The 213,739-nt window shown below is 42.1% G+C and overlaps 4 protein-coding genes across 11 annotated transcripts; all 4 read left to right on the top strand.

Annotated features, from left to right (window-relative positions):
- Positions 1–17,510: 17,510 nt before the first annotated feature.
- On the top strand, positions 17,511–98,938 carry MAPK12 (mitogen-activated protein kinase 12). The gene is made up of 12 exons (XM_045031093.1): positions 17,511–17,858; positions 19,162–19,291; positions 50,935–50,993; positions 63,118–63,229; positions 71,991–72,020; positions 75,510–75,557; positions 82,918–83,032; positions 85,512–85,583; positions 91,336–91,415; positions 92,708–92,786; positions 93,676–93,849; positions 96,224–98,938. The coding sequence occupies exons 1-12, from the start codon at positions 17,743–17,745 to the stop codon at positions 96,292–96,294; spliced, it is 1,086 nt and encodes a 361-aa protein (XP_044887028.1). The 5' UTR covers positions 17,511–17,742; the 3' UTR covers positions 96,295–98,938.
- Positions 98,939–128,211: 29,273 nt separating this feature from the next.
- Positions 128,212–132,471, top strand: LOC123354047 (secreted frizzled-related protein 2-like). The gene is made up of 4 exons (XM_044995669.1): positions 128,212–128,495; positions 129,098–129,267; positions 130,213–130,305; positions 131,527–132,471. Exons 1-4 carry the CDS (start codon positions 128,212–128,214, stop codon positions 131,835–131,837), a joined length of 858 nt encoding a protein of 285 aa, XP_044851604.1. The 3' UTR covers positions 131,838–132,471.
- A 4,270-nt stretch (positions 132,472–136,741) lies between these two features.
- HDAC10 (histone deacetylase 10) lies at positions 136,742–167,281 on the top strand. 8 transcript variants are annotated; one of them, XM_045030996.1, is made up of 21 exons: positions 136,742–136,853; positions 137,866–137,932; positions 138,517–138,651; positions 139,884–139,980; positions 140,515–140,612; positions 140,879–140,983; positions 141,179–141,247; positions 142,073–142,199; positions 146,163–146,228; positions 146,588–146,647; positions 147,018–147,107; positions 150,389–150,495; positions 152,780–152,847; positions 155,571–155,859; positions 156,569–156,659; positions 158,383–158,468; positions 159,071–159,124; positions 161,946–162,030; positions 162,628–162,813; positions 164,462–164,621; positions 166,027–167,281. In XM_045030996.1, exons 2-21 carry the CDS (start codon positions 137,868–137,870, stop codon positions 166,050–166,052), a joined length of 2,064 nt encoding a protein of 687 aa, XP_044886931.1. In that variant the 5' UTR covers positions 136,742–136,853; positions 137,866–137,867; the 3' UTR covers positions 166,053–167,281. The 8 variants fall into 8 exon arrangements, with proteins under 8 accessions (XP_044886931.1, XP_044886957.1, XP_044886950.1 ...); XM_045031022.1 differs by having other exon boundaries at positions 136,781–136,853; positions 139,889–139,980; XM_045031015.1 differs by having other exon boundaries at positions 136,805–136,853; positions 137,866–137,947; positions 139,889–139,980.
- Positions 167,282–173,318: 6,037 nt separating this feature from the next.
- Positions 173,319–199,046, top strand: TUBGCP6 (tubulin gamma complex associated protein 6). Its single transcript, XM_044980000.1, has 26 exons — positions 173,319–173,452; positions 174,278–175,100; positions 176,835–176,998; positions 178,353–178,563; positions 179,120–179,293; positions 180,009–180,130; positions 180,708–180,783; positions 181,946–182,055; positions 184,084–184,175; positions 184,277–184,416; positions 185,321–185,470; positions 186,117–186,198; positions 186,291–186,379; positions 186,852–186,967; positions 187,949–188,087; positions 188,180–188,296; positions 188,541–189,948; positions 190,486–190,541; positions 190,626–190,809; positions 191,078–191,246; positions 192,146–192,287; positions 193,803–193,997; positions 194,342–194,474; positions 194,910–195,123; positions 196,265–196,464; positions 198,568–199,046. The coding sequence occupies exons 2-26, from the start codon at positions 174,354–174,356 to the stop codon at positions 198,657–198,659; spliced, it is 5,322 nt and encodes a 1,773-aa protein (XP_044835935.1). The 5' UTR covers positions 173,319–173,452; positions 174,278–174,353; the 3' UTR covers positions 198,660–199,046.
- Positions 199,047–213,739: the final 14,693 nt, after the last annotated feature.

Here is a 213,739-nt window from a genome sequence, read left to right as displayed (position 1 = left end):
GATCCTCTGGTTAATATATGGCCATGTTTTTCTCATTCCTTTGTGATTCACAATTGCAAATGCCAGTAGATGCTGTCCATTTTTTGTGTAATTTGTCATGCCATGTCTCATTCTGTCAGTCTCTCATTTTGGGGGGTTGCTTGTTTTCATATTACTGTTGTTACTTTGTTTTGCTGTGATGACTTTGTCATTAGTTTGGCTTGTACAGTTCTATCAGCTGATGAATTTGAATACATTTGTTTACTTTCTCTCTATTTTTGCCGTTTGATCTTTTTTCTTAATAAACAATTACAAAAAAGGGCAAAAGGAAATTTTACTTTCCATAGCACTTGACTACTATCAATGACTGAATTAACCTAAATAAAAATATGTGAACACTGTACAGATGCAGGAGGTAATATTTCTAGGAAGGGAAAATAAGTATTCACTTCATGATAAATATTCAGATGTAGCAATATCGTCTTATTTGTGAGAACTTGTTCTCTTTAAAACTTTACTGATTAATGAACAAATCTAGTGCTTATGTTAAGCCAATTGAGACTCAATAGAACCTGACCATGGGAATAGTTTGTCTTCATGGTTTTTTTCGTTCGAAAATTGCTGTATATAAGGCCTCATACAAAGTCTGTTGAAGGCAATGGGAGTCTTTCTGTTGACTTCAGCAGACTTTGAATCAGGCCCATAGTGGCCACTGAATGATTGCTTACGATTTCACATTGATTAAATCTGTCAGATTTCCAGGGAATAGTGAATTTTCTGTAAGCCACCCAAATGATTTCTCTGACTGTATAATGAAAATCGTGATCAGTTCATCTCCAGAAATAGAAATTTCATGTAATTGATCTATTTTTTCTCTCAGCAAGTAATCAATGCCTGATCATCTTGAAATATTTTAATGTTAATTCCCAGCCTGCTGTGCAGCTACTTTAACACCTAAGAGCCACAAATAGTAAGATTTATGAACATAAGAAGACAAGAACAGCCATACATGGTCAGTCCAAAGGTCCATCTAGCCCAGTATCCTGTCTTCCGACAGTGGCCAAAGCCATGTGCCCCAGAGGGAATGAACAGAACAGGTAATCACCAAGTGATCTATCCCTTGTCACCCATTCCCAGCTTCTGGCAAACAGGCTTCTAGGGACACCATCCCTGCCCATCCTGGCTAATAGCCATTGATGGACCTATCCTCCATGAACTTATCTAGTTCATTTTTGAACCCTGTTATAGTCTTGGCTTTCACAACATCCTCTGGCAAGGAGTTCCACAGGTTGACTATGCATTGTGTGAAGAAATACTTCCTTTTGTTTGTTTTAAACCTGCTGCCTATTAATTGCATTGGGTGACCCCCTAGTTCTTGTGTTATGAGAAGGAGTAAATAACACTTCCTTATTCACTTTCTCCACAACAGTCATGATTTTATAGACCTCTATCATATCCCCCCTTAGTCATCTCTTTTCCAATCTTATTAATTTCTCCTCATATGGAAGCTGTTCCATACCCCTAATCATTTTTGTTGGCCTTTTTCTGAACCTTTTTCCAATTACAATGTATCTTTTTTTGAGATGGGGTGACTATATCTGCATGTAGTATTCAAGATGTGGGTGTACCATGGATTTATATAGAGGCAATATGATATTTTCTGTCTTATTATCTATCCCTTTCTTAATGATTCCCAACATTGTTAGATTTTTTTTAACTGCCGCTGCACATTGAGTGGCTATTTTCAAACTACTATCCACAATGATTCCAAGCACTCTCTCAAGTGGTAACAGCTAATTTAGATCCCATCATTTTATATGTATAGTTGGGATTATGTTTTCCAATGTGTTTTGTTTTGCATTCATCAATATTGAATTTCATCTGCCATTCCACATTGTTGAATGTTTTGCATGTAGTACTAAAGATTTCAATGTGGGAACTGAGAGAGACAAGGTAGGTGAGGTAATGTTGTTCACAGAGCTCTTCTTCTAAAAGCTTGTCCCTTCCACCAAGAGAAGTTGGTTCAGTGAAAGTTGTCACCTCACCCACCTTTTCTTTTTCATATCCTGGGGCCAACATGGCTAAAACATAGGAACTGTCATGCTGGATCAGACCCGAGGCCCAGTGGCCAATACCAGATGTTTCCAAGGAAGGTTAAGAACCCAGCAGTAAGTAGTAGATACAGTAGACCTCAACATAGGTTTCATCCTGATCTCTAATACTTAGAGTTTGGCTTAAACCTTGAAGCACAAGGTTTAATATCCCTTCCAAAATTGTATTATTAATTAAGAAAACTCTGGATCTTCTTGATAGCCATATAAATATCCAGTCCAAGAGAGATGGATTGATTAACTCTGTTTTGCACTCAAAAAAGTTGCCAGTCTTCCATAGGATGGATTTAATGCTACAAAGCTACATTAACACACACACATCACAGAATCATAGAAATGTAGGGTTGGAAGGAACCTTGAGAAGTCATCAAATCCAGCCCCTCTTATTGAGGCAGGACCAAGTAAACCTAGACCATCCCTGACGGGTGTTTGTTCAATTGTTCTTTAAAACCTCCACTAATGGGGATTCCACAACCTCTTTTGAATGCCTATTCTAGAATTTAACTAACCTTGTCATTAGAAAGTTTTTCCTAATATCTAACTTAAATCTCCCTTGCTGCAGATTAAACACATTACTTCTTGTCCTACCTTCAGTGGATACAGAGAACAATTGATCACATTCTTCTTTATAACAGCTTTTAATGTATTAGAAGATTATTTGATTGCCTCTGACTTCTTTTCTCAAGTTCTCGTTCTCAGTGTTTTTAATCTTTCCTCATAGGTCAGGTTTTCAAAACCTTTTATCACTTCTCTGAACTTTCTCTAGTTTGTCCACCTCTTTCCAAAAGCGTGATGCCCAGAATTGGACACAGTACTCCAGCTGAAGCCTCACCCATGCTATGTAGAGCAGGGCAGTTACCGCCCAGATCTGACCTATAACACTCCTGTTAATGTACCCAAGGATGATATTAGCCTTTTTTGCAACTGTTACATTGTTGATTCATTCACTTTGTGATCCATTATAACCCCAGATCTTTTTCAGCAGTACTCAGTAAACAGAGCTCACGGTGTGAAGCAGGAGTGCTGAAGGCCCAGAGGTCCAGTCTAAGGAGGCGATGAAGCCACGTGGCTTACCCTGGAGGAAGAGTGAGGCCCCCAAGAGGGTCTGGCACACTGAAGGACTTCCTTCTAGAGACTGTTCCAAAGTTCAGGATATAGCACCAATCTAGATCTGTGACATTAGCATGCTAGCTCAAGCAGAGCTAATGCTTGTCCTAGAGTCTAGCCACTCTAGGAATTGCATCTCCAAGCTGTTGTGTATGCATACCCTGAGAATAGGCTAATATGTGTTCAGTTATTTCTACTGAAATACAATCACAAGCCCTAAAATGTCGTCATCTCACCTGAATGCCTAAGGGCCTTTTTTATGGATTCACTTAAATCCCAATAATCAAAATATTTTCTAGTTTTAGGTCAGAGATTCTCCTATGCTATGGTAATGTGATAGGTTTATCAATTTACACTGGCAGGACAGTATAATTGAAAGGGAGTTACCGCCTTGAAGTGAATATGTGGAAAATTTATTGCTAGCAATGCTTATCATTTGAATGCAGGTGAAGAAATCATTTGTCAGCTTAGCCAAAATAGACTGTTTTAATTTTAGGAGCAAGTCTCTTCATGCCTAATAGACCAACAAGGCTCAGCAGTTTGAGCATTGGCCTGCTAAACCCAGGGTTGTGAGTTCAATCCTTGAGGGGGCCATTTAGAGATCTGGGGCAAAAATCTGTCTGGGGATTGGTCCTGCTTTGAGCAGCGGGTTGGACTAGATGATCTCCTGAGGTCCCTTCCAACCCTGGTATTCTATGATTCTAAGGCAGATTGTATTTAACCAAAAAAAAAAAAAGTTAGTTACCTTCACTGTTAAAAATTTGCACCTTATTTCCAATGTGAATTTGAATATCTTCAATTTTCAGTGAATGGATCTTGCTATACCTATGCCTGCTAGACTGAAGAGCTCTCCATTATCAAATTTCTAACTCTAATCCATTTTAAATGCAATGCCAATTAATAAAACTTTTCTTGAAAGTCTTGTACATAGCACTTGACTATTGTGCCAAATGCATTAGCAGCCCAGTATACATTTCTTCTAATATTTTGATACTTTGGAGCTATCCACCTGACTGGCCCTAGAAGGACCATAGTAGAGCATAACCTCCCAAGCCCCAAGAGTTGTAAATAAATCTGAAATTCATGTACCATACCCAAAGCAAAAGTACACATTAACTAGAGAAACTGCTAAATTACAGGCATATTAGTAGGAAGTAAAGTTGTGGGGACTGATGAGGAAAGTTAAATATCAGAAGAAATGTACTTGGCTGCTGATGCATTTTAGAATTGGTAGCAAGACAGAAATCAAAGTGAGGAAACTACATTCCACAAAACTGTAAAATATGAAAAGTGCATTATGGAGCTGTGGGTCAGAGGTCCAATTACTTGATAAAATAGTTTTTAAAATCTTCATATGGACTCATAGATTCCAAGGCCAGAAGCTGCCATATTACCCCAAATAATTCCTAAAGCATGTCTGTTAGACAAACATCCAATCTTGATTTTAAAATGGCCAGTGGTGGGGAATCCAACATGACCTTTGGTAAGTTGTTCCACAGGTTAATGACTCTTGCTGTTAAAAGTTTACATCTTATTTCCAGTTTGAATTTGTCTAGTTTTAACTTCCAGCCATTGGATGGTTTTATACCATTCTCTGCTCGATTGAAGAGCCCATTATCAAATGTTTTTCCCCCATGTACATACTTATAGACTGCAATCAAGTCACCTCTTAACCTTTTCTTTGTTAAACTAAATAGATGGAGCTCTTTGAGTCTGTCACTCTAAGGTATGTTTGCTAATCCTTTAATCATTCTCATAGCTTTTCTGAGTCCTCTCCAATTTATCAACACCCTTTTTGAACTGTGGACACCAGAACTGGACAGGATAGTCTAGCAGCGGTTGTACCAGTGGTAAAATATGTAGTAAAGTAACCTCTCTACCCCTACTCAAGATTCCTATTTATGCATCCAAGGATCACATTAGCCTTTGTGGTCACAGCGTCGCAATTAGAGCTGATAATCCACCACAACCTCCAAATCTTTTTCAAAGTCAGTGCTTCCCAGTATAGAGTCCCCCATAATGTAAGTGGCCTCTCCATTTTTTTAAAAACTACTGCATGGGATTAAGGAGATGATATGGGGGCTCAGCACTCACAGGATCAGGCTTATTCACACTTTTGAAAAAAGTTATCTTCAATTCGTTGAGTTCAGTAATCAGTTTCCACCCTCTCCTTGAAGTTGTTGAAGAGCATTCAGTGTAAAAACCACTTCCTTCCTACATATTTCTAGATCAAAAGAACACACACACTCCTCTAATTCTCAGAAGCTGCCAAAGATGACTATGAAGAAAGTACCTTCACTTGTGGCATGTTTAATATCAGTCAAAGATTATCTTAATATCCTTTGCAATATTAGTAATCACAGGCTCCATTCGTGAATCTCTGAAAAAATTTGCTGGTGATACAAATACAGTAGAACCTCAGAGTTATGAACACTAGAGTTATGGACTGACCGGTCAACCCCACACATCATTGGAACAGGAAGTAAGCAATCAAGGCAACAGAGACCAAAAAAAAGCAAATATTGTACAGTGTTAAACATAAACTACTAAAAAAAGAAGGGAAAGTTTAAAAAAAAAAAAGTTTTGACAAGGTAAGGAAACTGTTTATGTGCTTGTTTCATTTAAATTAAGATGGTTAACGGTATTTTTCTTCTGCATAGTAAAGTTTCAAAGCTGTGTTAAATCAATGTTCAGTTGTAAATTTTTGAAAGAACAACCCTAAAGTTTTGTTCAGAGTTATGAACATTTCAGAGTTACGAACAATCTCCATTTCCAAGGTGTTCATAACTCTGAGGTTCTACTGTATGCTTGGTTTTTGTTTGTATTTTTTATTTCATTCCATTCTGGAAACGTTTTTTATATCTAGGTTTGTAGCACAAAACCTGATGGCTGTTCCTTGGATAAATTCTATCATTTTTTTAGTAGCAGCAAATCTTTCAACCTAGCTGTCACAGTGTCAGTCTTATTAGGAATCTAAGAGCTAATTACAGCACCTCTATTTCTCTCAGCAGGGGTGGGAGCAACAGCAGTGTTTGTTGCTGCAAGGTGCTCCATGTGAACCGAGCAGCTAGCACTCATAAGCACATTGCAACTCATTAAACCTGACTCTTTTTCTTGAAAAAGCAGCACTTCTTAACAGAGTGGTCAAACCAAGTGTAATTCATTTATGAGGCTGTAATGTTGGTTTTCAACACAGTGTGCAATGTGCATTACGAAATGGGTTCCCTGTAAGTAGTGAAGATGAAAACATAAGGATTTTTATGTGACTAGCATCAAGAAGGATGGAGAACTGCAGGAGTGCAGCTGCCAGTGATCTTGTTTTCTTCTGTAATGTAAAATATCCAAGTGATATTCATAAAACTGTTTATACTGTTTCCACTGAAGAGAGTGGATGCACTGGGAGGTGTCTGAATTTCTAACCCACCTGATGTCCAATCTGTTGTACTGTAAGTCTCTATAACAAGCAGAACTGTTAAATTAGGCCTCAATCCCACAAACATGCACATGCTTAATTTTGCGTTCATGTAGACCCACTGGCTTCAATTATTGTCAATAGAACTTGTTGGCAGGACTGGAGCTTTAGTAGGTTAGAATTCCTAGCCCTTTTAATTACAGATCTGAACTAAAGCAAAAGTGAAATGAGCGTAGTGGTCTCTACCTAGTCTCTAGTGACTATTTGAAAACTGCCACATAACGTGGTGTAGTTGGCAGCCTGTGATCAGCAGTACCTCATTCTTTACAGTGCTTTCTAGTGGCATGCAGTAGATTAGTACTGAGCTACTATTACCATTTATTTTACAGTCATCCAGTCAGGATTGAGCCCCCATTGTGCTAGGCACTGTACACATAATATGACAGGCTCCGGCCTGGTCCAGCTTCCAGTCTAGTTAAAACAAACATGATAAATGAGTGAAATAACAACATAAGGGGACTAGGGAAGAGAGGATGAGTGGCACACTAAGCAGCATGGTTGGTTGCACAAGCCAGCTATGTGCGTAACTCCATAATGCCAAATAATTTACGTAAATAACACCTCAGGCTTCTACCCATCCATTTATCAGTTGGCAGTTTCATTTTAGGCATTGCTGTGCATGAGGGTCCTAAGTTGGATTTGAAAGAAGAGAGGATAGTAGATATGTGAGAAAGTTTACAGACAAGTGTGTTTATCAGTCATGGCAGTTAACATACCACCCCACCCTACTGGCTTTATTTCCTCTGCTCTTCCCTCCAACAAAACAGTAGATAAACAGCTGTAGGTCAGCCCTAAGCTCTCACTGTAACATCCAAACTGATTGATCTGTAAAATGCAAATTCATAAAAAGAATTCAGCTGGCTGGTGTTTATTCCATTTCACTTAGTGTTTAAATTGTTATTTATTTAATGACAAAAACTGTACTCAGCACTCATAACAAATCTGAATGCAAGGACCTAGCTAAGAAGTCACAATAATAACAAAAACAAAACACTGGGCAGCAGATCAGGCATGGAAGGATGTGAAGATAACAGTGAAGAGAACAGTATGAAATGGGGTTTTCAGCAGAAAAAAATGATTTTTGTTTAGTTTTTTAAATAAGGAGAAATAGTGAATGAAATAATTCTATTTTCTTCAGACAAACTAAGGTCTACTGATTAAAAAAAACTATGCCTTTTTTTAAAAAGTAGACTAGAAGGAGTATTATGAATGTGCCTAATTAAAGGGGGGAGAGGAAGCTGTTTTAAGAAACAAATCAATTTACACCTAGGAAATATCCTTTAATGATGCAGCAAGACAGAGCCTTATTTTATATTTATTGAACTGTTTTTATCGGAAAACATAAGAATATGGGCAATAGACCTACAGCCTGCAAAGGCAGTGTTAATAAATCTCATCATTAAAAGCACGTAACTAAGTAGACAGAAAGAATCATGTGCACCTTTAATTTGTTCTGACTGGAAATATACATAATCTATCATTTAAGCAGCTGAGCTGGGAGGGGTTTGCTTTTCCTACTGAGTTTGAATCACCTCACTTCCACTGGCAGAACTCATGCCGCCGGTTGCCTCAATTGAGGGTGCAGTACGGTAAAATACCTGCAAACACCCCCTCTCCTCTCTCTCACTCTCACACACATGCTCTTTCTCCCTGGTACTCCCCTCCCCCTCAGGGTCCAGAGTTGACAGGTTAGCACACAAAGTGGGTAAGGATGTCTCAGGAGTGGGTGTGGCTGGGACATGTACTGATTCAGCACCTCTCCAAGGCCGCCTGTGCTGGTGGGGCTACTACTGAGTCCTTACCAGAATTTATAGCTATCTTCCCCAGCAGAACCCCACAGGGAGAGCGGAGTTAATCTCCCCCCTGCAATCCCATAGGGCCTGGGATGAGCCTTCCTCTGGCACAGCTTGTCCCTATGGGTGCAATAGGGTGCAAATTACATTATCAGCACCTGGGGTAGGGGACAGTGTATAAGAGCTCCTGTACTTATCCCACGTCCCAATCTTCTCTTGTGCCTCAGCACTGCTGTGGTCTGGCCCTTTTAAAAATAAATACATTTTTTGACAATAACCACCTTGCCACCTATTGCCCATTTGCAAACCTTCCCTTTCTGGAGAAGGGCATTGAGAAGGTGGTGATGTTCACATAGTTAATATATTACTTTTTAGAATTGGAAATGCCCCCATCTTACTATTGACAGGTCTTGTTTTTGGACTGTATTTAGAGCCTTTCAAACAGCATGGGTGACTTGTACTTACCACACAAACCTTATTTCATGGTTACATCCTTCTCTGCCTTCAGCATAGATGTTTGTTTTATCTACTTATTGTGGCTTGTCATTATACAATCACGAGTATGTCTACACCACAAGTGGTGGTGTGATTGCCGCACATGTAGACAGAGCCTAGCTTGTGCAACAGCAGCAATGAAACCACAGCAGCATAGGCTTCAGCACACACCACCTGCTGAATAAGTACCCAGGGTTCTGGGCAAACTTTTACAATCTGCGCTGACTCCCATGTTACCATGGCTTTGCTGCTATGGTCATCACACTAGCTAAATCAAAGCTAGCTTGGATATGTCTACACATGCTGCAATCACACCTCCAGTTAGAGTGCAGATATGCCTCAAGATTATAAATTTTAGGGGTAGGGCCTGTTTTTTTGCTTCACGTTTATACAATACATAGGGTCATGGGGACCTGACAGCTACAACTGCTATATTGCAAATAATTAAATAATGTGCCATGCCAGCCACAGCTAAGATCACTTTTTTTTTTTTTTTTTTTAAAGCTCAATCAATCTAGTTTAGGACTGGGCTAGGATATATCCTGAGGGGGAGGGATAGCTCAGTGATTTGCACATTGGCCTGCTAAGCCTAGGGTTGTGAGTTCAATCCTTAAAGGGGCAATTTGGGGATTGATCTTGTTTTGAGCAGGGGGTTGGACTAGATGATCTCCTGAGGTCCCTTCCAACCCTAATAATCTATGATTCAGTAGTCTCAGTGATAGATTTCCTTTAAGCAGAAGACAATGTCAGACATCCATGTTGATACTATTAGATGTGCCAGCAGCTGCATACTATTGATCGCAAGTGCTGAGACTTGACTGTAGGACCTGGCAGAGGTAGACATAATGTATGTTAGTGTTGGGGTGACCAGATGTCCCAATTTTATAGGGACAGTCCCGATTTTTGGGTCTTTTTCTTATATAGGCTCCTATTACCTCTCACCCCCTGTCCCGATTGTTCACACTTGCTGTCTGGTCACCCTAGTTAGTGTCTCTGTTCATTCCTTTCTCAGATATCACAGCAGTGCTTATCAGGCAAATACTCTCACTCACCAAGTCTCTCAGTAGTAATTCCTAGTCCTTTCAGGGAAGGCTATTTGCTCTTGTGATGAGCTTGTTCTGTATGTCCCCCTTCTTACTGGGTAAAGCCTGTTTTGCATTTGATCTATGCTGTTATTGCACCCAGCTGCAACAATATTGGGCATATTATCATTATTTGCAATAGTAACTTAGACAAAAGGGGAAAAGAGCAAGAATTAGCCTTAGGTGTTTGGGAAGGTCTCTACTAGAGTCAGCATTTGCTCTATACTCCTCTGAGCTTCTGGCAAGTGAAAGTTTTGTCCTGCTGCTGGTTCAGTTCATCCCACACTGTCAAATCAACCACATCTCTCTCTCCCCTAAGTGACCAAAAAAAAAAAAAAAAAAGTTTCTGATGGCATTATTTTGCTAGAGCCTGGAATGGGAAAAAGGGCAATCAGGTGCTGGAATGTATTGTGGGGGGGCTCTCACTCACTATAAAATCAGACACAAGCATATATTTGTTCTAGGTATGCTTGATGTATATAACAGATTGACTGACAATTGAATAGGAAGCAAACTTACTTCAGCCACCCAATGACAGTCCCAGCCTACCTCTAACCGCACCAGGTTTCATTGTAGCCAGCTCATCCCCTAAAATTTACCATCTTCTGTTAGTACATTAATTTTAGTAAAGCAATTCTACCGGAGTCCTGGCTTTTAAAAAAAAAATCTATATTGTTAATCTAACACTATACACACACACATTGTGCTACAGTGTCTGTCAAACAGGAGTGCAAGTAGGGTGGTACACTCCAGTATGCTGTACCAGCAAGAGATTTTTAGTGGGTATGGGGTACCGCCCGGAAAGAGGGGTGAGGCTGCACTCTGCTCCTTAAAGGAGCAGAACGGGGCGAGGGAGGGCATTCATTCTTTAAATGGTTTTAAGAGCACAATACATATGCTAACAAACTTAAACAAAGGTTTTGTTAAAGTTTGTTAGCATATGTATTGTGCTGTTACCTTGATCAGGAGTTCTCAAGAGGGGTGGGGTGGGGGAATGACAAAGTATTTAAACAGTGTTTTTTATTCTATTTCTCCCCTTTGGTCTGAATTATCCATGACTCCATACTGCATCACATCAAGTCCAAATCATTAGAGAAATACCTCTGATTGCACTGACCAGAGGATGTTTGGAGTCTGATGTCAGCCCAGTTCTGTAGCCTTACAGGAATCATGTGTTGTCCCCAGTGTACACAGAATTCTTCTTTGCAGCCAAACTAGTCTAACATACATTTTGTTAACTGGAACTGGAGCAGCAAAACAAAGAAAACAAATGCCTCATTTTCCAGCTTTGTGGGTGAGAGAAATATAAGTGAAGATTATGATGCTGGACACTGATGGCTTTAAACCATCTGCCTCAGGAATCTGCCTAGAACTTTGCTGAAAAATATGTTCCTCATCTTAGCAATGGCACTAAGACTTATCACACATCTGCCCACCTTTATTCAAATAAAGCTCCTTCTGATCTGACAGCTCAGGCATTGGCAGTTTCATCCAGAACAATTTACAAAGTTGGACCCTAATCCTATAAACCCTTAATCATTTGATCAATCCCATTAAAGACAATGGGACTATTTGCATGACTATGGACCACTTTTGTGAACTGGTCAGAGTTTCAGGAGTCTGTTCCTATAAAGACTGCCAAATGTCAGAAAATCTATAGTTTCCATGTTCATTGAAACAGTGAGTCAAGCAGGTCAGCTATCAGTAGAGAATGGCCATGGAAAAATATCTATGTAGTGAAAGGATGTCAGAGTTGTTCTGGTGTGGCTGCGAATGAATTTACAATGTGTCTCCACAAACAATTTGGAAAGCCTATTTTTCCTCTGCATCTGACATCTAAATCATCAGATGAGGAGAGGTGGGGCTGTTTTTCCAAACATGCTGTTTACACATGAAGAGGAATGGACCCATGGCAACTACCAAAAAGGTGAACGGAACAATCAACTTGTCCACAGGTGGAGTTTGGGAGCCCATTTTGAGCTATGCCACAAATAGAACTCCAGTGACAGCACGCCTGAATTATCTAACCTCAGCAACATTGCTTAGGGGTGAAGTCAGACAAAACAAAGGGTTTACCAGCGCCCCAAAGGAAAAGAATTTTAATTATATTCACACAGAGAAAATGTAGAACATTTTTAAAAGCAGGTGTTTGCTCTACGCATACCTTACTGCAGTGGTCCCAACTGTGGCACGTTCCCCCCCTAGGGGGGTGAGGAGGAACATTCGGGGGGCACATGGCGGGGCTAAGGCCAGCCCCCATGGGGCAGGGCCCAGCCCAGCTCCAGCCCCAATCGCAGCTCCATGCCATCCCCAGCACACCTCCTTCCCCAGCCGCAGTTTTGCTCCGCCCCAGCCAACCTCTGCCCGCAGCTGCAGCTCCACTCTGCTCCGCTCCCAGCCCAGCTCTGCCTTCAGCTCAAGCTCCTCTGCTGAGCCAACTGTACAGTGATGGAGGGGGTGGGGCGCAGACAGATTCCATTACTGGTAAGGGAGGGGTGCGACAAAGTTTGGGCATCATGGCCATACTAAAGAAGTACTGTCAAGGGGCTTAAACTTCATATACTTCCACTGAAATTGTTCTCAGCTGCTGTAGGCACGTTTTCCTGCAAATGTGCACCAGGCTGCTTGCACTGAAAGACTGTGTAAGTCAAGTGTAGTTTGGGGCTTTTTTATTATTATTTTAAAATGTTGTAAGTTGGAGTGTGCTCCTGGGATAAGACTGAACAGCAGTGAGCACAATCCACTGGTGTAAATATGCAAAGGGACTTAAAACTCACTTTTGTGCTCACTGCTCTAACTTACACCAGGAGGCAACGGCAAATAGAAGGCCAAAAAACAACCAAGCAGTGACAGAGCACAAAAGCAGCTAGTGCAACCCAGCAGCAGGAAGGGGAAGTGGCATAACAACCCCTCCATATGGCACTGAAAATTTATCCTCACACAGCAGTGGTGCCTGCTGCCCCAGGTAAGGCTTCTTATCCCTCCACACAGTCTTGCCACTGCTGGTGCAAATGCCTTTTAAGCTTCTGCCACCTAATACTGCTATCATGTGGGTTTCTGTTTCATTGACTCCACAGAGACAACTCTCTTTCAATTTACATCCTCTGACTCCAACATAATGCCAATACGTGCAGTGGATTCATGATTTACACTGAGGTAACTAGGTGCAGAATTAAGGTTGGTGTCTCATTTTAAACCAAAATTGAAAATAGACCTTTTCTCCCTTGCCTATAACTTTGAATTTCTTCCCCGCTCTATTGCTATTTTTACTTTTTATCCAAAAACACTTCAAAGAGTCAAACCCAGTTACAGATTAGATAACACATATTATATAAAATAAAACTGGATTGGAGATGGTGCAGTGTAAGCCCTTTGTGCATACATTAAAGAGAAGGCTGAGATGTAGAAATTCATAGTTAAGGTTCTTCATATGTCCTTAACTTACACCACTGTGTCAAGGTGTACTGTAGTACAGACCTACCAAGCCTCTCACCTGAAGTGGTATTATCCCATATTACAGACCCATTCCCCCAAAAGCCTCCAATTTTCTCCAGCCAGTTTTTGCTCCCCACTCTCCGGTTCCAGGCTCAGCTGCCACAGCAGAGACCCTGTGGTGCTGCAGAAGCATCACAGCAATAGATTTCCCAGTGAAAATGATCAGACTTGGGAATTTTCCCTTAGCTTTGCACTTACAGGGTTTGCGACCCACGCAGGTAAAACCTTACTGCAACAGAAACAATTCAGTCAAACCAAAACTTGAGGACAATGGATTTTGAGCACCATCTGCATGCACTAAGTAGGACAGGTCTCAGTGAAAGCAGAAAAGAAAGTGAGTGCTTGAGACATCGAATCCTGACAACCACATTTATAACAAGAGTCGGCACGTGGAATGTGCATATTTTGTATAGTATGGGAAAGCTAGCACAGGTTACATGAGAAATGAAAAAATACCATCTGAACATTCCTGGTGTCAGTGACACAGGACGGGTAGGGAGTGGCACCACCCTACCCAACCCCATGGAGTCTGATGGTGCTACAGTCTTATACTCAGGAAGAGGAACACACAAATGTGATGTAGGAATTACACTGGATAACATCACAGCAAAGACCCCGCTGGCTTGGGAGACAGTGAAGGACAGACTAGTAATAGTCAGGGCAGCAAACAAGGCATGTCAAGTATACAATAATTCAAGTATATGCACGAACACACACAGCAAGTGACAGTGAAAATAATACATTCAAGGAGCAGGTGCAGCAAGTATCAGATGACGTGCCTAATCATGACATCAAGCTGATGATAGGCAAATTCAATGCACAAATCGGCAACAACTTTACTGGCTGGGAAGGAATCATAAGCACAGTAGTGGAAGGCATCTGAACCGATAATGGCAAATGGCTCTTGAATGTCTGTGGCACAAACACCCTAAAGATAGAAGGTAGTCACTTCCAACACAAGAGGATTCACAAGCTCACATGGAGATCACCAGACAATGTAACTGTCAACCAGACAGACCATGTGTGTATTTCTAAGAGATGGGCATCTTCTTTGAGGCATATCGGAGTCAGCAGAAGCCTAGATATTAGTTCAGATTATTATCTTTTAGTGGCTATGTTACATCTTAAACTCAAAAAGATCATGAAGGTGGTCAAAAGAATGTTATAGCAACAGAGAACTTCAAGGACAAAGAAATGCAGATCAGATTCCAGATTGCATTTATCAACCATTCCAATGTTTAAAGTACCAGGCATTGGTACTGGAACTAGGGGTTCTGGGGGTGCAGTGGTTTCCATCATATACAAGATTTACAGTTTGGTTCAATGGCTCTAAGCACCCCCACTATACAAATCGTTCCAGCACCTCTGGTACCAGGCTGATGAAAGCCTGGAAGACAGATGGTCAAACTGGAAGAAGATGGTACTTGAGACAGCAGAGGAAGTAAGATGAAAGATGCATGGGTTACATCTGGAACATGGTCAGTGGCTGATGAGCTGAAAGCTCTGAAGGCAAAAATGGAACAGTGCAAGACACAAGCAGAACTCGTAGAGGAGCTTAAAAGATACAGAGAAAAGGACAGAGAAATAAAGAAGAGATGCAGGCAAGATAGAAATGCCTGGGTTCAGGAGAAGGCTGAAGAGGCAGAAGAAACAGCACAGAGGGGAGATTTCAAGCAGCTCCATAGAATACTGAAAGACATTTAAGGAGGAACCAGACTGTCATAGGTGGTGCCCAGCAGGGACTCTCATGGACATGTGTTGAAAATGCATGGAGAACAAGCCAGCCAATGGAAAGAACATTTCCATTCTATACTAGACTATCCAAAGCTGATGATCACACACAGCTTGGAGAAAAATGCCAATGCTAAGTTAGAAATAGAAGAGGGACCAATAACATCCAATTACATTAAAGCAACTGTCAAAGGTCTTAAACGGGAAAGATCCTGGGGTTGACAGAATTCAAGCAGAGGTAATAAAGGCTGGAGGCAAAATTCTGATTGAGCAGCTAACAAAACTCTGTAATGAAATATGGGTGAAGTAACAAGTACCAAACAAGACTGGAAAGATGGTGCCATCATGGCATTGCCAAAAAAAAGACTAATCTTAGTGCACAGGCTGGAGAGGTATTTTATGGCTATCAATCCAAGGCAAAGAATTGGTTACCTTTATGCTGAATAGAATGGAGGAGGCAGTAGATGAAAGATTACAAGAAAAGTCTGGGTTCCCTCCAGGTAGGTCATGCTATGAACAGATATTCACTTTTTGACAGATCATCGAAAAAGCTACTGGTTGGCAGCAACACCCCCTCTTAATTAATTTGATCTACTTAAAAGAAAGCAGTGTCCACAGAGAGACCCTGTGGAACATTGCTAGAAGTTATGGGATACCAGACAAGCTTATCAACATAATATGATGGAAGGAGATATAAATTAAGATGAGATACAGGCCTAAGTGAGTGGTTCAATATTGTGAGTGGAGTCAGACAAGGGTGCATGTTATCACCAAACTTTTTTGCACTAGCAGTAAACAGGGTGATGAAGTGAGCAACAAAAGGCATCATGGACAGTGTAAAATGGGCTAGCAGGGAGGCGTTACATGACCTTGACTTTGCCGACGACATTGCTTTACTAAATATGATGTGGAACTGAAGGATTACCCTTACAGCAGACATAGAACAAGAAGCAGCAAAAATTGGATTGAAAGTAAATGCATACAAAACCAAGATGATGAAGGTAGGAAACTGTACAACAGATATAAAGATATACACTGCTGGAAAAGAAATTGAACAGGTAGAAGAGTTCTGCTATCTGGTGAGTGTCATGACATTTGAAGGCGGTTGTGATATTCATATGAGATTAGGAAAAGCAAACACCACTTTTGGAAAGATGAACAACATCTGGCCTGACAGATCTCTCCAACAAACTAAGGGTCAGATTATACCATACAATTATACTAAGCATGCTACTGTATGGAGCAGAGACTTGGCTAATGACAATTGCCTAACAAAGAGACTGGAAGCTGCCCACCATAGATGGCGGAGGAAGACACTACACATTTCATGGGAAGACAAAATAACAAATGAGAGAGTAAGGGAGCTGACAGAGCAGGGCATGCTAGAAAATATCAGCAAAGAAAGAAGACACTGGTGGTTGAGACATAACACCGTATGGAAGATGGGAGACATGCTAAAAAAGCATTGAATTGGTTACCTGCGGGAAGAAAGAGAAAGTGAGAACAGTCAAGGAAGAACTGGCAGAAGATGGTAGTGGGCAGCTTCCAGTCTCTTTTTGTTAGCAATTGTCATCAGCCAAGTTATGGAATTTATAAAAGTTATAGAACTAAAATATATACCAATTATACTGCAAACCCACCTTGCTTTTGGTTACTCTCCTCTACTATGTCTGTGCAATGTTTATCTAGGATCAAACTGCTCACTGGGACAAACCTGTGGGCTCCATACAGGAAACTAAATGGATTAGCAGGTAGGTACCAGTTTGCAGGATTGGCTGGTGCCTTATAAATCCCTCTTGGTAGGGACCTTGTCTGTAATGCAGAGTGCAAACCTTGCCTTCTTCCTTGTCCTGTTGCTTGCATGTCCAAGCACACTCTATTTAAACAAGAGTGTGCGATTCTGATATCTCCTCCCCACACACACTTTTTTTTTATAAGAACTTTTCAGGGAGGGAATCTCATCTAGCTAGAAGGTTGCCTTCAAATACAGCAGATTTCACAGAAACAGGCTAGAAGTGGCTTTTTGGCAGGGGAGGGGTGTGTGGGTAGGGATATCTCACCACGTGATCTCAAACAAAAAGGCCAGTTTCTAGTTGGTTTGAGAACGCCGAGCAGCTCCTCCCTAGCCCCTGGGCCCAGCCTTGCCACCAGGCAGCAGCCACACACAGGAGAGTTATTTATCTGTCACAAAGCAGGCAGCCCCAGATGCGGGGGGGAGGGGAGGGAAGGGGGTTCATTCACTGTGGCTCCAGCAGGACCTCCTCCTCCTTTGAGAGGGCATGCTGCGGGGGGGAGGGGGGAGAAAGACACAGCCGGAGCCACATTCAATCTCCGCTAAGAGAGGGACCCACACACACACACACACACACCGGGAGCGCTTCCAAGCCCAGCCCCTCGCAGCAGCCCAGCCGCCGCAGCTCCCCTCTCTGCTCCTCAGGGCTCTTTGTTGGAAGGCGCCGACAGGGGGCTGAGTCACCATGTCCTCCGCCAAGAAAGGCTTTTACCGGCAGGAAATCACGAAAACCTTATGGGAGGTGCGGGAGCGCTACCGGGACCTGCAGCCGGTGGGCTCCGGAGCCTACGGCGCTGTCTGGTGAGTGGGGCCGGGGGCGGGTCTCCCCTCCCCTCGCCAAGACACCCCCTGGCCGGGCGGGGCGCCCCGGCTGGAATCGGGCTGCCCACTGCCTGCGCGCCCGGCCGCGGGAGCCGGGCTGGCGGCCCCCGTCACAGCCAGGGACTTTGCCCGCCCTGGCGCGGCAGGCGGGTCCCGGGGGAGGCGGCTCGGCTCGGCTCCCTGGCTCGCGGGGACACCCGCCGGTTCCGCAGCCACTTTCGCTTTAATTCCTTCCAACTTTTTGTTTTGGCTGCCCCGGCCCGCTCCGCTCCTGTGCGGGGGGAAGGTGCTGGCTCTTCCCAGCCCAGGTGCGGCCCGCCCCGTTTCCTGCTCTGCCCGGGACTCCCCGCCCATTTGCCCTGCTAGCCGGGGCGCTTGCTGCTACGAAGTTGCAAGAAAAGCCCAGAGCGGACAGTTCTACAGTAATCTGCCCCTAGGGGGAATCTCTTCCTCACGTGCCAGGGGCAGCGAGTTTATGCCCTGAAGTATGAGGGTTTATGTCCCTTCTGTTTTTCTTCTCCTGTCTAGGTAGGGTGACCAGACAGCAAATGTGAAAAATCAGGACGGGGATGGGGGGTAATAGGACCTTATATAAGAAAAAGACCCAAAAATCGGGACATCTGGTCACCCTATGTCTACGGTAACTTTGCATGTTCCCATACATAGAAATGCCCAAGCACTTTCCCACCCACCCTAAAGTCTTGTCCTCTGTGGTGTCCTGTGGCAGTGAGTTCCACAGTTACAGGGTCCTGTAAAACTGCATTTCCCTATTATCCTTTTGCATTTCTACTTCATAAAAATGTTCCACTGTTTATTGCAGTATGAGAGCTGATTGACCTCTGTGCCATCCATTACTTTATAGACCTCTGCTGTGGCTCATCTGACTTGGCTAAGGGCAATAGTCTATTTCGTAGCCAATTCTTAATTTCTCTTCTTTCTACCTTTACCAAAAATCCCTTCTTAGTCCGATAAAATATAGTGGAATTAAGACATCTCTCTTTTTCCTTCCTATTCCCATTTACAGTTTTCTAATACTAGCTTCTTTTCATCAAAGGGTCTGGGAGCATGCTAGATTCTCAATACCCTGGTGAGATACTTAGGGAGTTATTATCCCCACTTTACAGTAGGATAAACAAAGGCACAGAGAGGTTATGTGACTTTGCCTCAGTCACATGGCAGAGCACAGCCACACACTAGGAGTCCTCTGACCTATTGTTCAGTGCATCTTGGGTGGCAGGACTTGCAGCATCACTCCAATCATCACTTTCTTGTTCTGTTAAAGCTCAGCTATTGATGGAAGAAATGGCACCAAAGTGGCTATCAAGAAACTGTACCGCCCATTTCAGTCCGAACTCTTTGCCAAACGAGCCTACCGGGAACTGCGCCTCCTGAAACACATGAAGCATGAAAATGTGAGTTTAGTCATTAGCATATTCCCCTCAAGTCTGTAGCTTGCACAACAAAATGCGTACACACCATCATGTACACTGCCTGATCCACTGCCCCCCTGCCTCCACTATGCCCATAATCTGCCAAGGTAGATATGCCCTTGCATATCGTCAGTAATTTAGCTGTAACAGAGATTTTTAGCCATGTATTACCAAAAGTCCTGATAAAGAGCAAAGCCATCAGTGGGTCAGCATGCAAAATCTGATGATGGGAGTGTGTGTATGTGCCATCAGGGAGGAGGCATCAAAAAGTGACTATAGCTTCTTCTGTCTGCATGATCATACATTTGTAACACTTGTCTTTGTCTCCTTTGTGGCTACTCCGTTGTTTGTGGCTATCCTGAAGATTGTAAGCTATGAGGGATAGGATTTTTCTGTGTGTCTATGCAAAGCCTCGCACATTTGGGGCACTACTGTAATACAAACAAATCAATAAATATACAGATATAAACATTGTAACCTATGCTGTGAATATGCCTGTCTCCAGCGATGGAAGGCTTGTTGGAGTGGAGGGATATGTGAGTAGCTTTGAGGATTAACTCAGGGTGATTTGGAAGAGAGTAAAATGGTTTTGTGAGAAGCAGCAGTCAAGGCTGGCATTATTGGTGGACATACGGGATGGGGGAAAGCGATAAGAGATGAGTGAATAGGGAGAAGTAGAATTGTGAAGAGCCATGAAGATTAAGGTTACGTCTACACTAGAAACTTCAAAGTGTTGCCAAGGGAGCGCTTTGAAGTGTGAGTGTAGTTGCGCACGAGCTATCCCAGCGCTCCTGATAATTCACCTCCATGAAGAGAACAGCTCCCAGCGCTCGGAGCCTGTCCACACTAGCGCTTTAAAGTGCTCAAACTTGCTGTGCTCAGGGGAGTGATTTTTCACACCCCTGAGCCAGCAAGTTAGAGCAGTATAAAATGTAAGTGTAGACAAGCCTTTAGGGTAACATTTTCAAAAATGCCTAAAAAAACTTAAGAGCCTTAGTCCTACTGATTTTTCAGTGAGATTTAGGCTCCTAAATGCCTGAGGTCAGGTCTACACTCAAAAGTTAATTTGACCTAGCTACGTCGCTCAGGAGTGTGAAAAATCTACACGCCTGATTGATGTAGTTAAGCTGACCTAACCCCCGGTATAGACAGCCATAGGCACCGACTCCGTGGGTGCTCCGGGGCTGGAGCATCCACCGGCAGCTCCCCGACCTGCCCCCCAGGTCCCAGCTAACCTCCGCCTCCTCCCCTGAGTGCGCCGCAGAGTCCTGTCTCTTCCCCCGCCCCCCCCAGTGCTTGCGCCTCAAAACAGCTGTTTTGCGTGGCAAGCGCTGGGAGGGAAGGGGAAGGAGGCGGAACACGGCACACTCAGGGAAGAGGTGGGGCCTGGGCGGGGATTTGGGGAGAGATCCAATAGGGGCAGGGAGGAGGCGGAGTCATGGTGGGGCTGGGGCGCGAGCACCCACCGGTGCCAAGGAAAGTTGGTGCCTGTGTAGACAGCATTATGTCGACCTAGCTACTGGGAGAACCCTGCCCGTTGTATAGTATGTGTCTACACTGAAGCACTACAGTGGCGCAGCTGCCATGCGCACTGGCACCACTGTAGTGTTTCAAGTGTAAACAAGCCCTAAGTCACTTTTGAAAATGTCATTTAGGTGCTTCTTGAAAATTTTACCTAAAAGGAAAATCTTGAATTGGATATAGTCAGTGGAAGAGGGAAACCAGAGGGTGATTCAGAGAAAATGAGAAGGTAGGAGGTGATACCATCAATGTAGTGGAAGAGGAAAGTGATTGTAATAGCTGTGTTTGCTGTGGATTGGAGGAAGGTGATGTGTCAGGGAAGTGGAAGAGGATGAGGCTGCAGTAATCAAGACAGGAGGTGAGGGAGGAGTCAAAGATGACTCCCAGAGTACATGCCAGAGGGACAGGAAGGATAGTAATATTGTCAACAGTGGGAGAGAATAGTGAGCAGTGGAAAGGGGTTCAGATGAAATCTCAGATTCAGTTTTAACTATGTTAAATAAAGTTGATGGCTGGATTGCCAGGAAAAGATCTCACAGAAAGAGAGGCTAAATTGTGGGATTAGATGTAGGAAGGGAAGACAGGTCATTAGTGGAGAGGTTAATTTGTGAGTCACTGAGATACAGATACATCTTACAGATATCCCCTAAAGAGAGGGTGTATACAGTCAAGGACAGATCTCTGCAGGGCTCCTGCTGGGAGGGGAGGAACCACAAAAGAGATGTTGAAAGAGTGATTGGAGAGGTAATAGGAGAACCAGGAAAGGACAATGGCAAAGGTTCAAGGACAGCATGATCAATAGTACCTAAAGCGGCAGAAAGGTCAAGGAGAACAGGTGGAGGCCAGGACCTTAAATGTAGCCAGGAAGAAGTTGTAAAGACTTGGGTGAGAGAAAGGTTGATAGAGTGAAGGGGTTGAAGCCAGACTGGAAGGGGCCCAAGATGGAGGATCAATGTAATGGCTGCAAATGGCATGTTCCATGGGTTTAGAGGGGAAGGGAGGGAGGAGATGGAGACATATTAGAAAGAGAGGGAGAGTGGGGCAACTGGCAAAACATTTGAGGATGTGGGAGATCAGACCATGTTTTTAATCTGAGAGGAGCAGGTTGCTTGAAAAGAGCAAGAGCTTGTGCAGGAGGGAGAGTGGGGGCAAGGGAGGCTAATGGCTTGGAATAGCCAGTCCTTGTCATTGAAAATGATGGCATTGACACTTAGAACACAGCACCAACACTGTCTGAGATCAGCTTTAAAACTAATCTGTGAAACACCTGGGTTCCCTGTCTAGATGAAACAGACTGTACTTTAGACTTACAGACCCACTAGTGTCTGTCCCTCAGGCATTTTAGCCTTAAGCCTCCTTTTATAATTTATGGTCAATTCATTTCACTCACTGCACCCCTAAAGTAATTGTGTTCTGCCATTAGCAGCTAGCATTTTATATGTTCAAAGTGCTGTTCAGTTAATGTTTGTGCATCACGTAGGCCTTTTCACTACATTTGGAACATTCACAAAGCATTCTGACTGAACACTTAGGAGATGATGGACTCATGCACTTACCAAGTGTCCATCATAGCTGGGTGATTTTTTTCCCTCAGTTTCTCAGAGTAATCTGTCCTTCACTTGGCTAGTGTCCTTCAGCTGCTGTCTTTGTGCTGTATATGCCCTTTGGGATAATAATCTTGAACTCGTCCATGTGCTCACTTGATAATTAAAGACTCTAGAAGAGAGCAGGCTCTGGGGATGTGATCTCAATCCATAAAAGGCTTAAGAATCACTATATATGAGGGAAATGAGTAATTTAAGGTCTCAGAAGGGAAATCAAGGAGTGATAACTTGGAGCTATTGGAGGAAAAGTTTAGGCTAGATATTAAGGAAGAGTTCATCACAAGGCTCCTAGAACAAAGCCTGAGTAAGTGGTATCTGTGCTGGGAATTAGTGAGGATTGAGGTGGGTAGAAATCAACCACTCTGCCCAGCCAGGGGTAGCTGGACCTGCAACACAGCCCCTCTGAGGTTTCCCAGCCACTGAATATAGACATGTATGGATCCAGAGGCCCCCTACTCCAAGCCACCCCAGTGGTTCCTCTGCAGAAACATGCACTGGACCCACCACCACTGTGCCCCAACAACTCCCTCTTCTTTGGACAACCCTGCCACAGGGCTGAAGTGACAATGAGTATCTTGAGGGTCCTTCCTGCATTTGAATGAACTTCTGGTAACACAGTTAGTCAGTGGAATAGGTATAAAGTAAGGGGGCTCAGAGTACCGTAGCTACAGTTATTTAAGAACAAGTTCCAAAAGACATTAATGGGAAAGATATAGTGGGTAGTCCTTTCCCATTAATGTCTTTTGGGAAAGGACTACTGGTTCTACTATAAATACAATTGTTATAAAACATGAATAGAATTGCAGTGCTGGTTTCCAAAATAAGATGAAGTTGGAACAGGACAGAGGTGAATATTACTAATATTTGTCTTATCTATCTTAGGTTTTAATAGCACCTAGCTAATGACATCTAGAGTAGGCAGTATATAATAGGTAATAATCTATCAGCACTGCATGCCAACATTAACAGTGCTGCTGCTGCATTTTATGCTTGGGACACTGCTGCAATATTGGATTAATCTGCTAGTACGCAGTCTTCTTCAATTTGCTTTTTTCACTCTCAAGATGTAAATGATTTATAGATTGTGGAATGCCATCAGAGTTAAAATTATATCCAATTTTCTATTATGTATAATGTTTTGCTTAGAAAGTATCTTCTGCAGTAGTTAAGCATTTAATATGGAATTCTTATGAAAAGTATTTGTCTATTATTGACAATAGAACTATTGCAATGATTTTTTTCATTTGTGAAGCCATGTGATCGAATATGTCAAGTAGCTAGTAAAATGAAAGATCATACATTATGTTGAATATATATGGCTGTATTCAGCTGTAATCATTTCACTTGTTGGCATATTCAGAATGATAGAAGAATATGTCTTGGTATGATGTATTATGTCAAAAATCCTTGCAATAATTCTTTGAACTTTCATCATGGTATGCTTACTTTATCCACTACTGTGCCACAACAGTGCATCAGCACATTTGGAAGTAACTACTATCAATATTCTAGAATGCCTTACTCACATGAGTAATCCTTATTGGAGCATTCCTATTGACTTCAGTGGGACTGCTCACATGAGTAAGGGTTGTAGGATCAGTCACCTAGGGAACAATCCTTCAAATAAGTGAGTTGTCTTACTGAATTTAACTGGAATGTCATCACAGGTGGAGCTACTCATATCAGTAGATGTTTAAGCATTTTCAAGACACAGCCCCAGATCATAAATCTCTGGATGCCGGGATACTGTCTTCTTTTATGTACTCCAGATCTTTGTGCATGTTAGTGGCTTTGAAACAACAGTACACTATTAAATGTACTATAGAAGAGAGGTTCTCAAACTGTGGTCTGCGAGCTCCATTCAGGTGGTCAGCGGATAGTTCCCTCTAGGGTGCACGCCTGGGCGGCCGCACACAAGAGAATTAAGGGCCACCCTCCTAATTAGTGGAGCCGTGCAGGCGTGGCTCCACAAATTAGGTTCTTGGACCGTGGAGAAGACACACATGTAAGGTGAGGTGGTAACCTTGGAGGGAAGTGGGGGTTGGTAGGAGGGGACAGTGGGGTGAGAAGCGGGGGCGGGGGGAAATTTGGGATGTACAGAGCTGCAGTAGCCAGAGAAAGAGGCAACTTTCCCCAGTTGCCGGGGAGAGACGGCCCTCCTTCCCAGCCCCAGCTCGGGGGCTGCTGCCACAGGGGAGAGAGGGCACATCCATTGCATTAGAAAGGTAAGACTACTAATATGAAAATATGAATTGTGTGCTTTTATTTGTAGAACAAAAAAACATTAATTATTTTTAAGGTTTTTTTATATAGTGCTTTTATCCAAAGTGCTTTACAATAGTTAGCTAACGGTACAAACAACATTTGAAAAGATCATTAAGTGGTCTGCCGAGACTCTCAGCAATTTTCAAGTGGTCCGCGAAAAAAAAAGTTTGAGAACCACTGCTGTAGAAGATTTTATGAAGGCAACAAAGTCTTGGTAATGTGAGACTTCACTTCAGCCCCCTGCTGCTGAATCCATGTTGAGAAGTGATGTGAGACCACAGAGGTTTTGTGTGTGAGGGTTGTTGTGCTTGTGGAGCAGAGAAGTGAGAACTTGGGAGATTCTGTTCCATTTGTATCCAAATTACAAAATGAACCACTTAAGCTAGTAGCAGTAGTGTCCATCTTTTTTTTAGTCTTTAGAGTTTACCTTTAATTTGAAAAGTTCTGGGTATAAGCTGATGGAGGATATCGTGGAGGTCAAGGCATCAACCCATACAGAAAAACAGGCTGTTTATCAATGGGAGGATTTTTTAGCGGGTTTTTTTTCTTTTGAACTTGACGTTAAATCTATAATTGTTACCTTTACAACTCTCTACATTATAGGTTTAAATCTGAACGGAAAAGAAAAAGTTGTTTGTGATACCCAGAAGGATACAAATATTTTAATGTTCCAACTTCGGACCTGATCCTGCAAACACATGTGTTCGCTTACCTCTCCACCCATGAATCATCCCACTGAGATCAATGGAGCATAAAGTTAAATATGTGCAGGTACTTGCAAGATCAGGTTCTTTGTTACTTCCATTTGACAAATGATTTTGGTTTTTGTTTTGCACACTGAATGGAGCTGGCATTAACATGCCTGTTTTCATTCAACAACAATTTGTATAGCAACCAATATTAAATCCATCTTGGTGTCCTTCTGGGGATATTTGTTAGTTAATGGCTGTTGCAAAGCCACCAGTGGGAGTACAGAATATTGAGGGGGGATTTTATGATGCCCAAAACAGTGTCTGTTGTTAAAATAATTTATTTTAATTTCTCAGCAGTGGAGTGAAATGTTTTAAAATATCCTATTGATAAAACCTAGAGGACATCCTTGACCCAACCCTTCCAAATATAAATTCAGAACATATATTTGGTCTGAATCCCTTGATAAGTGACCTATAATATTTAAAAGTTTTGAATTGGTTCATGTGCTACAGATGTTTTCTCTTCCTTGGAACACTGCATTTAGAGATTCAGATTCAGATTCAATATTATTTATTTAGAAGAAACTGTATACTGTTCTCCTATTCATTGTTTGATTTACTGATCATTCTCTAGTGTATTCCCATGTCCAAAAAGCAATGTATGTTTTATAATATAAGAAATATGTTACTTTTTCCTGACTTTTGGAGAGAATTCAGGTGTGTATTAGATACCAAATCAGCTCACAATCGCCATATATTTTTCTGAGTAAGCTACAGCCCTCCAGTTTTTAGATAGATATATTAAACAAACTGAACTCTGTGTTTTGCAAAATGCTCATATTGTAGGGCTATTTGTTTAGACTTAGGCGCACTGTATATCAGGAAACTCTAAATTTATGAACAATTTAAAATGCATTTTACCAAATAATTCATCCTGAGGCAGTGTCAAAGCTAAAATAGCCCCCATCCCACCTAAACTGATGTTCCCTTGTCCACCCATTCATCTACCTACAAAATGCCTGAGTAGCAACTAGGCTTTCCAACATCTCCTGAATGCAAATAATTTCAGGTTATGTCAGATCAAGGGAGTAAAGTGCCCTTTGCTGAGAAACTCCCTGTCCCCAGCTGAACAAATCTTGGGACTGCCAGCTCAAACATCTTGGTTGATCTCAACTGCCAGTTAAAACATGGGAAGAGTGGCAGTTTCTAAGATACATAAAACCCAAAGCAGGAAGGAAGTTTTAGATCCAAACATGCATCTTGGATTGCAACAGGAAGTGTAATGAAAGTCTGCAGTTTTTGGAGCATAGCAGTATTCCTTGCAGGGAGTCTATGTAATTGGGCAGCCACTTTTGGCACCAGCTAAAATTTCACCTACGTCAGGTGTAGACTCCAGTAGAGTGCAATGCAGTAATGTAGGATGGAAGTGAGAAAGACATATGAGTGTGAGAGATCACATTCAAAAGACACATTCATAACTTTTTTGCCAAGAACAGATGGAAAAAGCATTCTTGGCCATCTCTGCTGTCTGTGTATTCAGAATAGCCCAGGATCGAACAGAATCCCCAAGTCATGAACTTCAGTAACAAAAGGCTGGAAAATCTTCAGTGCAGTGACATATCACTTCTGTCACTTCCTTTGTTGGTTTTTGACAACCTACCAATTTTCCTTTCTGGACCAAGCTTCAGCTAACGCTGTCATCCAAGCCCCAAGCTTGGCTAGACACTAGGAAAGCAAATCAATTGCACAAACTTGAACCAATCAAACAGATGTAGAGTTGAGGGTCATCAGCATACTGATGTCACTGCAACCCACACCTTCTTTCTATCTGCCCTACTGGCCCTATGTACACACTGAACAGGATGAGTGACAGAATAGAACCCTGCAGTACAACACAGAAAAGAGCCCTCAGGGCAGATAAGAAAGCAAATATTACTATGAGACCTCTCAGAGAAAAGACTGGAGCTACTCAGCCTGACTTGAGAGTCTGTAGGCATGTTGACATCACCCCTTGGTCATGTTGCTGGAGTGTTACTTCCTCACCACACAAGTCAGCATCCAGTATTCACATGAGTCCTGATGTGCTTTTATTTTACAAAGAGCATCATCTCCTTCCCGTCTCAGGACAGTAGTGAATCTATGACTGGGTAGGGACGTTTTCTCCTGATTGTTCTGCTACTTTTTCTTCTTGGTTATTGTGGCAGGGTGCTGCTAGAGAGACCTTAATCAGTTCCTGCTACTCCAGCCCCAATAAGGGGGATTGGATTGGGGCTGGGTAGATAGCCTGATGCTTGCCTGGTAACTGGCCACACCTGCCCGCTATAAGCTATAAGGAGCTATAAGGCTGGGAGGAAGTGAGGGCAGGAGGGGAAGGTCAGGCTCAGAGGGAGGTGGGAGTTGCCTAGTCTGTTGTTAGCCAGGCCTGTGGTAGGCCAAGCTGTTGTAAAAAGCCTGTATATAGTTGGAAACTGGTGGTGGGGACTTGTACATAAATAAAGGGCAACAGCCTGAAGTGTCCCTGAGTCTCTGAGAAGAGGGGGAGAAGGACTGAACCGGAGGGGCGTTAGTTATTCATTTTTTTTATTAAATGGGGGGGATAGAATTATATGGGGACTCTTAGAAGCGCAGAGTGCTCAGCCTGTCAGGATTATGTGGAGGAGAGAGAAGAGAGTTCTCTATCCATCAGCAGTGATCCTTTTCTTTGGTGGAGTGGAATGGACAGCCACTGAAGAGAGACCCATTCAGGAAGAAAGGTGGCTGCAGGACAGGCCTGGTGGCAAGGTAGTTTAAAGAGGAAAAAGGGTGAGGGTGTCCTTAGAATGCTATATGAATGCAGAGAGCCTGTGATGTGAGGGATAAATGATGTGATGTGAGATATAAATATGCACAAAATGAAGCTAACCCTGCAGAAAATAAACTGTGTGATCTGCAAGAGATACCCACAGCAGGGGTAACTCCTATAGTATAAGAATGTCCTTACATTTGCAGTATGAGTGCCAAAGTCACTCAGCTTCACTGTTTTTCCCATGCATAACACCTACAATATGAGGCACTTACAACATGAAATGTGCCCTACATTATGTATTAACGTATGCAAAATCAGAGACTGCAGGTGACACGCTGCATCTAACTTCAGAAAACTTTTCTTTATATACACCAGTGGTTCTCAAACTTTTGTACTGGTAACCTCTTTCACATAGCAAGCCTCTGAGTGCAAACCCCCCCCCATATAAATTAAAAATACTTTTTAATATATTTAACACCATTATAAATGCTGGAAGCAAAGCAGGGTTTGGGGTGGAGGCTGACAGCTCACAACCCCCATGTAATAACCTTGTGACCCCGTGAGGGGTCCCAACCACCAGTTTGAGATCCCCTGATATACCCCTTGTGGAATCATTCCTCACCTCAAGCCTGGTCTACACTACGCGTTTAAACCGGTTTTAGGAGCGTAAAACCGATTTAACGCCACACCCGTCCACACTAAGAGGCCCTTTATATCGGTATAAAGGACTCTTTAAACCGGTTTCTGTACTCCTCCCTAACGAGAGGAGTAGGGCTAATATCGGTATTACCATATCGGATTGGGGTTAGTGTGGCCGCAGATCGACGGTATTGGCCTCCGGGTGGTATCCCACAGTGCACCACTGACCGCTCTGGACAGCAATCTGAACTCGGATGCAGTGGCCAGGTAGACAGGAAAAGCCCTGCGAACTTTTGAATATTTCCTGTTTGCCCAGCGTGGAGCTCTGATCAGCACGGGTGGTGATGCAGTTAAAAATCAAAATAAAGAAAGAGCTCCCGCATGGACGATGCGGACGTGATCGCTGTAAGGGCAGGCAAATCTGTTCTATCAGCGCTCCGTTACAGAAGACGAAATTCAAAATCATTTTTTAAATATCTCCAGACAGATGCCATAGCAGGGACTCAGCGCACTGCTGCGTGACAAGCGTAACGGAAAGCCAAAGAATCAAATGGACGCTCATGGACTGGAGGACTCAAGCTATCCCACAGTTCCTGCAGTCTCTGAAAAACATTTGCATTCTTGGCTGAGCTCCAAATGCTTCTAGGGTCAAACACAGTGTCCGCGGTGGGTCAGGGCATAGCTCGGCAATTTACGCACCCCCCCACCCACCCCCAGAAGTGAAAGGGAAAACAATCCTCTCTTGACTCTTTTACATGTCACCCTATCTTTACTGAATGCTGCAGATAGACGCGATGGTGCAGCACTCAACACCAACATCCTTGCTCCCCCCACGCTATGGCTGGCTGATTGTACAATACGACTGGTATCCGTCCTCGTCATCAGCCTATTGGCACGTGGGGCAGTGCAAAAGGACTGGTAACCATGCTGACTAGCATCTGTTAGGTTGATCAAGGGCGCCTGGTCCTAATTTTTCCTGGTAGATGGTACAGTATGGCTGATAACCATCGTCGTTATAGCAACAGGGGGCTGAGCTCCATCAGCCCCCACCCTTCATGTGTAAAGAAAAGATTCAAGTGCCCCTGAACTAGCAGAGGGATGCTGGGCTCCTCTCCTACACACTCCTTACTGTCCTGTCTGGACTATCATAGCAGCTGGAGGCTGCCTTCTACTCATTTCTCACTAACAAGTCACTGTGTCATCACACAAGTGGGGGGACAATGCTATGGTAGCCCAGGAAGGCTGGGGGAAGAACAGAATCAACAGGTGGGGTTGTTGCAGGAGCACCCCCTGTGAATAGAATACAGCTCATAATTTCTGCAGGATCTGACACAGAGCAGCTGTGCTCTCTGGTTCTCTGATACAGTGGTTCTCTAGTACACTTGCCCATATTCTAGGCAGGACTGATTCTATTTTTAGATACCAAAAAGGAGGGATTGACTCAGGGAGTCATTCCCAATTTTGGCTTTTGCGCCCCTGGCTAAGAGCAGCCAGGGGCACTTATGACAGCAGCAAAAGGACTGGTAGCCACGATCATCTTATTACCAATTTATGGTATGGTAGATGGTACAATATGGCTGATAACCATCTCTGCTATCATGCAAAAGCAAAAGCATGCTGCTGTGTAGCGCTGCTGAATCGCCTCTGTGAGCGGCATCTAGTACACATACGGTGACAGTCACAAAAGGCGAAACAGGCTCCATGATTGCCATGCTATGGCATCTTCCAGGGCAATCCAGGGAAAAAAGGCATGAAATGCTTGTCTGCCGTTGCTTTCCCAGCGGAAGGAGTGACTGACGACATTTACCCAGAACCACCCGCGACAATGATTTTTGCCGCATCAGGCACTGGGATCTCAACCCGGAAATTCAAAGGGGCGGGGGAGGCTGCAGGAACTATGGGATAGCTACGGAGTAGCTACCCACAGTGCAATGCTCCAGAAATCGACGCTAGCCTCGGACTGTGGACGCACACCACCGATTTAATGTGTTTAGTGTGGCCGCGCACACTCGATTTTATACAATCTGTTTTGTTAAACCGGTTTATGTAAATTTGGAATAATCCCGTAGTGTAGACGTACCCAGACTGCTTCAGTAAATGAAACCATATTGAAACATAGCATATATATTTCAGTTCTAAAGTACGTCAGTATAATTCAAACAGAATCAGTGCTTGTAGTAACACATTTATTAGTCTAGAGGTATTTGTATACAGCCAACGTTAAAGCGCTGCTGCTTTAATAAAGAATAAATAGTGGGGAATAAAGAAAAGCGGGGTTGCTCTTACAGTTAAAATCTAGTATACAGAAGACAATCAGCATTTTGCAGAAAAGCATAATTTGATATTCAAAAAAGGGATTATATATCTGCTCAAAGAAGCCATTGAAGTCTTTCTCCAGTTATGTCATTATATCTATTCAGATACTTTAAAAAAATTAATTTACATCCTTGAGTCCTGCAGTCTGATCTGGGTGGATTCTTGTTTGTGTGGAGTCCTGTTAGAGTCACTGGGGCTCTGCAGGGGTGCAAGGGTCCACCCACGCAGATCATACTGCAACATCGGGCCATACTGATAACATGGTTGGCAAACAATGAAGTTTGATGAACAAATCTGGCTTGAAATTTATCCAGACCATCTTCAAATATATATATGTAAAACACAAAGTTCACTAGAAACAGAAGTATGGACAATCTTGGAAATAAAAACTCCCTATCAGACAAAAATAACAAAGAGGATATGACAAAACCTACATCAGAAATCCTATAGTAATTCTACAGTGCTGAAATTATGGTGGTATAACTTTTTTTCATTTGATTATAATTTTATTAGTTCATATTAAATAAAATATAACAAACAGTGTTCATTGTTCATCAAGCCATAATGCAAGGCAGAGTCAGTATATCAGTCACGCAAACATTTTGAATAACAGGAATCTTTTATACCAATAAAGGGTGGTATCCGTATTGGGACACATCCCTGGCTATGAGACAGATGTCCTGCTTCATTCATAACCCACCATTCCTAGTAGCTAGGATGTGTCCAGTTACGAATAAAGACATGCTTCAGAAAGTATTGATAGGATCAATAGAGCAACAGCTGTTTTGTAAAATATCTGTTCCTTTATCTCTGTTCCTATTGTCATACAATTCTAGTCTTCGAAGTGCAAGTGTTCCATGTAGAGGAACAATGTCTCATGGAATTTATTATGCTGCTCCCATACTGTCTATGTCCTATTCACTCATTTTAAATAGTTGACACTCATTTCCAATGATCTGTGTTTGCTTTTAAATTTGATTTCCACAAATTCAGTATTTTGTTTCTTAACAGCTGACGAAAAAGCATTCATTCTAGCCAGCACTTGGGAAAACATCCCCAGCGCACACTGGCCTGAGGAAGGCTACTAGCCAGTCCCAGTGGCCACTCCCAGTCAGTTGCACCCTCTGCAGTTGTGAATGGTCTTCAATTGTAACACACTGTCAGCTTTATATTGAATATTTTTTTAGCTGCCCAGTAGGAGAGTGCAAGAAAGGAAGAGGAGGAGAGTTTGGAGAGGCAGCCAAGATAGAGCTGCTCCCCAGCCTGCTTTGTGAAGTCATAGAGCAACAGCACTCCAAGGCCTGGTCTACACTACGCATTTAAACCGGTTTTAGGAGCATAAAACCGATTTAACGCTGCATCCGTCCACACCAAGAGGCCCTTTATATCGATATAAAGGGCTCTTTAAACCGGTTTCTGTACTCCTCCCTAACGAGAGGAGTAGCGCTAGTATCGGAATTGCCATATCAGATTAGGGTTAGTGTGGCCGCAAATCGACGGTATTGGCCTCCGGGAGCTATCCCACAGTGCACCACTGACCGCTCTGGACCGCAATCTGAACTCGGATGCAGTGGTCAGGTAGACAGGAAAAGCCCCACGAACTTTTGAATATTTCCTGTTTGCCCAGCGTGGAGCTCCGATCAGCACGGGTGGTGATGCAGTCCGAAATCAAAATAAAAAAAGAGCTCCAGCATGGACCATGCGGATGTGATCGCAGTAAGGGCAGGCAAATCCGTTCTATCAGCGCTCCGTTATAAAAGACGAAATTCAGAATCATTTTTAAAAATTCTCCAGACAGATGCCATAGCAGGGACTCAGCGTACTGCAGCGTGACAAGCGTAACGGAAAGCCAAAGAATCAAATGGACGCTCATGGACTGGAGGACTCAAGCTATCCCACAGTTCCTGCAGTCTCCGAAAAGCATTTGCATTCTTGGCTGAGCTCCAAGTGCCTCTAGGGTCAAACAAACAGTGTCCATGTTGGTTCAGGGCATAGCTCGGCAATATACACCCCCCCCACCCCAGAAGTAAAAGGGAAAAAATCCTCTCGTGACTATTTAACATGTCACCCTATCTTTACTGAATGCTGCAGATAGACGCAATGCTGCAGCAGTCAACACCAACATCCTTGCTCCCACCTTCCCCGCTATGGGTGGCTGATGGTGCAATATGACTGGTATCTGTCCTCATCATCATGAGCTTTTTGGCACGTGGTGCAGTGCAAAAGGACTGGTAACCATGCCGACTAGCATCTGTCAGGTCCCCCAATGTCATGTGCACCTAATTTTTCATGGTAGATGGTGCAGTATGGTTGATAACCGTCTTCATCATAGCAACAGGGGGCTGAGCTTCATCAGCCCCCACCCTTCATGTGTAAAGAAAAGATTCAATTGCCCCTGGACTAGCAGCAGGATGCTGGGCTCCTCTCCTCCACACTCCTTAATGTCCTGTCTGGACTATCATAGCAGCTGGAGGCTGCCTTCCACTCATTTATCACTAACAAGTCACTGTGTCTTAGTCCTGCATTCTTTATTACTTCATCACACAAGTGGGGGGACACTGCTATGGTAGCCCAGGAAGGCTGTGGGAAGAACGGAATCAACAGGTGGGGTTGTTGCAGGAGCACCCCCTGTGAATAGCATACAGCTCATCATTCCTGCAGGATCTGACACAGAGCAGCTGTGCTCTCTGGTTATATGATACAGTGGTTCTCTAGGACACTTGCCCATATTCTAGGCAGGACTGATTCTGTTTTTTGATACCATAAAGGAGGGATTGACTCAGGGAGTCATTCCCAATTTTGGCTTTTGCGCCCCTGGCTAAGAGCAGCCAGGGGCACTTATGACAGCAACAGATGGCGCAGTGCAAAAGGACTGGTAACCATGATCATCTTTTTACCAATTTATGGATTGGTAGATGGTACAGTATGGTTGGTAACCATCTCTGCTGTCATGCAAAAGCAAAAGCATGCTGCTGTGTAGCGCTGCTGAATTGCCTCTGTCAGCAGCATCTAGCACACATACGGTGACAATCACAAAAGGCAAAACAGGCTCCATGATTGCCATGCTATGGCATCTGCCAGGGCAATCCAGGGAAAAAAGCCGCGAAATGCTTGTCTGCCGTTGCTTTCCCGGAGGAAGGAGTGACTGACGACATTTACCCAGAGCCACCCGTGACAATGATTTTTGCCCCATCAGGCACTGGGATCTCAACCCGGAAATTGCAAGGGGCGGGGGAGGCTGCGGGAACTATGGGATAGCTAGGGAATAGCTACCCACAGTGCAACGCTCCAGAAATCGACGCTAGCCTCGGACCGCGGATGCACACCACTGAATTAATGTACTTAGTGTGGCCACGCGCACTCGATTTTATAAAATCTGTTTTACAAAACCGGTTTATGCAAATTCGGAATAGTCCCGTAGTGTAGACGTACCCCAAGAGCGCTAAGGGTTTGTAGCTCTTAGATTGGTTCTGACACGCCAGTGAAGTCGAACATTGGAACCAAGGTGTCATTGTTAATAGCTAACACTTGACATACGATTAGATACTTTTATCCAGAGTAGACTTAGGGCAAGTCTACACTATATATTTACATCAGTATAACTACATCACTCAGGGGTGTGAAAAATCTACATCCCTGAGCGATACAGTTATATCGACTATTCCTTGGTGTAGACGGTGTTATGTTGACGGGAGAGCTTCTCCTGTTGACATAGCTACTGCCTCTCGAGGAGGTGGATTAACTAAACCGGCTGGAGCAGCTCTCCTGTCAGTGTAGTAGCATCTTCGCTGAAGCACTGTAGTGGTGCAGCTGTGCTGCAGCAGCAGCGTTTTAAGTGTAGACCTGCCCATAGGGCTTAATTCACTCTTCTTTGAATAGTAGTAGAAATAAAACGGTTTCAAAACAGGGTTTCATTAAGTACCCAAAGAGGTAGTTAAACTTAATGAACAGCCCTCTTTGTAGATATAGACTGCAGGGAAAGCAGAATTCAGCTGACAAGTTCCCAATCCCTCCAATGTTGTGCTATTCATATTGCCACTTTTGCATGCCAAAAAAAAAAGCATGTGAGTTTTTGTGGTACACTATATTTCATCAACTGTTTGAAAATTGTATTTGATCAGAAATATGCGTATATGGCTACAGATATTTTAGAAATGTTCTCAGACAGATAGTAGCCATTTGTGAGAGATGTAATAGAGAATACTGCTGAAACTGCACAAACCTTTAAAGTTTTCCCTACTGTGTGGTCATTTTTAGGGATTATAAGGAATTGGGCCCAAAGATGTCTGCATCCTCAGTGAAGTTTTCAAATATTTCTGATAAATGGAATATACACTCATATTGTAATAACATCACAGCCTAGATATGCTCAGAAGGATTCCTACCTATAAAACAAGAGAGGCATGCTGAAGCACAAATCTCTTCAGGAAAAATGAATTTGCAGTTTCAGAGAGCAGTCCTGGTTCCCTCACCCTCCTTCACCACAGGCAGTAGTGGATTATGAGAGCACTGAAGAATTCAACTGATCTGTCCCACAATTGCCATGGAAACATATCTGCAGATTTGAGGCTATTTTTTCATCAGTTGCGCCACATTTAGATGTTAGTCTGTCTTTGGCCGCAGGTATCCCTTGCTTCCTTATGTGCCCTGATACAGGTAGGCACTTAAGCATGTTAACAATGGGACCTAAGCACATACTTATAGTTAAACATATGCTAAGTGCTTTCCTCAATTAGGGATGTTTTCCTGAACAGGGACCAGGTATGTCTACAACTGTATTTTGGAGCAAGCCTCCCAACCAGGGCTGATAGACTTGGGCAAGTGGGGCTCGGTATAGACAACTTCTTGAAGTTGTGACTCAGATTCTGAAACCCAACCCCCCCCCCCAACATTTCAGCTTTCTACATCCTTTAAATAGGCTGTGATTTTTCTCTCTCATGTCTTCTAAATGAACACTATAACCATTTTTAAAAGAATTAACAGAATGTGTCTCGTGAAAATAAGTAACCTTTATTCTGCATGTTTCTCCCTTCTCACTCTCCTGGAATCTTCCTGTGTCATATAACGTTTTCTCTAATCTATGATCTGAACTTGAAAACACTCTCTCGACTAGAGCATCCAGTGAGGCTGTTCATGGTACTATGCTGCTCAGTAGTAAGCATTTGCAGAATCAGCCCCCTAAATTGTAAGCTAGGGCAGGGTCCATGGGTGGAAGCCTGGGTTCATTGAAGTCAGTGGGAGTTTTTTCCATTGACTTCAGTGGAGCCAGAATTTTACCCCCATATTTTTACTACATAAAGCACCATGTACATCTATAATGCTGTATACAAATGTTCAGTACATAAATGCTGATGGATACTGATAGATGAACAATAATAATTAAAGGTAGGTTCCAACGATTTTTGTAAGAGTTACTTAAGCTAAGGAACATGTTGAAACTATGTAGCCACAAATGGTAAAATTCAGGAGAGAAAATCGACTCCATTTTTTAATCTTGATGTAATTTACGTTAATTTTAGCTTTAGCTTTAAAAATAATTAAATAAATAATTGCAGGCAGCTTGATGGTACAACATAAAAATAAATACAAAAATGTAAATTAAACTCTCTGTTGGCTCGTGCTAATGGAAGTGCTGCCCAATTAGGTCTGTCAAATGGACTCGGATGCCTCTGGATTCCCAAACTAGCAAACATTGTATATTGAAGAGAGTGGCTGTGATGGTTCTTGGGGCACCCAGAATTGTGAGTCACCTTGTTATCCCCTGCCTCCAGTGTGAGGGAGACTTGCCTGTGCCTGGTTGGGTGTCAGCAACTCTAATACCACCAGCCTGTCAGCAACTTAGGCACTCTCCTCTGTGCTATGCCAGCCCTGTCTTCGCTTTCCAAGTTAACTACAGATGTACCCCAGTCCCTGAATCCCTTTGAATCATTCCTCTGTGATATCCAGCCCTTGACACTGGCTACTCAAAGAAATCCCAGATCCACTGCCCCCAAAGGAGCAATGTACCTTAAACCATCGCTCCTGTAAGCCACACAGCACTTGTGAGCACTTACAATAAAACAAAAATAAGTTTATTTAAGAAAGGGTAAAGATTTAACTAGAAACAAGAGGTTACAGAGTGGTAGCCATGTTAGTCTACATCAGCAAAAACAACGAGGAGTCCTTGTGGTACCTTAGAGACTAACAAATTTATTTGGGCATAAATTTGTTAGTCTCTAAGGTGCCACAAGGACTCCTCGTTGTTTTTGCTAGAAATGAGAGAAAGTGATGGAAACAAATGGTTTCAATCCAAAATGCAAACTTAGGTCTATTCTTATTAATAGTTACCTTTTCTCTCTAATTAAGTAGGTTTCCCCCCCAAAGTTCAAAATGTTGCAAAGCTGACCAGTTTCCCAAGAACCTGGATCTAAATGTTCATGGAAACATCCCCTCTCCATAAAGGGGTTCCCTCAGTGAATGGATCCATAGTGCTTCTCCCTTCTCTGTGTCACACTGAAAACAACCTTCTACTCACAGACAGGGCGAACCACTGTCTTGTTTGTTTCTTACTTCTAAGTGGTTTTGATTGTTTGCATTTGCCTCTGATGGTTTCCCATTGAAAATCCTAGTATTGCGCAAAGCTAAATAATTGAGCTTTGCATTGCATCACCAGCTAAATAGGATGGGGTGACAACTCCCCCCATCCAAGTAGGCCATCACTGAGACACATTATCCCCTAGTGACTAAGGCCATGTCTACGCTGGCACAGGTTTTTTTGCCGCAAGTTTTGTCGACGATCAAAAAGCGCTAACAGAAAATTGTTGTTGCATGTGCACACTGTCTTCCTCGGTCGGCATAGTGCGTCCACTCTCGGGGCAATAGCATTGACAGTGAGAGCAATCTACTGTGGGTAGCTATCCCACGGTTCAGCTCTCCACCTGGTGTGAGGTCTTGTGGGAAGGCAGACTGGATCGCAGCGCATCATGGGTCTGGGTTCAGTGTTCCATGATGCATTGCTTTCCATCCCAGCATTCCATGTGCTTCTGTCTTTGGTTTGTGGAACTTTTCAACATCCCTTGTGTAGCAGGGTGGTTACCCCGCTCCTGCCCTGAAGGGCTTAAAGCAGCCCTCGGGAGAGCTGTGGCTGGGAGAAAGCAGCTACTAAGCTGATTGGGGAAGCAGCCGCAGCTGGGCCATGCCCCAGTCAGGCCACAGCTGGCCCTATAAGAGGGCTGGGGCCAGAAGCCAGAGACAGACTCCCTCTAGCTTTGAGAGGGAGGGACCTGGCTGCAGGGAGCTGAGAGAAGGTACCTGGAGTGGAGCAGGGCTGGGGGAAGGCCAAGGGAGCTGGGGAGCTCTGGCCTGGAAACCCCCCAGGCTGCAGCCTAGTAGAAGGCCAATTAGGTACTGAGGTTGCAGGGGGACAGCCCACGGGTAGGCAGAGGCAACAGGTCCAAACCCCCCTTGCCTATGATGAGTGGCTTTTACACTTCAGTCTGCCCCAGTGAGTATGGGCTAGATCAGGGGACGGCAACCGGTGGCTCGCGGCTCGCCTGGGTAAGCACCCTGGTGGGCCGGCCCGGTTTGTTTATCTGCCGCGTCGGCAAGTTCGGCCGATTGCGGCTCCCACTGGCCGCGGTTCGCGGTCCCAGGCCAATGCGGGAGGCAGGAAGCCGCAGCCAGAACATCCCTCGGCTCGCGCCGCTTCCTGCCTCCCGCATTGGCCTGGGACCATGAACCGTGGCCAGTGGGAGCCGCGATCGGCCAAACTTGCTGACACGGCAGATAAACAAACCGGGCTGGCCCGCCAGGGTGCTTACCCTGGCGAGCCGCGAGCCACCGGTTGCCGACCCCTGGGCTAGATGGTGACTGGCAGTAGCCCATGACTGAGGCAAGGTGGGAATAGAGGGTTGGGGGTTCCCCTGGGTGGGGAGACCCTGAGACTGGGGGGTATTGCCAGGAGGAAGCACCCCAAAGACGAGGGGCACCGGGTCCTGGGAGGGACACGGGCCAGCAGCAGCGGGACACTGGCCTGCAGAGGGTGCTCCGGAAGCTGGACAAGCTAATTCCCTGAGAGACCAGCAGGAGGCGCCGCAGCGGTGAGTGGTGCACCGCGACACCTTGGAAGAATGTATCCCATACTGCTCTCTGATGCTCTGCTAGCAGGCAGTAGCACATCGTGAATAGCAGTACAGTTAATCGTGAAGTTCTGAACTCAGTGGGATTCATAGTTGCATGAAGTGCTGTCTGACATCGATAGGAGCAACATTCGATTACTTTTGGCATTCACAGAACAGCTGAACATGGTGGAACATCATTTTTGGACTTGGAAAGCTAGCACTGAGTGGTGGAATCGCATCATTGTGCAGGTCTGGGATGACGAGCATAACTTTCGGATGAGGAAAGCCACCTCCCTGGAACTGTGTGCTGAGCTCACCCCAGTCCTGCGGTGCAGGGACCCCCAAATGAGAGCTGTCCTCTCGGTGAAGAAATGCCTGGCACTCGCAGTGTGGAAGTTGGATAACACCAGACTGCTACCAGTCGGTTGCAAATCAGTTTGGAGTCGGGAAGTCGACTGTTGGGGCTGTGTTAATGCAAGTGTGCAGGGCCATTAATCACATCCTGTCGTGAAGGACCAAGACTCTTGGCAATGTGCATGAAATAGTGGATGGCTTTGCAGAAATGGGTTTCCCTAACTGTTGAGGGGCAATAGATGGCACACATATTACAATTTTGGCACTGGACCACCTTGCGACAGAGTACATCAATAGGAAGGGGTACTTCTCCATGGTGTTGCAGGTGCTTGTGGATCACTGCAGGCGTTTTACTGACATCAGTGCAGGGTGGTCCAGAAAGGTGCATGACACACACATCTTCAGGAACACCAACCAGTACTGAAAGCTGCAAGTGGGGGCTTTCTTTCCAGACCAGAAGATTACAGTAGGGGATGCTGAAATGCCCATAGAGATCCTGGCATTAAGGGGTACTGTAAGTGTACCCCTTAATGCCATGGCTCATGAAGCCTTACACGGGAAACTTAAATAGCAGTAAAGCGTGGTTCAAGAATAGTAAAATACACCTCTAATAACATACCAATTACTTTCTCACTCACCCTTGACAAGCACATGCATGGTGAGTTTACCCAGGGGCGAGGTGCATTTTACATGGGGAGAAAAGCAATATGACAGGGATGCAGTGCAGTCGACCAGGGACAATATTTTTTAATTTTTCCATCCTTTTCCACAGGTGGGGGTTATTGTACCAGATATCTCACTCCTGAGGGTAAATAGGGAAGCAAGGGTGCATCTACTGCAGGCCCTGGTCCCTGTGTTGCTCATCTGTGTGCTTCTTTGGTCCCGGTGCAAGTAATTGCAGAATGGCGCAGGAAAGGGACAAAGCAGCTCTGCCAAGGAACCTTCAGCAGAGGATTGCCAAGTACCTCCAGGAAAGTTTCCTAGAGATTTTTCAGGAGGTTTCCCATGAAATCTCCATGTGCATCAACACCCTCTTTCTCCATACTGCTTAGCTGCATGGGGAAATGTTGAACACATAGTAACATGGCCACTTTGTACATTTCTATGCCCTCAATACACCTCCGCACTTCACAAAGCAAAAACACTTACCAGGGGTTTCCTCCTGTGTCTGGCTTGCCAGAGTGCAACTGCTGAGACTGGCTAGACACCTCTGGAGCAGAGAACAGCTCCTGACTGGGCACACCACTGGGTGACCCTGCTGTGGGCTCCAAAAAGGGCTGGATTAAGGTTATGAGGGGCCTAAGGCTAGGGGGAGGGAAGGGCCTAAGTGTGAATTACATATTGCAAAAAAATTATGAAGTCATCAAACATTTATCTACATACATATTGTGATAGACCCAGGCCATTTGGGAACAGCAGAGTAGTAGAAGGGAGATATACTGGCCACTGGATAAGCAGTTTTCTGTTCCTTGAGTGACCAGAGCAGGGGCTACTTCAGGCTAATGAGAACACCTGGCTCCAATTAACCTGCTAAGAGTCAGGTGAGGCTGTTAAGCACCTGACTCTAATTAAGGCCCCTCTGATGCTATAAAAGGACTCACTCCAGTCAGGCTAGAAGGAGCCAGAGGAGAGGAAGTGCGTGTGAGGAACTGGGAGCAAGAGGCGTGCAAGAAGCTGAGAGAGAGCAGGCATACTGCTGGAGGACTGAGAAGTACAAGCGTTATCAGACATCAGGAGGAAGGTCCGGTGGTGAGGACAAAGAAGGTGTTGGGAGGAGGCCCTGGGGAAGTAGCCCAGGGAATTGTAGCTGTCGTGCAACTTTACCAGGAGGCACTCTAGACAGCTGCAGTCCACAGCGCCCTGGGCTGGAACCTGGAGTAGAGGGCAGGCCCAGTTTCCACCCAGACCTCCCAACTCCTGATCAAACACAGGAGGAATTGACCTGGACTGTGGCTTCTACCAGAGGGGAAGGTCTCTGGGCTGTTTCCTGACCCACAGGGTGAATCTGTGAGGGGGGGCAAATCCGCCAATAAGCGCAGGACCCACCAAGGTAGAGGAGGAACTTTGTCACAATATTTACATATTATTTATTTATGTAAAGTTAATACATTTATTCTCACTACACTCAATTCTTCAAATAATATTTTTCCCTAGCTTTAGCTGTGGCAAAGACATGAATGATGTCATCCTAATTCAAAGACCTGACAATTTCATTCTCAATGCTCAAGAGGGACAAAGCACTGAGATGCTCTTGAGTCATGGTGGATCGGAGGACATTTTTTATCCTTGTTAGAAGAGAGAACATTCTCCACTACAGTTAGTGATCATTAGTGACAAATACAGCTGTAAAGTAGTTTCAACAATTGGGAAACAGTCTATCACATTGGATTCAGTGATAACTTGCTACATCCAAATAGATTTGCTTTCGTCATTTTTTCTCTCTATATCTGAGAGTGATGTGAATTCAACAAATTGAAGAAATTCTTTAGTAAAATCTACTGGGAGATAGTCTGGGTACTTCTGACATCTTCACTGACTTCAGAGCTTGAAATGTTAGGTGAAAAATTTGTCAGTACAATAAAGGTTTTGTCAATATTTTTATAAGCCTCGATCCGACGTTCTAATAAACTCTTCAGTTTGTCAATGATTGTGATGAAGGTATTAACTCAAGGCCTCCTTGTCACTGAATGAGTGGGCAGTTGCATCATTGCATATGTTCTGTCTTTTGTGGCGTTTGGCTGACTTATACTCATGGTTAGCAGTCCTTGCAGCCCCTGAATTTCATACTCAGCAGAACTATCCTGCATTTGTTGAAGAACAGTTCCAAGACTCCACATTAGGTTTACAGAAGTGGAAAGGTTAATTTCAACACTTTGCAAGCTTAGACTGCACCCGCTGAATGGCTGAAATATATCATTCCAGACCTCACACAAAATATCAGTTTCCAAAGTGTGCATTGCATCACTCAGGATCTTCGCATCTTTTCTTGTTGCTGATTTTTGCTCTCTAGCACTTCAAGGATGTTGGGGTATCCCAGAAAAACTGCATTCACAGCTTCAGCGTTGGCACTCCACCATGTCCCTGAGAGTGATTTGGGCACTGGGCATCCCTTTGGTAGTGAATCTCTAAGAATCATCCAAGGACTGGCTGATGCAGAGAAAAAATTGTACAATTCTTGGACAAATCCAAAAAAAGAAACTGCTTCAACACAACAATCCATGGCAGACTGGCCAGCAAGGTTGAGTGAGTGTGCAGCACATGGTATGTAATCAACCAGAGCATTGCGCTCTTTTATCCTTGCCTGCATCCCTGCATATTTGCCACTCATATTACTTGCATTGTCATCGCTTTGGCCAAAACAAAGGCTGATGTCAATCCCATTTTTGGTGAGGAAATTGAGTAGGTACAGGGCAAGTTTCTCCCCTATGTGGCTAGTGATGTTTATGAAGGTCATGAAACACTCAACTGGTCTACTGGGTAGCACATAACGCAAGATGACAGTCAGCTGATCTATATGTGACACATCCGGTGTTGAGTCGATGGACACTGAAAAATATCACACAAAAATATCCCACATCTTCGATCTCATCTACAATGGCTGATAGCGTATTCTTTGCCACCGGTGTAATGAATTCATAAATTTAAATTTAATCACAAATAGTCTTTGATAAATGTATGGCCTTTTCCACGATTTGCGTGTTTGATTGATGTGCTGAGCTAAGAAAGGGTCAAACTTAGCAATTAGCCCTAGAACGCCAAGGTAATTGCCATTGTGTTTTGATCCAACAGTCTCATCTGAGCCACACAATGGCAGACCACTGTCAGGAAGAAAAACTATGGTTTCAACTACGAATCTGAGAATGTTCTTCCAATAAGCACGAGCTTCCAAAACCTGGTTTTCCATTTGGGTATCAATTCTGCCACTAACTTTCTTTCGGGCTTGGTAGCTGTTAACTAACAATGTATGCTGCTCACTCATTGCATGTTTGGTAATGTATGCAGTATTCTTCCAACAACTGAAGCCTTCACAGACCATTCCCCACTTTTTGGTATCACAAAACAGGCGGCAATAAAAACAGTACACTTTTTTCTTAGAAGGCGAATAGATTAGCCATTCTCGCTTGCCAGTCTGTTTACTAGGCTTCATATTCAAACACTGATTTGGTCAGATAACGGTTCTGGTGTACTCTCACTTTGTCAATGAAAAGTCAACATCTGGATTCGGGCATTTCTGTTGGCCCTTCTGAGTCCAATGTGCAATGAGATCTTGAGAAGTCATGTCCCACTCGCCTGGATCATTGGAGAAGAATATTTTTATATTACTATCACTGGGAAAGTCTTCATAGGAGTGTGGTGAGACTGCAGCTAGAGAAGTCATAGGAGGCTGCTCCTTTTCATCAGGCACAGGTGCAGCAGGTTCACTTAGGGTGGTATTCACGTGGACTTCTTCACCACCAAACTTAATAGGAGGAAAAATAGTTAGAGAAGGAGTACCTTTCAGCACTACATCTTGTCTTTGCCATCTTTCTTTGGCCTCCTTCAATTTCTGCCATCCTCCTTTCTTTGACATGGTTTCTATTGTCTAGTGTAGGCCTGCTGTGTACAAAGTTCAATATTGCTTGGGCCCACAACCACTTCCTTAGCCCATAAAGACAAAATCACAACCACCATAAATTGAATTCACAATCTTGATGGATTAATTTGTACAAAGCAATATCTAATGAGACAAAAAAATTCCGATGGCCCCACTACCATCGCTCAGCTATTACTTCAGTATGGAATGGAGGGCCTAAAAATAGGAGACCCTAAAAATAGAAGGCCTATGGTTATAGCCTTTTTAGCCTACAGGTTAATCCGGCCTTGGCACCACATCGTTATCTGCCTCCACCTCTTTGTCAATGATTTCGTCCTCTGGATTAGGTCGCCTTTCTGCCGGTTCCATCCCCGATGAAGTATCCAAAGGGCTCTTGGCAGTGGAGGTGGGGTCACCGCCAAGGATAGCATCCAACTCCTTGTAAAAATGGCAGGTCTGAGGCTCAGCACCAGAACAATGGTTTTCCTCCCTTGCCTTCTAGTATGCGTACCTCATGTCCTGATCATAGCCCTTTTCGCACAAGCCTCAAGAAACCTGCCCGTAGGTATAGAAATTCCTACAGCTGGAGTGCAGCTGGGACTGCACACTTTCCTGTCCCCAAATACTGAGCAGATCCAGCAGCTCTGCATTGGTTCAAGCAGGAGAGCCTTTGCTGCGTGGAGCCACCATGGTCAGCATGTGAGCTCTCCATGTTGTGCAAACAGGAAGTGGAATTTCAAAAATTCCCAGGGCTTTAAAGGAGGAGGGGCGGAGGGTTGCTTACCTGGCTGCAGGGCAGCGGAGTTGGAACTGCTGACCAGAGCGGTCAGGTTGGGCATTGTGGGACACCCTCAATTAAAGCGATAAAATCAAGTGCAGTGTCTACACTGGCACTTTGGCAACAAAACTTTTGCATAAAAAGCTCTATGACTCATTGAGGTGGTTTTATTTTGTCGCTGAAACTGAGGAGTTTTGTTGCCGAAAGTGACCTTGCAGTGTGTTCACCTCCACTGTTTCGTTGCCAAAGCTGCAGTGTAAACAAACCCTAACTTTTACTCCAAGTTCATAGAGCATACTTTCAATATAAATACATTAGTCCTTAAATATTACCCATACATACAAAGATTATGAATCTTGACCAGTTATGAGCTTTCTGTAGATACCTTACATGTTACTCTTCAAGGATATACATCATGTATGATGTTTGGTGTGGTGAGTTTGTCAGATCTGGGGTGAGAGTTGTTTGCAAAGAACAGGGAACCCTTTGCCAAGGGGTCTCTGTGTCACATTGGTATGTAAAGAAATCCATCTTTTTGTTTGCCAGGAATCAATTCTTTTAACAACTTTAGTGTTGACTGTTTTGTCTTCTCTATCCCTAGACCTTCTTTCAGAATCTGTTCTTCTGGAAATATTCTTAAACATGGTGTTGCAAGCTGTTACTAATAATTCCTGACAGCTATTGAATTTTATTGCTATTATCTTTGTTACTTTGCACTCCAGATTTTCAAGAGCAGTTATACTACTACTTTATCCTCAAAGTAGCTCCTCTCACTCTATCGGAGAAGGAGAAAATGGGGGGGAGGCTACACAAGATACTAATTAACAAGAAAATCTGAGTTTGATTTTTTTTTTCCCCATACCATTCACTCTACTTTGGATTTGTCTTTAAAGGGATGGTGGAGGGACGTTCACTGAGTTTACAAGGAACCAATGAACACAGGATAAAATAATCACTGAGATGACCATGGGTTGATGGCGTACACACCTCATTGTGCTATTCCATGCCAGAAATCTCATCTTAAAAACTGATTGGTAAAAGTGAGACACTGGAGGAGAGCATCACTGCTAGCCATAGGCGGCAGGTTATATACATCTGCGGTGCCCGGGCTCCAGGAATATTCAGGGCTGGGTGCCCTGCTCCAGCAATATTTGGAGCTGGGTCTCTCCCCCGGCCCTGCCTGGATCGCGGCCAAGTCATCTCTAGTTGCAGGCCATGAGGAGCAGGTCCATAAAAGGGGAAGGGGCCATGTGCTCGGGAGTGCACTCACAAGATTGTACCTCCCGTGAAGGCCCTTCACCCAGACCACCTGACCAGTGGTTTGCCATGTTGCATTTCATCAACACTTACCTTCATCGCACCATCCATCGCTGCGCTGTGGGACAGTTACCTTGAAGGATCCTGACATCTCCAGTGCCATGCCTGTCCTGGGAGCGTGAGTATGCGAGTGTGAGTGTATCCCCACCTCCTTTCTTTTGAGTTTAGCTATCAGTATAATAAACATGTTGCTTTCTGCCAAACTCTGGTGGGTCATTAGTCCTCCCTAAGCTTACTCTCTGGCCCAATTTCAGGTAACACACTGGTGAAGACAACGAGGAGTCCTTGTGGCACCTTAGAGACTAACAAATTTATTTGGGCATAAGCTTTTGTGGGCTAGAACCCACTTCATTGGAAGCAATCAAAATATAATTGAAGAATGTTTTTTCATAGATTCAAAGAGACCATTGTGATCATCTAGTCTGACCTGTTTAACACAGGCGATAGAACTTCTCAAAATAATTCCTTTTGAACTAGAGCATCTATTTAAAAACAATCTCGATTTTAAAAATTGTCAGTGATGGAGACTCCACCATAACCCTTGGTAAATTGTTCCAGTGGTTAATTATCCTCATTGTAAAACAGTTACTCCTGATTTCCAGTCTAAATTTGTCTAGCTTCAACTTCCAGCCATTGGATTTTGTTATACCTTGTCTGCTAGATTGAAGAGCCCATTATGAAATATTTGTTCCCCATGTGTAGGTACTTAAAGACTGTGATCAAGTCACCCTTTAACCGTCTCTTTCTTAAGTTAAATAGACTCAGGGAGCTCAATCTATCGTTATAAGGCATATGTTCTAATCCTGTAATCATTCTTTTGGCTCTTCTCTGAGCCCTCTTCAATTTATTAACATCCTTCTTGAATTGAGAATACCAGAACTGGACACAGTATTTCAGCAGGGTTGCACCAGTGCCAAAGAAAGAGGTAAAATAACCTCTGTGCTCCTACTTGAGATTCTCCTGTTTATGCATCCAAAGATAGCATTAGCCCTTTTGGCCACAGCTTTGCACTGGAAGCTCATGTTCAGCTGATTATCCACCATGACCCCAAATCTTTTTCAGTCACCACTTCCCAGTAAGGGCACTGGAACCTTTGTAGAAGTGCGGGGCGGGATGCAGGGTCACATGCCCGCAAAGATTTGGTGCTTGGCTTGTACTAAGCAGGCTCAGATGGACTGAGCATGCTCAGTAATATCTGCTGAAGCCACTGCCCTCACTGGGCAGGCATGGGTCGCCTCTGGGAGACCAAACTCATGTGGGGTTTGTTTTTTTTTTTGTTAAAAAGTGGGGTGTGTGGCCCTTCCACTTCTAAAAGTGTGGGGGCGCATTGCCCACTGCTTCCTTTCCCAGTTCCAGCGCCATTGCTTTCCAGAATAGAGTCCTCCATCTTCTAAGTGTGGCCTACATTCTTTTCTCCTAGATGTATACATTACATGTAGCTGTATTAAAACACATGGTATTTGCTTGTTCCCAGCTTATTGAGTCTTCCAGATCACTCTGTATCAGTGACCTAGCCTTTATATCATTGTTGATAACTTCAAGGTATTTTTTGTTTTATTTTATACATACCAAGTTATAAAAGAAATAAGCCCACTTGTCATTAGTGCTTTACTGTCCAAACTGGTCTTTACGTCAGCTGTTATGTTTAAGTACCTTATATTTAATAGAGGAATGGCATTCCATGGTAGCAAATGTTTTTGCAGGGTATCATGGAGAAGAATATTTCCAACATACTATCCAGTCATTTTTCTTATATTTGCATTAGTCACTGAAATTTACATCTGCCTTAGAGTATTTATTTTATTTTGTATCCTCTTGTTTGTAATGTATCTGTAGTAAGCTGTGACATAAATGGAAATATTAATAACTATATTCTAGTTTGGGAAAAACACTCTGAAACATAGCTATTAAATAAAGGTCACTGATGAGAAGGAAACAGAGTTCTCTCTTTGATATTTATAAATGATTAATTATTTTTCGTCTGACTTGTCCATGTCAGTTTCAATGATGTTGCTTTAGAAAATCCATTATGAAAAAGAAGAAACTAGTTTATCAAATCAAGTGGGTATGACTAAGAGGGACTACCATCCATTGCATGTTTATAAACAAATATTCTGTGTTCAGTTCCTATTTTGCTCTCTCCATTGGTCTTTTGAAATTTCCTTCAAGATGTTTAGAATGAAGTTGCTGCTCTTTCCCTGGTCTTTTCAATTCAGAGGATTTGCAACAACAAAGACAGATGACAAGCTTGTCTCAATTAGTTTGCCAGTTTACCTGAAAAGTATGAGCTCAGTTCTTTGCCTCTCAGGACAAATCCTGCTGTTAACTAACAGGATAGTCCAAGTAACTAATATACTCCCACGGACTTTAATGGGAGATGAAGGGGAATTTTAATGAGCTTTACTAATCTCTTTGATTTTTGGCTGGTATTTTCTGTTGAAACACCTTTTCCAGCTTCCCGTGTTTCACAAGAACAGGAGCATAATACAGGTTCCCATGCTTTGTTTGCCTTAACGATAAATCCATGTGGTGCAGCATCCATACATTGCCTCATCTTCTGTGGTATCAAATACTTTTCCTGCTGAAGCCTGCTGTCACCATCATGTAGCTTACAATCTAAGATAGACAAGACATAGAGCAACAATTCGGGTAAATGAGGACACAGAAAGCTTATTGGTTAGAGGACAAGGAACTCTTCTTCACAGGAAGTAGTGGGTTTTAATGGGAAGAGAAAGCACTTGATGGACCAGGTTGAAGTTCAAATACTAACTTTCCATTTCTAATGACACACTCTTCAGATGCTATCTATATATATTTTAAGAGTTTTTGAAATGTAGATTCAGCAAGGTGCAGCTTTAGAAAAGTGTACATGCACAGTTTTAACTAGCCATTAGAATTCCATGATTTAGCTTTGGTGTCACTTTCTGTGTCATGAGTGAAAAGTTTCTGTGGTGGATAGTTATAAAACTCTGCTGTAGAAATCTGAAAAAAAAAATACCTGCTATAACCTCAGCACTTTAAAGCATGGTTTTGAATACATACATCCTCTTTTACTTTATTTTTGATGGTCTAGTAATGGGTCTTATTAATGTTTAGTAGGGTGATTCTTTCATTTTTGTATTGTTCTTTGAATAGCTTCAAAAAGACTATATTACAATCTCCAGGAAAATGATTTGCTTAGTAGAGCTTCCAAAGATTCAGCATGGATGCAGAGATAAAGCTTTTGTATCTGGGTATTTTATACACCTCTACCCTGATATAATGCTGTCCTCAGGAGCCAAAAAATCATACCGCGTTATAGGTGAAACCATGTTATATCGAACTTACTTTGATCCGCCGGAGTGTGCAGCCCCCCCACACACACACTCCCCGGAGCACTGCTTTACTGTGTGTTATCCGAATTCATGTTATATCGGGTCGCGTTATATCGTGGTAGAGGTTTATGTAGGCGTTTATACTGCACTCATCACCACAGTATTTTGATTGCGTCCAGGCTAACTTTAAGAACTCCTGTAAACTTTTGAAATAATGGAAAAAGGCGAAAGTTTGTGTGTAAGGGATTTTTGAAGGGGCGAGAAGACTTTTTATCTTTAAGATTTAAATGAAACAAATCCTATTCTTTATCTTTATTTATTTCACCCCTTTTTTGCTTCACTTCCTGTTTTGTTTTGTTTTTTAAAGATCTTTGATAATACCTCTTAAGTACTAGAAGGAAAGAGGCAATTTGGCATTTCTCAAAGCAGGTTTTAAAATAGTTTCTAATGTTGATCGTTAATTTCATGGTAATGCTACAAAGCATGATAAGCTGTTAGTCCTGATTATTGTATTTTTCCAATATTTAATTTACTGATGGTTAATTTACTTGAGTGGAGTATTGGCAGTGACTGTAAGTATATCCAGCCAACTGGTCTCATTCCATTGATGGATTTACTAGTGGAAAATCAGGGAAAGACATGTTTATTTTATACATTTTATTACAGTTTTGTTGAGACACACAGAGTATTGTTAAGGAGAATCCAAGATATAGAGCTGTTAAATTCCTGGTTGCATTCTTGATGACTTATGGTCACTTAAGGCCAATTAGCCCTTTTCATAGGAATAAACAAGTTTAGTCCCAGGGTCCTGACCAAATTCCATTCTGGGAATTATATTCTGCCTACCAAAATTCTACTGCAGATGAATTTGGAAAATTCATTTTATTTGCTATCCTAAATTGTTTAGTGTTACTATGCATTGACCCACAGTGGGCTCACTTTTCCCCAGAGGTGGCTGAATAACAATGATGGACTATTCCTGTGTGTACAGTGTGGTAAAGTTTTTGTTTGTTTGTAAAACACTTTGGAATCCTTCAGGATGAGAGATTTTATCGGCTGTTTTATATAATTATCACTCAACCGTGCTTATTTATAAAAAAACTGTACGTTTAAAGCTTGTTTATCCTTAGGTCAAGCAGACCTAGTGATGGAGGTGAAAACTGATGGATAACGGGTGACAGACTTTCTTTACACTAGCAATTGTGTGTTTTGCTATAGGCAAGCTACTTCTCATCTTTATGTTTGTAACTAATGTCTCATTTTGGTAATGTTCTCCACTATATTTCTTCATTTATTATGTGGCTTGGTGATTTTGTGTTGATGAAATCTTAATCCATATATTTCTGTTTTTTCTCTCTCCTGTTTTAGGTGATTGGAATATTGGATGTGTTCACACCAGATGTAACACTGGAGAAATTTAATGATTTGTAAGTTTTTGATTCTATGGGAAATTGTAGGCATTAGATTATGGTTATTTCTGAATTTCACTTTAATGTAAGTATTATGTGCATGCCTATAAAATTTCAAAGGCTTGTAGGAGAGTTAGGTGCCTATCTGCCATTGAAACTCCGTGGGAATTGGTACATCCCTCCCTTAGGCACCTTTGAAAATCCTAGGCTTAATGTATTGATTTCATATCCGAGAAACAAAGGGCCAAATTCTGATCTCATTTAAATTGTTGTACATCTAGAGTAAACCCATTACCTTCAGTAGATTGTAGTATGTTTCCTCTGTTAAACCTGGGATCAGAATCGGATCCAAAATGTCTTGAAATCACTCCTCTGGTAATACAAATCTATCCCATGTTGTTTAAAAATACAAAGTTAAAAATAAAGTAGAAAACGAAACACAAAAATTGGGTTAAGCCCAAACATGTGGACTACCCAAGGGTTCCTTTGAGGCAGAGACCTTACAGTCTAATGTGTCTAGCAGGCTGGGTAAAACATCACCCAGGAGTTTTGAGGGTGCAAGAGGCAGATAAAAGCTTCTTTTCATGACTAGAAGTGCAGCAGTCTGCTGCAAATGTGTTGTAAGCAAGTACAAATGTGTTTACAGTTAAAACAGAAACGAGGGGAAGCTTTTGTGCATTAAAGGTCAGATGAGTCATTCAAGGGGAGATTTGATTGTTTACATTTTGCTAACTAGTCATGTGGGAGCTTGTTTGGTCTGTGATATGAATTTGATCTTACTATAATGTAGCTGCCTCGTGGCTAGAAACAGCAGTGCTGGGTCAGGCAGTTCCACCACTGCCAGTCCCCTGGGGCGTTATTTCTGTGTGAATCCTTTAGGAATTGGAAGGAGCATATGCTGATGTGGCTCCTACCCTTTTTTTTTTTTTTTAGAGGGAAGCATACACTTAGGTCTACCATCAGCATCAATCTGCCAGACAATGTGGAAAAGGTATTGGAGCTAAAGCCCACCTCTTCTGAGATCCCATGTGCTCTCCCAGGTGGCACCTGACCATTTCCCCCACATACCCACACCTCCCAGCCCTTTACCTCAAGACGTGCAAATATAGGACCCTGATCCTACAAAGATTCATGCTTACGTTGAACTTTCTGCACTGTGAGTAGCTGTGTTGCTTTATTAGGGCTACCCATGGAACATACAGTTAACTTTATCATAGAATCGTAGGACTGGAAAGGACCTTGAGAGGTCATCTAGTCCAGTCCCCTGCACACGTGGAAGGACTAAGTATTATCTCTAGACCATCCCTGACAGGTGTTTGTCTAACCTGCTCTTAAAAAATCTCCAATGATGGAGATTCCACAACCTCCCTGGGCAATTTATTCCAGTGTTTAACCACCCTGACAGTTAGGACGTTTTTCCTAATATCCAACCTAAACCGCTCTTGCAGCAGTTTAAGCCCACTGTTTCTTGTCTTATCCTCAGAGGTTAAGGAGAATAATTTCTCCCCCTGCTCCTTGTAACAACCTTTGATGTACTTGAAAACTGTTATCATGGCCCCTCTCAATCTTCTCTTCTCCACTAAACAAACCCAATTTTTTCAATCTTCCCTCAGAGGTCATATTTTCTAAACCTTTAATAATTTTTGTTGCTCTTCTCTGGACTTTCTCCAGTTTGTCCACATCTTTCCTGAAATGTGGTGCCCAGAATTGGACACAGTAATCCAGTTGAGGCCTAATCAGGGTGGAGAAAAGCGGAAGAATTGCTTCTTGTGTCTTGCTTACAACACTCCTGCTAATACATCCCCAGAATGATGATCGCTTTTTTTGCAACAGTGTTGCACTGTTCACTCACATTTAGTTTGTGATTCACCATGACTCCCAGATCCCTCTCTGCAGTACTTCTTCTCAAGCAGTCATCTCCCATCTAGTATGTGTGCAACTGATTGTTCCTTCCTCAGTGGAGTACTTTGCATTTGTCATTATTGAAATTCATCCTATTTTCTTCAGACCATTTCTTCAGTTTGTCCCGATCATTTGGAATTTTAATTCTGTCCTCCAAAGCACTTTCAACCCCTCAACTTGATATCGCTGCAAACTTTATAAATGTACACTCTCTGCCATTATCTAAATCATTGATGAAGATATTGAACAGAACTGGACCCCACTCGTTATGCCCTTCCAGCTTGACTGTGAACCACTGATAACTACTCTCTGGGAATGACATGCATCCGATGAAGTGGGTATTCACCCACAAAAGCTCATGCTCCAATACGTCTGTTAGTCTGTAAGGTGCCACAGTACTCTTTGCTGCTTTCTCTGGGAATGGTTTTCCAACCAGTTATGCACCCACCTTACAGTAGCTCCATCTATATTGTATTTCCCTAGTTTGTTTATGAGAAGGTCATGTGAGAGAGTATCAAAAGCCTTACTAAAGTCAAGATATACCACATCTACTGCTCCCCCCCCATCCACAAGGCTTGTTACCCTGTCAGAGAAAGCTGTTAGGGATTGTAACTTATCACCTCATTATCTTCTAGGTGTCTGCAAATTGATTGCTTAATTATTTGCTCCATTATCTTTCCAGGTACTGAAGTTAAGTTGACTGGTCTGTAATTCCCCTTATTTCCCTTTTTATAGATGGGCACTATATTGCCCTTTTCCATTTCTCTGGAATCTCTCCCGTCTTCCATGACTTTTTGAAGATAATCGCTAATGGCTCAGATATCTCCTCAGTCAGCTCCTTGAGTATTCTAGGATGTATTTCATCAGGCCCCAGTGACTTGAAGACATCTAACTTGTCTAAGTAACTTTTAACTTGTTCTTTCCCTATTTTTTGATCCCACCTCATTTTCACTGGCATTCACTACATTAGACATTCAATTGTTACTAATTTTTTTGGTGAAAACTGAAACAAGTCATTTCATACTTCTGCCATTTCCACATTTACTGTTATTATTTTTCCCCCCTCATTGAGTCATGGGCCTACCCTGTCCTTGCCTTCCTCTTGCTGCTAAGGTATTTATAGAATGTTTTCTTGTTACCCTCTATGTCTTTAGCTAGTTTAATCTCATTTCATGCCTTGGCCTTTCTAATTTTGTCCCTACATATCTGTGTTATTTGTTTATATTCATCCTTTGTAATTTGATCTCGTTTTCACTTTTTGTAGGACTTTTTTGAGTTTCAGATCATTGAAGATCTCTTGATTAAGCCAGGGTGGTCTACTGCAGGGATCAGCAACCTTTGGCATGCGGCTCACCAGGGTAAGCACCGTGGCAGGCCTGGGCTGGTTGTTTACCTGCTGTGTCCTCAGGTTCGGCTGATCGCGGCTCCCACTGGCCGCGGTTCACCGTCCAAGGCCAACGGAGGCTGCGGGAAGCGGTGCAGGCCGAGGGATGTGTTGGCCGCTGCTTCCCCTCACCCCCATTGGCCTGGAACGGCCAGTGGGAGCCGCGATCGGCTCAACCTGCGGACACAGCAAGTAAACAAACCAGCCCGGCCCGTGAGGGTGTTTACCCTGTCCCTGGTGCGCCGCGTGCCAAAGGTTGCCGATCCCTGACCTATTGCCATACTTCCTATCTTTCCTATACAGTGGGATAGTTTGCTCTTCTGCCCTTAATAATGTCTCTGAAAAACTGCCAACTCTTTTGAACTGTTCTTCCCCTTACACTTACTTCCCATGGGATCTTACCTACCAACTCCCTGAGTTTGCTAAAGTCTGCCTTCTTGAAATCCTTTATCTTTATTGTGCTGTTTTCCCTCCTACCATTCCTTACAATCATGAACTCTACCATTTCATGGCCACTTTTACCTAAGCTGTCTTCCACTTTAAAATTTTCAACTAGTTCCTCCCTGTTTGTCAAAATCAAATCTAGAACAGCCTCTCTCCTAATAGCTTTCTCCACCTTCTGAACTAAAATATTGTCTCCAATACATTCCAAGAACTTGTTGGATAATCTGTGACCCACTGTATTATTTTCTGAACAGATGTCTGCATAGTTGAAGTACCCCATCACTACCAAGTCCTGTGCTTTGGATGATTTTGTTAGTTGTTTAAAAAAAAGCCTCATCCACCTCTTCTTCCATAAGTCTTTGCAGGATCAGAGCCTAGGTCTGTAGTTGCTTCCTAAACAAGTATGGAAGGGTGGAGGGGAGGGCGAGAATGAGGGATTTTGCACTGTCTCTTGCCTGCTCTTTACCCCTGAGGGAATTTTGCACCAAAAAAAAAAAAAGTTCTGTGTACAATATTTTAAAATTCTGCTCATTTTATTTGTCAATAAATAAATGTGGAGGCTCCAGCATGGCAGTGGGGAGCACAGGCCGCTGACTGCACAGAGGTGGGAGATTACCCTGCTTTCCCCCCTTCTCCCCAGGACATAGACTCAGCGATGAGGCTGCACCTGACCCTCACACAGTGAAAGGGCCAGGCCTGCCCCAGAAACGCCCTGGGCCCCTGCCCCTCCAAACCAGGCACACCAGGTGTGGGCATGCAGGCTCAGCCTGTCAGGATCTAAGTGCGGAGGGGCTTAGAGTGGGGGAATCCAGGTACGGGATGAGAGGGTTCTCTATCGGGCAGTCTGCGAGTGGTGGCTCAGTGAGGGTCTGGGTGTGTGTGTGGGGAAATCTGGATGCACAGGGGCTCCATAGGGGTGTGGGGGGGTTTTGGGTACTGGGAGGTGAGGCTTGGTAGAGGGTGGTCTGGGTGCAGGGGTGGGGGTCTGGATGCAGGGGGTGGGGTTCAGCAGGGCTCCAGGGGGCTTGGTGATAGGGTTCTGGGTGCAGAAAGTGAGGCTTATCGATGGGGGGGGTCTGAGTATAGGGGGTCCAGATACACAGGGGTTGGGGGTGTGGGGGATGGGTCTAACCTGGCCCTGGCTCCTGGTGGGGCTGATAGCTGGGGTGTCCCCAGACACCCCATCCCCCCAGTGATTTCTCTCTCCAGTGACTGCTCTTGGTACCTGAAATGACACGCCTGCGCTGCTGGGAAGGGGCACATAACTACCCTTGCTGCTTCCCTGTCAGAAAGTCATTTTTCTGTGGGGAAGCAAAGAAACGTGTGACGGATATGAATTCTGCACACGTGCACTGGTGTGGAATTCCCCTAGGAATAGCTCTTTTATCTGCACAGTGGGAACTATAATGTAGTCTGTGGGGTCACTATTTTTGGTGCTGTCAAGTGCTTCTTTATAGCCGTCTATTTGTAGGGATTAGGCTGGAATTCTTAAAGGAACTTAAGGAAGTTAGGTGCTCAACTCCCCCTTGAAATTAATTGAGGGTTTTGAACCTAATGCCATCAGACTGCTTTAAGAACTCCAGTTTTGGAATTAACTATGAGCTTTGTATCTAATCCAAATAAGCCCAGCATGCTTTTAAAGAAATAGAAAATACAATTCAGACTGAGTTTTCATTTTATCAATGGTGAATTAATATTAAAATCAACCTTTGTGCGTATTAGTACTCAAATAATAGCTGTGTTTATAAATTACTGTCAATAAAATAAAGATCTCTGCTCAGTGAATTTGAACTGGTATGTCTAGATCAGGACTTACTTACCTCCTAATATTCAGCTACACTTTTGGAAGTAAAAACATTTAGCAGATAACTATGCAACTGAAGTAAAATACTTTCCTTGATTAATTTTCCTTTCTTCCTTGATGAATGTTGTTATTCCAACAAGCTCCAGGGACCTTGGATTTATAACCAGGTGGTGAATTTTGAGAACATACAGGAATCTCTAGGATAACATAGAGATAGACCACACAGCCTTAGTTGGGCTGGAATTCTGCCAAAGATGGGCTGGACCGAGTGTCTCAGTTTAGCTATGTCCAGATAACCCTGAGTCAGTCTTGTCTTCTCTTGACTGACCCGATCCTGAAACATGCTGCTGGCGCAGGGCCTTGGAAGAATGAAGCCTATTTATTTATGTAGATTTTAGTGCTCTTCATATCCTAGAGGCATGTTTAAAACAATGTTAAATTGAGGTTTTGTTCTGGAATCCTACATTGCAGCTAATTCCTTACTGGCTATAACCTGAGACTCCGTTGTAATTTGTTTCCTGCTCCAATAATATCCAGAAATACGAGATATTCAAACTTTCTGTTTTATTGTACCACACCTGTGTATTTCTCCCAAAAGATTGTTCTTTATCCTGATTCTTAAAAGTTCAGAAACATCAAATTGTATGTAGTGTCCCCTATCCACCTGGTTACCTCCTTTAGCGCCAATCTCTTTATAGGTTTTGATGGACAGGCCTGGGTTCTTCTGGATCCTGCCATACATTCAGTAGGGTGTAACTTCTTTTTCTTCCCATATGAATTTATTTGGTGGTGCCTCCACTCCCTTGCTGCTTCCTGGCAGGGTCACCAGGGCAGCTTGGGAGGAAAATTCTAATCACTGGGTTACCACCACTTAGTTGACAGATAGTTGGAGACTTCCATGAAATAACACAAACATATTCAATATATTTAAGATGGTAATTATATTAAACAGAAGATAAATATATTAGGGTAAAATACTATTCTCAGGGTCACGAGGGCCCCTGCAATAACCGTGAATTTCCCCAGTCATGTGACCTGATATAGCAAACGTAAAATTAATGTCCTGTTGGTGCGCGTACTTTGTAGGGGCTCTTGATGATCTGTGACCACAATATCGTCTGTGCAGCAGTTAGCAATGTGGCTGACTGGGTTCAGTACAGCCCAAGAGACTCACAAGTGGGATCATGTGGTAAGTCCCTCTGCAGATCTAATAGGCAGCAGGTAACAAAATTCCCAATCCCTTACCCCCTAGCTTGAAGACGCATTTCAGGAAGTGGCAGTGGCACCATTTCAGATTTTGGTAGGGTGGCGCAACTTTTAACTGTGATTCTAGGGGCTTACTTAGACACTTGAAAACTCTAGTTTTTTGGCAGATAACTTAACAGTTAGCTGGCAGAAGCATTGTATTTAATTCCTAAATAAAAGAAACAAAATTAAATAAATATTGGACCCACTCAGTGATAATACTAACGTGTTCTGACATCTTGTGGCAAGTCACTTAAGAGATTGGTTAGGTTTAAAATTTGATTGTATATTCTTACTTTGTTACTAACTCTGTGGAGAGAGAGCTCCCATCCGGATTTCTGGGTTCTGTCTTAGCTCTGGGAGGGGAGTGGGGTCTAGTGGGTTACAGCAGGAGGCACATCCATCTGAGATCTATATAAGAACATCAGAATAGCCTTCAGGGGAAGACCAGTGGTCCATCTAGCCCAATATCCTGTCTTCCAACAGTGACCAATATCAGATGCTTTAGAGGGAATGAACAGAACATGGCAATCATCAAAATGATTCATCCCATCTCCCATTCCCAGCTTCTGGCAAACAGAGGTTAGGGACACGCAGAATATTGTGTTTGATCACTGTGCCACCCTCCCACCCCCCCGGGCTATAGCCATTGATGAACCTATCTTCCATTAACTTATCTAGTTCATTTTTGAACCCTGTTATAGTCTTGGCCTTCACAACATCCTCTGGCGAGGAGTTCCAAAGGTTGACTATGCGTTGTGTGAAGAAATACTTCTTTTTGTTTATTTTAAACCTGCTGCCTATTAATTTCATTGGGTGACCCCTAGTTCTTGTGTTATGAGGAGTAAATAACAGTTCCTTATTCACTTTCTCCACAACAGTCATCATTTTATAGACCTCTATCATATCCCCCCTTAGTCATCTCTTTTCCAAGCTGAAAAGTCCCAGTCTTTTTAATCTCTCCTCATATGGAAGGTGTTCCATACCCCTAAGCATTTCTGTTGCCCTTCTCTGTATCTTTTCTAAATCCAGTATATCTTGCTTGAGATGGGGTGACCAAATCTGCATGCAGTATGCAATATGTGAGTGTACCATGGATTTGTATAGAGGCAATATGATATTTTCTGTCTTATTATCTATCCCTTTCCTACTGATTTCCAGTATTCTGTTAGTTTTTTGATTGCTACTGCACATTGAACAGATGTTTTCAGAGAATTATCCACAAGATCTCTTTCTTGACAGGTAACAGCTAATTTAGATCCCATCATTTTGTATGTATAGTTGGGACTATATTTTGCCATGTGCATTACTTTGCATTTATCAACACTGAATTTCATCTGCCATTGTGTTGCCAAGTCACCTAGTTTTGTGAGATCCCTTTGTAACTCTTTGCAGTCAGCTTTGGACTTAACTATCTTCAGTAATTTTGTATCATCTGCAAATTTTGCCACCTCACTGTTTACCCCTTTTTCCAGATCATTTAAGAATATGTTGAACAGCACAGGTCCCTGTACAGACTCCTGGGAGACATCACTGTTTACCTCTCTCTACATTTATTCCTACCCTTTGTTTCCTATTTTTTAACTGGAGTGCCTGGCAATGCTTTCAGGATCATCTAATGATCCTTAATTTAATTTAATGACAAGCCTTTTGTTATCTTAATCACCCTGCCTCTGTTTATAAACAAACTCTCTGCCCCAAAGGCTGAAGCTTGGAGCAGCACAGAACTCATCACGTGTCACACTCAAGTTGTGTTGCAGTTAAGAGCTCTGTCTGGGGGTAGGGCATGTGCTGTTAGCAAACCTCAAATATGAAACGGGGGGGGAGGGGCTTGAGCCCCCCCAACACCCTGAAATGGCACTCCTGGTAAGTGGTTTCCCAAACAATTTCCCTGACTAGCTAACTAAAAGCTGGTGACTCACAACTCCACTACAGATCCTCAGGTTCAGAGATGGCTCTGGACTCCTCAGTCACTGCAGAGGGCTGACAACCACTGCTGGCAGGTGTCCTCTTCGTGCAGGAGTCAGGGTGCTTCTGGTGCCAGGATTTCCCCTTACCACAAAGGGGTGTAAGGATCAAGGTGGAGATTACAAAACTATAGTAAAATCTGGATTTTAGTCTCCCACCCCAGTGCTCAGACACACTCACAGCAGGCAGCAACCCCGGCTAGCAGCCAGAGCAGAGCTGGCCACATGGTGACTGATCTCACATAGAGATCAAAACTCTACAAACTGGAAGTCGCCTTTGGAGACGGAAAGGCCCAAGCGGAGGGACCTTGCTTTCAGGTCCCCAGAGGCCAGTCCTTCCCCTTCTCTGGCTGATTCCAGAGTCCAGATTGCTCCAAAATGACTTCTCCTCTCTCCTGAGCTCCCTGGGAAGGGCATCTGTCTCCTTCTTGGTTGCCAAGCAGACTCTGAGTCTGCCTTTGGCTCCCCCTCCCTACCAGGGACTGTGTGCCTCTCTCTGAGCTACCAGCACACAGAGTACCAGGAATCTAAGTAATCTCCTTGGGAGTTATACGTACATATAGCTAGTTAGTGTAATCAAATGACCTCCTTCCCATACTGTTGTTTATCACTGGTTGCATTTTGTCCTACGTTAAAGGAATTGGTGGTGGTCTGCATGGGTGGAGGTGTCCACCCAAATGTATCAGATTACAGGCCCAGGCCCTTAGATTGTAAGAGGTGTGGGGCAGGGACTGTATCTTCACATATGTTTGTCCAATACCCAGCACAATGGGTCCCTGTCTCGACCAGTGTTTTTGTGTCACCAAAATATAATAATGAATTTGCAAAAGCACCTAAAGGATTTAGGAGCACAAGTTCCATTGAATGTTGGATTAGTGCAGTAGTTCTCAAACTTTTGTATTGGTGACCACTTTCTAGGGTTGCCCGGTGTCCGGTTTTTGACCAGAACGACTGGTTGAAAGTGGACCCTGCAGGTCTGGTCGGCACCACCAACCAGGCTGTTCAAAGTCCAGTTGGTGGCACAGCAGGGGCCTGGGGCTAATGCAGGCTTCCTACCTGCCTTGGCTCTGTGTGTCTCCCAGAAGCAGCAGCTAGATCCTTGCAGCCCCTAGGCTCAGGGAGGCTCCATGCCCTGCCCCCACCCGAGTGCCAGGTCCGCAACTCCCATTGGCTGGGAACCATGACCAATGGGAGCTGCGGGGGCAGTGCCTCTGGGCGTGAGGGCAGCTCTCGGTGCTGAGGAGCCTCCCTGGTCGCCCATGTGTCTAGACTCTAGGGGTCCCAGGGACTCCAAACCCCCTGCCCCAGCCCAGAGTTCCCTCCCACACCCAAACTCCCTCTCGGAGCCTGCACCCTGTACCCCCCACCCTAGTCATAAGCCCCTTCCTGCACCCCAAACCCCTCATCCCCGGCCCTACCCCAGAGTCCACACCCCCAGCTGGAGCCCTCACACCTCCCCTGCACCCAACCCCCTGCTCCAGCCCCGTGAAAGTGAGTGAGGGTGGGGGAGAGCGAGCGACGGAGGGAGGGGGGATGGAGCGAGCAGGAGGTGGGGCCTCAGAGAAGGGATGGGGCATAGGTGTGGCCTCTGGAAGGGACGGGACATGGGGCGGGGCCAGGGAGTTCAGGTTTGTGCTATTAGAAAGTTGGCAACCCTACCCCTTTCACATAGCAACCACCCTTATAAATTAAAAACTTTTTTATATATATTTAATACTATTTATAAATGCTGGAGGTGAAATAGAGCTTGCGAACCCCTGAGGGGTCATGACCCCCAGTTTGAGAACCTCTGGATCAGTGCTTCTGAATCCCTTCAGCATGTTTTGAATATCTCTAATAATAATTAGTAATTAATAACAAAAATGTCATTAGTAAATCCTCTAGATTTTTTCCTTAAACCCTATATTTTTGCTAGAATATTCACTAAGTTCTTTCTAGCTCACTTCAAATATTCATGGCCTCTTGATAATTGACTTTGATAAGATCGTGGAAAAAATAATTTGTCAATCTATGCTTTCATTGTTCTGGAACACCAATATATTTGAGGTTAAAATCTATTGTCCAGGTCATCCACTTTATCAGTGAGCCATGTTTTTTCATGTGCCATAAATATACTGATAGAGAGCAGAAAGGTTTCATTCTCTGCTCCTCCACTTATCTTCTGTTTCTCCACATTGTACTTGAATTAAATTACTTAAACTTTGCACCAAAGGAAGTCTGAGGGAGTTAGGTGCTTAATCCCATTGAAAGGGATTTGGGAGCCTCATTCCCTTAGGCTCTTTTGATAATTCCAGCCAAAGTTCTTTGGAACTACCTTATTGTCCCCTTTCTCTGTGATTTACCATTCAATGTCTGTTGCTCTTTCTTTAATTTGAGAATAATTTTTTCTATTTTTCTCTTAATGACATTGATGCTGTGTGGCAAACCTCAGTTATTGTAAGACTGAACATAAAATATTGAAACTCCATAGATTTTAAACAAAGAAAAACCCTTTAAGACAAATTGGTGAAATATTTATAGCTCAGACAACGACCAAATGTATTTCTACACATCATAACTGAGTCTAGTTTTCATTATATGCAGGTGCAGCCTTAAGGTTTGATCCTTAAACTGCTGGAAATGTATTTGGCTATATTAGTTGCCATAGGCTGGTTCTCCTGTCAGAGTTGGACATTAGGGCTAGATTCTGAATTGTGAGCTTACTGAAGGCCCTCAGAAACATGAGGTCCCAAACTGTCCCATTCTTAAGGTTAGGCCTGAAATATCTACATGACATACAGCAATAGTTCTCAGCCTTTTCCATAGCTGGACTCCCTTCCCATTTAGAAATATGGGAAGTGCAGGGTGGTCATGACCCCCTGATACTTTTTCATGACCTCCAGGTTGAGAAATCATGCCTTACAGTAATACCCTCTTCTGACTTTGATCAGATCTTGTTCCTGTCACTTTGACTGAGGTATGTAGTTGACCTTGTTATGGATAGTACCCACTGGTTTGCATAACTCATGATAGTTCTTCTAAGGTAAACAATGTGTAAATTATAGAGCTTTTTATCTAGTTATCTTTTAAGCACAGAAAGATCTTCCTTGGGCTCTTTTATCTTGTTCAGAATTTGTCATTTCCTATTAATTGACAACTCCCTATAACTAGTGATTGAGTTACTCAGTACCTGCTTCAAACAATCATAATTGATAAAAAATAAAGCATGGAAGTCATATTATTTTTAGTAGAAATTATTTGGTTCTAGAGGTATTTCATTAAATGGGAGATCAAATTAACCAGTAGCTTAACTAAATGGTAAGAACTGTAATTTCTAATTATCATTGAGATGTAATGTACAGGTATGTTTCACTTTGACAAACTTGATGGAGTTATTTTGTACTCCATTTTCTTTAGCTACCTAGTCATGCCATTTATGGGAACAGACTTGAGTAAGATAATGAAGCATGAGAAACTAACTGAAGATCGAATCCAGTTCCTGGTCTATCAAATGTTAAAGGGCCTAAAGGTTTGCCATTTTTATTACTTTCTTACTTTCACAAGTTAATTTTTTTCTCAGAAAATTGGTTTAGAGAGCTGCATACATTTTGCAATATTTGAAAGCTGAGCAAAATTTAATCTCCCTATAGACATTGTGAGCTCTGGAATTCCCCACAATGGATGTGTTTCTTGATGGTGAATATTTGCTTATATTTTTTCAAAAATCACGTGTGGGGGTTGGAGTGTGAGTCCCTTGTCCTGATGGTCTGATTTTGTAGTTGCAAATATATTTGATCCACGAAGACTCTCTTGTAGGCCATCAACACTTTTATTTTAACAAGCCAGAAAAGTCACTACTGTGATTTTAGTCCATCCTCCTCCAGCAGTTGATTGTGCTGCTTCTTTGGCACACCTAGCCTCCTCTAGCTGAGGTAATTAGAAATCAGGGGTGAAATCCTAGCCCAGCAGGAAGATAATGGCACTGATTTCAGTGGGGCCAGGATTTGATCCCAAGCCAAGAATCAAACTTGGATTTCGAATACGACAATGCAGAGCACCAGGTTACACGGTCAGTTTTACAAGTCTCCTATTTGCTAATCTGCAGATTTTTCAAAGTCAGTTTAAAGTGCTGTGGTTAAGGGAACAGTGCTTTCCCTCTGCTGTATCTACTGGAGATGTGACATCAGATGTGATGCCTTTCCAGTTTTTGCTTTCATGTTAGTTCTGTTTATTTTAATTAACTATCTCTGGGGATCTCCTTTCATGCTCATATTACCTGTGCTTATTGTAAATTTGTTTTAACCCCTTTTTGATAAGATGAACAGAGACCTTTAGGCATGGGCATCCCAGAGTAAAGATCTGCCCTTGTGAGGTGCTGAACTTCCTTGACTCCCGCTAGAGTTAATGAGAGTTGAGATTCCTCAGCCTCTTACAGAATTGGGCCCCAATTCAGCAAGGCACTAAAGCACATGCCTTGCTTTAAGCACATGACTCATCCTACTGATATCAATGGGATTGCTCACAGGCTTAATTACCTTGACTAATCAGGGTTCTGACATTACCTGTGAAATTCTAAAATATACTTCCATCTCGTAACGTTTTATGTAGTCTTTCCCAATAGATCTGAAGGATCTCTGAAGTCTACTAGCATGAGATGGTGGGGTGGCTTGGTGTAGAGAAAAAACATGCTAACACACACTGTGGATTTTTAGTGACAAATTAGTGTGTAATGTGGCTGAGAGAAGCTAGAACGTCTTCAAAACCTCTCTCATCCCTCCACCCCACAAAAGAAGTCAGCCATCTGTACAGAAAAAATTGTAAATGATGGGGGATGAAAGATGCTGGAAAAGTATCCATTGAAACAGCATCACTTTTCAATGATTTTTGGGAGCATAGTTTGATACTATCTCAGGGTTTGATATTTTTATTTGCTAATGGACATATTCATAAATTTTAAGGCTAGAAAGGACCATTGTGATCATCTAGTCTGACCTCCTGCATAATACAGGATACAGAATTTCACTGTTTCGTATATTAAGCCCATATCTTAACATTGAGCTAAAGCATTTTTTTTAAAAGAGACATCTAATTTTGATTTAAAGACCTCAAGTGTTGAAGAAATCTCCACATCCCTAGGTAAGTTGTTCCAATGGTTAATTACTCTCACTGTTTAAAAAATTCCATCTTGTTTCTAGCCTGAATTTATCTAACTTCAGCTTCCAGTCATTGTATCTTATTATACCTTTGTTTGATAGATTATAGAGCCTTCCGCTATCAGAAATATTCTTCTCATATGTGCTGTCTTTTAATACTGATACTGTTTATAAATGATTGTGGATCACCTCTGAAGTATCCAGTCTCATATACTAAACTGCTGTACAGTGTGTATGTTTGTCTTTCCCTCATTTCAGCTAAATAAACAGATTTCCATCTTCATTGTTCTCTGTTTTGTTTCACCTGGCTTTCATAAGAACAGCCAAACTGGGTCAGACCAAAGGTCCATCTAGACCAGTATCCTATTTTCCATCAGTGACCAATGCCAGGTGCCCCAGAGGGAATGAACAAGTGATCCATCCCCTGTCGCCCATTCCCAGCTTCTGGCAAACAGAGGCTAGGGACACCATCCTCGCCCATCCTGGCTAGTAGCCAGTGATGGACCTATCCTCCATGAAGATATCTAGTTCCTTTTTGAACCCTGTAATAGTCTTGGCCTTCACAACATCCTCTGGCAAAGAGTTCCACAGTTGACTGGGCGTTGTGTGAAAAAATACTTCCTTTTGTTTGTTTTAAACCTACTACCAATTAATTTCATTGAGTGACCCCTAGTTCTTGTGTTATGAGAAGGAGTAAATAACACTTCCATATTTACTTTCTCCACACTAGTCATGATTTTATAGACCTCTATCATATCCCCCCTTAGTTGTCTCTTTTCCAGAGGTCTCAGTCTTATTAATCTCTCCTCATATGGCAGCAGTTCCATAACCCTAATCATTTTTGTTGCCCTTTTCTGAACCTGTTCCAGTTCCAATATATCTTTTTTTGAGATGTGGCGACCACATCTGCATGCAGTATTCAAGATGTGGGCATATGATGGATTTATATAGAGGCAATATGATATTTTCTGTCTTATTATCACAAAATAGACAATGATCATTAACATTCTATTTTTGAACCATGAATGATATAAAAAAAAACCAGAAAAATATTTTTGAACCCCCATGTTTCTGAATGATTCCTATAAATGGAAGATTAGAATCTGTCTCATTCTAGATTAGGAATGCAAATGAAAACGTTGACTCTAACTTTTAAATTACGGTGTGTGTTGTTCTGGTTTTTAAGTATGTTTATTTTTTGTTGTTTCCTTCTAGTGAAAGCTGTGCATCCAAAAGGAGAGAGCTTCCTTATAAAAGATGCTGTATTCTGTCCTTATTAACACGCTGTGCTTCAACAACAATTTTAGCATACAGTTGAGATTTGATTGCTGAAAGTGCCTTGACCTACTTTGGCAGGCTGAAACCTGTCTTTCCCACAGTGACAGCCATTTCTGTAGAATTGAATTCCCTTCACCCTGGGAGACAAACTCTATGCAGTTTGCCATGGAATAGCAGAATTTTGAATTAGATGTATATTTTTGGCAATTCCTTTCTCTGTGAATGTTTGGTCTTTAAAGTCTGGATCCTGCAATTTACAACACAAGAAGAGCCTTGCACTCATGCAGAGTTTCACTGAAAGTTAATATGGGTGGAGTGGATCCCCCTGTGCTTTGTAAACTGCAGAATCAAGCCCTAAATGAGACAGGCGTATCATGCCTGATCAGATTCTAACCAGTTTTTCTTTCTAATTTACATTGCACCTTTCAAACATTTGAAGCCAAAAGAATAGGACACATTGTGCCTGGATACTCTGGTGATGGGTGCCTAGGAGTGCTGTTTTCACCTCCCCTCTGACCTCACTCCACTACTTCGTACATTTACCCCTTTGTGTCTGTATTGTTTTCTCTTGTTTCCAGATTTAGTGTGTATATTTTTATCTTGTCCCTCATTTATTCATTTGCCCCTGGCTCCAAGTAAAAAGATTTGTGCTCAAGGGTTTCATGAATGTTAAAGACCAGCCTGAGTTGACAGTAGTGGGGTAGATAGGATCTTCAGGGGAAAAAAATCAATTCTGAATTTCCAACTGTAGGGCTTGATTTACCTTTTTAGGATATCTTCATAAGGAAAAGGGCTAGAAACCTACTGTGAAAAAAAATACATAGATTAGCCCTGACATATTTAGGCCCCTACAGTCATAGAGCCACCCACAGGAGTAGGCTTTGTGAGCCCCAAAGGATGTCTCTGTCTCTGCTAATCAGATGCACTGCATTCATAGGAAACTGGAAAAGCAGGTGTGAAGAGCTGATGTATGAAGTACACTGGGTAAAGAGGAAATGGGAGGAAGCTCCGTAGGTGACCCGACATCCCAGGGTTTGGAGAAACTGGGGCATTCCAGTTCCAGCAAATCTTGCAGAGATGCTGAGATAATCCTAGTAAACCAGTATAGCTCAATACCCTAATCTTACTGTATCTTTCAATAGAAATGATTCCCTTGACTATTTGCAAAACTGCTTTCCATCTGGTCATATGGAGGAGTGCATCTCTAATAACCTCAGCATTATCAGCAAAAACGTACGGCTTTATTCATCCATTAATTTTTGATGTTTTAGTCCTTCATATTGTGAATCAGACATTCAACAATAATCTTTACTACTTCACCTGTCATCCATGGCACTATACTTTGGATCTTTCTTCCTACGATAATTCACTATGAGCAAGCACTGTGTCTAGCTGGAAAAGTCTCCAAGGAACTGATCTAAAAGCAGGAACATTGCAGTGCTGTTTGTCTGAGTGACGTTCCCACAACACCAGCCCTTGTTACGTTAGACTCAACTTAGTGCTATTAGACTCTTGTTTTCATGAGTACTAAATTCAGTCATTCCCTTTTTTTCCCCTTAAAAAATATTCACTAGACTTCACTTTTCAGACTCCCTTGCCATATCTTCCTGTATTGGTTATACTCTAAAATGCTCAAAGCAGTTGGTCCAAAAAACATTGAAGTCAGTGGGAAGATTCATATTTTATGTGCAGCCAAGAACACTTATTATCAGGTGACTGATGATGAAGAGTTTACCAACAGGGTGCAGTAATTTACTGACCTGAATTTGCATAGGGTACCAAAATTTGCCTTTTAGCTATTCCCAAGTTTCCTGTACTACAAATCAATTTGTTCATCCTAATCAGAGAAATAAGACCAGTTGTTAAGATGAAATGGTGACAATGTTGTGAGGGAAATGACTGATATGGTCTAAATCTCTCTGCTAATAGATACTTTTATGAGAGAATGGGTAAAAATCCATAATAGGAGAGTGCAAAATCCCATTTTAGAGAGAGACTCCGTCAAAATGAAAATATTCTGAACTAAGCTGGAGTAGTGTCCTCAGTATTGGAGTACACTGCAGTGTAGATTCAAATATCTTGATTTACAAAAAACCAAACATTTATGAAAGAAACCTGGCATCAGAAATGAAGTGCTAAATAATTTGGTCTCACCATCTCTCTATTAAGAAGAGTGTTCAGTAAACATGTAAATTATATCCAACGTGTTTAAATGAGTTGTTTTTTTCTCCTTTGCATTTCTAACACTCATTCCTAGGTATGGTGGGGGAGAGACCATTAGCAAAAGTAGGATGTTTAAAGAAAACTTTTCTCTTCCCTGAAGGTGGCTGAGGCCCATTTTTACTAAAGCTCCCGAGGCTGAAATTCTTTTACAATTCCTGTTTCTAGATCCTGCATTCTTGTGCAAAAGTCCCTAGGCCTACTGTTTACTTCCCAACTATGTACAGTTTTGCACTGTGTCTTAGCATCTGAAGTATTAGGGGATTCAGTGAGAAGACATTAAGAAACAATTTGGAATGTATATAGTCATTGTGACATACTTGTTGCTCAAAAATAAAACTGGCCATTGGCGGGAAATGTCTACCCTTTCCTTGTTACCGGTCTTCGCTGGGAGTCTGACTTCTAACAAATACTTTCCATAGGAATTCTCTCAGGACTCTGTATCCAAGTGACAGGACTTCCTCTTGTTTAAGCAGTCTTCTCTCATCCTGATATACTTCACCCTTCCATCCACGAAATAAATAGCATGTCATAGTTTCCAGTCTCCTCCAGTCAGTGGTAGAAGTAGTGCTACAGGCTATGTTCCATGGCACCAACATCTTCTCTCTACAGTAGTCAGTTCTTTGGAAGAGAGTATGGGAGGTTGTTTTTCACTCCCTAGTGATGATGCTGGAACTGTCTGGTCTGCAGGCAATTCACAAATGGAACTGATCCTCCAGGTGAAAATGTCCAGTATATGGGTCCCTCTCCCAGGCCTACTCACTTATTGTGACACTTCTTGTTATGACTCGTCTTGCACCCTCTGCTCATATTATGTCAAAACAAGAAACTATTTTATAATCGCATCAGCTAAGGGTGGTCTAGGAGAACATAAAGCCAAGGGCAGATATATCCCAACATGAAAGCAGCACTAGGAATGCAAAAATGGGGCTTGTAAACTCACTACTGTAAGCAGTTCAAGAGCAGGTTGGCTTTCAAAACAAGTTATGTCAGGTGAGAGAGAGGGAACTTCTGTGTAATGTGGAAGGATAAGGAGTTATTTAGTCTTTGCAATGGGCAGAGATAAAATGGACTCTGAACAGCATTGCTCTAAAATTGTATGTCTAGCTGCATGGGAAGCTTGTGTTCTTGCTTTACTACACTGGGCCTGATCTTAAAGTAGGGGTATAGGTCACTGGATTCCAGTACTGACGCTTAGATTCCATACATGGAAAAGAAAAAATAAATAAAATTTTGTCTATGAAGGTTTGTTTCCCTTTGCACTAAATGCAATAATAGTAGCTAACTATATGATCTTAATTTCTAGATCCTTAAATGATCTGATGTATCCATTGAAATACAACAAAGGGAAAGAAGATCACAAAACCAATACATGCATGGGAGGCATTTCATCCTTGTCATATTATTCCAGTTTTTAAGCAGTGTACACCTTGAAATACTAGTTCCTGTGCTGGTCTGTTTCCTGTAAAAAAGAGATCTAAAACTAAAATACACAATATGTCTGCTGAGGAAGATGGCTGGGACCCCAATTAGGGTTGCCAATTTTGATTGGACCTATTCCTGGAGGTTTCATCACATGATATAATCATTAATCAAAGATTAATATTTAATTCCTGGAGACTCCAGGACAACCCTGGAGGGTTGGCACCCCTAACACACATGTGCCTCTCCTTTCTTCTTGCAACTGTAGGGCTTATGGCTTAACTTCATGGTTCTTTTTGGGGTGGATAGAGGCAGGATTTGTGGAGGGCTGCCCAGAAGGCAAGGAGCTCATTTGCCTGAGCTCTGTACCAAGTTCCTCTGCACTCCTAGTACACCAAGCTGATAGGTGGGCCTTACTGTCCCTTTCTGCCACTTAGGTTCCAATTATGATCCATCCCTGATTGGTTGTTTAGTGTTCGCAAAGCACTGCATATGGACATACCTGCTACTAATGCACCCATTATCAGTCTGTTACAGAATCTCTGCACAAAATGGAATTTATACCAGCAGAATATTCATCAGTAACTGCTCTGCTCTCTATGGAGATTTTGTGGACTGTTGCAACCATTAACCCAGCTGGGAGAGTCAGAGGTGGAACCAGGCAGAACCGTTCTTCTTCTAAAGTGTTAAGATGAAGGCGGGTATTTGCCTTCTGGTTGTTTTGTTTAGAAGTTGAAGTGGTTTACAAATCAAGAAAAGTCCCTTATCTGAGTAAAACTGCTATGCTCCTGAGCATTTAAACTAAGACTACAAATCCAAACAACACAGAGATTTTCATTTAACTCCCAAATGGTTATATAGTGATCTTAGAGAGTCTATCATCATGCTATGACATATTTCAAAGATGCGACACAGTAGCAGATAGCACACTATTCCAAATGGACTGTCAAAACTAGTCTAATTCAAATTGTTACTAATAACAAAAAAGCAAACATTGCACACATCTCAGTCTGGCTTTTGCATCTTTTTGGTTGCCCCTTTGAGGAACCAAAGTTATTAGATATAATAGTAATGTAACAACAATATTATCTCCCTTATTTACCAAACTGTCTACGGAACTTCAGAAGGTCCTAGTAACTGGAATGTACACATTGGCATGTCCCTATCAGAACATAGCCAGTGCTGCTCAGTATGGTATAAACATCAGTTTCTCTAAAACTTAGTCCTTGGACATCCATTATGCTGAGTTATGTGTGTTTTGAAAACTTGAGCATCCTCACACAGAGCCCTGGAAAGAGGATGAAAATATTCCAACAAGGTAAAATGTTTTTTTAAGATTACTTTCAGGTTTGTTTGCATTCAGGCCTTTATTCTGGAAAGGATACCTATTCAGGAAGGGTGCTTAAGCACATGCTTAAAACTGAGCATCTGTTTTCCTAAAGTTAAACCTGTGCTTAAATCCGATGACTGCAGTCGTACAGCACATGCTTTCCTCAATCTGAGGTTTACCAGAGGCATCTGAACCTAATCTGTGATTGTGCAGGTTAGATTTCTATTGTAGCTAGCTCAGGAATTTAAGTAAAGAATAGGATTTATTTTAATCTATATATTTCACAACCCAATTTCAGGATGATTTTATTTTTCTAACAATACCAGAGAGTTTCTGGACACAAAAATGAATTATGAGGAAATTAAAAGTGAGGAAACATGGTGACCTGATTCAATATCAATATTCAAATAGAGCTACAGAAATGATTATAGGTTGAAAAAAGCATCAGCTTTATACTTGAGACTTTCTTTAGAAAGTAAAAATAATCTTATACCTTAAATTTAGTTTTAGGAGTCCAGTGTGACCTTCTCTGAAATCATTCTCTAATCTCTCTGGCAGGAAATCCATAGGGTGAATGAATTGCAATTGTGTCATAAAATGAATACACTTGTATTTTTTTCTTTGAATATTTGATATAAAGGTGTGTAAACCTGATTATCACCTGCCTCTAACATTGTGATCTCTCTTTACTTTTCTACTTGGCATCTAATGATATTTCAATTTTTTTATATGACAACACATTTGATTGACTCATTGTTTTCTAAAAAGTGTATTATTAATTTCAGATCACTTTAGCACCACATAAGGCCACTTTTTCAGCAGAACTGAAATAATAATTTACTGAGAGTTCAGCAAGTGTCAATTAACAGATCTTTTTGTTTTCACAGTATATCCATTCAGCAGGCATAATTCACAGGGTAAGTGAAAACAGTATTAAAAATACTTGTTTTTTTTAATTCGTATTCTGTAGACGATGTTTGTGTGCACGTATGTCCATAGATATAGTTATCACACCATTCTTGACTTGATTAATTTTGGCTGGATGTTTTTTAGTTGATATGGCCCCCACAGAGGGGATTTCATAACAGCCAATGACTAAACTGGAACTGGTTGAAAATTTTCCCTCAAAAAAATTGGGTTTTAGACTAAATAAAAATTTGCATGAAAAGGGTGTTTTTCTCAAAAAATTAATTGGAAAACAGCACATAAAAACTGAAAAATTTTCAGCCACAATGCAAAAAGTCAGAAATTTCCACTGAGTATTTTGACAAGAATATTTGTCATCAAAATTTTGTGGACTGAAATAAAACTGGCCTTTCTGATTCCTTTTGAAAATCCCACTAAAGCACTCACAAAATCAGTGTGAGAATTTTGAAATGACAACATTTTGGGTTGCCTGTCCTTTACTTGCAAACTTCACCATTCCTCCACAAAGACTTGGCTGTCCTACCTTAACCAAGAGAAGAAAACAGTCCTTCGTAGTACAATACCAGAAGCATCATAAAAAATTTACTTCACCCATGTGGCTTCAATTTGACTGCTGGAAATTATATCAGTCATCACAAACCCAACATGATGTAACACTTCAGTAAGTGTGAATGTTAGCTCCCAAAGCTGTTGTAGTCATAGTCTAAACTTGACAGACCCTAAGCTTTTTCTAAGTTTCCTCTGCTGACTGATCATCTTTCAATTCCATTGTAGAGCCTCTGCAACTCGAAGTCTCCCTTCTCTCTCTCCAAGGCACCTATGATGTAAACAGTCCACATCCCTTGCTCTTTTTTTTTTCTTCATCCATTCTTGGGATGGACTATTGGAAATTTTCTACAAGCATCTTGTTTTATGGTGTAGTTGACATAAATCTGAAAGAGTTGTGGGGATATTCTGCTCAGATTTTCTCCCTAAATCTGGAATCTCTACAGATCATTAATCTTGTATAATAAAATTTAAGGGTCTGAGTTTTTCAGACTGTTTGAATATCCTCCCCTATCTATAGTCTCAAAGTCTAGCAGCAGTTAAATGGAGAGGGATATTGATGTTGCTATGAGGCAGTGGGGAGATCAAGACCTGCCCCTTTATTATGGGCATTTTTTTAATGTAACAAGTAACAGCCTCCATTCAAGCAAGTCAGATTAGCAGGAAATCCCTTTTTATCCAAACTTTGCCTAAGACAGGAGAGCATATTCTGGCTAAAGAAGGGTGTGATCATAAAATCTTGTTTATCTCCTTTAATACTCAAGAGCATCCCAGGTGGGTAAGCAATCTGCTTAGGTACATACTGATGTATATTAACAATTTGCTTATGTGTTATAGCTCTTCCCTCACCCTGGGTCTACCTTGTCTATTTAGATTGTAATTTCTTCAGAGCAGGGACCGTCCACTCTTCTCTGGTTGTACAGTGCCTAGCACAATGGGGCTCCGTTCTTGGTTGGCCCTTGGGCACTGCCGTAATAAACACGATTAATGTTAATGGCGATTTCATTGAAGACTTATTCCAAGAACACATGTGGCTTAACAGCAGTGAAGGAAAGCTATTTAATTTCAGTTGAGTGTATGTGAGTCCCTTACTTAACGATGTTGGTTTTTAAATAGTCCCAATTAGGCTTTGATGTCCAAACTAATTACTTTAATGAGGCATGTAGGGTAGTTCTCTTTTTTTCTAGCCAAACAGTAGCAATAAACTTTTCATCAAGACTGTGTTAATAGAACAGAAGTTCATTCCATAAGAAAAAATTGCAGAAAGACCCCACATATCTCCAGATTTTTACAATGTCATGGTTGTGCTCCCTATTTTGTGCACTGGTCTTGATTATAATGTAGAATACATCTGTTGCTGTTTCAAGTGATTATACCAAAAGAATACTTCTGTCATAGTTCAGGACAACTGCACCTATATTCCCCCTCCATGGTGCACCAAGGGCACATATTCTTAGGCTTCCAGCTCCCCATTCATCACCACTCTTGGGCAGAGACCACATCTCACTCTCTCCTGACCAGGATTTTTCAGGCTGCACAGTTCTCTGTCTACTGTGAGTTCCCCAGCAAGCCAGACTGCCTAAAAAAGCCTGCCTCTGCACTTTGCTTTCTCCTCAGAAGCTGTGAACAGTTGTAATTTCCACCATTATAAGTCACCATACAATTTTTCCTAGCAAGCTTTTTTAGTCTTATCTGAAAACATTACAGAGAAAACATATTAAAAACAACAAAAGAATCCACATGCATGCTAATAAGTAGGGCCCTACCAAATTCACGGTCCATTTTGGTCAAATTCACGGTCATAGGATTTAAAAAATATTAAATGTCATGATTTTTAAATCTGAAATTTCATGATATTGTAACTGTAGGGGGTCCTGGCCCAAAAGAGGACTTGGGGGGTGTCTCAAGGTTATTGTAGGGGGATTGTGGTATTGCCACCCTTACTTCTGTGCTGCCGCCAGCAGTGGCACAGAAGTAAGGATGCCATGGTATTGTATGGCCACCCTTACTTTTGTGCTACTGCCTTCAGAGCTGGGACCACAGCCAGCAGCCGCCACTCTCTGGCTGCCCAGCTCTGAAGGCAGCAGCGCAGAAGTACGGGTGGCCTGGTCTGGTATTGCCACCCTTACTTCTGCGCTGCTGCTGGCAGGGCGCTGCTTTCAGAGCTGGGCGCCTGGCCAGCAGCCACTGCTCTCTGGCCACCCAGCTCTGAACACAGTGCAGAAGTAAGGCAATATGGCAGCCCCCCCTACAATAACCTTGTGACCCCCCACTGAGACCCTCTTTTGAGTCGGGACCCCCGGTTTGAGAAATGCTGGTCTCCCCCATGAAATCTGTAGAGTAGGGTAAAAGAACACAAAAGACCAGATTTCATGGTCCGTGAGGCGTTTTTCACAGCTGGGAATTTGGTAGGGCCCTATCAATAAGCTTACCAGAGATCACCCCAACTGCAGCAAAGACTTTGGTAGGTGGTCTGTCTTTCAAACCCCACCAGGGTTTTTCTATGGTTACAAGTTCATAACAGCTTTTACTCAGAACAAGCGACTCCGGGAATAAGTCTGTTTGCCCTTTATATAGCTTGAGCCTTTTGATCTTCAGATTCTGGGAATAGGTAATCAGCAGATAATGGTTCTCTCCTCAGGATATAACTTCAAAAGGTTGGGGCCAGAGTTGGGAATTTGCATTCATCTCCTCACCGGTATTTTCTAGGAAACCCACTTACCTTTGTTTGTCCCAAAAGTTCTTTCTTGTCTGGCACATTGTTTAAAATCGTACTTTTGACGTTCATAACATTCAATAAGGTTTTTCAAGGCTACTGCAAGAAATTGCCCTATCTTTCACAATTCCCTTCACACAATACAAGTGTTTTTATTTATAAAGTGTATTTTTCTGTTTGTTGTAAAAGTCCATCTCAAACTTGATATATTTTACAGGATCTAAAGCCTGGAAATTTAGCAGTAAATGAAGACTGTGAATTGAAGGTAGGAAACAGTTCTTGAAGTATGCAGTTGAATTTGTTACACTGCATAGGAGAACATGGGTGAAACCAAGTCAGTGACAGAACTCCTGTTGGCTTCAGTTGGGCTAGGATTTTACCCTGTGGCTTTTGAAGAGCCATGGAGATTTCCTTGGGAATTACCAGGAAAATGAGGTGAGGGAGGACCAAATGTGGTCCCAGGACGTTAGCAGGAGGAAGAACCCAAATGTGGTACCAGTCTTCCAAAAGAAGAGTGGTTCTGACCCGTATGTCTGACTTCAATCCATACTAAAATAATGGAACTTATATTATTTGGGGAGGCGGGAGGGAAACCTGAACATCAAAAGCCTAATAATCTCATTGGGTATATCGGCACAACTCTGTGTGATTGCAAGCTGCTGATTGGATGATTGACCTCCAAGAGGATTATGGAACCAAGCAAGTAGCACTATTTCTAGAGGAAAAACTTTGCCAAATACACTCAATTGCTGCTTTTTAAAAAAAATAGAATTCAGTGGATGTTATCTATATGGATTTTTGTGAATCATTCAGTAGTGTCATATAAAATGCTGCTTTTTAAATTACATCATATTCACTTGAATATGAGCAATGTCAGGTGGTTTGAAATTGGCCGAAGGATTGTTTTTTTTTAAAAATCATGACAAAATAGCAAAGTATCAAAATCAATATTAGTTGCAGTCTTATTTAACATCTTCCTTCAAGAAGCTTCGGCGCATAAGGAAATTCAGCTATGATACTCAGTATTGGTAATGAGTTCACATAACAGTTGGATGTGCAGAGGATAACTGTTAGGTGAGCAAGCCTATGGCACGGGTTATAATAATGACAGCACAACCACAAGTTATTGCTGAGATGAACACTGCCAGGAATTCCCTACAGGGTTGGAGGAGGGGTGGCAAAGCCTACTGTAAAAAATTGAAATTGGCTGCTTTAGAGTGGGTAGAAGAAGGCTCTTTATACACAGGCCTGTGGTTTGCAGAGTAGGTTGCTGTAAGGGTGTATGTTCCCTCATAATTGTATAAACTATAATAATCAGTGTAGGTATGTATGCAGTGTTGTTGTAGCCATATTAGACAAGGTGAGTGTGGTAATATCTTTTATTGGACCAACTTCTGTTGGTGAGAAAGACAAGCTTTTTGAGCTTACAAAGAGCTCTACTTCAGGTCTAGGTATGTGTAATACATAGACTGTGATGAATATCTACTTATTTTGTCATGTAGTCACTCAGCTAAAAAACTGACTTTTCCCAAAAGAGTTAATGTCCATGTTGCCAAAAGGCAGCTAGTGTGTAAGGGCATTGCTGTGTTACCCTTTCTCGTGTCGAATACCATTTTACACCACACCTAGTCCCATCCACTTCAGTGGGAGTATTTGTGCAGTACAGTGCTATTCAACATGAGCGAGGATATCAGAATCTGGCCCTAAATTTACACATCAGAAATGAGGCTCTGGTTTCTTTTAAAAAGACACTGAAAGTAGGAGAGCCAGTGACAATGTTAAATGCATGCTGTAAAGTTTCCTAACAGCAGTACTGGCTCTAGTTGGTTTCCAAAATAGCTTGTGTCCTTTAATTGGACATCTGGTAATTTTTTTGTTAATTAGGGGCAGGTATTTAAGATCTTCTAAGCATAGGCATTGACTCTGTGGGTGCTCCAGGGCTGGAGCTCCCACGGGAAAGTGGCCCCACTGATCAGCTCCTTCCCCTCCCCCCCAGCACCTCCCGCCCACTGGCAGGCCCTGCCAATCAGCTCCTCCCCCGCCCTCCCAGCGCCTCCTACCCACCACGGATCAGCTGTTCAGCGGCATGCAGGAGGTGCTGGGGGGGAGGGGAGGAGTGAGGGCAGGGCATGCTCCGGGGGTGGGAGCGGAAGGGGGCAGAAAGAGAAGGGCAGGGGTGGATAGAGGGAGAAGAAGGGGCAGGGATGGGGCCAGTGGGAAGGAGTGGAGTGAGGTAGGAGCTGGGGCAGAGCGGAGTCAGGCACCCCCAGGAAAATTAGGAAGTCAGCGCTTCTGCTTCTAAGACATTTTTACATGGAAAGAGGTCTGAGCTGTTTCTTCTGTTCAATTGTCCCTGCATACGAGTCTGCCCTAAGCAGATTCCTGCTGAACTGTTGTGCAAGTAGGCGTTGGCATCTGCAAGCTTCGCTTTAGATCATTAAGCTGAAATACTGAATCTGATTTTATCACTCTGCTTCTTCTCTGTCTTGGGAATCTTCCAATCCATCAGTGTGTTAGAGCATAATATTTATTCTCCAGAAATAATTATGCAAAATACACAATATGTATTTGTTTAAATGTAGTGGAGCGTTTGTTATGAAAAAGCAAATAAGAAATCTTTATTAAATGTGATTTATACATGTCTCCGTCAGCTTATTATAAGACTTTTGGTTTTATCCCTTATAGGAGGTCAGTAGATTCAGACTACTCCCAGCTGCCACTTCACCTGGAATGGTCCCTTAGAATATGTGCTAACTATTTATGCTAAACTATCTGTTTTTATTTAGTATTTGGCTGTGACACTCTTAGTACCTTTCCCAGACCTGAAGAAGAGCTCTGTGTAGCTCAAAAGCTTGTCTCTCTCACCAATGGAAGTTGGTCAAATAAAAGATATTACCTCACCTACCTTGTCTTTCTAATGAATTAAAAGGTATTCTCTCCCCAAGATTTCCAGTCTTATTTATTTTGTGGAACTTGTTTCTATGTGAGCTATCTTATTGGAGGGATTGCCAAAGTTATAAACATCACCCTCATAAAAGGCTAGTAAGTGATTCAACAATTAAACTCAAAAACTGTGCATAGTCAATCATTCAAAAATCAGGAAGTACAAAAGCAGTATTGTCAACACCAAGCATTCAAAAATCATAAGTTGGGCTTCAACAAATTATGAGGTTGGATTATAAATAATGAAAATTTTAAACAATAATAAATTTGGGGTTTGGGAGTTGTTTTTCTCTCTCTCTCTCTCTCGGTTTTTGAGCCTTTTGTTTACACATGGGACATGTGTTCCATCTTTTCTCCCTGTTCTTTAAAAAAAAAAAAAAAAAAAGTAGTAGTTCAAATTCTCCCCTGGTTGCATGACTCCAGGACTGGGACTTTAAGAAAAACATTCAGCAGCACAAGATTCATGATAAAATTGGAAGAGTTGGCACACTGAAAAATTTAGTTTTAGTGCACAACTTTAACATGCCAAACCTGCACCAAGGCACTGTAATTAGAGTTGGTTGGGGATCTGTCAAAAAAACATTTTTGTTGGGAAATGCTGATTCAGCAAAATCAAAACTTTTTCATGTGAAAGGGTCAAAACTTGTATTGAGCAGGTTTTTTAGGTCCAGGACAGAATTTCTGCTCAAAGTGAGAGACAGAGAGACCCATCCTAAAGTAGCAAATTCCCAGTGGTTAGGGCAAAGAAACTGTAGGAGAGATTTAGAGTAGGAGCTTTTGAACTTAGGTCTCCCACATACCAGGTGAATGCCCTAACCATAGGGATACTGGCTATTCGTGTGTGGGTGTCATTTTGTTACAAAACAAAAATTTCAAAAGGTCTCAGTTTTCTCCCAATGTGAAATGGAGAAGATTTTGAAATACTGAAAATGTGTGCTGGATGGGAAAACCATTTCCTGCCCAGCTCTCAATATAATATAGACACCCTCCAATTCTCTGGAGCCTTAAGTCTTCTAATAAAGCAGATTTTACCTGGTGGATCCAGCCACTTACAGATTCACCTTGTTAAAGGGATACTATAATCTTAGATACACGAGTATTAAGATAAATCAGTGGTCGGCAATCTTTCAGAAGTGCTGTGCCAAGTCTTCATTTATTCACTCTAATTTAAGGTTTCGCGTGCCAGTAATACATTTTAATGTTTTTAGAAGGTCTCTTTCTATAAGTCTATAATATATAACTAAACTATTGTTGTATGTAAAGTAAATAAGGTTTTTAAAATGTTTAAGAAGCTTCATTTAAAATGCAGAGCCCCCTGGACCGGTGGCCAGGACCCAGGCAGTGTGAGTGCCACTGAAAATCAGCTTGCGTGCCACCTTTGGCACACGTGCCGTAGGTTGCCTACCCCTGAGATAAATTAAGATCATATAAAGACATTTCCTGACTTTCAAGTACTTAACTTTGCAAACCCTAATGTTGCAGTAATTTCTAAAGTTTATTTTATAAAAATGGGAAAAGAAATATGCAAGGCTGGTAATTAACAGGCATCAGTTGTGAAAAGACACCTGGTACCTGTAAACAGCAGGGAGCAATCTATAAAAGGTAGACTAGTCTGTGTAAGAAATGCAGGCAAAGGGCCTGATTCTTGTCTCATTTATACCAGTGTAACTCCATTGACTTCAGTAGAGTTATAATGCCTCTGTCCAGAATTGGGGAAATGTGGTTCCAAACAGCCTGTAATCTCATCACTACAATACCTACAGCTTTAAAAACTTAACCTCTGCCACCTTCCCTGGGAGTGAAACATTTTGCAGAGCTTGCAAGGTGCACAAGTTCACTGTTCACTAACATACAGAACTAATAAACTCCACTGCTTTTATGAGCACAATTTGAAACTCTCTTTCTCCACAGCTAATGGGCCTATGGAGTATAGCTGTTCTCTTAACTGTGCACCAAATCCATCTTTAAATCCCCAGCTAAGAGCTTAGCATAACTTTCTAAAGCACATGCTCGGTCATGCATTTTCAGTCATCAAACTAATGTTTTTCCCTCTACGCTTTTAACAAAATGCATACTGGACATTAAGGCCTGTTTTATAGACTATCTTTGAAGTGTCAAAGTTCAGTTGTGTTTTGTTATTAAGGTGGGAAGCTGGAGTTTTATATATTTATTTATGTATTTATTTTTGCAATGGGGAGATATGTTTTCCACCATCCTATTCTTAACTTTAAAGTAGCTAAAGTAATTTTGCCCAAAGTTGTTCAAAAAATCACTTTCTACTATGGTAAATTCCAGGCCAAAAGATTAAATGTTTAGGTCAAGAATGTATGACAATAGCGGCTTGATATGGAAATTGTAGTGCAACCTTAATTGTGATAAGCTTAACCATTATCATTAGAAATCTGTTCTTAAGAATGAATAAACATTTACTCTGTACAAAACAAAATGAAAATCCTAAAAAGGCTGCATGACTACAGCTGGGCAAATAATGGATTTTTTTTGTTTGCTGACAATTCCAAAACTTTTTTTTAAATTCCATTTTGGGTTGAACCAAAACCAATTTTTTTAACGTTTTCAGTGAATTGAAAAGTAGGAGGGGGATATTTCAGGTTAAGCAAAATGGGGTGGGTTTTTTTAGATTTTGACCATTTTAATTTTTTTAAAATGTTTTAATAAAATTAACAAAAATTCTGAAACAAAAGGTTATTTCAAAGTGAAAAATTGAAACATTCCACTTAAAAATGTCACAAAATGTTTTTTTGTAGGGGGAGGGAAGCTTTTTTTTCTTACCAGAAGAATTTGGCAAAACTGACACGAGTTTGTGAAATATTTCTGTGTTGCTGTATCTGCATTTTTTGCCTACCCCTCAAATAAAATAAAATATAAAGTGTGAAACATTTTGCCCAACCCTATGCATAACATACGTACTATTTTTGTAACTGTTAGCTACCTTTACTAAATAAATACCCCAAGATTTGCAATATATTGAAACTGTTTCTAGCGCTCAGTGAAACCACAGATCTTAGTCTGGCAAATAAAAAAAAACTGTATAAAGTAATAAATAAATTTTATGTAAATGATACAGATCATAAAAAAGCATCGGAGTGCATTTCTTTTCTTTGGTGTTTTGTGAAGACCTAGTGGAGAACACTGTATAGGATGTCTGGATGCTTCATTTAAAAGTATATCTTGCTATTCTGTTTCTGAAGATATTTATTTGCCTTGTGTCCAGTATTTAAATGAGAAAGTTTATGGGTGATGTAGTACAAAATAGGGATTAAGTGCCATTGAGCAAGGTGGAGATTATTGGTAAACATAGCAGATCTCTTTTTCCACTTTGCATCCCATTTCTGTTTTAAATGCAGTTGACACCTCAGCTGATATGAAATATGGAAATTATGTTAATGTGACGCAGTGAGAATAAAGCCATAATATTTACATTTTACATCCTGCATCTATGAATAACAACCTAATATAACTTTCCTTTTTCATTAGTGCCAGGAAAGTGATGATACTATTTTATTGAATAGTGAAGTATTTTAAATGGTTGAATTATAGTCCACATGTTACAAATACCGTGTCCTTTTGCAGCATCAATGAGTGTTTGTAATATAAATCTCTGTCCATAAGGCATCCATGCAGTCTGGTAAGCATGGAAATTTTAGCAGTTATTTCATTAGTAGATCTACATATTCAAGCATGTATTATGTTTTTAAATCTTCCCTGCCATAGACGGTCCATTCAGTTCTATTTTTCAACAAGCCAGTGGATGGGTACATTTTTGCCATAAATCTGTTAATTCACTTCATCCAAGAGGCTCACTTTTCTGGTTAGTAATTTCTCACTGCTGGCTATGAGCCTGTTCACTGTTGGCCTCCTGCTTTAGCTGGTTTCTGCTGCTAGTCCTCTGATTTGGACCATTTTGTAGAAGTTGACCCCGGCTTGTACTTGTATTTTCAAGTGGTTGCCACTGGAAATGGCTAGCTGTATAGATAAATAGCCAAGAGACTGCAATAATAGTTTAATGAATAAGTAAGTTTAATCATATATAACTTTATAATTCTGAATGTATCACCTGTGGGCCTTGAACTCCTTAAAAGGCCCTTCAGAAGAGGAAGAGAGAGGAAGGTTGGTTAAAGCAGTAGCCTGAGACTCGGGAGACTTAGGTTCAATTCCCTGCCCTGGCTTGCCTCAGACTTCATCTGTGACCTTGGACAAGTGTCTCTCCGCCTCTGTTCCCCATCTGTAGAATGGAGATAATAGTACTTCCTACCTCATAGGGGTGCTATTAGAATGAATACATTAAAGATTGTGCGGCACTCGGCTGCGACAAGAATGGGGGCCATATAAGTATAAGGAAGCAATCCACCTTAGGTAACCCTGGAAAGGTTTGATGGTGATTCCTTGGACAGGGAGTTTTGTTGTTAGAATGAAATATTTGACCAATATTTTAATAAAATTAATTAAAGAATTTACTGTTTTCTTCAGTATAGTTACAAAGCTCAGCAGCTCCATTTTTGTTAAAGTATCATAAATGAGAGAGAAACATTCTGAAACGTAACTTGTATGCTATTTCTTTCAAAATTTTACATTGCAGCAAGAAAACATCTATGTGAAATGTTCACTTTTTCTATTGTCTCCAGTTGGAATGTCTCTGCATTCATTTTGTTCTTCCAATCTAGATTCTGGATTTTGGGCTGGCAAGGCATACAGACAGTGAAATGACAGGCTACGTGGTTACTCGATGGTACAGAGCCCCGGAGGTTATACTTAATTGGATGCATTATACTCAGACAGGTAATGTGTGTGTATGTATGGGTGCTAAGATCAACATCCTTGCTCTGAATAGTCTTAGCAGTTCCCACGTATGCACTGAATTAAGTAATATATGACCATATCTTTGTTCCTCAGAGAAAAATGAAAAATGGTGGTGAGAATATGTGAAAATTAGGGGTGTCGATTAATTGCAGTTAACTCACACGATTAACTCAAAAATTAATCGTGATTAATCGCACTGTTAAACAATAGAATACCAATTGAAATTTATTAAATATTTTTGGATGTTTTTCTGTTTTCAAATATATCGATTTCAATTACAACACAGAATACAAAGTGTATAGTGCTAACTTTATATTATTTTGATTACAAATATTTGCACTGTAAAAATGATAAAAGAAACAATATTTTTCAATTCACCTCATACAAGTACTGTAGTGCAATCTCTTTATCATGAAAGTGCAACTTACAAATGTAGGGTTTTTTGTTACATAACTGCACTCAAAAACAAAACAGTGTAAAACTTTAGAACCTAGAAGTCCACACTCAGTCCTACTTCCTGTTCAGCCAATCGCGAAGAGAAACAAGTTTGTTACATTTACGGGAGATAATGCTGCCCACTTCTTAATTACAATGTCACCTAAAAGTGAGAACAGGCATTCGCATAACACTGTTGTAGCAGGCATCACAAGATATTTATGTGCCATATGTGCTAAAGATTCATATGCCTCTTCATGCTTTGGTCATCGTTCCAGAGGGCATGCTTCCATGCTGATGATGCTTGTTCAAAAAATAATGCATTAATTAAATTTGTGACTGTATTCCTTGAGGGAGAATTGTATGTCTCCTGCTCTGCATTCTGCTATATATTTCATGTTATAGCAGTCTCGGGTGATGACCCAGTACATGTTGTTAGTTTTAAGAACACTTTCACTGCAAATTTGTCAAAATGTAAACAAGATACCAATGTGAAATTTCTAAAGATAACTACAGCACTCAACCCAAGATTTAAGAATCTGAAGTGCCTTCCAAATCTGCAAGAGGCTAGGTGTGGAGCATGCTTTCAGAAGTCTTAAAAGAGCAACATTCAGATGCGGAAACTACAGCACCAAAACCACCAAAAAAGAAAATCAACCTTCTGCTGGTGGCATCTGACTCAGAGGATGAAAATGAATATATGTGTCACCCCGCACTGCTTTGGCTCGTTATTGAGCAGAACCAGTCATTAGCATGGATGCATGTCCTCTAGAATGGTGGTTGAAGCATCAAGGGACATATGATTTGAGGACTTCAGTAACTCAGACATAGGTTAGAGGTTTGTTACAGGAGTGGGTGGGTGAGATTCTGTGGCCTGCATTGTGCAGGAAGTCAGACTAGATGATCATAATGGTTCCTTCTGACCTTAAAGTCTATGAGTCTATGAATCTTTAGCGCATCTGCAAGGTAAATATCTTGCGAGGTCGACTACAACAGTACTATGCAAATGTCTGTTCTCACTTTCAGGTGACATGGTAAAGAAGAAGCAGGCAGCATTATCTTCTGCAAATGTAAACAAATTTGTTTGTCTGAGTGATTGGCTGCACAAGAAGTAGAACTGATTGGACTTGTAGGCTCTAAAGTTTTACATTGTTTTATTTTTGAATACAGGCGGTTTTGTACATAATTCTACATTTGTAAGTTCAACTTTCATGATAAAAAGATTGCACTACAGTAATTGTATTAGGTGAATTGAAAAATACTGTTTTTTACAGTGTAAATATTTGTAATAAAAAATAAATATAAAGTAAGCACTGTACACTTTGTACTTTGTGTTGTAATTGAAATGAATATATTTGAAAATGTAGAAGACATAAAAAATATTTAAACAAATTGTATTCTATTATTGTTTAATAGTGCGATTAATCACGATTAATTTTTTTAATCGCTTGACAGCCCTAGTGAAAATGTAAAACAGTAATGTAATTAAGAGCAAGTTCCCTGCGGTTAAAAAATTAGGGTAATCCTTTGTTGTTGTCAATTTTCAGAAATTAAACTCCAGTGTAGACAGAGAAAAAGGCAGTCTGGGTTTGGACATAGGTGGTAGCGAGCTCTACCCTTGCTACATGCTGTAATCCTTCTGCAGGATGTTGCAGATTGTACCCTAACTCCAACTGGAAGGGCAAACCATTCAGCAAAGAAGGGGTACTAAAGAAGCATGAAGGTAGTTGTAGTCCCTTCCTAAATGACTGGAAGAATTACTTCCTGTATGCACCAGCTTGGTATTGAGGAGCTACCCTCTCCCGGTGTCCTGGTCATGAACACCAGTTACATTATTGCAACTTGCTTTTGGTAGACATTTATTTACTGTATAAAGGATCAACTATATTAATATGCTTCTTTTAAAAAGTATAACTGAAACTGTATTTTAACCATACATTTGTGAGGGGATTTAAAAATATAATTCAGCAATTTAATGTTACTGATTTTTTTTATTTTTATTATTTTTTTTTTTTTATTTCAGTTGACATTTGGTCAGTGGGCTGTATTATGGCAGAAATGATAACAGGGAGGCCACTGTTCAAAGGAAATGATCGTATCCTTTCATGATGAATTCCTGGCAGAAAGATATGAAAAGTGTGTCGGTATTTGTGTGTCACAATAAGGTGGTTTCATAATGGATATAGATTTAAAACAATGGTCAATTAATTCTCTCCCCTGCCAAATTTCACCTTCTTTTAAATCCTGGGCAAATTACTGGATGTTTGTGCCTTAGTTTACCCATCTGTAAATTAGACTAATATTACTGAGCTGCTTCACTAGAGAGATATAAGCATTGAATCATTAATGTTACAAAGCACTCTCAGATTCTCAGGTGGAAGGTTCTATGCAAAATCTTCAATAACAGGCACCCCGGTTCAGGAGTGTGCACACACAGACCTGGTGTTGTGTCAACACCCAACCTTATGGGTACATACAGAGCCCAGTTTACATATGGGCCTCGGGTTTGGGGCGCACATTTCTCAAGATTTTATCCAGAATTGTTAGGATCTGGTTAGGAAGGTTCTCCATATTTAAAATAGTCGTATCATTCATTGCTGAGAACTTAAAACTTAAATCAACTTAAAAAAATTAAAAATCCCACTTCAGTATAGACATTTTTGACCTACTATTGTTACAAGTAACTCTTAAAATTAATATCGCTGAACAGGAATTAGAGGGGAAAATTGTCTAATTTTTTTCTGTTTTGTTTATTTGAGAGGGCTTGTGTATAACCAGTTTCACTCTTTCCCTTGGATATGTATTCATTAAGGTCCCGGGTTCTGCCAGCAGTTACCATACATGCTTAAAGTTAAGCATAAGATTTTGGGGCTTTAATATGTTTCTAGTTTGCTTGTTTATGTCTTATTCTCTCCTTATTATGTGAGAAAAACACTTCAAAATAGAAGAATGGAGATTGCAAAACCACAAAAATGAGACGAGGGGACTAGTGCAGCTGCAGTACCTGAAACTATTTTTAACACAATTTTTTAAATTAATTACGTTCAAGTATGTTTCCCTTGTTAACAACAAAATACAAAAATATCTTTTCCTGCTGGCCTAAGGGCAGCAGTTTAACCAGTATTATTACTGGAACTGTGCTGGCCTTGAGGATACTTATGTAACGTTTATGCATACACAAGGAAACAAGTGAGTCACAATTTCAAGCTGCACCAGAAATTCAGGAGTGGGAAAACGAGTATTTTAATAATCTTAGGAGGTGAATATTGCCGAAGGTATTGGGTGAACTTCTACAGCTTATGTTATGCAGGAAGTCAGACTAGTTAATCATAATGGTCCCTTCTGACCTTAAAATCTGTGAGCCTATGTTAGCTGTTGCCAGGAGAACACAATCTCATTCTAGTCCTTTTCAGGTAAGCAAAGCAAGAAATATAATTTTTAGTTCTTTTGTTTTAGTTCCATAAATAAATTCTGTTGCAAATTTGATATCAAATCATTTTTTTAACATCATTTGTAAAAGCTGTTCAGTTTCATCCATCATCTCCCTCTGACTCTACAGGCATTTGAATGTGTGATCATGTATTTGGAGCTCTGCAAAATCAATAGGCAAAGAGGTGCAACACCAGACAAGAGCTACTTTCTATGGCATCAGCCCCTGGGAACCTGCTGGAATCCCTGGAAAAGATAATGCTTGTGCTGAGTAAGCTATACTTCCTTAGGAGACATAAGGTCAGGGAATACTCGCCTTATCCCACCCAGGTTGTCTCAGGAAATCTCAGGGTTTGGAATGGAGCAAGGCGGGGGAATGACTTTAAAAAAGCTACAATAACATTTCGTGGAATATTTGTCAAAATTTCAAATTTTCAAAATAGATCAACCAGCTGTAGTCAGGAAGCTACCTATGATGATAATCAGCTGGTCACCTCAGCTTCGAGGATGATGTCAATGATCATAGTTTGTACTAATGGGTCTTCGTGTGACTCCATACACCAATTCAGGAAGAACAACATTTACCACACTGGCCACAGAACCATTTGCCTAATTGTGTTGATTGAGCTGCACATTGTTTCTGTGTCTGGCACTGTGCTTCCAGCTGCTCCCATGATTCTTCTCAAAGTCGTGACCACCCACCCTTATGATGTGGCACCATGCAATATGATCAATCGCCGGTTGCTCAAAGGACGAGTAAAAAATGTTCATTTTGCACAGTTTTTGTTTCAGTGTCTTTGAAGAGTTTCATCTGCCCTTCATGCTTACAATTGCCGAAGCTTAATTCAGAATATAAGATTTGTTTTGATAGATGGGTCTCAGGCATTTGAATTACATGGCCAGCCTATCTCAATTGGGTGCGGATCACATGAGCCTTGATGCCAACTGAACCAGCTTTCACCAGGACTTCTGTGTTGGAAACTCAGTCCTGCCATGTCATGTGCAGCAATCACCATAGGTGTTGCAAATGGAAATTTTCAAGCTTTTTAATGTTTTGTCGATAACAGGTCCATGTTTCGCACCCATAGAGCAATGTCATGAGGACAACAGCATTATAGACTTTGATTTTTGTCTGTAGACAGATTCCATGTTGCTTTCAGATTTGGTGATAGAGGCGATCATATGTAGTGCTGACTTTCTTAATTCGCACATCCACTTCATGGTTGACTATAGCTTTGTTGTTCAATATGCTGCCAAGATATGTAAACTGTTTGACAGCTTGCAGCATAAAACTTTCCAACCTTATGGATGGATCTTGGTAAAGTTGTTGAGGAGCTGGCTAGTATATAATCTCGGTTTTCATTCAGCTGATGGTGAGGCCAAAGTTACAAGCTGTCATAACAAAGTAGTTTGTAAGATGTATAAAGATTGGTGCTGTTTGTGACATTTTTCCTGTAATAGTCACATGATGAAGATCATGTCAGCAGTGCTCCACTGAGCACAAAAGCTGCACTGTTACTCAGCTAGGATGTTGTTGATGATTTGGGTCAGGAGTGGTTCAAGAGGATCCATGCAAGAATCTTGCTGGCCACAGAGAGCAAAGAGATACCTCAGTAGTTACCACAGTCGCTGTTTGAGTCTTTACACTTATAAATAGTGACAATGTTGGCATCTTTCAGTTGTTATGGTATAATTTCTTGAAGCCGGACATGTAAGAAAAATTCGAAGAGCTTGTCAATGAGAAGATTTCCTCTGTGTTTGAAAACCTCAACTGGAATGACATTGGGGCCAGAGAATTTATTATTTTTCATTACTTGAACAGCCTTCAACACCTTGGCTCATGTGGGTGGATCGGCAAGTGCAGTAGATGTGGGGTGTTTCTAGACATTATTTAGTGACTCATCAGAAACAGTAGATGAACAAGTAAGTAGTTCACTAAAATCTTCGTGCCACCATTAGTGGATGGCAGTGCGATCTGTGGTGGGAGATTCACCATCAGCACTTGGTAGTGGTGTCAAGACAGATAGGGTAGGCCATACACAGCTTTGACTGCCTCATAGAAACCTTTGGAGTCATGTTTATCAGCAAGAGTGTGTGATTCCTCTGCTTTATGGTCAAACCACATATTTTGCATGTGGCAGAGTTTGGACTGGAGTGTACTGCAGGCTGCCCTATATCTGGCCTATTTCAACCCATAGAGTGCGTCAGCTAAGAGCACAGCATGGACTTGTCACCTGACATCAAGGAGATTCAATATTTTATGACCATTTACATCAAACCAGTCTGCATGATGGCATTTCGTATGTCCAACACAATTCACGACAGTGTTAGCGATTGTGTCACGCAAGGATACCCATTCAGCAGTTATGTCATCACTGATCATTGGAAGAGTTTCTAAAAGAGTAGTTAGCTGTGTTGAAAATTGTTCGGCAATTGATAGATCATTCAGCCAAGCTATATTTATAAGCTTGACTGATGGTTTTTTACACATTTTTGGCCAAATATGGGAAAGCTTTGATGGAACAAGACAGTGGTCAGTACAACAATTAGCTCCATGTAATACCCAAGTTATGCACACATCTTGTAGGTCCCATTGTCGGACCAACGCCTAGTCAATCAAATGCCAATGACTTGAGCAAAGGTGCATCCAGATTGTTTTATATTTGTTGGGGGAGTCAGAAGATAGTGTTTTCAGTATTTCGATGGTGTTCAGCATCTGTCCTTAGCAGAAGTAGGTCATTGCTGTTCATCTTGTTGATGCCATGTTTGCCAAGTACACCATGCCACATAGAGTCATCAAGGCCAACACAAGCATTAAAGTTGCCTAAAACAATCAACTTTTCTTCACAGGGAGCCAATCGGATCAGGTAATTTAGTTCAAAATAAAATTCCTCCTTCAGAGTTAGTCACTGTTGGTGCATAAGCAGTAATCAGTGAAGCATAACATCTGCCTCTTTGGGCAGTCAAAGCTTCATCAGTCTATCATTTATACCAGTGGATATGTTCTCCAAACGAGAGACAAGATCCTTTCTGGTTGCAAAGCTTATTCCTGCATTGTATGGCTTGTTTTCTGGGCATCCCTTGCAGAAGAAAGTATACCCAGCAGTCTTCTCAATCAACTGACCCTCATCAGCAAGTTGTATCTTGCTCAGTGCTGCAATGTCAATACGTATCTTCTAGGCTGTTGAGCAACCTGAGCAGTCTGCCTGACAGGATGATCAGTTTGGTTTGGACAGTCAAGGAGTGTACAGACATTCCATGTCACAACATTGAGACAAAAAGGAACTTTTCAAAGCGTATTTGAATTTCGACCACATGATGGGCCACCCTCCAGCCATGGTAAACTGGTCAGGGCTGTTCAAGATGAGCAATTATTAGGGCACCTTTTTGAGTCCCCCTCCTTATATTGAGGTCGGCTGTACTGTCCCTGAATAGAGCAGACAAGTCGATCAAGATGCTGCTGGACTACAGTATCACCTCAGGTCAATGCAGAGTGACCAAAGTCTTGACCTGCCTGCATTCAGGTTCATGACTGAGTCCCAGCAATGTCCATCACCTGTCACTTTCCCCATTCTCCCATAACCACAGGACTTGTTAGACTGTTGAAGGATGCATGAGCATTTGTTTAAAGTGAACGAGTAATTGCGCACCAACTTGCACACACTTTTAGCCAACAAGATCATTTCCAGTGGCAAGGTAAACCGAGACAACTGAAGGACTTGCTGACTGCAGGTTTATTTTTGGAGTATATGTCTCCTGGAACTCCAACCTCTCCTGCCCATGGCATGGTATGATGGTAGAAACAGGAAAAGTAGGGGATTGCCCTGTAGAACAAAATACGGTGGTGAGCTTTGCTTTCCAGGCCGCTATCGTAGCCATGAAGGCCTACAGGATAATAATAGGAGATATACCTATCTCCTAGAGCTGGAAGGGACCTTGAAAGGTCATTGAGTCCAGCCCCCTGCCTTCACTAGCAGGACCAAGTACTGATTTTTGCCCCAGATCCCTAAGTGGCCCCCTCAAGGATTGAACTCACAACCCTGGGTTTAGCAGGCCAATGCTCAAACCACTGAGCTATCCCCCCCATACTTTTTACTCCAAAACACCCTGGCTAACGGGGCTAAACCTCAGCTCCAATCACACAATCCATTGAAAACTTCACAAGTATCAGCTACCCAAGGGAGAGGACATTATCTGGCCCATAAAGTTGGAATATAGTTGACTTTAGGTGTTTCAGTGTCCTCAACTTTTGCAAAAGAAACACAGAACCTTGAGCTGCACAAATGTAAAGTTTCTCATTTCACCTTTATGTTGTGTGTTCCGCTTTGATCTCCATTGGCAAGGAAATTTCATAATTTTTGTAGGGCTTTTAATTTTGTCACTGTACAAAGACTTGATTCCTGACATCTGGTATTCAGATCTGGACCAGCTCACAGAAATAATGAAGATAACAGGCACACCAACTCAAGATTTTGTTCAGAAACTACAGAGTCAAGATGTGAGTATACTGTTTGGCATTCTGCTAATATTCTGCTTGTTCTAGTTTCAAATGCAAGAAAACTTAATGGAAAGCTGTTCTCTGAATTTCATCATTAAAATATTCAAGAATTTTTTGGAAACCTTATTAGTTCAGTTTATTTAGTTAAACACAATTATCAAATCGTTTTAAATTAAGTACATTGCAATACGGTAATGGCCTACATTTCAAAAGTGTTCATTAATTATGGATACCCAACCTGAGATTCCGGAGCCTGATTTTTTTTTTTTTTTTTAAGCAGTCTTGAGCACCTACAATTTCAACTGAGGTTAATGAGAGCTGCAGGTGCTCAACATGTATGAAAATTGAGTCCTATCTGAAGGTGGTCACCCAAAACTGAAGTGGTCACTTGGAAATATGTACCCCTACGTGCTTAAAGTTTCTTACATATGTGGCACATCAACAGCTGTAGCTGAATGACTACTACTTTTATTGAGAGCACACTGATGATACATACAATGTATTTAGAAGATTGACATTTGTTCTTGTGTTTTTAACATTGCCTTCCCTGGTCCCATGTGCACACGTCTCTAGAGAGTTTAAACCCTGTTACATGCACATTAACGTTCCTTAAAATACCTGTAAATTTTAAATACTCATTGAATATATCTTGAAGAGAAAGACCTACTTTTCTAGAAACTTGTATCCAGGGCCGGCTCCAGACCCCAGCGCGCCAAGCGCGTGCTTGGGGCGGCATGCCATGGGGGGCGCTCTGCCTGTCGCCGGGAGGGCGGCAGGCGGCTCCGGTGGACCTCCCGCAGGCATGCCTGCGGAGGGTCCGCTGGTCCCGCGGCTCCAGTGGACCTCCCGCAGGCACACCTGCGGATGCTCCACCGGAGCCGCAGGACCAGCGGACCCTCCGCAGGCACATCTGCGGGAGGTCCACCAGAGCCGCGGGACTGGCGACCGCCAGCGCGCCCCCCGCGGCGTGCCGCCGTGCTTGGGGCGGCGGAATTGCTAGAGCCGCCCCTGCTTGTATCAACCCACAGTGGGGAAAAATAATTATAACTCTGTTGAATGATGCATGTACATTTCCCAAACTAAAGACAGTAATATACAGGCTGTAATAAACAGTACTAAGGATCAACCTTAGGTATTGTTTCTCTCCTTTTTCTTAAAACTTGCAAACAAGGTGTCCATATGCATAGCATGCTCTCACAAAAATCATGAAAATTTACCTAGCAAGCATATTGCTAAATCTTATCACATAAAGAGGAAGAACTGTTCTAACCAATGTTCATGTTTCTTTTAAGGCAAAAAATTATATCAAAAGCCTCCCAAAAGTGCAGAAAAAAGACTTTGCAGCCATCTTGAAGTATGCAAATCCTTTGGGTAAGAAAATATGTCTGGATTTCTACCATTTGTGGTGGTGTGCTACAGCAGGTGCAGCAGCTGCTGCTATAATTAAGGTTGCATTATGGTAATTAAGGTTGGATTCTAGCCCCTTGTTTTCCATTGCTCATAACTTTCATCTTAAGGACTGAAACTTTCCAAGACTAGTCCTTGGATAAAGCAGGACTTAAAAACTTAAGCAAAAGTAGTTTATGCTGTTGGCCCTGTTCCAGACAATGCTTAAATGTTTTGTTGGATCAGGGTCCGTGAGTAGCAAGAAATCAAATATAGATAATATAATTTTCCTATTTTAAAAAAATGATTCTTAAAGCCCTATTCTGAATGACTGTACAAGACAAACAGATAGGGGTTGAAAACTGAAATTTGACATGAAAATAGTACTCGGAGAGAAGTATTTCAGGTTCCAGAGAAAATTGGTTTTGATTTGGTAGTTCTCAAGATAACATACTTCGTAAGCACAGTACATTTTGAATTTTTCAGTATGCTCATGCAGGGCCTGATCCAAATCCCACTGAAATGCATGTAAAGATTACCATGGATTTCACTGTGGTTGCATAGCTGAGAAAATCGGTGCTATAGATATACACGTGGCTGTCTGACTGCACTAGTGGATTGAAAGTGTACTGAACATGTGGATAGGCTCATAATGAAGTGGTTTTTGTATTGAATATCACAATAATATGACTTGACAGCAGCAAAACACTTTGTATTTTTATTTTCTTCTTAAAACAGCAGATGTCTATGAAATGAAATAACTCATCTTTGTAATCATCTGTAATTGTAAAAAACAACAATGGTACAACATCTTTAAAATCCAAGTTGGATTCAGTGGCAATATTGAATGTCCTGTTTGGCTTGTGTTGAACAGCTGTAAACCTTTTGGAGAAGATGCTGGTGTTAGATGCAGAGAAGAGAATAACGGCAGTAGAAGCTTTAGCGCATCCTTATTTTGAGTCAATTCACGATCCTGAAGAGGAAACTGAGGCAGAGAAATATGACGACACATTTGACAATATGGATTTGCCACTGGATGAGTGGAAGCGTAAGTCCATTGCGGGGGGGGAGTTTAAAAGGGACTAAGAAGGGCTAACTGAGAAGTAAAAACACTTATCTCCTTAAAAATGACTTGCTTTGGTCTTGGCAGAAAATAGGCACCAGTGGGGTCTAGAAACATAAAATGAGTCAGTGCCCCCATCTCACCTTGTACCTCCTCCTAAGGTTGCCCCTCTGCTAGTTCCATCTCTCTCCAGGGCACCCCCTCGGCTCCGCCTCCTCCGCTCCTCCCAAACACCCCATGCTTTATCTGTGTTCCTTCCTCCCTCCCCTTCCCCATTCTCCACCAAATCTCCTCTTCCTGAGCTCTTTCCATTCACCCTTCTCGGTCCCCCCAGGATTAGCTAAGGTTCTAACAAGCCTTCCCTGACCCATATGGGAAATGCCTTTAGATGACCAGAGATTTTCTTTACAGTGCAGCTATTTATACTATGAATGGAAATAAAAATTACTTTTTGGGACAGTCTTGCTTAGCAGTGAGGTTAAGCAAAGCTGGCTGGTAGATGTGGAGTGGCCGCTGATCTTTATGGATTGTTCTGGGTTTTTATCAAACATTCTCACTGTCCAGAGGTGTCTTGAAAGTGGAAAATAATTAGATTTATACTGTTTGTAGAACACTATTACAAGGTTTTATTGCTATGTATAGAATAAACTTAAATGATTATTTCCTCTTTTCTGAGGGAAAGAAAGAAGAGTGGGAGTCAGTTATTGAGGATTTGGGTTCACTTTTTGTTCTGGGTTTACTTTTTTTCATTTCCCTGATTCATACATCACAGGGATGGGAGCAGTGATGATGGATTGTTACAAATCTGCCTTTCCTAAAACTTCGGCAAAGCTATCAACACCCTCCCATCTGCATGTGCCTCCCAAAGTTATTAGCCTGTGCAAGGGAACATAAGACTAGTATTCAGCGTGCTGTTGGCTCCAGTGACTGAGTGCAGGTCATAGTTTTTACCTTAGCATAACAAATGTTGAAAATAGAGGGGAAGTGGAAGTAGCAATTTGTACTTTGAGCTCCTGGTTTTCTGCTGAAAGATACCTTGAACTGCACAGAAAGGAGGCATTTCTGAATTCTTACACTGTGTATTATTGCTTACTGTCAGTGGAGCAGGAGATTACGTCTCCTAAACCTAGTGAGCTACTGATTGTTCTTAGGTGTCCCATGAGTGGATATATCTTCATATAAAGCAGGTTATGTGGTTGCATAATTAATACATTTGAGTGATATGCCTCCATACACGGGAGAGATTGTGCTGATTATTGGTTACTTATATACTTTTTTTTATTTTTTTAACGTGAATAATTTTTTTAATGTTGCTGATTTTTCCACTTACTCTTTCCCCTCTGCTGCTGGGTCTGCTGGCTGTCCTCTTTCTAATCTTCCATTTCTAACTGCTTTGTTTGGTGTCACTCAAATTAAAACCAAATTCCCTTAAATTTCCTAAAATGACCAGGGCTACCCTTTACAATTTACAAAACCTGAGACTGCTGACTTTTAAATAAATATAAATGGTGAGTTAATTTAACTTTCCGTTAAAAAACAAACTAAAAAGGAAGTTACTAGTCCTCACCCCATTATGCAAACCAGGCTGTTTCTGAGATTCGTGCCTTTCTTTCATTTCCTCATATCCTTACTTTCTAGCGTTGGCCAGTATGAGAAATACTACAGTGTCATCAGAGGAGATGATCTTGCAGCATTTCAGTGCTTACCGGAACTAGGAAGTTGATTTACAGACTATGATGAATTAAAAATAAACTTCAAGCAAAGGAAGCAACTGATGTCCCTCCACAGGGGAATTGGATACTTAGTATGTGAATGTCTCATAACAAAACAAGACAGAGACATCAGTGGCTCCTATACATACCAGGCTCAATTCTGGAAATCTAAGGCTGCCTTCACCCAGATGGCTGGCAGTCAGAAAAGTGGGGATTCAGCTCCTTTTTCCCTAATAGCTTCCTGCCTGCCTGTCCACGATTGAATTCTTCTTTGGTTTACCCTTTTATTAGGAGCCTTTCACAGCATGTTCTCCTGGTGTGTGACTGACAACCAGCTGTAGTCTTAAGGTAGCCCCTAAGCAAGAGGGCCTGACTTTCAGATTTGCTGTGCATGGCAGCAGCTAATGAAGATAATGCCAGTTGTAGGTGCAACACTGAAAATCGGGTCACTTATTTAGGTGCCTAATTTTAGGCATCCACTTTTGAAAACTTGAACCCTAGCTCTTTGTATGTTTTCTTTCCCTCATCCGTGTCTCATCCCCAAATAGACAACGTTCCTGCCATTTTGGGATTGGCTCCCGGCTACTGTCTGTGAGGCTCCTTTTATGAACATACTAGCAATGCTTTCTCTTACTGTTGTTTTTCAGGCATTACCTATAAAGAAGTAATAAACTTCAAGCCATCTCCCCTGCCTGAGTCAAAGGAAACAGCAGTGTAACCATATGAACCATCTCTTCAAAAATCAAAAGCAGCAGGAAGGGTGTAAATTCTTGTGATAACTCAGTTGTACAAACCTTTTTATAAATAAACTGGATGTAATCTGTTATATGTGTATTGTAAGGAATAATGGTGTTTTTACTCTAACCAGGAAGCTAGTGCCTTTGGAAGTAGCATTTCAAGACTGTCTGGAAACTTACCTCTATCCAAATTTTCTCATCTTTTTGTGCAAATTTGTGGTTTCATGTAATCAAAGTACTCCTCAAAACACCAGGGTTTTCATAAATGTGCTTTAATAGAGGGTAATAGAGTAATAGTTAACACCTTAAGCAATCTGAGGCTAAATGGACAAGTGTTTCCCTCCTCCTACATGAATGGAGGGGAGTATGAGCCCCTGGAGCCAAGCCCAGAAGGCATCAAAGGGAATGTGCTGGCTTCCCTCTTGGTTCTTTCCTTCCTGCAGAAGCCAGTTTGTGGATGATCTGCAGATTGTGAGGGAATGAAAATGTTGCTGGATAGGCTCAACAAACCTCCTCTGAGGGCTGTGCACAAGGGGCAGCAGTGGCAGTCCGGGACACCCATGGCTGTAAGAGTTTTAGCAGGGGACTGAGTAGAGCCACAAGTGGTCCTGATTTTAAATAATACAGTATTTTCTTCCTCTTCTGAATAACTTGCTCTCACTTTACATAGTGGAGTAGAGGGTCCTGGTTTCCAGGGGGAAATTGTGAGGATTTATAACATTCTATAAGCTCTGTAATTTCTTCATAGTTTTGATGTGGTGATTGAAAATGTACATAGTGATCGGGGGGGCGGGGGATCAGTGTGTGGATATGAGTTAGAAATAAAGCTACATGCCAAGTGTCACTTCATGACAATAGGGATGGAGATAATACTTTTATTCTTCTTCTGACCTGCAGCTAGATGTTTTGTTCTTATTGTACATAGGCAGTATTAGGTGTACAGAACTAATCATTTTTAAATCTCATTATCTCATTCTCTTGTGAAAAATAATCCCTTGACAGAAGGTACAATATTCACAGGAGACATCTACCTGATGAGTTACTCTGGGATATTGGTTAGAAGCTTCTATGGGTTCTTCAGCTGTGTTCATCTCTTGCACTTTCCTAGCTGCTTAGTTCATAATAATCTCAGGGGAGCAGGAAATGGAAATTGACAGACCTTTGTACATGTTTTTATGATTAAAGCTCATCTCTTTAAAAATTGAATACTTGCATAAGGGTTACTCCCACTACAATGTGCTGCTTTGCATCAGTGCCAAGTGGAACATCTGTGGAAAGAGACATTTGAACTTAGCAGCTAATAACTGGAAAGAAACCCAGAGATGGCTCAGTTGACTTATTTTTTTACTCAAACATTTTAAACTGGAAGGCTTCATCAACTCGTTTTTTAATGATTGTTTAATATAAAGCTCTATAAATACCAGTATCTAGCAGAGAGGTATTTGTGATGAACACTGAGCAGCCAGAAGAGGTACACGGAGAGAGGAAATGGTAGCTAAAACCCTACAATTTTATGCATGCATAAATAAGCCTTTAAAAAAAACAAACAACATGCATAAAAAGAGGCAATAAATGCAACCCAAAGGAAAACCTTTTAGCACATAAGACACTAAGAAATGCACGTTTTGGGAGTCATGTTCCATTTTGCCACTACCATTTGCTCTCACCTTGAGCTTGGTCTTATGTTATTAAAAGTAAATAAGTGCTTTGTCATTTACTTCAGTGGGCACAGGATCAGGTCCTTTAATATCTGAGACCGTCTGTATATGGAAACTCTGGGTCTGATCCAGCAAGGTGCTGAGAGCAAATTACCTTCAACTCTCATGGAAGGTAATGGCAGTTAATGGTGTTCGATAGAGCTAGTCAGGAAAAACGGGACAAACACTTCAATGCATTTTTTTCAAAGTTTGTGTTGCTGTATATTTTTAAAATACATTTCAAAACTCTAAATTTCACCAAACTTTTGGAAATTTTAAAAATTCCTTCCTGCACTACAGTTGGTCAAATCTCAGGATGACTGTTTTGTGAAAAATGGCAATTCTATTTTTCCTGTCTGTTTTTTAATTTCATTGAGATTTGGAAAATGTTGACCCGTTCTACTGCTCAGCACTTATTAGGATCATGCGACATCTCCTGCATTGGCTTGGAGATGGACTTTTGCCTCTCAACTTACCATGATTTCTAAATGTAGAGGTGGACAGGCACAATGAGACATAAGCAAAATAATTTTATTTTTTCTAAAACATCAGTGAATATAAGACTGTCTTATTTTTTTAACCCTTTCTTGGAAAAAAAAAAACAATGTTGAAAAGAAGACCTTAATGAAATATACAGAATTCTGAATCCTCAAAGAGCTTAAGCTAAGAAAAATTGCTGAGGAGAGCAATAGGGATCATTAGTATGAATAGCTTATAAAAGAAATGTGAATGTGGAGGAAAGTGTACTTTGTGTGATACAACTGCTGATTCAAAGGGGGAGGCTAAGTTTCATAGGTTTTTATTTGCTATTTCTACTGGTGCTAGGTAACTCAGGTCAATAAGAACCCAATTTCTGTTTGCCTTAAGGAGAAATGTAAATATGATCTGCATGTACTCAACATGTATTGTGAAAAATAAACTGTTTTTTTAATAATAGTGGTCTCATTTTCCCACTCCTCGACACACTTCCCCCCCCCCCACACACACACATACAAACCAGCTGTATTGTTGATGAAAGATGTCTGGGTAAAATATTTTTGCTGTCAAGAAATTGTATGAAACCCGATATTATCGATATATCCCACTTTAATATGAGATGGTGGCTTTGTTTATTTTGGAATGAAATAAGCCCATAGATTCTAGCCTCCCCTACTCCAATGTCCAGCACTGTACATCAGCCACACAACGTGACTGAGTGTAGTGTTGCTACCTGGTTATTTCATAGACATTCTCAGTTTTTACAGAAACATCATGACTTTGTTCTGGAGGGCAGGATTTCAAGGCCTAGACATAAAACCATTCCCTAACCTGATTAAAGAACCACTGTCTTGTCCACACTGAAAATTGGTAAACCTGTTATGACGTCAACACCTCGTACGTATAGAAGAGAACTTTGAGCTAGCAGCGTTCTGGAAGTGGAGATGGGCCCTAAATATAACAAACTAAATGCATCCTGGCCATTTTACAATACCAATTGTTCAATTAATGTTCACTATCCACTGCCCTAAAAACTATTGCTTAGAATAAAAAAACTTATGAGCTGCTCTTTTGAGCTTCCTGCTCTCTTACCTTCTGCAAAATTCAAATACTGTATCAAGTGCCTTTTCCACCTGCTCCAGCTAAGGTTGTGTCAGATCTTATATCAGAGATTATTTTTTTATTGTAACTTGGACTAAAATACTCCCTTAGGGCTCATACTTGGCACATGCACTATGGTCAGCCCAGAAAGCAGGCTATTAAAAATTAAGTTTCTATGCTAACCATTTGAACACTGAGCAGCAAGTCTAGAACATAGATATACTATAGGTTTAGATAGGACAAGAATGAAGGTGGTAACTTTAGACTTGTTTTTAGGGGAAGGTCCAGTGGGGAACTGGGGGGTGTTTTATCCGTAGCTACAGAGGGGTTAGTGACATGTCTGGAAACCTTCCTGAATATGTTCTCCCTGCCAATCCACCTTCCATCTCCTGATTCCCCATCCATTCCTACATAGGAAGTAGCACTTGACTTACTATGGCCAGTGGTTCTGTCCAGTTCGGTGCATGGGCCACCGGCGCCCCAGGCAGACTTTTCTAAACAGTTTGAAAACCAAGCCTTGGGTTGCTGGTAATTTAGGAAAGGAGGATCTCTTTTATGTCGTCGCCCCCCCACCACCCATACACACACATTTACAACTGCCCCATGCTGTTGCTAGGTGATTCTCAGTGCTCAGAAGACTATTTGCACTCCCTGTGATTGTTGTGCCACTTTTTAAAAACTTACATTGCCACCTAGCAACCGCTTGCATCTCTCAGACATGGGAAGTATGTAGCTTGTTATGCTGCTGGTAGCAGCCTCCCTCAGGAAGAAGGCAACTGAGGACAAAGAAATTGGTTTCAGAATGCAGTGTTACATAATACTGCAGTACAAGACACACACACACACACCCGCTTTAGTCCTGCTGAACTTCTTTCTGTAGTACAGTTTCCTTCAGCACTGCTACATCAATCACTTGTGTTTTACTTAAGGATGTGGGGACTCTCCCAATTGGATTTGACTAGTGCACTAATCCCCTCGCAATGTAAGCTCTACATTGCTTGTATTGATGTATCTGAAACGCTCTTATCACAAGTGAAGGGTAAGTGAAATAATGCAAATGTAAATTGACTGCTATGCATGAAATCAAATGAAACAAATTACTGTTCAGATCCTGTTTTAGAATCCTCTCAATTTTGCTGTGGAAAGTACTGTAAACAATAGCGTGCCTTTTCAGGGCAGGGAATGTCTTACTGCGTTTGGACAATGCCTAGCTTGATAGGGCTCTGATCCTAACTGGCACCTCTGAGCACTACTGTAATATAAATAACAATCAAAGGCAGTGACTGGGGCCTAATGCAGTGCCCAGTGAAGTCAATGGAGAAACTCCCATTGATCTCAATGGACAATGAAAATACAATACAAACTGTAATACTTTTGAGATCACAACTGTGGCCACCAGGGGGCTGCAGCAACTAAGTTTCTGTTCTTCTTCGAGTGATTGCTCCTATGCATTCCAGTTAGGTGTGTGCACGCCGCGTGCACGTTCGTCGGAAGATTTTTACCCTAGCAACACTCGGTGGGTCGGCTGGGCGCCCCCTGGAGTGGCGCCGCTATGGCGCAGGATATATACCCCTGCCGACCCATCCGCCCCTCAGTTCCTTCTTACCGCCCGTGTCGGTCGTTGGAACAGTGGAGCGCGGCTTAGCTGACCTCCACTTCCCTAGCTACTCGTAGTTTCTCTCGTTAAGTATATAGTTCAGATGTTTATAGTTGTAGTTAACTTTATTTGTTTGTAGTATAGTATAGTGTATTTATTTCACAGGGGTTCGGGGTTTATCCCCTTCCCCTCACCCGGTGCCGGGTCCGATGCCCGGTCCACAGGGTTTTGTAATGCTCGGCCGGCCACAAGCCGCTGCCGACAAGAGATCCTCTCCTAAGTGCCTCGAGGGATCTCACCTCACAGATAAGTGCCGCATTTGTGAGGCCTTTAATCCGAGAACAAAGGGGAGCGGGACTTTCGTCTCAAACAGCTCCTGAGGGAGGCAGCTCTTGCTCCTCCGCTCTCGGCGCCGACTGCTGGTTAGCAGTCAAGGAGCGCTCCCTCGGCACTGGATCGCTGGTACCGCCAAGGCCTCTCGGCACCGACCGTCACTGGCTCCGACGTCCCCTCGGCATGGATCCCTCTCCTGGAGGATGAAGAGGCACAATATCCTTGCTGCAGCCGAGCGCTATGCTCAGTTGGATTGCCCGGCACCGATGTCTGCCGCGGCACCGACAATATCCGCACCATTAACTCCGGCCAGGCAAGAGCCGCCGAGTCCGGTGCTGGAAAGCTCCCCGGTATGGACCATGGTCGAGCTCGCTATAAAGCTGCGTCCGAGCCGCCTGCTCCGCAGCCGAGCGCTATGCTCAGTCGGATCGCCCGGCACCGATGTCTGCCGAGGCACCGACAATAGTGGCACCGTCGACCCCGGCCACGCAAGAGCCGTTGCGTCCGGTGCCGGAAAGCTCCCCAGTACAAGCCGTGGTCGAGCTCGCTATTAAGCTGCGTCCGAGCCGCCTGCTCCGCAGCCGAGCGCTATGCTCAGTGGGATCGCCCGGCACCTATGTCTGCCGCGCACCGACGATATCCGCACCATTAACTCCGGCCAGGTAAGAACCGTCGAGTCCGGTGCTGGAAAGCTCCCCGGTACGGACTGTGGTCGAGCTCACTATTCCCTCCACGCCGGAGACAGTGTCCATGGCGAGGGAGCTGATTGCAATGACAGCGTCTGCGCTGCCTCAACCCCCGGCACCGCCGGTGCGGGTTACATAGTCAATGGGCAAGCCTGCCTTGATCAGACCACCCTCCGTCGGCACCGCAGAGCGGCACCGTTCACGATCGCGGTCCCGCAGACGTTCTCGGTCCCGTCACCGATCGAGGTCCCGACGCCGCTCACAGTCTCGGCACCGTTCTCCATTTCGGTATCAGTAGTACTCGCGGCACTGGTCAGCATCCCGTTCGCCGGCCCGGTACACTCAGCACCGATCCAGCTCCCGGCACCGCCCCTGGCACCGGGGCTCCCGTAGCCACTCCCAAACATCGAGCCTCGCTATCTCGGTCGACTGCCCGGCACCGGTGGCAGGTCCCGTTCTCGGTACTCGGTATGTCTCCCGGTACCGATCCCGGGTGCCGCGTCGAGCAACGTCAATTAGAGAGGGAGACTCTACCGAGGGCTTTTCAGCTCCTCCAGGGCCATCCAGCCACGCATCAGTGTCATCCCGTGCGGACACTTCATATGTGCAGTACTCTGTTTTCCGATGCGCCCTCCAGAGTCTTCCAGGAGACCTATCAGTGGTCATTCTGGACATCTTGGGTGTACTACCACGCCAGAGGCGTACCGGTGATCCCATCTCGCTCCGTTCCGTCGGAGCTCTGGGTGCCAGAGGCGACAATTGGCCGTCCCCCTCCGTCCAGTACAGAGCAAGCCCCGGTTCAGCCACCGGGCTCCCAGTTCCCACCGGATCAGGAGGTCATCCAGGAGCGCGAACTCACACAGGACCCGCTTGTCCCTGGCCTTTCTTCTTCCTCCTCCCCAGATGAGGCGGGGGCAGGAACATACTCCTCGGGCCTTCCTCTAATCGAAACGCAAGTACATGGTATCCTCCAGGGGGTACGGGTACCTATACGTACATCTTCCCCCCCTGCTCCCTTGTCGTCCAGTGCCTCAATGGGAAGGAATGCCATGGCCTGCAGGCACCAGCCCCTAAATCCAAGGAGGCTAGGCGAATGCTTTTACTGGGCCGTAAGATGTACTCGGCGGGGGCCCTGCAATTTCGTGTAGCAAACCAGCAAGCCCTGCTTAGCCGCTACTATGGGTGGTGGTGGGCAAATTTACAGAGTCGGTTCTTTAGAACTCCCGTCAAGAGTTCGATGCCCTCCTGGAACACAGGAAGAAGCTGGCGAGAGCTTCCCTCCAGGCCTCGTTGAATGCAGTTGACTCCGCTGCCACGACTCTGGCCTCGGATGTTGCCACAAGGCGTATTTCATGGCTCCAGTTATCGAGCCTTCCCTCGCAGCTGCTGCACGCTATACAGGACTTGCCCTTCCATGGCAAAGGCCTGTTCTCTGAAAACACTGGCCCTAGGCTGCAAAGCCTAAAGGGCAGCAGGGTCACTCTGCGCTGTCTCTCGGCATGCACACGCTGGGGCTTCAGCGCCGACCTTTCCGTCCCCAGCCTCACCGCTCTTACCCTACGCCTAGGCAAAGACAGGACTTTGCCAGCGGGCGTAGTTTACGCGGTCGTAGGCGTCAATCAGGACCCCAAAGGAGCCGAAATTAGGGTCCTTCTAACCATTAGGGACCCCTCTCACGAGCGATTCCTCTTGCAAGAGGTGCGGACGCTCCTCTTCATCGGAGCTATGCAGGAGGTACCTAAGGACGAAACCTAATCCCCTAGGCGAAGGGAGGTCTCAGACCTATCCTAGACCTGCGGGAACTCAACAAGTTCACGATGCAGATAAGTTCCGCATGGTACCCATGGGGACCGTCATCCCATCCTTGGATCCCGGAGACTGGTATGCCGCCCTCGATATGAAGGGCGCGTATTTTCACATCGCCATTTCTCCTCCACACAGAAGGTACCCTCGGTTTGGGGCCTACCGTCGTTTCCAGTATACGGCCCTCCCGGTTGGCCTCTATACAGCCCAAGTGTATTCAAAGTGCATGGCTGTAGTCGCCACCTCTCTTCGCCACCGTCGGATACACGTTCTCCGTATCTAGACGATTGGCTCATTCGAGGGACCACCGGGCCCAAGTTACCAGTCATGTGGGCATCGATACGGACCTATTCCTGTGTCTAGGCCTGATGATCAATAGAAAATTCCACTCTGATTCCCACACAGGGAATGGAATTCATTGGGGCCATCCTGGACTCCAGTCTCGCCAGAGCCTGCTTACCTCAGCCTCGGTTTCAGGCGAGGGTGACAATTGTACAAGGTCTGCGGACCTTTCCGACAACTTTGGCTCGCACTTGCCTAGGTTTCCTGAGTCACGTGGCTGTCTGCACGTTTGTTTCCAAACATGCCAGGCTTCGCCTCCATCCACTTCAATCATGGCTCACCTTGGTGTACCGCCCGGGCAGAGATAGCATATTCATGGTCATCTCGTTCCACCCGAGCATCCTAGGCTCCCTCGACCGGGAGTCAGCGCCCTCCCTGGTGTATCCAGGGATGCTGTTCCATTCACCCCTCGGGGTCCCTCATGACAGACACCCCATCTCTCGGCTGGGTGCTCACCTGGGTCAGTTTCGCACTCACGGCCTTCGGTCGGCGCAAGAGCTGGCCTTACACATCAATGTCCGAGAGCTGAGAGCAGTCTGCCTTGTATACCAGGCGTTTCAGCTGGCGGATTGCCTCAGCAGATCCTTCCTGTCTCACAAGTGGTCGTTTCCTCCGGACATTATCCATTCCATTTTCCGGAAGTGGGACTTTCCCTGCATGGCCCTCTTCGCTCTTGCAAGAATGAAAAGAGAGAAAAGTTCTCCTCATTCCAAGGCCTCTCCCCAGGCTCGGTGTAGGAGATTTTCTGATGCCGTGGATGAGCTATCTCCTGTACGCTTTCCATTGTTCCCGCGGGTTCACAGGGTCCTGCTAAAACTCCGCGGGGACAGAGCGCATCTGATCATGATCGCTCCAGCGTAACCCAGGCAGCACTGGTACACCACGTTGCTACACCTGTCGGTAGCCAACCCTCTTCCCCTGCCTCTTTGCCCAGACCCCATGACGCAGGATCACGGCAAGCTTCACCACCCGGACTTGTAATCCCTGCACCTCACAGCATGGCTGCTGCGTGGCTAAACCGATCCGAGTTACGTTGTTCTGCCTCGGTTCTACAGGATTCTCCGGGGTGGTAGAAAATCTTCCACTCGGTTAACGTATCTGGCCAAGTGGAAGCGTTTCTCCTGCTGCTTCGAAACACGCAATGTTTCTCCCGCCGAGGTCCCAATCCATTCCATCTTGGACTACCTCTGGTCTCTCAAACAGCAGCGCGATCATCATTAAGGATACACTTGGCAGCCATCTCTACCTTCTACCCAGCGGAGACTGGCCACTCCGTATTCTTACACATTGTGGTTTCTAGGTTCCTCAAGGGCTTGGAGCGTTTATACCCCCCCCCCAGTGGGGCCCCACCATAAACCTGGGTCTTCAACCTGGTTCTAACCAGTTTGATGATTGCCCTATTCGAGCCAATGACAACATGCTCATTGATATACCTGTCCTGGAAGACAGTTTTCCTTGTAGCCTTTCCATCGGCCAGACGAGTCTCCGAGCTTCAGGCTCTCACAATGGACCCACGGTATACTGTGTTCCTCAAGGACAAGGGCAGTTATTTCCACGTCCGACCTGCCTCCCTAAGGTGGTGTCGGCCTCTTATATCTACCAGGATATCTTCCTTCCGGTCTTCTTTCCGAAGCCACACTCATTGCAAGGAGAGCAACAATTGCCCTCCCTAGACGTCCATAGGGCGTCCGCAATCTATATCTAGCGGACAGCGCCCTCTCGTAACACCCCCAAACCTTCGTCGTACCGGCATACCGGACGAAGGGCATACCTGTCTCCTCCTAGAGGATTTCATCTTCAATGACGTTGTGCATCCGCACCTCCTGTGTTTTGGCCCATGTTCCATAGAGCCATCTTACTGCACATTCCACCAGGGCTCAGGCTTCTCTGCTGCCTTCCTGGCTCACATACCCTTGCAGGGGATGTGTCGTGCAACTACCTGGTCCTCGGTCCACACCTTTGCCTCATTGGTCCAAGAGTCCAGAGCTGATGCAGCCTTTGGCTCAGCAGTTTTGCGTTCTGCAACATCTAACTCCTACCCCACCGCCTACGTAAGGCTTGGAAATCACCTAACTGGAATGCATAGGAGCAATCACTCGAAGAAGAAAAGACGGTTACTCACCGTTGTAACTGTTGTTCTTCGAGATGTGTTGCTCCTATCCATTCCAGACCCGCCCTCCTTCCCCACTGTCGGAGTAGCTGGCAAGAAGGAACTGAGGGGCAGATGGGTCGGCAGGGGTATATATCCTGCGCCATAGCGGCGCCACTCCAGGGGGCGCCCAGCCGACCCACCGAGTGTTGCTAGGGTAAAAATCTTCCAACGAATGTGCACGCGGCACGCACACACCTAACTGGAATGGATAGGAGCAACACATCCCGAAGAACAACAGTTACAACGGTGAGTAACCGTCTTTTCCCTTTCCCAAAGGCTCACTTTCTGTGCACAAGACAGTGCAGTTAGTTTTGTTGTATTTGTGCCCTGTCATTTGGTGTGTGTCCAACCACTTACAGTTTTCAGGAAACTCCCCACTTTTTTGTTTTTCATTTAAATTATTTAGCTGATATTTTTTAATGCTGTGAGTCATTACTGGGGGAGCGGCGGGGGAAGATTTGGAGAAGTATGCACAGAAAAACTTTGAAACAAAACCAAGCAGTTTGCTTTCTGAAAAGCATTCTTAAGATCTGGAATATATTGCAACGTGAAACAATGTTAAAGGCACTGAAACTACCATTCAAGTAAAAAGACTCCAGAACAACAATGGAATCACTTAGGCATATTCAGTTAGATCAGTAGTCCCCAACCTTTTTGTCTGGCAGGTGCCAGACGAAGGACCGTGGCAGCGGTCGAGCATCCGCCGAAATGCTGCCGAATTTCAGCGGCGACACATCTCAATGACGTCGCTTGTCAGTGGCAAGCGGCGTCATCAAGAGGCATCGCCGCCGAAATGCCGCCAAAATTCGGCGGCATTTCAGCGGATGCTTGACCTCTGGCCAGGACGCGGGTGCATTTAGATGTCCCCGCGGGCGCCATGGTGCCTGCGGGCACCACATTGGGGACCCTGAGTTAGATTATAACCTGAAGAAGAGTTCTGTGTAGCTTGAAAGCTACAGAAGTTGGTCCAATAAAAGATTTCAGCTCAGCTATCTTGTCTCTAGAATAACCACACAACATTGAACTCCAAGTGAATGAATCCTGGGAGCATTCTTTCTAATGCAGCAACTAACATGTCACTGCAAAACCTCCAGTTAAAGCAGGCAGAGTAAGGGTGAAAAGGCCCCAGTGAAGTCAACTGGAGTTTTGACTGTCAAGTGGATGGGCAGATGCCAAGAATTGTTCATCAATTCAGACAAAAATTGTTTGGGGCACCTCTCTTACTGTTGCTAATACAAATGAATGTTGTGTCTCTGTTTGCTCTCTTATAAGGTAACTGCTGGATTTGACAGCTTTTGATCCGATCCTAAGGTGTGATGTGGCTGCTTTGCACTGCACTGTTAGTGGGTTCCAGCCCTAAAGCTGTTGTACCTTGCCATGGGAGGATAACCCCAAAAAATCCTCCTCCTGTGGCACAAACTAGTGTAATGACTCCTGTGCCATACCCCCACCTCATTATATCTTGCTGGCTGCTGTATGGCCCTCAAGGCTACAGGCAGCTACAATAATTCAGGGCAGCCTTCAGGTTCCTCCAAATCATGCCGGGAGACCAGCCCAGGATCAGGGCAGTGCAAGGGCTGCCTTTGTATATACTTCTCCCCGCAACTCCACTATGTTCCCCATCTATAGACAAAAATCTGGGCCTTTTGGTGTTGGATTTTGTTCAGAGGAACACAGCTTTTGTTTTTATATTTAATTTTGGCTTCCTTCCGGACAATACATTCTTTATACAATGCTGTTATATAAAGCAATGGCTAGGTATGGAGTTCCATAACTAAAAGGGGAATTTGCCCTGAGTAATACATTTTCTTTTAAAGAAAGGTGCCTTCTTCACTCTGACCACTTTGTATGTTGTATCCAGTTTCCCCCACCTTTCATCTGTTTTATATCTTTCTAGATTATTTTATGCATAGTTTCTAGGATACTAGTGACATTCAGCCTTCAATGCAATGTAGTACAATACCATAAGGTTGGTGCTGGCAGGACTGCCTATTATTAAGGTAGTCTGATTCTTCCCATTATTATAATACCCTCTTTCAGTTGCTTATATCTTTGCCAAACTTTAATAATCGAGACTGAAATTCTTCCTACCACTTCCCCTCTCCCCGAGACAAAACAGTTCCGCTGTTTCTGATAATGAAGCTAGGAGAAAATACATTGTTTTGCTGATGTTAAAGAATTCTGGTAACTTTTTCTTTCAAAAACTCTAGCACCCCATACTTTGGAGAAGGGGTATGAAATTTAACAAGGGGGGGGGCAGGATGGCCTGTAAGTCAGGGAAGTGTCTTTTGCCATCCCTGTGAAAATCCCTTCAAATTTAGCCAAGTTATAAGCCTTTGAAAACTCTGAGGGTGCACATGCTCAGTAGAGACAGATTTCAGTAGCTAAAATCTCTATAAAGATTTTGTCCTCACTGAGTATGCTCAAGCTTTTCACAGCTCCTAATGCTGACCAGACTGCGCATTCTCCCACTACCCTAGGCCTACGGGGGCAAGGCCGACATAATTATATGTCTCCCGTGACATAACTACCACCGCGCATTAGAGGTAGTTTAATTATGCTGGCGGGAGAGCTCCATAGGTGACCTTAATTCTGGTATTTCCTACTTTTCGAGTGCTTGACTTTGCAATCTTAATAGAGAGCCAAGGCGGGTGAGGTAATATCTTTTATTGGACCAACTTCTGTTGGTGAGAACTTTCAAGCTTACACAGAGTTGCTCAGCTCTGGGAAAGTACTCAGAGTGTTACAGCTAAATACAAGGTGGAACAGATTGTTTAGCATAAGTAGTTAACACATATTTTAAGGGACCAATCAAGGTGAAGTGGCCCATTAACACCCCTCCAGTCATAAGGATTATAGTAATAAGGCATAAATCTAGTGTTTCTATTCAGGTCATGATTTTTAGTGTCTAGCAAAGGTATGAATTTAAGCTCCCAGGCTCATGTTTTGAAAGTGTTGTGCAGGTTTCCTTTGAGGATGAGGACTGATAGGTCAGATATAGATATCGCTATTACACATGACAGCCACCACCTTCATGGTCAAGTACGCCAGGCTGCACATGAGTCTTCAGGGTTGGCTCAACTCCAACTACAAACCCAGCAGACACAGCTGCTGCATGACACTAACTCCTCCAATGAACATATTAGCCTCCGTACAATGGTGGACAAACCCAGAGAACCTATGCATGGGCGTCCCCTTCCCTCAACAGTCCCCAGTGCTCATGCTCACCACGGACGCTTCCCTGATCAATTGGAGAATGCAGATATGCCTGCCTTCACTTTCCCCCATCATAAAGAACAAATCCATTTGGGTTCTGACGGACAATATAGCATGTATGTTCTACATCAACAGGCAGGGGGGAGCACGATCGCAATCCCTATACACGGAGGCCATCCAGTTATGGAACTGGTGCCAGGGGCGGCTCTAGGATTTCTGCCGCCCCAAGCAGGGCAGCACGCCGTGGGGGGCGCTCTGGCGGTCGCCGGTCCCGCGGCTCCGGTGGACCTCCTGCAGACGTGCCTGCGGAGAGTCCGCTGGTCCCGCGGCTCCGGTGGACCTCCCGCAGGCATGCTCTGGAGCAAAATAGATGGTATTTGCAGTTCTGGGTTGTGGCAAAGAGGTCTATCGACGGGGTGCCCCAGTGGGAGAAGAGCTGTCGTAGTATCGTGAGATGCAATTCCCATTCATGTTCCTCAGCGAAGTGTCTGCTGAGTGTATTGGTGATAGTGTTGTGACAACTGGGCAGGTAGGAAGTGGTGATTTCTATGTGATATTGTATGCACCAGTCAGGGCCGCTCCAGACCCCAGCGCGCCAAGCGCGCGCTTGGGGCGGCGTCCTGCGGGAGGGCGGCAGACGGCTCCGGTGGACCTCCCGCAGGCATGCCTGCGGAGGGTCCGCTGGTCTCGTGGCTCCGGTGGACCTCCCGCAGACGGAGCCGCGGGACCAGCGGACCCTCCGCAGGCATGCCTGCGGGAGGTCCACCGGAGGTCCACCGGAGCTGCCTGCCGCCCTCCCGCAGGACACCGCCCCAAGCGCGCGCTTGGCGCGCTGGGGTCTGGAGCCGGCCCTGACTGGTGCATACAATATCACATAGAAATCACCACTTCCTACCTGCCCAGTTGTCACAACACTATCACCGATACACTCAGCAGACACTTTGCTGAGGAACATGAATGGGAATTGCATCTCACGATACTACGACAGCTCTTCTCCCACTGGGGCACCCCGTCGATAGACCTCTTTGCCACAACCCGGAACTGCAAATACCATCTATTTTGCTCCATAGCAGGACTCGGGACCACATCCCAGGAGATGCATTCCTCATCCCGTGGAACAACTCCCTCGTGTATGCTTTTCCACCGATTCCACTGATACACAGGGTTCTATGCAAGATCAGAGAGGACAAGGCCAGGGTCATACTCAGTGCCCAGGCTTGGCCCAGTCAGACATGGTATCCTTACCTGCTGCACATGTCCATCCATTCTCCAAGGACTCTACCCAACACACCAGATCTGCTCTCTCAGAACAACGGCCAGCTTCTTCATCCGCAGCCCCAGAAACTCCATCTGACGGCGTGGTTCCTTCATGGTTCCAAACCCACGAACTAGCCTGTTCTGAGCAGGTCCAATATGTCTTCCTGCACAATAGAATAGACTCCACTCATAAGACTTACCTGCAAAAGTGGAAACGTTTCTCTGTATGCTGCTCCCATAGACACTTGACACCCCATGCCGTGACCCTCCCTGACATCCTAGACTACCTTTTGAAACTAAAACAGGATGGGCTCTCACTCAGCTCCATCAGAGTACACCTCGCGGCCCTCATCACCTTCCATGATTTGCTGGACGGATATTCACTTTTTGCCCACCCCACCATAAAACGCTTCCTCATGGACCTGCAAAATCTCTACCCTGAGATTCATCCACCAGCAGCTGCCTGGAATCTCAACCTAGTTCTCCAAGGTCTTATGAAACCTCCCTTTGAGCCCTTGGCTACCTCATCCCTGCTCCACATGTCTATGAAAGTAACTTTCTTGGTTGCAATAACGTCAGCAAGAAGAGTAGGAGAAATAAGCGCCCTGATGGCCTACCCTCCCTACACAAGGTTACCTCTAAAGACAAGGTTACCTTGCGATCCGTCACCCCCACCCTAAATTTCTCCCCAAGGTGGTGTTTACCTTCCACCTTAACCAATACACTTACCTGCATTCTATCCCAAATCTTGTAAGACTTCACAAGAAGCGGCATTACATACCCTCAATGTTAGACAGGCAATCGCATTTTACCTATACAGGTCTAAACCATTTCGTAAATCCCCTTGGCTATTTGTCAAGAGATTGAAGGATGCAGCTACAACTCTACCCCAATATAACGCTGTCCTCGGGAGCCAAAAATCTTACTGCATTTTAGGTGAAACCACATTATATCGAACTTGCTTTGATCCACTGGAGTGCGCAGCCCCGCCACCCCGGAGCAGTGCTTTACCACGTTATATCCGAATTCGTGTTATATTGGGTCGCGTTATATCGGGGTAGAGGTGTATCTCTAAGCAATGACTCTCCAAGTGGATCTCTGACTGTATCAGATCCTGTTACCAGACTCAGAATGCTCAACCACCAGAGGGCATCAGAACTCATTCTACTCGGGCGATGTCAACATCCGTTGCCTTCTTCCATAACGTACCTATTACTGACATCTGCAAAGCGGCCACGTGGATATCTGACCACACTTTCATCAAACATTATGCTATCACACAGGGTACCACAGCAGACACCATAGTAGGCCACACAGTACTGTCTACAGTTGTCACTGCCGTAACTCCAAAATCCCACTGACCATAGTGGGTACTGCTTCACATTCAGCTGGAGTGGAGCACCCACAGGGACAGCACTTGAAGATGAGAGGGTTACTCACCTTGCAGTAACTGAGGTTCTTCGAGATGTGCGTCCCTATGGATGCTCCACTACCCACCCTTCTCCCCTCTACTTTGGAGTACTACTTTGACATCTGTATGATAGAGAAGGAACTGAGGGGGGTGCTCAGGCAGAACCTAACGATGCCATGATACAACAGCTGAGCGCATGCATCCCGACCAGGTGCTGCTACCGAAGATCTCCGATCAACGGTGCCGGGACACACCATCACCTGGAGTGGAGCACCTACAGGGACACACATCTCAAAGAACCTCAGTTACTGCAAGGTGAGCAACCTTCTCTTATGTCAGCTTAAGCTGTAGTGTAGCCATAGCCTTAGTAAGTTTCCCAGATCTGAAGAAGAGCTCTGTGTATGCCCAGAAGTTGGTCCAATAAAAGATGTTACCTCACCCACCTTGTCTCTCTTCGATTATGTCTACACTGGCACTTTCATCACCAAAAGTTTGTCACTCAGAGTGTGAAAAAAACACCTCCCTGAATGACAAAATTTTTGTGACGAAAAGCATCTGTGTGGACAGCGCTTTGTCGGGGGCGGGGGAGCCACGCTCCTGGTGATGAAGCTACCGCCCCTCATTGGAAGGTGGTTTTATTTTGTTGCTGGGAGAAGTGATAAAGAGCAGCCACACAGCGCACCTTACAATGGCACAGCTGTGCTATCCTGAGATTGACACAGCTACAACAACACTTCATACAACCTTACTAATGTTCTTTGACTGTAATTCTGTGTGTGTGTATAACTACCATGTCTTATTGCTTATGTTCAATAGTCAGTTAATATTAAACCTGCATATTGGATTTCAAAGAACTTTACACACTACATAAATACAGCATCCTTGAAAAGCTGCTACCTGGGATAAAATGTAAAAGCCATCCAGCACGTACCAGGGTGTCAAAGGAAACTCTTGGCCAAAGACGCTAGCCCTTGTCTTTATTTTTTTATGAAAAGTGCCATCAGATCTTTAATCAGAGAACCTCTGTTTTTAAGGGAAACACCCACAAACTTCATAACAGTACTTTGTGATCTGTCTTGGGAGGATGAAGTGTTGAGATAACCTGCTGAAATTTGAGCCTGTTGGTTTGAGAACATCTAGTAATTTCAAAGCTGGTTCTTAGACCAGGCATTCTGTATAACACCATGATCAAATTATGGCTGAAAACATTTATTCATAATTCTTAAAAATAGAAGGAAACATTATTAGAAGTTTTCCTGTCATAGGGCATGATCCAAACCCTACTGAAGTGAATGTGAATCTTTCAACTGATTTCAACAGGCTTTCGATCAGACCCATAGTAAGTACAAAATTTAAAAGACTAGAATATGTAATTTGCCCTAGCAGTGACTAGCTTGCTTATGTGTGCAGCCCCACCCACCCACCCACACCACAAAGATTAGTGTTTAGATAGAAAGGAAACCTAATGCAAACAAGTGAAGAAGTTCTCTACATCTGAAATGAAACCTTCACACTCATCAGATAAGTCAAACCACTGAAGTGAAAAAATTGCAAACAGAGACAGAGTTCTTCAAGCAGCAGGGTGAGAGGACAGAGGCACCAACTATATAAACAAACTTCAAATCCCAGGTTACACACAACAGGCTTTCAATATGACTCCTCTTATGGATTCCAAAATAAAACTCCCTGTTAAAGTTTAAGTTAAGGTTGCTAAATTACAGAACAGCTGTGAAAGAATGAAATTTAAAGAGGCAAGAGTTTAGAAATTCTCAGCGTCTCAGTGTGACTTTCTCAGTTAATATTAATTCTCTAAAATTATAATTAATGGATAGACTAGCAATACCATCATAAGTCTTAAAAATGGAACTTTAACTCTACCTTCCTGTGCTGTAATATTAGGGTATGTGGAATTACTGTGGCTTCTACAGCCTTCTGTGGATTCTGATTGGATTAATGCTATGATGGCACTGATCTGATTTGATCAATATAATGAGCTTGCTGCATGTCTTACTGCATTTGAACGGCGGGCCATAAACAGTATGTGTCTTCATTACTGGAAGTGTTTTGAGATGTATATTGTTTATGAAAATGTCAGATTTTCCCAAAACTGTATCACCAGCTCTGAGAAATGGCACGACTGATCATTCCTCAGCACTTTTTGATGGAAGTCCAAAGGATAAAGCTGAACAAGGAGAGGAATATATCACCCAAGGTCAGCTATACCCAACGTGCTGAATTCATACGAGAATATGCCTATACGTCCCTATTGAGGCTAATGGGGTACACTGGTGTCAGATCAGAACTTGGCACAGATAAGTATCCCTTATGATCAGCCACCTAACTTTAAAACAGGTTAAATTTCCTATGGCTCATTTAGCCCAAAAAGTTAGGCTTTAAAAGTTTGGGGATACTCACAAGATTGGCTATAAACACTCTTACCCTAGAAGTTTCATCCTTCCTGGAAATATATTCTCTGCCACATAAGACTGATAATATGGCATTTAGGCCCCAGTTCAGCAAGGCAGTTAAACACATGCTTAAGTGTTTCAACATCATGCTATCCCTCCTCTGTTTTGTTGCTTTAAAGTTGTTGCTTTAAAGTTCACAGAAATTTCAAGGTGCAAACATATTTCAGTGGGGTTGTGTAAGTGTATTATGAGCTTCAACAGTTCACATTAGAAAGGAAAAGATTGGTGATGCCAGCAGTATTACATTGAATTTACACTTGCCAGCCACAGTTTAGACACCGTATCTGAAAAGCTTTTAGAAGCAATTGCCTTTGGGACCTAACAAGTGAACAGAGGAGGTATCTTTTTTCCCAGCAAGTACAATTTCTCATACAAGATTAAGATGAAATATTATCTATTTATAATTTAGGTGCCAGCAGGATAGGATGCTCAGTACTAAATAAGGCACAAAAATGCACACTCTTCCCAAGAGGAGGTTACAATCTAAGCATGCATTCCAGACAGAAAATGGAGTGACAGAGACAGAGGATGCTTCTAACAAAGGGCCCACTCCACACCTACATCGATCTGATTTTACTGGCGAAAGCTGGGGACAAGGTCACAAAAGAAGTGAGAGAAAGTGAGGAATCAATAAAATGTTAAAGTGAGAAAAAGTAACAGTAGGAAAATTAGGGGGTGGAAGGGAGTCAAAAAGGCAGAGAAAGTATCTCCCTCTTCCCATGCTTCATCCTTTAGTGTTATCTACCAAATCCATTTACCAAATAAAAACCAACATTACTACATATGCAGTCAGCAGAAGAAATCATGGTCAGGCTAGTGGCATAATGCAAACGCAGGTGGAGGACCAAGTTCAATTCTTCACTTCCGGTATCTTTATCCCTGGGTGGGGCAGAATCTCTGTGTAAATAATCTGCTCAGCCCAAGGATACGCGTATGGACTTTAAGTGGCAGAAGGCATTTTCTCCCCTTCAAGCTAGGCATGTGCATCTGCAGCATTCCTAGCCTTTGCTGGCACAGGGATTCTGAGAGACCAGGATTTAGGGGATTATTTTAGCCATTCTCCCATGTGCCAGTGCAGAGTACTGGACTGAGGCATCCTGCCCAGCTTAAATCTTTTTAAACGTCCTGTTTTGTAAATATGCATTCTTACATAACTACCTAAAAGTCAGTTGAAAAACAGGAGTAGTATGGGTGGTCTATTTATATACAGCCAGCTGCTGTCACCTGTACGTATGTTGAATAGTGCTGTATGCCATGAGTGGTCTACTGAAATCAGTAGGACTGTTCATGGTATATGATGATAGTCAGCGTGAATAAGGGTGGCAGAACCTGGCTTTCAGGGCTTGATTCTGCACCATTTAAGTCACTGGAAGCTTTGCCATTAACTTCAATGGGCAGGATCAGGCTGCCAGAGAGTAGCTTCATTCCACTTTCAGTTGGACGCCTTACTGAGACAAGTACTACTTAACATGAGTAAAGGTGGTAGAGTCTGGCCCCAAATGGCAATAAAAATGTAATTATCTCCTGTGTTCAGAAGTGGAATGCTTTCAGTGCAATGACCCAGACCTGCCAACCATCCCCATTTAGGAAGCACACTCCCTTAGTTTTCTTTATTTTAGTAAAGTATCACTTTTCCTTTCTGTGCCTCAGCGTTTCAAATGGTGTCCTTACTTTTGTCCCCTAATGTTCCTGAGTCTAGCCTTCCAATGTTGTTAGCTAAAACAATCCCACCTCTAATCTATTTACTCCTCTATTATTTTAATAATGAAAATTACCTCTTGAGAGCATCAAGTGACTCAAACATTACAGTAATCAATCTTAGGCCACAAAACCCAGTGTGAAACCGGTAATGTTATTTAGAGAATGAAACCCCTGCTGTTCGCTAAAATCACCCTCTCCAGATAAATATTCAGTCAATTACATGCATTCCATGCTCAGCTTTCCTTCCCTGCTCCTTAGAAGACCAGTCAAAGCAAACCGCATTCTTAAAAAATAATTTTAGGCACCATTTACGTTTAAACAGTTTATAAATTATTGCCTAGTAATTTTTCCCCATTTATTTGTTCAACTCCTGTTGTCATTCAGCTATTTAGGCTGGATTCATCGTAAGTTAGTTCCCTGCTAGCACAGTTGGAAGAAAAGTGGCCCAGAGACAGCAATGACTGTGCAAGCCAAGCTATGTTACATTTCACACAAAGGCAAAATATGTTCTGTATCCAGACTAGCAAATGGGTGCTGGAGTCATGGCCTTCTAATCCTAGCCTGGAGGCTGAGCTGGTTCCATACGTTTATTTTAGTCTGAATAGGGTTTAAGCATTAGGGTGGAGACATCTTTATCAGTGCACCTCTCAGCAAGACATGATAATAGAAAGCAATCGTCTTTGATCTCAATATAGGCAATGTGTGTTTCACAACCCACCATGTAAAAGGAACCTGCCTTTGCAGTTGTATAAACCTCCTATTGAATTGAGATAGTGTCGCTGGTATCATGAAGGCTGAAGAAAAAAATTTATTTCCCTGCACATCTTTCTCTGGTGATTGTTGTGTCTTTTGCTCTTTACACAACACAAAGCAAATGAAACAATTTCTGAATGTGGGGCTGAATTAAGGAAGTTCACAGAGTGTTGTCAGTTTGGCCAGCGTTTAAATGCTGCATTAAAGGAGTGGTTCGCGAGTGGTATGCAAAGTGAAGCAATACAACAACCGCTGTTAACTGAGGCTGATTGTACCCTAGAATGTGCCCCAGAAATTGTTATATTAATCACGACACCGACTAACAATGTCAGGGAGCAATTGTTGCATCTTTTGATCTTTACACAACAAATGTAATATGAAGGCACCACAGCAGCACATTGGGGTCCAAGTGACCGTGTTTACTAAGAGCTTTTCTACACATACAGCACTGCAGCTGCACCAGTGCAGTGTTTAGTGAAGATGCTACCTACACCAACAGGAGACCGTCTCCCATCAGCACAGCTACTTTGCCTTCCCGAGAGGCAGTAGCAATGCCAAGGGTTAGGTCGGTATAACTACAATATAACTACGTCACTCAGGGCTAGTCTACACTTACCGTCCGGGTCGACGCGGTGAGTTCGACTTCTCGGAGTTCGAACTATCGCGTCTGATCTAGATGCGATAGTTCGAACTCCGGAAGCGCCGCGGTCGACTCCGGTACTCCACCACTGCAAACGGCGGTGGCGGAGTCGACCTTGGAGCCGCGGAGTTCGACCCCGCCGCGTCTGGACGGGTGAGTAGTTCGAATTAGGGTACTTCGAATTCAGCTACGCTATTCACGTAGCTGAATTTGCGTACCCTAATTCGAACCCCCTTTTTAGTGTAGACCAGGCCTCAGGGTGCGAAGTAGTTATACTGACATAAGTTGGTAGCGTAGACCAGGGCTAAGTATACACAACATACGAGGCCTACCTACATGTACACACTGCTGCTTGGGTACGTTACTAAACATAGAATGCAGAGAGTGCCACTAGAGGACTCTCCGACTTTTTAAAGAGATATTGCCCAGTTCCTACACACTGCGGTGATAAAAATCAAAGTTGATCATACTTTTAAAAAATGGCATCTTGTTCTGCAAACCTATTGCCTCTCCTGACATTTAAATCAGGAACTGTATTGCTGTTCATAAGAGCAGGTAATATATCTAACATAATCGCTGTAAATTAGTAGGAATGCTAGAGCAATGTATTTGTGGACGTGGTGCAGCTTTGGAGGATTAGATGAGGGTGTCTGATTGTGAAGTTATGTTATAAGCACTGATTGAAGGTATAGATCTATATCTATAAATAGGTATATAGGGGGATGTGATGTAGCAATTAAGCAACAGACTTGGTACCAGGACTCCTGGGTTCTATTCCCAGCCTGCCACTTCATGATGTGACTTGTAGCCTCTCACTGAACCTCTTTGTGATCAAAGGGAAGTAGTAGTGGCTTTTGGCAGAGTAACAGATACTGTACTACTGGGAGTCCCATGCAGTCATCCTTTTCCAGAAAGGGAGTATCAGTAATAGGGGGGTCTCAAATGGGGAGGAGGAAAATGAAAAGTAGGGAATAGTCAGGCCTTTTGTAGATATTTGGAAGAGTCCCATTGCCCCTCTGGGAGGGCGAAGTGGGAATAGACTAGAACTATTCCAATGAGAATTGTTTTTATAGTGATCAGGAACAAATAATTATCACATTTATATATCACTAGGATGTACATGATGCTCTATAAAAGACAGTCCCTGTCCTAACAGTTTTACACCTAATGCAAACATATTTTCTTTTTCATGCGCTCAGAATGAAGTTTCCTAAAAACAAGCTTGGTTATAATGTTGTATCAGTTGATGGATTTAAGACACAGGCATTTCTTATAAGAGAGCTAGCCAAAAGGGTCATGCACATTTACCTGTTTGTGTTCATCTGAATGCAAAAGTTTGGAAAGTCTAGAAAAAAATCTGAATCCAAGAATACTGTTCAAGTAGAAAGTTCAAAAGTAAAGACTAATATTTCATCTGTGTAACAGTTTTTTCTTTGTAGAATTTTAAAAAGTAAATCCATTTACTTAAAAAGAATATTATCTTGGTAGATTTATAGCAGGCTCCATCAAAAAGAACCTACCAAGAAGCCATCAGACAGCAACACAATGCATCTTCAGGCTGTGGCTTTGATTATTTGCTGACAAATTATTATTTCTAAATCCCTGTTCACCAAAGCCATTTGAAAATAGAACTTTTATTTCACTCATTTATGTTACAATATATTTTCCAAACTAAATAAGTGTGCCAAATCTTGCCGTCATTATTCACGCAAAGCTCTCACTGATGAAAAGATCTCATGATTTGACCATAAGGCCCAATTCAGCCTATGTACTTAAACCTATGCAGAAGGCTGCTACTCTGAAACATATTTAAGACTATCCCTATTCTGTAGACCATTTAACTATATGTTTCACTTTTAATCACATGATTAAGTTTCATTGACTTCAGTTGGGTTACATCAGCAGCGAATTTGGCCCAATATTTATTATTATAAATGCCAAGCCATGGGTTTTTTCCCTCCAGGAACCTAGCATAATATGAAGTAGGATTCAGGAAGCTGGCAAGTCCAGTTGAAAGGGGCAGCTCCCGGCTTAATGGAATCAAGTCAGTACTCACCTGAAAGTTTTACTTTCTTAACTGATTTGAGCTATCTCCAGTAACAGCCAAAGGCCAGACATAATTTTCAGGTCTTGATGTGTTTTTGTCTTATCATGCTGATCAGTAGCTGACTACAGGCCACAGACAAAGAAAGTACTGGGAACAGACAAGATGACCCTGTTTACTTTCTCAATGGCCTACAAACAATTGGTATGTATTCGCTGTTTACTTTCATCCAAATGAATTTATCTTTGGCTTATGTTAAAGCATACATATACAGCATCTTTGGAGCTACTTGTACTTAACTTTTGCTTCAAAAGGGTCTGGCAAATCATTCAATACACTCTTCTGTACAGTGTAGTCTTCTTTAAACCATCCTGTTCATTATTCTTAAAACCTGCATATTCATTCCTATTGTTATTTACTTCCCAGGAACAAAGCATTCTCAGTGGAGGGGATCCGACTATAAAATGAACTTCTGCAGGTGATTAGGCAAACCCAGAGGCTGATCATCTTTACAAAATGCTGCAAAATCTGCCTCTTCGTAAGAATCTTTCCTCCGTAGCAAGAATGACACCCCCAACATTGACATTCCATCTACCTAAATAGGCCCCCACTTTTGCGCAAAAAATTAAATTAAATTAACTTAAAACCAAGTAAATTAAAAAAACTCAAGTAAAAATTAAAAACTAACAATAAATACAAACAAGCAGATCAAACCATCAACAACAACCACTGTCCCCTCATGCATAGGTTAGTTTTTAATCCCTAACAAGGGACTCCATGAATCCACCAGAGATGTGGCTATTGCTACTGATTTTATGTGCAAGGTGCTCACATAGTACAGGGATGGGCTGCAGTACAGAATCCCAATGTAGATAGTATATTTCTAGCACCTACAGGTCGCAGTCAGGAGCTGGAGCCCCAAGTTCTAAGCACTGCACAGACATCTAATGAAACGATGGTCCCTGCTACACAAAGCTTATGTATGTCTGAAGAGCAGGAATTTCACTTGCATTATAATAATCTTCAACTCTTGTCCTCCTTTTCTCCTTCCACTGTCCTCTCAGAAACAACGAGCATTGCACACAGCATTTACCCAACAGCTGCCTCTAACTTTACTGTCAGCTTTGGATTGCCATCCACTGAATGCAGCCTACATATACTCCTAAGGATGTTTTACCTCTTTGTAGGGCTGCACTGAATTGAGGTTCTGAGCCTAAAAGCTTCTCATGCAAGTAGTCCAACTGACTTCCATGAGAAATGATTACTTAGGTGAGGCTGGACTGAAAGCAGAGTGGCCCCAGGGGTAGTGCATTGGCTGGGGATAAAAGGAGATGTGAGTTCTTCTAGTCCTGCCTTTGCCACTAACAAATCACCTCACTGTGCCCCTGTTTCCTAGCCCAGGCTTTGTCTAGCAGGTCTATTTAGAAGCTGTTACTTACTCACTCTTTGTATGGTGCTAAGTGCCCTGGGCCTCTGGCACTACTGTACTAGCTCCTACCAGTATTTCTGTGGCCCTTATTGTATCTGAGTGTCTCACAGTCATGGGCAGAGGGTATCATAGGCCAGGGGAAGCTGTACCTCCCCAAACAGCCTGGCATAACCCTGCCCATGCTCTGCCTCCAGGTCCCCTCCTGCAGTTCCACTCTTCCCTGGCCCAGGATCACTGGGGCTGGGGCGGGCTGGCCTACTGCCAGGACTCGGGGCAGCTGGCGCTGGGGCCATGCCACCTGCCTGGCGCTGGGACTGCGTCACCAGGCGCTGTGGGGCTGGGGGCGCTCGGGTGGCCGGGGGCTGGGGCCCATGGCAGAGGTGCTCTGGGCTCCTGCGGGATAGGAGAGACAGAAGGGGAGGAGGAGGGGCTGGGACTCAAGCAGAAGGGGAGGGGCCAGGGGCTAGCCTTCCCCAAAGGCCAGTTCACCGGCCGCCCATGTTCACCGTTATTAATGTGTTTAGCCTCACCACGCCCATGTGAGGTAGAGAAGTGCTATTATCCCCATTTTCCAGATGGAGAACTAAGGTACAGGGAGATTAAGTGAACTGCCTAGTGTCACACAGGAAATTTGTGACAGAGCAGGTGATTGAACCTGGGTCTCTAAAGTCCAAGACAAGCACCCTAACCATTGGACAATCCTTATTCTCCAATAAATAATTAATAGTAATAAAGATAAAGCTCCTCATTTGTAACATCCCAGGGCAGTAGCCCTGTTCTTTTGTATTGTACTATGTGCACCTACAGCTCTTTTTAAGTAAAAATAATATTTCTGGTTTTAAAAAAATTAAAGCATATCTAAAACCATTCTTATTAACAAATTAAAGAAAACCCTTTCCGTACCAAACACAACTATGCCTCACAGTTATATTGGCGCCAGTATCTATTTACCATCATTATTTGCAATCCACCAAAATCAAAACCAAAAGAAGAGATTATGAAATAATTGCTGTCATAGAAGAAAGCATGTTAGTGTGGCAAAGTATAATGGCAACTGGGATGTTAAAATACAAAATATTTATTCTGACAGAGCAGGGCTTCTTGGAAATCTCTCATTAGGACTGTGAGTGGAGAGTGAAGGCACAAAGCTTTAACGGTTGGATCCTTTTCAAATCATCTTGCATTTCTACAATTATTTTATTTGTTTGATATCTAAAATGATTCTGGCTAAATAGTGCACAACATCTTTAGTTTAACTTTTTTTTGTAATGCTTAGTTTTCTAATCTGTTCAGATTGCCCAAACAAACTCCTGCCTTCTTTGAAGAGAATTCCAGTCCCATTTCTTATAGAGTCTGATCAGTGGCTCCTCATTAATCTCTGTCTCCCTGGGAACAGTCAAAGGGAATGGAGTAGAGGAGGAGGGTAGTCTCCAGTGACTATTCAAGTTATCAGGGTCCATCAACAGGTGACTGTCTCTCATAGTCAAGAACAGTAAATATGGCCTGTGGCTAAGGGAGTGACCTCACAACTTACTTCAAAAGTCTTGAAGCGAATCAAGCTTGAATCACATGTTCAGGAACAACATACCTGTAGAACACGGCAGTTATTTTTTGACAGGACAGCATCACATATTTCAAAGCTAGCAAAATTAAACTTAGTTTAATAATAATGACAACAAAGGCATGTAGGCCCTGCAATTTCCTCACTCTGTTTCCTCAGCAATTCTTACTTTCTTTGTTTTTATGTAGTCCTTACTCGGGCAGCCCTTCCATTGAAGTCCCACAAGGATTTGGAAGAGCAGCAAGAGATGCAGCACAACCAGATGAATGAAACAAAACAACACGTCAAAGTGGGATGGGGGTGGTGAAACACATGGTAAAAGGATCCCCTTATGAAGCCAGGTGCAAATTCACATGGCAACTTTTCCACACCATACTGATGAGCAGCTAAGTAGCCACAAAAAGAAAAGGCAACACCAAGGGCTGTAACTCCTACTTCTGTGGAGGAGTCAACATACTAATTGATGTGAAGTGCTCTGCAAGCCATGTCTCTGTTTAGTGACTGGCTTGCTAGATTGTTAAAAATGATGAAGTATAGCCAACTGCTGGCAGACTGCATGTCAATTGGAGTTCCCTCTATGGAGGATATCAAACTACTGAGGCCTACAAATAAATATAGCTTAAGAACTTCCTTGTACTTAAGACTGAACTGAGAATGTGTGGAACTGAAGTGTCAGAATGGAGAAGGCTTACCTGGGAAATGATGCTGCTGAGAATAGCACAGGATGAGCAATTTGACTCAGCTAATATACCCTTGAACTGGATGATTACCAAGGTGCAACAGAATCAAGAGCCCAATCCTAAGGACTTTGTTTTCAGGCAAAAGGCAGCCAGTAAAAATAACTGGAACTATGGCCTACTAGGTAATGGTTTCTGTTGCTGCCTCAAACCAGAAGCAGTGACAAATATCAAGCAGAAGGAGTATGTGTTTATGAAAGCTAGTGATCACAGTAGGGCTGTGTGGTCACTGGCTTTTGATTCACATGAACTAAAAAGCTAAAAGTAAAGTGTATTCGAAACCATCACATTTTATTTCCATACTCAAGGAGCAGATACTTTTAGTCAGAATGATAAGAATACACAGCAAAATAAGAAAGGGCAGAAGTGAAGCCTCCATGAGAGAGCACACAGTATGTCAGGTTTCAGAGTAGCAGCCGTGTTAGTCTGTATCGGCAAAAAGGTTCTTTTCACACAGTATGTGTCTCTTCTGATAGGCTGCACTGATCTCTCTGAGACAAGAGGAGTTGTCCCTCCAATTCCTGGTGGAGGCATATTGAGAGGCCAGCATGGAGACACTTGATGTGCTCATTCTATTGTGCTGTACCTATTCTATAAATTGAGATCTTGTGTCTCCAGGATGCTCAGTCCATCTGCCTCAATAAGCACCACATTCACTCACAAACAATAGTCTTCTTTACAGTTAGAAAGTGAAGATCCTTTTAAAGACAGAGCACAGTAAGCAAACATGAAAATTGATTTAACTTCCTGCAGTGCTAATTTAGGACTAGAGTGAGTCTTTAGATACAATGCTGAGTAGGGTGACCAGATGTCTCGATTGTATAGGGACAGTCCTGATGTTTGGGTCTTTTTCTTATATTGGCTCCTATTACCCCCCACCCCCTGTCCTGATTTTTCACATTTGCTGTCTGGTCACCCTAATGCTGAGTAAGTGGCAGCTCATAACTGCTCCAATCCAGGAACAGCACCAGGAAGAAATTGTGACTCAGAGATTCACAATTCCTTACTCTGAAGGGGAGCAAAGGGAATAGTTGCTATATAATACAGCCCTGGAAAGGGTTCTACTTGCTTCCCCACTCACACCTGGCCAGCATCTCAGAGCCAGGGCCCCTCCTACTTCCTCCCTCTCCCCACCCACTTGCTCACAACCCAGAGACCAGCAGTTGTTCTCCATTCTACAGACTGGAACCCATGTAGGCTGATCAAGAATTTGAGTGTTTAAACCCCATTATTCTCTTGCTTGGCTGAGAAATGCATGGGCACAATCTCACCATTTGAGTGAAAGAATTAATGTTGCCTGCAACAAGCTGATAATTTGTCTTAGGTCTATGTTTTGCCATTATATGATAGTTTGGAAGAAATCAAATAGGATTTTTATATAAAGAGTGTGGGAATTATGTTCAAAATAGTTAATAGCCCCCAGGCCTTTTAATAATATATGTTTTACAGCACTCAAAAGTGTGCTAGGAAGTTCACATTACAAATAAGAAGGCCTGATGCCGGAGAGCTTCCAACCTAATTTCAGACATAAAGCAATGAAAAACACAACAAAATAATTCTGAGGGGCTGAAGGAAAGGGATTACAACAATAGGATTATGAGGTTACTCAGCAAAGGGTTGTGCACAGCATGGATGAATATAGAACTCCTTGGGGTTTGTTTGAGTATTTTGGACACATTGGGGTTCGTTGGAGTGCCATTCAAAATACGCAGTGCCACTAAGGCTGGGGGATACAAAAGGGGCTGTAAACCACCTTTGTGCTCTCCTAGTCCTGCTTCAGTTGGGCACTGAGCCAGCCCATCAGCATATATTACATCACCTGTCAAGAACCCCAAGCAGTTGTTACAGCTGCCAGGGATTGCCAGGACACCGAGAAGCCTTGATCACAACTCTGCTTCTTATTCATTTGTCCCTCCTACTTTGGCAACCAGAAGGAGCAGTGGTGCCCTAAGGGCCTTTTTGGAGGAGGATTTTACCTACATGGTGTTATCTTCCCATGGGTTATATATGTTGGGTGACCCCATTAAGGCCTCCCCCATTGATTTAACTGGAAGTTACGTACATAGAGGTTTTGCAGGATCAGGTCTATGACTTAGCTCTGTGCACACTGGCCAGCCAAACCATGTCAGAGGACAGTTTTAAGAGTTTCTTTGAATTGGTTTGAAACTCAGGCCCAGATTCTCCTCTGTTAAGGCTGCTTTGTGCCACAATGTCATTGCAAAGTAGCTCTAAAAGCCAACAGGTAAAAGCCTGGCCCAACTGAAGTCAATGATACTAAACCAGTTTCTTTGGAACTATGTCTTTATTCAGTTTAAACGTGGCTCCTAAATTTGAGTTGAAGATGGAGCACGTGATGAACTTGACATTCATGAATAAAGGCTTGAAGTGTTTCCTCATAGCCCTGATTAGTCTTATTTTGTATTGCTCTTCTCTAGTTTGAGGAAATGGAGACAGGTACAAATAAACCATATTTGTCCTCAGAAACAAGGAGAAAGAAATGAAACAATAAAAGAAAAAAATCCATTGAATATTTGTTTTTTCCAAACAGTATTAATCCCTGGGAACTTTTATGTTGTCATTTTTCAGGGTATTTAAACAGATCATGTAATTTTCCTGCTATGTTACAAACAATAAAACAAAAATGTGTGGTGAAATCCTGACGCCCATGGAAGTTAGTGGGAGTTCTGTCATTGATTTCAATGGGTCTAGGATTTCACCCCTAGACATTTACACATAACTAGATACCTGATATCTAGTGTATTGTCTTTCTAAAATCTGTTGCTGCTAGAGGTCTGAAAACATTCTGGAAGAGTCTATTTTAAATCAAGCACTATAACTTCCATGTCTGAGCCCTTCAAAAAGCTATTATGAGCCTATTTATTTTAATTATATACACATCTATTTATCAGCGAAAATACTTTGTAGTAGATTTAGTCTGATTAGGACCTGGCATTTTATTGATATCTGAAAAGTTCTTGAAATAAGTTTACATATTGTAAAGCAGCCCAATTATTGTGTGTTTCAGAGTAAAAAATGAATTATTTGAGGAGAAATGGATCAAGTGATAAGAAATGGATTTAAAAAAACTGGATATAAATAGAGCTGATGGGAAAATCTGTTTTCATCAAAATTTAAAATTTCCATGAAATTTTTGTATCTAAAGTTTGAAACTCAAAAATTTTCAACCCTCTTTTGATATAACTTTTCTAATAGCAATATGTATGCTAGCTGTAACTCAGATCCTATATGGCTTCAACTAATCTGCTCCCTTTTCTGGGATATCTGGCACCCTTTGTTTTAATACTATATAAGAAAATAACTTGCACTGTCAGCAATTCTATTTATTTTTAATTTACAAAACTGACAATAGAACTTGTGCTAAAAAAAGGGTGATGGGAGTAGTATTTGCAGTTATATATTTTCATGTATTTATAAAATGTTAATGAAATGATATTCATTTATTAGTAAAATAATTAAAATACATAATCATCTGAATGTCTTAAATGTGTATCATCTTTCATCTCAAACACTCCCAAAGTCCTGTACAAACTATAAGCAATATTCTGGCTTTGTGTAAGTGTGTGTTGCCATAGATGACTGTAGCTGAAGCCAGAATATGGTCCTATACTATCCACTAGATGATCATAATGGTCCCTTCTGATCTTAAAGTCTATATGATTCTATTTAGGAAAAACTTCCCCCATCTCTGAACTCGAATATACCTTCTGCTAATCTAGTCAATGAAAGATGAACATTCCATAGCTAAATATATAACCCTGCCTCTGGATATCCTACTCAATGAGTCAATACAGTAAATTCCATAAGCGTTCAGTTCTCTGACTCCTATTGAAATCAACAGTAGTTGTGGTGCATTTAACACTTCATGGGATTGGGATTTAAGAGAAGGTTCCAGACAGAATATTCTTTTACTAACAGAAAGCTGTCTCCTTTGTAGTACTTGGCCACATAATGAAAGTGCCTCTTGAAGTTGTAAAACAGTGCAAGAGACATGGGGCAATTACCAAAAGCAAAACATTTTCGCTTGATAAGTCAACCTGAGCTGTTTTTTTCTGCCAAATCAGCAATGTCTGACAACAAGAGAGACACACCAACCCCAGGAGACAGCCTGTCTGTCAAGTACTTTTCTAGGGGCTCGCTTAATTTGATTTAGCATGCACATAAAACTACCATGTGTCACAATTTAATATGCCACATAGCATGCTGCAGCAGCAGCACTGACATTTTCAGACTCATGACATCCCATATGTAAATTTTTGCATTTAAGGAAAGTCATTGTCTCCACCTCCCTGGTTATCACAACAATCACTTGAATGGGCAATAAGCCCACGTCTTGTCTTGAGTGTTTTGATAAGCTGTTGATAAACGAATGGGGCAGTGAGCTTGTGGTGTATATAAACCACAAGGCTTGTGTGTCTGAACACTGGCAAGGGACTTTACAACTCCATTTTTAGCAACTCAGGAGTCACACAAAGATGTTTCCTGCAGCACAGATGCTCTTTGCTCTGAGTAGCTTCCTAAGATTGACAATGGGTTTTGACATCGGATTATCCACTAAGTGTGTAGCAATACCTATGGAGATGGGCATGTGCCACAGCATTGGTTATTCTGAAATGAGGCTTCCCAACCTGATGGGACATACAAGCATGGCAGAGGTTATTCCAAAATCTGCTGAATGGCAGCACTTTGTGGAAACTGGCTGCCACCCTCATGCAAGGACATTCTTGTGCTCTCTGTTTGCACCAGTCTGCTTAGATACGTAAGTACCAGGTCATGTTCTAAAATCCTGCCTTGTGTACCTGAATAGATATCAATCTGAATGCATGTGGTTAATCTTAAAATGAAGATAATTCTCAGCCAAATTGTTTTTCTTTTGCTGAAGCATATTTATTAACTTTTCTTTTGCCTGCCTGTTCTAGGAAAAAATTCCACACAAGTGTTCTACTTAAACGTTGATCATGATGTAAAAGAAAAAAAAAAGAGAGAGAGCTGTGATCAAACAATGTTGGGGTTTATTTTGTTCGATTGTTGTGTTATTCATTTTAATAATGTAGGGTCCAATCCAACTACTGCTGAAATCAGTTATTGGACATAGAAGTAGGCCCTTATTGAATGACATACAGGCATTTTTCTTTAAACAATGCATGAATTCTAAAAGCCAGCCCAAGGCCCAGATACAGAACCTTCAGCAGCACCCTCTGTCTGGGTAGAATTGCATCATTGATGAAGACTGAGGATGTTAAACACTGACATATAAGAAAGACGTGCACAACTCTACTGAATTTACTGTAGGAATAATCACTATTGTCACTGACTTCCAATAAATTTAGCTGATTGGACCTGATTTTTATTTTTTCACAGCTTCATCCATCCTTGTAGGAGTATGTGTGTCGCTGTTCGTGACAGCTGTGCTCCTCTGCTCCTCTGCCATGGACTGTCTTGGCCTGACAGTTTGGACTGTGATCGTTTCCCTGCTGATGAGGACATGTGTCTAGCATCTCTTAGCAAAGAATACAAACATATTCATAAAGGTAGATGGAGTAGATGGGTGGGAGTGGCTGTGAGCTCTTTTAAAATCAAGTGTACAGAATCAATCAAATACAACTTGAGGGACAATTTTTGAGAACAGTCTCTTATAAATAGTCATTTCCATGGGTGCACATTTATTTATTCAGTTTGTGCATGCATGCAGATCCATTTTGCACCTGATCCTGTGAAGTGCTGAACACCAGTGTAAACTGGGCCAGATTTTAATTGGTATAGTCAGTATAACGCCACTGAAGTCAAGGAAGGCTGGTCAGAAGGCAGGAGGAAGGCTAATACAAACATGCATATATGCAGCATAATCACCACTGTATCAATAGAGGTCAATGTATTTTATTTATTTACTGATAGGCGTGTCTATGGCCCTCATCACCATGTATTTGAGTACTTCATATACACAATAAATTTGTCCTCACAAGAGCTCTGTGATGTAGGGAAGGATTCCCATTTTAGTTCTGGGAAACTGAGGCATGGAGAGATTAATGCCCAGATTTTAGCACCCAGCAGCTCCTATTAGTCACCTTTGAAAATCTGGCCATAAGTGACTTGCCCAAGCTCAGACACGAAGCCTGTGGCAGAACCAATACCATTTCCTGAGCCCTTGTCCAATGCCTTAACCACAAGATCTTCCTTCTAATGAATTTAGCATAGCATCACCAATAGAATTGTTCCAATACACATGCCATAAATGGTACAGATTGATACCGTTGTCACTCTTAGCAAGGACTGAAAGGGCATGGAAAATGAAACGCCTTTTCATCCATAGAAGGGGCCCATTTTCAGAGCACTGTCTGGAAGCTTGCCTATGTCACACCTGTTCTGTGGTTAAATGGCGAATGTCACTCTTCAGGCCTGTCACTCTGGCACCTTTCATTGGCACTAAATTCAGACAAAGGACAAAACAATAACGAGACTTTAATATTTCTTACCAGAATTGCCAAAGCCTATATGCCAGACCTGCCCAGCAGTGGAGGAATTCTTTACACAGAAAAGAGTACTAGATGTTTTCTGTGCCAACAACTTTGGTAAGTTCTTGTTAGTATATGTATGATTAGACACTATTATTTTGATTCCTGAATAGTGGACACACTTTGTCACTTCAGATGTATTCAAAAACTATCTCTAATATAACTAGTAGTTTGTAAGCGGACATCAAGGCCTAAATGCTGATCCCACTAAAGTCAATGAGAGTTTGGTCACCGATTTCAGGGTGGGTGTGTGTCAGGATTTAGCCCCAAATGAATATTTTCTGGAACTTTTTTCTCCTATAAACAATATACAAATAGGTCCCATGCTGATTTCTTTTGAATGATGAGGTTGCCTTATTGTCTATTTTATAACCAAGTGGCTTTTTTATTCTAGTCTAGTTTGCTGTACTTTATTGCAGTGTACTTTATGGATAACATCTGTGGCAAAGGAGTGAAGTGGCTTTTTTTGGCAGTTAAAACCAAAAGAAAGTGGAGGCACTTGGCTGTTTGACATTAAAAGAGGAAAGTTCCTTACTGATTGTGTACATGTGCATTATTCCTGTTCACCACACAAAGCAAGATTCAGTAAACAGCAACATTAAAAAAAGTCTTACCTGATGAGGGTTTGAAAGTTCTGGCTGCTGCCTCATTGGGGTTCCACTGACAATACTTTGAGATTACAGCTAGAAGCCTTTTCCAGAACCCACATAAGTCAATGCTAAGACTTTTACTGACTTCAGTTGACTTTGGATCAGGCCTTAGGAGAAGCGTGTGTGGAAATGCAATAATGCAGTTAAATGTGTGGGGAAAGAGCTGGATGGGAAGCTTTATTGAGAAAGGGAAGAACTAAAGAAGGGGGAGCAAAGAGCAGGCAGCAGTAGCCAGATATTTTGCGGGTTGATTCTGCTGAAAAATGGACAAAGTCACAATTTCAATAAGATTAGCTGGGATACTGGGCTGCCCTACAAAGCTGGAATACCAGTGTGCTGGAACATCTGGTCACCCTAGTAGTTGGACACATGCAGTATCACTAAAGAAATATGACAGTGATCTTTGTGAGGTTACATTTTCCTGGTTGTGTGATTCTGTGAAAAACTTCTCTTATCTATGTCCCTCTTTAAAAAAATACTGCCATAATCTCTGGCAATGACCCAAAACAAAGGTATGGCCTAATACTTATACTTTAGAATACACTATGGATCCCTCCACTGCTCATTAGGCAGGATTCCTTGCTACATTTAAATAGTTAAAGCAACTTAACGTGTTTTTTTTCCCCAGCGGTGAAGGTAAAGCTGTCCAAAAAGAGAACAGTTTCTGGTGATCAGGCGTATAATATTGAATGCCAGGTGGAATTCATCAACCAGGGTTTGCTCTTGCCTTATGATACTCGGAACATGATACAACAGTGGTTGCTTATGAATGAAAATTGTACTCAGAGGATGACCCAAACCTACCGCCCCATGGTGTATCTCATTGTGGGGAATATTGAGGAGGGTACCGTTTTAGTAAACCAAATTTACCGCTGGCAGAGGAGGGACTCCCAGCTGACTTTGGCCACACGGAAGTGGAAACACCATAAATGTTTATAAATATTTATCTTGTGATCCCTGATACATGTAAAAGGTGATTAACTCCTCATACCAATGCAATTTTGTAAATAGAAATGTATTATAAATGCAATGTAAAGTCTTAATGTAATTTTTTTTAAATATGTTATAACAGGTTGAATTCAACCTGGGTATAAGTGGACATAAGTTCTGTGTGGTAAATGGTGTTCCAGCCACTTTGGCCCCGCATGTATAAATGTGTATCCTCAGATTGTTGTGAAAAATCTTGCATAATATGTATAACACTGTCATAAAACACTTTCTTATGCAAATCATAACAATGAATGCTTCTAATGCTGTTTGAGGTGCTCAGCACCTCTGAAAAATCTGTCTGTCTACAGTTTCTTAAGTCTTCTTTATTGTTCATCACTGTAATATCTCAGTATTGACTTTTACATGGCTAACCTGCTTTGATAAAATTTGGCCTACAGCTACACTAATAATCTACTTAATTTCTTACACTGATGGAATGTTTTAAAAGAAGGTGGCCCTCTACTGGACATTTCTATATGGATAAAATGGTTTCCTTTTCTGTCAAATAGACATCAGTTTGAGTGCCTCAGGGCCAAAGGAACTCAGCCTCAGAATGACATGGTTGGATGGCTAGTTTTATTTAATAATGGGTAGCACTTACAATACCATAGTATTAATATTTTAAAGCATAAGACGAGTGCAGTTTTTGAAAAAGTAATTTATCGTGTGTGATCATTTTGAAAGTGTACACTCCTACTGGAACCTGAATCAGAACTCTACTGAATGTATCTAGTCTGTTTTCATTTTATTAATTAAAATAAAACATTCATTACTTTAAAAAATCAACACAGGTGCTTTACCAGCTGTCTTTGGGAATTACACGGGACTAAGACAACTGCAAAAGGCACTGATAATATTCAAGAAATGTAAAACATTATGCTGGCCAAATGATTGTAATTAGCATCGTCAGTTGTAGTATGCCTGTGCTGATCTTAAAAAACAGTGGTGATGGATGGGTCTCAGCTTAATTTCAAACACATAAGAACTAATTTCATAAAGATGTATAATCAGCACAAAAACATGTAATAGCTACTGGATAAATTATCAGCTACACCAGTAATATGCTTCCTGTTGTGTTTGTATATTTAAAAAGTTTTAAAAAAAATCTGGTATTTTAAAGCAAGGTCCTGTCTAAGATCCCAACTACACCTGCTAGCACATGATTCTCTACCATGCTCCAGGGCATCCTTATTAAAACTAAGCAAATAGTTTTTTAGTGATTCATTAATCTCCCTATTGTTCACTTACATACAAAAATTTAAAAATCTAGCTTACACTTAGCTAATATATACAACCTTGTGTTCCTATCATTGTTCCCCTGGCTTCTCTCCTCCCACCATTGTGTCCTATACTCATCTGTCACATATTGTCCTTAGTTAGACCCCAATCCTTTAATAAACGCTTTGATTGAGTCTACCGTGGCAGAGCTCATTGCGGACTGTAAGTTCTCTGGGGCAGGGACTGTCTTCTGTCCCATGTTGTTTAGTTCCCAGCACTATGGAGTCCCACTCTTTGCCTAAGGCCAATAGTAACAACATGGCTTCTTCTTACCAGTGAGGACAAGAAAATACAGGACTGAATCAGATCTTAATATATTTTTAGAGCTGTTTGCCTATCCATACTGGCAATAAAAAGTTGTATTTAAACTGTTATAACAGTATCCCCATTCATAACAGTTGTGTACAAGCATGTTTATTCAAGTAGTGCAGATAGGCCCCAATATGAATCTTTCATAATAATTAAAATCCATATGGCATAGAGGTTTCTGTATATATCGTGGAACTCTTGTTATGAATTGAGTACTGTTGTTACTGGGAAAAATCCCGTCCTTAGGTAGGTGTCCACAATTCCAAATACAATTGACATTCATTAAATGTAAATCATTTGCCAGAGGATGTTGTGAAGGCCAAGACTATAACAGGGTTAAAAAAACAAGATAAATTCATGGAGGGTAGGTCCATCAGTGGCTGTTAGCCAGGATGGGCAGAGATGGTATCCCTAGCCACTTTTTGCCAGAAGCTGGGAATGGGCAACAGGGAATGGATCTCTTGATGATTACATGTTCTGTTCATTCCCTTTGGGACATCTGGCATTGGCCACTTGCCGGAAGACAGGATACTTGGCTATATGGACCTTTGGTCTGACCCAGTATGGTCATTTTTATGTTCTTATATATATGCATCTGAACCAGAGGTAGCCCATAGTTTGCTATTATGGACTGGAAAACTAATACAGATTGAGAAATATCCAGAAGCTGAAACTTTAAAGCTCTGTTGTATAATGAAGCAACTGGTTAAAAAAGCATATTGTTCAAAAGCTCAGGTCATTCTGTCCTGTGGCTTGTGTGTCAATCTCTGGTGATACAATGGTAAATATTTAAAGAACTCTGTCAGTGCTTATACAAGTACCAACTCTCCCATAAAAGTTGCATAAAAAGGCTCTCTTCAATGTAACATTCATACCCAGCAGTGGGTGACCCATTTTAGAAGCACAATAGCTTTCAGAATGGTCAACAACATCACTAACCTGGTTTTGATCATACTAAAAGGTACATTTTGAGTATGATCCACAGGGAATTAGATTCATGGTTCTTTATAAAAAATAAAATGAGTTATTTCCTTAGTTTAGTTTTATTTACCTTTATATTGAGGGATTTAGTCAGGATTTAGGTTGAAGGGTTTTGTTGGATTATGCCAAAAGTTTAATAAAATACTCCTGTTTTAAACTGTCCCTGTCTGGGAGTGTAACAAACACATTCAAAACAATCCCTGACAAAAGGGCTGATACCAGTTTGCACTAATGATATGTTTACGCTACAGCGGCACACCTGCAGCGTGGCAACTATGCCACTGTAGTGCTGTAGCGTAGACACTTGCTACAGCGATGGAAGGGATTTTACCTTGAGAGGTGGTAGCTAGGTCCAAGCAAGAATTCTTCTATTGACTTACCAGTGTCTATACTGGGGTTTAGGTTCAGACTGTCTCTGAGGATGTGAATTTTTCACACCCCTGAGCGAAGTAGCTAGGTTTCAGGTGTAGACCAGGCCTAAGTCTATTTACACAGCTCTGATAGTGTAGAGGGGCCTCAGAATGGATATAACTTACATATTTACCCACCAGAAAACCTCTTTACACATGAGAGAGGTATAAAGTGGCCTTAGTGTAAGGAGAACCAGGCCCTCCAAGTTTCCTCAGTGAGGTGCACACACACACACACAGAGCGCCCATGGGTGGCAAGTTTGTAAAAATTTTGGTGGTGCCCAGAACCCGCCCCCCTACTCCGCCCCCACCTGCCTAAGGCTCTGGGAGGGGGCTCGGCGGGGGAGGTCTGGGGTGCAGATCCTGGGCTGGGGATTAGGGTGTAGGAGAGGTGCAGGGTGCAGGCTTTGGGATGGAGTTTGGGTGCTGGGTGCAGGCTCTGGGCTGGGGCAGGGGGTGGGTGTGCAGGAGGGGGTGAAGGGTGCAGGCTTTGGGACGGAGTTTGGGGTTGGAAAGGGGTGTGTGGGAAGGGGGAGGGAGTTTGGGGATAGGAGGGAGTGCAGGGTGAGGGCTGTGGGGCTGAGGATGAGGGGTTCATGCTGCGGGGGGGCTCAGGAATAGGGCAGAGGATTAGGGTGTGGGGGGATGAGGGTTGGGGCTGAGGATGAGGGTTTAAGGCTGCGGGGGGCTCAGGGTTGGGGCTGAGGATTAGGGTGCAGGGGGATGAGGGGTTCATGATGTGGGGGCGCTCAGGGCTGGGGCTGAGGATTAGGGTGCGGTGGGATGAGGGCTCTGGCTGGGGATGAGGGTTTGGGGCGTTGGAGAGGCTCAGGGTAAGGGCAGCCTGCCTTGCCATTAGTGAATGACAGGCACTAGGACCCTGGGGCAGCAGACAGCAGTTCTGCTGGGAGCCCTCCGGCAGCACAGAGCAGGCAGGGGAGAGGGGCGTGCTTATTTCTGTCAGGCAGGGACGCGACGCGGGGGGGGGGGGTGGCAGGCGGAGGCTGGGACCTGCTCCAGGCAGGGACGTGGCGTGGCGGGGCGGGGGGGGGGGGGAGGCCTGCGGGGGCCGGGGCCTGATCCAGGCAGGGCCGGGGGAGAGACCCAGCTCCAACTATTGCTGGAGCAGGGCACCTGGCCCTGAATATTCCTGGAGCCCGGGCACCGCACAAATATATAACCTGCCGCCTATGAGAGCGCCCTGCCCCTCACAGAGTGTCCTGCCACCCCTACCCCAACACATACACTGAGTGCCCTGCCAGTGCCGCCTCCCCCATGTGCCCTGCCACCCCTGCCCCCTCTCTCTCACACACACACAGTACCCTGCCCCTCACACACATACACAGAGTGCACGGCCACCCCTGCCCCAACACATACAGTGCCCTGCCAGTGCCACCTCCCCGCCAGTGCCCTGCCCCTCACAGACATAGTGTCCTGTCACTCCTGCCCCAACACATACACAGAGTGCCCTGCTGTGCCAATGCCTCCTCCTCTCCAGTGCCCTGCCCCCCCTGCCCCCCCACACAGTGTCCTGCCCCTCACACACACACACACACATAGTGTCCTGCCCCTCACACACACACATACACCATGCATCCGACGAAGTGGGTATCACCCACGAAAGCTCATGTTCCAAAACGTCTGTTAGTCTATAAGGTGCCACAGGACTCTTTGCTGCGTTTACAGATCCAGACTAACACGGCTACCCCTCTGATACATACACAGAGTGCACTGCCACCCCTGCCCCAATACACACACAGAGAGTGCCCGCTCTCTCTCTCTCTCTCTCTCACACACACACACACTATGCCCTACCATGTAACTCCTCCCTCAAAGATCGGTCACGTGAGCCACTTAAATGGGAAGGACGGATGAGTGAGGTGGAGCTGTTGGGGGGTTTCACTCCGGATTCATGGGCTGACAAAGGAAACAGGAAGAGAAGACAAAGGGGCCTCGCCGCAGCAGCAGCGGTACAAAGACAGCCCAGGTAGGGGACGCAAGGCCCCAGCTCAGAGCAAAGATACAGCCCCCCCCCCCTTCTCCTTCGCACCCACCCCGCCTTCCCCCGAGGGGCGGTAACCTGAAGCCCTTTACCACCCCCATCCCCCATCCCCAGGCACAGCCCGGGAAGAGAACGAGGAGTGCGCGGCCTCCCCTTCCCGCCACTTGCGCTGTTCTTTTATGCCCGCGCGCCCGCCGCGACGCGGTGGTTTCCTGTCTGCCTGCAGGACTGATGCATTCTCAGACCCGCTCCCCAACTTCTTTTTCTGTGTTTGCACTGCTGAGCCAGGGGGCCTCACGGCCTTTTGTGGGGTGCCACTGACCTCGGGGTATGTGTGGTGTGAGAGCGCTGGAGCTTCACTAGCACCCCAAGTGTTTGGACAACTTGCTCGTCGGTTTATCTTTACTGGTGGAGGGTGGGGGCGTGACTGGATGATTTGATCTTGCAGTTGGTCCTGCTGCAAACACGCGATCTATTTAACAATAGGGAACCCCCGTGTAATTTAGACGCTCTAAAGTAAACTGATACTAGACTGAACCGGAAAGCTGAGCTGATATGGGCAGTTCTAGGTTACATATTAACATCCCACTGACTGATCTCTGGTCCTTGCCTTTGATTACACCAGTTTATTGTTTTGCATTTGAATTTCCTTTTGTCACTTTGTATCCGTTTTTTAAATTAATTTCTTTTTATGTCCACAAAACCCATCCTTCTAAAAGTAAACCCTATAAAGGTTAACGTGATAAATTATTATAACTGTAATGGCTATGGTATAAATAATAACACTTTTTGGTTTCACCAATCTGAGGATTACCCAATACTTTACAAACATACATTCAGACCAGCCCTGACAGATAGGTATGTATTGCAATGTTACAGTTTGGATAACAGAGTCTAGTGGGCTAATGGTAACAATGTTGGCTTGCTGCCTATTCTGACAATTGCAGGGCACAAATGCACAAATGTATCTTGGGATGTCTGTTTTGTTTTGTTTTAGCAATGGCTTCCGGAACAGCGTTGATTTACGATGATGAAATGACAAGTTACAAACTACTTTGGGATGAGTAAGTCAGCTGCAGGTTTGCTGAATTTTCTATCAACAATCCGTTATTAGAGCGTTTTTAGAAATGCTCTATACAAGAGCTGATGGGTGGCCCTGATTTCCATTTCGTGAGCTGCATTTTCTTGGGACCCAGAGAGTATTTTGATTTTATGGCTTTTGATCAAAGCAGAATCCTGCTGTAAATCCCCTTTTTTTTTGCTGGCCTTGAACATTATTTATCTCTGATCCTCTTTTCATTTGAGTACTCTTGCCTTCTTTATTTTGGAGCTCTAGCTCTATTTTTTATTGATTTTTTTTTGGGGGGGGTGGCTTCGTTCTTTGTCGGTTGCACTCCTGATGTTTTTAAAGAGCCACGTAAAATTCCTTTTTACTTATGCATTTTTATAACCAAAAAATGTTTGTTGTTCCCACACCTCCCCAAGTCCACTAACTGGAAAGTTTTCAAATATCTTTTTTTCTTTCACCCTTGCAAGAAAAAGGAATCTTCTCACAATGAAATATTTAAGCCTAAGCATCCCTGAAGAGGATTTATAATAAGCCTTGTTGATATTGTATTGTAACAAGATAATTATTGTTTATTTGTAGCCCTGAGTGTGATATTGAAGTGCCGGAAAGATTGTTATCCTCCTATGAGCAACTTAAACATTATCATCTTGTGGAAAGATGTATCCATGTACCTGTCAGGGAAGGAACCGAAGAAGAGATCATGTTGGTTCACAGGTGTGATATCAAGTATAATGTTCATTTAATCACCTGGATCTTATTTGACCTTTACAAAAAACTGTTCATATATTTTGCTGCTATGAAAGGTCCTGACCCAAAGCTCATTGAAATCAATTGAAGGATTCCCGCTGATATCAGTGGGCAATGGATCAGGCCCAAAATGAAAGACTAGTCAGATCTAGGTGTGGTGGGGGCAGGTGCCGAACAAACTTCCCTGCACAAGTCTGTAATGCACCTAAATCCTGTCCGACAATTTTCTTGTTTTTCCTATTCTGGGCTTCTTTTGAGCAGAGATAGCGCTGTATACAATTGGCAAACTGCAAAAGCAGCAAAGAGTCCTGTGGCACCTTATAGACTAACAGACGTATTGGAGCATGAGCTTTTGTGGGTGAATACCCACTTTGTCGGATGCATGTGCTAACTGCATATAACTGAGACGCTGAACATGTAAAACTTTAGAAGTAAACTTTAAACAAAACTAGTCCAACTTTGCCAGAAAAAAGAACACAGGAAAAATGGGAATTTTTATAAATCAAATAGGAAGAGATGTTGAGGGGAAAAGAAGGGGAAATTATCCAAGATAAATTGAATCAAATAGAAAGGCATTGTATTTAATTCTGCAGAAGGCCCTAGGCCCAGAGGGACTGTGGTATATGTACTCAGAGATGGTGCCCCAGAGATGGGATTCCTGAACTCAGAAGGCCCTGGCTGTAGCCCTGGCCCAGACTTAATTGTGCCATGTTGTGCAGTGGTTTTTCAGTATGGGAAAATGTTGATGGTATATTAGGATGAAACCACCAAGCTCAATTTTACTTGTGATCTGAATGCATTTTCTTGGGACCCAGAGAGTATTTTGATTTTATTGCTTTGATCAAAGTAGAATCCTGCTGTGGGATTGACATTCTGAAGCTAGGTCTCACATACTACCATCAACCTCTCATATTATCACATACTCTTGTTTTCTTTTCACTTTAGTAAAGGGGGAGAGATAGCTCAGTGGTTTGAGTATTGGCCTGCCAAACCCAGGGTTGTGAGCTCAGTCCTTGAGGGAGCCATTTAGGGAACTGGGGTGAAAATCTGACTGGGGATTAGTCCTTCTTTGAGCAGGAGGTTGGACTAGATGACCTCCTGAGGTCCCTTCTGACCCTGATATTCTATGTTTAGTAGAGATTTTTCAGGCATATCTCAGTTAACCTGCTTTCTCTTTTTTTTTATTATTATTATTAAAGTTCAGAATACTTGGAAGTTGTAAAGAGCACCCAGACAATGAATGAAGAAGAACTCCAAAGAGTCTCAGAAAATTATGATGCTGTTTACTTTCATCCAGTATGTGGGCATGGCCATTTCCCTGTTGTGATTTTATATACTGTTGCATTAGAAGCCCATTTTTTATAGCTAGAATTAAAATAGCCAACTTGTTTGTTTGTTTAAATATACTAGTAGTTTTTTTCATGAGGTACTTACAAGTATCAGTGTAGTAATTTTAACTGACAAACATAACAGCTCCACAGCTTCTGCTCTCTAACCACACCACCTGATTGAAGTATAGCTCTGGATTTTATTTTAAACTAATAAAAATAAGGAGACTAAGAGTTAAGGCCAACTCTTTCCTCCCATAATTCTTCCCATTTTTGCCTCTGTATTGCTCATGCTTCAGAACAGTGCATGATATACACAAATATTTCTAGTAAAAGTCATACTTGAATTTCCATTGTTAAATTCTGCTCTCAGTTACCTCCCCAGTGAAGTTGGATGTAACACTTCAAATAATATGTTATAGTGATGCAAAACATGTCAGTTATGTTTAGTTTAAACCAGCTGGTGGGTGGCTGATGACAATAATTAGATTTCTTTTCTTAGAATACTTACCGCTGTGCTAAACTAGCAGTAGGAGCAACGTTGCAACTGGTGGACTCTGTGATGTCAGGAAAAGTGTGCAATGGAATGGCATTAGTAAGGTAATGAAGCACTTAAGAGTTCTGACCCTCACAGAGGTACCGGCAGCAGGGATAAACCATGGGACCCCTTGAGCTAAATGTATGAGCCTCTACTGCCTGAGCTAAAAGATATGTCTCTTAGCCCTGGCTGTAGCAGGCTCATCAATCTCTTGCTGGCCTAGCCACCACTAGAGGGGGAAAGGGTGCCACTCCAACCAAGCAGGGGTTACATTACTTTTCAACCAAAGTTCATTCTTGGTGAGTAACTGTGTCAAGCTTTGTTTCAGGCCTCCAGGTCATCACAGCCAGCGAAATGCAGCCAATGGATTCTGTGTGTTCAATAATGTTGCTATTGCAGCTCAATATGCGAAAAGAAGATATGGTCTTCAGAGGTTAGTGTATATTTGTCTCTGGGGTAGGTTTTCAAAGACACAAATGGCAGTTAGGTGCCTAACTTCCACTGAAAGTCCATAGGCTTTCGGCACCAAAGTGCCTTTAACAATCTTCTCCTCTATCTGTTACTTACTATCCTCTTGGTTTGGGTTGCTGTGGTGGTTCTAGTGAATATTTCCTTTTGATTCATGCAGAATTCTCATTGTTGACTGGGATGTGCACCATGGACAAGGGATTCAATATGTATTTGAAGAGGATCCCAGGTTTGTAATTTTCTTTTGCATGTCAGGTTCGTTTATTTTTGGTTGCCTCTCAGTGGAATAAAACCCTTCTTATTTTGAAAATAGAAATTCCTACAAAATGCCTCTCATTCTTCTAGGTACACCTCTACCCCGATATAACACTGTCCCTGGGAGCCAAAAAATCTTACTGCATTATAGGTGAAACCGCGTTATATCAAACTTGCTTTGTTTCCCCCCCCCCCCCCCGAGCACTGCTTTACCGTGTTATATCCAAATTCGTGTTATATCGGGTCGTGTTATATTGGGGTAGAAGTGTACTTCATTCTCTCTGAAACTGTATTTCTTTATTCTCATTTGTCAAACAAACCTTTAAACCTAATTAAAAGTAATTTGTAAGTCTACTCTAGAAAAATTGACACAACATGAGCCCGGTGGCTACCTTTGTTTGCTGATAGAAAGCTCTCTCCGCACCACTATCCAAATATTCAGTGAACAGCTGGTCTAAACAAATGTGTTCTATGCTGTTTTCTAAAAGCTACAAACTGTGAGCCCATCAGCAAGACCCTTCTTTCAAAAATTCCCTTTCTCTGGCTCTAGAGCAGTCTGTGCCAGAAACTTACAGCAAAAGTGCCCTGGTTGAATTTGACTGTTGTGCTAGACTATACAGAGCTTTTCAAGTAAGTGGGTGCCAGTTTGTTCAGCAATATTAGTGGAGAGAAAGATGGGGAATGTTTGCTACTTAAGGCCTATTTTCATGCTGTATGTGAAATGAGCCAGAGAGAGTCAGATGTGAAAAGATCCTTCATAACTTTTGTTTCATTTGGGTTTGTTTGTTCTTTCTTTCAGTGTTCTCTATTTCTCCTGGCATCGCTATGAACATCAGCGGTTCTGGCCCTTGCTCAGAGAATCTGATTATGATGCTGTTGGTCAGGGAAAAGGAAAAGGATTCAATTTAAATGTACCTTGGAATAAGGTAAATGTTGCTTGACAGCATAACAGTGCACATTCAATAGCTTTGTCTGTCATGCATTCAGAGCAATGTGTTAGCAATTTTAGAAGTAATACTTTTGATGAGAAATGTATTGACTTGATTACTTGGCAGAGGTCACACATTCCAGTGAATGGAATCTCTTCTGAGAAAATGACTTTCAGTGTGATGATTTAAACAATCTGTCACCAATTCAGACATTCCCTTTCCTTTACCTGTATGTTATTTAGTTAGGCCCCGATACAGCAAAGCATTTGAGCACATGATGAAATAGATCCCTCTTCAGCAAAGAACTTAAGCACATACTTAAGACCCATTGAAGTTGAATGCGTACATACTTTGCTGAATAGGGATGGATGGCTGTACCTGGGGCCTTAAAAGCTAAGGCTCCTGCTTTGTATTCTGTTCCTCCTGTTTAACTTTTGCACCCGGCTTTGAAGGAACTGAGATCTGGAACCACAAAGGGACTTAGGCATTGCAGTGCTCAACATTGCAATGCCTAACTTTTAGGCACCTTGAAAACCACAAAGGCTGAGTTAGGATGCTAGGCCCTCTGTACAGTACTTGGGGAGAGACAGGCACCTGAGAATGGGATCCATAAAAGCCAGCACTTTAGGCAGGGCAATGAGAGATGCTGACAAGAGCTGGATGTCCTAAGTCCCTCTGCTCTTAAAGAGTTAGGCACCTAAGTCCAGCCTGCAGAGAGATACCTGTCTCTGCTTGTGGAAACCCTTTGTCTGGAGTCAGGTGACTTAGGTGCCTAAACTATTTCTTATGGCCTGTCTCACTCCGCACAAGATGGCAGGGGAAGGGAAGAGGAGGAGAGCTCCCTAATAACCTTTAGCCCTGTGATTAGGGCTCTCAAAAGGTGGAGGGAATCCCTGTTCAAATCCCTTCTCTTCATCAGGTAGAGGGAGGAATTAAACCAGGGTTTTCCACATCCCAGGTGAGTGCTTGAACCACTAGGCTAAAGGCTATTGTCCTCGCTGCCTATTTTGTTAGTGTTAGGCGTGCTCTGAGCTTGTCTGCTGGATTAAAGTAAGAGATGGAGGTTTGCCTATATCTTCTCCTGGTTTGAGGATCAGGTTGGAGCTTAGCCATGAGATAGGCATCCAGATGCCTGTCTTAGGGAGCAATGTGCATGCTCGGAGGCAGAAACTTACCTGCCTAGGGGACTTTTGCAGCAAAAGTTTAGGTACTGAGCGAATTTAGGTAGCTGTGGGGTTAGGTGGCAGCCAGGTGAGGGTTTTGCAGATTGCAGTGGTGCCTAAAACTGGGACATAGGCACCTGTCATGGGGTTCAGGATGCAATCCAGACCAGTGAGCGGTTGTCACCATTTGCCCTGCTACCCTGAATGCCTTACAATGCTTTGCTGCTGTAGCTCCCAGCCTGGGATGTTCACAACCTACAAACATGCAGGTCACACCCTGAAGTGTCTGTGTGTTAGACAGTCCTAGTTCAGCAGCTCTGACCCCAGCAGCCTGTCTGTAGCCCCACTCTGTCTTCCACCAGCCTTGGTTACAACCAGCAAGGTGACCCCAACACACTCCCAATCCCAAATTTTCTGAAAGCCATGTGCTCTGTAATGTCCAGTCCTCACCTGGACAGTTCAGAGAAATCATAAGGTTCATTTGTTTCTCTAAAGACACACAAGCACATTACAGCTTATTAACTTAACTTGAATAAATGCAGCTTTCCCTTTAAACACAGCACTGAGTTGGTTTATAGTAAAAATAAAACAAATTAATTAACGACAAGACATCGGTTAAGTGATGCCAAGTAAAAGGAATACACTTAGAAAGGGCTACAAGCAAATAAAAGTGAAAAACACACATCTAACAGTCTAAAACCCAATCCTAGCAAGGTACAGTAACTCCTCACTTAGTCATCACAGTTAATGTTGTTTTGTTGTTATGTTGCTAATCAATTGGAGAACATGCTCATTTAAGGGAGCATTGTGCAACTTTATAACATTGTTTGGCAGCCGCCTGTTTTGTCCACTGCTTGCAGGAAGAGCAGCCCACTGGAGCTAGCTGGTGGACCGGCAGCCCTCCTATCAGCTCCCCACTCCCCTAAGTTCCCTGTGCGGCAGCTGCTCAGCAAGCTAGCAATTGCCGGGTAGTTCAGCTGTCCCTCCCCCCACTGCTATGTGCTGCTCCTGTGCCTTGGAGCTTCTCCCGGGAGCCTCCTGCTTGCTGCGTGGGGGGGAGGAGAGGAGCTAATGTCAGGGTACCCTCTTCCCCTCCACTCCTTTACCCCATCGTGCCATCTCCACAGAGCAGGGGGGGACATGACAGGGCTCAGGATGGAGGGAGCTTGCTGGCAGCAGCTGTTGTCTCAACTTGCTGATTTACTTAAAAAGGCGGTGTACTTAGAGTGGGGTCACTGTACTTAAAGAGGTTATACATGTCTCTCTCACACACAGCGTGTATCTCTGTCTTTCTCTGCCATGCTGTCTCCCCTCCCTCCATTCGTGCTGCCTTGTAGAGTGTGAGGCTACATTAACAACAACGTGTTAACCTTTGAGGGCTCAGCCAAGTGCTAGTTCATCATTTAGCATTAAGGCATTTCCTGGGAAATATCCTACCCTCTTCCACCCTCTGACTTCACCACCTCAACCAAACTTCACAATCATTGCTGTGTACAGTATTAAATTGTCTAAAATGTATAGTGTGTGTGTGTGTATATATATACAATATACACACACACAATGTCTTTTGTCTGGCGAAAAACATTTCCCTGGAACCTAACACTCCCCCCCCATTTAGATTAATTCTTACGGGGAAATAGGATTCACTTAACATCGTTTTGCTTAAAGTAGCATTTTTCAGGAACATAACTACAACGTTAAGCAAGGAGTTATTGTACAAGCTTTGTTCAAGATGGTTTCTCACATAGTTAGCAGAGACTTCAACCTCTCCTTTATTGAAGAACCCATCTTTCTCAGCTTGCATGAACTCTGTTCCCTTGTGTCTATCTAGTGATGGATGCCAAAGATGGCTTCTATCTTCCAAAGTTCAATGACTTTGTTTCAAGAGGCGGAATGATCTCATGCTGTTGTTCCCTTCCTGTGAGCTTCCCACCCCCCTGCTTGTAAATGAGCTTCCATTGTTTTGATTCCACCACGCTTAATTTACAGGAGATGGGTAAATAGTTGCATTTTATCATGTCTGGAAGGGAACCTGTTTCACTGTGTTTGGCCACAGACTTTAAAGAATACTATCATTTAAGTACCCATATTTCCTCATATAGTGTTGGTAAATACCTTTCACAATTATATTAATCACCAGTGTGTCATTAGCTTTCAGAAAAAACCTCTGTACACTGTATACAATACTACAGTATTATAAAAATCTGTTAATTCAGTTGCTTATCACTTGAGGTTCGCCACCCTGTGCTTATAGACCAGTAAACCTTTGAAATGGATTCTTCTGAGGGTACCCCTCAAAGTAAAGTTTATTCAAGCTGTGAGGAAAGCCACATGGAATCTGGTGATTGAAGGAAGCTCCATGCTCTCCCCCCCTCCCTCCACTTGTTAGTTTAATAGCTTTGTTACCTAATGTTTAAAAGTGGACCGTCATTGTCTTTAACTGAATACTGGGCTGGTCAGAGAATCAAATACACATCGCTTTGTGTAAGTCATTCCTGTTTACCAGCTCCACCGACATACCTTAGTCATCATTCCACCATATATCCATAACTCTTAATATACACCACATACATATATCACACAAGAATATAAATGGTCAGTGAATTATTAATTTTCAAATGATACCTCACAAGGCATATTTTGTACAAAGATTATTACAATAGTGTGCAGGGTGTGAATACAGGCATACTTAGGATCACAGCACCTAAACCCTTTTGTGGATCTGGCTCCTAGAAAATAAACACATTACTTTCTCAGAAAAAAGAGCTGCTTCATATCTCATCTATTGGTTTTGCAGGTTGGAATGGGGAATTCTGATTATCTAGCTGCATTTTTCCATGTGTTGCTTCCAGTGGCTTTTGAGGTAATGTTTTTGTTCTGATTTTTTTAATAAAAATAATAATAATAAAAAACCTTTTAAAGTGGTGGTTTTATAAATATCTGTAGGTATAGGAAAGCTGTGTGCATTTGAAATGCAGTCAGTCCATTGTTTCTACTGAAAGGAGTGTCTGAATGACTGATGCCTGAATAGTGAAATATTGACACGAATAGGAGTTATATTTTTACATATTCAATATAAAAGGCTCTAATGAAAACAATACAAAGGCTAAGTCATGCAGTTTTTACTCAGGAAAATTATTTATTCATGTGTGTAGTCCAGTTGACAGGACTGGGCCCAGGGATTGCAAAAATGCTATATAATATATCTTTGTTTTATTATAGTTTGTTCCAGAACTTATTCTGGTCTCTTCTGGATATGATTCAGGAATTGGTGACCCCGAGGTAAGCAATTATACAGGATTTTGCACCTTCTCTCATCCATTACTTTACTTTAAGAATAAAATGTATTTATATTTTAAATGTCGTAATTGTCCAGCTATCGATAAGTAGATTTCACTTTGACCAAGCATAAAACCTCATGTTTCAGGCCTTAAACTAATCTTGAACGTCTAGGGATTAGGCTGAGACATTTATGGGTTGTTGGGGGGAGGTACAGATTTTTCCACGTGTTGCACATTTGTCCGAAATACATGGTGCTGGAACCAGGATACTGGGCTACATGGACCGTGGGTGATCTACTATAGCAGTTCTTATGTTACCAGCTTTGTTGACTAAGGCTTCTGTTTCTTTCTAACATTTTCCTGGTTTTTAGGGTCAGATGAATGCTACTCCAGAGTGCTTTGCTCACCTTACACATTTCCTGATACAGTTAGCTAATGGAAGGCTGTGTGCAGTTCTAGAGGTAAAGCTTTAAACGTGTCATTTTTTTTTGTACATTTTGGAGGGGAGGGTCTTTGTATAAGAGCCTCACATCCCTAGCCTGGAACTAGACATAAAAAAGCTCAGCGAAATAAATTCTTTCCCTATGCATGTTAAGCTTTACTAGAATGTCTTTTTTGAGAACCAGGAATGCAAGAATGGTTAAGACTTTACAGTGCTCTTTTGTGAGTGTGTAGGAAAACTGCATCTCTTTTTAAACTGACATTTTGTAGTCTACACTTTTGAGGGAGAAAGAATTTATATGATGATTTTATATTCTGATTTAAAAAAATAAAGCTTTCCATGTGGGTTCATAGTGCTTGTGCGCAGCAACTGGAGTGCTACTCCGAACCATATCAGATCCATTAAGAACAAGGCTGCATTAGGGACATTTTTGCAAGTAAACCTTGTCCCACTAGAGCTTTTAAAGACATCTGCCTAAGTACATATTTACCCAGTAATGGCGTCCTTCTTGATTTCTCATTGTATTTATTAAAAAACCTCTACACGACCTACTGCTATTGAAAGCTTTCTTTTTAACTAAGAAAATATTTTATCTTTCTGAACATTTCATGGTGCATCCTTCAAACTCACGCTCTCGACAGCAGCCTCAAAGAACTGATGGCTCTTGTGGGCATGTTGAGTTTGTAGAGATATTACTACTCACTCAAGGCATCCAAGCCTGGTTTCTTTCCTAAGGCAAACCCATTTCTCACCCTCATTCTCCTTTTAAATAGCGACAAAGGGTCCTGTGGCACCTTATAGACTAACAGATGTATTGGAGCATGAGCTTTCGTGGCTGAATACCCACTTTGTCAGAAGCATGTAATGGAAATTTCCAGAGGCAGGTATAAATATGCAGGCAAGAATCAGTCTAGAGATAATGAGGTTAGTTCAGTCAGGGAGAATGAGGCCCTCTTCTAGCCGTTGAAGTGTGAACACCAAGGGAGGAGAAACTGCTTTTGTAGTTGGCTAGCCATTCACAGTCTTTCTTTAATCCTGAGCTGATGGTGTCAAATTTGCAAATGAACTGAAGCTCAGCAGTTTCTCTTTGGAGTCTGGTCCTGAAGTTTTTTGCCGCAGGATGGCTACCTTTAAATCTGGTAACCTGTAGGAGAACACTTCAACCTCCCTGGACACACAATAGCATATTGTATATTGGTCTTTTACCGTTCTATACCTGTCAATGGATGAATAGTGGATTTTAGTCTCCAGGGGTGTCAGTGCTGCAACTTTTGAGCACTAAGGTATATATCAGAATAGATACTCGCAGATGAAAATGAGTTTAATAGAGATAAAACATCAAGGGTAAGATCCTCACCCCCCACTCTGACCATTCTATATTGGGTAAGAGGGCAATATAAAGGGGTCCTAAAATTCCTTGTTCCAGCTGGGTGAGGAGTCCCCTTGCGAAAGCACTCTAGGATCCTGTGAGGTGGGAGGGTCCCAGAGCTCAGGCTGTAGCCCGAGCCCAAACATCTAAACTGCAGATAAACAGCCCCTGAGCCTGAGCCCTGTGAGCCCGAGGCAGGGGCCAGCTGTGGGTTTTTAATTGCAGTGTAGACATACCCTTAGTGGCTCAGTACAGAATTTCACCCCAAGTTTCCCAATTTTTTTTTTCTTTTTGTAAGCTCATAACTGATTTCCAGTAATGCATTCAAACCAGGTTCTGCTCATTGGTGTCATTTCACAATGATGTATTTTAATAAGTTCACAGAATCATAGTCTATCAGGGTTGGAAGGGACCTCAGGAGGTCATCTAGTCCAACCCCCTGCTCAAAGCAGGACCAATCCCCAACTAAATCATCCCAGTCAGAGCTTTGTCAAGCCTGACCTTAAAAATCTCTAAGGAAGGAGATCCCACCACCTCCCTAGGTAACCCATTCCAGTGCTTCACCACCCTCCTAGTGAAAATGTTTTTCCTAATATCCAACCTAAACCTCCCCCACTGCAACTTGAGACCATTACTCCTTGTTCTGTCATCTGCTACCACTGAGAACAGTCTAGATCCATCCTCTTTGGAACCCCCTTTCAGGTAGTTGAAAGCAGCTATCAAATCCCCCCTCATTCTTCTCTTCTGCAGACTAAACAATCCCAATTCCCTCAGCCTCTCCTCATAAGTCATGTGCTCCAGCCCCCTAATCATTTTTGTTGCCCTCCGCTGGACTCTCCAACTTTTCCACATCCTTCTTGTAGTGTGGGGCCCAAAACTGGACACAGTACTCCAAATGAGGCCTCACCAGTGCTGAATAGTGGGGACTGATCACGTCCCTCGATCTGTTAGCAATGCCCCTACTTATACAGCCCAAAATGCCATTAGCCTTCTTGGCAACAAGGGCACACTGTCAACATATATCCAGCTTCTCATCCATTGTAACTCCTAGGTCCTTTTCTGCAGAACTGCCGCCTAGCCATTCGGTCCCTAGTCTGTAGTAGTGCATGGGATTCTTGCATCCTAAGTGCAGGACTCTGCACTTGTCCTTGTTGAACCTCATCAGATTTCTTTTGGCCCAATCCTCTAATTTGTCTAGGTCCCTCTGTGTGCTATCCCTACCCTCCAGTGTATCTACCACTCCTCCCAGGTTAGTGTCATCTGCAAACTTGCTGAGGGTGCAGTCCACGCCATCCTCTAGACCATTAATGAAGATATTGAACAAAACCGGCCCCAGGACTGATCCTTGGGGCTCTCCGCTTGATACCGGCTGCCAACTAGACATGGAGCCATTGATCACTACCTGTTGAGCCCAATGATCTAGCCAGCTTTCTATCCACCTTATAGTCCATTCATCCAACCCATACTTCTTTAACTTGCTGTCGAGAATACTGTGGGAGACCGTATCAAAAGCTTTGCTAAAGTCAAGGAATAACATATCCACTGGTTTCCCCTCATCCACAGAGCCAGTTATTTCGTCATAGAAGGCAATTAGGTTAGTCAGGCATGACTTACCCTTGGTGAATCCATGTTGACTGTTCCTGATCATTTTCCTCTCCTCTAAGTGCTTCAGAATTGATTCCTTGAGGACCTGCTCCATGACATCTGACTAAGTGTTTTCAGACTGAAACAGAAACTGTAGCTGACTATTTCCATGGCAGTAGCCCTTAGATCCTACTTTCCATTTAGCTAACATGCAGGCATATTTCAAAAGGTGGATGTAGAATATTTTTAAATGAAAAAATATACTTTGTACAAGCATGCTTTACAGGTAGTTTATTTACTATGCATTTGTTCATTGCATTACACAAAACATACTTTAATTTTCCTAGGGTGGATACCATTTGAAATCATTGTCTGAATCAGTCTGCATGACTGTGAAAACTTTGCTTAGAGACCCTCTCCCCCCAATCTCTGGAGAAATGGCACCATGCTTAAGGTATGGATCAAGAGATATTTTGTTTCATGCCATATGTGTCTGTTCTTATTGTTTGTGGAAGACACTGATTGTACACTGAATTGGAGCTATTTGAGTGTGAGCTAGAAATCAAGTCATATGGGCATTCCATAATATTTTTTCTACTTTTATCATCAAGCCTAAAAGTGTGAAGAAAACTACCTTAAAACCTAAATGTGGGAAACAGAACATTTCATTAAAAATGCTACAATTTCCAGAAAATAATAAAAATTCTCATTCCTTACATTCTTAATCCTGATGCTCAAAAATATTAAACAATATGATGATAATATTGATAAATGCAAATTAAGAAGTTAGGCCCCAGTTCAGAAAGGTAGTTAAGCACATGCCTGGCCTTAAGCACGTGAATAGTTCCATCAATGAGATAGTTAAGCATGTGCTTATAATACCTATAATACCTTGCTGAATCAGGGCTTTAATATGCTGCTAGAATGCATAATTTTTCTGACTCTGATCACTCCCTCTTCAAATTGATCAATTTATTTCTGGTTTTGTTTTCCTTTTCTGGGATTATTTCCAATTAAGATTAAAATCTGAGTGAAATCAGATTTTTTTTACTAGCTCTATCCTTAAACCTCATTTCTCTATAGACATCCACCTCAGTCAAAGCTGAACTCATAATGCCATGAGTGGCAATATCAGATAACAGCAGCCAATGGGGTGAGCTATGAATGCACACAATATCTTGTCATGAATCTAGATTGTAATATCTTTGGGGCACCAACTGTCTCTTTACTTACTGTTTGTACGACACCCAGCTAAGGGTGCTGGAACAGGGGGGCCAGGGGCTGTGCCCTCCCACTTTTTACCGGCTGTCAGGGCAAGTGACGGGGGTGGGGGGAAGGGGGCAGAGAGAAGCGAGCGGGAGGTGGGACCTCGGGGGAAGAAGCGATATTGGGGAAGAGACAGTGAGAGGGCAGGGGGTCGGGGGGAAGGGGCGGAGCAAGGGCAGAGGCTTCGGGGGAAGGGGTGATGTGAAGGGGCGGGGCCATGGTTCAGGTGCTGGTGGGGCCCCCCCCCCACTTTTAGGGACCTTCCATCGCCCCTTCACCCGGCACTGCGAGGACCAGGGCTCTGGACGAGGCTCGTAAGTGCTTCTGTAATATTTAGCAATAATAATATGAAAAATGACCTAGTGCTTCCAACACAATGAAATAGCAAAGGGGATATCACTATTTTCTTAGGTCCCAAACCTGTGTTGCATCTGTTCCTTGTGCCTTCACAGAGCCCCACTGACTTCAAGAGGGCTCTACAAGTGTGTGCATGGATAGATGTGATTGCAGGATTGATGTCTTAATCTGCTGAAGCAATGGAAAGATGCAAGACAACAGGTGAAATCCTGGCCTCATTGAAGGCAGTGGCAGTTTTGCTACTTACATCTTGAGGGCCAGGATTTCACTGAACAGTGTATAAGTGTATGCACTTCCAAGGTACTGAAAGAGATGGAAAGCAATGTGTTTATAGCAACAAGAGTCCTGTGGCGCCTTATAGACTAACAGATGTATTGGAGCATAAGCTTTCATGGGTGAATACCCACTTCACCAGAAGCATGTAATGGAAATTTCCAGAGGCAGGTATAAATATGCAGGCAAGAATCAGTCTGGAGATACGAGGTTAGTTCAATCAGGGAGGATGAGCAGTTGAAGTGTGAACACCAAGGGAGGAGAAACTGCTTTTGTAGTTGGCGAGCCATTCATAGTCTTTGTTTAATCCTGAGCTGATGGTGTCAAATTTGCGTCTGATGAAGTGGGTATTCACCCATGAAAGCTTATGCTCCAATACATCTGTTAGTCTATAAGGTGTCACAGGACTCTTTGTTGCTTTTTACAGATCCAGATTAATAGGGCTACCCCTCTGATACTTGACAATGTGTTCATATAATTGAACACTAAACTGTATTATACTGTTCAGCCACTAGGTGGCACTGTCTGAGAAATATTTATTCAAGCTAACCTCAGCCGTACCTGCGGGCAGATCATTAAAGGATGGTATAGTGAACACATCTGGTGTGTCTCTTGCTCACAAGCAAGCTCTGTACTCAGTGGATAGCTGGTACAGGACCATAACACTACACATTCCCTTTCATTTTCTGTGACTGACACTTGCAAGTAATCCTTCCAAGTAACATGCGCTTCTCTTAGTTTTTTCTAGCCAAGACTTCAGAAACAGAGTCTTATGTTTAGCTTGGCAAGTAACTTTCCCTATATTTTCATCTGAACTGATGCTAATCACTTCTCTTTTGTAGTGCTATAGAGTCTATACAAAATGTGAGAGGTGCACATAAACCATACTGGAAATGTTTGATGTATGAAGGTAATTGCTCTTCTGTTTCTTTTTGCTAATGTGGTTGATAAATGTGATACATACTTGAACTCTAGAAAAGATTTATAATTAATATTCATAGGATCAAATAACCTACCTACTTCACAGAAGCATTGTGAGGGATCGTTATTCAGGGCCAGATTCTTTGCTGGTGTAATTTGGCATAGCTAATAAGAACATAGGAATGGCCACTTGGGGTCTATCTAGTTCAATATCCTGTCTTACAACAGTGGCCAATGCGAGATGCTTCAGTGGGAATGGACAGAACGGGGCTCCATCCCTTGTCATCCAGCCCCAGCATCTGGCAATCAGAAGCTTAGAGACGCCCTAAGCATGGAGTTGCTTGACCATCTTGGCTAATAGCCATTGATGGACCTATCCTTCATGAACGTATCTAATTCTTTTTTGAACCTTGTTATAGTTTTGGCCTTCATAACATCCTGTTTCACAGGTTGACTGTACGTTGTGTGAAAAAGTACTTTCATTTGTTTGTTTTAAACCTGATGCCTATTAATTTCATTGGGTGACCTCTTATTCTTGTGTTATGTGAAGGGGTAAATAACACTCCCTTGCTCACTTTGTCCACACCAGTTACGATTTTATAGACCTCTATCATATCCCCCACTTAGTTGTCTTTTTTCCAAGCTTAACAGTCCCAGTCTTATTAATCTCTCCTCATATGGATGCTGTTCCATACCCCTAATCATTTTTGTTTCCCTTCTCTGTACCTTTTCTCATTCCAATAGATCTTTTTTGAGATGGGGTGATCAGAACTGTATGCAGTATTCAAGGTGGGGCTGTACCTTGGATTTATATAGTGGCATTATGATATTTACTGTCTTATTAGTAAGGCTGCGAGTCTGTCATGGAAATCACGGATTCCATGACTTTCCGTGATCTCCGTGACTTCTGCAGTGGCCGGTGCTGGCTTAGGGGCTGCAGCCCTCTGGCCAGCAGCAGCAGTTTGGGTGTGTGAGAGGAGATTCAGGGCTAGGAGCAGGGGGTTGGGTGGTACGGGGGGTGCTTACCTCGGGGTGGGAGACTCTCTGGCTCCCACTGACATGCTCCTAGGCAGCGGAAGGACCAGGGGGCTCCGTGTGCTTCCCGCGTCCATAGGCCCTGCCCCCGCAACTCCCATTGGCTGCAGTTCCCAGCCAATGGGAGCTGCACAGCTGGCGCATGTGGCAGGAGCAGCACGCGAAGCCCCCTGGCTCGTCGCCCACTTAGGAGTTGCAGGGACACGCAGAGCCGGATAGTGAGCCCCTGCCAACCCTCCCCCAGCACCAGCAGTGTCCTGGGCCACCTCGCTCAGCACCCGTGGTGCCCCAGACCACCCTCCCACCCCTTAGCACCTGTGGCCCCCTGCCCAAATTTTAGTTTGGGGTATATAGTAAAAGTCATGCACAGGTCATGGGCCGTAAATTTTTGTTTACTGCCAGTGACCTGTCCATGACTTTTACTAAAAATACCCATGACTAAAACATAGCCTTACTTATTAGCTATCCCTTTCCTATTGGTTCCTAACATTCTGTTAGCCTTTTTGACTGCTGATGCACATTGAGTGGATGTTTTCAGAGAACTATCCATAATGACTCCAAGAGCTCTTTCTTGAGTGGTAACAGCTAATTTAGACTCCATTATGTTGTATGTATAGATGGGATTATATTTTCCAATGTGCATTCCTTTGCATTTATCACTAATACAAGTGATACATTTATCAACACTGAATTTCGTCTTGGTTGGAAGTGCTAATATATATGATGGGATGCACAATCAGTATCTGGTCCCAGTGAGCAAAGGCTTAATCTTTGCTCAGCTTCCTCCTCCCTTTGTATGCTTTTGTGTGGGTTTGGCACTAGTGTCATAAGTCTGGGATAAATATCATGCTGAGGAGTATTGTGTGTTCTTTTTCTGTTTGTTGTTTTGCTTTCTTCTTACAACTACTAGTGATACTCCTTGATACAAAAACCATGCTAACTACAACTGGTTTTCTTTCTGCCGAATCATTCCACCAATTGAGAATATAAAAGCTGTACGTGTTCTGAAAAATATTCCTTCCATGTTGTTTATTTCGTGCCTTCTACTGTGGTCCATCCCAGCTAATGGTATACATTGTAGGCTTTTTTTAGTTGAGGTTGGTGGATAAAAGCTTCATATTTAGGATTCTAATCTCTTGAGATTTACAGAGATATTCCCAGTAATGTTTATGGCTTTTATTCAAATAGTGGTACCTGAAGGGTGAGTATACCTTTAGGCCCCAATTCTGCAAACACTTACACAGATGCGTAACTTTATGTACATGAGTTGTTCGGATGAATTCAGTGCAATTAACTCAGTTAAGCACATGTAGGATTGGGCCCTCAAAGAATACGGAACAATTTATTTTACTCTGTAAATAAAAACTTTTAGAAACAGCTTTATTTGCTCATCTTTCATATTAACCAAAGGAAGCTTGAAGCCATATTTTTATGAAAATGAACACAGTAATGCCGAATATCACTTCTGAAAATTACATATTTCTTTGTAGCATAAATATATTTTAAATCAGCACCTGAAAATACATATTTGCACCAGCCAGGCAAATGCACCCCTCTATGGTAAATAAATACAATTACTGTACATGTTAATAAGTAACATTTTTAGTGCCCAGGGATTACGTGTGTGTTTTATGGTACTTGTGAAACCAAAAAATACATATATATTTTTTTTTCTAGAAGCAACTCCTTTACATGATCTCAGCACCAAATCACAACAGATGATGGAGGCTGAGCTAATTCAAACTAGTACACATCCCACAGCAGAGCAAGCAGTTGGGACAACTAAGAGTGATGAAGCCATCAAAACAGACAGGTTTTTGGAATCACACATGAAGAAAATTCTCTCTCCAGTGCCTCCTGTTAAAACAGCAGCAGCAATTGTCTCTAAAGCTGATGCACATTTGCTACCAGTATCTGTTCAAGTGGAGATGGAAATGAATGCACAAGAACTGAAAACTGTTGTCAGGTTGGCCTTATTTACGTGGCTGTCAACTTAATGTTGAGGAGAGGGCATGGTATAGTGATTTGACCAAAGGACTGGAAACCAGTGACTCTTGTCTTCTAATCCTAGTTCTCTGATACTAACTTTCTCTTTGGCATTGGCCTTCCTTAACCTCAGCCTCAGTTTCTCTATCTGCAAAATGGGGTAAATGATATTTGCCTCCCATGTCAGCAAAGCTCTTTGTAGAACTTCTCAGAACATTTGTGACTAAAAGTAATTTAATCAAATGTGCTGTTTTGTTTTTTTTCAAAACTGAAACATTTTGCAGAAACAGATCGATTTCAATTACGTTTGCAGTAGGAAGTTTTCTGAGGGCCAGGGCTCTCTGGTCACTTCTGACCAGAGATTGATAGAAGGAGATCTGAATTGAAAACCTGAGCTTTTCAATCCATAAACAACTGTTTTGACACAATTCTGTTTTGGAAAGTGTCCCAAAGGGTTTTGTGGCATGAAAACAAAGTTCAAGATCTCAAATTGTCATGAAACAAAATTATCATCCTCTGACCACCTCTAGTTCTTTGAGGATGAATGTGTAGCACCTACATAATGCTTTAGAAACATTTAGTAATTAACATTATTACTGAAAAGCAACCTATAACTGTACTATTCAGAATATAACAGATTATTATTCATAACCCAATTTTTAATTAGTTTTAAAAAACTTATTTTACAGTGCATTTGATGCAGAACTTGTGAAGGAAGAGAAAGCTTTACTCTCTCTTCAGAATGTGTTGGCTGTCCTAGATAAAATACTAAAGAAGAAGGTAATATTAACTACCTTGATTGTTTTCTGTTTCTTCTGCTCTTTGATTGTTCTTCAGTGTTAGCTCAATATTAGTTATGTCTTTTCCTATCCTGCTAGTCTCCGCCAGATTGTAGCTATGTTAAAATTGTGTCTACTTACTAAAGTAAATGTGAAAGATGAGAAAATATATATGAACAGCAGCTTACTTCAGTAATTTTTTTGATTGTGTTTGATTGTGCCCTGCCTTTATGTGAGCAGGGGTATATGAGGGAGCAAAAATCCCCCTTGTGCATTAGGCCTACCCAGATCATTGCTCTGACTCTTAAGGGAGTGTAGAGGGCTGTGCGCTGGATGCTTCATGCAAAACTGGGAGGGGAGAAGGTAGAGCCATGGCTGTGCAAATAGAGTATGTTGCATCCCATAAAGGAGCGTCACAAATTATTCCTTTCCCAGTGCACATTGGGAGTAATTTTGCCTTTTGGTCCTACCATTAGGGCAGTGCAGTTACACATCATCCCTTATTATGGGTTGCATGTTAAATGCGCAGTTTAGCCCTTTTATTATTATTTTTTTTGTTGATGTCTGAGTAACAGTTTACTCAGAACTAAAATTTTCTCTATGTTTAACTCTCCAGTGAAGCAATAATCCTCTTTGTTTTGTTTAAAACATCGCAATATATTGCCACAAAAGTGTATGTGATAGCCCAAATTCAGTGTGATGATTTCACTGCAGGATCAGGAACTAAGGAAAGATCATATTTAAAGACAAATATCGTCAACAATTAGCAAGTGTGACCTGAAGAATTACAAATAACAAGCAAAACATAACTGAGTTTGTATTTTGTCATTGTACAATTGCAAACTTTCTCTTTGGATGAATGGCTCATTCTACAGTACAGTACTGGTCAGAAAAGCAACTATGTCAAAATGACCCCTTCGTACTCAACAGCTCTGCTTCCTGCTGTTAATATTTAGTCATATTTGCAGACGTTGGTGGCAAAAGCAAGTTTTTTATGTCTGCTAACATTACAAACCCCACACAGCTCTGGGAGAGGGAGCTGGGTTCTACAACAGTCAAGAGAACAAATAACTAAATTGCAGGTGGAGAACCTTTATTGTTCAAAATCCAGAGTTCCCATTTTGACTTTCAGATTCTAGGCTGAGCTTCCCATGCTGGAAATTGGGAAAATCTTGTTTTACTCCGTATTTATGTAGCAGCTGAATACATGACACAGACGTTAGTGAATTAATCCTTGCAGGGGGTAGGTATTGTACAGATAGGGGGACAGGAAGGTGAAGTGACTTGGCCAAAAATCACAATAACAGTGACAGTTAGAACTCAGGACAGCCTGAGTCCCAGACCAGTGTTTGTTCCTCCTGAGCAATGCCTACTTGTAAACTGAGCAAATTTGATCTGAAAGTCATTGAGAGACAATAAACGTGGAACCCCATGGTGCCGTTTTTACAGAGTCACTTTTCAGCATAGAACAACCCTTCTAAATAAGTTGCCAAACAGAGCAACTATGTAGCATAACAACCAAACACATCCTCTTTGCAGGTAGTGGGCCACGAGGACTTTTACCAATCTTGTTAGGCTACATCAATGTTCCTTTAACACAGCTGTAGCTTTGTTTCCATTTATATATAATATATAGACAAAAACAGGTTCAATTGGTACAAATTGGAAAAAATGGTATGGTACAGGATTTATTATGATTTATTAATACAAATTTTTATTTTTAGGTGTGCAATGGAATTGCAGAATCATCTGTGGCTTCTGTTTCTACTACCTTTGCACTAAAGCACTGCTTTGATTTTGGATTACAAAGGTGAACTATGCTCATTGCATATGGTGCTCTCTCATAAAATTAGAAAATGTGATTCAAGTTCATAAACTAGAATGGGCTGCCTTAAAAACGTTTCATTTGCCTCTGTAATGAAACAATATCACCTCGATATGTGTAGCATTGCCTATACTAAATATAGGCAACCCTGTAAATGTGACCATAAAGCTATCTAATTATCAAAGGCAAAACTCAAAATTTTAAGGGTGAATGTTAAATAAGCTTTTCTAACTCTGTTTTTGGACTGCCTAAGTCCCCATTATTTTTATCAGCCTGTTTTCTTTGTTTTTTGTCCTGAACCACCATATCCCACTGTTTTTATATTGCTAATAGGTCAAATTCAGAGCAGACTCACAGTCGTTTATTATTTTTTCTGGATTGAATTCTCTTCCACACATGTAAACCCCTTAGCCAAATGGCCACATTTTCTCTTGTACTGATTACTTAATTGCACTGCATGTTTTTAAAAGTTAGACACTTATAAATGTAAGTTTTATGTATATGTGTGTGTGTGTGTGTGTACATATGTAAGTGTGTGTGCGCATGCGTGCACACACACATGCATGATTATTCTTTGTGTTCTGTAGAGTGCTCTGCATAGTTGTTGGAGACATGGATCTTGAACTCAACTTAGATGATGGGTAAGGTTTTCCATTATTAAATCCCAGGTGATCATTTATAAATGATTCTAGCTGCACATATGTCTGAGGAAACTTGCATTAAATGACTTCCCAAGCCCCCAACAAACATTAGTTGTTTAATGGAGTTGATCACCTAATAAAGTTGGGGCAGAATTGTACTCAGTATGTTTAGGGATATTTTGGGATGGTCTCTAAAGACAGAAGGTTGCCTTATAAGGCTTGTCTCACATAGGTTTTGCTGTAGGTTTAAAGTATAATCCTTTTTGATATTATTGAAAATTGAGATTGAAATGACAGGCTATTTTAAAAAAGGGTCTAAAAAAGAGCAATATGTGATAAAAGGTATAGCTGTTAATCACAGGTGTTTTATTTAAGTCACTAAGAGCCCAGCACAGGTGAATGTGATGGTGGGGAGAGGGCACAAAATATCGTCTGTGTTCCCAATCATGTGCCCCTGCACAGGGGCCAGATACGTTTCCAGTCCTTGTCTAAGGTAATGCCAGCTCCATGCTGGAACAACAGTGAAACTAGCACCAACAAAGGGTCAGACCATAGTCATGCCCTCTTGAACAGCCAATAGAACTGGCACCATGATTAGGAACTATATGATGCATGCTGTAAAAGAGGTAGCAGGGGTTGTCTTGCCCATGCTCATCTAGAGCCCCAGACTCAATGGGTCTCTATGCTGTTCTCTAGATCTGCATGGGGAGAGGAAGTATTTGTTTAGGTGTTGGGCTAGGGCTAGATAATCTTTAATCTCCACCCCATCCTCAGTGCTTAGCGGTCTCACTTCTACTTTCCTTCTTTTCTTCTTATTTATATGGCTATAGAACCTTTTACTGTTGGTTTTAATTCCCTTTGCAAGGTCCAACTCTGCTTGGCTTCTGGGAGTTCTCACTTTATCCCTACACTTTCTTACCTCCAAGAGGCTAGCTTTCCTTGCTGATCCCTCCCTCTTCCATTCCTTGTAGGCTTTTCCGCTTTCTCTTAATCACCTGTTTGAGATGCTTGCTCATCCAGCCTGGTCTCCCACTCTTCCCTACAAATGTTTTCCCCTTGCTAGGGATGCAGGCTTCAGATAGTTTCTGCAACTATGACTTAAAGTAATTCCAAGCCTCCTTCATCTTCAAATCCTTGAGTTCTTCAGTCCACTTTCTTAGCACACTCTCACCTTAATTGTTTAAAGTTAGTTCTTGAAATCAAGGGCCCTTGTTGCAGATCTATGTTTGTTTCTCCTTGCATTTAAACAGAATTAGCTCATGATCATTCAAACCAAGGTTGTTCTCTACAACCAGCTCTTCTATGAGGTCCTCACTACTCACTAATATCAAATCTAAAATGGCATCACCTCTTGTTGCTTCAGCAACTAGTTGGTGAAGAAATCAGTGAACTATCACATCCAGGAAAATCTGGCCCTACTATTATTGGTATTACTTGTCCTCCAATCTATATGTGGGAAGTTAAAGTATCTTATAATCACACAATTTCCAGTACTATTTATTTCATTAAAGAGGTCTCTAGCCATATCCAAATTGTATCCTGGTGGTCTGTTGTACACCCCAAGCACTAACCCAGGGGAACTTCTAGAAGCTTTCTTCCCCAAAGTGATTTTGGCACAAACAGACTCTATCTTATCTATTCCATCACTTCTAATGTCTTTACAGTCTGTCTTATCATTTAATATACAATGCTACTCCACCACCTTTGCCTTTATTTGTCTTTCCTGAACAGCACATACTCTTCAATACCTGTACTCCAGTCATGTCTACAATTCCACCATGTTTCTGTTATCCCTATAATATCTGATTTCACTTCCTGCACCAATAATTCTAGTTCCTCCATTTTGTTACCCGGGCTCCCTGCATTGGTATACAAACATCTTAATTGTTGCTGCTTGGCTTCCCCCACATTCCTCGCCCGATTGGGTATGGTCATTCTACTGCCAGTATCACCTATCTGACTGGTATCAGCATTGTTCTTCCTGTTAATGTACATTGTCGTACCCACCGCTGTTCCTTTTTCCATTCCTGTATCCTTTCTTATTTGATTTTCCTCCCTCTCAATGTTAAACATGCGCATCTTCCCTAAGTTCCTGGTTTAAAGCTCTTTTAATGAGTTGTGCCAACCTCCATCCTAGAAGTCTATTTTCCTCCCTACTCAGGTGGAGTCCATCCCATGAGAACAGTCCTCTGTCCATGAATGCCTCCCAGTGGTCAAACATCCCAAAGTCCCACTTATAGCACCACTGCCTGAGCCATCTGTTGATCATCATAATCTTATCTTGCCTTCGTTCTCCTCCTCTAGTGATAGGCAGAATCCCACTGAAGATCATCTGAGCCTTCATTTCCTTAAGCATCTTTCCCAACCTGACATAGTCTCCCAGTTTTGCTACTGTGAAAGTAGTTATTTCTTTATTGCATACTATGAAAATGTGCTTGCTAATCATATGTGGGGTGCGGGGAAGAAGAGTCAAATGGACAATTCTTTATTGAAGGCCAACTTTACATATCAATATCCTTCTTCTCCAGATCCTCTTTCCACTAAAAGTGGCTAGATCGTTATTTTCTTAGAAACTTTAATACAAAAAATTTGAGATTTCAGTTTTAACTGGTATTGACCTTTTTTAATCTTACTTTTCATAATTTAAACAAGGGATTACAATGATTCAGAAGTGTTTGCTGCTGAGATAAATTTCTATAAGGGGCCACGAATATCATCCAAAGAATAATTTTAATATCCACTTTCACTAATTTTGGTAGTAGTCTTTATTATCTCATTAGATGTTGTTGATGAAATAGCAAAATGTATTTTTTATCTACAGAAGAATACTTTTGATGAACATTTGCCAGAAACAACAAACTGAAAAGATTAACTCCAAATACTATATTTCTCTGAACTGGAAAGAGGTACATTAAAAAATTCTGGAAACCAAATAAGATAAAGGACATTTTTTTTTCTTTTTTAACTAAGTTAGGATAGAATCAAGTATATTTACTAGTTCGTAAAACTGACAGTAGTGTCTAAGATTATCAGTTTGATTCAAGTTTTTACTAATGAAATTGGGGGGGAAATTTCAAAGATACAAATGGGAGTTAGACATCTAACTGCCATTGGGCTTTTAAAAATCTCCCCTTTTTATCTTTTTTTCTCCATTTGTGAACAGTGCATCTTAGGCACCAAAGTTGTGACAGCTTGAAGAAGGTTAAAATAGCCTCTGACACTAGGCCCGGAGGGGGGGAATTGTAATTAAAGGGGAGATGAATAATACATGCTGCGTAATTAATACAATGTATGATTCATATGAAAATAGGAACACTACATGGGATCAGACATGTATCTTGTTTCCAACAGTGGTCTATTCTAGAAGTTTTTTATAGTTCTTCTCCTTTATTTCTGTGTTTTTTTGTTTTTGTTTTTTTTATAAAATCTCTGTTATTTTGGTACATACAGGGATTTTTGGAGTCTCACATAAATGTTAAACTGTTTTCTGTTTCTTGTTAAAGGATGCTGAAAGAAACAATTTCTTTTGTGCTGTACTTGGATTCATTCTTCCTGTAGCATACAGCTATCAACCTGACTTAATGATAATAGTCATTGGACCAAACAGGAGCCTTGGTGTAAATGGGATTTCTCTGCTTACTTGTTTACTGCAAGGATTAGCCGAGTCTCGAATTCTTGTGGTAATACAGGTAAGAAGTGGTGCTAATCTTGATTATCCTAAAATCCTTTTAGCTGACAAAAAAGAAACTATTCTATTAAGCACCATTGTCTTGAGTAGAAGTAACAGTAGGCTATCATCCTCATTATCAGAGCCTCACCAGAATACATTGTGCTGGGAGATATTCAATTTTATTTAGCCAATTCCCTTTAAAATAACTAAAACAAAACATAGCAATATTTAAAAAAAAAAAAACCTATATAAAAGAAGGCTATATAATGGTAGGAGCGAGTGTGTGTGGCCTAGTCCAAGTCACTAAAGATCAGATTTGTAAAGGTAGTTAGATGCCTAAAGATGCAGATAGGTGCCTGCTGGAATTTTCAAAATCCTCTGTGCACTAAATCATTGAGGGTTATATTTTTGAAAATCTCGCTAGGCACCTGGTCTGTAAGCATCCAAATACCTTTACAATGGTGGCTCTTACTCTTTCTGTTCCACATATGTAAAACTGGAATAATACAGCTTTACTTACCACAAAGGTGTTATGCACTTTAACTCTTTTTAAGATAATTGCATAGTAGGTGCTATTATAAGTACAAAATAGTAGCAGAATTATATAGCAGGAAAGAAGCAAAGTGAACAAAAAGAAAAAGTGGAAAATGTAAGTTACCATGAATCCATTTACAGACTTACTGACAAGTACTTACGTGGGGTAAATGTACCATTTATTTATTGTTTTAATGTAGTGAAATACATAAAATGGAATCTCTTTCTTGGAAACAGCCCCAGTTAGGGACATGTTATTTCTCAAGATGTCTATTAAGTGATCTTACCATACTTTATTGTACATTTCTCTAGAATTTTCTTTGAATGTACTGTGCTATGATATTTAAATTTTGTGAACTAAAATAATCTGTACATTGATATACAGTATACTGAAACATAGTATATTTGTGCACACTGATTAGGAGCATGCAGCTGGGAAGAATTATTGAGAGTCTGAAGGATAGGCTGAGAGATGAAAGAGGAATTTAGATGGACATGTGAGCCTCTAATGAATGACTGAAACAAACAGATTTATATTAACCCTTAGCAGGTAGTTCCTATAATAAAAATGTGGAGATTTGATATAGTGTGCTTGACTTAGAAGAACTAAAATCCATGTTATCCCTTTTCAGTTAAATTCAGTAACATTATTGAAGAATGAAAATAATTGGCATGCTCTTCACCATTAATCATGAGCACAGAAAATGTTTTCAGTGACTTTAGAACATTGATTTAAACTGTTAAAAGATTCCAGAAATTTTTTATAATGTCATGACTGGTCAAAGCAAAATAAATCACTATTTATCAGTGATGGAAAATACAGTGATCTATGAAGTAAATAAGACCTATTTTTCTCCATTTTTTCCATCTTTAATTCTGTGCTATTTCTTTTGTCTCATAAAAGAGTAACTGAGAGGCCATTTGTATTTGAGATAAATTAGTTTTTTAGGAGTTCACAGTATGAATTCCTTCATTATCTGCTTCAACTCCTCCATTGGTAGTACTTTCAGACTTGAAAACTGAAAGTTACTCATTGTTACTACTGATACTGTCAACTTCATTACAATATTGCATTTTGTTGTTGGAAACAAATAGAAGTTTGCTTCACCACAATATTATTTTTTTTAAAATAGGACACAGAAATAAAACTAGTGCAAAGTGTGGCCAAAGCCTTATCGGGTGTTTCTACACCTGACTTTGGAGCCTACGCACCTGCTTCCCAAGAAAATGTACTTGAAATAAAACGATTAAGAGACCAACTTCAACAGGAATGGAAAATGCTTCGATGTTCAGGTAAGTAATCTCTTTGTAGTTCCGCTTCTTGGTACAGTTAGCATGTTTCCGAATAGGTTATAAACTTACTAAGGGTTCAGTTGTGTACCATTAAAGTCAATGGGAGTTTTCACTTGAATGGGAGCAGGATCAAGACCTTAAATGCCTGATGAGATCTGTCTTTCTGGTGTTTGCATCACTGAAGTAAGAAAGCACTAAATTCAGTACCACAGTGGCTGCATGGAACATGGAATGCAGCCACTTCAAGTATTTAATGTTAAGCACTCACATTGAAAAGTAGTTTTCATATAAAATATAGTATATTCAGTGAACAATTAAGAGACACACAGGCTCTGAATCTGTTAATCTTTTTCAGAATATGGCTCAGAGTCTTCTATCACTTATTCACCTGTTTACCTATTCTCACATGAGTAGTCCCATTAAACTTCATAGAGTCTACTCATGTACTCAGAGTTAAGCACATATATAAGTATTTGCAGAATCAGGGTCCGGGTTGGTACAGGACTCTGACTTTTAGCAGGGAAATATGTTTTCAAATTTCTAGATCCAGAAAGCTTCCTCTTAGCCAATACATGTATGTTAGGGAAAGGGCACACCATAATACCGTGTTTTATCCAGCAAGTGGGCGGTTATGTTAACGCTTTTGCTTATTTATGTCAAGACAGAGAGATCCCACAATCATCTGCAAAGCAAAATGTAGCTTTTGGCAGTAGTGAATATAAAACCTGCCAAAAGCAAGATACATAAATATTTGTCTTGGGTACAAGCTTAGGAAGAGCCTTCCCACCTGTTGGTACCTGGAATGTGGTAAACCAGAGATAAGGAAAGGTACAGAACAAGAAGTTACGAAACTGGTATGAACTGGTGGGTTGGGTCTTAGGTAACATATAAAGTGCTTTAACTTATAAAAGCCATGACATAAAAGTAGTTTTGGGGAAATATCTTTTGAAGTGCACTTACTGAGCAAGGTGAATATGCTGTGAGATAAAAATTGCTTCCCGAAATGTCTCTTTTGCATATTATACAATCTTGCTTTAGGCAGTAAACTGGCTGAGCTTGGTTATTTGGTCTCTTGAATACTTTTAATATGGAACCAGAACTGTAGTCAATCAGTTGGCTATATACTTTAAACACTCTCTACTAAATAACTTTTTGTTTTGGAAGGGAGGGGAAAGGGAACAAGTTTAGACAAACAAAATTAAAAATGGGGATGCAAACACCCTCTTCCCCCTCCCCCCCCCAAAAAATAAACCAAACCAAACCAAACCAACAACCCTGCAGCTGTTTGTGGAAGTGGTTGAGATCATCTGACCAGCTCCTATAGACAGTAAAATGTAATCTGGATTTTTGGGATTCTGCTGTGTAGGTTCATTAATAATTGCGCTTTTGTTTTTTCTCTTTGTAGTAAGGGACTGGATTTCTGGAAGCTGAGGTCACTTGACTACCTTTGGGCTCTATCATTTAACACATTTCATCATGACAGAAGGAAAAAGTGTGTCACTTTTGGTTGTTTTCTTTTAAATCAATGAACAAAGAGATTATCAAGATATGGCCACAGCAAGAGCCATTCACAATTGTTTTATGACTTTTTTATTAAATATTTTTGTTTAAAAAGGCCACATTTTCAAGGAGAAAGGAGCCTAACAGCCCCCAGAGATCTGGCTCCAGCTGTGTTCTATAGAAGTTTTGTCAAATCTGCAAAACGTTTTGGTCCAGTGACTCAGCCTTTACTGAAAATTTCTGACTAGCTCTACTCTTAAGTTAGTTAGGCACCTGAGATTTCTAAGTGACTTTAGATGCTTTTGAAAATTTTACCGAAAGTGATTACTTGCATGCTTAAAATGTAAGCATATGCATGTGTTTGCAAGATTGGGGCCCATATGGGGATCTATCACATAACAGTACTTATGTCCTAAACAATCTGAATATCACAACTTTAAATTGTAGTGGTATTTTGTTAAGATGGGTCTTACATGGCTATTCGTATTTTGGATTTTCTAGCTCATACTGACTTTTGACTTGAGATGGGCAGGAAAAGGTTTTCCCCTTCTGCGAGAGTTTTTGAGATTTTGAAAACTTTTACTGTCCCAAATTGGGATGAAATGTCAACATCTCAAATTCTCATGAACCAAAACATTCAAATCAGGTCAATCGAAACATTTCATTTTGATTTTTTTAAACTATATATTAACTTAAATTTCTAAACAAAAATTTGTTTTAAATTGGAAAATTGAACTTTTTTTTTTACACAAAAAGTCAAAATGGGACATTTTAACCATTTCAAAACTAATTTTACCATTTCTAAAAATTGAATTTGTCTAAACCCACCCTTTCCTGCAAAATGTTTGTATCAAATGATCAGCATTTTCTGATGAAAAAACATTTTGTTGAAAAATTCTCAACAAGTTCTACTTTTGACCTGCCTTCATTAAATTGTAATATTCTATAGCCAATGCTTGAATGACACGAAGATTGTAGTATTTTTAATATAAATAATGAGGTTCTTGAGCTCTTGATCAAATTAAGTAGAAGATTTTCAAGTATATTTTTTCAGTAGGATTACTTTGCAGGTAATGTCAGAAGATTGTTTCTAAGGTTGATATGTATTAGAAAGCCAACTATTATAATATACAATAAAATGATGGCATTCTTTGCTATAACTTTGTCTACACAAAAATATATTGGAAGTGTAAATGCTAAAAAGTGTGATGCAACAACAGCAATCAGCCTAAAAATAAACCACCAGCCTTAGTTTGAAAGGAAAATCCAATTTAAGGTATTGGTTTCAAATTATCAATAAGGTGAACCAAAACAACATACAGAGTTCTTCAAAGCACTTTGCAGTAACCAGCAGTGGATATGAGAGGGGCACCTAAAACAAGGCAGCATAGTCTAAGGCAGGGGTTCTCGGCCTTTTTCTTTCTGAAGACCCTCAACAAAGTATTAAAAACTCCACTGCCCACTTGTGCCACAATAACTGTTTTTCTGCATATAAAAACCAGGGCCAGAGTTAGGGGGTAGCAAGGAGGGCAACTGACCAGCGCCCCACACCATAGGGGGCAAGGTGAAAGCTAAAATTGCTCAGGCTTTGGCTTTGGTCCCAGGTGGTGGGGCTTGAGGCCCTAGACTGCAGTCCCATGTGGCAGGATTTTGGCTTTCTGTCCTGGGCCCTAGCGAGTCTAATGGTAGCCATGTTTGGCGGACCCCCTGGAACTGCTTGCAGTTCCCCAGGAGGCCCTATGCCCCTGGTTCAGAACCACTGGTCTAATTGATGAGCCTACTTCTGGGGGAATTCTGAAACAAAAAATTAAAAATTCTGCAACAAAAAAATTAAAATTCTCCGCACAATGCTTTCAAATTCTGCATATTTTATTTGTCAAAAACACAATATAATCACACCAGTTTCCATTATTTTTGGTCATTTATTTCAAAATACCTGTCAGCAGGTATGTCTGTAGCAATACAGACAACAGAAAAGATTCAATATTTTTTTTGACAAATAGATTCCTTACTAGGCATATTAATACAGAACTCTGAGTAATAATTCATTTAAACTATAATGCAGAACCATATTTCCCGCACCCCCGTGAAGCAGTGCAAAGGCTGGGGGGAATCAGGGGTAACGGAAGAGCAAAACTTGGAGGGTTGTTGGGTGTGGATGGGAAAGGTATGGAACAGGGTTTTTGGGGGGTGGGGTGAGACTGTTAGGGAGCTTCCCCATGCCTCTCCCATTCAGTCAGGCACGTGTCCCTCCACCTCCACTCAGAAACCCATTCCTCCCATCCTCATGTGGCGCTGCACCCCCTCCCTATCCTCATGTGTGTCTGTGCCCCTACTCAGACACCTTCTGTCCCCCATCACCATGTGGCCCTGCACCTCCCTCCCCACTATGTCCCTATGCCTCCACTCCAATTCAGCAATGGCCCCAGTCTGTCTTCCCCTACTAGACCTTATGAGCCCCAGTCTGACCCGCCCCCCCAGCCCTCCACACTGTCCCCCCATAACCCCTGTCTCCTGACCTGGCCCACTGGTAGAAGGCTCTGCAGGCTCTTTCTCTTCCCTAGCTTGCTGGGAGCTGCTGCTGTGTTCTATTGCCAAAGCGCCCTCTGGTGGGCAAAAGGCTACACTGCAGAAGTTATTTTCTGCTGGGAGTCGCTGCTGTGTTCTGACACTACAGCGCCCTCTGGTGGGGAAAAAGGTGGAACTGCAGCAATTTTTCAGCAGAAGCTTTTTTTCTGCACAAAAGTTAAAAATATGCATGGCTAATGAATTATGCACGTGTGCAGTGGCACAGAATTCCCTCAGGAGTGAAAAGGACTAGGTGCCAAAACTCATAAATTCTATTCCAAAGTGCTACACTCTGTTGCCTTAATACTACTTAACATATACAGCATGTCTCATCCAAGAATTTAAAACTATTTTACAAATATTCTTTATGCCTTGTATTCCCTGTACCATGATTTAAATAAGTATCACTGTTCCCATTGTTCAGGTCGCAAAATTTGAAGCTCTGAGAGATTTAAGTGTCTTGCCAGAAGCTACAAAGTGAGGGAGTGGTAACACTATCATTAGAACTCAAGTTGCCTGACTGTGTCCCATATCTCATCGAGAGACTTAAACTGTGTCCCATGCAACCCACTTATTTCCATTATTCCTGTTTGTGTGTATATAAAATAGGGATAACTTATTTATCTTGTGCTTTGAAAACATAAGGCAATGTAAAATTATTATTGTTACTAGGGGCAGATCCAAGAGCAGCACTACAAATAGACAAGTAAACATTGCCCCCTTCATCTTAGCTCTGCTGTCTCCAAAAGCCAGCAAAATCTTAGTTTGGCAGATCCAGACCAAACAGAGCAGGAGAAGCTTGTTAACGATAATGCTTAATTCAGTTTTTAGTGGACCAAAATATGGCAACCCTTGAACTACTGGATAGTGTGATACATGGAAGCAAATGATGTACATGAATGTGTCCCAGACAAAAAATGTTGAGCTGGAGTTAGTACAATGTACCTGAAACTGAAGAGGAAAATACCTTTGAGAATTAAGCATCTTTGGGGCTAAATCACTGTTATGAAAATGTTTAGAAAGATCATGTATACAGGTAGCACAAGGTATCATTTTAATGTACATGCTAATTTTGTAGCTTAGAAATCAAGTAACACATATACCTTGTTATAACTTGACACTTTTTTCACTAACAAATACACATAACAAAATGATTATTAAAGATACAAGTCTTCTGTAGCACTTCTTTCACATATTTTTAGTAAAAGCCCACCAGAATAAAATAAAAGAATTCACTAAGATTGTATTCTTTTATTTCGGTTTCTAACATAACATTTGGCTTCACATTACTGAAAGAAACAGGAAACTCACACAAAATGGCTTATCTTTTATTTCTGGTGTTTCAATGTCTGAAAGCCAGTAAATTCAAAACCTGAGGTTACACTTTTTTTTTTTAAAGGCATGGAAATGCAGAATGGAGGTACCCATTCTTCTGCCCTAAATCAAGACAATCATCTGTTTGCAGGTCAAGCAGTTTCAAAACTGTTCCACTGATCTACCCTGACTACTGACAGAGGGAAGAGAGGAGTTTAAATAGTACTCGTGGGGGAATTCTGCACCACTATGTGCATGCAGAATTCATGTCCCCCACAGATTTATTTAATTTCCTGCAAAAAAATGACTTTCTGACAGGGAAGCAAATGGAAACTGCAAGAGTGGTCAGGCGCCCCTTTTCAGCAGCATGGGCGCATCATTTCAGGCACCCAGAACAGCCAGCAGAGACGTAAATCACTGCGGCGGGGAGAGGAGGGGGATGCCCCAGCTGGTGGCTCCTACCCTGTACTGGGCTTAGCTGCTATTCCCAGCTGGGCTGGTGAGGACAAGACTTACTCTTCCCCTGCAAGGAGTGATGGGGTTTGGGTCAGACCCACCCCCAGAAACCATCCCTGGCTGCAGGAAGCTCTTCCCCCTTCTTGCCCCTCTCACTCCTAAGCCATGGGAGGAGGGGTCACTGAGGATGGGGAGTTACTCCCCCATCCACCCAACCCCCGTGCATCTGGACCCCCCCATGTCCAGGCCCACCTGTCAAGCCTCACCTTCCCCAGAACTCCCCGCATCCAGACTCCCACCCTGCCATGCCTCACCCTCTGCATCCGGAGCCCCTCTGCACCCCGACCCTTCCTGCCGAGCCACAAACCCCCACACCCAGGCCCCTATGTGCTGAGCCCCATCCCCCCACATCCATCCCCCCGATGAGCCCCAACCACCTTCACCTGGACCCCGCTGCAGCATCCCATTGCTCCTGTGCCCAGAACCCCACAATGAGCCCGCGTGCATCTAGCTCCTCCCTGCACTTGGGAGCTGGAGTGTTGCCAACTGTTTAATTGCACAAACCCAAACAGCCTTACCCTGCCCCCTGCCATTACCCTGCCCCCTTACCCTGCTCCCTGCCATGCCCCTTCCCTGAGGCCACGGCCCTGCCCCATTCCTTCTCCAAGGCCCTGCCACCCACTCACTCCATCACATCACTCGCTGTCCCCCACCCACACTCCCTTTCACCGGGCAGGGGGTTGGGTGCGGAAGGGGGTGTGGGCTCTGGCCTGGGGCTGAGGGGTTCAGCGTGTGGGAGGGGACTCCAGGCTGAGCCTGGGGCAGAGTGTTGGGGTGCAGGATGGGGTGTGGGCTCTGGGAAGGAGTTTGGAGGTGGGAGGGGGCTTAGGGGTGAGCAGGGGGTTGGGGTGCAGGAGGGAGTGAGAGGTGCGGGCTCCGTCTCGGCGACGCTTACCTCAGGCAGCTCCTGGAAGCGACTGGCATGTCCGGCACCTAGACTCAGGGGCGGCTAGAGGGCTCTGTGCGCTGCCCCTGCCTGCAGGCACCGCCCCCGTAGCTCCCATTGGCTGGGGTTCCTGGACAATGGGAGCTGCGGAGTTGCTGCTCGGGGCAGAGGCAGCACACAGAGACCCCCTGGCCACCTTTGTGTCTAGGAGGCGGAAGGACATGCCGGTCGCTTCTGGGAGCCATGCGGAGCCAGGGTAGGTAAGGAGCCTGGCTTAGTCCCGCTGTGCTTAGGATTGGACTTTTAGTGGCCTATTAAAATCTCCCAGATTGGTTTCAGTAGCCACCAGGAGATCGATTCTGATTGTGGGAGGCTCCTGGCCAATCTGGGAGAGTTGGCAACCCTACTGAGCTGCCTGCATCGATTGCCCCATACAGAACCCTCTCCCCCACACCTGGAAGCCCCCACACTTGGATCCTGCCAGGCTGAGCCTGTCTACCCACACCTGGTGCAGAGGGGCAGGACCCTGCGGTGTTTCTGGGGCAAGCCCGGCACTGGCACTGTCAGGGTTGGGTGTAGCCTCTGTGTCTGTGGGTGGTGCTGCAGGGTAATCTCCGTGCAGCCAGTGGCCTGTACTCCCCACTGCCATGCTAGAGTAGCGTTGCCTGGTGTACAGTTTTCGACAGGAAAGTCTGGTCGAATGTCTGGTTAGCACTGCTGACTGGACACTAAGTTCGGTTATCTGCACTAACCAGCCTCTGCCATGTGGGGCAGGGGAAGAGCAGCAGCTGCTGGAGTCTGGGGGAGCACTCAGGAACGGCTCCCTCCAGTGGGGAGAGGTACCGGCAGCTCCCCCTCCTCTACCCTTCCCCACTCACCCCTCCGCCCCTGGAGAACGCCTGCCCCCCCACCCCCGTTCTGCACCAGTCACCCATCTACCCCTGCAGCCCTGATCACCTGGTGGGAGGTGGAGAGCAGTGAGTGGGGGAGGGGCAGGGCCTCACGAGAAAGAGGTGGAGCAAGGGGAGATTCTGGTGCTCAGTGCCTGGTTTTCACACCTTAGAAAGTTGGCCACCCTGTGCTAGAGCCACCACATTTATTCATTGACAAATAAAATTTGCAGAATCCTGCAGAATTTTAAAATAGCGTGTGCAATTGTTTATTTATTTATTTGGGTGCAGAATTCCCTCTGGAGTAGGGTGACCAGATAGCAACTGTGAAAAAAGGGTATAGGGGTGGGGAGTGGGGGTAATAGGCACCTATATAAGAAAAAATCCCCAAAAATGGGTCTGTCCCTATAAAAACAGGACCTTTGTTCACCCTACTCTGGAGCAAACAACAGGTTGATCTGGAGCATCCCTGTCGATGCAAAACCATCCCACCTTTCACAGCGACCTTAAATACGCCCCACAGTTACCAGCAAAAAGAAACAACCCAAGGCCAACACGTGGCTTTACACCCCGCTTCCCACGCTGCCCTTTAACCTGCCCCAGTACACCGGCCATGGGAGCCCCTCCCGCCCTGCCATCCCCACCCCGTGAGCCCCGCCCCCTTCTGTGAGCCCCGCCCCAGGACACCCGCCATGGGAGCCCCTCCCCCTCTGCCATCCCCTCCCCGTGAGCCCCGCCCCCTTCTGTGAGCCCCGCCCCAGGACACCCGCCATGGGAGCCCCTCCCCTTCTGCCGTCCCCTCCCCGTGAGCCCCGCCCCCTTCTGTGAGCCCCGCCCCAGGACACCGGCTATGGGAGCCCCTCCCCCTCTGCCGTCCCCACCGCGTGAGCCCCGCCCAATTCTGAGACTTCTCCCGCCCCACAGCAGCCCCAGGCCCCGCCCTGTTCCCCCGCCCGCGAGCTGAGTCCCCCGCTCCCTCCTTCCCCCGCCCCTGGCTGCCGGGCCCCGTCGCTCTCCCGTGACGTGCCAATGGCGCCGCCGCCGCGCTCTGGGGCCGGAGAGCGGGACGCGGGGCCGGTGGCTGCTCTCGGGCTGGAGCGGCCGGTGGCCCGCGGGAGCGAGCGGCCCTGAGAGGCGCCTGGGCTGCTCCGCGCGGGGTGGGGGCTGGGGATCTTCCCCTGGGCACTGGGACGGGCTGCCCCAGGCCTGGCGGGGGAGGCTGGGGGCTGCCCCGGGACTAGCCCCACTACTGGGGGGGCTGGGAGCTGCCGGCTGCCTCGGGTCACCCAGTCACGGGGTGAGTGTGGCCTTGCTCGCCCGGGCCAGGTTACAGTCACTGCATGGTTTGAAGGGGGCTGGACTGGTGCGCCGCGTTTGGTGGGAGCAGTGGGGACAGGGTGGACTAGGCAGGGACAGGGATGGTTTTACCTGTGTGTGTGCGCCCCTGGGGACAGGGTGGATTAGGCACTGCCCCGACTTTTAGCAGCTCTTGACTACGTTCCCTGGCTACGCTAGCACTCAAACCGTTACTATCACCAGAATAATTTTGATCTCACACCGTTTTTAGTATAAATATAGCTGAAAGTTATTTTTGTTAATCAAGTTGTTAGTGGGAAATATCCTGAAAAAAGTTAGTATTGACAAGACACTTGGATGTGTTAGTGCTTGACAGCGAAACACTCCTCTCCCTTGGTAACCTGTGTTCATTCAGGTACCACGTAACCTGTGTTCATTCATGTACCACGGCAGGCTTTTTCTCTGTGGTGTAACCTGTCCTCTTAAAAAAAGTGTGAGATCAAAATTAGGGTGTTTATATAAATGAAACAGAGGTTATGATGTAGCAGTTTGGTTTGGTTTCATCTGTAACACTGCACATATTGGGCTAACTGTATTTTAAATTTAAGTACATCAACACATACTTACAGAGGTTCTACGTGTGTAATTAGTCACTAATGTCTCTTTTTTTTCTTTGTATTTTCCAGGTCTTGAAATGGAATCAAAGATCAAACATACAGTTGTTTTTGCAATGAATTGACTTTACCACTCACTTGTGTTGAAATGGAGAGTATTACACAGCTGTTTAGTGACTTGTGTGAAGCACACATGACAGGTTTGTCATGGAAGGTCCACCTGGGCAGACAGAAGATCAGCAAGAAAAGGGCTAAGCAAAATCTAAAAAGGGTTGCATATAATGCCCTGTTCATGAATCTTTTTCAAGAGGAGGCACGTAAAGTGCAGTCAAACATTTCCAGACTTCCAGTGAAAAACAAAATTTTAATGCTGTCTTTCAACTTGAGAGTTGGTGGAATGGGCGCTCAAGCAGATAGACTGGAGAAACTCGTGGAGGAACTGGAAACATCTGATTGCTTACCATTTACGGAAATTAATTCTATTCTGGATCTTCTAGTACAGCTTGTAGGAACTGGTCCTCCTCAACTTCTTCCACAAAAAAAGGACTATTTTCTGAACAACAAGTATGTTGGGAGAAGTGTTAAATATCAGGGTTATGATTATTATGATGTGAGTGTATTTGAAGCTGATATACAGACTTTAATTACAAATGAAGAGTATCAGTTTAATGACACAATTCAAAAGACAGTTCAGATAATGGAAGCTGCACCTGGTACAGGTCTTCCTGCCATCGGATTATTTTCACAGAACTACCCTGTTGGTGACAAGTTTGAGAAGGAAACACGTGTCTCACTCTTTGGTGCTCTTGTCCATAGCCGTACGTATGACATGGACATCAGGTTGGATCTGCCACCAGTACCTGACAGTGCGGATTTGTCTGGACTTGCGATTAAAGTATGATGTCTTTATTTACACTGTACTTATTATTTTACTTCAGAGTATATACATACTTCCAATATGCCTTTTTGAAACTTTTTTTTTTAATAAACAGCCATTTCTTGTAGTAGTATCAACATTACAAAGATGTGGATTAAAACATTTGCATACATCTTTCCCTGCTCATAATATTTAATTTACACATGAGCATCCCTCTGTACATATCTGTTCTAGTGTCCAGTTTATGATCATTTTGCTGTCAAAGTCTACTTGTATATAAAATAAGTAATTTATGCTTTTTTTAATTGGAGCTCTTCTTGAGATGGATTGATGCAGTCCCCGTCCCCGCCCCACACACACACTAAGCATAGTTTCTCTTTTTTGCTATTGTTTTTCTTTGTCCTGTATTGTTATATAGCACTGATAGGCACTGCAGAAGAAGTTAGATTAACAGATTTGTTCGGTTTTTTTTTTCTCTCTCTGTGGATGAATATCTTTTGCTTTTTCTGTTTTTAATCTTTCTTTTTTCCTCTTGTTTTATTGTTGCCCCTGTAATTTTCCCATTTAACAGAGAAGGCTACGTGCTACTTAGGGTGAAGTTGGTCCAGTAGCAGTTTCTTTTGCCTAGGCAGTGTATGCTTTTGCTACTGAGCTAAGTTTGCTGGGAGCAGAGGCATGGGCTTGCACAGTGGAGGGAGCTGCGGGAAGTGGCGTGGGCCGCTGGGACGTGCTGGCTGCCGCTTCCCGCAGCTCCCATTGGTCGAGAACAGCGAACTGCGGGCACTGGGAGCTGCGGGCAGCCGTGCAAATGTAAACAAACTGCCTCGTGGCCCATCAGTGGATTACCCTGAAGGGACCACAGGTTGCACACCACTGGGCTAGCAGGTTGCTGGCTGAATCTGCAGCCCTATACACAGGAATTTCAGATTCAGTTTTCATTAGGGTTTATGACGGGAACATGGAAAGAAAGCTGGTATGCTTAAAGGAGCTGCATGCCACTTTACCTGTAGCTGTGGGTGCACATTGTAGTTGAAGAGGTGAGTCAGATCCTGGGTCAAGGAAGCAACTCCTTTTTCTTTACATGCCTGTACCCCTTCTCTCAGCTTGGAAAACACTGTATTAAATGTTCTTAGGAGCAACTTGCATCCAATCAATTTGACCTATTACACAGACTTGAGGTATTACACTGCACACCAAGCTCCCAACAAAGTCAGTGGGAGTTCCATGATTGGGATGTTTAGAGGCCTTGATCCTGCAAACACGTGCCTGGTTTTATGCACATGAGTAGTCCCAGTGAAAACAATGGAACTGGTCATGGACATGTTAATCACATGCGTAAGAATTTGTGGGATCAGGGCCTAAGTCACTTATTTTGTGAAAAAGAAAAACTAAACAGATTTATTGTTCTGGAGCATTATGTATTATTTGACATCTAGTTTCTGAACTGACGTTATATACAGAGTAAAATATTTCCACTTCTGGTACTAACAAATTGTTAATATCTTAGTTTGATTATTCCATTGGCTACCCAAAAAAAAAAAAAAAGGCTTGTCAGAAATTGAAGTGGATTTTATTGTTTTTGTTACAAATAACAAAGTTTCAGTTTGTATAAATAATAAAGTCCAAGTGCTCAAAATGAGCATCTTTGATTAATTGTTAAATTGAGGCCAACAATTAAATGGGATTAGCATAATTTTCTTCAATAAATGCTGCTTGTATGTGTAAAGTTTGAACTCTCATGGTTATTTACAGGTTCCTCAAAGTATAGATCAATCAGAAGATGAGGGATTCCAATCAGCATCCAATCTGACTCCTGATTCTCAATCGGAACCCAGCATGACTCCAGACATAGACCTCTGGGATGCCGTACTTACTTATGGACCCAGCAAACGAAGATGCTGGGAAAGAATTGGATGGTATGTGTCTGATGTTAAGATGCAAAATAATTGCATGCTTTATGTGTGGTTTGTATGTATTTTAGTTGGAAGTGACCTTACTTAGAACAAACAAACAAAGGAATATACCATCTGATTTGGAACATGGAGTTAAATATCTTGAGGCTCAGAAGCTTATTTCTTTTCCCACCGAGCTATGTTTTTGCTGGTTGACAGTGTAGTGCTCTATGGCATTTTTCAAGGGGTGTGACAGTTTTCCTTGCTGCCATTTAGATTTTGAGTTTTTAGAGGCACGGCCTGTGTGTGAGACAGAGACTAGCACGTAGTGGGTGCTACCATAATAGAAATCAATAACACTTTAGGTAGAGGGAGTATTTCTCATTTTATGATCAGCTATTCTTGTTCTAAGGGGGGGAGGGGATTTGCATATGTTAATACAAGTACTTGGAGCTTATAGGATCCCTTTTCCTCTTCAAAGCAATTAACAAACATCAACCACAAGTTAAATAAATATTGTCCTCATTTTGCTGATGGGGGAAACTGACAACAGTTCATCTTAATTAATTAGCCTCTTAGAGTTGGTTGGGCAACTCCCACCTTTTCATGTTCTCTGTATGTATATATATCTCCTCACTATATGTTCCATTCTATGCGTCCGATGAAGTGGGCTGTAGCCCACGAAAGCTTATGCTCAAATAAATTTGTTAGTCTCTAAGGTGCCACAAGTACTCCTGTTCTTTTTATAATTAAGTTTTTACTGGAAGCTGTGTGTAATATATGAACAGTATTTTTTGTATGTTTTGGTTCTGTGTTTAGATTTCAGGTTCTTTTATGCAGGTTCTTTTATGCCTTTCTGTTTGTTCTGTAAATTCTCTAGAACACATCTGGTGCTGTAAAAATTATCAAAATTAAGAATGAGTTGGTAGTGGGGAGATTTTTAGGTTGTAGTTCAGAACTGGCTCTTGGCAGTTGCCTTGCGTTTTTAACACTTGTGCTGCAGAACTTCACTTACAATTATGTTTGTTAAAATAGTAACTTTAGCAGTTAATTTGTATAGGTAATTTTGTGTAAGCAGTGGTAGTCTCCTTCCCTTCCTCTTTGGGAACCCAACCTGGTCTTTTCACTCTTCCTGTCAGGAGCTGGTGCAGACAGGATCTTGAGGTCAAATACATCTATCACTTTCTTCAAGAATGCTATTTCCTGCATGCTTTTGACAGTTGTCCACACAGCCTCCTTATGCAAATGTTGCATTGCAGATAATCCACTGGGGTAAAATATTTTAATGACTGTGTAAAGTTCTGAAATGTCTTTATTTTAAAGGAAAGCAGTTGATTTATTCTTGGCTTCTATTGTTTTTATATTTTTTCTGACACAGCCCACCTGGTAAAAAAGAGGAACCATATCTTACTGAAGCTGGAAGAGAGGCTTTTGACAAATTTTATAGGCTTCGAGAAGGGGAATTAGAACTATTTAGTAATACCATTCTCCAGCTTCCACAGCTTGTGCTAATGAAAGAATTTGAACTGGTTAAAGATGTTTTGAATGTCCTTATTGGTGTGGTATCGGCTACATTTTCTCTTAATCAGGTATGAAAAACTTTCTAAGAATGATCATGTTCAGTCATCAGATTTCATGATTTTTGGTAGAGATTTTTGCAAGAGAAATAATTTTTTTTTTTTGCATTTGAAGTTTTGTGACTCCTATTAGTATAACTTAAAATAATCAGATACCTCTTTTTTACTGCAGTTTAAATGTCCAAAAAAAGTCTTCAGAGATCTGCACAAGAAAATGTGTGAGGAAGTAAATTAATGGATTCCATGAATGCATTAAAGTGATGAAAATAATGTACAGAGAACTGTTTGGTTAAAAGATTAAGTAACAAGAATTTTTATATACACTTTAAAATAATTATAATTTAATTTTCCTTCTAAAATTGTGCTACCTTTTTATATCTGTTTATCTTTTTGTCTTAGGTATTTAACTCCAGTCACCATAATATTTAAACTGTAAATCTGTGTGCCTTTGTTTTATGAGGGGGTTTGTTTTCAGGCAGTTGGGGGTGAGGTTGTGTAATTACATTGCACTGAATATATAGTTCTGAAATAACTAAGTGGTACTCTCTCCCTTTCTGCACTATTCCAGGCTGCTCAGACATTTGTGATAAAGCAGGGGATATATGTATCTGGAACATCACCTGAGAGCATGAACAATCTCCTGTCAGAAGTTGCTGAATATGGAACATATTACACACGATTGAGTCGCTTCTCTCTTCAGCCAGTCTTAGACTCCTTGTACAACAAAGGACTTGTATTTCAGGTAATATACTTGAATGGTGCTAGACTGCTCAATAGTGTGTTTATTCTTCCTGTAGAGGAATGATCTTGACATGCTGTTTTATTGGGAAGTAAAGGGTGACTGTTTCTCAGGTTCTGCAGTATTGCTAAATATTTGTATAGTAAATATATTAAAAATATAGCTCTTTTTTGTAAGTGTAAATGCACTTCACAATGTCAAAAAAATAAAATGAGTGAAACAGTCCACTTTAATACCTTTTATTAGATTGTCAGTTTGAAGTGGCTTACTGCTTCCTTGTAGATATTAGTTGTCCAAATGTGACTTGGATTAAGCAATGTGCTGAATTTTCTGTGCATGGTGAAGTGTAATTAATTTTGTTGCTGTCAAATAAGTATTATTTTTTAACCAGAAGGTCAAAGGAAATCATCTTTGTTTGTAATACCCTATTACAACTATGAAAATAAAAATGACCTAATTTTGATACACTGAGTATTTAAAAAGAGAATGTAATTTACTTGTACATATGCACGAAAAGGAAAAAATTCTATTATCTTTCAAATACACATCTTTTCTTGTCTTGCCATTGAAACTGGACTTTTTTTTTTTTAAGATAACATACCCAAATTAGAATGCAGGAAATGTGTTTTCATGTTGATGTACTGTAATCAGTGTGAATGTAAACTGAGCACTAACAGTTTTAACAGCAGGGTGTTGTCAATGTTTTTTCTTCTATTAGGCATTCACAAGTGGACTGAGGAAGTACCTTCAGTATTATCGAGCATGTGTTTTGTCAACACCTCCCACTTTAAGCCTTCTAACAATCAGTTTTCTCTTCAGAAAATTAGGACGACAGTTAAGGTAATATTATTATAATAAAGCATTGTAGGACTGAAAAAATGAAATCCAGTCCCTTCTTTATGAACACTAAAAATACACTACTAGAGAAGCCTTCTTATTCAGTCTTTGGTGTTCACTTCGTAATATTTTCACAGAAAAATTTTTTAATTTCCAGCGGCTGGTGATAGTAATAATACTACGTAGCTCTTATAGAGTCTTTTTCATCAGTAGATCTCAAAGCACTTTACAGATAAGCTCCTGTTATATATCCCCACTTTTTACAGATGGGGAAATTGTGGCACAAGCAGGTGAAGTGAGTAAGCATATACAAGGACTGATAAACTAGATAACGTTAGTATAAATAGACCTAGAGTCCTGGCCAAATTCCAACGAGAGTCACAGTCTGCTTATCTAAATATTTTCTATAGCTTGAATTGGAGAAATGTTCTCCAACTCCCCTCCCTACACCTGTTATAGTTTGATGCTGCAGAATGATAGCCTCATGCCACCCAAGTGTGGCACATTTCATTGATCACTGTAAATGCCCTGGGATACTTCTGTCTGAAAGATGCTTCATAAATGTAATTTTTTTGTTTAGGTATTTAGCTGAGCTCTGTGGCATAGGAACAACTGTATTGGGGATCAGCAGAGGTGCTGGTGCTTCATTTCCTACGGTGATTATTGATCTTTTTTTGGAAACCTATTGTTTCAGTGTTAATATCAATATATCAGCTTCAAATACAATTGAGCAGGTTTTTTTAAATGCTCAGTGTTGACCTCTGCTCCCAATGAAGTCAATGGGAGTTTTAGCAAAGAACACTATAAGATCAGTGCTGAATGCTTTTGAAAATTCCACGTAAGTGTTGCATTAAATGAGAGAAAGAGAATTCATATACTGATTATAAATTGTTAAATTAATGTTGGATGCCCGTCACTGTTCTGTAAGTGGGTATACAATAAAAGCACTTTTATAATATAACATATACAATTTTAAATATTTTTCTATTGTATTAACAAAATAATCCAAGCATTAAAAGCAATGCTCAACAGAAGACAGCCTGCTACAATCCTTCCTATTTAGTTTTGCCCCTCTGAAAAGCTTCAGTGAATAGATAAAACCTGAAGGTGAACATACAGGCTCAGTGAGACCAAAGAGGAAATGTGAACTTCAGCGTCTGTGGCTTTCCAATGAGAATGCCCTAGTGATTTCAATGGATGAGGTAAAGCTCAAAAAACATGGACCCTCAGATATTCAGGACCCAAATTAAAGCCTTTTGTTAGAGTTCAAAATCAACCCCTTGAATTGTCCCTGGATACTGGTTGGAGGGTAGTGCAGTCTATCGAGCACTGGTGTAACATGCTCTATGCTTGAAACTCTGCTATGTACGTGGGCTGTTTACACTATCGAAGTTTCTATGGTAAAGATGTACATAGAGTATTGCCGAAATTCAGTATATAGAGGTGGTAAATGCAGGGACAGTGGTGGTAAGGTGTACATCTAGTAGGTAAGATAACAATCTCGTGTTCAAGTAAAGATGAGAAAAGTACTCCATGGCTACAGTTGTTATCTGGGTATCCAGAAGCAATCCAGGATCCAGAAAGAATCCTGAAGATTCCAATAAAGCTTTGTCAGTTGAAGGGGCATATGTCATCTCTACCATTTCCTCTGGTTGTTATTGACCCATCCCACCAATATCATTTCAGTTTTATCCAGACTGAGCCATGACCAAATTGTCTCTGTCTAATAAATGGATGTGTATATTATTAATCTTTTTTTTTAGTAATAGTACAATGGATTTTACTGTTTTGAAATTTAGTTGTTGTTTATCATTTCAGGGAGTAAGATTGCTTTCATACCTATACAAAGAGGCTCTCAATAACTGTAGTAATGAACATTACCCAGTTCTTCTGTCATTGTTAAAAACCAGCTGTGAACCATATACCAGGTGGGTTGCAGACTGTTTGTTTTATAATTGTGCTTTGCAGTGGCTCTGTAATAATAACCTACTGGTTTTCCATTTGGACATTTTTAATGTAATAACCACTCTGAAAAAGTGGATAACTAGACTGGTTTAGTTTATATAGGGCAGACCATTAGCTTGAAGATTTTCAGAGTGGATGTGAATTATTTTTAATGATTTAAGGTGTGGTTCAGCTCTAAAATGTGACTGCAAGAATGGCATTGTGTGGTTCCATATTTGCTTCCCAGTGACTTTGTATCAAAACTTTTTTTTTTTTTTTAAACAAATAAAAGGATATTTTTTTCCTAACTGCCAACCCAGCAAATTCACTCAGGGATCTGAGACTCAACCAGGGTTCAGTTTCCTTCCTTCTCGTACATCACCACCACCAGTAATAAAGATCCTGCAGCTGATATTTAATTACACTCACAACCAGGAGAGATCCCACCTCACTTTCATGGCTCTTCAGTGTTAATAGGAGTTCAAAAGTAGTAAAAACATCTTTTATATCACTAACATAAGCATAGCTGTTGAGTAAGAAGATGTTATCTTTAATAGAGTCCCTTGGATGTAATCAATATCCACACAACTTTGGAAATTGCTTATCCACTTCTATAGAGATGCTAAGGAATATATAAAATATTAGACATTTTTAGGAACTACAATAGTAATTTAAAAAATAATAATAATGTGGTAAAATTAAACAGGATAAAACAAACCCATCAAGATATTCTGAACTGAAGACTCCTCCCACTGCCACCCTTTCCGTATGTTCAGTTTCCCAGTCAAAGTTTGGCCCTCAGACCTTCTCAGCTGTAAACCTGTTGAAATACTTAATTATGGCTTCAGTTCTGCAACTTATACATTGGCAGACTGATGGATCTTCATTGAGTTTATTGCAGGATTTGGACAGTAAAGTTATAATACATGCATAAAAATTTGCAGGATTAAGGCCTAAATGTGTTTGTAACAAGTCACTATGAGAACATCAATTGTTTAAGCAATAATGGTTGCCATAGAGGTCATTTCCTGCCAGCTAATGGCTGTCTTGAGGATGTTAACCCAGTCATTAATTCATTAACTTCCAGGAAATGTACAACCTGGAAGTTGTTGCTGTTATAAATCATAAAAATATAAGGATATTAATACACAAAAGGCCTTATTTTTAATTAGGTTAAAGTTGAACTGTGGTTGCTATGGATACATTTTTCTGTTTACAGTACCAGTCTGTTCCTAGGCATTAGACCTCTACAGTAACCAATAGAAAAGGAGGACTGTGCTGATGCTGCTATGGGACCCTGAGTCTCAGTATCTGTAACTTACAATAATTTTGTTTCCTCTGTACATACTGGGAGGGTAACTTTTGCATCACACTGGGGTCAAGAGAGTGTTATCATAAATATATGAAAAAAAGGAATATTTTATCCCAAAATAATAGTTCACGTTTCTCCAGATGTATCAAAAGCTGCTCAAGCTCAAAGGAAAAATTGTCTGAATTTGTGTCCTAAAGTTCTATAGCCTCTCTTCTCCTTCTAAACAAGTTGCATCTAATTAAAATTCTTTCTTCCTACCCACTTCCCCATAAAATGTATTCTATCATTATGAGAGTGCAAAGGTTTTTATATATGTCCAGATCAGTAAAAAAAAGATTGTTACTCGAATTAGAATGATTTTAAAGTAAATGTTTGCAGTTAAGATTCTCTGAAAAAGGTGCTTGTTATGCCAAAATGAGGTTTTATATTTTTGGGGAGTTAACTATTGATGTGATTATGCTTAACTTTTATATTTATCCTCAACATGACTTAAAGATTTACCTTTTTGTCATCACTTATTGACAAACCGCAAATATTAAATCAGCAACAGATATGTGCTTGCACGCACACATGTGCATACATACAGATTGAGATATATATGTCAAAGAAAATCATCTGTTGTGTGTATTGGTTCAAAATAAATAATTTTAAAAAGGAAAGAGGGACTTAACTCTGTTGTATAATAATCTTCATTTTTTAGGTTTATCTATGATTGGGTGTACAGTGGTGTATTCAGGGATGTTTATGGTGAATTCATGATTCAAGTGAATGAGGATTATCTTAGCTTCAGAGGTACAGTACATATATGTAGAACTTTTAGTTTTTTCAGTTTGCATTCTTGTTATCTTTATTAAATACAATATACTTTGATCTTTCTTGTCTTTGATCTATAGATAAACATTACTGGACTCATGGATATATTTTGATTTCAAAAGAAGTAGAAGACTGTGTCCCTGTGTTTCTGAAGCATATTGCCAATGATGTGTACATTTGTGGGAAAACCATAAACTTACTGAAATTGTGTTGTCCCAGGGCAAGTACTTGCTTGGTTCTTTCACATTGCGCTACAAAAACAAATTCTTAGCATATGTTGACTAGCTGTGTGGCAAATAAATGTATGCTTTTATTGATAAGTGGCCCTGCCAAGGATGGATGTTGAAGAATGTTCTTTAGCTGTTTACATTCAAGTATTCGTGACCTCAGTATACCAGTGTAACCGAGATGTTGATATCAAATTGACAAACTATGAATGTGCAGAAGCAAGTTTAAAGTACCTTTTATACAACTTTAGGTTTCATATTTTCCTTTGTGTAAACCCTGAATGTTTTAGGCCCCCAAGCTAATGTTCTCCAACACCCAGACAATACTGACCAAACGAGAGGGCCTCCTCTCCCTAAAGAGCTGAGTTTAGCCAATCTGGAGATCATACCTTCTCCCCCCATTATTTTGGCTTTTTTTGCTGCACCCTTATTCAGACACACTGTAATAGTTCCACTGTATACATTTTTTGCAAAACAGATCTGTTTTTGTCGTAGGAAGAATGCTTGAAATAAATTTGAAGTTCACTTTAATTTACACTTTGATCTTTTCATCTTATTTCTAAGATCTTGTCTTTATGTACCTTGCAGGTCTCAGTCACAGGGTATAGAAACATGATTCTGTTATATCAGTTCCATTTTAATATCTGGGTGTTCTTGTTGTACCTAAAGGCAAGCAGTGGCCATTATTGGGCATGTAATGCCATAAGCTATTCAAGAATGTAATATGATTAAAAATAGATATTTAAACATCTGCAGAATGGCTCAGAACAAGACTCCTCATAGGAAGTATCTCAAACAGTTAATGTATGCATATGCAATCATAAAGCCTGATTAGTCATTTAAAATTCACCGACTTTTTTCCCCATTATTTAACTGTATAATATTTCTTATTTGTAGCATTACATATGCTGGTCAGATATCCCTGTTCCTCGGATTTCTGTTATTTTTTCCCTTGAGGAGCTGAAAGAGATTGAGAGAGACTGTGCAGTATATGTGGGTCGAATGGAAAGAATTGCCCGTTACAGTTCTATTAGCAAGGAAGAAAAGGTAAATGAGTGTTAAAGAAGAATGAATTTTATATCATTAGCATATTTAAAGAAAGCTCAGATTTCTAATTTTATTGTATAAGTAAAAGTACTGACATTCATGACTATAGTCTTCCTGTGGTGGTCTGCTTGCTTAGTGTTGCTATCTCGGGGTGGGGGAGAACCTAACGTAATTACTTCCTTCTTTTTGTTTAACTGGCATGCCATTATTGTTGACATTTTCATGATTTTTGGAAATAGTTTTGGAGGATGTTTCACCAGGAGTTTGTTGCATCTGCTTTAATCTATTAGGGAAAGGTAATCAAGACCCAACTAGTACACTATCAGAGTCTAACTTGTTTATTAACTAATCAGATTGTTCCATTTGTCAGGTTCTTTTAATAATTTGCATGGATAATTGTTTTAGTAGAACTTCATTACTATGAACAGATCATTGTGTTAATAAATTTTAGTATAACCTTAGATTTTACATTCAGTGATTTGCCTAATTAAGTGTCCCATTTATTAAGTGGCCATAAATCCTGGAAGTCAGCTACCTTAGGACATTATTGCTATGTGTACTTGGAATGAAATTGTACACTTTAAATTGCAACGCTATCTCTTCATGCTTGAAAAGCATAATAAAACTATATATATTTATCTCCTAGGATTTGCGCATGGAGATTGCGAAACAGGAGTTGATTGTTCATGCTCGAGAAACAGCTAGTAAAGTACTAAAAGCCATTAATGGTAAGTTTCAATGAGGTTTTCATCTAGTGATTTTTGTTTTTTTGTTTTTTCAGTATGTTGTTGTAAAGTAACTATTTTCAATTTAAATACAGATCAGCAAATATCAGAAAGAATGACTTTGGATGCAAGGAAACGGGAACAGTTTCAGAAATTAAAAGAACAGTTTGCAAAAGATCAAGAGGTATTTCTGTGGTTTGATAGCATTGAGAATTACATTATTTGCTAAAGGAAAAACAAAGAGAAATTCCAGTTTTACAGTGAAACATCAATTATTATGAAATCTAATCTTAGGAACGACCAATTATACAAACGATTTTTCTTGAAGGGAGGGAAAAATAACGTAATAGTGATGTCTATGAAGAAAAAGGCAACAACCCTTCACATTCTGATGTTTTCAGTGCATTGGAAATCACCTTGCAGTGGTTTGAAGGAGAAGACAGTAATGCAGTGGTCCATACTTCAGTTTATGCACCATACCAACTGTAATTTTGAAATGTTCAATCCCCAATTAGTTTATAAAATAAGGAGTCTGCTGCACATTCTGAAATCACCTAATGTTATACAGTTTAAAAAGCTCTTTAAAATGTGTACATCTATCTGACTGGGTTGGTGTTGAGAGTGATTTTTTTAAAGAGTTCTGAATATTTATGTAGCGTCGACTTACGATGAAACAGGAAGAGATTGATGATGATTTCAGCTATGCCCGAGAGCTCAGGGAGAGAGAGAAAAGACTGAAAGCCTTAGAAGAGGAACTGGAAAAAAAGGCAAGGTAATGTATTAAACAATATTTGTGGTTAGTCTTCCTAAGGTTTCAGATCACATTTTCCCGTAAGGTCTGGCTTTAAAAAACAAAAAATTGCTCTTCATTTTGGAATCCTAGCAATGCTCTAGAGAACAGACAGTCTACACCTATGACATCCAGATTGTTTTTTGTCATAATCATGGCTTTAGAAAAACTTAAACAACAAAATTTGTGCTCAAAAGCTGCCCCCACAGCAAAAGAATCAGATGTGTCAGAGCAGATTAAAAAACGGTATATGGGAATTGACATAGACTTTTTTTTTGTTTTACTGCTAATGTTAAATGTGGGTTATGATACTTTCCTCTGAGTCTACATGTACCCCCATCTTACTTCAGTGGAGCTCTACTTGGGCCTAAGGTCCACCCAAGTGGGTCTGATTGCATGGTCAATTGGTGAATGCTATTTGGTTTTTTTTTGGATCCAGCGGGGATCCTGGGCTGCCCAAATTTTAGTCAGGGGTATATAGTACAAGTCATGGACAGGTCATGGGCTGTGAATTTTTGTTTACTGCCTGTGACCTGTCCATGACTTTTACTAAAAATACCTGTGACTAAAACGTAGCCTTAATTATAATTGATGTAAGTTCTGCACAGTAATTATAGCTATTACAAGCTTTGATATTGCTCATCAATATATACAGCTAATTGTAATTTGTCTTTGTTTCCTATCATACATTTAAGCACATTTGTTATGAAAAATTAGTGTCCTAATAACATGGTTCTACAAAAACTTACTGACAAAAAATACCATCCTCTTTTCATTACATTTTCTCAACTGGATTCTGTACTGTGGATGAAACCTCTGTTTTTTAATTTTAAAAATATATAGTCTGAGAGATCTATCATTTTCTTGCTCTTCTACACCAGCATATGGTCTCAATATACAGAGTGCAAGATGAAAAATATGCAGGTGGAGTGTCTGTAATATAGTATCTTTACTATCCTTCAGGCAAGAATTAATTGACCATTATAGCAAACTTTCTGATGATGCAGCCCGTAGGGAGCAAAGAGCTTTATGGAAAATCCAGCGGCACAAACTGGAAACAGCCCGTCTCAACTTTCTATTAGAAGATCAAAAACACATTGAGGTATCTTCTACATTTTTATAAGAAATATCATTTGTAGCATTTTAACATTTCATACATTAAAAGCTCTTTGGTTTTGCTATTTTGATTTTTAGGAGATGCTTGAAAAACTTCCTGATGGGAAGTATAGGAGGAAATTAGACATTATTCCGCATAAGCAGTGCCAAATAGTCTCAATTATGGATGCTGTTGTAGAAGAATCAAGCTCTCAGGTTGGTTTATTTTCTGACAGAAGCACTGCATGACAATTCCAAGTTTACTAATGTGAATTTTGTAAATCTGTTATCACTAAACAGAAGAGTCACCATGGCAGAAATGTGAATTAATATTACAGTATTATGGTGCTGGGAATAAAAGAGGGGACTGGAAATAAAACCTTGATCTGGAAAAATAGTTTAAAATACATACCAACTGTATGCAAATGGCTGAAGAATGCAATAATTATTTATATTTTAGGTATCTACTGTGGAACCTGTGCATTCTGATAATAATCTTGTCAGAGGTGATTCTGAATCTGGACTGAAGAGTGATACTTCTGCTGATAAACCATTGGCTTTGCCCCAGTCAGTAAATACTCACATTAATCAACATTCTGAGCCTGCTGCAGCAGGAACTGAATCCCAGCTACTAAGTACAGAACAAACATGGGATCCATCACAGAGTGCTAATTCTCTTCCTGAATCCAGTCTAAATATTGAGGATTTCCTACCAGAATCACAGGAAGAACAACCTGCTGCCATTGGCTCTTTACTAGATGAAGGATCTTTACTAGATGAAGCATTTCAAAATATTAGCTCAAAACTTCCTGAAACTACTCAAATAAGTGAAAGTCAGCCTCTTTTGATAGTAGCATTGCAAGGAGAAGGCAATACACAGTTACATCAGCAAAGTGAATATGATTTTAATACAATTCTCAGGCCAGCTGCTGTTTCACAAGGACATGGCAGAGTTGGAGAAAATGTGTTTATGGAGAGTAGGAGACTTCAGTGGAATATTCATGGACATGTATCCAATGCCAACATCAGTGTAGGGGAATATGTGCCTCATGCAGAGACTTCCCAGTCACATTCAAATCCATATGGACATTCTTCAGATTCGCACATAAAGATTGGGGAATATATGTCTGAAGTCGAATCTAGTCAGCCTCGCTGGAATATTCATGGGCATGTTTCCACAGCTCATATTAACATAGGGGAATATACATCAGAGGTAGAGCCCTCAAGGCCCAGATGGAATATTCATGGACATGCCTCGGAAGCTAATATTAAGATTGGCGAATACGTGTCAAACATAGAGCCTACAAGGCCTCGGTGGAACATCCATGGTCATGCATCTGATGCCAATATCAAGATTGGGGATAATGTGTCTGAGGTTGTACCATCTAGACCTCGGTGGAGCATCCATGGCCATGCATCTGATGCCAATATCAAGATTGGGGAAAATGTGTCTGAGGTTGTAACATCTAGACCTCGGTGGAATATCCATGGACATGCTTCACAATCACACATTAAAATGGGAGAGCTAGTTTCAGATAGTGAGCTTTCAAAACCTCGTTGGAGCCCTTTTGGCCATGCATCTCAGTCAAACATTAAAATAGGGGAGTGGTCTCCATCCACAGAAAGTGATCCAATACCTCATAATAAAACCATCTCTGGTCACTCATCAGACTCTACAGTTCAGACATTTCTGTACAATGGAGAATTTTCTCCCACTGATGAAAGTAAAAGAGACGATAAATCATCAGAAGGCAAGGAAGAGGTCTTACCCCAATCACAGTCCTCAGACAGTGTTCCAGTCCTTTCAGATTCTAATATTGAAGGTGAAAAGCAAGAAAACATCACAGAAGAGAGAGAGAAACATGAAGGTTAGAATAAGACAATCAAACTGTATTCAGTTGGTCAGTAGTTTTTTTAGGACCTTATCAAAATTACCATCAAGTTTGTTTGTTCTATGTGGATACTTCTGAGTAAATTCTTTGAGTATATGGCTAAACACTATTAGAATTTTTAGGTGAGAATTTGCATCTGGTCTGGTCTCCTGCATGAAAAGGGTGAAATATATGTTAAAATTTTCCATTGGTTTGAAACTTTGCAGACCAGTTATAATTCTAATGTGTTTTTAAATAGCTACCTTGCGCTCTGAAATTGAAGAATGTTCTGACAGTACTTTAAATATATTAATGCTAATAGTGTCACTGTGTAATATATACAAGCATGTGAACCTAAAGTTCCCTGTTTTTCAAGTGCATTGTAATGGTGGTTTTGTTACAGATTTTTGCATTCTTTTGGAATTATGATCAGGTCTGAGATATGATTCAGTGACTATAGGCAGTAAGCTGTATTTTGTATGTTCATGGGTTTTGGGGTTTTTTCTGATACTGTTTCAATTTGTGTTATTACAGTAATTGCAAAAGATGTCTGCAAAGATCTCCCTCTAGAGCTTCCTCAGAGTTCACAGGTAAGGAACACATCATTTGTGCATGGGATTTATGAGATGATTGGCTCTGAGAGAAGGTGTTAGTTATTGTCTGCATTCTCTTAGACAGAGGAACCTGAAAAATCGATTGCACTGACTGTTACACCTCAAGAAACTTTACTTTCTGAGGCTTGTGCTTCTGAGACTAAAGAGAAGGAAGATGATACGTGGAAGAAAGAACAAGCTTATCTGAAAGCCTTATCAGACCAGTATTGCCTTGAAAAATACCAAGACAGCTATGATTTAATGTGTGAGTAGAACTCTTGAAATGGTAGTTCAGCAAGAAGATGTAATGGTCTTGAGTGAGAAATCAGGTGTTTAGCATAAGGAAAAGTTCTTAGATGATTTTTATTGTCAAAATTATTAAGTACAGTAGCAAAACTATTTTTATTTGCATAAAAATCTGAAGTCTACTGTAGCATGTTTTGATTTTTCTAATCTGGAATGACTTTCAGGAGATTAATTGAAATAGCTTAAGTATAACAGCTTACAATTTTTATATGTATTCTTCAATTTAGCGGAATTGCCAGTTTCCCATCTCTTGCATCATGTGATACCCAGGTCATACACTTTCCCAGTGGATCCTTTGGTACAGTCAGCAACAGATGAAACAGCTGTACAACTAAGTGAGCTTTTATCTCTGCCAGTGCTGATGAAACACTCTATTACTGCTCCACTAGTGTCTCAGTAAGTATTAATTAGGAATAACAAATCCACTTTTATTAACTCAGTTATTTTTTTTTCCTCTGGTCATTTTCCCTTGAGACAGAGCTGCACAAAAATCTACTTACTACTTTTTAGAGTGCTGTTCCACACACGTGTACACATGCATGCCATGTGCCTGAGTCTGGAAGTTCTTCAAAGCAGTGTCCATTGACTCTCACGTGCGCATTAGCTTCCCTCATGTTCCCGACCAAGGGTATAATAGGCGGCACGGGTTGATGCTTCTCCAGTTCCTTCTTAATGCTGCAGTGTATAACCTGTAAACTAAATTTGTTGTGAATAGTTTTTATATCTAGTTTAGTAAGTATAGGGTATAGGATAATTTCCTCCCACCAGTGCCTTTGGGGAAAGTCCTCCCTGGTCTCGGGACTATCCCCAGAGTTCCAGGATTCAAGAATTGAATCTCCTGCCCTCTCTTCTTCTCTGTCAGTGACTAGCATCAAAGGTGCCTATATTGCCTGGGTGAAGTACACACCTCTCCAAAGATACAGACATGACACTTTTGCTTAACCAGTCTGGATCCCACCAGATGAAAGCTTCATAAAGAGAGGTTACTGCTAATATTTTTCCTATAGTCCATGTAGTGTCACTAAAGCCCTTTATATATAACCAATCTTCAGATATGCTGGCAATTCCAATTAAACTATAGTTCTCTGTAGTGGTAGGTTTTAGTTCTGGTTCATCCTGGATACTATCTGTATATAAGTTTTCTCCCATTTTCTTTTGTGCATGTGAATGTCATGCAAGCTTGTACATCATGCTAAGTATTGAAATGTTAATTTGATAGTAATATCCATGACTGCATTTTAATAGTAAGGAAAGAATTGTTCTTAAGAGTGATTATCAGTTCATGTTTTTATTAGTGTTTCCCTTGTGAACAAAGCAATAGTCGATTACTACTTTGTGGAACTGAACATAGAGAAGCATTTTGAAGCCCTACGACATTTTTTGTTAATGGAAGATGGAGAGTTTGCTCAGTCGCTTAGTGACCTACTATTTGAGAAGGTATTTGTGCTGGCTTGTTTTATAACTCTGGTATTTGGTCATTTGCAATAGGCGTCATGTCTGTGAACCTCTAATATCTCATAAAGTGATATTAAGGACTGTTCCCAGTGTTGACATATATTGGGTTTTTTTTTTAAGCTACCTGAGTGAGGGTTGTAGAGAGTTGTGGGTTAAAATCCTATCTGCTGTTTTACCCCTTATCCATTTTGTACTCCTTTGTGCCACGGTAGCAAATTCTGTAGCAAAGAGGCCCTGCTGAGGCCTTAATGACGGTGAGCTGAAATGCACTCTCTCTTAGGGATATATGAGGCCCAAGAAACTCTGTAAGAGCAATATATTTTGCTGATATTCTCCGTGAGGAATGGGGTGATGGGATTTGGCAGACTGCAGAGGAGGCTAGGGGGTCTGACCTCTAAACTCAGCAGAAATTGGAGAATTGCTGGGAAGAGAACCTCCAGTCCTGTGAAAGGCTAGACTGTTTGCGCTATTGCTCTGGCCCCTGCTGGGAGGACACTGTTGCCACTGGTTGAGTCCCACCACTCACCTCCATCACCCTGCAGGGTCCCGTGCTGTGAAAAGTTGGTCTACATTCCAACTTCAAAAATCCTACAGTGCACTGTTGAAGGAGAATTAGGGAGGGGAATGTTGGAATCTTCTGCAGAGGTGGCACTTGTATGCCTCATTTCTGTGTCCCTGGGTGAGGTCCACCTGAGTAAGGTCACAGGAAGGATGGTCTGGGCTTATGTCTGGCTATCAGGGCATGCATGGGTACAGGATAGTTAACACCAACTCTCTAGAAGCTGAGAGCATTTTGGTCACAGTCGAGAAAAGCACTTTAGCACATGCTTAACTTTGAGCATATGTGAGAAGTCCTGCTGAAGTCAATGGGATTGCTTGTGCTTAAATGTTTTGGATCTGAGTCTAATGCTCAGTACTGTCATTTTAATAGTTGCAGGGGGATCAAGATAACATAAATGAAATGTTTAGAACGACATTATTTTTTTTTGTTCTTTATTCATTTTGAGACCTGACACCTGCAATTCTGAATTTGCTATGTACTTCAAGTTATATTTTCCATAACAGCAGTTAAGGCTTTATATTTATATTTTGAAAAGTAAATTAGCAAGTTCTCATTTGGATTTTCAGCAAATATATTAATTTCATTAGTAAACATATGTCAGAAAACACATTAAAGTTGCTTTAAAGTTCTAAAGGTGAAAACTGAGAGGTTTATTTCACAGTATTAATTTTGATTGTCACATTAATTTGTTAATTAGGTTGTTCTGATGTTGATCATCATGGTACTGAGCCAAAAGACTAAGGGTAAAAATTTCAAAAGTAGTCAAGTCCCATTTTCAAAAATGAATAAAACACTTGTGCCTAAGCTACTTTTGAAAATGGGACTTAGGCTCCTAGATCACTTAAGTGCTTTTGAAAAATTTACCTTAAAGCAAGAACATGACTTGTCTGTCTCTAAAAATTATGTGTGTAATGAATTTAGATTTTTTTTTCAAGCTCGGTTCAGGGCAAACTCCAGGTGAACTTCTGAATCCACTGGTTCTCAATTCTATCTTAAATAAAGCATTACAATATAGCCTTCACGGAGACACCCAGCTTGCGTCCAATCTTTCTTTTGCACTCAAGTACCTTCCAGAAATGTTCAAACCCAATGCTCCTGATGCTCTGAACTGCTTGGAGCTCCGGTACAAGGTAAGAAAGCATGTAGAAAAGATTATTTGAAAGTTATACTTTTGCTCTTATACCATGATCATTTGAGCATCCATGCTTCCATGTTTCTTTGATATATAGTAATTGATGATTTACTGCCTCCCAGAGGAAAAGAGTCAAGAAATTAGGCTAATCTAAATGAATTCATAGGGTTCGCTCATCCTGGTCATTCTATGATGCCATTTATAAATTCATTCAATTATGTTTCAACAGCCTGTAGTACCTGTGACTGAAAGGGCTGTGAAATATTCTGAAATGATCAAATATGACATGAACGGGCATGTTAATGACACTTGGTTTTTTATATATATTATATATGCTTTTAGGTTGATTGGCCTCTGAACATTGTCATTACTGAGAGCTGCATGAATAAATACAACAAGATCTTCTCCTTTTTGCTGCAGTTGAAGCACATGGTGTGGACTCTCAAGGATATTTGGTTCCACTTAAAACGTACTGGTAAGATAAATTAGAAAAGGTACTACATAAAAACGTGTTTAGCTCCATGTGCCAAACAATAGATTGTAAACATACCATTTAAAACGGGTACTTTGGTCCTTAAAGTCAAAATGTATTCAAGGAAACTTGTTTGGAATTTGAGACAGATTTCTGCTGATAGTTTTGTCCAACCATGATTTTTATGGGAACAGTCTCTACGGCAGAGGGGGGCAAACTACGGCCCACAGGCCATATCTGGCTTGCAGGACCCTTCCCTCTGGCCTCCGAGCTCCTGCCAGGGAGTGGGGTCAGGACAGGCTTGCGGAGGAGCCAGCCCAATTCCCCAGCAGCACGGTGAGTGGGGCGGAGGCTAGCCTCTGGCCCCTCCCTCACAGTCACAGTTCCCCCAACGCCTGGGCAGTGTCAACAATAATATCTTTCTGTTTTTATTTCCAGCATTAGTGAGTCCTGCATCAAATTCTGTTCAATTTCGACAGCTCCAGCTATATAAACATGAAATGCAGCACTTTGTTAAAGTTATTCAAGGTTACATTGCTAACCAAATATTGCATGTAACATGGTGTGAATTTGGAAACAAACTGTCTTCTGTAGGAAATCTGGAAGAAATTCACAGAACACATGCAGAATACCTCAACAAAGCAATTTTCAGGTAAGCAAAGCAGAGAAACACTTCAAGGAAAAACAATGAAGTCAACTGAGCTGTTTCAGTTTACACCAACAGAGGATTTGTAAATATGGTATAGCACACATACACAGTCTGTGTGTGTGTATGTGTACATGTGCATATACACACACACACACACACACTGATTTCAACAAACATACAAAGTAGTAATTATAGCCCCAAAAAATTGTAAAATCTTTGCATAGGTGCAACAGAAGCACCCAGAATATTAGTGCTGTGATGAAAGGGAAGTTCATGATTTGTAGTTAATACCTACTACTTAGGGAAATGAGTGTTGTCTGTCTGAATAAGTAGTATGTACTTATCCAAATTCAAAGATTGCACCAGGCCTATCTCTATAAATTGTTTATATTTTGAATACCTATGCAGAGTAGTTAATTTCAAGCTGCAGGACCATACCCTGGCAGAGCAGTTGTCATCTGATGTACCACCACTAGGGTTCATGAGTAGTGGAAGTAGTACTACTTGCTTTAAGAATAAGAGGCTGTTAACACTTTGAGCCTCATACACTACAGTTGTTACTAACACCAAACTGTAGAGGCCCTGAGATGATGTGATAGAGAGCAAAGGGAAGAGGAGTAGGATAAGAAGAATGGGGTTGAGAGGTAAGTAGATATGGGAGTGGTGGGGTAAGAAAGGAAGGAATATAGAGAAAAAGAAGAGGTCAGAAATGACCAGGGAGGAAGAGAAGAGGGTGAACAGGAGGAGTCAAAAGTGTGTGTCCCACTAGTGTGTGTTAGTTACAGACAAGAACAGGTGCATCCAGAAAAACCAGTTCAGGCATTGGGAAGTGGCAGAAATGACGACGGATGCCAAATTACCTGGGCAAAGTTAAGAACTACTAGAGTACGACACTTAAAATTTAATCCCACCAACATAAAAATAAAGGACTGAGCTCTTCATATGTAAATGTCAGCAACCTTGAAAAGGAGGTAAACTATACTGGACTCAAGAGTTACATAAATTCACTCCTGTAGGGTCCCATATTTTGTTTTGTTTTGAAATGATTAAAGAGGGAACCCCAAGAATTCTCTCTGCCTTCTAACCGCTCAAATAAACAACGGTTCTTTAAAAAACTAAAGTCTGTTTTGTTTTTTTTCCCTAGAGGACTATTGACTGAAAAGGCCACCCCTGTGATGAACATTATTCACAGCATCTTCAGTCTCATTTTGAAATTCCGCAGCCAGTTAATCTCTCAGTCATGGAACATTGATGCTGGCAAGCAAATGGCTGTTCATCCCAACTTTGGTTTGATGCAACAATCTTATAATACTTTCAAATATTACTCTCACTTCTTATTCAAAGGTAGGAAGTCAGATATGTTATTGGGCTAATTTATATTGCCTCAGTCAACTGACACCTGAAAAACCCATCAGTTCTTGCAGTTGTCTTGCAATTGCAGTTGTACAACCTAAAAGCAGGAGAAAGTGTATATTGAACTCATTTTCCTTAGTGCTTTACTTCTGGGAAAGCTAATCTCTCCACATCCACTAATGTAAAGCATCAGAAGTCTGAATTTCTTGGCATGTGTCCCATAGCTGACAATAAGTATCACATGTGGTGGTTTACGGGGAGTAAATCCATGGTAAATAATTGCTTCTTAGCCTGATATATGCTTAAATTTACCATTTATCTGCAATGTAGTCCTTGAAACCGTATGACAGACAAAAATATCTAAAAAGGCAACACAAAAAAAGTCCTTTGAACTGTATTTTACATCTCCTGACCGGAGATTGAGATTGAATTTCCTGGCTCCTGCAAGGGGTTAAGCGACTAAGGCCACAGTCTGCTCACCTACTGCAAGAAGTAGTAAAATTTAGTTCTGCAGACAAGAACTTTGCTGCTGTGCAGATTTCTTGCCACGTAGTTCATGTTCTTTTTCACAATAGAATTCCTCGTGGCTGTCACCTCAGCTTGCAGGATCGGCAAGTTAGAGAGACCCTACCTAATCTTCTACATTTCCCAAATAATACTGCTCTTGCAGACCGTTCCCGTATTTCTACCAAAAATAAATTCACCTTTTCATGTGAATACAAGCAGCTTCTCACTTTCCTTTATTAGCAGCCCCAATATCCAAAGAAAGTGCCACTTTTTCCTTTAAATATCAGTCATTAGATACTGTTTCCATCAGATTGTATCCTTCAGGAAATGAGATGCCCTTTTTATTCATTAAGAGTGTCAAAAAGTGGTGTCACAGGACAAAAAACAACAAAAGCAAATATTTCAGGATGAGTTAGAATGGCTGCTTCCAAAGCCTATGGGAAGTCAAAACACTTCTGGGAGCCATCTAAGCCATTCCTATGAGATCTATGGTTGCTTCACGAACAGAGATCAATAGAGCCTCCTGTAAGGAAATATGCAGAGTGACCTGGTCCTTTGCACTCCCCCGTATTAATCACCATAAAACAAGTGTACTTACACATGTCCCTGTAATCTACGAGATTCTGTCCCTCACAAAGAGTGTGATCCAAAGCCCTACTGAAGCTGGTGGACAGTCTCCTGTTGATTTGAGTGGGCTTTGAATCAGGCTCTAATCCTGTATATTGTACACCTTTCCTTCTTCCTTGCATGCTGTTACTGCTTGCAATTCCCCCTTGGTGTATGAGATGTTTATGAAGCCAGGGCAATTTTTCTTTTTGATTTAAGCCCATACATTGGAAAGATCCCTTCTTTGTTATTAATGATGGTTAGCGTTAGTAAGTTTATTATTCAATTTATAGTTAAGATTTGCAATCATCCCGGGTGTTTGTCTGATGGTCCCTTCTGTAACAGTGTTCTTGGCATAAGAAAACTAGCAGAGCTGCTCTCTTTTAAAGAGGTCAGGTGTCTCAGTGGTGGCTGCCCACTGGTTAATATGATGTTATGGCAGTGGTTTGCAAACTTTTGTACTAGTGACCCCTTTCACACAGCAAGCCTCTGAGTGTGACCCCCCCCCTTATAAATTAAAAACATTTTTTTGTATATTTAACACCATTATAAATGCTGGAGGCAAAGCAGGGTTTGACAGCTCGCAACCCCCCATGTAATAACCTCATGACCTCCTCAGGGGTCCTGACCCCCAGTTTGAGAACCCCTGTGTTATGGGAACCTAAAATTGTCCTTTTTAAAATAGTTTGGATAAAGTGTACTTGTAATTAGAAGAATAAAATTCCATTTAAATGCACACTGTCTAGGATTGACATTTCTGTTCCTTGCCTTGCATGTGATTTGTTGTACAGACAGTTAATGAGAGCACTTTGTAATTCCAGAAATAGAGGCAAGGGCTCTTTTATACAGTTTTAATTATTTGTTTCTATCTACGTCAGACATCTGCAACAGGCTTTTTCCATGATAGTATTGGTACAGTTAATCAACAGATTGACTTGTTAGAGATTTAAATTAAGATTTGTGTATTTCCTTTTCCTACAGTGGTAACCAAACTTGTAAATAGGGGATACCAACCTCACCTGGAGGACTTCCTGCTGCGAATCAACTTTAATAACTACTACAAAGATAACTGAGCTCTAGTATACTGTAAGGAATACTGGTAGCATGGTAAAGAAAATACAGCTACAGCTTTATGCTTATTCTTAATGGAAATTGATGCTAATAACAGAGGCTTATCGTAAGAAGTAATCCATTGTTCAAAACAACTTTGAAGAGTGAAACCATAACACTTAGAAAATGATGCCATTTAGAATCTGTACAAATCACCACTTCATCAGCACATTGAGAATTGATCCTGTCATTACAGATACAACAAAGAATGGGGCTTAGTGTTAACATGGAAAGGGCATGCGTGTAAATTGGTTAATGTATAGTATACATTTTTCCTTTCAGTGTTGTGAATTCATGTTCAATGTAAATACATGTTTGCGAAATAAATAAACAAAAAGATACCTTTTAAAGCTTCTTGGTGTTCAGTATGCCCAAATTTGGTCCATTTAATTTATTTTAAAACTGACTCATATTCTCAGTCTAAATCACATTTACATTTAAAATTCTATAATTATTTCTACAAGGCTGCTATTCAGAAGGAATGAATAATATGGCTGAAATATCACGTTTTGAGTACATCTGCTCAGCTGCTGGAAAGTGAGACTGGATTTGGAATATTTGTGAGAAACAGTAAGTCATTGGACCTCATAACACAAAGCAGTTACTTTAAAAAAACCAAACAGTTTGGTTGAAGATGTGCATAAAATGAGATTGGTATGTAAAATGGCAAACATGAAAGTTTTTAGTATCACGAAGACAAATCAAAGCTCTAACTATGAATAACCTCACATCAATGATTTTTAACCAGTAAAACTAGAAATCCCATATACTTATAAACCATGAAGTTGCAAAGATAAATCATATATTCATATGTAGTAGAGCTGGTAGAAACTCAGAATTTCTACTTTTCAAATATTGATTTTGTTCTGATTCACATGATGGGGCTATACCAAGGCCACAGACCCTGGAAACGCAGGGTTCCCAGCACTGGGACAGTGTGCATAGTGGGGCAGTTTTGAAAATTTGAGCCAAATGTGTTTATCCTTTTAGAGTTGCATCAGGATTTTTTTTTTGAGTTTTTTTCCCCCTACTTTTCCTTCCTCCACCCCCGTCCCCGAGTACATTACTGAATTTTAAAGGTTCACAGTCCGCATGGAATTACGGTTCATGGAGGTGTGTAATGCCTGTGCTAGGTTTGAAATATTTTGGTTTTGAGCTACCATTTTTTACAATGTTGCTTTGTGCATGCACAGTAGAAAGACCTTAATAAAGCCTACAAGTGGGTGCTTAGCTGAACATGTGTGTCCACTATATATTTGTGTGTGCTCTTTTGGCGAGTCTATGCACCTGTGTACATGCTCAGTTATTCACAATTAAGAGACATCAGAGGTGTTTGTTAGCTGGTGAAATGGTGACCTTCTTTTCTTTGTGTTTCTAAAATGTACCTGAGGATTTAAATGCAAAAACTTAATATTTCATTGTTTCTAGGTTGTGAAATCAAACATTTCGGTCAGAAAATCCCAAGTGTACAGTTGTCTACACTGAGAGCTTAGGCTGCTCAGTTTCTTGTAGGAGCAAGTCCATATTTAGTATTAAAGGATTTCAGTGTTCAAATATGGCAATGTGTATCTCTCAGACTGTTTCACAACTGTGTCTGTAATATATGTACTTAGTGTCTTTCTTTGTCCTCAGTGGGAGGGGGAATCCACACCTGTAGAATTATTATATACGTTTATTCCCCCAAAATTTAGCCAGTTAATAATAAATAACTGGCTAAATGTTGGGGGAATTAAACCTAGTCACAACAGCAATACTTTGGAGAGGAAAAATGGCAACAAATCCGCAAATTTCCGATTTGTGTCTATCCTGGCACACAAGCCTCCACTAGAGGTCAGCCAGACAACTTTGAAAGGGAATAGTGAATAGAAAGAAATAGGCCATTAGAAAAAGAGCTACCTGAACCACACACATCTTTTTCTATAATACAATTTCAGAAGGGCAGTATTAACTTTCCTGTGGGTTTAATCCACTTCACTCTGAAGTCAATGGAAAGATTCCCACTGATTTCAGTGGAGTTGAATTAGGTGCTGTGTTATGAAGGGAAGATAGTGATGATAGGAGAAAATTAGACATGGAAGGCACCTATAGCTTACCTAGTTCTTCCCCTAAGGAACTCTTTGCTAGTAAAAGCGGCAAAGAGTTCTGTGGCACCTTAGAGACTAACAAATGTATTGGATCGTGAGTTTTTGTGGGTGAATACCCACTTCGTCGGACAATATAGACTAACAAACATATTGGAGTGTGAGTTTTCGTGGGTGAAAGCTCATGCTCCAATACGTGTTAATCTATAAGGTGCCACAGAACTCTTTGCAGCTTTTACAGATCCAGGCTAACATGGCTACCCCTCTGATCTTTACTAGTAGTTGATCTAGTTAGTTTTTAAATTTCTTGAGCACTTTTTGAGAATGATTATTCCACAGTTTAATATACTATTCAATGGCAAAAACTACATCAAAGCAGAGTTGCAGTTGCTTGGTGATAGGTCATTCCCTTGCAGAACACTGAGCTGAGCAACACCAGGAAATGCGCAGTAAAGATTGCCAATGCAACATTAACTTTGCCCTGCTTCAGCATGGCCCCAATTTGCCCTGTTAATATACATACCTTTACTCTGCCAACTGCACAGCTGCTGAAATGTACAGGTTATTTATTTCCTTTTAAAACCCATTCACTCTCACTGATAGCATTCCATCTAACACTAGTAAACACTATTAAAGGACAAAAAGGAAAAAAAAAAAGTTTCCCATTAATCAGTTGCTAATACATGGCAGCAGTGTAGACATGCCCTAAAAAATGTACAATTTCTTAAATACTGTTCTGAGTTCAGGTCCACCAGGGATTTAGTGGGTATCATGCACTACCTTATTTAAAACGTAATAGATGGAGACCATTTTGACTTGCACCACATGGATAGTTTGATCTCTACCTCTGAGCAAAACAAAATTCAACCTAGAAACCTTTTTTTAAAATGGCTATTTGTGTGTGTTAATCTCTGGAACTCCCGGCTCAAATACCTCCAAATTTGGATCACTAACCCTACATAGACTCCTCCTGAGGCACGCTAAATTTCAAAGAAATTAGAGTGAGCATATCAATTTTACATGGCTTAGAAATGTTCACCTTTAAACAGATGCCATGACACAAACTTAACTATAGTGATGCAACCTTAACTACAATGCAGCTAAAGTTTTCCTGATATTTACTCTAAAATTCTCTTAATCCTATTTTAATTAATAACCCCTCCTACTGCACTTCTTCCTCCTTGGCATTTATCCCTTTCAAAAGCATGTAGAGAGATTATCCTTGTTTTCACTTAGCTAAGCTGCAGTTATTTTAATCCTCTTTGGTAGCTCCCTCCACCCCTGTAGTTATAATTGCTGCTTTACTCTGAACTTCTTCTAATTTCTAGGTATCTGTCTAGTACTGAGAGATCCAGAACTAAAGGGAGCACTTTAGGTGCAGTCTCAGCAGAGCCTTATGAGAGGGGACTCTCTTTTTAAAGACAAAAATAGCTTTAGCAATTAGAACATAGCTTCTAAAATATGACAGTCAAATGGGTTTATATTTGAAAGGTTTCTTAGTGAGAAAGGGCCGGTCTGAAGGTCTATATATATTGTACATGCATCTGACGAAGTGGGTATTCACCCACGAAAGCTCATGCTCCCAAACGTCTGATGGTCTATAAGGTGCCACAAGACTCTTTGCTGCTTTTACAGATCCAGACTAACACGGCTACCCCTCTGATACTATATATATTATATCGACCAACAAAAGCAAGGAAAACCAGTGCTAAGGTAGACAATGTGTGTAATAAATGCTGCTCCGTTTTTTTCCTAATCACTAAGGGTTTGAGATTTTACAAGAAAAATAGGCATACGTGGGAGCCACTGCCGCACCAGTGCTCTCCATAGGAATATTTTGCACAGCCAAGTTTTTTTTTCCTTCATATATGCATAGGGAAACCATTAATCATAGGGGATCAAAATGAAAGTCAACCAAGTACTCAAGAACTGAATTATTACAGATTCATAGCGTCCAAGACTAGAAGGGACCATTGTGATAATCTAATCTGACTCCCTGTATAACACAGGCCATAGAACTTCCCCAAAATAATACCTAGAGCATGTCTTTTAGAAAAACATACTCAATTTAAGTTGTCAGTGATGGAGAATCTATCACGATCCTTGATAAATTGTTCCATTGGTTAATTACCCTCACCGTCAAAAATGTACGCCTTATTTCCAGTCTGACTTTCCAACTTTGACCCACTGGATTGTATTAATCTTTCTCTGGTAGATTATTAAATAGTTGTTCCCTATGCAGATATCTATAATATAGACTAAGCAAGTAACCCCTTAACCTTCTCTTTGTTAAGATTAATAGAATGGACTTCTTGAGTCTATCACTATAAGGCATGTTTTCTAATCCTACGATCATTCTTGTGGTTATTCACTGAACCCTCTCCAATTTAATCGACATCCTTCTTGAATTGTGAGCACGAGAACTGGACACTATATTCCAGCAAGGGTCACACCAGTGCCAAATACAGATGTAAAGTAACTTCTCTACTTCTGTTTACATTCCTCTGATTATGTATCCCAAGATGGGATTAGCTCTTTTGGCTACACCATTCTTAAACACTTTTCTTAAACATTACATGAATATATTGTCTCATACTATAGAATTAGAATTTATAATCACTATTCCATGATGAGATACATTATATCTCAATTAAAAATATTTGTGGATAGGGTTTTTTCCTCAAATCTGATTTAAATAAAAAAAATTGTTTTTTGGGGTTTTTTAAGTCATTGATTTTTATCCAACCTGACAGAGATGCCCAACGGGCACCATGCCTGGTGGGGGTGGGGGGAGGATTGGTCCCCAGCTGGAGCGAGGCAGGGGCAAGATGAGCACAGTGGGGCAAGGGGGAAGGATTAGTCCCTGCTGACTGGAGCAAGGCAGGGACCAGGGGCAAAAGCAAAGAGGGGCGGGAGCTCGGGTTGGGCCCTGGAGCAAGGAAGGGGCCGGGGGCTAAACTGCAAGTGCAGCAGGGCTGGGGCAGGGCAGGATCCCCCCGCCCCTGCCCACATAGAGCAGGTACCTACCTTCTCCCTAGTTCTAGCCCAGGGCCAGCTCCAGGCACCAGCTCAGCAAGCAGGTGCTTGTGGCGGCCAACGGAAAGGGGCGGCAAGTCTGGCTCTTTGGCGGCAATTTGGTGGCGGGTTCCTCAGACCCTCTTGGAGGGAAGGATCTGCCACCAAATTGCTGCTGAAGGAAGAAGCAGCGGTGGTAGAGCTGCTGCCGATCACGGTTTTTTTCTTTTTTCTTTTTTGCCGCGTATGTATTTTAAAAAAGTAAAACATTGTTGAACTGCTGGTCCAAATATATTTATTATTCTTACTTTAACATAGAATGAAGCCTGCAGCCCTTGTGTTCTCTGTCCCCAGCAGGCGCGGGGTCCGCCTAGTGCCCAGCACAGGAGAGAAGCCGGGGCCCCGCACCTGCTGGGGACAGAGTATTCCAAGGCTGCGGGCGCCGGCATTCTCTTTCCCTGGCAGGCACGGGGCTGTGGCTTCTGTGTGGCTTCTCCGGGGCTGCGGGCGCCGGTGTTCTCTGTCCCCGGCAGGCGCCAGGCCGCAGCTTCTCTCCAGCTTCAAAGCCGCAGCCCCAGCCCTGACGGGGCCAGAGAACTCCAGGGCTGCAGGCGCTGGTGTTCTTGGTCCCCGGCAGGCGCAGGGCCAGAGAGAAACCGCGGCCTCGCGCCTGACAGGGACAGAGAACTCCGGGGCTGCAGGCTTCATTCTATGTTAAAGTAAGAATAATAAATATATTTGGACCAGCCGTTCAACAATGTTTTACTTTTTAAAAATAAGATGAAAACTGTTTCTGATATTTATTTTGTAAAAACTCCTTAATTTTTCTTACAGGTAGATAAAAAAGAGCAAATTCACATGGTAAGGTGAAAGAGTAATTGCCGAATAATTTAATTAATACCTTTTACATGTAAAATTACCCTTTTTATCTTATGGATTCATATATTATGTAATATTAAATATGATGTTTTTCATATTATTTAATGTACAAATATAAAATAAGCCTTGAAAAATTGTTGGCGCCTGCCACACACTTCTGAAAACATGAATGTGCTACTGGCCACACAAAGGTTGGGGACCACTGGGCTAGAGTGACCAGACAGCAAGTGTGAAAAATTTGGACGGGGGTTGGGGGTAAGTGCCTATATAAGAAAAAGCCTCAAAAATCGGGACTGTCCCTATAAAATCGGGACATCTGGTCACCCTATGTTCGGCAGCCGGGGAAACACTGGAAGGGGGAGGAGCAGGCAAGCAGCACGCTCCGGGAGAGGGCGGAAGCGTGGCTGCTGGCGGAGCTTGCCCTGCAGCAGGAGCCGACAGGACCAAGCTTCTGCCCGCTGCCCCTGTAGGAGAGAGCAGTGGGCAGGGGCAGAGAAGAGCGGGCTGGGCTGGGGCGCCTTTGAAGTGTGGGCATGGTGTCAGTGGTGCCATGGTAAATCCGGTACTGCACCCAGGTGGTTTTGACTGAGTGTTGTTTTGTATGCGTGCACTGTAGGGGAAAGACAGAACAAAAAGCCTGGGAAAGAGAGCGAATGAGAGCCTAAGGGAGCTGCTGAAAGCATGGTGCCTGATCCTGGAAGACACCTGAGGAGGGTTTCCAGGGCAGGGAAGCCAGCTGAAAAGGGTGCTCTTGGTGCTATGAGCAATAGAAGCTGTTCCCTGATATTGGATTATTGGATTATTTCTGTGTTCAAAGATACCAAATTGCATCGAAGAGAATACCAGACTCCATCAATTTCTACTTCCAGCTGGAACATCCCCAGCACCCCAAAACTTTGACACTTGGGTCAAAAAGGGCCAACAATACACTAATGAAAATAAGGAAAATGGCCCAGGTCTTGTTTACCTGCTAATTCTGCCTGGTTAGCAAATAAAACAATGGAATTCCAGGTTTAAAGTCAACTTTTAATTTGACTTTAAGCTAGAACAAAAGCTTTTAGAACATAGATAGAAAAAGCTACACTGAAGTTTGATGAAGTCATCTAAATAGCCAGTAAACTTTGGGCTCACGGAGTGGACTGTTTCCTTTTCAAAAGAGATCGGGACACAGAATCAGTACGTTGTCACAGCTTAGTTACATTAAAGACAGTTCAAGGCAGATATAACCTTGAGCAGCTGTGCCAATTTACCTACACAACTCTGCTCTTAAACAACCGTGTGTACTCCTCAGCCTGCACGAGCCCTAGCTGCGTCCCCTTCAACCCGTCTCCTTGTAACTGCCCTTTCCATTTGCCCAAACAGGCTGTGCACTTCAAGTCCCCCAGCAAAGAACCCGTTTCCCATTGTTGTTAGCTTAGCTGTTTTACCACTGTAGGTCATACAGGTACCTTACCATAGGCAGTGGGTATAATAGGCCAGGGGAAGCACCTCTGGACACCTGGGCCATGGTGGCCCTGCCTGCACTCCACCCCTTCCCCGAGATTCCCAGCACCCATTGCTGCCTGGTGAATCCCTCCTCTCCTCCACGCCACCCCACCCTCTCTGGAGGTCCCCGGCCTTGGCTGGTCAGTGCTCAGGCTGGCCCTTGGGCTCAGGCTAGTGGTTGGGGGATCGGGGCAGTTTGGCTGGAGCTCCTCCAGCTGCAGTGGGAGGAGGGAGAAAGGGGCGGGGTAGTGGTAGGGGTGGGGCCTCAGGCAGAAGGGACCGGGGCTAGCCTCCGCAAAGGGAGGTTTCACCCACCGCCCATGTACCTAATCTCTAATCTATACCCACTGCCCATGTACCTTACTCTCTCTAACCTGATTCCTCTTTGGGAGCAGTCATTTTGTAGACACGAGGCAATCCACTTGAAATCAAATATTAAGGAATTTCAAAAACTTCAACTTGTCAATGTATAGTTAAGGGTCAAGAACAAATATTGTCACTGTATCCAACTGAAGGTTTTCTCGCCATCCAGAGATAAAATTACAGCTAAACTACTGCTGTAGAGGACACAGGAGATGGGTCATGTTTTTTTCTTAATAAAACACAAATGACCATGAATTACCTGATTGGGAAGATATTTTCACAGTCTAGTTGTAAGTATTTTGGTGTCACAGTAAATTAGTGAGATGGAGCTCTAAGAAGAGCAGTTCTCAAAGTCTCTTTATAAATACTTGTTTTCATAGTTGATATCGCAGTTCACAAAGGCCTTGATCCTGCAATCCAGTCTCCACAGGAGAACCCTTGCACTTGTGTGGAGCTCCACTGAGGTCAGTGGCATGCCCCGCAGGTGTAAGGGTACCCAGACAGATTGGCTTGGAGATTGGTGGCCACAGTTTGGCTAAGGATATTTTTATAAGTGTAGGGCTGTCTGGATCCAGGATTTTGATACAAGCCCAACTCTAGCTGGAGAAATGTCCAGAATTTTTGGATTTGTTCTGTTTGCTGGAACAGGGCTAATGGTGGCTTAAAGAATTTGTAACATTCTTCTGAGCAATCTGAGTACAAAATTAATTTCAGAAGAAGAGACTCCCTTATGACTGTCTGTCTGTCTAGTGCCGAATCACAGTATCATCATAGCATTCTATCAACACTTATCTAGTGGCTGATAGAGAAGAAACAGGTAGCTATTTGTACTAGATGCTTTCTAGACAGATGTGAAACATCAGCAATACTGGAAATAGCATTTTACCTTAAAAAGCTTTGCAACTTTTTCTGGTTTTATCAGGTAAACTCTACTTTCAGCATTAGGATTTTCAGCAAATATTGCTGTGCAATCACATCCTTTAATTGAAAAGAATTACAGGTGAGGTTTTTTTGTTTGTTTTTAAAGCTGAGTGAAGTGTCGGGGGTGGGGGGAGGAAGGGTGCTGTATACAAGCGTTTTTATTACAGCTGGTCAAAAATTTTCCATTGAAACTTTTCTTTTACAGACCATGGCTGTTGATTAAATGGAAATTTTTGCCCAAAAATTACTTGCATAGTAAATGTTCTGTTTTTTCATAGACAAACTGCATATTTGTAAGGCAGGGGAAGATAGTTGTTATGAAAGCCAAAATATTTTGAAGAAAAATGTCAGCAAAAATGAACAATATTTTCATCAACAATTTTCACAGGGGAAAAAATCATTTCCTGTCCAAATCTGAAAACCAGACTACTTATTTTATGTGCCTAGGCGAAATGTTTCAAACATGGTTTATATGTCAAAGTCCACTAGAAAAGCCAACATTTCTTTTGGTTGAGGAGTTTGAAATTTACTGCCCTTGGAAATGTGCCAGTCCCACAAACCTTAGGGCTTGATGCAAGAAGCCATTGAAGGACTTCCATTAATTTCATGGGGTCTAGTTTTCACTGCAGTGGGTGCTATGGAAATAAGTAATAATAATTTATGTAAGAGCCATACAATAGAAAAAGAAAGACACTAAGTTGTATTTTGGCAGAGCTTCCATTCTTAAATTTAATGTTACATTGCGCTTGATAGCTGAAATTAATGTCGCTTATCACATTTGTTATACAAATATATTTATTTATCTTTGTACTGATAGCTGATTAATATTTGAATTAATAACAGACTAGTGGCTAAAATATTTACTCAAATTTTATCATACCATTAGCAGCCTCTGTGGTCATCACCTGCAAAGAGATTGCACAGTGCTTATTTTACACTAAGCTATAACACGAGCGGTACAATGCATAGAAATTGTGCTTAACTCAACAGTACAAACAGATTAAAACTAAAAGGCTTCCTTCTTTTAAAAGGATTTCTAAGAGAAGGAAGAGCTCCGAAAATGAAACATTCACCATCTACTTTTAAGATTTAATATATGGGAGAGACAAGATGGGTGAGGTAATATCTTTTATTGGGTCAGCTTCTGTTGGTGAACGAGACAAGCTACACAGAGTTCTTCTTCAGGTCTGGGAAAAGTAATCAGTGTTTCCTGACCTGAAGAAGAGCTTTGTGCAGCAAAAAAGCTTTTCTGGTCCACCAAGAGAAGTTGGTCTATTAAAAGACATTACCTCACCCACCTTGTCTCTCTCATATCCTGGGACCATTGTGGCTACACACTGCAAACGTTTAATACATGAAGTATTTTGAATCCACAGCCACTCGCTGCAGCACTCTGTTCCTCTTTGGGGGGAGGGATAGTTCAGTGGTTTGAGCATTGGCCTGCTAAACCCAGGGTTGTGAATTCAATCCTTGAGGGGGCCACTTAGGGATCTGGGGCAAAAATTGATCCTGCTAGTGAAGGCAGGGGGCTGGACTCGATGACCTTTCAAGGTCCCTTCCAGTTCTAGGAGATTGGTATATCTCCAGTTATTACCCTTATTACCTTTGGTGGTGGCTGGGCCAAACAGAGAGGCTCATAGCCTGTAACAGCCTGGGCTAATGGACATGGCTCTCTTACCTTCGGCAGCAGAGGCTGATGCTTAAAGTTCCAGAGGTCCAGTGTTCAACCCCCACTGCCAAGGACCCACCCAAGAGAAGGCAGTACCAGGTCAATGAACATCTGTATGTGGCCCAGCCAAGGACCCACCCAAGAGAAGGCAGTACCAGGTCGATGAACATCTGTATGTGGCCCAGCCACCACGGGGTTACAGATCATCACTTGACGTGCAAAGTGGCTGTTTGGTCTAATGAACATGGGATTAGACTGGGAGGCAGGAAAGCTGATTTCTCTACAGAACCAAGAAACTTGAGCAAGTCACTTAACTCCTCAGCGTTTCAATTTCCCCATCTGCCCCAGGGGGATGATAATGTTTTCTCACCTTTTGTAAAGCTATTTGAAATCTATGGATGAAAAGTACTAAATATTGTTCTGATCTATTATTCAAATGCACAATTCACTGTCTAAGTATAATAATAATAATTAATAATTAAAGATATACCAATCTCCTAGAACTGGAAGGGACCTTGAAAGGTCATCGAGTCCAGCCCCCTGCCTTCACAGGCAGGACCAATTTTTGCCCCAGACCCCTAAGTGGCCCCCTCAAGGATTGAACTCACAACCCTGGGTTTAGCAGGCCAATGCTCATAAAAGCATGAAATAAGTCAGCTTCATTGGTCAGGGGAAGCTCCAATTTTAATCAATTTGGGCCAATAAACCTGTGTTTCTTTTTATGCTTATACTGAAGTAATGGTATACCTCACTTTTGCACTTGCTTGCTGAAAGTACAGGCTTAATAAGAATATTGCAGCGCTGTTTAGTTGGCAAAGAAGATTCAGTTTCATAACTGAAACAAAAAATTTCAAGAAATAAATTCAAACAGTTGTGTTCCTTTAGTTAAGAAGAGCAGGGGACAGTGGTCTCTACCATCCTAGCAGAGAATTAGCCGCTGCACAACATGATAGTGGGCTAAATTCATCCATGGTGTTAGCTTATTTAAGTCAGTGGAGCTCCTTTTGAACCACTACTTTTATTACTGACCATTTAATGTAAGAACCTATTGCAAAGAAGGTGATAGTAACATTTATTCTCCTACTCTTAGACAAGGCCCTGGACTACCATACCCTGTGTGTCAGCCATTCCTACCGGCAGCTCAAACTGGTTCTTCCCTTCCGGAGTCTGTGTCCAGTGACAAGACCGCCTTCTTAAAAAACAAAGTATTGTTTATTTTAGCCTTGCAAACAAAATATTTAGAGAAAAAGGCTTTTAAAACAATACAATCTACGTGTCTACCTTACCTAACGGCTCACCATCCCCTGATCTCTGCAGCTCTAACTTCTTCACCGCCAGTGAGTAGCTGTGCCTGGTTTCCCAAACATCTAAGCCCCTCCCTTAAGATAGTGTCTGTTTAACATGTCAGAGGTCTTTTGTGCTTCTGAGTTTCTGGTCTTGGCCATCGTCATCAAAACCAGTTTTGTAGTTGGCTGAAGCTGGAGGTAAAATTATCAAAGTGAATACAACTGGCTGAGTCCTAACAATTCTCGTATGTTTGCTGAGGGATGACATCTTTTTGCTCCCTGCTTACTTTTCCCAACAGACCCCCTATTAAACTAATTCAATATATTGATACAATAAACATTCCAATAACAAAGTGAACTTAGAGTATTCATAAATTATTACAGAACAGCGCCAAATCCATCACAACTGTACATATAGCAACAGGAACTGGGTGCTATACAGTGCAAGAAACACAAACAATCTGCAGCCCAGATATATGTCACAAGCAGCCCTGCCTGCCGTTCAGCTCTGTCCTCACCCTGCCTAATGCATCCCACTAACCAGAACCAGAAATACAAATGATGGAAGAATAGAAACAATCCAGTTCAAGGAAAAGCCAGAGGGAACAAAAACCCTTGCGGTGTGACCAGATTCAGGCTCTGGCTCAGGACACAGCCAGAATTGACAAGGCCCAGAACAAGCTAGGAAATGAGTCCAGAATAGCCCTGACGAGTTCCCAAGGGACAATGATGGTTATTGGCAAAATGGACATGGAAAAGTGAGCTCAAAACCTTAATCTATCCTGCAAATCTCACCTCTCCCAGCTCCCCCCAGATCACTCCTGTAAATCACTCTCCCACCCCACTTGACCTCAAAAATCTCTCCCCCAACCACAAGTCAGTTAGTTGCAGAAATCTGCCCTTTATCTCCCTTCTGCCCCCAGGGGGAGTGGAGCAGGACAGAAATGACTTTCCCAGGGACCCAGTGGGGCATAGTGCCAGGAAATGTTCTCTCTCCTTCCTGAAGGAGAGCTGGCATTGGAGGGAGAGGCCAGGGATCGATAGGAACTTGAATCTCAACATTGCATTTAATTAACATGGCATCGTCTCTGATTTCTAGGAGGTGAAGCAGCAGCATCCCCAATTACAGATGAGGAGCTGAGGAGCCTTTATCCATAAGTAACTGGCCTGATTTTCAAAAGTCCTGAGCACACACAAATCCCATTACAGTCAGTATGAGCTGGGGGTGCCCTTTTCCTTTGGGAATCAGGCCACTTACATTTAGACACAAAGATGAATTTAGGACCCCAAATTTAAACACCTTCTTTTGAAAGTGTTGGGAATTATCACTGCCAGCCCTGCCTCCCCTCACCAACCCTGCCTGCCTGCCAGCCCAGCTCCCCCTCACCCGCCCTGCCTGCCTGCCAGCCCAGCCCCCGGTGCCTGTCGCCGGGAGGGTGGCAGGCGGCTCTGGTGGACCTCCCGCAGGCGTGCCTGCGGATGCTCCACCGGAGCCGTGGGACCAGCGGACCCTCCACAGGCACGTCTGCAAGAGGTCCACCGGAGCCGCGGGACCGGCGACCGCCAGAGCGTCCCCCGCGGCGTGCCGCCGTGCTTGGGCGGCGAACTTGCTAGAGCCGCACCTGGCCTGAACTTAAGAGTTGGAACAGTATTGCCACAGGGTGAAATCCCAACAGCCATCGAAGCTCTTTTGAGGTGGATATGTTGCGTGTCATGCAGTTTACTATGTTCTGGCTCCTTAAAAGCAAGCGCTGTACAGTCAACAAAGAGTGCGATGAAAGAGTTAGATAAAAACAAGTAACTGGTCAAAAATAAAAATAAGTGTCTGGATACAAATGTGAGCTGCTTAAAAGAAAAAAAACAGTGAACTAGCCTGCCTTGCAATGGACTGACTTTGATAATATAGGAATGACTGAAAGATGGTGGCATGATGCCATGAGAGATGTGGAACTGATATGTACTAATGTTATGAATACTGAGATGGAACCTTTTTTATGACTACTGTATGTGATCTGGTCAGCAATGGGAAATTGTGAGCTAGTGACTCAGAATATCCTGTATAACTGGCTCTCTAACTTACTAGAGGGCTGTGAGAAGAGCAAACAGGAAGGCAATAAAATCAGTCTAGCTAAGGACACCCCAACACACACTTGACAGACAATGGGTCAAGCTGTTAGCTTCAAGATGCCTGTCTCTGGTCACTAAGAAGAAGGGTGACCACCTGTCCCTAAGTGCATTGTTTTGTGCCTTCCTTAGGGGTAACCACCTATCCCTTATTCTAAGATGTATTCTATTAAAACTAGTACGTACCATTTTAAACATTATATTGAAGCTTATGGTAATTGCATTGTAGACCTGAGGGCAGTAGAAAAGTACACTTGAGAGAAAAATACATGAGGTGTTAAGGGAAATGGGTTTTCCCTAAAATTTCCCTAAAAATAAAGCAGCAGTAGTTTTCATGTAGTTTTCCCTTATTTCCATCCAACAAAGGAGGCCACCCTACTAAGTTGCAAGCTTCACTTTGCCACTTAAACACTAAAGCATAGTTAGTGCTCCATAGCTAGAGCGCAAAACACTAAAGCATTTAAAAAAAAACCCTTTCTCAATTGCAAAAAGGGGAACACTTGTCAGCAGCTGTCTAGGGAGACAGGCTGACAAAGAGGAACTCTGAAGATGGAGTCCACGTGGTAGGGCCTTCCCAGCTCCAGGGAATGGTAAACCTGAAGGGGAAAGATAGACAGGCATAAACGCTGGTTTATTGTTTTTAAGATGTTTTCTCTTAAATGCTTTTGTTCTAAATTTGCTTTAAGGTGTCATCTGTTTGGTTACTGATTACAACTGTCATTGCTTCCAGAGGGAACAGAGCTTCAGGCACTAAAGATAAGTCAGGCCTGCTGAGGTAAATCACAGATGATATACAGGGCACTAAAACTCAGAGCTCAGTCTGAGAACCGTATTATTTCACCCCAAGAGACAGCTGGAGGCCTGAGACCTGCTAGAAGCAATCCACTCAGAGAGACCAGCAAGGGGACTCAGAGGTGTGTTAGCCTGGTAACTGTGACAGCCACAGACCAATGGGATACTGTAATACCTGGTTACAAGACAGACTGTGCTAAAGAGGTGAGGGAGTAGTGCCTTACCTAAAGGATTCCTAGACACCAACCAGTGAGATAAAAATTCTGACTGGCGAGGCGCACACAGTTGAATCTATGTGGATACAAATCTCAAGCTGTAGGGATGTAAATATAGACACAGGGTTTATAGTACTGGTCTCTGGATCAAAAAATACAAATAAAAAGGGAAATTGCATGCTCAGTGTTGAGAAAGTGGCCAAAAATTGTTTC

Source organism: Mauremys mutica, chromosome 1 (genome assembly GCF_020497125.1).
Source record: "Mauremys mutica isolate MM-2020 ecotype Southern chromosome 1, ASM2049712v1, whole genome shotgun sequence".
NCBI classification, from domain to species: Eukaryota; Metazoa; Chordata; order Testudines; family Geoemydidae; genus Mauremys; species Mauremys mutica.
This window is presented reverse-complemented; position numbering and strand designations above follow the sequence as displayed.

Bases quoted from the DNA above. Each gene is read 5' to 3' on its own strand.
- MAPK12 (XM_045031093.1), top strand. From the start codon at position 17,743: ATGTCCTCCGCCAAGAAAGGCTTTTACCGGCAGGAAATCACGAAAACC. The intron at 19,292-50,934 runs GTGAGTTTAGTC...CTCCTGTTTTAG, and splicing joins AACACATGAAGCATGAAAAT to GTGATTGGAATATTGGATGT. The intron at 75,558-82,917 runs GTAGGAAACAGT...CTTCCAATCTAG, and splicing joins ATGAAGACTGTGAATTGAAG to ATTCTGGATTTTGGGCTGGC.
- LOC123354047 (XM_044995669.1), top strand. From the start codon at position 128,212: ATGTTTCCTGCAGCACAGATGCTCTTTGCTCTGAGTAGCTTCCTAAGA. The intron at 128,496-129,097 runs GTAAGTACCAGG...ATTTTTTCACAG, and splicing joins GCACCAGTCTGCTTAGATAC to CTTCATCCATCCTTGTAGGA. The intron at 130,306-131,526 runs GTAAGTTCTTGT...TTTTTTCCCCAG, and splicing joins TTTCTGTGCCAACAACTTTG to CGGTGAAGGTAAAGCTGTCC.
- HDAC10 (XM_045030996.1), top strand. From the start codon at position 137,868: ATGGCTTCCGGAACAGCGTTGATTTACGATGATGAAATGACAAGTTAC. The intron at 156,660-158,382 runs GTAATATTAACT...TTTTATTTTTAG, and splicing joins ATAAAATACTAAAGAAGAAG to GTGTGCAATGGAATTGCAGA. The intron at 164,622-166,026 runs GTAAGTAATCTC...TTCTCTTTGTAG, and splicing joins GAAAATGCTTCGATGTTCAG to TAAGGGACTGGATTTCTGGA.
- TUBGCP6 (XM_044980000.1), top strand. From the start codon at position 174,354: ATGGAGAGTATTACACAGCTGTTTAGTGACTTGTGTGAAGCACACATG. The intron at 185,471-186,116 runs GTAAATGAGTGT...TTTATCTCCTAG, and splicing joins CTATTAGCAAGGAAGAAAAG to GATTTGCGCATGGAGATTGC. The intron at 193,998-194,341 runs GTAAGAAAGCAT...ATATGCTTTTAG, and splicing joins GCTTGGAGCTCCGGTACAAG to GTTGATTGGCCTCTGAACAT.